At 36.9% G+C, this 288,358-nt stretch overlaps 4 protein-coding genes, 1 long non-coding RNA gene and 1 other non-coding gene across 13 annotated transcripts; 3 read left to right on the top strand and 3 right to left on the bottom strand.

The window, feature by feature from the left end:
- Positions 1-11,988: 11,988 nt before the first annotated feature.
- On the bottom strand, positions 11,989-24,435 carry SPCS3 (signal peptidase complex subunit 3). The gene is made up of 5 exons (XM_033215744.1): positions 24,122-24,435; positions 22,114-22,187; positions 20,099-20,175; positions 16,937-17,052; positions 11,989-16,013 (listed from the first exon to the last, which is right to left on the bottom strand). The coding sequence occupies exons 1-5, from the start codon at positions 24,262-24,264 to the stop codon at positions 15,881-15,883; spliced, it is 543 nt and encodes a 180-aa protein (XP_033071635.1). The 5' UTR covers positions 24,265-24,435; the 3' UTR covers positions 11,989-15,880.
- A 43,529-nt stretch (positions 24,436-67,964) lies between these two features.
- Positions 67,965-132,274, top strand: ASB5 (ankyrin repeat and SOCS box containing 5). Of its 4 annotated transcripts, none has more exons than XM_033215740.1 (8): positions 67,965-68,020; positions 72,388-72,672; positions 122,028-122,107; positions 124,956-125,063; positions 125,780-125,930; positions 126,090-126,224; positions 128,930-129,121; positions 130,220-132,274. In XM_033215740.1, the coding sequence occupies exons 1-8, from the start codon at positions 67,966-67,968 to the stop codon at positions 130,345-130,347; spliced, it is 1,134 nt and encodes a 377-aa protein (XP_033071631.1). In that variant the 5' UTR covers position 67,965; the 3' UTR covers positions 130,348-132,274. The 4 variants fall into 4 exon arrangements, with proteins under 4 accessions (XP_033071631.1, XP_033071632.1, XP_033071634.1 ...); XM_033215741.1 differs by lacking the exon at positions 67,965-68,020 and adding an exon at positions 68,677-68,712; XM_033215743.1 differs by lacking the exons at positions 67,965-68,020; positions 72,388-72,672 and adding an exon at positions 104,950-105,178.
- Positions 132,275-143,947: 11,673 nt separating this feature from the next.
- SPATA4 (spermatogenesis associated 4) lies at positions 143,948-155,374 on the top strand. 3 transcript variants are annotated; one of them, XM_033215737.1, is made up of 6 exons: positions 143,948-144,274; positions 146,466-146,595; positions 146,975-147,093; positions 147,204-147,424; positions 151,431-151,547; positions 155,144-155,374. In XM_033215737.1, exons 1-6 carry the CDS (start codon positions 144,057-144,059, stop codon positions 155,254-155,256), a joined length of 918 nt encoding a protein of 305 aa, XP_033071628.1. In that variant the 5' UTR covers positions 143,948-144,056; the 3' UTR covers positions 155,257-155,374. The 3 variants fall into 3 exon arrangements, with proteins under 3 accessions (XP_033071628.1, XP_033071629.1, XP_033071630.1); XM_033215738.1 differs by having other exon boundaries at positions 143,969-144,282; positions 146,495-146,595; XM_033215739.1 differs by having other exon boundaries at positions 144,071-144,274; positions 146,495-146,595.
- A 4,632-nt stretch (positions 155,375-160,006) lies between these two features.
- Positions 160,007-189,002, top strand: LOC117086153. The gene is made up of 3 exons (XR_004438219.1): positions 160,007-160,033; positions 175,396-175,422; positions 188,906-189,002. It is a non-coding gene; the product is annotated as an uncharacterized LOC117086153 (long non-coding RNA).
- On the bottom strand, positions 160,864-278,167 carry WDR17 (WD repeat domain 17). Of its 3 annotated transcripts, none has more exons than XM_033215733.1 (30): positions 278,023-278,167; positions 229,486-229,614; positions 225,196-225,379; positions 221,318-221,548; positions 216,108-216,359; positions 212,605-212,727; positions 210,046-210,230; positions 207,086-207,254; positions 204,774-204,865; positions 201,789-201,871; positions 199,561-199,647; positions 195,520-195,684; positions 193,364-193,566; positions 191,451-191,600; positions 191,234-191,364; positions 190,818-190,943; positions 189,452-189,607; positions 185,259-185,323; positions 181,265-181,397; positions 180,333-180,424; positions 179,163-179,262; positions 177,253-177,392; positions 174,402-174,422; positions 171,747-171,858; positions 168,030-168,171; positions 167,178-167,280; positions 166,137-166,238; positions 164,047-164,145; positions 163,543-163,726; positions 160,864-161,039 (listed from the first exon to the last, which is right to left on the bottom strand). In XM_033215733.1, the coding sequence occupies exons 2-30, from the start codon at positions 229,606-229,608 to the stop codon at positions 160,920-160,922; spliced, it is 3,873 nt and encodes a 1,290-aa protein (XP_033071624.1). In that variant the 5' UTR covers positions 229,609-229,614; positions 278,023-278,167; the 3' UTR covers positions 160,864-160,919. The 3 variants fall into 3 exon arrangements, with proteins under 3 accessions (XP_033071624.1, XP_033071626.1, XP_033071625.1); XM_033215735.1 differs by lacking the exon at positions 278,023-278,167 and adding an exon at positions 247,476-247,575; XM_033215734.1 differs by lacking the exons at positions 174,402-174,422; positions 278,023-278,167 and having other exon boundaries at positions 160,914-161,039; positions 229,486-229,608.
- LOC117086520 lies at positions 245,441-245,572 on the bottom strand. Its single transcript, XR_004438418.1, has one exon. It is a non-coding gene; the product is annotated as a small nucleolar RNA SNORA51 (small nucleolar RNA).
- Positions 278,168-288,358: the final 10,191 nt, after the last annotated feature.

The following is a 288,358-nucleotide window of genomic DNA, read 5'->3' as shown; positions in this document are numbered from 1 at the left end:
TATAGCCAGTTTTGAGGCCAGTTTATGGCCAGATTTTGGGGGCCTATTCTCAACACCTGTGCTCTCCAGAGCCCAGGAAACCCTCCTGCTCCTGCAGGTTGGAATTGCTGCTCCCAATGCCTGGTCTCTCCCTGCTTCTGGCACCTGCTACTATTTTGTAGTAAAGTTGCAGATAAGCCTGGGTGCTCTTACAACCCAGATGGGTGTGTGTGTGCTTGAGGTAATGCTGACATGCCAGCCCCCTGCCACCTCAGCCCCCTCCTGACTTTGGGCACTGACAAGCACAGGAGGGAGGCTTAGGGGGCGCTGAGGGCAGTTCAGCACAGGGCCTGCAGGTGCCCCATGGCACAAACAGTCTGGGCACTGTGGGCACTGTGGATGGCAGGTTCATGGTGGCAGAAGGTAGACAAGCTCCTGGGCACAAAGAAGCAGGCCTCCCAGTGAAGCCACACCTTCAGGCCAGGGACAGACTGAAGCCTGGGGGCCAGGTTATCAGTTCTGCAGACTGGATACAGAACTTATGGCTGCCCATGGACCAGTCAGCATGCAATTCCTCCCCTCGAAAGCCCATAAAAACCCCAGACTCAGCCAGGCTTGGGTAGAGGAGGGATAACTTGCCTGTGGATAGGAGCTACCAACTCTGGGCCTCCTCTCCACTGAAGGCTGCAGACAACAGGTTGACCTGCCTGCAGAGAGGAGCTACCTTTGCAGTCTCCTCTGAGCTGTTCTGTCACTCAATTAAGCACCTCTTTGCCTTACTCACTCTCCACTTGTCCACATACCTCATTCTTTCTGGACCTGGGACAAGAACTCAGGAACCACCAAATATGGCAGGGCTGAAAGAGCTGTAACACAAGCAGGGCTGAAACATGCCCCTTGCTCACCACGTTGCAGACAAGAAGGAAAGGAGAGAGAAAAAGAGAAGAACTGCAGCCTTTCAAGGAGCCCAGATCTAGGAGCTCTCAAGCCAGGGCTATGAGGCCCTCACTGGGGCTCTGCATTTTCTGGCATCTCCAAGCTTGCAGATACCACCATGTTCCCCAGTGCCAGCCATGGAAGATGCTTGTGGTAGGCCTCATTTGGCCACAGTCTTGCAGGGAGCCAGGACCCTTGCCAGCACCTGGAGCTGTCCACATTACTGCAGCTGGCATACCTCAGTGTGCACAGTGACTGAATCCCACACTGGCCTGCTCACACACCACTCAATACTCTGGGCCTGGGTTGCCCTTGGCAGGTGAGGGATCCAGGTCAGCAATGTGAGTCAAGCACAGCCGGCCAGGCCAAGTGGGCAGAACAAAACTGCCCAGCAGGCCTCAGCAAAACTCAGGCAAAGGCACCACTAGCCACAGAGGTTTCTGGCTGGAAAAGCGACACCCCAAGGATCCTGTGACTCTGGGAATATAGCAGTGGACAAAGTCAAAAATCCTAGCTCTAATGGAGCTCACATTCTTAACACTTTACATTTTTAACTAGTAAGAATCATTAGCTTAAGAATTGGTTAAATCTGCATGACAATATTTCAAGGTTAACATAAAATTGTTTAAATCATTGAATACAAAATAATAAAATGAAAACAAAGATTCAATTAAAAATAAAACAAGATGAACAAAACAAGTACAAAAAAAATGCATTATATACAAATAAGAGGGGCAAAACAGACCCAAATATATTATTAATCACTATAACCACCAATTTAAATAGCTTACCAGATTGGATTTTAAAAATCCAGCTCTACACTATTTAAAAGAGAAATATCTAACCCATGAGGACAAGGCAAAGATTTCCATAGTTTTAATGATGGCAAATCATGTAGTGTAGGGCCATACTGTTTCCTGTTGTCAACCAGTTTGTATTTCAGATTGCCCAGAACAAATACCATGCTTTCAGTCAGTGGGTTATTCACCATTTTTAATTTACTTGCCTTGTTTCAATGAAATGAGATTTACTGACAATATGCACAGAGAAGTGGTAAGACTGATTTATTTCTATTAGTCTATTAGAGATTAAACATTTTTTTTCCTTGCCACGGATTTTTTAGCATAGTCTCAGTTTATGAAGTTAGACATTGCTGCTGGGTGCAGTGGATCACATCTGTAATCCCAGCACTTTGGGAGGTTGAGGTGGGTGGGTCACTTGAGCTCAGGAGTTCAAGACCAGCCCAGGCAACATAGTGAAATCTCATCTCTACAAATACAAAAATTAGCAGGGTGGGGTGGCGCATTCCTGTGTTCCCAGCTACTCAAGGAGCTGAGATGGGAGGATCACTGGAGCCTGGGAGGTCCAGGCTGGAGTGAATGCAGATTGCATCACTGCACTGCAGCCTGGGTGACAGAGTGACAAGCTGTCTCATGTTTCAAAAAGTAAAAAAACACATACAAAAAACCCCCCACAAAGTTAGAGATTGCTTTCTCTTACATTACCACTCTCAACTCAAAACTTTTAGCAATTTTTATGTGAGGCAAGACTAAATAAACTGATAAGTGTACAATTATTCTTGTGGGTAATTTTTCTTTATGCATTTTGGTGTTGTAAATTGTGTACATTAGATGGCAATACTACATAATGTGAGGAGAGATCTAGTACTTGTTTTCATCAGCTATATCACCAGAGGGCACCAAAGGACCAGTTATGAGCAAAACTAACTAAATAAAAACAAACAAAAACCCATTTGGGAAAAAACCACTATAATAATTATACTGTTTTTCCCCAACCTTTTCACAAGCACTTATCTTGCCAGTGTGAAGAAGTTCCACCTCATAAAGGTAACATGAAATACAAAGCTTCAGGGTATTGGGTCTACACAGTGCATAGTGCCATGCCAAAGACTCTGGTGCTATCACTTTTTGTCATAAAGTTTTAAAGCAAGAAACTGAAAAAATTACTTTCCTCTCTAGTGACTTTACTGCTTACACTAGGTTAAAAAATATTTCATTTATAGAGAAATTGATTCTCCAGTGCTATCTCACTAATCATTTAATTACTTGAAACAGTAATGCACTAGACATATTTGCCTCTTACTAATCTTTGAAAAGTTTGTAGTCCTGAGTGTCTTTCTTTTGTTGACAGTTTCCTTTAAAATGTGATTTCTAGCTGCGGCAATTTGACTCCTTTAGTTAACCAGAAAACGTTAGATGGCCATCAAATATTTAGAGCGAGAGTTTGGATAATGACACATAGTAGATGAGCAGTCACTAGCACATGTGGTTATTTGTAACAAATAGAGCACTGACTTTGGAGTCAGCTAGACCTTTGTTCAGGACCCTCTAAGTCTGACCTTGAGCTCAATGTCCTGAGCCTGTTGTTTTGCATTTGAATCATAACTCCACTGTCCTATCCTTTGAATTCTCCAGTATGTCTTGCCTCAAGGTCTGGCTCTTGTTATTCCTTCAGTCATGATTTCTCTTCCACTCAATATCCCTGCAGTTTTCTCTCTCATCTCTCATCTCCTTCAGATATCACCTTGTTAAAGAAGTCTGCCATGACCACCTTACTTAAGCTAGCATCCCAGTACTCCTTATCTCCCTTCCCTAATTATTTCTCTTCATAGTACTTACATCCTATGACATGAAATATGCTTTACTTTCTCACGTGTCTGTTAAATATTCTCCCTACTAGACTGTAAATTCCATTAGACAATTTTTTTTTTCCTGCTTTGGTCACTGCTCTACTATAACAATGCCTAGCAAATAGGAGCACAATAACTATGTGTTGAATACTGAATGAATCCCAAGAATGTTATGACTGGTCATTTTCTTGGAAAATCACCTACCACATAATAGGTAGCCAGTAAATTGCAGCTATTATGAAAACTTTTAGGCTCTTATTGTCATTACTTTTAATGGCAAAAGCCGCAGTTACTTTTGCACCAACCTAACAATTCTTACTACTGTTTGAACTGACTTTTCTTTTAAACATGGGGTCCTGAAATTGATTTACCAGGTAATGACCACTAATTTTTTGAAAAATGATATGAAAGAATAAATGAACATATCCCCGTAGGTGTATGTATTTTGTGAAACTTATTTGTAATTTTATGTATGTGTTATGAGTGTTTTACAAAAGCACAAAAGATACTGACAGATCTTTCATAGGTTTTCCAGGAGATCGTATACCTCTTAAATAATGGATCTTCCTTGTTAGAAGGAAAATGACCAACACAGAGACTTAGATCCCCCTGGCCAAATTTGGCAATTCCAACTAGGTAGTGATGTTCCTTATTGTTTTCACGCATGGCAAAGATTCTCTGCTAGCTAGGAACTTAAGCTTCCTAGGCCTTTGCATCCATCAGGAGAATTCTAACCAGCTGGCTCAATGTGACAAGTGACATGTTACCCCCTGCCTCCAACCCACTTTAATATATTTATTCTTTAATTAATAATCACTGCAGTGGCAATTCTTGACTCTCTAAGTGGAGAAATCTTAAAGGCAGGGCTGAGAAGTGAGGCCAAACTACAAAACAAAACAACAAAACAAAACAAAAACCTCCCAAGAAAGTGTAAAGTGTTGTGAAGAACTGTCTGTATTACCACACTCCATTCCAGAGTATAAGCAGTGTCGGCCTATTAAAGATACTAACACACACAAATGAACCATGTAAAATGGATGAAATCTGAATAGTCTATTAACTGTACCAATGGCAATTTCTATGTTTTGATACTGAACTATAGTTAGTGTCACCATGAGGGAGAACTAGGTGAAGGTTACAGGGGACCTCTTTGTGCTAGTTTTCAACTTCCAGTAAATCTATAAAAAGATCAATAAAGGCCTTTAAACAACATAGTCTCCTTACCATCCAACACTCTTTTCAAAACTGAAATTATTGTTAGACTACTTCCCAGGAATGTATTTCTAGTTAGTAGGGATGGGTAGACAAAGGAAAAATCTTAGAACCTGTCCATGGTTTTATAGGATCATTTCACTATTGGAAAGATCAAAGATTGTTAAGTAGACAAACGACCAAAGGAGTTATTAATATAATGCACTGATTTCAAATTAAAATTAAAATAAAGAACTTGCTAGAAAAAAACACGCTATGCAAATATGTAATTGAATTTCTTGATTTACAATCAAGTGCAAAGGGGGGGGTGGCCACTGAACTATCAATCTTTAAGTTAAAGTTATAAATCACTTCAGATTTTTGGTTCCTCTTCTCTTTGGGGGATTAGGCTCTTGATGAGGTTTGTTACACATTTGCTTTGACCATTGTGACTGCCTGGATACTGACCCATAGCCTTACTGTTACAGTAGAGGATTCTGTGTTTTTCTTAGCTTTCCTAAAGGCACTGACAATGCTGAAAATTTCCAGAGCCCTGTGCTCCCGGGTAAAAGCAAGGGTTAGAAAAAAAAAAAAAATCCCCCACCTTTTATATTATGAGAAACAGTTAACTTCAAGGAACCACCTCCCTTGGCACATCCAAGAACTGACCCCCCGCATCCTTCCCCTTGACTCCCTTGTTTACCAGACTCTATAAAACCCCAGGCCTCCTTCATTTCTTTGCCACATTCTGCTGCAGAAATGAAAATTCTCCCTATTGTAATATCCAGAGTAAAATTATCTTTATTGTCTGGTGAGTTTTGTCTTTCACACCAACTTCCATTCAAAGCTTTATTATTTGTTTTCTCTGGCCCTTTTTAGGCCACATGGTTAAAATGAGGGTATATTTTCCTATACTTTTCAAGATCATTAAGAAATTAATCTATATGATTGAGCTAAGAAATTGATTTTTTTCCATTCTTACCAGAAAAATACTAAGTCTGTTGTTCAGAGAACATCTGTCTCCTACATTAAAGATACTGAAGAAAGATTCATTGTTTTGAACAAGGTAAAAGAATTATTCAATTTGCTCTAAAATTATCTGTTAAAAAAATACATATGACTTTTCAAAGAGACTTTAATATTTGTGTTCTGTTCAGTTCTGTTTCCTCAACGCCCCTACATTTCACAGAAATAACAAAAACCTGCTATGTACTAAAAATGCTGGGAGGTCCTTTCCCATGCATATTTTTTTGCTCACAGCATATCTAAAAGAAAGGTATTCTCATTCCCATGTTTCTGAGGAAGCAGCACAGTCTGTATGGAGGAGAGTTCAGGCTCTAGTGCAGGTGCCAGGCTTTGAATATTGGCTTTACCACAACCTACCACACTGACATGGAGCAAGTTACTCACCTATCTTGATCGCAGCTTCTTTTTCTTTAAAATGGGAATGATAATAGTACCTACCTCATAGCGTTGTTGTAAGCATTGAGTTTAATACATGCAAAGCACACATAATGATGCCAGGCACAAACAATTAATACCAAACATAAGGCTTAGACAACTTACTCTAGTGAGCATTGTTTAGCCTATTTCACATAGCTAGAAAGTGTCCGTACCAGAATCCAAACCCAGATATTACTGACTTCAAAACTAAGAGATTTTCTGTTTCATACCACTGTAGATAGCTGGGAGTATGGTTAAAAGAGCATTATTAAATAAAAGAAAAGCCTGATACATTTGATTATATTAAGAAGCTTGATTGATCAAAAGGAACCACGAAAAAGTGAAAGGGTAAGCTAGAAGACTCAAACTGAGAGTATATAAAGAAATCCTACAAATCAATAAGACAAATAGAAAATGGGCAAAACTTGAACAGGCACTTAAAAAAGAAATTCATGAGTAGAAGTTTCTCATTTTTGCAAACAGAGAAATATAAGTTACAACCAAAATAAGATACCATTGGATATTCACCAGCTTGGCAAGCCAAAACTAAAGTCTGCAAACTCAAATTGAGGCAAAGAGAACTCATACTTCGAAAAACTACTTTGGGAAAGTCTGGTAATATAAAGATGTTGATATGAATTCCATAAGACTTAGGAATTTCCAATTTTAGATGTGTATTCTAGAGCAGTGGTCTTCGATTAGGAGGAACATGGAACTTTGTGCATGGTGACAGAGAGCTGTACGGAAATTAGCTCTGCTCTCATGCGTACTTCTAAAGTGATCTGGCTGGTAATGCACCCAGGCTTGAGGTTCTTTCCTTCCATCACCCCTTTCACAATGGAAAGCCTCACCTCATCCAGAATCTTGCTATGGTGCGTTGCCACAAGGCATCAAACCTTGGGGACAAATAAATAATTTAATAATTCCCTTAATAAAAGCAACATAAATTATCCCCTCCCATATCTAATTCCATCTCATCAAGAGTTACGATTATCTATCACATTTCTAATATACTTGTTTTGATCAACTGTGTACTATTGATAATCGCAGAATTAACTTACTCCAGAATAACTTTTAAACGCTTAGAACTTAGAATATTGGAGTCAGAGGAAATTGTAAAAGATCAATTTAAATTTACATGCACATTTTTGTTACAAAGAAATGTGGTAGACTTACCAATAAAAGACTTGAAAATAGCACTCTCTAAAGTATTACCCATTAGGACAAAATTTTGCTAGAGACGTGTAAATATGATTTGAAAAAGAAGAACTTTGACCATTAAGGAAGAATTTGTTCATTAGAGAATGAATGATTGTATCAAATCATATAAATACTGTATTCTACTGGATACATTTAGAAACATTTTTAAAGTAATGCAAAAAAGTAATGTGCAGTTTGTACTTTAAAATGTTAGTATTTGCAATGTACCAAAAATTATGTTCTATAATAAGATGAAAATTTTTCAGTATTTAAGAAAGTTTTTTAAAAAATACTTGATGTGCTATGCAAGCAACAAAATGTGAAGATCCCTTTCCTAGAGAAACACATACACCAGGCTACCTGTACAAGAATATTCAGAGCACATGTCTGTCAACAGAATAGGTAAATAAATTATGCCTACTCCGGATGCCTACTATGGGTGACTATACTACAATGAAAACTGCTAAACAATGAAAATGAACTACACCTTCACACAAAAACATAAATGAAACTCTTAAAGTTAATGCTGAGCCAAAGCAGGAAGACCAAACATTCTTATGATAAGATTATACTTATGTTCATAACCAAACCAAACTAAACTATATCACTTAGGAATGTGTCATAACTTATATTTCTAAGAATTCCCTCCTCCTTTCCTGTAAGAGTATTACTAAGTGCCATGTGACTTGTGCTCTTTCCCTATGGAATCTAGCTCCCCAACCCTTCAACTTCTTGGCTTTGCCATGTGACTTGCTTGAGTCAATTAAAGGAGCAGACATGATGCTTGTCACCTTCAATCAGAGGCTCCAAGAGTTCCCAACAGTTCTAACTGCTCTTTGGCATCCCAAAAGGAACTGTTCTCTCAACCTGGAATCTGGAATGAAGAGATGTGAGGAGTATATCCTAAGCCCCTATTGATGGAAGAAATACACATTTGTTTTTGTAAGCCACTGAGATGTTTCTATTGTCCATGACGGCAGTAAAGCTGATAGGATGCAACACAGGTAGTAAAATTTTCAAGCAAGGCAAGAAAATGGCTAATACAAAAGTGAAGACAGTGGAAAGGTAACAGGTTGTGATCCAGAAGAAGTATAGGGAGGAAGCATGCAGTAATGGTATTATTCCAACTGCTGATCTGAGTAGTACAGAGGCACATGCTTTATATTATTCAGTAAACTATATACAAATATATCATAAACTTTTCCACATTTCCTTTTGTCCATTACAAATGTAAAAAATGGCAAAAGACATTAATCCATAAGGACTTATGATTGTCCTTAGCCTAATACTTTTCAAATATAAATTACTCCATGTGCCTCCCTTTACCATTAATGTTAAACATTTATCACTGAGATACTACTAGGAGATAACATTTTACAGTAAAAACCCAGTTCGTTTATCCTCTGAAAATTTGTCATGGAATGTCCTGAAATGCCTGTCTTACATGAGACAAAACACCTGTGTAAGCCAATATAACTAAAATTTATTAATCACACTCATTTTTTGCTTTTTATTAATTCAATTTACTCAGCAAATATGTAGTGTCTTGTAGTAAAGTGAACAAGATAAACATAGCTTTCTTGCTCATGAAACTGACAAACATGAAACATATATATAGTGTGCGTGTATATATACGTATATACATATATATACGTATATATACACGCACACTATATATATACACGCACACTATATATACACGTATATATACACGCACCCTATATACATATATATACGTATATATACACGCACACTATATATACATATATACGTATATATACACGCACACTATATATATACGTATATATACACGCACACTATATATATATACACGTATATATACACGCACACTATATATACGTATATACATATATATACGTATATATACACGCACACTATATATATACGTATATATACACGCACACTATATATACATATATACGTATATATACACGCACACTATATATACATATATACGTATATATACACGCACACTATATATACATATATATACGTATATATACACGCACACTATATATACATATATATATGTATATATACACGCACACTATATATACATATATATACGTATATATACACGCACACTATATATATATATATTCCCAAGGGGCAGCAAGAGCTATAAATGCTGCTGCAAAGTAAGGAAATAATGTTCCAGGAACTGAAAAAAAAAGTTAAGTACTGGATGATTAGGCTAGAGATTAGATCAGGTAACTCATGCCTGATATTAGATCAGGTAACTCATGCCCGGTAAGTGCTTTAAAATCTAACCTTTAAAATCTAATATGTTCACCTTCAGAAAATCCTTAATGCACTACAGACAAGATACAAAAAAATAAAATGTTGACTATAATCAACTGGTATTCCCTGCTGGGATATAACAGGGGCTGGTCAGCTTAAGCTGGAGAGTATAAACAGAAAGTGATAGTGACTAGCTATGCGAGAAAGATTTATGCTTCCCATCCACCACACAGTTGTCTCTGAGAAGTGATTACCCAACCAAAGATTGTACTTCCCAGATGCCCTTGCTTATCTACACAGGGGCGTACAATTTGTTTTCACCCTTGGAATGCGAGTTGGTGGTGTGATACTCTGGGCAAAGCTAATTAAGCAGGTGGGCCTTCTCCACTCTTTTCCTCAACCCCAGACTGCCAACTTCAAGTGAAGTCTTGTCAATCCTGGGATGGCAGTCACAAGCTGGAAGACACCTGGGTCCTTCAGTCACACCATGTGGAAAGCTGCCTCAACACCCACATTGGTTCCTTGTAAAAACAAGAAATAAACTTTTGTTTTCTTTCGAGACGGAGTCTCACTCTGTAGCCCAGGCTGGAGTGCAGTGGCGCGATCTTGGCTCACTGCAACCTCCGCTTCCTGGGTTCCGATTCAAGCAATTCTCCTGCCTCACCCTCCCCAGTAGCTGGGATTACAGGCACACACCACCATGCCCAGCTAATTTTTGTATTTTCAGTAGAGACGGAATTTCACCATGTTGGCCAGGCTAGTTTTGAACTCCTGACCTCGTGATCTGCCCCCTTCAGACTCCCAAAGTGCTGGGATTACAGGCGTGAGCCACCGTGCCCAGCCAAACTTATTCGTATGCTACCAAAATGTTGATGTTACCTATCATAGCACTTGGTGTTATTTTAACTAACAAAGTGCTTACATCAGGCTTTCAAATGTCCAGATGAGAGCAAGAGTTAGGTAGCAATCAATCTCTCTCTTAATCTCAATTAAGTGTGATTCCCAGTTAGACTTTTAGTCATCCTTGGTTTTTGGCGCACGTGCAGAGAACAAACAGCACTTAGAGATTCTTAAAGCAGCAGCAGAGGCTGCAGTAGTTGGACAAGCCATGGACTTCTCAAATAAATTTGAGCGAGACCCACACAATCTCGAGCAGACTTCTAAGATGAATTTGTTTCAGATTCCTCAGCGCATGTCAGAACCCACTTCCTCCCCACCCACATCTGTTAGATTCCTTCCCACCCTTTGTACTCCCTCACCAGGGAGCTTGCAGCCATTCCAAGCCACTCACAAGCAAGCACAGGGCTTAGGAGCACAAACATGGTAGCTTTCAGAAGAAATGCACAGAGGCTTTTTCTACAGTAGAGTACTAATCAGTCCGCTTACTTCTCAACTCTTAGGTGCCTATTTCCAACTATACTCAACAGATACACAAGTGGAATGTGTATAAATCATGCACATGGAAGGAGTATTTCAAAGCTCTTTCAGGCTTGAGGTTTATTTGGATATAAAGGTATACTTATTAACGTTGTAAGTTTTCTTTTGGCCATGGCAACTCATTAATCAGGCAACAATCTACTGAACTCAGAATTCTTGCTAACACTTCACTGGGAGAAAGGGAAAAGGACAAGGGAGTATGAGGAAAAACGTTTAAAAAGTGAAAGTTCTGGTATACACTTGCCCAGGTTGGGAGAAAACAAAGTAAAATATAGTTGACCTCTTTGATCATTCCTGGTAACATACACTTAGGTTAAAAACCCTACCCTCTAAATGCAATGATTTTCTGTTGTTTTGAGGAGTATTTCTGTTTTGATTGCCTGAATTCACTGGTAAATAAATGTTCCCTTAGTGAGCCAAACCAGCCAATGTGCCCAAGAAGCTGGTGGAGGATCAGCCAACACCCTGGCCTTTCAAAGAGTCAGCTATTTGTTTTAACCCATTTCTTCCTGAGCTATACTTTAAACATGCATCCTGAGATTTTTTTTTTTTTTTTTTTTTTTGCCGGGGGGGGGGGGGGGGCGGGGTCAGGTCTACAGTAGGTCTACAGTAGGGTTTTCTAGTGTTATTTTAAAGTAAAGCAATTTATGTATCAATCTTATCACTAGCCACTATCACTTGGCTCTCTCAGCAAAAGTCAGAAAGAACACAGGTCACAGCAACTAGATCAAGAGCAGCATTTACCTTCACTGAATTGTCCAACTGAACTTGGTAAGATCTAATCTCATTAGGAACTCAAGAATGAAAAAAAGAAAAATAGCACTTACAAAGGAGGACAGTATTAATGACAAAGAATCCCCATGGATTGGTCACATTAGAAACACAACGCCTTCATTCTTCATCAATATTTATTGGGTGCCTATTATGTGCAAGGCACTATGCTAGGCGCTGGGGCAGATACAAAGATAAATCTGACAGACTGCCCTCAAAGAGCTTACAGTCTAGTATAGGAGCATACAGTCTCTGGAGAAGATATTTTAAGTGTAGCTAACCTCCCCCATCCCACCCCCACCAAAAAAAGAAAAAACCTACTAGACTTGGTTTCTTCCATTTACTTTTAGTTTAGCAGCTTCACATAAAAAGCATAAATCTGAAAGTCTTTTAAAATGCATACTTCTACTCATAAACAAAATTCATTTTCATTAGAAAAAATGCTGAATATTTATTGCAATTAAGAAAAATCTTCGGCTGGGCACAGTGGCTCACACCTGTTATCCTAGCACTTTGGGAGGCCGACACAGGTGGATCACTTGAGGTCAGGAGTTCGAGACCAGCCTGGCCAACAGAGCGAAATCCCGTCTCTACTGAAAATACAAAAGTTAGCCGGGCGTGGTGGCGGGTGCCTGTAATCCCAGCTACTCCGGAGGCTGAGGCAGGAGAATCGCTTGAACCTGGGGGGTGGAGGTTGCAGTGAGCCAAGATTGCGCCATTTCACTCTAGCCTGGGGGTAAGAGCAAACCTCCGTCTCGGAAAAAAAAAAAAAAGAAAAATCCTCAAACATATATTCAGTATTTTCATGAATTTTTTTATGAATGACTACATTGTGAAATAAACAATTTCCCAAATTGCATCAAAAACATGCAATAACTTTTTGAAACATCTCTTTAAACTACTGAAAGTCATACATGTAAGGTACACAGGCTTCTCTCTGCTAAAAGCAAGGAAAGCTTTGAAATGAATGTTTGTTTGCTACCAATGTTCACAGCTTATGGTTCTTCCCCCATGAACCCAATTCATGTCAATACAAAGTATTATAAAATAATACCTCCACTGACATATACCCCAAAGATCCAAAGCTTTAGATCTCTAAGCTTCAGATAGAAAAAAAAAATAGTGAAAAATGTTTATTATCAATTAATAGCTGGGCTTTAAGCTTATCATCTTAGAGAAAAAGCCCAGCTTTTCATCTCTAAGACGAAATCTTTCAAAAAGCCCATCTATCATCTCTAAGATGATAATCTTAAAGCCCAGCTATGAATTGGCTGACAAGACCCACCAAAGAACTGTAAAATAATTTCAGGAAAGGAAACTCAAAACCCACTTTCCTATACACCCTTAGGAATTTCTGAAGTTTTTGTTATTTTCCTTTCAGAATAAAGAAACCAAATGTAATCCATTAGGGGAATAAAAAAACACTGATACAGATGGTTGCCTAGTTAAACTATTAGAGAAAGGGATATGTGAGCACATTTTTAAATTAATTCATTTCTAACCATAATTACTTTTAAATAAGTGTCTTGAAATCATTCTCTTTTCTCAGAATCATTTCTGGGCTCAGATATATCTAATCATACTCAGTTTTGTATAAGCCTGAAGCTTTGTGTCTTTGTAGAACATTATGAGACTTCTCTAAAACACTGAGACTAAAGCAAATGAAACGGTTATCAAACTGAACACAAGTCAATTTTTTAAATGTAGAAACTGCACCCAAAAATGAGTTCCTGAGACTGAGGGTCCTTATTCCCATGTTGGAGCATTCTTGTTCTGAGCAATTTCCCTTAGTCAAGCCAACAGAAAACTTTCTCCACACTGTGCTAGTTGGACATTTCTACTTCTCTTCCTCACCAAACTCCAAAAAGAGTGGGCTTGTCAAATTGTAATTCAAGTAAATTTCAACACTAATCTCTACCAGACTAACAGATCCACTCATCACAGAAGTATAACAAACTGTTAAACTGGTACCAAGTCTGGTTAAGACTGCAGGCTTATTGAGAATACCTTCTTTAAAGAGGACACACCTGATTTTTAAGCTTTGACACCTGCACATTTTAAGTTTCCATGTCTAGTTTTGTACAAAGTAAATGAGGTTACATTTTCTGAGTGTAAAATCTAACAGAAATAAAGCAGATCAATATGAGTTCTGTGTTAGACTTTCACTCATTTTCCTGTCTTCATATTACTAACGTGCTTTTTTTGTTCAATCTCTTTGCTGAACAGATAAATTTTATAGACTTGTGTGGAGTAAAAGGATTACCATTAAAGTTAACTAGTCCAACTCTGTCACTTTACAGATAAAGAAACCAAGACCCTGAAAAGTTTAATGAAAAAGCTGCGAGCCAAGCAGTTTAGCATTCATGGTATCTTTGACCTTTCTGCTGATTTGAAAAACCCATACCCACAGGCTTTTGCATGAACTATACAACTCCACACAACAGATGTTAAAATTAGTGTAATTAAATAGTGATGTATTTCACATAAGGTAAATATAACAAATGTTTATAATTTAAACTATTCTTAGAAAATATTAGCCCAATTCTTAGAAAATATTAGCCCTTTTTGGTTACTGCTAATAGTGTAACTACAGTGTTTGGTCTTGCTTTTCTAAGGGTAACTGATTTGCAGTTGCTACTTTGGGGATGTTTGTTTATCCACTGCAGAAAAAAAAAACATGTTAAATACGATCATGTATTCAATTATGTATTACGTACTGAATTTCTAAGTTATTTTTACAAACATGTAGATTTCCTTATGCTTTTAATATAAGTGAAATGAATTTATTCAGAGAATAAAATATTACCTTGACATAAGTTGTTGGCAGCGTGAAAATTAGTCACTTCCATATAAAACAGGAAACCTTTTCTAGAATAGAAAGGGTGTCCAGGGTGACAAAAATATCAGGAAGGTTTTAAGTGAAATTTGATTAGTCTGCAATCTGAGGTATAAGACAAAGGATGAGCTCAGAAAATTAGAAGATCCGAGTTCACGTTTTAACTCTACTCCTTGCTCCCTAGGTAACCATGGAGCAATTCAATAAACTTTCGGGTTTCAGTTTCTTATCTGCAAAGAGCTAACACACTACTTACCTCATTAGATTATTGAGGATGACATAAAGTCTATGAGTGGTTTGTAAATGGAAAGCATACCACAGTTATTATCCCAATAATTATTAAAATGTAGACCTACAAAAAATAGTAAATAAGTCGCTTAGTGACAGTAGGCATGCTCCCTAGAAGAAACGTAACTCAGAGGGTAAACCATGCAAACATTTTAACTTTCAATGGCAACGCTAAAAAAAAAGTACAAAGCTATAAAGGAACGTTTTTAGAGAAAGTACTGAAGACACACATTTGGTTTACCTAAAATATTTTAAAATGAATTAGAATAATTTACAGCATATAAAGAGGTATTTAGTCGTTAAGTGGAGAAAGTTGCTAGTCACATGTAAGAAAAACAAGTATTATGGGCCTTCCTAAGACAAATGGAATAAAATTTCATCACTTTTTTATAAACCAGACTTCTAACAAATAACCATATTAATTTTCCAGTAATCGAACATATCCTAAAAGAGATAAAAGAGAATGTCTACTTTTAAATCACATCCAACATGAACTTGCGTGAATGCAAAAGGCATAAAATACAGAGTTGTTACGACTCTACAGGCACCTGAAAGTTTTAACTACCCTTCATGCTCACTTTATATTCCATAGAGAATAATGGAAATACAGGGAATACTTCAAATATGTATTTTTTACAAATCCATTTTATGTAGTTCTTATTCTCATAATACTCCACTGTGGCAGCCTTGTCTTTTTGTTTTGTTTGTAACATTAAGTAGCCCATTAACCTTTCCCTTCAAACAGGCCTTTTGATACTAGTTCTTATACCAAATAAAAAAACAAACAAAAAAAAACCAAACCAACAATAAATGAAGATGTAAGGGAAGAGATTAATGAGATACAATTCATTAAGTATAAAAATATGTTGTTTCAAATTCAGAATAATTTAATAACTCTTCGTTATTTCATATGTATCTGGAAATGGGACAGATACGTGTCCTGATCCTGTCACAAGAGGTAGAATTCCAGCATTTGGTACGACGTTCCAAGACAGGGTCAAAGTGACATTCCTGTTTCCCCTATAAAAAGACAGAATAAACACAAGTCATCAGAAACACTAGTAGATCAAAAAAAAATTTTAAGTCAAACACTGAGATGTTAAATACTTTATTTATAACCATCTATTCCTAACAGAAATCCTAATATGCTAATCTACAAAAAGAACTATTTTCTCATGTCACTTAAAATCCAAGGACAATGCTAGAAGACACCGGGACTGCATTTACTGATGTCCCAGGATGACCCATAGAAACTCACAGCTGCAGTTAATAGAACTCTCAACCAAAAAGTTTAAATGATTCAAACAGGAAATGTAAAAAGAGACAAGCTAAGAATCAGAGCAATGATTTGAAGCCTAACTCTTGTGAATTACCTAGATGGACAAACCTTAACAAAATTCTCACGTTCTGAAATGTTCATTGCAAATACAGAGGTTTGGCTTGGTCAAAATAGCTTTCTTCTAAAATTATTTTCAACGTTTACCACTAGAGTCTAAGAGGTAAAAATAACCTGAGAGATCAGTCACTCTGAGTAAACTGAGCTTTAGAGAAGTCACGTTTGGAGAACCAATAGCGCTTCTCTTAACTATTATCAACTCCTAGACCCAACACGCTGCTTCTAAGGTTTCCCGACTCACGCTCAGAAAGGAGCCCTTTAATTTGACAACCACAGCCCTACCACATCTGAATAAGCCCATATTCCTGGTACATTTAAGACAGAAGCTTTATTAGTTTGACTATGACATTTCACAAACTGCAAGAGAATTGCTTATCTTAGATCCCACTTTGCATTTCCACCCAATTTTTCAGTTCAGATATGCATAAATACTTCTCTCCCAATTTTTCTCCTCTTACTCTCAAGTATTTTTCTTTAAAATAAAAATATATCTTTCTCTCTTTTTCAACCCTTATTAAATGTAAAAAAATGACCAAGAATTGCTCACTTGAGACCATTTCCATCGTCAAAGAAAAAATATTTTGTTTTCATATCTTTCAGCAGCAGCTTCGGATTATCACCTCTCAGAACAATCTTGTCCCACAGGACAACTTGGTTCAGAGCCTATATTGAAATGAAAATTAATGAGATAACTCATCAGAAATACCATCTTATCACTTCAAATTAAAAGTATTAGTAAGCAAATAGTTTGACATGTTAATGAATTCAACTTTGAGGAGCTTGCTGGAATCTTAATGCATACAAATAATAGCAAAGAGACAGATACAAAAAGGAACAAACTTTTCTTGGTGAGAAGAATGATAATTCCCTGAGGGCATTCATTCCTTCTGCTACCTCAACTGTATTACTTAGGGCCTTCACAACTTAATGCAAGGTTTTTGAACTATAAGATCTCCAAAAAGTGAGGCCTTTGGAGGAACAGATGAATTAAATTCCTAGAAGGGAAGTCTTCTGTTAAATCACTTTTCCCTGTAAAATTTCTAAGACCCTCCAGCTCAGCATGGATCCTAAACGGTGCCAGGAAAACAGAGCCAATCCCTGTTCCATCACACAGCTAACACAGTTTACTGCTGATTAATTATGCCATGAAAATTTATAAGAAATCTTCTCCAAGATTTCTTTACAAAATCTTGAAGAAATCACTAAAAAAACAAGCCTTTTAAAGATCTTTTTTCCCTTTAATTAAAAAAAATACATGCATTGTTGTCTCAGACAATTATTTTAAGCCACTCTTTTAACATATTACAAACAAGTTCCGTTTAGAAAATTAAAAGTATGAAATGGAATAAAAAAACTTTGTGGCCACTACTAAATCCCAAGGAATTTGTTCTTATTAAGTTAGCATCTATTAGCTTGTAAGGCCAATGACTCAGTTTATGATGACTACATTAATTAAAAAGAAATGTGGAGCAGTTCTTTTTTTTTTTGTTTTTTTTTTTGAGACAGAGTCTTGCTCTGTCACCAAGGCTGGAGTGCAATGGCACAATCTCAGCTCACTGTAACCTCCACCTCCCAGGTTCACGCGATTCTCCTGCCTCAGCCTCCCGAGTAGCTGGGATTACAGGCACGCACCACCACGCCCGGCTAATTTTTTGTATTTTTAGTAGAGACGGGGTTTCACCATGTTGGCCAGACTGGTCTTAAAACTCCTGACCTCAGGTGGTCCCCCTGCCTCAGCCTCCCAAAGTGCTGGGATTACAGGTGTGAGCCACTGCGCCCGGGCTGAACTAGTTTTTTAAATCACAAATTATAATTCAAGTTTTATAATTAAAAGCTATTAATTATATCAAAACTTATTAAAACTATTAGTTTATGATTGAAAGTTATTAGCAAGGTGGCGGGTGCCTGTAATCCCAGCTACTTGGGGGGCTGAGGCAGGGGAATCACTTGAACCCAGGAGGCGGAGGTTGCAGTGAGCCAAGATCATACTACCGTACTCCAGCCTGGGCAACAAGAGTGAAACTCCGTGTCAAAAACAAAACAAAACAAAGCAAAACAGTTCAAGTACTCAGATACTCAGATTAATGAATCCCATACAACCTCAAAACAAAGGCAAACTGTTCTCAATAGGTAGGGATATTAATTAATTGTAGCTATATGGCTTAATAAGACTACCAAAACAGTTCGCACCATGTTTTTTTTTTAAAGAAAGGTATCTGGTACCAAGATGGATTTTAAGATAATCTCAGAAGGTTAAAAAATTATTAACAATCTGGTACTAAGATGGATTTTAAAATAATCTCAGAAGGTTAAAAAATTATTAACAATCTTTACAGCTTTTGATTATATATCTTCATAATGAGAATTATAATCACAGGTCTCAAATTCTGTTGATTCAAGTAAGTCACCATGCAGCTCTCTAACTGTAGCTGTGGAGAAAGAATATTTTAGCTTAAAGAGTAAACAACAGCCGGGCGCGGTAGCTCATGCCTGTAATCCCAGCACTTTGGAAGGAAGAGGCATGCAGATGACCTGAGGTTAGGAGTTCAAGACCAGCCTGGCCAACATGGTGAAACCCTGTCTGTACTAAAATACAAAAATTAGCTGGGCATGGTGGCAGGCGCCTGTAATCCCAGCTACTTGGTAGGCTGAGGCAGGAGAACTGCTTGAATCCAGGAGGCGGAAGCTGCAGTGAGCTGAGATCAATGGCGCCACTGCACTCCAGCCTGGGCTACAAGAGTGGGACTTCGTCTCAAAAAAAAAAAAAAGAGCAAACAGCTGAGTGGCAATACTACCGGCTACCCGCTCCATTTCCTAGTTGATAGTTCAGCAATATCTTTCTGATCTTACTATGGAAAATGGTCTCTAATAGTTTTTGGACCACAAATCCTCAATATATGTGTTATTGTAAATTATATAGGTAATACATATGCACTATTATTAGTTAATATCATTGACAGGGTCTCAGCCAACTTATCAGATCTATTTAGGTTGTCTTTGTGTTTTTTTATCCTTCAGTGTGACACAGCAGCTCAGAAGAAGAATACAAGTATGAGCTCCACCATTTTCCTACTGTTTACATATGTATGGATTATTAGCATCATCTTCAATCTGTGATTTCTTTGCAGAAATCTTTTTAAGCCACTTTTCCATTTTGAAAGAATTAGCTAAAATTAGATAATAGAATCCACTTATGTATTGCATATACTGCAATATTTTGCAACATGCTGAAAACAAATGAATAAATGCTAGGTAACATGGTGAACTTCTTGACCTACAGAATTCCTCCTTTCCTCCAGAATGCCTGCATATTGTAGAAGGCATGTGCCCATTTATCTGACTTAAGGGCTGAATACGAGTATTAACATCAGTTCATATAGCAAGTATTAGTAAAGCGTAACTGTTTTTACTTTAAATTGATTAATATATTAATAGAAGCTTCTAACTGTTTTCCTTACATACATATATTTCTTTGCATGGACCCCATTCTGGAGACCCCAATGCTATAGAACAAACAGAAAAACAAAAACAAAAACAAAAAGAGGTTCCCAAAAGAGCTAACGTTTTTATAACAGAGTTACCTCCACAGGCTTGTGATTTTTTGCTAGGTAACTCAGGTCAGGTATTTTAAATACATAAAATGTGTATTCTTTCATAAAGAATAAGGCTTTAAATAGCTATTAAAATACTTCTAATTAGATATACTTACATTATTTTTTGTTGAATATTCTGCTGATAAATAAAGAAACAACTGCTTAACATTCCAATCAAATATATTCTCTAGATGTAAGTAAATTAAGGAAAATATAAATTTATGAGCAGTATATCACTTTTAAATAGATCTTAATTATTCTTAGGTTGTTTATCCAAAACAGTAATACTGAAGTAGAAAAGAGAGAGGTGGCCCAGAAACATAATGTGCCACTAATTTATGCAGAAGATAAATACATTGTGAAATCCACCTTATTCCAAAACAAAAAAACATCAGTATGAGATTACTGGCATCCTCCCATACTCCTCCAAGGATTACCAGCTGAGATACTTTGAATAGTAAGAAAAGAACAAATCCAAAATTTGGTTTTCTGTAACATCAACTAAGTTTAAAAAAAAAAAAAAAAAAAGAGCACTTGATATTTCCAGCAAATACAATTCCACTGGTGCTCTAAAGTATAAACAATCACCACTATTTAAATTTAACAATATGCAAACATAAACAAGGCTCAATAATTAACCAAGTATAATAAATTGTACATGTCACTTTTGGTCACATGCAAGTAGACATTAAAATGTCTGTCAAAGATGCAAATGACACCAATGTGGCTCAATTCAGTTTCCCAAAGAGGACAAGAACGTCACCAGAATTAAGAAGACTGGTGCTAATACCAAGAAATAAGCGGAATTAATATTTGGATTTTTAAGTATTATGTTAATTGTTAACTCATTTTACTATATGAGTTTCCACACTGTTAGTAACACATTTGTTGCATTCCATTATTAATTATGTGTAACCACTAAGAATCACTCCTTTAGAACTAAGTCTAGGACTGCTGTTTACAAGAGCAAGTACAATTTCAAGTAGTAGTAGCAGCAGCATTAAGAAAATCTGAAGAAACTACAAATAATGAGATTGGTAATATATAAATATCATAGATATCAGGAAATTTCACTACACTTCTCTGGATACACAAAATTACTACTCTCACAGTAGACCTAAATTCCCTTGAGCAGATTTTTAAAAATCACACAGACTTAAAAATACACATGAAATTTAGCATAAGACTCTTCCGATGGTACACTCTATTTCCTAAAAAGGTACCTACAGAACTAATTCTTAGCCTATTTCTAAATCTGACAATTGTTAAAACTTAAGCTGAAAGTAAATTTCATGGTCATAGAAAGGCAAATTAGATAAATTCCACAAGTATATGATCAGCTTTAACTGTTCAGACAGGTACTTTCACACAAGTTCAGACTGTTCAATCTCCACAACCATTTAAATCATGGGGTATTAAAAAGGCAGGTGAGATCAGGCTAGAAATGGTACAGAACATTGCCAAGACATTAATCTAAGACCCTAAAAAAGACTAGCCTGGTCAAAATGATCCGAGTTGTCAAAAGACAGAAATTCGACATCAAGAGAAAACATTTAAATATCACCGCCAAAGAAACTCTTGTAATTGTTAATATTTTCTTTTATAAAATTCCTTATAAAAAGAGTTATGATGGCAAAAAGCAACCAGTTTACCAATAATTTTGATATAACCCTTCCAAATCATAACAGACGTAATTCACTTTTTAAACATATGTTTCTCTCTGCTATAATAAAATATGGATATATTATTTGAAACTGTACATGAAATATCTATAGGCAGGTTGAGCACCGGTAATATTTTTCCTTCTTATCCAAATGATCTAATTTTATTTTTTCTTTCTAAAAAACAGATTCAAACTTTCTTACGTAGCTTTCAATTTAATGTTTCCGTTAAGAATTTAAAGTATGTTCACACAATAAGAATTTAAAGTACGTTCACACAACTACTCATGAATCTATAAAGTTTTCTCAAAGTGTGATGGGGAAGTATTAACATTATTTTACTGATGAAAAAGGCACAGGAATTTCCAAGGTTTGGCTGATTCAATGAGATAGTCATCCAAATCATTAAACAACATATATCTCATTATAAAACTATAGAAAAAGTAATAAAATATTTTCTTAAAGGATATCAGCAGTTATATCAAATGTGATAAATCCCAGATCACTTCTTTCTCTAGGTCCAGTGAAATCTTCTACATTTTTTCTAGAAGTAAAGATAAAAGTTTTACCATCCAACAGAACATACAAAATTCACGTAACTTCTTAAAGAGAAAGAATACAGGTGTGTGCACAGGTGAAACAGCAATCCCAAAAAGAAACAAGTAAACACCAGAGAAACTTGTAAGTGTGAAAACAGGAGAAACATTCTAATCCAATATGAAAGTCAGTCTTCAGCTAACTGCATGTAACTTAAAGAGAATCCCTAACAAAACTCAGAGGGAGATAAAAACTGCTAAAAAGAATAGTAAATACTTGATGTAAAGCAATTGTGCATAATGGGTAGAAGAAACTACACATGACTACAAGGTGATATGGAATACTAACAGATGATATATTAACGGATGATACAGTAATCACCCCCTTATCCGAGCTTTCACTTTCCGGTTTCAATTATCCGCGGTCAACCCAGTGTGAAAATAGGTGAGTCCAGTAAAATAAGTTATTTTGAGAGAAAGGGAAAGAGATCATATTCACATAACTTTTATTAAGTATACTGTTACAGTTGTTCTATTATGTTATTGTTAATCCCTTACTGTGCTTAATTTGTAAGTTTTATCATAGGAAAAAACCAAGTATACATAGGATTTGGTGCTATCCGTGGTTTCAGGCATCCACTGGGGGTCTTGGAACATATACCTACCCCATTAAGGGGATACTACTGTAACCAGCTGCTATTTACTGTTTACTACGGGTCAGACCTACTGATAATATTTTTCACATTTCAAATAATTCTCACAACCTACCAATTAGGTATTACTTCCATCTTAAAAGGAAATTAAGTCCCAGAATGGTAAGAAACTTGCCCAAGACAACAGCTAACATCTGTTCAGTGTTTAATATGCACCAAGCTCTTCTAACCTCACAGGGCTGACAGTGGTAGTGCTGATTTCCACCCCAGGTCTATTAGAACAATACCTAACATCAGTACAGTAATTAAAAAAAAAAAAAAAAAAAAGAGGTGGGGGAGAAGGATGGCTATTTGATGACTGGCTTCTTGGCGATTCTGACAAAGAAATAAACTAAGGTTAAAGAACTTGTTGGAAGATGGAATAGAGAAGGGTATGAGAACAAGAGGGGAAAAAATACGGCGATTAAAGATAAAAGTGCCAGAGAATAAAATCAAGGACAAAATAGGCAATAGAGAAATGGCCCTGTCATTTCGAATTGCATTTTTTGGCGTTTTCGCAGATTTCTTCAAGTGATTGGCCATAAGAAAAAAAAGAAAAAGAAAAAAAAAAAAGAAACCCAACGAAACAAAAATCCCGCTGTATCAGATGGCTAAGACGCTTAATTCTCTCAGTGTCCAATTTCTCTGGCCAACTTCAAAGCCGTTGCAAGTGTTTACTGCCTTCTGAAGATGCAAAGGCAACAACTCTAAAGAGAATGTCAAACAGGGCAAACTCGGGTGATGAATGACACAAAGATAACCCCGTCCTGTGGCCTCCAGAGCCGGCGGGAAACCCCACGGAAGCCCGACCCAGAGCGTGGCGGCAGCGCCTGGCGGGCCTCGCGTGCGGACCACGAGCGGCCCCACACGCGCGGGAGGCGCCAGCCCGGAGGGCGGCGGCGCCGGCTCTGCTGTTGTGTTGCTCCCTCATTGGCCAGGCGTGGGTGGAGGGAAGTGAGGAACAGGAAGCAAGCGGAGGCACCGACCTGAGGAACGCTCAAAATTAAAATTTAAGAGCAAGCCCGGGAATTTACTGTGGAGGGGTGCAAGTTCCGAGGGGACGCCGGAAAAGCCCGCGACGTCCACCCTTGACGACCGCCCTCGGGGGCGAACGGCCGCTCAGGAGGACGACCCGGACGCCCTGCCTGCGGCCCCGGCACGGCAGCCCCGGCGCGGGGGCCCGGCTTCGGCTTCCGCCCCGGCCCGGTCCCGGCGTTCTGCACCGCCGGCCCAGCCTCGGCCGCACTCACAGCATGATCCGCGAGACGTGCAGCCGCACCGGGACGCTCCTGTCTTTGAAGGCGGTGGTGATGAAGCAGCCGAAGGTGAGCGCCGCCATCACGCTCAGCGAGAAGGCGAACAGCGAGTTCGCCCGCGACAACACCGTGTTCATCGCGACCGTCTCCCACGAGTCCCGGCTCCACACGCACACTCACGCTCCCGTTCCGGCGGCGGACCGGCTCCCTGCGATCCGCGCCGTCTGCGGTGCGCGCGATCCGGGAGCGCGCGCAGCGGCGGCCCCGCCTCCTTTCCGGTCCTCCGACGCGAGAGCGCGCGCGCCCGCTTTCCGAGACACACCCACAGCGCGCACGGGACCGCGCGAGCCCGCCCCTCCGTCGCGGCCTAACGTCGCCACCAATCAGCGACGAGCGAGGGAGGGGCGGGTTTTGTCGTGGAAGACCCACCCCCTCCTAAACAGCTTCTCCTACTCCTGGGTTCAGTGAATGGGGAACGGGTCGTTCGCTGTCGTTTTTCGGTTTTTGGGTCAGAGGTCTGGGACAGCGACTTCTTGATTACTATGTACCATTTATTTTCAGTTGAAACCGGCAGCAAGTTAAGGTGGTTTAGAATCTGTCCTGACGGGTGGCGTTTGGAAGCAGCACTTTAAAAAACGCCTCTGCCTCTCCCTTCTTTGTCAAACCTGGTCAAAGTTAGGACTTGAGCTTTTTTTGGAGGATATGGGAAGGAATGGGGAGTGGAGAATTGGGCGCTCAAGTCCTTACAGCTGTCACGGGCAACAGTATTTCCGTCTCCAACGTCAGTCCAATTCCTATTAATGCTTTGCTTTCTATGGATAGCTAAAGATGTTGTAGAAGATAAGGGTTGAGGCTACCAATCCTAAGTATTTGCATTTTAACATGGTGATTTCTGATAAATAAATGGATAACCTCCTGGGTTCTTAGGAGCAAAGGAGATAATGGCTGCGGAATTGCTATACAGCATAATGTATTCGAATTTCGTTAGGTCATTAATAAATAATGCATTTATTTTATCACAGTTTCAATATCCTGAAGGACATTAGGGTTCAAACCGAGCCAATCCTGACTCTGATAATACTATCTGCCAAAACCTTTGTTGCTTTCACAGCTAAGGATTTTTATAAAAATGGATTCAGAGCGTCTGCGGAAATAATTTTTTAAAAAAATTTCAGTCCATAAACCAAAACAAAAACATCTGTCCTAGAATGTCATCAGGAACAAACCAGAAAGTTGTGAAGATCTGATCTTGATACTGGCTTATGTTGTCTCTTGTTAAGCTTTCGCTTCTTTGCATTATTCATTACCATTCAATTAATTTTTGTATAGCCATACAGGTAGGATTATTACTAAGTGCCTACCGTGTACCAAGAATAGTTGTAAGTCTTGAGAATACAGCACTAATAAGGCAAACTCCCTGTCCAAATGGAATAGAGCCAACTCATGAAAAATCGATAAAATGGAGACTAAAGAGAGATCCTTAGTTGCGTTTAAAATCTTAGTTTTTAACTTCCAGGCTGGCACAGTCTATTAAAAAAAAAAAAAAAGGATTTGTATTGAATGTATTGAATGCCATCTATACTGCAAGTGATACAGAGATTGTACTGATCACTTTCTACACTCAAAGTATATAATCAGGTAGAGTTAATACAATAAAAACAGAAATCTGAAATGTAAAAAAAAAAAAATACCATGGGCAGTTGCATAGCAAAGGAGGAAGGAATCACAGCTGTGGTAATGTGGGACAACGCAGTGTGCAAGTTATTTAACACAAAGCCTCAACAATACACGTTATTATTGTAGCATGTTTTAGGGAAATAATTCTTGTTGTTGAACTGCAAGTACAGGTATATCTAAGAGATACTCAGAAGGCTGGTCCTGATAAACAATGCATGTATAAAAGAGTAGGCAGAAATAAGACTGGAAAGGTAAGTTATGGTAGAAAACCAGGTCAAGAAGTTATATCAGAGAAATTACATATAAAACAAGCATCGCTACACAGACAACCATTTACCAGCTATATGTGGAAACTGAGTGATTGGACCCCAAAAGGAAGACTGATAGGAGGGCCATATCAGAAACAACCTCCATGTAACTTAGCAACTGCCTAAATAAGAGTGGGGTCTGCAAAGCATAGAGTGAATGCAGATTGTGAACACACAAATGAAATTAGTATTATTATTATGACACCACAGTTTTTAACTTGACTTACTGGTAGTGCTAAAAACACATAAAAGTCCACAAAAAGAGCAGGATAAGGATGGGATAGGGAATTTTCTTACTCTGTTGTATTTTTCCAAATGTTTCTTTAGATTTTCTAGACATTTAATCATATCACCTACATTAGATATCATTTTGCCTTTTCCTTTCCAATTATATTTCCAATTGTTTATTCATTTCAATTGCTAATATTTCCAACATGATATTCAGTCAGACGGGGACAACTGATGTCTTTTTGTTCCTGATTTGAGCAGGAAATTTTCTTTCATTTCTCCATCAAGTAAGATGTTGGCTTTGAGATGGAAATTTGTGTGTGTGTGTGTGTGTGTGTGTATACATGTATCATTATATAATATATATTGCATATTGATAGGAAATATCTATTCCTATTTTATTGGGAAATTTTAAAAAATATAAGCAAGTGCTAAATTGTTTTCAGATGCATTTTCCCTATCTTTAAAGGTGGTAATATAATTTTTCTCCTCTACTTATTTAATGGGTTATATGAATAGATTTTATAATATTGACCCACTAAGCATTCCTGGAATAAATTCCACTTGGTCATAATGAATCCATTTTTAATATGCTCTTGGTCTTTCTTTGTTAATTTTGTTTTTTGTTGTTGTTGTTTTTTAGTTTTTGTCATCAAAATTCATAGTGAAACTGATGTGTTTTTCTTTTTTGATTGTAATATTATACTCAAATTAGAAAATATATATTTCTAATATAAAAAAATAAGTTTTCCTTAGTTTTCTATGCACTGGGATATTTTAAGTAGCATTTGGATCTGGTATTTAAAAATTTGGTAGAAATTCCCAAGGGAGTCTATTCTTCTATTTTTGTTGTTAATTCTATGTATACTTGTGCTTTCTACCTTTTTCATTTATTGTTTTAATTAGTATTTTTTCTTTGTTGGTTTTTAACTTCTGCATTTACTAATTAACGCTCCTGTTCTGTTTTCTAACTCATTTTTGTTTTTAACATTATCAACTTTTTTCATTCCACTTTTTTTGTTTATTAGCTTTGGAAATTGGATATTTAGTTGTTATATTTTTCTTGCTTATTGTTATGGTAACTGCTTTAGCTGTATCCTAAAATTTCTGACTATGAATTTCCAAGAGAAAGTACCCTTTTTACTTTTGATTGCCTTAAATTAATGTCTGATTTTAAATTATGTAGGCAGAGAATGCTGTTTGTATATTTCTATTCTTTGGATTATTGCGGTCTTCTTTGTGGCCTAAAATGTCACTTTTGTAAAAATTCAACATGCAACTTGAAAGAAGGTATTTCCTCTTAATAGTATATAGAATTTGATAGATATCTATGAGATCTGCCTTATTGATTATGTTATTTATGTCTTTCACATCTGTAGTAATATTAGTTATCTTCATTTTCTTGGATTCTGAGAGATCTGCTAAAAATCTCCAATATTAATGTGTTTTGTCTGTTTATTCTTACATCTCCTATAGTTTCTCCTTTACAAAAATTGTTGATATATTATTTGGTAAGCAAGTATTAATAATAGGTACATTTTTATTATGAATGATAGTCTTCAACATTGTAACGTGTTATTTTATTTTTAATGCTTTTTGATGCAAATACTACTAGTCAAACACTGAGAGTGTACTGAAGGAAACTGAGGCTGTTGTTTATCTTAAATAGTATCACAGACCTTAAATTAATACATAGCATTTTTAAACTAAATGTCTTGTACTCTTTAATGATTTCAACTCAGAACCTAATGGCAGTAATGAGGGGAGCAATTGGCATGCTTTGTCAGCACTTGAGTAAATAGTGACCAGTTGGGGAAGACATGCCTAACGGTATTTCCGAAGGATAGAAAGAAACCTAGAATAAATGTAAAGTTTTGATCTTCATATTTGCAAATAATTATTCTTCTGTTGTAGCAGAATGAGCCGCTTAAAGAAGGAAGGAGTTTATTTGGCCGGGAGGGTCAGCAAGACTCCTGTCTCAAGAGCCGAGCTCTCCAAGTGAGCAATTCCTGCCCCTTTTAAGGGCTCACAACTCTAAGGGAGTCCACGTGAGAGGGTAGTGATTGATTGGGCAAGCAGAGGGTATGTGACAGGGGCTGCATGCACTGGTGGTCAGAGTGAGAACAGACCGGGAAGTTTTACAATGCGGTCAGGGGTCAATCTTTAACTACCAGGCTTAGGTCAGGCAGGCCCAGGCCTGGTTTTGGTCTGGTTCCTTGGTTTTGGGTCTGGTCCCTAGGCGCCAGGCTACCTGCCTTTAGTTTCACTTCTCTTTCCTTTTCTCAGTATAAAACAGTATGAGAGGGTCTGTCTCTCTTCTCTCACTGTAACATCAAGCTAGGAAGAGGTAAGAACAACAAATCACTTTATGAGAAAATCTTTAAATAAAGCTGTATGCACATGGACAGATAATGCTGTTTAAAAAGGGGGTAAACTTAAAAGATATAATAAAAGCCTTCTTTTTTTTTGAGACAGAATTTCACTCTTGTTGCCCGGGCTGGAGTGCAATGGCGCGATCTTGCCTTACTGCAACCTCCGCCTCTCGGGTTCAAGCGATTCTCCTGCCTCAGCCTCCCAAGTAGCTGGGATTACAGGCGCCTGCCACCACGCCCAGCTATTTTTTTGTATTTTTTGTGGAGACAGAGTTTCAACTTGTTGGCCAGGCTGGTCTTGAACTCCTGACCTCAGGTGATCCACCCACCAAGGCCTCCCAAAGTGCTGGGATTACAGGCATAAGGCACCGCACCCAGCCAATAAAAGCGTTCTAATTACATATGGTGTTATTGGGAATATCCAAAGAGTCCACAAAGCACCAAGCTCCCCAAGGAAGTTCCTGCAATGGAGCATGTTATAGATCTAGCACATTAAGGACTCGTGGTTTTCAGAAAACGACTATGAATTATATTGTCCAGCATAGAGAGTGGGGATCTAGTCTTGTTCATTTTTCTATCCCTTTCAGTGCCCAGGACACTGAGCCTTGCACACAGTAGATGGGTAAAATAATTCTTATTGAATTGAGATGCCTTGAAATCATAGATCATGATATTTTTGAAAGAATTCTCATGGAAAGCATACATGTCACACACAGGCAACAAACAGTTAAAGTGTAAATGGGTAAATTGGTAAAGTGTAAAGCTAAATTGAATATGTAGGCCAAGGACAAATTGTAAAAGGCTTGAGTGCCAGGCTAATAAGTTTGATCATAATTCAGGAGACACTAACGAAGTTTTGAGGATTTTAGATCAATTGAGTGTCATAACCATGTAGGCGCTCAGTAAATAAGTAATTTCTTTGAGAGGGATGAGACTGCCAGTTTGTAGACCAGGCCAGAAGTTATTGCTGTAGGTTTTTGTTATGGTGGTTGTTTTGAAGATACTTGCTTGGTTAATTGAAGGATTAATAATCACTCGAGACTGGTAAGTAGACTATTCCAATGTGATAATTCCAGGAGTGCTGTTTGTGAATCTCTTTAAAGATGAAAAAAAAAAAGTTCAGAAGGAAAACCAGTTTTTCACTAGCATGTACCCAAATTCCAGACTCCCAGAAGGAAAGCTGGGACATTGTGTGAAGGTGTTTGGCATAAACCACATTGTGGACAGTTAGTCACAGTAAACCAGTCTTATCGCTTAGGAAAGTGTGGGTAACTGTTTACCAGTCACGTTCCCAGACACCAGCCAAGGGCCAACCTTGCTTACAGGTCTTTCTAAGGATAGGTATCTCAGGCCTGTTGCAGTAGTTTAAAAACGTTGCTTTCAGATCATTTTATTTCTGTTGAAAGCTTTTTAAAGAATGATTCCCATGGCACATAAGAAAATTTAAGAATATATTTTAATTTTTATTACAGTATATTTTCTTCATTTATTTTCCTTTTTTTAATATTAAGTTTGCCTACTCAGCTCAGATTCATTCAAACAGAACTATTTTATTCACTCAGTAGACCATAGAGAACTTATAAAAAGCCCATTGTCCGCCACAGACCTCTAAGTATAGTATTTCTCCAAGCAGCTTCTCTTCCTTACTTTTGTTCTCCCATCACTGTCACTCTTTTGCATCTTGACTTTTCACTCTGGTTCTTCATTCCCATCTCAGGCCCTCCTTTCTCAGACTTGCTATTTGAACCTAGCTGTTGAACCATGTTTCTAGCCCACCTGTAGGCACTTGACCCTGAGCTTGCTTGAGCAGTTAGCTCATATATTCGTAGCTGCCTGACCCACGTGCACATGTCAGAATTATTTATTGAACTTCCTTAAGAGCAGAACCAGATAGGATACCAGAGATCATTGGTTTCTGAGAATCTATACCTCACCCTCCCAAGGACAATGGACAAGAAGCCTTTCCATATTCTCTAGACAATCAAGGACATCCAAAAGTTACTGGGATTCTTTGAATAGTTTTAGCAGTTGATATTCAGCTTCTCTGCTTATATTATCTGGACAACTATACTTTTTAGGAAAGTGAGAGAGTTTGCTTGGCTCCTTGTGAAGCCTGTATGTAGCATTCTCGTAGTTAACAAAGCTAGTAAATTTTTCTGTCTTCTTGGCCTTTTCTGACTCACCCACAAACCCACTGCTGAAATTATATCTGTAATATGCTATTGTGAACATCTGGTCATCAGAAAACCCAGGTTCTAATTTGTATCACTGCGTTTTCATTCTAAAGAAACTAGTCCCGGCTGAGGTTAATGGACCTGTGAAATCACTACCAATATAAACACTGGCTTTAGGGAAATACCTGCTACTTGAAGTGCGGCTAATCCCCATTTATGATACATTGAGACAACTAAAGCTCTAGAATAAATCAGATCCAGAAATTAAGGTCCTATGTGGTGAGTTAATTATTTTACTTGAGTTTTTTTTTTTTTTTTTTTTGATGATAGGAAAGTTTCTGGATTCCCAATTGCAAACAAAAGCAGCTATATCTGAAAAGGAAACAAAGAGGGAAAATTATGGTGGGAACTGTGTAGAAAAGAGTTAACGTAACACACCTGAGACTTCTATTCTTAAAAAAGACCTGCTTGCAAGGTTGGCCTTTGGCTGGTGTTGGAGAACTTGGCTGATAAACAGTTTCCTACACTGATATAAAAATTTCCCTAAATGATAAGAATGGCCTAAACTGTTTGTAGAAACAATGTGGTTTGTGTTAAACACCTACCTTCCTTCTGGGAGTCTGGAATTTTGGTATGTGTTAGGCAGAGGGTGCTTACGTTTCCACCCCTCAATGAAAACCTTGAACACTGGTTAATGAGCTCTCCTGGTTGATAACTTCACACAAATCTGTTACTGGAGGAACTGAGCACATCTTGGGTGACTCTGTTAGAACTCTTGGAAGTGTGTGCCTGGTTTCTTCCAAACTTCTCCTCATGCTCCTTTTCCCTTTGCTGATTTTGTTGTATATCCTTTAACCATAATACGCCTAACTGTGAATATGATTATATATATTTAATCCTGTGAGCCCTTCTGGTGGGTTGGTCTTGAGAACCTTAAACACAAGGGCTATCTCCCATTTCATACATTTTCATATTCAGAATGTCTTAAGGATTTCTGCAGAGTCTAGGGAAACTTAGCCCCATTCTTTTCTGTAATGGGAGGGGTTTTATTATTATTATTTTTTTTATCCTAAGTCCTGTTAGTCATCTCAGTCTTTTGTTCTGGATGCTATACTGCTCACACATTTTGACCTGCTGTACCTCAGTTGTATTCTGCCTGACACTCAGAATCCTTGTCTCTGCCCTCTAGTTCCCAGTTACCATCTCAGGCTCTACCTGTCATGTTAACTCACATGGACCCATTTCCCTAGGTTCTTGACCTTGAGTTATTTAATAGCTGCTCAGTCTTGATTTTCAGTGTTCTGCTTGCACACATATACCCAGAATTGCGTGGGAGAATGCTTTCACCTCTTGTTCTTAACCATTGAGGCACTCAGTGTCTTCATCAGCATTTCTGACCTCCATATAAAGGGAATAAATCAGGCAAAATCCATTATTGAAGGTCTGTTCTTTCTGTGGACCTGTTGCTACTTTCATGCTCCTTATTTATATATATAAAGCTGAAAAGAATTTAAAATCAGTATATGAAAGAGAAGGTTAGATGAGCCGTGCACATGTTTTTATTACTGACAATACCTACAGAGTTAAAAATTCATATGCAACTCTATTATTCCATTTGGTAACTTAAAAAAAAAATAAGGAAATGTCCAAATTTTTCATGGTTTCCTTTGAAAAGTCTATTCTGGAAAAAAATGTTTTAAAAGAATTCATTTGTTTTAGCTTCTGGGTGCTGGAGAATATGGTTTTTTCTTTTTTCTTTTTTTTTCTTTTCTTTTCTTTTTTTTTTTTTTTTTCCGTATTACACTCTGGGAACCCTTTTATTGGAAGAAAGTAAAAAGTACCATTCAAGTGATATGGATACACTGCTAAAACTGAAATATTTGAAGCGAAAATTCTGCTTCGGTGAGTGGGTAGGGAAGAAAAGAACTCATTGCCTGGCATGCAATCTGGTCATAGATGCCAAGAAAATGATCTTGTGCACACTGATTTTATCATTTAGACAGGCAAGATTCAGTACCCAAGAGTGGTGCAGGGCAGTTGTAATTTTGGCAGTAATCAGCATCTGAGGTAAGTTATGCGTGAAACCTGCAGATATCTTTCTGCATTTATGTCATTCATTTATGTGAGACATGCTTCACTGTAAGTTACCATATTTAGAAGATGGTCAGTTTTGTGACAGTTTTCCTGGAGGTGATTCCAAATGATTCTTGACATGATTATCCTCAGAACAAAAACAGTAAATCAACCATTTCTTCCTTATTTTCTCAAACAGGGATAAAGAAGAAATAACCTTTAGGCGACCCACCAGTTACATTTCTCCATTTTCAGTGTTCATTGAGCCATTGGATATCAATGTGAATACAGAACAGTACATACATGACACTTATACTTCTCTGTTTAACGCCTTACAGTTTACTTGCAGTCCTTCTACCAAGCCTAGAATCAATATTTTTTTTTTTTTTTTTTTTTTTTTTTTTGAGACGGAGTCTCGCTCTGCCGCCCAGGCTGGAGTGCAGTGGCCGGGTCTCAGCTCACTGCAAGCTCCGCCTACTGGGTTTACGCTATTCTCCTGCCTCAGCCTCCCAAGCAGCTGGGACTACAGGCGCCCGCCATGTCGCCCGGCTAGTTTTTTGTATTTTTTTAGTAGAGACGGGGTTTCACCATGTTAGCCAGGATGGTCTCGATCTCCTGACCTCGTGATCCGCCCGTCTCGGCCTCCCAAAGTGCTGGGATTACAGGCTTGAGCCACCGCGCCCGGCCTAGAATCAATATTTTTAAGGCAAGAATCATTTTGTTTTTGTCTGTTACATAATATAAAATTTATTTAAAGGTTTAGGGAGAGAGTTGTTAGAATAAAACACATAGATGATGGAGATCTGGAAATACATCTCGACCATTTCCATTCAGTCTTACAGAAATAATTATTAGTAAATCTTTTCTGCAAGGTTGCATTTTCTAGGCACATAACCTTGACGTATTATATGCTCTGATTGGGCTTAATTTTCTGATCACAAGTGAAGAACACAGTGTTGAGAAACTTAACAATAGAGACAATATCCAGGCATTAGGCAAGTGAAGGCTAATGTGTGTCCATGCGGTACGTATCTGGGGCAAGACTCCCAGGGCAGTAAGTTGAATAACCTGGCTGAATTTAGAAGTAGAGACCATGGCAGACTCTCAGTTCAATATAAGGTGGGGATAACAGCAATGGGAAAGAAAAGTTACACTTCATGAGCACACGTAGCTATTCACTAAGGAGACCAGAGGAGCAAAGCTGTCATAGCTGGGCTCCCGGATTGCAGTGAAGGATCGTTAATTAATTATGCGGAACTCTAGAGCATGAGGGTATTCATGCTGTTGATATCTGCGTTGTTATAGTCAGGATAGACTAAACAGCTAGAAAATTGAAGCTTTAGTTAGAGGGAGACGTCAGGAAGTCATGGATTGTAACCATCAGAAGCTGGGAAACAGAGGACCGGGGGAGACGATGTCGGGGTGGGAGGGCAGAGATTAAATGCCTATTTTTATTTCCATTGTAAGACAAAGTATCCATGATTAGGTGAGGTGAGTGAATTAAATCTCAAAAATTTTAAAAATAGGGATATTTATACATCTAAAAAATACTCATACAAATAAAAAGATGAGTTGGTTTTAACCCTCCCAATGATTCTGTGAACTTTATCAAATTTTAAAAATGTATTTTTGATCTGTGTGTGTGTAAATTTTTAGTTACTCTATAATTCAATGAGTAACATCTAAATGCAAATGATAATTTAAAATGTTTTAAATTCAGATAATTTCCTATTATTGAACCATTCCAACGATTCATTCTGTATAACATAGAGCAGCTTGTAGTATAACCCTTGGTCCACTGACTAAATGCATTCTTTTTCTGCTTGCATTATATAAACTATCTGTCATAATACCTGGAATAGTGTAGGAACTCAATAAATGATACCTAATTAGTATCGCCATTGCTAAAAGTAAAAAAAAAAAAATCTAAACAAAGTTTTTGAAAGTAAAGACATATATTTAACCAATGATCAATGCCATGGTTATACTTTTTTTCCCAAGCACCTTATGTACTAATTAGTCACATTTAGATAGAATGGAGAACTGAGATAAATAATACAGTCATGTATTGGTTAACGACAAGGATATGTTATGACAACTGCATCATCAGGCAATTCCATCATTGTGTAAACATGATAGAGGGTTCTTGCAGAAACGTAGATGCATAGCCTAACATATCTAGCCTATATGATATGGCCTATTGCTCCTAGGTTGCAAACCTGTACAGCATGTGACTGTACTCAATATTGTAGGCAACGCTGACACAATGGTAAGTATCTGTGTATCTATATATCTAAACATAGAAAAGATACAGTAAGAATGCAGTATTATATATGTAATCTTATATATTACATATATGCAGTCTGTCCTTGACTGAAACATTTGTGGCATATGACTGTAATTAAAACTTAATAGCCTAGGTATATAAACAAACAGTATATGAGACAGACAAGACATCAGAAGTATACCTCGACATGGAATGTAATGACTTTAGAGATTACCTGTAGATATAAACATATTATTTAAATTATTTCCTATTATCTGAAGTTTAAAAACATGACAGGTTTTGGGGCTTTGGGAAGAGGGTATAAAAAGGAAAACTTATCAAGAAACATGCCCTCAGGAAGAAAACTGTGTGCTTAAAAGCTAGACGTGAATGGGATTGCCATCTGCAAATGAGAAGGCAAGACCTTCAGTGTTTGGGAAGACATCACTTCAATATTGTAATGTGACAGAAGAGACTGAGAACAACCGTAGTCACATTTATGTAGTCACCACTCCTGTGATATCTGAGTGAAAGCAACAGCACAACCACCTATGCTGCAGCTGTAACTGTCACCTGAGCACTCAGCTCTGCAGTCCTTCCTTTACCAAGCTATAGCTCTAAGTAGTCCAGTATTCAAATTTGAGGTCAAATTTGAGGTCACACCAAAACTATAAAATAGATCTTGATGTAGTTGAAATAATGAGTAGTATATGACAATCCTGCAGAATAAAGGAGAAAATGACTTCCCAAACTGTCCTTCATTACTTCATGTGGCTTTAATGCTACCTTTAAGGAGAAGTGATCTCTTTGAATGAGCAAGGCTTATTAGTCAAACGTCATTTTTATGATAGCTACCATTTATTTACACACCTACTATGTGCCAAGCATCGTGCTAGCCATTTCGTTTCATTCACTAGGTATACAATAAAGTACAAAACAAATCTAGACCCAAAGGGCATGGCTCACAGCCTAGCAGAGGAGATAAACTTCAAGCAAGTAACAAATGATTCAAAATTATAATAAAGGCTATAAAGGAAAAGAAGAGGTTACTAAGATAAATTATAACAGAGATTGAGTGTGTAGGGCTCCTATAGGAATTTCATTAAGATGCTTTCAGCTACAAGGAAAAGAAACTCTGAACCAAAGTAGCCTGCACACTAAAGATGTTTCTTCTCTCAGCAGCTCATGGAGGACTAGAGCAGGTTTTGCAGTTGGTGGTTTCAGTGGCCAAACCATATGATCAGGTGCCTGGGTTCTTGTGTTGGCTCTGCTGCCCACAGTATCGATTTCCTTTTAAGCCTGAGTCTTTTTATGGTTATAAGAAGTCTAAAAAATATTGGGTGTTTTTCTCTCACTTAAAGAGTTGCAACTAGGATTTCTCGTCTTCTTGTTCATGTCCAGCAGGAGAGGGAAAGAGGAGTATGCTAGGACTAAGTCCTTCCCTTTGGGCTAATGGGTGCAGCGTGGCAGAAAGACTGCTAGTTGTGCACCGAGATCCATGATCCTAAGTTTTTAGTGGAGCGCAGAGCCACCTGGAGCAAAGATTACATTTCCCAGCTTTCCTAAGAACCAGGTGTGGCCTTTTGACTCTTTTGGTAATAGAGGTAAGTGGAAGTGATTTCTGGGCTATATTCTTACAAGGAAGGGGCATACCCTTCCCTGTCCCTTCTTGCTTCCTGCTGCTGCAGCGTGAATGTGATCTGAAGATCTACAGCCACATGTGAAGATAACAAGGCAATATGGACCCTGAGTGCTTGACAGCTATAACACCATCCCGACCCCTGGCTATCTCCTTCTTTTAAATGATGGAGAGAAATGAATTTCTGTTTCATTCAAACCACTAATTAGGAGAGTTTTCTGCCATGTGACGCTCCAAACTAATATATTTTCCTTAAGTCATTGCCCAGACAAGGCTGGGTGCAGTGGATCACACCTGTAATCTCAGTGCTTTCCGAGGCTGAAGCAGGAGGATCACTTGAGCCCACAAGTTTGAGGCTGCAGTGAGCTATGATGGCACCACCATATGCCAACCTGAGCAACAGAGTGAGACCCTGTCTCTAAAAACTAAAGTTGTTGGCAGACAGAGGAATGCCACAGCTGACCAACTTCTTCCTGTCAGTATTCTTGGCTGGACTAAGGTTGTAGTTTCAGAGTTTCTCAAGTGATGGAAGTTGTGTGAGGGATGGCTGCACAAAATCCAGGTACCACTGAGAAAAAAGTAGGGAAGGGTTGCTGTGTAACTGGCCTACAGAGTGTGACCACTACAGAGATTATTAGTTAACCAGGCAAAGAGAGAAGAGCTGAACAAGATAGACTGAAAGTGTGTATTGGGTCCCTGAGCAGGAATGAGCTTAGAGGTGGATATGTTCAGAGAACTGAAAGAAAGTAAGATCAATGAATGGGGAAAATTTAACAAGATGTGGTCAGATGATGCAGGGCCTTGATTTATCGCCAAAGTAACTATATACATGTTTGCCCAGAACTGTCCTGGTTTAACTATATTTTCCTGGAAAAATTGTAATAGCACACTCCCTTTGACTTCAAAAAATGTCCTGGATTGATTAATAAATTGTAGCATTATACCACAAACATAGTCCATCTTAAGGAATTTGAACTGTATTCTAAATACAGTGGGAACTAGTCTTTTTCCTTATTTTGTATTAGTGTGGAAAGCGGTATCTTATTTTCTCAAACTTTATCATTAGCTACTCTCTCATTTCTTTCCCTAGGTGAACCTTAGAAAGTTCTTCCTGAATTGGGTCCAAAGGTTATCCAGCCTCAAAAGAACAGATAAAAGCCTATTTCTGCCTTTTCTGAGTCACATGATGTTCCCTACAAGATGGCTTCTCTCTGCCTGAATTTCTCATCCAGCAATCCAGTTAGGCTGTAAGCAATCTTGCTATGTTGTTGTAAACTATGCTCTGTGTATTAAATATTCTTGCTTATGGCACTTCTTTTCAAATCTTTTCTAACTTATTTTGACTGATCTTGTAGCCATCCAGTCTGCTGAAAATCTGCCAGCTGCTTTGTGACCTTGAGCAAGTTTCTGAACCTTTCCTGGGCCTCTTTTCTTGTTTGTAAAATTGAGCTACCATGGACTGAGTGGCTTAAACAACAGAAATTAATTTGCCACATTTCTAGAAGTGCAAGATCAAGATGCCCACAGAACTGGTTTCTAGTGAGGCTTCTCTTCCTGGTTTGTGGAGGGCTGCCTTCTCACTGAATCCTCAGAGGGCCTTTTCTCTGTATGCACTCAGGGAGAGAGAGTCCTCTTATGTCTCTTCCTTGTCTTGTGAGGACACTAGTCATACTGGATTAAGACTCACTCTTGCTGGGCGTGGTGGCTCACGCCTGTAATCCCAGCAGTTTGGGAGGCCGAGGCAGGCGGATCTCACGAGGTCAGGAGTTCGAGACCAGCCAGTTGGAGACCAGCCTGGCTAACATGGTGAAACCCCATCTCGACTAAAAATACAAAAATTAGGTGGGCATGGTGGCACGTGCCTGTAATCCCAGCTACATGGGAGGCTGAGGCAGGAGAATTGCTTGAACCTGGGAGGTGGAGGTTGCAGTCAGCCAAGACCACACCACTGCATTCTAGCCTGGGCGACAGAGTGAGACTCCATCTCAGAAAAGAAAAAAAAAAAAAAAAAACTCACTTTTGTGACTCACTTAACCTTTACTACCTTTTTATAGGCCATACTCCAAATACAATCACACTGAGGGTTAGAGCTTCAATATATGAATGGGGGGTGGGGGGTGGGGACACAGTTCCGTTGATAACAGGGTATTATGAGTAATAAATGAGAAACTGCGTGAAAAGCACTTTTAGAGTTTTATATTCTTTATTTCTATATATAAGATACTCATTGGAGAATTAAAATTGTATTTAACTACATTACAAGTGCAACTACTATTTAAAACCTAAAGATGATGAATAAGATGAATATAATTTATAATAAAATAGCAAAATTGCATATATCTTAACTGTCTACGAGAAAAAAAAAAAAAACTTGCAGTATGAGTTGGTTGCTTTATTATGCCAGAGTGTAGGGGGGTATTACTTTATACAAAATGACTCAGAAGAAAACAGTATCTTTGACACAAGGAATACTAAGTATATTTGAAAGAATAATCTAATACAATAATGTGTGATTATTGTCAGTATCTGTTAATTCAGAAAAGAAAAATAATTTTTAGTGCCTTCACCACGGCTGACACAGTTATGATCTATTCAGTCTTGCTATTTTATCATAAACTAGATTCATCTTATACATCATCTCTAGGTTGTAAATAGTAACTGAACATGAGCAACAGCTCGTGGACACTAACATGCAGAACTAGGTGGCACTCCATCATATTTAATCACAACTCCTGATTTTTTTGAAACCTAAGAATTTCACAGAAAAGAACTTGAATCTTGCCCATAATTATGGTTTATAGACAGTAAGAAGGAAAACACAGAAGATGTTGATGAAAGTTACAGCCAGAGAGAACAAGGATCCTGACAGTGCAGAAAATGTCACTTTAAGTGAGGAAGTACTGAGCACAGACACTACCACCACTTCCCACCCTGGCCTGAGACAGGAGGAAGCTATGGATATGGAAAGCCTTTCAAAAAATGACGGACAGGCAGGGCACGGTGACTCACGCCTGTAATCTCTGCATTTTGGGAGGCTGAGGTGGGTGAATCACCTGAGGTTAGGAGTTCTAGACCAGCCTGACCAGCGTGGAAACCCCATCTCTACTAAAAAAAAAAAAAAAAACCCACAAAAATTCGCCGGGTGTGGTGATGCATGCCTGTAATCCCAGCTACTTGGAAGGCTGAGGCAGGAGAATTACATGAACCTGGGAGGCAGAGGTTGCAGTCAGCCAAGACTATAATACTGCACTCCAGCCTGGGCAACCGAGTGAGACTCTGTCTCAAAAAAACAAAAACAAAAACAAAAACATAAAACCAGAAACCAAACCACCACCACCAAAACATCTTTACTAGTGTGAATCCCAAATATCTGAGATGGTCTCAGTTACTTTAAAAAGTTTATTTTGCCAAGGTTGAGGATGCACACCCGTGAGATACCCTCAGGAGGTCCTGAGAACATGTGCCCAAGGTGGTTGGGGCACAGCTTGGTTTTATACATTTTAGGGAGGCATGAGACATCAACCAATATATATAGATGTACATTGGTTCAGTCCAGAAAGGAGGAGACAACTGGAAGCAGGGAGGGGACTTGCAGGTACAAGTAGGTGAGAGACAAATGGTAGCATTCTTTGATTTTCTGATAAGCCTTTCCAAAGGAGGCAACCAGATCTGCATCTGTCTCAGTGAGCAGAGGGATGACTGAATAGAATGGGAGACAGGTTTGCCCTGAGCAGTTCCCAGCTTGAATTTTCCCTTTAGCTTAGCAATTTTGGGGTTCCAAGATTTTCCTTTCACACTAGCAATTCAAATATTTGCGTCCTGAGAAAAGGACACAGACTTTCCAGTGGAAATAACACTTTCCTGGTTTTCCCAGTATTCCTATAAGAAGCCCTAGTTTCCTAAGGCAAGGAGATGAGTCTGATATGCAGATAGGGAGTGTTTGCTTTGACTTCCCCTGAAGCATTTTACTCTTCATATACTAGAAGTAGCTCTATTTCTGATTTGGAAAGAGAACACTTTTCCTGTCTTCCTGAGAGCCAAATGGTTACAGCTAGACTGGGTCCCTAAGTAAAGTTCCAAAGTATCAGGAGGATTGGAGCACTATCTTCTAGGTATTTACATAGCAAAAGAGATGAATCCCAAATTTAGGAGGTGACTTTAGATTATAAAAGCCAGGATCTGGGTTTATCTAGAAAGACATTTACATTCCCAAAGGTTAGGGTGAGAACCCAGCACTCTTTCCATTCCATTTCTTTCTTTTTCATTTTTTCCTTTTTCTCTTTCCTTCCTTCCTTCCTTCCTTCCTTCCTTCCTTCCTTCTTTCCTTTCTTTCTCTTTCTCTTTTTCTTTCTTTTCTTTTTTCTTTCTTTTCCCCTTCCTTCCTTCTTCCCTCCCTCCCTTCCTTCCTTCCTCCTTCCTTCCTTCCTTCCTTCCTTCCTTCCTTTCTTCCTTCCTCTTTCCTCTCTCTCTCTCTCTCTCTTTCTCTTTTTCAAGTTCTCCTTCTGTCACCCAAGCAGGAATGCAGTGGTGCTATCTTGGCTTACTGCAGTCTCTGCCTCCTGGGCTTAAGCAATCCTCTCATCTCAGCCTCCCAAATATCTAGGACTACAGACATGCAGCATCACACATGGCTTATTTTTTAAATTTTTTGTAAATATGAGGTCTTGAAACTCCTGGGCTCAAGTGATCCTCCCACCTCAGCCACCCAAAGTGCTGGGATTATGGGCCTGAGCCACCATGCCCAGCCTCCATCCTATTTCTAAGGAACAAATATTTTGGTTTTGTTCTCTCTCCTCTTAGGAAATGAGTAGAATGAGTAGGCAGGTCATCTCTCTTAAGTATGTGAAAGAAGAAAATCTATAGTTCTCTTTTTCTTACCTGGGGAATGTCTGGCCACTCATGAAGGAGATGTTTCCAGCTGCTTTCATCTCTTTGTTCCAAGGTAAGTTTTGGGGAAATGGTCCAATAATTTATTATTTACTGTAAACTAATTAATAACAAAGCTGTTTTGGATTTAGAATACCCGTGTGCACATTCAAGATGAATTAACCAAAATAAATATTAAGAACCCAACATCACCCCTACTCTGCCTTGCCAAGAATGGCACTGAAAGAAAAAGTGTTTTCCTACTTAATGGTGATAGTAGTGAATACAGATGACTAGATCTAGAGACAGATGTGGCCAGGGCCATAGGGGACAGGTGCAGACAAAGAAGATGACCAAAAGGTACCAGAGCAAGAGGGCATCCATGCCACTCTATGGGAGATCTAAGCCACAGGATGGGCGTACCATTAACTAGAGTGTCCCAGACTGGTTCTATAGTATATGGGCTAACAGAGCTTTCAGAGAGAATTACTGACAGTGTTTAAATTATTTTGGGATATCTAGAAGGATATAAGAAATGGGATGTACGGCAGCCCTTTACTATGCAGATGAGAGCTATTGTTAGGAGCTAGCTCTTAGAGTTAATAAACTTACCAGTAATCTATAAAGATGAAACCTAGGGGACCTCTTTTCTTCTTCCTTCTAGCTGAAAAACTATTTACGTTTTTATACCAAGCATATGAAGAAAGAAAAAGAGGTAGGATGTTGAAGAAAAATCTCAGAAGGAAAGGGTCAGAAGAGGAAGCTGAATGAATGAGGTAAATGCTAGAATAGCTGGTTTTTACACCTATAGCTTGACAAATAAATGCACTAAACTGAAGTTCTATATAAAGCTCAACAGCTTTGTGGCACAATGAAAAAGAGTAGGCACAGTCAAAGCATATACAGTCTTCAATATAAACTTATAGAATATCTGTATGGAATCCTTATTTAGAATCCAGAGAAATACTCCCAGGTAAGAGGTAGTAGAGATAGATGCTTACTTTGTCATTGGTTGTATACTATTATTGATCTTTTAAAGTGAAGGTTTGGCTTCTTCATATGTTTACCATTTTGTGAGTCATTTTGCTGCCTACACTCATAATGCATTCTCAGATGTTGACTCAGCCCTGCTATTTTAAGTAGAGCTATTTAGTAGAGACCTGTAAAGAAGAATTATCTGTTAGGGACTGCCATTATTGCCTAAGTAAAAGTAGAATATTTAATGATTGCAAATGATTGAAGGTAACATTTTTGATAGTGTAGTATAAGAATCTGAATGGCCATTTTTATTTGTAGTCTACATTGAGCCCACGCAATGCTTTTGTTCACTCACTGTGTTACGAGAATTAGATAATGTATTTTTAAGTGATTTGGAAACAAATACATATATATATGCTAATAGAATTATTATTCCTAAGTGCAATAGTATTAGGCTGGGCAAAACAAAAACTAACCATTTTTCAATTAAGCCAACCATGTGAAAGAGTAGGAGTCTGTTGTGTAGGCCACGAAACACTGGTACTACGTTTCCATTGAATTTTTTCTTTAGATCTGATTTAGGGTCGTTAAGCTAGAGAGATTTTGTCTCTATAAAGGATTGCTTTGATGAAGACTTGTTCACCATCTGTTTTATTGCTGCCTAACACAAAGATTCTTGGTAACAAGGAAGAGAAGCTGTTAAAAGAAAGTTGAACAAAAGCAGGCAAAATCTCTACGACTGTTGAAAGGATTCAAATAGAGCCTTGTACTGGAAACTCTAGTAGATACTCTGTTCAAAAACTTGCTTTGGAAGATACCAAAAGGACTAATGCCAGTCCACCTAGTTCTGAAAATTCACATGCTAAGAAATTAACTGTAGAAGCAAAGGAAATAGACAACCCTGAACTCCAGCACACTGAGCTTGCTGACCATGGATGGTGCCCAGACACATCCAATGAAAAGATTCCTCGTTGTCTCTGATTTATCTTGGAGTGAGTTATTTGAGGACCTTGTGGAATTATTAAAGTACTACTAGTCAGTTTTAGATCTAACATGCTATAAATAAGTCTCTTAAGCAGCAGCCCTTAAGAGACCTAAATAAGTCTCTTAAGCAGCAGCAAATAATCAATTGTAGTTTTGTTAAAAATCTTTTTAATATCTGACTTTGCTAAAAATGGGGTAGTTGATTCCTTACTGAAGATATTAATGCAGATTTCAATACTCGTTATCCATGAGGAACATTATAAATCAAGCATATACAATTCTTTGGTTCCTACATTTTTCTAAAAATTATTTCAGAGGTTAGTATATATTATCCAGTGGAAAATGGGATATATTAATGATATTGATAGAACTTAACCATGAGTGAACATGTTGGAATGGACCAGGTGTGGTGGCTTACGCCTGTAATCCCAGCACTTTGAGAGGCCGAGACGGGCACATCGTGAGGTCAGGGGATTGAGACCATCCTGGCCAACATGGTGAAACCTGGTCTCTACTAAAAATACAAAAATTAGCCAGGCGTGGTTGTGCGTGCCTATAATCCCAGCTACTTGGGAGGCTGAGACAGGAGAATTGCTTGAACCAGGGAGTCAGAGGTTGCAGTGACCCGAGATAGCGGAGTGACACTCTGTTTAAAAAAAAATTTTTTGGAATATTAATTATGACTGACCTCTGTCATTCATGTCTATTATTTATGAAAGACGTTTTCTCAATGATTTCTCCATGTCGTGATAGTTTCCCACATTGTGCATTGTGCCTCCCCAACACAGAATTGAAAAAACCACATCTCCCAGCATAACTTGCTGTTAGAGTACAGACATGTGACTTAGAGTTTACCAATCAGATACAGCTTAATAAGCCTTTGATTTGATCAACTGCTTGGCAAAATAGTGTGGTGACATCCATATTGGCAAGCATGGATGTTTCTGAGTTTAAGGGTAAATGAAGTGCTTCGGGAATCACAGCAGAAGCAGTGTCGTTTGGGTGGTCATTGGTGGCAGTTGTTCATTCTAGATTATGGTAGAGGCAGCGTAAGTTTCAAGTCAGATGAGTTAGCCTCTCCCTCAATGGGTCATTTCTATTATGTGGTCTTCAGAGCTGTTCCTAGGTCAACCTAGGTTTGCCCCACCTGTGCTTTCAGTGATTGGACAACTTCCTAATATTTCTTAATAAATCATTTTCTGCTTAAACTAACAGGCTTGGATTCTAATCTCTACAACCAGTAACATTCACTGGCAAAGTATACACAATATGATAGATAGGAATCTGAGTGAAAAATAATTGTTAAGCCAGAGCTTTATTTCATTTATTATTTTATTTTATTTAAATCTTAGGTTAGTGCAAACCTACTCTAAAAATAACTCCTAATTTTTCTGGAGCCATTTAATTTCTACTGTCTTTTATTCCACAGTCATTCACAAATGCTGACTTTGTGTAATACCTATTTAAAAATGATTTTTGTGGCCTCAGACTTAACAGCACCAGTCTGTTTTCTGGAATATCAAGCCATTATTGACTTCTGAGACCATGCTAGTGCATCATAAGAACTGTGAACCATGTTCTCTTACATTCATTAATTCAGTTGACAATGTTTAAGCTCAGTTTAGCTACAAAGTGCCAGATAGGGATGAATTTGCAATTATTTGTTTTCAAACACCATTGACTATAAAAAACTACAATAGATAACATAATCATTTGTGGCCATGGTTTTCAATTCATACCGATTACACATTTCTTTGGGGATGATTTCTAAAATGAACCCAAAATATTATTTCACAGAATGTTAAGCATGGGTCTTTTCTCAGTACTTATTCAAGCTTCACAAAGTAGTATTGAATTCAGGTGCCCTACCTTTTCTGCTACTGCACATCTAAAATTTTATTGCACTATCTCTTTGGTGTTATTCTTTGGTCCTTCCTTTCTCTCACTAGCCAGTCACCAATTCTACCCCTAAATGTATCTTGTATTTATCCACTTTTCTCAGTTTCTACTCCCATTACACTAGTTCCAGCCATCATCATCTCGCTGGGATTACTGCGACAGCTTCCTAACCAGCCCTCTTGATTCTATTCTGCTCTAGTTCTACAAACACCTGGTAAAGTGATCCTCGCTTGCTTTTATTAAAGCCTTTCCATAGCCTCGCATTTAATTTAGTGTAAAATCCCATGTACTAACTGGTATTGTAGTTTGGGTTCCTCAAGAAGTCTTTTGAGAGGTTGATTAGGGCCATGAAAAGCAAAGAGGACAGCTGAAGGAAGTCAGCAGGCAGCACCATTAGCAGCTGGGAGAATAAATGCTATAGTTCTGTGGGGAAATCTGGGTGGTACATCACATGATCACCTGTGGCCCAAAAGAGTGGGCTCTGCCCACGTCTCAAGCACCTTCCCTCACTCACGCTTCAGGCATACTGACCTTCTTTTTTTTTTTTTTTTTTTTTTTTTTTTTGAGACGGAGTCTCGCTCTGTCGCCCGGACTGGAGTGCAGTGGCCGGATCTCAGCTCACTGCAAGCTCCGCCTCCCGGGTTTACACCATTCTCCTGCCTCAGCCTCCCAAGTAGCTGGGACTACAGGCGCCCGCCACTTCGCCCGGCTAGTTTTTGTCAGGATGGTCTCGATCTCCTGACCTCGTGATCCGCCCGTCTCGGCCTCCCAAAGTGCTGGGATTACAGGCTTGAGCCACCGCGCCCGGCCATACTGACCTTCTGTATGTCAGTTCCTAGGAAACTCAAATCCTTTACTATCACAGGATCTTTGCACTGTCCTGTGCCTGGAATGCTCTTCCCCAGCTCTTCATTTGGCTGGCACTTTGTCTCTGAGTCTTCAGGTCTCTGCTTAAATATTGCTTCCTCCAAAAATATGTCCTTGCTTCCTTAATTGTAGGTCAGCACTGTTATTTATTTATTACAACACTACATTTACTTCCTACATGTCAATCATCAGACATTGTTTATCTTTCAAATCATTATTATATGACTTCTTCACAAGGATGTAAGGTCCATGAAGAAAAGGAAACCTGTTTTACTGACACTTGTCCTTCTGATGTCTAATATAGTGCTGGCACAGAGCTGGTGCTTGATAAGTCTATATTGAATGAAGTAATAAAAATCTTCACCATGCTTTTGCATTATAGAAGCTTCAAGATCGTCCAGTTCAGATAGATCAAGCTGATTATGTATTGGTCATACTGTGGCAATTACATAATTAATACTAATACATAACTAACATGAATAATGTATCAAAGCAAGCTTAATGTAGTTATTAAAAGGGCAATAATTGTTACAGCAACGGTCTTACTGGAAAAGCACAACATTGTTACCGTTAAGATGATAATAATAGGTAAATCAAATAGGTACCAATGTGTTGCTCAGGGACAAGATTGGAAAAACACCAAAAAAATGGATTACACAGAAAGCCTAAGTGTGTGGTTGTTGGAAAGCATATCTGGTTGAAGTAAATTTAAATGATAATCATCTTAGAAGGTCACCTCACACAGTTATCCAAGGCCCATAACATAAATTTCATCAGCAAACTTCACCAGAAGGTTATTGATGACACAAATCAACACTCCATTAAGACTAAATGTGTCTTAGCCAAGCTGGAAGTTAATTGATAAAGTAGATCATCATGAGATAAAACTGAGCAAGCAAAAAGCCTTAAGACCTTAAAATAGGAAAGTTTCCAAATGTTGTGCGATCTGTATTCCAATTAAACTACCATTGAACAAAGCTGCCTCTTGCTGACTAAGACCTGATATTATGGCAATTCCTTCTGTATCTACACATAGCATGTAAAAGAGACAAATGAGTTAGCAATAATGCGTATGATTCGTAACTAACCAATATAGGTCATTTTTACCGGTCATTGTAGTTCCCGGAATTCAAAGGCTACTCTTTGTCTTCTCTTTTTTTTTTTTTTCAAATATTTGGGATTTTTGCTTATCATTGGGAGAAGTGTGGGTTAAAAACTTGAATATGATTTCCTTTCAGTATATGAGCCTTTTGGATTCCTTTTGTTTTAAGATGCAGGAATGTAAATCCCATGAAGACAAAAACTGTATTGCTTATCATTGTATTCTCAGTTAAGCCTAGAAGGTCCTTAATGCATATTTTTTGACTAAATAGTGAACGTCAAAGAGATTTGAGAATGGAATTAGACCAGAATTCTTCTGTAACAGTAGAGGATAATTTCATTAAAGAATTTTATCTACTTTGTTTATTTTTAGTGCTGCTAATCAACAGAAAGTCAAGTGCAAAGCATTATTTTCTTCTTATGTGTACTATAATTGTTTTCTAAACTCTACCAGGAATGAATGCCTATTCTTCTAGTACATGTATTGAAAAACAATACTGTAAAGTTTTTAATCACCTTTTTTAAATAAGATTTAGGCATAGCCAGTTTAATAAATATTATTGGTTTATCAAGTATAAGACATAAAACTTTAGTTTCATTCCTTCATTCTTCCTTTTGTAGAAGACACTTAAAATGTCAAAATGATGTTGAACATAATTCCTCTCCTATTCTGCCCATCATCTGAGTGCCCCTAAATGCTCTTACCTTTTAACATAGCCTGTTTTCAGAGGAATGCATCTTCTGAGCTGATGCTTTTCCTAGGCATAGAGACTCAATTGGTGTCTCTCTCCACTACTTTATTGACTTCCTCTCTTTCCTAACCCCAACATCAAGTGACTTTTGTGCCAGATCCCCATTGACTTCAATAGGGATAGCACTACGTTTGACAGACTGAAAAAGAAACCCAGAGTCAGCGAATGAGATGTAGGGTTTATTGAAGGGATTTACACACAGGGTGGTCCAGTGGGGACAGGCTGAACAGGAGAAGTGCAGCCACTTGTAAAAAGCATGCAATTTATATAGCATTTTCACCCATCACCCTCTCTTTAGCAGTCTCCTCCTGGCAACCTTCATTCAACACAAAACAGAAGGTTTCCATCTCCTGTACAGCCTGCACTCCATGGAATGGGTTAGGGATTCAAATGTTCCTCATAGATAAGGCACGAGACTCCCTACCTCAGACCACAGGGTCATTCTCAGGGTATGCTTAAGTTATATGCATCTGTCACACAGTGATTAATCTGATTGACAAGTCTTTGGAGAAAAATATGGATATGCTCACCTCAGCTTCTCCATTTCTTATTTTCCCTTGTAGGAGCTAGCTTCTTATCAGGAAGGGGCATTCTCTGCTGTTTCTGCAGGAACAAGCATTTCCATGCCTTCTGGAGCAATCTGCTTCAGTCCAGCATCGCCTGTGACTGGGGGATACGTGTCCCAATTCTTTTTTTCTTTTTTGGATATGGAATTTCACTCTTGTTGCCCAGGCTGGAGTGAAGTGGCTTGATCTTGGCTCACTGCTACCTCCGCCTCCTGGGTTCAAGCAATTCTCTTGCCTCAGCCTCCCGAGTAGCTAGAATTACAGGTGCCTGCCACCACACCAGGCTAATTTTTTGTATTTTTAGTAGACAGGGTTTCACCATGTTGGCCAGGCTGGTCTTGAACTCCTGACTTCAGGTGATCTGCCCACCTCGACCTCCCAAAGTGCTGGAATTTCAGGCATAAGCCACCATGTCTGGCCTTCCCAATTGTATAACAAATGTGGGAGTCAAATGGATGATATTCTTCACCCTAGCATCTATTAGTAATAAAGGTGATATTTTGATTCTCATCTTCTTCTTTGCCTTCTTTCTGTGAGAGTGTTGAGGTGTTATTTATTCGGTCCCCTCAGAACATCACCATTTTATTACATTGGCCAGGATCACTGAGAACTAGGTTAGAAAGAACAAAACTCCATGTGGAGTGATTAAAGCCTGGGCTTCAGGCATAGACTTTCATGTGAGCAGGGCATGTTGACCCAGCACTGTGGCTGACTTAATCTGTAGTCACAGTAGACGTAGTGCCTCGGGCCCATGACAATTTCAGGGCCCACAAAAATGTTTCCATGTCTTTAAACTCTGAAGAAAAGAAATACATATAATCCAGCTTGGGTGTGTTCTTTATACCAATGCAGTTGTAAGATGTAACTTTTAATATTTTTTTTTTTTTTTTTTTTTTTTTTTTGAGACGGAGTCTCGCTCTGCCGCCCAGGCTGGAGTGCAGTGGCCGGGTCTCAGCTCACTGCAAGCTCCGCCTCCTGGGTTCACGCCATTCTCCTGCCTCAGCCTCCCAAGCAGCTGGGACTACAGGCGCCCGCCATGTCGCCCGGCTAGTTTTTTGTATTTTTTAGTAGAGACGGGGTTTCACCATGTTAGCCAGGATGGTCTCGATCTCCTGACCTCGTGATCCGCCCGTCTCGGCCTCCCAAAGTGCTGGGATTACAGGCTTGAGCCACCGCGCCCGGCCAACTTTTAATATTTTTTAATAGCTTCTTAGAATTGTTCATGAAAGGAGCTTTGAAAGGCAAAAGTGCACAGGCCCACAAAAGTCATAATTGCATCGCTGCTTGATGGCCTGTGGAAGCTTTTATTAGTCTGGTCAGTCATTTACCGTGGTGCAGTCGGCTTTTAACTGCTCTGACTTTAGTGAAGTAGTTCATGTGGATGTTGGTCTGATGGGTGCATGCACCTTATGGCCACTCTGCTCTGTCCACGGGTGAGTGGCCGCTGCTAATGAAGGTTAAATTACAAGCGTGAGAAGCTCTAAGCGAACAACATGTGTACAGCATCTCTCTGAAGCAGAGCCGTAAGGATATCAGCAAGGTTGCTCAGGGCACAGGTTGCTACAGCATCCCCTTAGGGTACACTTGGCAAACATTTCCAGATCGAAGGGCCTCAATAGGTGCTAATGTGACACGAGAGGGAACGAGGATTCATTATAGGGGAAGGTCTTTCTGTATACAGACCTTTTAGATGTTAGGACACAGAACGTATCTGCTGCTTTTACAAGACAGGATAGCTGACAGCTTTGTTCCTACCAAACGCTAATGAGATTCCACACTTAAAATTGCGATGCCCCAAATTCTACACTGAGGTGCAAGATGCACTGTGGAACAATAACCTTGAATTCATGTGGCTGATCTGTGGGATCAAATATAAAAATACTGGAAGAATCAATAGATAAACTGTGAACTGACATAGAAGGAATGAACCAAGCTGCTGGTCGAACTTGCGCCACCCAGATTGAGGGAACATCCTTGAGATGATTGTAGAATTCAAAGTGGTGAAAAGACAGTAGCTGGAGACATTTACACAGGCCTCTCCAGGGCTCTCAGGGAACAGGCATTAAAATTCCCCAGTGCAGCTTCAGTTCAGGAGTTTGTTGAGGGTGATTTTCTAGGTGAACCGAAGGCGGAGAACTTGGTGAACACTTTCTCTCAATACCAGTTTCTTAGACCTAAGCAGTTCCATAAGAAAAGACAGCAGCAGGAACTTCTGAGGTGCAAGACTAAAAATGATTAGTTACCAGATACTCAGGAGGCTCATACATAAAGCTCATACATAAAGCTATGTATATACAAAAGCTCATACATATAACTTCTAGAGCTCATACATAAAGCTTTAGTATCAGATATATGAGGCTCAAAAGGGAAATAGGAATTATGATGTTTTACTGGATGGGAAGTAAAATATTTAGATGGGCATGGGGCTCATGCCTGTAATCCCAACATAGGGAGGATCGCTTGAGCCCAGGAGTCCAAGAGCAGCCTGGCCAACATAGGGAGGCCTTGTCTTTACAAAAAATGCAAAGATTAGCCAGGTATGGTGGTGCATGCCTGTAGTCCTAGCTACTCCGGAGACTGAATTGAGAGGATTGCTGGCACCCAGGAGGTCAAGACTGCAGTGAGCTGTGTTCAGGTCACTGCCACTCCAGCCTGTGCCCCTCCAGGGTGACACAGCAAGACCTTATCTAGAAAGAGAGAGAGAGAGAGAGAGAGAGAGAGAGAGAGAGAGAGAGAAGAGAGAGAGAGAGAGAGAGAGAGAAGGAAGGAAAGGAAGGAAGGAAGGGAGGGAAGGAGGGAGGGAGGAAGGAAGGAAAGAAGGAAGGAAGGAAGGAAGGAAGGAAGGAAAGGAGAGAAAAGGAGAGAAAGAAAGGAGAGAAAGAAAAGAAAAGAAGGAAGGAAGGAAGGAAGGAAGGAAGGGAAGGAGAGAAAGAAAAGGAGAGAAAGAAAGGAGAGAAAGAGAAAAGAAAAGGAAGGAAGGAAGAAAGGAAGGAAGGAACTTTAAATGAGATTGGTGACTGGAACTGTCTTCATTGCATTCAAATCTCTGCAAAAAGACTTTAGTCACAAACATCACTCTCTGAAAGAGGAAAGAGTATGTATAGGTGGACTTTCTTTTCCAGATATGGTAGATTTATAGTACTCAAATTAAGCTCTTGCTAAGAAATTTCTTCCCTTTAAGTTCACAACTGTAGATGCTGTACAATTTGGCATCTTTTGACAGACAATCTGGTGAAGATAAAACCCAGATTTTGTTTTTTGTGTATCCACACTCCTACACTTGATACTATTGAGTTTCTGCCTTGGCTTTTGGCAATACTAATACTGGGTAGTAGGAATGTAATTTTTCCTGGAATAATTGCCATCAGCAGAGGATTGGCTTGTTTTCTGCATTTGTTGGGTATGGGGCCAGGGCTGCTGATAATCTTATATGTCCTGTATCTATTTGGACACTTTGATAAATGAGGAACACAGGAGACCTGGCATTGAGCGAATGCAGCTTTTGATGCCCTAATGGCATTACAATCATGCAAATGAGGACAAGGCTGGGAAGGCTGCAGGAATTCCAACTCTTTCCATTTCCTGAGAATCCCTTAGACTGAACCTGAGCAGAATAAGAAATTAGGAAAATCATATTTGGATCTTAATTTAGCTTAAGATGTATTTGACTCTGGTAACTCACAAGATCAAGTGAATTTCATTTTGGACTCTAACTCCTTTATATGTTAACATGCTAAAGGATTCATCCCCTTTAAGAAATTTTGAAAGTTAACAATGTGTTGAAATATGCACAAAACAAGTATATATCTTAGCAAATTATTATAAAGTGATCATTCAAGTTTAAGAAATAGGACATGCCCCCCCCCCGTCATACCTCCTGATCCCCAAAGATAACCACTAACCTGGTAAACACTAGAATGGTTTTCAGCACCAAAATATGTAACCCGAAACACAATGGTTCACTTTCACCTTTATATGAACTTTGTACATGAAATTCTATAGTATTCTTTTTTGGTATGGGGAAGCCATTTTCTCAACATGATGTTTGTAAAAGTCGTATTTGTGTAGCTATAGTTTATTTTCATAATCAACTAAGTGCCTGGGCCTGGTTCACTGACAGTTTGGCTAAGCCCAAACCAGATGGCATCCATTGGGCTGCTTGGACTGTTCAGCCTCGGTGCCAATGGTACAGAACAGAAAATGAACGTGGTTGCTCCATTCGGTGGGTATAATTCAGTTAGATTCTCATAGCTCTGGCCAGGATGGCCCTCCCCTGGATGAAGCTATTTTTACTGATTCTTGAGCTGTTGCCAGTAACCTAGCTGTTCGGTCTGCCACTTGGAAAACTGCATACTGGCAAATTAAAGACACTCATCTTAGGGGCCACAAACTTTGGAAACAAAGCACAATTACCAAATGAACTATCTGGGTCACTCATGCGGATGCCTGTAAGGGCCCATCCTGATGAGACCAATAAGATGAAACCAACTCAAGCTGCTGACTGAGTCTGCACCACTCAGTTTTCCTAGATTCATTATCACACTGAACATGGCAACATTAGACTGCTGCCATCAGAGACTGGGGACTGTCATGCAGAGGCCACCACTGCCTCATACGTGTGACTCCTATCAGAAGGTGTCTAATTTGTCTTCAGTAAGTAAGGCTTCATGGTGTGGGGCATGGCCCTACATACTCTTGGCAGACTGTGTCAGAGCTTTGACCCTCTCCTGGGGCTATCAGTGGTGCTTCACCACCATTAACATTTTCTATTTGTGAAATGTCTTTTGCAATCTATCTTATTCCATTGTCCATGTTTGCTATTACAACAGAATACCACAGACTGGGTAATTTATAATGAACAGACATTTATATCTCACAGTTCTAGGGGCTGGGAAGTTCAAGACCAAGGCATTGGCAAGTTTGGTGTCTGGTGAAGACCCCATTTCTGTTTCCAAGATTGTGTCTTGAACACTGCCTCCTCCAGAGGGGAGAAATGCTATTTCTCACGTGGCAGAAGGTACAAGGACCAAGAGAGGGTGCCCACTCCTGAAAGCTTTCATATTAAGGCATTAAACCCACCAATGATGGGGAGCCCTTGGGGCCTAATTACCTTTGAAAGGACTCACCTCCCAACCTCATGACATTGGCAATTAAATTTCAACATGAGTTTTGGGAGGGACAAACATTCAAACCATAGCACAATCCAATCAACTAACCACTGTGGCCCTTGAAGCTAAACTGTGCCCTGTGTTCAGCTTTCTGGATTATTTTCGGTCTGACAATGGTGTGCTTTTTATCAAAGCTACTCAATAGTGCATGGATAGTCAAGGTACTTGACAGACCTTCCCTGCTTCCATGCATCGGATATTGTTGAGCTTTGGAACAGCTCCCTCAAAAAAAATAAAATAATAAAATAAAAAAATTAAAAATAAAAAATAAAAATAAATAAATAAATAAATAAATAAAGACTTCTAACTTTATCTCCCTCCTCTCCTTCTGATTCACTGTGGTAAGGCAGATTGGTCACTGAATGTGGCTATTCCCAGAAAAGGAACATCCACATCTACCTTCTGGATAATGATCAGAATGAGTGAGGAGTGACATAGATGTGTTTTGAAAGCTGAGGATTCTGCCCTGAGCATTTCTGGCATAATGCACCTTTCTTTTCCCCTAATAGCAAGCCAGGCCAACCTGGTAAGTATACCTTTCTGCTGGCAGCCTAGTCAAAAAGGGCTCCTGGAGATTTAAACTTAAGCCACATGGGTTAATTTTTGGGGGGAATGGCATGTTTGTAGATCATGAGAAATCCTATAATTTGGACTTTTGTCCCTTCCAAACCTCATGTGGAAATTGATCCCCGGTGTTGGAGGTGGAGCCTAACTGAGGTATTTGGGTCATAGACCAGATTTCCTTATAAATGGATTAATGCCTTCCTGGCTGCGGGGAGTGTGAGGAAAGGGGTGAGTGAGTTCTCAATCTAATAGTTCCCAGGAAAGCTGGCTGTTAAAAAGAGTCTGGCATCTCACACCCTTTCTTGCTTCCTCTCTTCTCTGCCATGAGTGGAAGCAGCCTGAGACCCTCAGCAGAAGCAGATGCTCATGCTAGCTTCTTGTACAGTCTGCAGAACATGAGCCAAATAAATCTCTTTTCTTTATAAATTGCCTAGGTATTCTATTATAGCAACACAATCAGACTATGACAAGAGTAATGATGACTCGTTGTGAACACTGCTTGTCAAGTCCCACTACAATGGCCCACAGAGGCTAAACTTGAAGATATAATGAGTCTCCCTGTTTTATAAAAATCCCTTTCTGTCTATTGCATCGGACCCTTCTGGATAAAAAGTCTGAGTGTATGTAGAGGATAATTGGAAAAAAAGGTAAAGATTGAGCTACTGGAATAGCTGCAGTCTGGAAACATGAAGAGCGAACACCTTAGACCCTGGGAAGTGTAGGAAGAGAGAGACATTAATGATCTTTCCCCTTCAGATCTGCCCTGAGTGCCTTCCTTATGAAGGAAAGGCCTGTTGCAGAAGAAAAAGAAAAATGTCCTGTTGCAGACTTTTCAAACTGTAGTAGGCAGCTTCCAGTTTAATAGGTCTGGCATCTCCAGCCTAAGGGCTCTAACCACAATTTGACCACCATTCTCCTTAACCATATTGTAAAGTCTGTTGGAAACAGCAGGAGATGGCTCAGTTCCTGCCTCCTTGTCAATGCCTCCAGATGTCTTCCGCACTCCCCACACTGAGCCATCAAGCAGTTTTTCCATAGAGTGGGCAAATGCCACCAGCTATGGTATGGATAAACTGGACAAGTTACACTGACTGCTCTCAGGCAGTCCCTTCCAAAATAAGGACTACAGTCAATTATAAAATTAAACTGGGAAGCCTAAGATTTACCAGCCAATGGGAAGCCACATTAGAGGCACTGTCAACCTGTGTCCCTCCATCCCCATATAATGTACCTATCACTTGGAGTGGCCCAACAGTTCGAACAACACTTTTTGAGGACACCATGAGAATCCATGGGGTTGCACAGTTTGTGTGGAAGCCATGCATAACCTTGCCTTCCTCCTGAAAACCAAGTGGATTGCACCTAAAGAATGATTGGGAAAAATACCACCAATAGATCCTGTATCCCTCAGATGACTGCAAAGATCTCTCCAAAATGAAGCTACTCTTGATTACTTGAAATTGCTCCCCAGAGCAATTTATGCATACTCTGAGGGTAATTTTTACTCATTATTTATGCATAATCTGAGGGTAACTATTTCTACAACGAGAGTCCTCCAATTAGAAAGGGTGATACAAAATTTACCCCGACCTTTAGCTGAAGTGATCAATGAAACCTCCTCAGCACTGGAAGGCAGGTTTGTCAGAATTTGTTTGTAGTAACTGTTCAGCTGATTGGGTCCAGAACTCTGGGAGGAATGGTTGAAATCAATAGTCTAGGCTGCTCTCATCCTATTGTTTGGAGTCCTGTTAACAGTGTCTTCATTATGTTCTGTAGAAAACAAATTTAATGTATTTGGTCTTAGCTTCTGTTGATCAGATTAGTCACAAAAGTTGATAGATCGGTGGACATAACGGGAAAATTTATTACAAGCCAAGATTAAAAATGAGGAGTGAATAAGATCGGCAGACAGCTCTCCATGAGTCTCGTATGCCTGTGCTTTTTTTTTTTCTTTTGCAAAAAGAGTGGCTTGCTGCCTTTTTTATATAGGTTTATCATTTCAAGGATATTTGTATAGCAAATAGCTTGGAAGATGGAGGTAAATGTCTTTGGATCAGAGGGTGGGCTTGTTTACTGTTCAGCATAATAAGCATAGTTATATTCCTCCAGGGTAAAGTGTAGGTCAGCTTACTGCCCACTATAAAAGATCTGGGTTCCTAAAGCTTGGAGTTCCTGAGCCACAACATGAAACTACTGCATGTGCAGCACATATACTAGTTTCATCCCTTTGTTGTTGCCCTGTAGGCAAGAGGAACTGATGCAAACACTATACTCTTGCTGTTTGCTGTGCCATGAATAATAAAGTACTGTGACTTGAAATAAAGTGGCTGATCTAGGAGGCTGAAGTGTTTTGTTAACAGCCACAAAATTATGGCAGCCTAACTTAACTAGATTACAAATAGCATAAAGTCTCACATTCTTCACAGTTCTTGACAAGGAAGATTTTTATTGTTTTTTTCCTTTATTTCATCTTAAAAAATGGGATACCTGTGCAGAGTATGCAGGTTTGTTACATAGGTATATGGGTGCCATGGTGGTTTGCTGCACCTATTGACCCGTCCTCTAACTTCCCTCCCCTCACCCCCCAGCCCCCAACAGGCCCTGGTGTGTGATGTTCCCCTCCCTGTGTCCATGTGTTCTCAACGTTCAACTCCCACTTATGAGCGAGAACATGCGGTGTTTGGTTTTCTGTTCCTGTGTTACTTTGCTGAGGATGATGACTTACAGCTTCATCCATGTCTCTGCAAAGGACATGATCTCATTCCCTTTTATGGCTGAATAGTATTCCGTGGTGTTTATGTACCATATTTTCTTTATCCAGTCTATCATTGATGGGCATTTGGGTTGGTGCTATGTATTTGCTATTGTGAATAGTGCTGCAATGAACATAAATGTGCATGTGTCTTTATAGTAGAATGATTTATATTTCTATAGCCTGGAGCTATAGAAATTGGTGCTGCCATTCCCCGGCCCAGGGAGCTTAGCGTGTTAGGTAGTTGCGAGTCCCAGTGCTGGCTGCTGCTCCTCCCACAAGGAGCTCAAATGGCTTAGATAGCAGGCAGCCACAACTGCATGCCCCCCCACCCCTAGTTCCCTAGGGTTAAGCAGATTCCAGCTGTGAGGCCTGGTGCGGTGGCTCACGCCTGTCATCCCAGCACTTTGGGAGGCCAAGGTGGGCAGATCACGAGGTCAGGAGATGGAGACCACAGTGAAACCCCGACTCTACTAAAAATACAAAAAATTAGCCAGGCGTGGTTGTGGGCACCTGTAGTCCCAGCTACTCGGGAGGCTGAGGCAGGAGAATGGTGTGAACCCAGGAGGCGGAGCTTGCAGTGAGCTGAGATGAGGCCACTGCACTCCTGGGCGACAGAGCAAGACTCCCTCTCAGAAAAAAAAAAAAAAAAAAAAAAGAATCTTCATGTGGCCTGGTGCGGTGGCTCAAGTCTGTAATCCCAGCACTTTGGGAGGCCAAGGCAGGTGGGTCACCTGAGGTCAGGAGTTCAAGACCAGCCTCACCAACATGGTGAACCCCCATCTCTACCGAAAATACAAAAAATTAGCCTAGTGTTGTGCAGGGCACCTGTAATCCCAGCTATTCGGGAGGCTGAGGCAGCAGAATCGCTTAAACCCGGGAGGCAGAGGTTGCAGTGAGCCGAGATCACGCCATTGCACTCCAGCCTGGGCGACAAGAGAAAACTCTGTCTCAAAAAAAAAAAAAAAAAAAAAAGACTCTGCATGCTCCCATGCTCTGGGGTGGGGACACTAGGCTCGGGTAGCATGGGTTTGCGAGTGGGATCTTCTGATCTGTGGATTGCACAGTTCTGTGGAAAAAGCAGTTTCCCCAGCTAGACAGCGGTTCACTCACCACCTCCCTTGGCTGGGAGGAGGGGATTCCTCTTCCCCGCCGGGCTCTCAGGTGGGCACTGCACCACACTGCTCTTCCTTCTCTCCGTGGTTCACTCCAGCCTTCTAGTCAATTTGGATGAGAGAACCTGGATCCCTTGGTTGCCGGTGAAGACTTCATACACTTATTATGGCTTTTTTTTTTTTCTATAAGAGCCTCCTCTGCTTCCAGTCGGCCATCTTGGCCCCGCCTCCTCAGCATACATCAGATACTTATTTATTTATTTATTTTTGAGACAGAGTCTTGCTCTGTCACCCAGGCTCCAGTGCAGTGGCACCCAGGTTCAAGTGATTCTTCTGCCTCAGCCTCCCTGGTAGCTGGGATTACAGGCGCCCGCCACTATGCCTGGCTAATTTTTGTATTTTTAGTAGAGATCTTGGCCAGGCTGGTCTCGAACTGCTGACCTCGTGATCCACCCGCCTCGGCCTCCCAAAGTGCTGGGATTACAGGATTGAGCTACCACGCCCAGCCCAGACTTTTATTTTTATTTTATTTATTTTTGAAACGGAGTCTCGCTCTTTCACCAGGTTAGAGTGCAGTGGCACGATCTCGGCTCGCTGCAACCTCTGCCTCCTGGATTCAAGCGATTCTCCTGCCTCAGCCTCCGGAGTAGCTGCAACTACAGGTGCACGCCACCACGCCCAGCTAATTTTTGTATATTTTTTAGTAGAGACGGTGTTTCACCATGTTGGCCAGGATGGTCTCGATCTCTTGACCTCGTGATCCGTCCTCCTTGGCCTCCCAAAGTGCTGGGATTACAGGCGTGAGTCATCACGCCTGGCCCAGATTTTTATTTTTAATTAGCTTGCTTGGGAGTCACTGGGCTTCTTCAATGTGTGGATTGATAGCTTTCATTAGATTTGCAAAATTCTCAGCCATTACATTTGCAAATTTTGCTGTTGGCCGTTTTTTAAATCTATGACCTCTGTTAAATATGTGTTAGGTTTTCTAATTATATTCTCAATTCCTCCTGTTCTTGCTTCTGTCTCTTTCATCCTGGATAGTTTCTCCTGACGTCTTCAGAGGTGCTATGAGTTACATCTATCTGCTGATGATACACCCATACGTTGAGTTACTCATTTTAGATACTATGTTTTTCATTTCTACGGTTTCTCTTTTTTTCATTTTCATTTTTTTCTTTTGCTTTAAATCTGTGATGTTTTTTTTAAAGATTCCTCTTTTTTGCTGCAATGTTAAAATTTGACTTCTAGCTTTATGAGCTTAATAAAATACTTGATACATTTATTTTCAGAAATTTCACCATCTGAAATACCTATGGGTCTATATCTGTTGTTTGTGCTAGTTCTCAATCATATTGATATGTCTTTCTGTCTGTTTCCTTATTATTTTTTAATGACTCCTAAACTTATTAGAAAAATATGTATAGAAAAATTTAGGCCCTAGAACATTACCTTCCTCCAGAGAGCATTGTTTCTTTCTGTTAGGTGCCTATGGGCACTAGCGATCTTGAATCACCTTAATCCAACTTCAGGGATTAAAATTTCATTGCCCATGTAGATTGCAGACATTGAAGGGGCTGATGTACTTCTGGCTTACTCATTCTTACTGCTAGATTTCAGCTCTTCTGGATGTCAGGTCTAAGTGTTCAGCATTCCATTTTACCATGGTCCTCAATTTTGGTAGACCTGTTTCTTCAACTTTTAGTTCTGCTTTCCTGAAGAGACTGTTTGAGGATTACTTTGTCTCCCTGCCATCTCTTCCTCGTAGCAAATGTTCCTAGCAAAAGTGGTCCCAGCAAAAACAAACAATGGGAAAAAGATTCCCTAATTAATAAATGTTGCTGGGAAAACTGGCTAGCCATACACAGAAAACTGAAACTGGACCCCTTCTTTACACCTTACACCAACTCAAGATGGATTAAAGACTTAAATGTAAAGCTCCAAACCATAAAAACCCTAGAAGAAAACCTAGGCAATACCATTTAGAACATAGGCATGGCCAAAGACTTCATGACAAAATGCCAAAACAATTGCAACAAAAGTCAAAATTGACAAATGGGATCTAATTAGACTAAAGAGCTTCTGCACAGCAAAAGAAACTATCATCAGAGTGAACAGGCAAGCTGCAGAATGGGAGAAAATGTTTGCAATCTACCCATCTGACAAAGGGCTAATATCCAGAATCCACAAGGAACTTAAACAAATTTACAAGAATAAAAACAACCCCATCAAAAAGTGAGCAAGGGATATGAACAGACATTTCTCAAAAGAAGACATTTATGCGGCCAACAAACATATGAAAAAAGTTCAACATCACTGATCATTAGAGAAATGCAAATCAAAACCACAATGAGATACCATCTCATACCAGAGTGGTGATTATTAAAAAGTCAAGAAGTAATAGATGCTGGTGAGGCTGCAGAGAAATAGGAACACTTTTACACTGTTAGTGGAAATTTAAATTAGTTCAACCATTGTGGAAGACAGTGTGGTGATTCCTCAAGAATCTAGAACCAGAAATACCATTTGACCCAGCAATTCCATTACGGGGTATATACCCAAAGGAATATAAATCATTCTACTGTGAAGACACATGCACATGTATGTTTATTGCAGCACTGTTTACAATAGCAAAGACATAGAACCAACTCAAATGCCCATCAGTGATAGATTGGATAAGGAAAATGTGGTACATATATGCCATGGAATACTATACAGCCATAAAACGGAATGAGATAATGTCCTTTGCAGGGAAATGGACGAAGCTGGAAACCATCATCTTCAGCAAACTAAGACAGGGACAGAAAACCAAGCACCACATGTTCTCACTCATAAGTGGGAGTTGAACAATGTGAACACATGGACACAGGGAGGTGAATATCACACACCAGTGCCAGTGGGGGGTTGGAGGGCGAGGGAGTGAGAGCATTAGGACACATAGCTAATGCATGTGGGACTTAAAACCTAGATGATGTGTTGATAGGTGCAGCAAACTACAGTGGCACACATATACTTATGTAACAAACCTACACTTTCTGCACTTGTATCCCAGGACTTAAAATAAAATAAATAATGATAATAAAAATAAAAAAGTAAAATAAAAATGCACCTGAAAAAAAAAATGGTCCCAGAGTCCATGCTGTCCTGTTCAGATTTTCTATTTGTCCTGGATTCTTGGTCCAATGCCTTCTCATTTTCTTTATAGCTTGTAGATGCAACTAGAAAATGGTTTAATGTTTCCTCTAGAAATCATTGTCTCCAATGGGAGGTTTGTTCTGAATTAACTAGCCTGCCATTACCAGAACTGAAGATTTGTTTATCTTTTTAGTATAGTTTTTATTTAATAACAGTATAATTTACACAGAATAGAATGCACACATCTTAAATGAACATTTGATGAGGGTTTTTTCCCCCAAATGTGTATTCTCATGTTACCATCACTGAAGAACAGATGATGTTCCAATATTCCTGGAAAGTTACCACATTTCCTCTTCTAGTAAAATCTCCAACTCATCCCACCCCCCCCTCAGCAATGTCCTTTAATTTCAGTAATCATATATTTATGTTGTTGACTTTAAACTTCATATAAAAGAAATCATATAATGTACTCTTGCTCAAAGTAAGTTTTTGAGATTCATCTACATTTTGTACATATTCATAACTTATTCCTTTTATTGCTGTACTGTATTATGTTATATAAATGTACCAGAGTTAGTTTATTTCTTCTTGATGAAAATTTGAGTTGTTTTCAGTTTTGGTTAATATGAATATATCTTTTATGAACATGCTCAGAATTCCTTTGAATTTTAATTTCTTGTGGGTAATGAGAGGCCATTCATATTTAAACTTAGAATATAGCTATGTTATTGGAGTTTCTTACGCCAAGCTACACACCAGGCTTCATCTTCCAACTTGGTCTTCATCAATTGGTTTTACTTGTCATATATTTTGTTATTTCAAAATTTATTTATTTAACAAATTTTTATAAAACACTTAGTATATGCTAGACATTATTCCAAATACTTTTAAGTACTGACTTGTTTAATATTTAATCATTCTGACAACCTATTGAGATAGTTGTTATTAGCATTTGCATTTTACAAATTGTGAAATGGAGGCATAGAGAAATTAATCAACTTCCTGAGGTCACAGGAGGAGAAGTAGGAGAGTTGAGATTCAAACCAAGGTGCTCTGGCTCCTGAGGCAATGCTGGCTCTCTAGAGATGTTCATATGTGAGTAAGGAATGCCTCTAACATAATCTCATATAACCTTAGGATAAATAACCACGCCCCTTTAATATGCTACAAATGTTCTTTATAGTAAACAATTGCACAAAAATTAGGTACATATAAAATGTGCTCATTTGAGTGACAAGGTTGGTAAACTGAAGAGACTCTCCACAAGTCAAATATGGGCAAAACATGCTTACCTGTTGACCCCATTCAGTTCCTCACGAATGTTTCCTCATTTGTTCCGGGAGCGAGCTTTCATTCTCTCCATGTATGAGTTGCCAAATTCATGTGATAAATATGCAAAGGCTGAAGAGTTCAGTCCCTTCAGTCTGCCTTCCCTTGCCATACACACACAAAAAATCTGATCTTGGTTTCATGGACCTCAGTGTGATGCATATTCATCTTTGTTGGTCTTTGCAAACCACTGCCAAAGCCCACTACTGCCTTTGGTGATATTACAGACAGAGGCCAGGCGGGGGAGCTCCGCAAAGAACTCTACATAGAAAGTGTGACCAAGCCAAGCTCGGAGGCAGTTACCACACACACAAAAATGAAGCCAAATGTAACTGGAAAGCAAAATAGAGGCTTGAGAATTGTCCAAGTGAGAAAGACAAGGAGAGAATATAAACACTAAACTAATGCTGAGGTTGGTGGACAAATACAGGCTTCACTCGACTTTTTATTGATTTGTGATTCTGGCACTAGATAAACGAAAGAGCAAAGCAAAGAGCAGAATGGAGAGAAAATCGATTGCTTGAAAAACTGGGTATGGTTTACATGCTGCGAGTCCCGACTGTGTCAGCTGATGACTTTAACACTCTGACAGCACAGTCCTCGCCTGCCTGCTCGCTGTTGTCATCCCCACACTGCTGTGTGCCCTATAGCACCTGGTACACGGAGCTCAAGAGATGTGTGTGAATGAAGGAGCCATATCTTGACTCGCAACTCAGAGCAGTAAGCTGTAGTTATTTGGCAGCGGTAAGCTGGAGTTTGAGAAATTACTGTGGGACAGGTTTGTTTATTATTATTTTATTTATTTGTTTGTTTGTTTGTTTGTTTGTTTATCTTGAGACCGGAGTCTCGCTCTGGCGCCCAGGCTGGAGTGCAGTGGCGCGATCTCGGCTCACTGCAAGCTCTGCCTCCCGGGTTCACGTCATTCTCCTGCCTCAGCCTCCTGGGACTACAGGCGCCCGCCACCACGCCCGGCTAATTTTTTTGTATTTTTTTAGTAGAGACGGGGTTTCACCGTGTTTGCCAGGATGGTCTCGATCTCCTGACCTCGTGATCTGCCTGCCTCGGTCTTTCAAAGTGCTGGGATTACAGGTGTGAGCCACTGCGCCCGGCCTCTTTATTATTTTTGAAAAGGATAAAATCAGGGGCTCACCAGTTGAGGGGCTGCCTTTAAAAGGAAATTAAACAAAATGCAGGGCATATTCTCACACACTCTTCCAATGGGCCTGTAATAGAACAATTTTCCTGTTTTCATAGTTGAGAAAACAGGCTTAGAGGGATTAAGGAGCTTTCCCAAGTTCAAACAGCTCACAACTAGAGCGACTGGTTCTTCTGAAGACCTTGCCCTGCCTGCCTACCACATTCTGCTGACTTATCCTGATTAGCCTGGGACATACAGCATATCAGCTGCTAGATGCTCATCAGAGCAAATGTCGAGGCTTTAAGGTGGCCGTGTAGTTTTTGTTGTCTTCATTTCCCTACTGGTTCAACTTCAGTTAATTCACGGGTTGCATTAGGGTTACAGTAATATACAACAAGATGTATTTGCTGTTACTGTTCTTATTATCATTGCCACGATCACATCTTCAGGTAAGAGTTCCCAGTTCCAGAGCCTTGATTTCTTCAATCAGGAGCCATGGATGCCAGCGTGGGATACGTTTTATTTCTAAAACCCAAAATATCTGCTGTTTTCCCAGGATATATCAAACTGTTGAGTAACTTTGTTATGGAGCCTGGGAAGAAGAAATTACTCAGGATATTTGTGATGTGTATATTTCTTAAGAAGTTACAGCTATCATTCATACCATGGAGCAAAAAATACATCATTTGTTTTGTATATAAGGTTGGTTATGAGTTCTGTTTGTAGAAATGGACATATTTCCTAACACCAGAGGGGGGCTGATTGATTTCCGTTATATAGCTACTTGTCTACAGTAGGCAGTGAGTATAGTGTTATTGGAAGTTGGACATTTCACTAGACAAGCACACAGTAAAATTTCCGTGCCTGGCATGCAACAGATTCTAATTTAACCTAAATAACAAAGTAATAGTAATAATTACAATGTAGCTAACATTTGTTGAACTCTTACAGTGCAGGCAAGTGAGTGTTTCATATGAATTACTGCGTTTAAACCTCCCAACATGTGAAGTGGATACTTTTTCATGGAACTCTTTACAGGTAAGGAAGTGGAGGTGCAGGGAGGGTTACCAGATCGTCCAAGATTACACATCTATGGTAGACGCAATACTTGAACTTAGTTTATATTTTACTACACTGGATACAATATTTGAAATTAGAGCGAGGTTGAATATGTATCCTTTTCACATATTATCTTATCCCATTAAGCTTAACAAGGAAAAGATGAAGCCCAGCTCATTTTCTGTCTTCTGTACGCAGGTGGAAGAATAAATTCTACCGCCTGCTTGCATGGCTGCAGCGGGGCTGAAGGAGATGGGACTCAGCCAGATGCTGAATTCCCAATTTCCAGGTTTATATTATTGCCTGCAAGTATGAAGACGGGAATATTACCAGCTAGTGCATGACTCGTGCTTATCTTACTTTCTCCAGGATAGAAGCACCAGAGGCTAGCAGAGACTAGCCAGAGACTGAGTGGTGGTCACCAGAGTGACTCCTGCGGCCCCAGCAGACATGTGCTGAGGCTCCCCTTTGCTCATATTCTGTGGGATCATAGGGAGCTGGGAAATGGAAGCATGAAGAGTACTAAGTTGACTGTGTAAATTGCTAGAGAAAGGTGAACTATGTACTGGTGTTGCTCATGTTGTATAAAAAGTATTAAAATTTTAAGTCTAATAAGAACATATTTAAAATGTAATATTCCTCTAAAATTCATAATTGGAGTTAAAATAGATTTGAAATCCATGCACATAAGGCAGCTACTTATGTTGTTAAAGAAACTGTAATCTTAGATTCCTAAACAGGGTCCTCATAGACCCCAATTTTATTAGCCAGTTGGCCATGTTCCAGAGTAAATGATATATTTTACCTAATAGAAGAAATGATCATTATTAATTCATACGTGTGTATAAGAATGCTGATCACATTGCTATGCTGGGCCTGATGCAGAGGTTTATGCCAATAATCCCAGCACTTTGGGAGGCTGAGACGGGCGGATCCCCTGAGGTTAGGAGTTCTAGACCAGCCTGGCCAACATGGTGAAACCCTGTCTCTACTAAAAAATACAAAAATTAGCCAGGCATGGTGGCATGCACCTGTGATCCCAGCTACTCAGGAGGCTGAGGCAGGAGAATCACTTGAACCCTGGAGGTGGAGGCTGCAGTAAGCCCAGATAGTGCCACTGCACTCCAGCCTGGGCGACAGAGTGAGACTCCATCTCAAAAAAAAAAAAAAAAATTGCTATGCTAGAAGTACTGGAAAGATCACTGTGGCATCATTTCACTTCTAATGTGGTCCCATACTTTGGATCTTCAAAATGATGTCATTGAAAGGTTTCCCTTTCCATAGTCTTTTAAATATGTGGTTAGTTAAAATGAGATGGTTAGAACAAATTCTTAATCATAGAAGATTTGGGTGAGACACATCAGCTTCGACCCAGTGACATACTCCACTATTTAGCCAAAGGCTATTTATAACCCACACAGAGCACAAATGTACACTGTAGATCACAGGGTGTGGCTACCTCAGAGGACAGTGGTTAAACCAGGCAATTCTCAATGTTTCAACACTAACATCTGAATAATAATCTGAGAGGCACTGCAGGGCAAAAAACCTGGGTTGGAATCTCAGTGCTTCCACTTCAAGATGTATAATGTTGTGCAAATTCCTTACCTTCTTTTAGTCTGTTTCTTCATCTGTTGTACAGAAAGGATAATGATACCCACTTCATAATTTCTCTTTATAAGGACTCCAGAAAATATAAATACATCAGGGTTTTTTTTTTCCATACAAGTGAGAGAGACCTTCAATTCAAATTGATTTGATTAACAACAGCAAAAATGACTTTATTACTTCGTATTACTGTCAAATCTATATTACTGTCAGATTAGCTACTTCAGGTGCGACTAACTAGATCCAGGTGCTCAAATGAAGGTACTGTGATGCTGCCTTTCCAAATCTCAGCCATGCTCTTCTTTTTATTGGCTTAATTCCTGGGCGAGCTATTTCTTTACTGTCAATTATACCTCCAGTGTCTTTAAGCTTAGATCTTGCTATCTTAGCCTCCCCTGCAGAGGATGACTGCTTTTTCCAAAACTCCAGCAGAAGTCCCGGAAATATCTTTCTTGGCTAGTTTTGGTCAAGTATCCTTCTTTCTCTAGAGCCAAGAGATCAAGTACATGGACTTATGTTGGGCAAGATATGATCCTTTAAAGAAATGCTTGGTTTACAAGAAAAGAAAAAAACAAATTCCCAACATTTCATTCTAATAAACTGTGTAGAAAATTGCTTGGCATATAGTAAGAATTTTAATGATTTTAAGAAATCTATTTTTTAAACTCTTATATATGCAGAACTACCAGCTTTCAGCCAAGTTTTTCTGGACAACATATACATGAATAAAGCTCATTTAACCTAAAGCAATTTCTAGTTAGGGCAGATCTCAATATGTGATGTTTGATGTAACTCGATTTTTAGGATAAAGGCTATTCTGTGTTTTGGGGAAAGCTAGTGAATTTTTCCAAAGAGCCTGGATGCAATCTAAGTTAATGACCCTTTTTGTGGCTAAATACCTTTTTTATGGATTATCATAATGCTAGCAGAAATTACTCTTTTGTTCCATCATACTGGAAGAATGGCAAGAGATCAAACACAGGAATTTCCCCCCCAGTAGGATAGTCCGACAAAATAGCTCTCACCCAAGCTTTCCCCAGCCAACACTATAAATAATAATTATTTGATAATTATCATCTCTAAGAGAGCTTATCCTGCATCAATAATTATGGTTATCTCATAGAAACCTGAGACATCAGTGTCTATAGTTCTGTTGTGAATGTATTAATTGTCTATGACAAAAGCATTATGTCATAATATCTAAGTCTGCATCAGGAGTTATGAAAATGTGTTTTGCCTTTTTAAAGTATCTATTTCCATTAGTGCAGCTTGGGGGTAAGTGAAGATAAACAGGATATACTGAATGGAGATAAGGCTAAATTCGGTTTTTCATTCTCTTTAAGGAATTCAATTTGAAGTGTAAACACTGCTGTTTTCATTTCAAATTCCCATGTATTCTGAACATCTAGGGGCTTCACTTGCCTATTTTTTTTTCTCATGAGATTTCACAAAACAAAATAAAAAAATGAGGATTATGTTTTCAGTAGTGTTTTAAATGCAATAGTGAATAGATTACCGTGACAACTTGCATAATTTTTCTCTTTCCTTTTATCAGCCATCATTAACCTTCAAATTTATGGGTAAATGACCTTTCTGAGTTTGTATTCACTGCATACAAATAATCCTCAACAACCTATTCCAGGGCTAGGAACCTGTCTGCCATTATGCTGAATATTAGCAACCTTGCTGTTTGAAATGTATCCCTGTGGTTTTGTTTTTTGGAATATTAGGAATAAAAAAAGTCACTTAGAGACTTTAGATATCTACCAGAGAATTAAAAATTACATTTTTTTAAAAGGGTGGGCCAGTGGCTCATGCCTGTAGTCCCAGCTACTACAGAGGCTGAGGTGGGAGGACTGCTTGAGCCTGGGAGGTCGAGGCTGCAGTGAGCTGTCATCATGACACCGCACTCAGCCTGGGTGACACAGCAAGACCCTGCCTCAAGAGGAAAAAAAAAGTCATCGAAGGTGGGTCACTATATTTCCCCTCTGTTAAGATTTAGCAACTGGAAAGCACTAGAAATAGGCACTTTTTATTATATCCCATTGATATTTTCAATCTAATAGCTTGGATCAATACTGTAGCTAAGTCAAAACAGTTTAGTCCCATAATCTCTAGACGCACAATTCCCTCTTTTATGAAAATTTAAAGGCTATCTGGTTATGTTTGAAAGTCATTTTCCTATTCAACTTCTGAGTGACGTGAAACTAAGTCCCTAAAACACAGCAACAATTCATATAGTACCCTGAGACACTGAAGAGAAGAGTAAGCAAGAGACTAGAAAAGAGGAAGGTGGGGAGTCCCAGGGGTCAGCTGTGCAGTCTCTTCTCTGATACCTGCATGGAGGTGAGAAAAAGAAGCACCTAGAAAGGTGACAGGAGGAGGAAAGCCAGGGAGCCTTTGTTCTTTGGGAATTGCTGTAAGGATCATTCCCTTAACACTGATGTCCTGATTCCCACTCCATTATTTTATTAAAATACTAAGTTGAAGGTCATCAGTGAACTTCTGGCCAGACTCAACATACTTTCCTTTGTCCTCATCCTTTTATTAGGTTGGTGAAAAAGTAACTGCGATTTTTGCCATTAAAAGCAATTGCAAAAACCGCAATTACTTTTACACCAACCTAATAGTTCTTAATCATTGGACCCTGCCTTGAACACTCAATGTTTTTTAATGTACTAACTCTCGACTACCTTACTTGACTTTCTCTCTGTTGTTTTAGTGGAAACCACTCACCAACACATAGCTTTGAATAGACCAACAGTATTAGCCCCTCTCTCTTTATTCCCACTTAGTAAACGCACACAAAGTTCCATCTAATTTAATCGTCGTAGCATGTATGCAGCTTACTGGAGTAATTGGGTTCCCAATCACATATAATCTTGTATGATCTCTTCTGTGTGTGTCGGGGGCAGGGGCAGTATGTGTATGCATCTGTGAATCTGTGTGACTGTCTCAGTCTCTGTATGTATGAGTTGTATTTGCTCAATCACATTGTAAGTGCTTAAAAATAGAAAATTTTAGAGGCAACTTGAGCATGTATTTTATGTTCAAATAGTGCTGTTCTTTATAATGAACTTTTACAGGTCTCTAAAGCTCTCTGAGCCCAACTTTTCTCATCTTTAAAATGTGAATAATAATGTCCACCCCTAAGATGAAATAAATTCATAAATAAATAAATATATGTGTGTAGCATCCAGTATACCCTCAATAAATGATTTTTCCTATGTTTTAACTTTTCTCACATCACCCATTCTAGTAATACAATGTTGAGTTCAGTTTCAACATTTTAGTTTGACTGACTGATCGAAGCTAACAAGATCAGGAAAGTTGAGACGTACTGAGCTAATCAACTAGAGCTTGCTACCACAGTCTTTCAACATGGTATATTATAAAAACATTTATCTCAGTAAGTTACTTCAATGACTAATCAATATTTTATTTTCCTGAGGAAATGAAAATTCCAGGAAAATAGATGCACAATACTTTTAATGTGGTTATATGTCTTTTAAATATTAACAGATTTGTTCATAGTGTTATTTGGAAGGGTTTATAATATGAAAAATACAGCATCTAATTTCCACTTGAAGAATTTTTATTCAGTAATTAACAGACTCAGAGATGGTAAAATTTGCTGAGGGAAAGTATACCAACAGAACATACAAATGGGAAACAAGTAATTCATAAAAACAAAACCTGATGTCTTGACATAAAATCCTAAATATTATACTGTAGTTTTTTGTACCAGTAAAACTAGATGTATTTAAACTTAATGCACCAATGATTCCAGGCTTAGTGAAATGAAAATGTTACTTAACCCCAAAGAATCCAGGCTCCTGATTAGCTCATGCAAAGACAATTATTTGTAATAGCACTTACCGGTAAAGAGAAAGGACTGAAACCTTAGATGGGCACAAAGACGTGACTAAGGCGGGTTTTATTTCTGATCCTGAAGCATTGAAGGGGAAGTCTGCAGTGACTCAGAGCACTGTGATGGCCCAGCTGTCCACGGACATACCTCTCCAGTGTGGAGTCAGGCATCACCATGCCAGAGGGAGGACTCACCGTAGAAGCATCAGCATGTATTGACTCAGCTGACACAGTCTTACCAGTAGTGAAAGAGAGGAACATTTTGTTAATCTTCTATTTGAAGTTAATTTTTACTGATTTCCAAAGCACATATGAAATGGCACACTGGGTCTAATGAATGTCTGCCTCTGAAAATCATACCAGGGGCCATTTTCATAAGAAGCTTGGTAATTTCTTTCTAATATATAGATCTAATTATTATTATTATTTTTTTTCTGAGAGCCATTCATTCACTGGGGAAAGAAGCAGCCTGCTTTATTTGACATATTTATTTTACAGCCATTTCTCCTGTGTTGGAATGTGTCAGGTAAATCTGTCCAATCAGTTAACATACTCAGCATAAAATGGATACACCGAGGGAGAGAAGCACACAACACTTACTAGGATGACCAGTCATAGATATTGTCTCCTTATTCCAAGAACGGACACTTCTATTTTCTTATGGTTGTTATTTTTTGTTATTTTGGAACTTCTCAAATGAATTAGGCAGCAAATACCACAATCGACAGGTCCCAAACCCGGTCATAGAAATATGTAACTCAACTCCCTGTAAGAAATGATATTTAGTATTTTGGCAGATCATTTTTGGCTTAAATGCCAAAATGTTGCTGTTTTATGTCATTTTCTTAATAATTTATTTTATTTCTCTTTTAAAATATGACTTGCCTAAGGATACCTATATACAGACGCATTTCATTAATGAATAAAACATATTGGGGTTAGCAAAGATTATAGCCCTAAAAAGTATATTGTTTTCCTTGGTTTTGGAGAGTCTTGATGAAACGCATATGTTTACCTGATAATCCTTCTGGATGTGTCTTTTCTGACACCTCCCTCCCAGGATTACATGCTTCCTCTTTCTGCTCCCTTAATAACTGTTTTTACCTGCTTTATATTTACCTGATTTCTTTTCCGTTTCCTCTGCTAGACTCTGAGTTCCTTGTGGCATGGACCATTCTACTTGCCTTTGTCTCTTCAAAATCTAGCAAAGCCTTTGACACATACCAAGTTCTTAAAAACTGTCCACTGGATGAGGGAAACGTGTTAAATTATTAATCTGTGATGTTCCAGTGTCATGACTTGTAAGAAAAATGTTTATTTCTAAAACAGTAAAAACAAAATAATTGGTTAATCTGATGAGTGGTCATTAAGATACAAGCCATGGACTGTTTACGGATTTAGCTCATGGTCTACAAATAGTACAGTGCCATTTTAAAGCCTTAAAGGATAGATAACTTTACTTGATATTATGAATATCATTTACATTAACAATGGGAACCCCATACACTGTCTTCAAATTGTTCTTGATAACTAAATATATCAAATGGAAAGGATATGCGTATATATTTCAATATCTGGATTTTTAAATTTGGAGCACAGAGGTGGAGTATCATTTTATATTGAGAATGGAAAGTCAGGAGACTTGCGACACGTGATACAATTGCTTCCATGGAATATTTTCAGACCAATAGGAGTTTGCGAAGAACTTTTATGGGCTGTATAAATATTTTGAGCTGTAGGCATCATTACCAGCTGATATTTTCTTTCCTCAGGACCAGCTGTTCAGGAGCATCCCGGACGAGAGCCAGGCACATTTGAGACTTGGATCCAACTAAAGATAGCCACAGATTCTTCTGCAGCAATGTCGGTGTTGGAAGAAAATCGGCCATTTGCTCAACAATTATCCAATGTCTACTTTACAATACTTTCGCTGTTCTGTTTTAAGCTTTTTGTGAAAATCAGCCTTGCCATCCTCAGTCATTTCTACATTGTGAAAGGCAACCGCAAGGAAGCAGCAAGGATAGCAGCTGAATTTTATGGAGTAACCCAAGGACAAGGTATGTTTGTGATAATCCTCTCTTGTTTCAAGTGGAGTTTAACTTTCATTTGATCCATAATTACATGTTTTCTTTTTAGACTGCTTCAAGGTAAATATGTTATAAACTTTTGTTAAGGGAAATACTTATAACACTTCATGGCTTTATAAAGAGGAAAATTACTTTTTTATGTAAGTGTTTGGGTTAAAATCAAGGTATCATTGCAAAAGAGATTAAGGGAGGCATACTATATATATAATAGGAATATATATATTATATATATAATAGGAATATATATATATATTCCTATTAAGAAACATTTTAAAACGTTAAACATTTTATTTGCCAAGTCATAGTATTAGAGATTAGAAGTAATTGACTGCACTTCAGTCATCCTTTAATGTGTACCTGGATTGTGTAATTTTAAATCAAATCTTTAGTTATATGTAAAATAATTATTATCAAAAAGAGGGGATTTCAAGATTTGGTTTCTCACAACTTTAATAAGATAACCATTTGACTCTAAAATAAAGCACACACAAAAAGAAGATTGATGGTATGCATTTTTCTGATGGAATTGTTATTGCTCACCTCAGTTTGTAAAACATTGATTATAAAAGGATAGAAACATAATTAATAAATTTTATATGTGTGCAGCCAAGTGCATCCATGTTCTTTAGAAGAAATTGTGGTATGAAACCAAATGAGAAACAATATTACCCGTAGACTTCAAAAGGTTGTAAAACCATTTAGGTTCTATTGGGTCGATACTCTAAAAAGTAAAAATGATTCATATGGCAGGCTTTAAAGTGCCATTTTTTAATTCTCATAGTCTTCAGATTCATTTCTGATTTGAAAATCAATAGGCATGCATGAATATTTGTAGCCCAAATACCTCCAAAACAACTTAAATTGTCAGACTTGAAATTTACTGTCACACAATTTAAACACGTAAACTTGAAAGAAAAATCACTTAGAGTAGAAAGCTTGCCTTCTTAAAATCCATGTTCCTACATTTTTCAACGTGGGATGCGACTCATTTTAAAATCTAGGTTAGTCTATTGGTACATGGAAAGTTGAGTAAAAGTGGAAAATCCTTTTTAGTGTATGAGGTAGATAATGAGTACATTTTTCCTGAGGAAGATTGCAATTTTGCAACATGGGGAATTGATGTTCTCATTCAAAATGAGGAAAATTTTAATGTTCATAAGAATCTCTTGTAGGGAAGATAAAATCTCAAGTAAATAGGCAGTATTTAACCCTTTACCTACCACCTCTGCCTTAGAACAGAGAGAACTATAGTTTATGTATTTATTTATTTTCCTGGAGACTGGGGCTCACATTGTTGCCCAGGCTGGAGTGTAGTGGCTTAATTCTCACTGCATCGTTGAACTCCTAGGCTCAAGGGATCATCTGGCCTTAGCCTCCTAAGTAGCTAGGACACACAACCATGCCTGGCTAATTTTATTCTTTGTAGAGACAGAGTCTCAACATTGTCCACCTCAAGTGTGGTCTCAAACTCCTGGGCTCAAGCGATCCTCCTGCCTCAGCCTCAGAAAACTCTGGAATTACAGGTGTGAGCCTCCGTGCCAGGCCTGAACTGTATTGAAATGTGACATATACACTATGTGATTCATCTGTACTAAAACATTTAGTTGGCAAATGGAATATTTGTGTACAAAATAGCAAACATAGAAAACTGAATTTTAAAACAAAAGCCATATTTGCAGATACACGAGTAAACAGCTTGCACGATCGTAAGGTGGTAAAATTTACCCTCACAGGCAGCCTGTAGCACATTACTTCATAATCAAATCTTGTCTATGTGTTATGAGAATTGCTTTACATTGACACATGAAATATTGCCTAAACAGAAGAAACTTTTTTGTGGGTTGAAAAGGGTTTTAGAGGGGGCCATGGAAGCTCCTTTTTGTACATGTTTTCAAATAAAAAGAAACACTCATCCCCTCATTAGACAGATCTTAGTGTACTTACACTGGGAAATCATGGGAATATACGCAATGGTTTCCACGTTCCCATATACTTTTAGGATTCTATTTTAAAATAAATTAGAACTCTAGGATTTTTTGTCTCAAGAAGGAAAGAAGAAAGGAAATCGGTATCAATTAATAGGAGACACTTTTCCTGGAAATATAAAATGGAAGCAAAGTTTTAAAAATTTTGTTTTGTGTTATTTTTAATATTAGATCTATTTAACAAAAATTTCTCCTCTAATATCATGCATTAATCTGTATATGAAACAATACAGTATAGTATTATAATTTTTATTCAATGTAAGCATAATTTGTTTCCAATTTTATTTTAACATTAAGAGACAAATCAGGTACCTTATAAAACTCTTTCTTAATCTTCTACTTCTAAGCATTCATTCTTGCTTGCCCAAGAAAATTATTACTTTCTCCATTTCAACATAGTTTTTTCTTTTATTTACTATAAGTAAATTATTTTTAAATTCTGTTTGTATCTTTATAAGTCACTAATTAGGCTTAATTATCTGTGTTTAATCCAACAATTTCCTCCTTCCTGGGAGAGATTATCACCTTCATTCCCCTTTGAATTGGGTTTCTCATTCCTACTTTCAAGGCTTAGCCAGACTGCTCCCCAACATTTCTGATGTGGAGTTGCCAAATTCCATGAAATAAGAGATGGTGTGTATATTTTCATGTCTTTCATAATCACAGAAGACCCTGTTGACAACATTCTGGATGCCCTCCCCATGAGCAGTAGTACTTTGGTGTGAAATAAAAGGAACTGTTATCTGTCTTAGATATTATTGCCAATCAGCTGATTGTATTAGACAAATAATCTGTGTTTTTTTTTTTTTTTTTTTTTAAGCTCTTTCCTATCAGGCTTGAGACCAAGGTATGATTACCCATGAGAATGCTGAAAAGCTAAATGGTATCTAAAATAGCTTAAGATATTTCTTTCTTGATCCTTTTGCTGTTTCATTAAACTTTACAAATCTATCTTTTCATCTCTACAGACTTTTATCATCCTCATCATATTGCAGGGGTCTATTCTTTGCTTTGCTTTTTTGTATAACTACCTCCTGTATCATCCTTGCTGCTAAGTGTTCTGATTACAGTCTTTATATATCAGAGGCCTAGTCTATTCTTGAAGCTAACTCTAGACTTTGAAACTGACAGGGAGACTACCAGGCTTTGAAGGCTATATTGAAATATTAAACAGTGTACAGAGAGAATGAGGATGTGGAGAAATGTATTAATTTGGTGAAATCATACCAAAGGCCTAGAAGAAGCCATTAACTACTTGACACCCAAAGATACTTCAAGAGGCAGCTCTTCTCTTCTGTTAAGGGCAATACTTTTCAAGTTCTGTGTTAGACTCTGAAGAAGTTTAGCAGTTTTTGCTACAAATGGACAGGACAAGTTCTAAGCATTGATTTTTTTGAGCACCCTTGATATCAAGACCCTGAGGATACGGTATACATAAAAGGCAAAATGTATTGTTCTCATCCTTAAGTTTATATTCTAATTGAGGAGATAGGATATCTACAGGTAATAGTCACTTTCCAGAATACTCACTACCAAATGGCTCTAAAGAATGAATGGGTCATTTTCCAATTTGTACTTTCAGAGATATCTTAAAAGAGGAGGCAGATCTTGAGGTGACTCCAGGAATGAGTGAGGTGTGGATTTATGGGTGCACATGGACTGTTGGGAGTCAGTAGATTTGGCTGGAGTGGAGAGTTCATGCAGTAGAAAAGTAATAATAAGTTGGGCCCAGATGTAAAGGAATTTGAATGCCATGCTAAACAATTGAGACTTAACTTTGAAGGCAGTAGGCATCATTGAAAGTTTTTGGTATGAAAGAAGGTGGGAAAATAAAAAAGGGTATGTATTAAACCATAATTTAAAGTAGATTTCTCTAGTAATATTCTTTGGAGTTGGATGAGACAGATTTGAAATAAGTTGACCGATTAGGACCTTGCCGTGAGGAGATGAGGACCTAGACTAGTTTGGTAATGGTGGTATGGACAGAAAACAAAGAATGACAACAAAAAATAAACAAAGAAAAAGAAAAGAAGAAAGAAAGAATGTGATGATACCTGTAAATAGCATTCAAATAGCCTTTAAATTGGCAGAAAGAGCAAATGTTACCTTAGAGTAACATTTTAACATATTATTTTTTTCTTTTTAACATAGCTTTTTCTCCCAGAGTTAGATACTAACATGCCAATCAGAAGATTGATTAGCCACACAGGTCAAGTCTGCAGCCTCCAGCCAAGGCCACCCCTTGAAAGTGGACCCTTAGAGCTTGGTGAGTCTGGTAGGTTACATACCTATCCCTACTGGGAAATATCAAGGTAAATCAGGAAGTAATAGAATTATAATCTGATTTCTAGTCTTGCATTTGATTTATTTAATGTATTCTTTTCGTTCCAATTTATATTTTTAAGCACCAAGCCTTATGATTATGACTTGGCTCCAATCTCAATCTGCCCACAGAAAGAAAATGTGCCAACTTGCCCTCAGGACTGTTTTAGTCCATCTGGCATTTGTAGGTCTTGTTGCAAATTAATACATTTGCATCTTGATATCAATCAACAGTATTTTGTGTTTGTGGAGTTGTAAGTCCATTTCTGAGATGTAAATTTGCTCCAGCCTTGCTGACAGATTTCTGAGCCTGCAAGGCCATGGACCAAATTTTGGATTGTGGAAAATTCATCAAGATAACGCATCTCTATGAGGCTGCTTGAGAAACAATCTGGTGACACCCAAGCTCTTCAGGCGCTCCTTTCACGGTTGAGATTTTATGTAGAATACACAACACATGTAAAATCATCGTATAGAATATTTATGCTTGTGATTTCATAAGTTTTATTTTAGAGTTGCCATTAATCATGAATTTTTTTTTTGGTCAAGTCTGTGGTAGACACTTGGAAATAGGTCATAGTATAAATGTGTGACCTTAAGCTGAATGGCAGGTGAACTTGGCATTTTGGAGAATAGCGTAACCTGGATAAGAAAAGCAGCTAGAATTTGATGTAACATCTTTCTTTCTCCATAAATAAACTCCATCCTAGGTTTAAAGCCAACTTTAGGAATTTAGCTTTACAGCCAGTGCTAGCAATAGAAGCAGTAGCATTCTTTATACCTGTTTCTGAGGAGCAAGTTATTTCATGTGACTTTTGGTGCTGCTGGTTACCTGTGCATGAGATTAGTTATCTTAGGGACATTCTGAGAATTTCAGCAAAGAATCTGTAGTGAATCTGTAGGATGACTTATTAATAATATCTTTATTATATAAAGGTAAATATTCTCAATATGTGGAAGTTTTTGGACACATTTTCTACCTGTAGGTGGAACAACTCCAGAGAATAATAACTGGAATCGATAGAACTATTCTTGTATGACAAAATACATGGCATTATACCCAAAAGTGCTACTACTTTTTTTTTCAAAGAGGTTCTAATTTTGGCCAAGCGCTACTTTTTCAGAAATGCCTAAACACTTTTGTGGAAGAAACCACTATAATCCTGCAAATTAAAAATGAAATCTGGGAACAAAGTTCCAAGTTTAGAAAAGACTTTGTTAAATTTTAATGTATTAATGCTTTTCCTCTCCTTATTCATTTTATGTTGCTATAAAGGAATAGCTGAGGCTGGGGAAAGAAAACAGGTTTATTTAGCTAATGATTCTGGTGGCTGCTGAGGTCCTCAGGCTGTTTTCACTCATGACTAAAGGGAAGGGGAGCCAACATGTGCAGAGATCACATGGTAAGAGAGGACTCAAGAGAGAGAGTGGGGGCAGGTGTGTGTGCTTTTCAACAACCAGAACTCTCAGGAACTAATAGAGTGAGAACTCACTCAGCACCAAGGGAGGGAGGGCAAGCGTTAATGTATCCATGAGGGATCCGTCCCCATAACCCAAACATCTTCCATTAGACTATACACCTCCAACATTGAGGATCAAATTTCCACATGAGGTTTGGAGGGGACAAATATCCAAACCATAGCACTTAATAACTTTATATTTGGAGAAATGCATAAATTTTTTAAATTAAAAAAATTGACATTGGTGGTGATAGCTTAGGAAGGATCAGTTTTCCTAGGAATATTCTTATATCTTTTGTTCACCTCTTCCTTCCTTTAATCATTCAATTACTTGCACATTTATTACTTACAACATAATGTACTTACCCAACACTTATTTATGTATCTACCAGGTTAAAAGGCATTGTGCTAGACACTAAGGATAAACTACAGAAACTAACCACTGTCTTTCCCAACAGTGTACACAGTCTAGTGGAAGAAAGACGGATAAGCAAGTAATTTTAAATTACAAGATTAAAGAAGGTGCTATGGGAAGGTTCTATACAGAGAAATGTATGTAGAGCTAAGAATAGTTCTGCCTAGGATATGCCAGTTACACAGAAGCTGTACTAACAATATACACATTCTCTCACACAACTAAGCATGCATCCTTATTCTCAATGCTCAAAAGCTTCCCAATTCCCCACTTTCACTTCCTACCAACTTTTTCACTTCTCAATTTGCTATTTCAGACTAATGTATCTCTTACCTAAAGCTTTATCTTAAACTCAGAGTTTTGTTGTTAAAAGAATTTACTTTTAGGAAGGACACAAGTATGCTTTGTGAAAAATGAAAAATATTTTGATGAAAAAATTTCAAAATGGATTTTGTGTACTTTGACGGGACGTTGATATTGTCAACGTCTTAAATTTTTTACATAGTCAAGATAGTAAAGGAATGAAAACTAGGTCTTAACTTTCTGCTTCTCAATTTACTATCTCTTTTAGAAGACAGTGAATTATTAAAATAAGCTATTTTTCTTATTCATTGCCATAACTGCTATAGCTTTGAATATAGCTTAGTTGAATAAATACTGGGCTATCTACTCTCTTCCTAGCACAATATTGTGTACTACATGCACATATACCAATATATCTATAATATATATAGTATTTAATACCTATAATATATAATACATAACTAATAGATAATAAATATAAATGCATACTATATCGTGTATATAATATCTATATTATATATATGCATATGTTTACCATGTGTGATATATGAGTAAAAGCAGAAGACTTGGATGAGTGGAGCCAAACATTGCAGAAGTAAGACAACCGAAACAGCAAGCAGGTAGAAAATCATATGGTGCTAAAAGGAAAACAGTCAAGTTTTGCAATTGATGTTCTCCTCTAAGTCAGAAAGGGAAGAGATTGAGGTCCTCTGAGACTGTAAGGCACTTCATAAATAAAGCAGAGCTTAAGGCAGAAATCCAAAGGCAGAACATATTTGGTTATGTAGATGTGAAGATGAAACCAAGCTAAATATAAAGAAAAAAAGAGGAAAAGTTTAGAATGTGGAGCCAAACAAGCCTGTTTCATCTGGAGCAAAGGTGGAAGTATAAATGTTAGGGATGAAGAAACATAAGTTGAGTGGTTGATGCTAATGGGAAAAATAAACACACATCTCGAATGATAAATCTAAAAGTCAGAAGTTCTTTTAGGAATTTTCTGATGCTTTTACAGGATTCAGCATATGAAAAAGGGTTGCTAGCTAATGATGGCAATAATTATCACCATAAATATTTTACAAAATACTTGGTATAATGATTTAATATGTCATTATGTGTGTTTCATGAAGTACATCTCAGAGAAGATGGAATACCTCCACAACACTGACTCAGCACTGCACATCCTCAGAGTGGATCCATGGTAATTCTGTGGATTTGGGCAACAATTTTAGCAATTAAGCCCATTTTCTAAACTGCAGAGGAGAGAAGAACAATTATCCCCAGTGACATGAACCATGTCATTAAAAGCAGGTGAAGTATTTGGAACACCTCTTCCTCCAAAGCCACCCTCAAATAATTTTTAAAAATTCAAAAGAAAGCAAGCATTTACTTACAAATGATGTAGAACTTTCGCATTTCTGGCTGGCGCAGTGGCTCACGCCTGTAATCCCAGCACTTTGGGAGGCTGAGGTGGGTGGATCGCGAGGTCAGGAGACCGAGACCATCCTGGCCAACAAGGTGAAACCCCGTCTCTACTAAAAATACAAGAATTAGCTGGGCGTTGTGGCACGTGCCTATAATCCCAGCTACTTCGGAGACTGAGGCAGGAGAATTGCTTGAACCTGGGAGGCAGAGGTTGCAGTAAGCCAAGATTGCTCCACTGAACTGTAGCCTGGCAACAGAGCTAGACTCCATCTCAAAAACAAACAAACAAACAAACAACAGCAAAAACAAAGCAACAACAACAAAGCAAAGCATTATCAGCTGCATAGGGAACAAGTCATTTATTCTTTCCAGCCATCCCTCAGCAATGCTACAAAGCAGACCATTGGCTTTTTAGAGTGGAATTGCCCAAAGAATGTGATGGCAGGGAGGGAGAGGCTTAAGGAGTTTCATAAATTGTTAAATTAATACTGAAAAAATCTTCCAGGTGGTCTGTGATTAAACAAGTCCACTCTGTGAAATTTAGGTTAAAGATGAACATATATGGCCGGGCGCGGTGGCTCAAGCCTGTAATCCCAGCACTTTGGGAGGCCGAGGTGGGCGGATCACAAGGTCAGGAGATCGAGACCATCCTGACTAACACGGTGAAACCCCGTCTCTACTAAAAAGTACAAAAAACTAGCCGGGCGAGGTGGCGGGCGCCTGTAGTCCCAGCTACTCGGGAGGCTGAGGCAGGAGAATGGCGTGAACCCGGGAGGCGGAGCTTGCAGTGAGCTGAGATCCGGCCACTGCACTCCAGCTTGGGCGACAGAGCGAGACTCCGTCTCAAAAAAAAAAAAAAAAAAAAAAAAGATGAACATATATTAGATGATTTTTTTCTCAATCCTCATCCTACAATTCCTCATTGGTTACTATGGAAAAGGATTTAAAAAATCTGCCTTGTATATTTAAGATAGATTAATATCCCATATTTAAGGTAGATTTAAGATTTTTCTAGAAGGCCCTCGGGAGCTGAAAAGCTAGGGTGGTGTGAGGGGACAAGGTCCCCATGGGTCCCCTTCACCCTTTTGAACAGTACAACTCGGCTTTCATAAATCTTCATAAGTTGGGCTTTAAAATAGTAATAATCTTTCTCTGCAAAGAAAGGGATAAAATAATTTTTAAAACTAGACTGTCCCAGTTTATGGAAAATATTATTTGTTACACATATCTTTACAGAACCTAACCATATGATAATATGAGTCATAACTGAGTCTCCTTTCCAAATTCTTTCCTAGGGATTAGATGAGCAGCAAACATTTGGGGCCTGTCAGGCATGAACATAACTATGTGAAACAGCAGGAAGGCATCCTCTCTCTATCAGGGCAGCTAAAATTTCCATGCCACCAGTACCCACTGAGTAAAATAGAAACCTTCAGAAATACATATACTCTTTCCAGAAGGCTTATAATCTTAAACTATGGGTAGAGTACAAACAAACTGAAATTTAACACCAAAATGCCATTCATGTTTTTAAATAGAAGCACTGGCTCACCTCAACTGTCAAGTGTGCAGCGTGATTTAAGTGAAAGCTGACAATGATAAAATTTAAGTTAAGGCCCATCCATTGGAAATCTGCTCTTCACCGTCATAACACCGCAAAGTCCCTTGTTAGTGAATTGAATCAGGTGAGGCTGCCAAAGTGAGAAAGGAAGCAATCCTTCTTCTGAAGCAATCTCAAGACTTCTTCTAAAGCAGACTCAACGCACTACAAGAACTGTTAAATAATGACATTGGAAACAGCGGTGACTTTGGTAGTGACTCAACCCCTCAGTAGCAACTAAATACATTTTTGTTTAGCCGCTGAGGAGATTTATGTGCACTTATGTTTTCCAAATTCTACTTCATTCACTAGAGAAATGGTGTTTCCATCATTCATCAAGTAAAAGTAATAGTTCATTTTTAGAATGAAATGATGCACCTAATGAATTCTTGAATTTGGAAGTTTTGTGTCTCACTTCCATCTTGACCTGTGATCTAGAATCATGAATTTGGAAAAGGAAAAAGTGCTAATTCTTTAGAGCTCAAATACACAGGTCGCAGATCTGTTGCATCCAGGAAAGAATAAATACTTCATTGTAACTCCAAGAACTAAAAGAAAAGGAGTAAAATGAAAACGTAAGCATCTCTCTCCTTCTCTCTCTCCCACCCACCACAGTAATGATGAAAATGCTCAAGTAGAATCCAGTATAGGAGCTAAGTTTTCTGGCTACTTACCGTTACTCAAATAAACCAACAAAACAAGACTGGCTTTGGCTGGAGAAAAAAAAAGCTTTACTGAACATTAAGTCCCAAAGTAATAGTTGCATATCTAATTGGTGTGACATTCCAAGAATGTGAAAAGAAATCTGTTTAAGTAAGCTTAGTATTTGGAGTCTACTGAAACTGATGATAATTTTTTTTGAAAAAACATTTTTATTTGTATTTAGGAAAATTGAATTCAGTGATTGAGATTTTGTAGGTTTAAAGCTCCATTTTAGAAAGCATATACAAAATAACTACAAACCTGGTTCTATAGCATTATAATGAATATTCTATTACTTTTGAAAGACAGTGTTTTTAAGTAGAAGAAAAAAAGCTATGTACTTTATAATTAACCTAAGGCTCGTGAGACAAACCTGTGATTTTTGCCAAATACTTGACTAGAGACTGAATTTTAATGGGCTACAAGAAAGGCAGATCAGTCAAAACTGCTTTTATTATGGAGAAGAAAATTTCAATTTACTAGACGAAAGTCACTTGGTCCTTGAAATAACTCTCAATGGCATGCAGGAAAAACACTGTCTTGAATATTGAAGAAAGTCAGCAAATGGTTGTAGAATGAATAAAAGACCTCAAAAAAAGAGAAAATGGAGGTTAAAAACCCATTGCATACTGCACAATGTTTGACCCAGACATAAATTGTTCCGTTGTGTTTGTAGCATTTTTCTAGCTATGTGATCTCAGGAAAGTCGCTTAACATCTATAGATCTCAGTTTAATGGAGGTATTGATACTACTTGAGGGGATGAGTAGAAATCTTATATGAGATATAATTTATTACCTTAATCACTTACCACAGTGTCTGGTGTAAAGTCAACACTCTATAGATGTTAGCTTTCTATATCATACTTTTTTAAAAAATTCAAAAACAGGCTAGAATTGCCCAAAATTTAGTAACACAGGAAAGCATCAATAGGAAAATACAGTAACGTAACATTCTAATAAATTAACTATGTTTGCCAAATGGTTGCTATAAGCACATAATATAATACCATGACCTTTCTACTCAGCAGGTGTTCTACCCCAGAATCACATTAGCTCTTTAAGTAGATCGTTTCAGAAGTCAGCTTTATTTGTCTGCAATATAACAATTCATTGAAGCTCTGAAGAGCTCAGTAAGTTGTCATTTTTTGGGGGTAGTAACTGGAATAAGCAGAATTCCAACCCAGATTCCTCTTCCACTCTATGCTCTTTCTCACTGAATAATCACAGGGTGAGTGGCAAAATCAAAGCCTCGTATGCATGAGGTCTCTGTGCCTTCCATGCGCCTTGTCGACTGGCCCTTTCTATACAAAAGGAAAAATATTGCAGAACTGTAACTATTTTAAAAGATAAAAATACAAAGCTTGCCCAAAATAAGCCATTTATTTTATGCCTTTAAGACTCAAGGTATGATTTTGCAGATACTCCCTCTGATACAAAGGAAAGTAAGACATTCTGAGCCATTCCATAGGATTGGAGCAAAGTAATGCAGAGTTTGGTTAGTGTGACCAGGAGCCAGGAAGAATGTTAAGGTTGGGAAGGCTAGCTTAGAGTTGGGAGTTTTAAAATTACCTGCAGAAATTTCTTCTACAATCTTATTCTGTTGAGAAGGCTAGCTCAGAGTTGGGAGTTTTAAAATTACCTGCAGAAATTTCTTCTACAATCTTATTCTGTTGAGAAGGCTAGTTCAGAGTTGGGAGTTTTAAAATTACTTGCAGAAATTTCTTCTACAGTCTTATTCTGTCCAAGAAACTTTTCTTGACAGAAATTCTTCAAACAGAAATGTTTTCCTGGGCGCATTTGGTCAAATACCTAGTCGTGGCTGTCCTGTGGGAAAGCCTGGGTTGCTCTGAAAGAATTCTGTGATGAGTTACATAACAGCATGTAGCAATGGCAAGTGTTGGCAAATTCTTGGCTCTCCCTTATAATCAGTGCCATAGAAAGAGTCAAAGCTGCTTAATTAACCTCCAGCACACAACAAAGCACCAGATAGTAATGTCCTCTGCCAAACCATCCTTCTTAAAAGCCTCTTGTCCTTTTGTTTTCTTTTCTCATAATCCCTGGCAGCTGAAAGGGAAAGACAAAATCTAATGACATCATTCACAACAAAGAACTGAGTCAGCTAGTTCAGGGATTTTCCTGTCTTCCTTTATTTTCTCTGCTTCTTTCTGCCAGCTGGTCTCTTCAGGAAGTAACCAAAACATAGTTTTTCTTTTCTCTTTTTTCTTTTTCTTTTTTTCTTGGAGTGCAGTGGTGTGATCATGGCTCACTGCAACCTCTGCCTCAGGCTCAAGCAGTCCTCCCACCTCAGCCCCCCATGTAGCTGGGACTACAAGTGCAAGCAACTATGCCCAGCTAATTTTTGTAGTTTTTGTGGAGACGGGTTTCACCATGTTGCCCAGGCTGGTCTCAGATTCCCGAGGTCAAGCCTATCAACTGCTTCGGCCTCCCAAGTGCTAGGATTACAGGCATGAGCCTCCACACCTGGCAAAACATAGTTTTCCGTGTCATATCTTACAGAAAGTATTTTTCCTTATGAGAAAAAAGAAAAACAAACCATTTAAAAATAAGCAGAGTATATTTGGAAATAAAGATGTGGAATTATCTCATAGAATCATTGAAAGACCTCAAACTTGAATTCATATTTTCAATTATCTGGAGCCCTATGCACAGGTTTACAAAGTACCCATCCTAGAACTGAGGCTTCCAGGAACACTTGTGCCTTTACCAGGCCATTGCAAAGTCTGTCTGAAGGTGGCTAAGCCTCCAATGAGAAAATAATAAAATGCAAATAATGATTTTTGTATTCTTTCTTCACTATGAGACCATTATACCATAAATGTTAACAATCGGGAACAAAATTGTAATCAAAACAGTAGGAAAATTAATGCTCTTAGTTGCAAGATCTGAGATGCTAGCTTTCTCCTATGTGATGTATGGGCAGGTGTGAATCTCAGCCTCAAGTCAGAAATGAGGTTTTACTACTCAACGCTTGGCAGGAATATGATAAAGGACGAAGAACTCTCTCAAAATGGAATATCTTATGGTGAACTGCAAACTTGAGAGTAATGTTTTTGAGTAACACAGCCATATACGACAGCCCCTAGAATGTTTAGGACATAGCTCAGTCTTGCTAGTCTCTAATAGACTCTTAAGGAATAACGTTAATAATACAATAATGACCTTTTGTTCTCTGAGATTATAGAAATCCAGTTCTGCGTGATAATACCAGAATAGTAGTGCTCTAACAGAATTGCTATTTTTCTTTCTTTTTGAAAATAATTTCAACCTTTATTTTAGATTCAGGGGATACAGGTTTGTTACCTGGGTATGTTGTATGATGCTGAGGTTTGGGTTACAATTGATCTCATCACCCAGGTACTGAAGATACTACCCAGTAGTTAGTTTTTCAACCCATCCCCCCCTCTCTGCCTCCCTCTCTAGTAGTCCCCAGTGTCTATTGCTGCCATCTTTATGTCCATGAGAACACATTGTTTAGCTCCCACTTATAAGTGACAACATGTAGCATTTAGTTTTCTGTTCCTGCATTAAGTTGCTTAGGATAATGGCCTCCTGCTGCATCCATGTTGCTGCAAAGGACATTATTTTGTTCTTTTTTATGGCCGTGTAGTATTCCATGATGTGTATATACCATATACTCTTTATCCAATCCACTGTTGATGGGCATCTAGGTTTAATCCACATATTTACTCTTGTGAATAGTGCTGTGATGAATATACAAAGTGCATGTGCCTTTTTGTTAGAACAATTTCTTTTAGGTATATACCCAGTAATGGGATTGCTAGGTTGAATGGTAGTTCAACTCTTAGTTCTTTGAGAAATCTCCAAACTGCTTTCCACAGCAGCTGAATTAATTCACGTTTCTACCAACGTTGTATGACCATTCCCATTTCTCCACAGCTTCCCCAGCATCTGTTGTTTTTTGACTTTTTAATAACAACTCTTCTGACCAATGTGAGATGGTATCTCATTGTGGCTTTTTGTTTTTGTTTTTGTTTTTTGCTTGTTTGTTTGTTTGTTTTGAGATGGAGTCTTGTTCTGTCACCCAAGCTGGAGTGCAGTGGCGCGATCTTGGCTCACTGCAACCTCCACCTCCTGGGTTCAGGTGATTCTCCTGCCTCAGCCTCCTGAGTATCTGGGATTACAGGCGCGTGCCATCCAGCCAGGCTAATTTTTGTATTTTTAGGAGAGACGGGGTTTCACCATGTTGGTCAGGCTGATCTCAAACGCTTGACCTTTTGAACCACACACCTCAGGCTCCCAAAGTGCTGGGATTACAGACATGAGCCACCACACCTGGCCCTCATTGTGGTTTTGATTTGCATTTCTCTGATGATTAGTGATATGGAGCATTTTTTCATATATTTGTTGGCCACTTGTATGTCTTCTTTTGAGAAGTGTCTGTTCATGTCTTTAGCCCATTTTCTAATGGGGTTATTTGTTTTTTGCTTGTTGAATTAAGTTCCTTATAGATTCTGGACATTAGACCTTTTTGTTAGATCCAAAGTTTGTGAATATCTTCTTCCATTCTGTAGGTCACTTGTTTACTCTGTTAATAGTTTCTTCTGCTGTGCAAAACTTTAGGTTCCATTTGTCTTTTTTTTTTTTTTTTTTTGCAAATGCTTTTGAGGGCTTAGTCATAAATTCTTTCACAAGACTGATGTCCAGAATGATGTTTTCGAGGTTTTATTCTAGGATTCTTATAGTTTGAGGATTTACATTTAAATCTTTAATCTATTTTGAATTAATTTTTGTATATGGTGTAAGGAAGGGGTCCAGTTTCATTTTTCTGCATATAACTAGACAGCTATTCCAGAGCCATTTATTGAATAGGGAGTCCTTTCCCCATTGTTATTTTTGTCAACTTTATTGAAGATCAGAGGGCCGTAGGTCTGCAGCATTATTTCTGCACTCTCTATTCTGTTCCATTGGTCTATGTATTTGTTTTTGCACCACTACCGTGCTGTTTCAGTTACTGTAGTCTTAGAGTATAGTTTGAATTCTGGTAATGTGATGCCTCTGGCTTTGTTCTTTTTGCTTAGGATTACTGTGGCTATTCAGGCTCTTTTTTTGGTTCCATAGTTCTATCTTACTTTTATAATAGGTTTTTCTAGTTCTGTGAAAAATGATGTTGCTGGTTTGGTAGAATAACACTGAATCTGTAAACTTCTTTGGGCAGTATGGCCATTTTAATGATACTGCTTTTTCCCATCCATGAGCATGGGATTTTTTTGCTTGGATCATCTCTGAGGACTTTCAGCAGTGTTTTGTGGTTCTCCTCATAGAGATCTTTCACCCCCTTGGTTAGATATATTCCTAGGTATTTTTGTTGTTGTTGTTGTAGCTGTTGTAAATGTAAAATGCAAGCTATTGTAAATCAAGACTGTGTTCTCGATTGGGCTCTCAGCTTGAGTGTTATTGGTGTATATAAATGCTACTTATTTTTGTACATTAATTTTGTATCCTAAAACTTTACTGAAGATGTTTATCGGTTCCAGGAGACCTTTGCTTGAGTTCTTGGGTTTTCTAAGTAAAGAATCACATCATCAGCAAAGAGAGATATTTCAATGACTTCTATTTGGATACCTTTTATTTCTTTCTCTTGCCTGATTGCTCTGGCAAGGACTTTCAATATTATAGCAATAGGAGTAATGAGGGTGGGCATCATTGTCTTATTCTAGTTCTCAGCAGGAATGCTTCCAGTTTTTGCCTGTTCAGTATGAACTATTTTTCAAACTAGCTAAATCCTAGGTTCTTTAAAAGCTATGTTTGAAACTTGGTAAAATACCAGTCAAAAAGTTTACCAGAATGTGTGCACAGTTGTGCTTATAAATTGTGTGTAAAAGAGCTTTTAGGAAACCACTGAATTTTGTCCTTTGGAAATAGACAATCTGTATTTTATAAATGTACATTTTTTTATAGACTACATTTTTAAAAATTGAAGTATATCTGTGAGTTGTTTTTCCAGTATACATTATGTGGTTAATATTTGAAGACAGGAGACAATGAGAAATGGAAAAAAGTAAACATCCTCTTCAACATAAAGTAAGTCTCATGTTTCTCAAAGTTTTGTAATTGCACTTAATACGTGTGGATAGCCATTCTCTTTTGACGGTTTCTTTTCCTAGGCTTTGACCTGAACATGCCCTACCTCCCACTTTAATGTAATGATAATACATGATATTTTGGTTATAATTCACAAACTTTTCACACATGCCATAATCCTCATAACTGTGCCCTACATAAGGTAATGGTATTATGTTATGCTTCCTTTGTAGAGAAGAAAAAAGGCTTTAAACTGCAGAGGCATTTGCTCGAGGTTATGGATCTTAGAGGAAAGTAAAAATGTGAGCCCTGGTCTTCTGACATTGCTTCTGACATCATGCATTCTTACCATTTGTGAGATTTTGTTTCTTTATGTTATGAAACAGGCAGTGTCCTTTGTCCAGAGCTAATATCTGTATTGGGTTGCAGTCTGTCTTTCAGAGTCTTTGTACCAACCCCAGCAAGACGTGGATTATCTTAATATTTTCTGTGTGGCTTTTTCCCCATCTTTATGACAGCCTAAACAAACTCAATACTGACCATTTCATTGAGTCAATATCATTACTAGCTTGAATGCCATATGAAGACAGATTGATTTCATCTTCAGAATTTAGATAAATGCCAGCACATGGCAGTTTCTTAATGAATAGTCATGGAAAGGTGAATAAAAGGAAGAAGGAAAAGAGGAAGGGAGAAAGTGAGGGGACTCAAACTTACGTGAATGGAATTTGTCACCATTTTCAATGCAGGATGTTACCCGTTCTAATTGTCCCTATCTGAATGTTGTGGGTGCATGTGCACTGAATAAGTGTTAATGGATATCCTGGGAGTTAATTTTCAAAGAACAAGTGAAGACAGAAAATCAATACTGTCCAAAGTTGAATCTAGAAGAAATACCTTTCATTCCTTCTTCTTAATCAGACGTATTGTGCCTTTTCCCGATTTCTTTTAACTTCATAAAATTGGCATTAGAATACCACCCCTGCATACTCCACCAAATAAAAATATTTTATATGCTTCCCTATTTTTTTTTTTTTTTGAGAAAAGGTCTTGCTCTGTCACCCAGGTTGGAGTGCAGTGCTGCGATCATAGCTCACTGCAGCCTAAAGCTCCTGGACTCAATCGATCCTCCTTCCTGAGCCTCCTGAGTGGCTGGGTCTACAGGTGTGTGCCACCATGCCTGGCTAATTTTTGTATTTTTTGTGGAGATGGGGTCTAGCCATGTTGCTTGTCCAGGATGGTCTGGAATTCCTAGGCTTAAGTGATCCTCCCGCCTCCGCCTCCCAAAATGCTGGGATTACAGACATGAGCAATCAAGCTGGTCCTATGTGTTTCTTTTTAACTAGAATCAGTTAATGGCTGCTAATGTATTCAAGTATCTTTTTCATGTCTTATTAACTTGAAGGTCACTTTCCTTTAAGTAAAGAACACTGCTTTTTCACCTTTCAGTTCTCCACTTTTAACTGAATACATTTTTATTCTTAATATTTTAAACTTTCTGAGCCAATATTCAAACTTTTTTTTTTTTTTTTTTAAGGAGACAGAGTCTCGCTTTGTCACCCAGGCTGGAGTGCAGTGGCGTGATCTCTGCTCACTGCAACCTCCGCTTCCTGGGTTCAAGCGATTCTCCTGTCTCAGCCTCCTGAGTAGTGGGATTACAGGCACGTGCCACCATGCCCGGCTAATTTTTGGATTTTTAGTAGAGACGGGGTTTCACTATGTTGGCCAGGCTGGTCTCAAACTCCTGACCTCAAGTGATCCGCCTACCTTGGCCTCCAAAGTGCTGGGATTATAGATGTGAGTCACCACTATTAAACATTGTTTCTTTGTGTATTTAAGATTGAATGCTCAATATGGTACTTCAAAGTGTGTGTGGCAAACAGAAAACATCGCAGACACCAGATATGGGAACTATAACTGACAAGGAGATTACTGTCTTTTTTCTCTCAAGCAGACCAGAAAATTATCAAGTGTTAGATGGTGTCACAGGAAGGGCTATGGCTGATATAAAACTGAGAATCAGTACCTGCTGAAAACAGCCACTCTGGACTTTAGATCTTCACCCTTACAGATACTCTGCATGGATGCTTGTGTCCTAAATCCTTTATATTTGTTTTAGTTAACAAAGGTAAGAATGGTTAAACAAAAAATAGAAATCTTGCTTTTGCGCATGCACATAACTGGCTTATTCATACATAGGCTACTAGAGGATTCTGACAGGAGGGATGATCTGTCTCCAGCGATGGGAAATCTATTTTCCTGCAGTCACTGTAAAGCAAGGAAAAGAGAAGGAAGCAGCTCCCATAGTGAGTGAGGTCTCCTGTTTGGAGACGGTTGGACAAAGGCAGAGTATCTGCAGGACACCTGCTGGGCTGCCAGCATGAACAGGATGACACCTTGGCATGTAAAACTGGAGTTGAGGCCAGCACATCTGGGACTCCTGACTTTCTGTGCTTTCTGCTTTGAAGACATACTTCCACAAATATGTTTGATTTTCACTAAAAGTATCAACATAAAACACCCTAACTGCTGTCAGATGTTAGGTTTAGGCTCATGGGAGCCTAAACCTCCCATGAGCATGAGTAAATGGTTAAGTGGTGATAAAACCATCTGTGGCTAGAGCCATGGGGAGGAGAAGGATTATGTGTAAAATGGTTCTTACATTAAGTCGTTGTCCATGGTGCAGATCAGATTTTCTCCTCGGCAGCTGTTGTCCTCAGACTAGAGAACACAGATTGTTGATTTCATTCCTTGTGTGGATTTGTGACCCTTTGAAAATTTCAAGCTGGCAGTTGGTAGATAGAACAGTGTGAACAGAGCGGGTAAAAAGAATGCAAGGACCAGAAAAGTGACATTTTATAAGAATAGTAAATGCCCAGTTCTTACGTACATGCCAGGAACTGTTTTAAACAAATACCATTATAAACTCATTTAATCTTTACGAAAACCTTATGATGTAGATGCTGGTGATGAGAGATCTGTTTCTGTCTTCCTTATTTGATATTCACTGGTTTAGATTTGTTCGCATGTGGTGTTAACTAGCAATCTAGTACATTGGAAAGAGTCCAAGTCGGAAGCAGACAATCTTGGTTCCTGTCTTGTTTTGCTGAGAGCCCTGTGAGCCACTTTGAGAATACCACCTACCTTCTCTCAACCTGTTTCTTCATCCACAAAATGAAGGAGTTAGACAGGATCACTGGTTTTTGAATCTTTTCTAAAGCCATTGGCCCTTTCTTTTGTGGTGATCTGGAAGGTCATTTTGTAAAGCTGAGAGTGGAAGCTACCCTGATGGGAGACAGAGCCCACACTTTGCCAGCACACTCTGAGGTAGCTTTATTGAGCTCCTTGGGCTCCTTGAAGCCATTTGTAAATGGCTAAAGAAAATGATTTCTGTGTCCACTTTTAGCTCTGAATGCTAAATAATGCTATACACATTTATTTTGACTTTTGGTAAACCAGTTTCCTATCAGAGAAACTTTGAGCACAAAGAACCCAAGTTACCTTTTGTGAATTTCTCACGCCCATGACCTCAGTCACCCTATTCCAGAACATAGATGTACTTGACCGAACTCAGAACAACTGCACTGAGTCACCAAATAATGTGTAATGATCATTATGTTAGGACACTTCCTGTGGCCTTGCAGGGGATATTTCACTTTACTCACTTTCTTTTAAGGACCGCCTAAGGTCACTTAAAGAATGCTGTTGGCAATTTTCTTCCCAGCACTCTGGAGCACTCGTCTATCTCCATATTTTCACATCCTCTCCACCAAACACACTTTCGTATGAGGAGCAAGTTCCTGCGTCATCTTGGATGCTCTGTTACTCCTCAGCACCAATGGGAGAAGAACTAAAGTCTCTTATTGCCCTCAGTGGTAGAGCAGACATTCGGCAGATCTGCCCAGTGAGGGAGAGCAGACAGTCCCAGTAAGACTGCAGGTTGGAATAAAGAGCAGCAGGGTAAGAAGAGCCAAGTACTTTCTCTTCTCTTCTCATATTGGGAGTGTCCCATTTTCTGTTGACCTCTTCCTCTATTTTAAAATCGTTTTACCTGGGTTCTTTTTGTTAATTAGTATTTTTTTGATCATCAAATATGCCTCAACTGGGAAAAACGAACACAACTTCTTTTACAGAGTTTAATACAAGATTTTAAAACATAAACCTGTATAGGCCGGATGCGGTGGTTCACGCCTGTAATCCCAACACTTTGGGAGACTGAGGCAGGCAGATGACTTGAAGTGAGGAGTTCAAGACCAGCCTGGCCAACATGGCAAAACCCCATCTGTACTAAAAATACAAAAATTAGTTGAGTGTGGTGGCCCATGCCTGTAATCCCAGCTACTTGGGAGGCTGAGGCAGGAGAATTGCTGGAACCTGGGAAGCGGAGGTTTCAGGCAGCCGAGATCACACTGCTACACTCTAGCCTGGGCGACAGAGCAAGACTCTGTCTCAAAAAAACAAAACAAAACAAAACGTAAACCTGTGTAACGACCATTCAAGTCATGAAATAGAACCCCAGAAGCCTTCATATATCCCTTTTCAATCACAATACCTTCTCCTCCCATCAAGACAGAGTGACTAGTTTTTATAGTAATCATTCTCTTGCCTTTCTTTAGTTTCAGCTCCTATGCATACATCTCATATTGACATGGTTTAACTTGTTTTTGAACCCTATATTAATTGAATCATTCTCTAAATATTATTTTATTTACTTTTACAATGAACAGTATGATATAATTGTCTACATATATCTAGATTCATTTATTTTCAATAATGTAAATTCCATAACCAATTTGGGGCAATTATGAACAATATTTCTATAAACATCTAGTATAAATAAGTTTTCATAGCTCTAGAAGTGAAATGTCCAGGTCATAGGGCCTGTGTATCTCCATTTCTAAGACAGTGTTGCCCTGTTTTCCAATGTGGCTGTATCTGTGGTGAAACCCTAGCAGGTTATGAGAATTCACGTATTGTCAGTACTCTTAATATTTGCCAGTCTGGGCTGGGTACAGTGGCTCACACCTGTTATCCCAGCTCTTTGGTAGGCCGAGGTGGGTGGATCACTTGAGCTCAGGAAACCAGCTTGGGCAATATGGCAAAACCCCATCTGTACAAAAAATACAAAAGTTAGCCGGGCATGGTGATGTGCACCTGTAGTCCCAGGTACTTGAGAGGCTGAGGAGGGAGAACCACCAGAGCCTGGGGAGGGTGAGGCTGCAGTGAGCCTTGATCACGCCACTGCACTCCAGCCTGCATGACAGAGTGACTCAATCTCAAAAAAATAAAAAATAAATAAAATTGCCAATATGGTGGGCATGTGGAAGTACATTATGGTTTAATTTTCATTTCCCTAACTAATAATGCCATTTTAATTTTTGTTGACTACTTGTACTTCTTGTTTTGTGATGTGCTTGCCAAATATTTTGCCTTCTATTCTATTGGGCCATCTGCCTTCCCCCTTTTTAAAATTGAGTATTACAAGTTATTATGTATCCTAAAATTGTAAGAAAATGAAAACATTTAGAAGAACTATTTACAAATATCTTCTGTGGCTTGACTTTTCACTTTTTATTGGTGTTTCTACTGGTGAACAGAAACTCTTAATTAAAAATAGTCACATTTACAAATTTTTTCCACTTCAATTAAGACTTTTTGTGGAATTCATCTTAAAAATCTTTTGGTACTTCAAGGTAATGGAAGTATTTTTTTCCGTATCCTTAAAGTATTCCTTTGCAATTCATCCACTTGAAATTAATTTTTTGTATGGTTTAAGTCTACTTTTCACCAAATGCATAGTCAATTATATTCACATCATGTATTGGAAAGTGGGTTCTATATTTCATAATCTACAGTCACTACAGTGACCGGTTTGTATAAGTCTAGCGTTTATTCATGCATGAGTCTGTTTATGGGCTCTTATCAATTACGTTGCTCTGGAACTGATTTCTGTAGCTTTAGAATAGGTCTTCATAGAACAAGCTCTCCCGCATTCTTCTATTTTTTCGTAGTTTTGGGTATTCTTGGCAATTTGAAATTCTATGTATCAATTTTAGAAGTAATTTCTGTGGTTCACAGAATGCTTGTTGCATTTTTGTTGGAATTCATTGAACCTATAAATAATTTATTTGAAAAATAATTTACAACTTTGTAATACTTGGTGTTTCAATCATAAATGTAATATAGTTTCTCATTTATATAGGTTTTATTGAATGTCTCCCAATAATGTTTTATTATCCCTGGGAAGATCTTATATATATTTGTTGAATTTATTCATAGGTAACAAATTGTTTTATGCTACCATAAATAATATCTTAGTAAATTTTTATGTTTTCAACCTGTTTGTCAAGGGCAGAAAGAAATACATTAATTTTTGTATATTAACTTCATACCAAAGAACTTTCCTAAGCTCTCTTATTAATTCCAATAGGAATCTATGGGTTCTACAGGGATTTTTTGTGTGGAAAGTTATATTATTTGTGAATAATGAGAGTTTTGTTTCCTTTCTAAATGTTATACCATTTTTATTTCTTCTTCTTTCTTTATTCTATGGATTAAAACATCCTGTACGATGTTGAATAGATTGGTGGTAGGGAGTGTTCAGTTTTGTTTCTCAATTGAGAGGGAAAGCGTTCAACATTCTGTCATTAACCATCATGCCTTCTGAAGGTTTCTGTTTTGTTTTTGTAGCTACTCCTTACCATTCTTAAAGAAGTTTCTCACTTTGAGCTGTGCACACATCTGGACATTCAGTATATGGAGGAGAGTTTGCTTTGCACATGCATTTTTTAGAAAGCATTCCCCATGTCATTATTGGTGTAGTTTATGTTTCAGCTTTAACATCTGGGAAACAGTTCATAGCACCTGAACTCACTAAATAAGCAACTGCACTGTGGTGTGGACTGTCTACACTTATACTCTGTGGTCATGGCTAGTGCTGTGATACTGGTTTAAATGAAATTATCTTTCAGAGTCCATTCCTTACATCCTGAATACATGTACTGCATGTATCTGATAGATGGTCTGAAAGGTTCTTCTTTTTCTTAAGATAAGATTTTAAAAAATCTTTATAGAAGATTGCCTCAGAAAATCTCATTGAATAGAATGCTTCTTCCTTTCTCCCTATTATCTCTTGACCCATAAATAGTCTTAGAGTAGCTGTAAAAGCCTTTTTCCTTATGTTAAAATTAAATACAGTAAAACATTTCCCCCACTTCTTCCAATTCTGATATTTTAATGGCAACACAGTAAGTTCTAATTAGCCTAAGTTAAATAACCATTACTAATTTTACACCAAGATCAATATGGGGGATTTCTTTTTTTTTTTAATCTGTGTAATTTTAAAAAGTATATTTTAAGTTCTAGGGTACATGTGCACAACGTGCAGGTTTGTTACATACATCTACATGTGCCATGTTGGTGTACTGCACCCATTAACTCGTCATTCACATTAGGTATATCTCCTAATTCTACCCCTCCCCCCTCCCCCTACCCCATGACAGGCCCCAGTGTGTGATGCTCCCCACCCTGTGCCCAAGTGTTCTCATTGTTCAGTTCCCACCTATGAGTGAGAACATGTGGTGTTTGGTTTTCTGTTCTTGTGATAGTTTGCTTAGAATGATGGTTTCCAGCTTCATCCATGTCGCAACAAAGGACATGAACTCATCCCTTTTTATGGCTGCATAGTATTCCATGGTGTATATGTGCCACATTTCCTTAATCCAGTCTATCATTGATGGACATTTGGGTTGGTTCCGAGTCTTTGCTATTGTGAATAGTGCCACAATCAACATACCTGTGCCTGTGTCTTTATAGTAGCATGATTTGTAATCCTTTGGTTATATACCCAGTAATGGGATGGCTGGGTCAAATGGTATTTCTAGTTCTAGATCCTTGAGGAATTGCCACACTGTCTTCCACAATGGTTGAACTAGTTTACAGTCCCACCAACAGTGAAAAAGTGTTCCTATTTCTCCACATCCTCTCTAGCACCTGTTGTTTCCTGACTTTCTAATGATTGCCATTCTAACTGGTGTGAGATGGTATCACATTGTGGGATTGATTTGGATTTCTCTGATGGCCAGTGATGATGAGCATTTTTTCATGTGTCTGTTGGCTGCATAAATGTCTTCTTTTGAAAAGTGTCTGTTCATATCCTTTCCCCACTTTTTGATGGGGTTGTTTGATTTTTTTCTCGTAAATTTGTTTAAGTTCTTTGTAGATTTTGGATATTAGCCCTTTGTCAATATGGGGGATTTCTTTGTGTTTCATTATATTTGCATAGCTTCATAATGTATCTCATCACTTCCTGGTAATGAATAATTAAGTTTATCTGGAAATTCCTGAAGAGCTGGGTTTAGGGGACAGATTATAAAGAGGGTGATGGCTGAGGCGAGGCCTGGGTCATCTTTTTTGTTATTGGTGCTGTTGTTTTTGAGATAGGGTCTCTGTTGCCGAGGTGGCAGTGCAGTGGTGCAATCATAGCTCACTGTAGCCTTGAACTTCTTGGCTCAAGTGATCCTCCTGACTTGAGCCTGTAGTGTGCCTGTAGTCCCAGCTACTCGGGATGAGTCCCAACATCCTGAGTATCTGGGGTTACAGGCACATGTCACCATGCCCAGCTAATTTTTAATTTTTTTTTTGTAAACGTGGGGGTCTCACTATATTGCCCAGGCTGATCTCAAACTACCGGCCCCAAGCAGTCCTCCCACCTCCTCGGTCTCCAAAAGTATTAGGATTACAGGTGTGAACCACCAGGCCCAGCCCCTGGGTCATCTTAACTCAAATGACTGTTTACAGTTTGGCTATTTTCACTTGGTAGTAGGATAAAATTGAGATCTATCAAAGAGACAGCCACCATTAGAGGAAGAGTCAGTGCCTCCCTGTACTAGACGTGAGGTCGAGTTTCCAAACATCTGTTCCAGATTTAAATCATACATAGAAATTGAAGCAGTAATTGGCCTATTAAAATCAGCAGTGTTTTTATTCAGTGCTATAGGTGTATGTAGCTATGCATGTAAATGCGGTTTATGTGGTATGCCCTGTACATCAATGGATTTGTGCTTTGGTGTATGAAGTATGTATCACCCCAAACTTATACTTGAAAGATGTCACTTCTGAAACCCCGTCTCTACTAAAAAATACAAAAAACTAGCCGGGCGAGGTGGCGGGCGCCTGTAGTCCCAGCTACTCGGGAGGCTGAGGCAGGAGAATGGCGTAAAACCCAGGAGGTGGAGCTTGCAGTGAGCCGAGATCTGGCCACTGCACTCCAGCCTGGGCGATAGAGCAAGACTCCGCCTCAAAAAAAAAAAAAAAAAGAAAGATGTCACTTCTGTAGACAAGTTTATGGCTATAATTTTATTCCAGCTCTCCTTAATGCTTGAGTCTGAATAAAATTTTAGGCACAGTGTTTTGAAAATCATAAATATATATCATTCAGAGTAGAAGTGGGAAATATGGGATTATAAAAAAATTAAAAGAACGAAAGAAAGTGAGCAAAGAAACATAGAAATGGTGAGTCAAATACAAAGCACAAAACTAATGTAGGAAAAATAAATCCAAAATACATCAGCAATTAAATAGCTATAAATGGAATGGTTTCTCCAGTTAAAAGATTACAATGTTCAGATTGAATTTTTGTAATATCTAGCAATATATTTTTAGAAATGACCTGCCTAAAATGTAAGGATTCAGAAAGGTTGAAAATAAAAGAATCAAGAAAGATGCGCCCAAGGGAAATACCAACTAAAAGTGCTGTTGTTGTATTAATATTAGAAAAATAAGACTTTAAGGGAAAAAAAAAATTGCCTGTGCGATGGCTCGTGCCTATAATTCCAGCATTTTGGGAGGTCGAGGCAGGCAGATTGCTTGAGCTCAGGGGTTTGAGACCAGCCTGGGCAACATTGTGAAACCCCATCTCTACCAAAAATACAAAAAATTAGCCAGGCTTGGTGGTGCATGCCTGTAATCCCAGTTACTCAGGAGGCTGAGGCGGGAGGATCATAAACCTGGGAGATGGAGGTTGCCGTGAGCCGAGATCACAATGCTACACTCCAGCATGGGCAACAACAGAGTGGGACCTGTCTCCAAAAACTAAAAAGTGAAAATAAAGGAAAAAACTACTAGATGCCACTATATAATGAGAAGAGGTTGAATTTACTAAAAAGCTGTAACAATTCTTATTCACATAATTGCTTTAAAATATAACATTCAAAAATTGACTTAAGTTTTAAGGAAAAAAATTTTCATTGAATCATTTTAGTCATTGATTGGTTAAGCAAACACGCTCATTATATAAACATGTAGCATAATTTTAAAAGATAGACCTAATTGATATATGGAATTCCTCATTCTTTTCATGGACATTTTGAACATTTGTAAAAGTTAAGTATACACAGGACCATAAAGCATGTCTCAGTAAATTTTAAATTACTAATATTATAAAATCCAGAGGTTAGCAAACTTTTCCTGTAAAAAATTAATGAGTAAATATTTTAGTCTCCTGGGTCAACTTTGTGGGACTAGTTGAGAACAGTCTCAACTTTGCAGATGTTATGTAAAAGAAAATAGAGATAATATATAAACAATTGAGTTTAGTTATGTTACAATAAAACTTTTATTTACAAAAACAGGTGATAGGCTAAATTTGGTCCATGAGCCATAATTTGCTGACCTCTGATTTGGAACATATAACTGGCCTCAGTAATTTTAATGGGGAAATCATTAACAAAATGTAATTAGAAAAAAATGTATTCAGAAGAAAAGATATTAAAGTAACTCATAGGTCAAGAAATCAAAATTATGTAAAGAATAAAACAATCACTTTCCACAAATTGATGAAGAAAATGAGAAAACTGCAAGCAGAAATTAATAAAGTGAAAAATGAAGACAGGAAAAATCAACAAAAACAAAGGATGGTTCTTTGAAGGACTAGTATGCTTAGTAAACCTCTGTCCAAACTTATCATTGTAAAAGAGGTGCAAATAACAGCTGGATTTAGGAAGAGAATATAATAGCAGATATCACTGAGATGTTTACAGTAAGTGATTATGATGTAACAACATAATGCCAATAATTTTGAATATTAAGACAAAGTGGACAATTTTCTAAATAACACAACTGATCTGAGTTTAGAAGGCAGAACTTAAACAGTTGTAAATTCAAATATGTATATGTATAAGTGGTTTTTAAAATTCCTCAAAAGAACTCCAAAAGCAGATTATTTTACTAGTGACTTCTACCAACCATTACAGGTGGAAATATTTCTAGTATGTGAACCACAATAATAGAGAAAACAAGAGACTAGTCCCCAACTCCTGTCATGAAGTATAACTAACCCTGTCATCTGTGGTGGCTCCCTATTGTGTCAGCTTGGTTATGTTGTATCTGTTTTGCTTTTTGTGTTGCTCCGAGTGCGATTGGCCGGAAGAAAAGGTAATGTAAGGGCTGGATGGCAGTGTGAGGAAGCTGCCACTGGGATTCTGAATTTTGGTGTAGGGGACCAAGTGCCGTGGGTGTTTGCACATGTCACTGGTCATTTAGCAACATACAGAGGTAAAGCTTGTCCTGGTCTCACCAGATCTTCCCTCTTGACCCTTCCAGGACCCAGGCAAGGTATATGTGCAGTTTTGTGGTGAAGGCCACCGTTTTCTCTTTAGGTCATCTATATCATTGAGGACAAAGACGGTGATAGACACATTCCTGATTTTTTTTCCCCATAAGTTCGAAATCATCTTTGCTCTCCTCAGACCATTTCTTAGTCAGCTCTATTGCTGACTGCCAGACAGGCAACCTATGTTGACTTTAAGCACAATATCAGATACAAAGACAACAGCCTCACAGGGACTTATTAATCAACTTCTACAAATGTAGAAGGTATAATTGGTATAATAAATCTCTTGTTCTGTAACATCCAGAGTGATTAAACCTTAACTGATACATTACAAGAATATGAAAGGTCACTAAGAGGAAAGAAAATTATAGGTCAATCTCACTCATGAATATAGCTGCAAAATCTTAGATAAAACATCAGCAAATCAGCTTTCTAAGAAATCTGTTGTGGTAAGGTATCCTGTTTTAAATAACATCCTGTCCCATTAATTGAGCAGAAAAATAATATTGTATTAGGAGCTACAAAGTTGTTTTTGTAGAACCCAATCAAACCTGTAAAAGTTACCTTGGGATTATTTTGAAGCAAATCTCAGACAGATCACCTAATGAATAAGGAAAGAATGGATTAGAGGAAGGCCAGAATGAATGTGAAGAGAAAAGTTAGTAACCATTATATATATAGTTTTTATATATATATATATATATATATAATAACTATTATAGTTAATAACCATTATATAGAAATACTACAATGGTAACTTGGCCTAGGCCTTTGATTCAAGTATGATGGTATTGGAAATAAATGAATATAGACATTGTCAAAGAAAATTTGGAGAGACATTGACGTGATGAAGTAATGGATTAAATTATACACACTTTCACATCAACATCTGAAAACCTTGGGGTAATGACAATTTAATTTATCAAGGCATTTTCAGTATAAGACATGATAGTACATTATGATACATTTAAGAACTGTACTGACTGGGCACGGTGGCTCACGCCTGTAATCCCAGCACTTTGGGCGGCCGCGGCAGGCGGATCATGAGGTCAGGAGTTCCAGACCAGCCTGGCCATCATGGTGAAACCTCGTCTTTACTAAAAATAACAAAAATTAGCCGGGCATGGTGGCACGTGCCTGTAATCTCAACTACTCAGGAGGCTGAGGCAGGAGAATCATTTGAACCCAGGAGGTGGAGTTTGCAATGAGCCACTGCACTCCAGCCTGGGAGACAGAGCGACACTCCGTCTCAAAGCAAACAAACAAACTAACTAACTAACTAACAAAAACTGTACTAAGTCCTTTGTCTGTTAATCTGGAATTAATCTAGGGAAAAACTTAAGTAAAAGTGCTTCATTTCACCCAGCAACCCAGGAAACTTGCACCTAGGGACTGTCATCTGGCTTCATTACCATTGGCAACACCTTTGAGAACCCAGGAACTGTTGAGAAGGCTATTCTGGAGAGTTCTGTGCTTCCAGAGTACTGCTGCTTTAAACTATTTCAAAACCTGTGGCTTCTTCCAGACCCGTTATTCTTTAATGTTCTTATTTCTACTATTTTAAGTACTTTCCCTCTCTAAATTTTTTGACTGTTACATGAAAATGGCTGATCTGTTATACTACATGATGTCAACCAGCACTGATTTCTTTGCCATGGGTAGACGCACCCATGATATAGGTTTAATGTATTTTGAGTCCACAGCTCTTCAGGTTGTGGGGTTTTTTGGTGGTTGTTTCATTTTCTTGGGCTGTTTTGTTGTTTGCTTGCTTTCATTTGTTTTCTTCTTTGTTTTATTTCGCATACAAAGGGGCAAACTTACTCTAGTATGCCAAGATGCTGTTTTGTGTACAGCATAGGCACCAAGTAACAATGAACCATGAACATTTGTGGGGTTTACCAGTAACTAAAGTGCTTTTGAGTTATAAGCTTTCAATTTGCTTTTTAACTTTACCCGTCAGTAGAAAGACAAGATTAGAAGAAGAAAGCATGAATGGTGCATTTATATCTACATTATACCACCGATAAGAATAATGCCATAAGCTAACATTAATTGAGGACTGGCTGTGTACCAGGCAGTGTTCTGATTAATGTACTAATTCTGCAGTTATGTATTAATCACAAATTCTGTGAAGTAGGTGCTATTGTTAACCTTATTTTCCAGATAATGAAATTAAAGCACAAAGAAATTGAGTAATTTTTTTAGGTAACAAATTTAATATTTGGCTGAGCTGGGATATGGACCCACCATTGGCAGTATGATTGCAGGGCTGAGGCTCCTGACAACTATCCTATATGGGAATAAATGGTTCTGTTTATAGCTCTACTGTAAAGTCATTTGTTACATCAAATGTAGGTAAACTGCTGATATAAGTGAAATTTATAAGAAGTGACATCAATGAGAGCTACTTTTATTTATGTGCATTTTGGTTACAAATAAAATTGGCATTTTTTAAGAAGTATATATTTTCTTATATGTTCAGCAGAGAAAGGTCAAGTCCTGTTTTCAAAAATAGAATCAATATTTTTGGTTAGAGTTTTGCTTGTTTAATTTTTTTCTTTGCAATGATATCTTTCTTTTTAATATTTTTTCATATCAAAGACATGAAATAATTTTGTGTTTTGTTGTCATTGTCATTTTTTTTGAGACAGAGTCTTCCTCTGTCACTCAGGCTGGAGTGCAGTGGCACCATCTCAGCTCACTGCAACCTCTGCCTCCCGGTTCAAGCGATTCACATGTCTCAGCCTCCTGAGTAGCTGGGATGACAGGCATGTACCACTTTGTCCAGCTACTTTTTGTATTTTTAGTAGAGACGAGGTTTCACCATGTTGATCAGGTTGGTCTCAAACTCCTGACTTCAGGTGATCTGCCTGACTCAGCCTCCCAAAGTACTGAGATTACAGGCCTGAACCACCACACCCAGCCAAAATTTGTTAATTTCACAGTTTACATGCCAACCAAAGGCTTTCAAGGATACCATGTTAAGGATAACAATAGCAAAAATAGTTTTTGCTTTCCTTTTCCACAGAATTATTTTGTGCTTCATAAAAATCTTAGTATAAAAATGTACTGTCTATAATAAAGTCATGCCCTCTGTTTTAGGACTCACTGTTTTAGGGTGCTACCACGATTTATTTACCATCAGTGAAAACGATATGTAAATCAAATATTTTATGGACAATTAGAAGTTAAGGGGTCATCCCTACAACCTAACTATGGGAATTTGCTAAGTTTGTCATGACTCTGAGAACCTTTGACTCTCAGGCTTATGAGGATGGCTTGATTAAGGTTCACGCAATTCTAAAAGTCTCCCAAGAGCTTAAGGTTCAACTGGGCACCAAATATTTTCACCTGTGTGTTCCCAGGACATAAAACATGTTAGACACCTGATACTTATTGAGCGAATGGGTAAATGAATGATTGACATTTCACCTCGTTCATTCATTACACAAATAAAAATTAATAAACCTTGGTACAGTTTATGATGGTCCCTCATGATTTAAGGATTTAGATATTTTGAATTAAAATTGTTCTTTATTATTCATTTATGCATGGAGGGATTATTTGTGCCTTAAAAAAATCATCAATCTTATTCAGTGTAGTTTAAAATATTCCCAAAGCAGGAATACCTTTTCTAACATTATACAAGATATTTTAAACATTTTGAGAACCTTTAGCTCTCAATATTGACAAACATTTGAGTGGGATAGAAATCATCCTTAAGTAACAGCTAAAGGAAAAGTAATCTTTATTGTTGGTTCGTATCCTGGATATTGGGAACAGATATATTTTCCTCAACAGAAGCCCTTTATCATTTTGTTTCAGGATCTATAATAAAAATATATTTCGTGAAACCACATGACATTATTATTTTAAACTATATTTAATTGGATTTTATACTATGCTTACAGTGTTTTTACTTGTATCAAAGTTGGTAAAGTTGAAAAGGCCTTCTTATATAACATTTATTCTCAAAGCCTTGCACACACATACTAATAAAATATCGTTCACCATAGTATTTAGGCCCTGATGGTAAACGTGTGGTTTTGTAATGATCTCAATCATATTTTCTCAAATGATGATTTTTCAGAGCGTTGTATCCTTTACCTAACCATTCAATCCCAACCACTCACTTCCACCCATATTTTCTCTAATTGTAATTTTTTTCAGACCCATGTAACCTTTCCTAACCACTCCATTCTCTCCTGTAGGAGAGGAGACATCACACACCACAAGACTGACATCTGTAGTTTCCCAGCAACCTTTATACAAGAAATGAATGACCCTTGAAACAAAGGTTAACTGTTGGATAACAACTGCTCAATTTTTTTTCCAAGATGCTTATGTCAGGCTTACCCTCAGACCTCATCTGCCCTCACTCACTACCACTAGGCCAACAGATTTAGGTACTCATGTTTAAGTAAAGTAGAATGAAAAATAAAATGGAGCAAGAACTGAGCTCAGACATGACTCCTAAAGGTTGTATGAGTGCATGGCCTTGTAAAGAAACCCAAAGCAACACAACCTCTGAGAACTGAATAATCGCCCGTTCCAGATGCATCTTTGCAATGGTGGAAATTTGGCACTAACAGGTAAAAGAAAACCTTAGGATTTCTTTGTGGTGATTTAGGGAGAAGCTTTTATTTTTTACTTAGTGAGCCCTTAATAGTAATTTTGGAGTAAACATTCATTTTTTCTAAGGATAGGAATCTTACACTTTTAAAAAGACATTCAGAAATGAAAAGATGATCACAGAGTTTTGCCCTGAGATAAAGGACTTAAAAGTTATATCAACTTATGTATCATTATTGAAAGCAGTCTGTGAACTGAGCTGCTCTTCAGAAAATAAAAATTACCAACCTGTACTTGTTAATATTATGGTATTGCTGTTTTTGTGATTATGATATTGTGGTTATAATTATGAAGAATACTCATCTTTTAGAGATAATACTAAACTATTTATGGATGAAATTATATACTGAGATTGGCCTCAAAATAATCCTAGGAGTTTTTGTGGGGAAGTGGGTGAGTTATAGATGAAACAAGACTAACTGTAAGTTGATAATTGTTGACACTGTGTATGGATATGCATATATGTTTGGAATTTTTGTAGTAAAAAATGGGGAAAACTGCCAACCCAGATTCAGGCAGGAATATATTTATCCTAATGTTCTTTTTCTGACAGTGGAGTAACAATTACTTTTAAATTCCCAAACTCTGGAATACACCCTCAAAAATCCATATCTGTGGATCACTCATTTGTTAATTTATCTAAATACCACTTCTTGGAAGCAGTGAGCTCTCTAAGTTTGTGATTGGTTGTGTAAGTCAGAAAAGCTAAATTTGTGTCCCCAATTTTTTAGCCTTAAAAATTGTCAGAAGGTGATCTTGCTTTCCAGTTTTTCAGAATTTCTTGAAAACGTTTATTCACTTTTAAGTATGCCTTCCATAATTATGTAGCTTTCTGTCATAATGCCTGTTAGATTTCAACTTTCCAGTTTGAAACATCTAAAAGTATTAAGATTTCTCTGCTGCAGAAGTGTCTTCATGTCTTTGACGGTTTCCAGTGCCCTTCTTTGAAAGTTTTCCAGCTTAAACATCACTTTCCCACTGAGGATTAGTGACCAAACCAGACACAGGTCCCCATGTTTTCAGGGACATTAGCAATGGTTAAAATGGAAATACAATAGTCCCTGCACTTTGGGAGGCTGAGGCGGGTGGATAGAATTGCCTTTGTTTCATATCCTACAAGGTTTAATATTTTATTTTAGTCCTTGTCCGTAGTAACATTAGGCCATCCCTCATCTATGGTATATCTTAGATGCTTTTTCTGAGCCATAATAATTCAGAGTCCATTATCTTCTATAGAATGTAATTTTTATTATTTTCCTAGTGTTTTATCTGATACTGGCTCTCTTTAAAACTTCTGCCCACTCATATGGCTTAATGTTCTTCTAGATATCTCGAGATTTTGCAGTGCTCTCTTATATGTACAATCACAGCTATACAGCATTTAAACAATTCTGTCCCTAACGCATTCACTCACTGTGCATTTCTTTTTAATGAATCCATACAGCTGAGCACACAGAACATACACTGAGGACACTCAGTCTATTCACTCTTCTGTTCCTTGTCATTTTCTAGTGAATTAACCATATACCATTTTCCTCCAATTCCATGGAGTCATTTTAAAAAATTACTTTTGCTTTTGATCCATTTTAAATTTTTAAAAGAATTAAGTATTGATAGGTTATCCTTAGTTCACAAATTGAGCTTTCCGGCTGCAATATTCTGTCTGCAGTCGTTATAAACAGGCAATTTTACATTTGATGGATTTGTGGACTAAAGCTTCTCCTGAAGCCCAGCACATCTTTCCCAGTTCAATACGTGTGAGTTATGCTCAAATCCATTGGCTTCTTTTTTCTCCACTGCCCTGGAAATTTGTTTACTACCATTAAGGACTACAGAAAGCCTTCTTAAAGCATTCTAGGAAATTCCATATTCAAATTACTCTTTAACAACTCTTCTAGTGCCCATGGCTTAAGAGATACAGTACTTAGACCTGTGCAGTAACAGCTGTATATTCTCAATCTCTGTGATCAGAGTACCCAACCCAGTGGGGGAGACATAGAAATAGATCATTATAATACACGGTGTCTAAAATTGTTTTCAGAACAAACATTGTCACAGTACTGATAAAACAAAAATTGTCACAATACTTATAATAAAACCTCCTACATATATTCTGTAGGAATATTGTTATGCATTGTTATGCATTCTGTAGGAATATGCATTATTCAAAAGCATAAAGCTTTTGTTGTTACAGAATAATGAGCATAAGCTTAAAATTGAAAATTTTAATTAATTTAATTTTAAACAAAAATTAAAATTTACTTTCACTGTATGGTTTGTGTAGATTACCGTACTACCCTTATGAGTACAAACCAGGCGACAAAGAGCCAGTGGGGAATGACAATGGCTTCATGTAAATATACTGGACTGAATAGGCCCCTTCAGTCTTTTCTCACTTCACCTAGTAATGTGCCACCCATACAAAATAGCCTGGGCCAAGCTGGCTCTGAGTTTCAGTTTCATTGGGAATATCTAGCCTCTTCTGTGGTCATATAATATGTCTACAGCTCACGCACTCTCTTACCCTTTGTGTGTTAGTCATAGAATCTGGTCACATCCAAGCTCCTCATTTTATAGAGAAGGAAACTTTGGTGTCATTAAGCTACTTGCTCCAGGTCACACAAACAGCTGGTAGGATTAGAACTTAATTCAAGATAAGGAAAAGATATGCATGGTATTCACTAGTGATAACTTGAGGTAAACATTGGCAACGTAATATGGCAGCAAATGTTAATAGGTTAGTACCTAGGAAAGAATTATAGTCGTAATTTTTTTCTCTTACTTGTTACATGAAGACAATATCCCCAGTAATTCTTTTTCCTTTTATGTACTAGAAGAAGGTAGAGCCTTAAAAATACTAATGAAAAAAGACAGATAACAGAATCTGTCACCATATTTCAGCAAGACAGACTTCAGTATGTTAATACTCTGTAACGTGATCACCAGCTCACTTAATCCTTGGAGTCCTATCATAGTTCGGTCACTGCTCTTGATTCCATCATAGACTGTGTGCCTTTTTCAACTTTATAGGCCAGCAAAAAATACCAGGCGCATGTTTGGTTTTTCCTCTCATCTTGCCAACTACCCTTTCCTCTGCCTTTTAGGGTGAACAATCTCAGCTGTATTTAAATTGACTGCTAACGTCTTTTGATTTAGAAATGACCTCTAGAAAAATCACAATAGTGAGCTGTGCCTATATAAATAAGAGGACTGTGATTTTGTACTGAAGCCAGTTCTAAACTTAGATCCTTGCAAAATGAAAACATGAGCTGGCTACCAGCTGACCGTAATGTGCCTTTTTTTTTTTTTTTTTTTTTGAGACGGAGTCTCCCTCTGTCACTCAGGCTGGAGTGCAGTGGCGTGATCTCTGCCTCCCAGGTTCCAGTGATTCTCCTGCCTCAACCTTCCGAGTAGCTGGGACTATAGGCGCCCTGTCCCCATGTCCAGCTAATTTTTGTATTTTTAGTAGAGACGGGGTTTCACCACGTTGGTCAGGCTGGTTTCTAATCCCTGACCTCAGTGCTCTGCCTGCCTCGGCTTCCCAAAGTGCTGGGATTACAGGCGTGAGCCACCGTGCCCAGCCCTAATGCACATCTCATGCTTGCATCTGAGGATGAAGGAGAAAGACTAACCTAGTCACTGATCACTACTGAGCTTTCTGACTGCAATATTCTGTCTGCAGTCATTATCAATAGGCAATTTTACATTTGATTGATTTGTAGGTTATTTAAATAGGCTTTTATCTTTTAACGATAGAACTAATTTCTATCCTGTTTCGACTAAGAAAAGCAATTATATCCACTTTTTACTTTCTATATCACACAAACAGTTAAAGACTTCCGGCTGCAGTATGTCTCTGCTTTAAAAATAGAAAATGCTCCAGCATTTTTGGCCCATCCCCCACATTGCACCTACCAGCCCTGCTCCAAGTGCTTATGAATAGAGTTCAATTTTGAAGACATTCACAAGTTAGCACACAGGAACCTCTGTGAAAGTCTGAAGGGAAGGAAAAAATAGTTAGAAATCCAGACACTGATATTTCCTCTTGCTAGAACACTTGCAGTTATGACACCTGGCTATCACAGACAAAAAACGTCAACCAAACTATGTCCGCAGATATTGCTGTTGAAATGAACTGCATTAAGCAGATCCTCACGAAAAGAAGGCTAGCGAGTATAGAGGAATGTTCTTCTAAACGAAAAGCTAGCTGGGGTATTCTGACCAGTCAAGGTTAGTATAGCAGCCATTTCAAATCTGTTGGTGTCCTGAAATAAACCATATTGGCCTGTTTTGCAAATACTAACTTTAAACTGCGGGTGCTTTCCAGAATGTGGATTGAAATGTACATGTATGGCATGGCAAAGGACTGCTCTGTATTCTCGCCTTTTCGTGTATGGAAACTGCATCGGCTGACTCATTTTTGTGACTGTATATTAAACATGACTGCAAACTCTTAGACTCTGGCTTGTTTACCTTTCTGTTTCAGCAGGTGTTTCTAAGTTGGTATGGAAACAAGGAAAGATGCTATTAAGCAGGAAAAGACTGTTTACAGGCAATTTGGAAATTTTAAATCATGTAAATTAGACATCAAGTAGGAGGATGATTTAGGCAAGTAAATGAATAGAACAACTTCCTTAAAGTGTTCTGACATGAAGTCATTAATTATAATGATAGAAAAATATGAAAGATATAAAGGAGAATTAGCACAGTACCAAAGAGGAGGAATTATTTTTAAAAAGGAATACGCATACATTTGCATAAGTTTCAGTAGAACACCAGTATGATAGGTGATTGATTTAAGTGTTGAAAATGCAGATTCAAGATAAAATGACTCCTGCCCCCGAAGATTGTAAGAGTTATATTTACTATGTAATAGCTAGAGCTCAAAGAATGTTATTATAAATGATTATGTTTTTCAAACATACAAAGCATATTTTCAAATAAATTAAAACACTATAATTTCTTTCAAAGATTGAGAAAGTAACTGGATACCTACTCCCCACCCCAATACACATTTCCTTGTTGTTACTTTTTAAAAACATAATTAACAACAAAATTGAGAAATATACCAGCACAGAAAAAAGTGGTTGACTACAAAGAAGACATTCAACTATCCAACAAATGCCCATCCAGTGCTGACTGTGTGCTAGGCACTATGCTAGAGGTGGAGAACAGCAATAAATAGTCTCATCATTTCATGGTCCTTAAAGTCCAGAAGGAATGCAATTATTATAGAAATAAAGACAATCCTGTCATTTCTTAAATGAAGGGCAAATTATCTAACTATGCCCTAAGTCACAGGCATTAGCAAGATAATAGAACTGTGGCAATGGCAAAAATTGAAAAAAGAATTAACTAATTCACCTGGTTGAATCTCACATATCTTCAATGCAGATAGAGACTCTGAAGGAAGTTGAAAATAAGCTATTATTTTATGTTAAAAATCTAATTTTGTATACAATTTTCTTTGACATGGCTTAAATATACTGAAAATATAGAGCCAGTCCCAGTGGCACATACCTGTTATTCCAGTGACTCACAAGGCTGAGGCAGGAGGATTGCTTGAGCCTGATTTGAAGGCTGCAGTGAGCCCTGATCACATCACTGCCCTGCAGTCTGGATGACAGCAAGATTCTGTCTCTTAAAAAAGAAGAAGAAAAAAATGTAATTAAAAAAATGCCCCCATGCTTTGATTTAAAAGGAGAAAAAAGACAAGTCTTAGCAAACTTTCACTAGATTTAGCTTTACATTTTCCCAGTGCTATTAATGAGAATGTAAATAGGATCAGTCTTGCTGGAGGTAATTTGATGGCATGTGTCAAAATTTTAGGAATTTACCCTAAGCAGATAATTATTCACAAAGATAAGTAATAATGTTTGATTTCCCAAAACTAAAAGCCACCTAAACATCATTTGATAGATAATTAAATAAATACATACATAATGCTCTAGCTATATGATTAAATACATATCAATATATCATAATCACTTGTGGTAGAACTATATTTTTTCACATAGAACAATGACCATGAGATATCTTAAATGAAACAAATCGGTTAAAAATATTATGAACAGTATGATTGTATCTTGATTAAAAAATGTGTGTTTTTAGAAAAAAGTTGGAAAGATACACCCTAAAATGTTTGTAATGGTTGTATTTAGAAACAAGCATTATGATTTCTTGTTTATTTTAAATTTCATTTATTTAATGTACAACTTTTATAATCAATGACATTACAGCTAATAGTACTGTATTCTGTGTTTTGCTACTATTTCAAATATACATATTATTATATGAAAATATAGAAAACACAATTCCACAATTCTTCCTTTTATTGAAGTAACTCTTCACTTATGTAGTCAGTTAGTTATATTTATGATGGACTCATTAGGGATTAACAGTCCATCAAGTGCCCTATGAGTTCTAGGGTTGAAACGAATATTGTACCCTAAAATTTCAACTGGATGTTCAAAAGAACTGAGTTTGCTTCCTGGCTTTGTCAGTTATTGTTTATAACTTGGGGCAAGTCATTTAATTGCCCTAAGTCCTAATGCAATGGAAATAATAACATTGACTTTCTTAAGAACACACTTTGTGTTAGACACTTCTCATGTCCATGTAACCCTTAGAACAGCTAGAATATGTAAATACAATTGCCCCCATTTTATAGATGAGGAAACTGAAACTTAGCAATGTCAAGAAACTGAGTTAGCCAATATGTGATAGAGTCAGGAGTCCAATTCAGATATGTCTCCTTTCACAGCCCTTGATTTTAACCTCATTACAAAGCTCCATATGGCCGCTCAGACAAGGTTCTAATGAATTTGGGTGTGATCATGTGACTCTGAGCACTCATTCATGCAACAAACATTCAGTCATGTGCTAGGTATTGAGGATATGGTAATGAATGAAATCAACTGAGTCTCGCTTTCTAAGGTCTAACATTCTAGTGATAAGTGCTGAGAAGAAAAGTAGAGCAGGGAAAGGAGACAAAGAATGAATGTTAGGGAAGGGACAGGGAGGACTTTCTAATAGAAGGTTGTCAAGAAGGCTTCTCTGATAAGGTGATATTTCAGGGAGCACTGAAGTCAGAGAACAAGTGATGTGTGTCTCGGAAAGGAGTACTTCAGAAACAGCAAACAGAAGGTTGTGTAAGGAAAAGCAAGGAGGCCAGTATGGCTGGATGAGGATGATAGGCCTAGGAAAAAGTGGGTAGAACCCGAGATCAGAGCCTGGAGAGTTCATAGGTCATGACAAAGGCTTTGGATTTTATTCCAGGTGAGAAGGGAAGCCATTGGATTCTTTCTAACTTCCAAAGGATTGCTTTGGCTCCCTTGTTTAGTAAAGATTACTGGAAGGGTATGAGCAGAAACACACTGACTAGTTAGGAGACTTTTGCAATACATCAAATGAGAATAATGGTGGCTTGGACTAGGGTATAGTGGTGAAAGTTGAGATACAGTCAAAGTTTGGATACATTTAAATGGTAGAGGCAAAATGACTTCCTGGTGTGGGCCTGGCGGTCGAGAGAAATAGAAACTAAGGATTATGCAAAGGGTTTTGGCTTTGAAGCACCTGGATGAGTGGAGTTACCATTTGCGGATCAGGAGATGTTAGGAGTAACGAATCAAGGGTTCAGTTTGGGACATGTTAAGTTGAATTACCTATTTATATATTCAAGTGGAGAAGCTGAATAGCCAAACCTAAAATTGGGGTAATCAACATGTGGATAATATTTATGTTCATGGCACTAGTAGGGAGCTCCTCAAGAGTAAGTGTAGATAGATCCAAAGACTGTGCTTGGATGGTGAGGACTCAAGGTGGGGAAAGAAACCACAACAACAACAGAAAAAAACACTGGGCCAAAAATAACTAACTCCTGTCTAAGAAGCATATGAAACACTCAATATATAGTGTCCTTGACAATTATCGTGCTTAAATTTGAGACCATATTATTACTACCAGGTGATGGAGGGAAATGGTAACACTGTTTAAACCAATAGAGAAATGAAAAAGGAATAGCTAATCATAAGGGAAAGGTGTTGGCTTTTAGAAATGTATTGAGATGCCAGGAAAGTATCGAGGTGAATCCCCAGAAGTAAATTTTAACATGTGGCACTGAAATTTGTGGGAGAGATCAGCGTGGGAGCTATGTAGATTAGAGTAATCCATATGCATGTAATAATTGTTACTAAATTTTGACAATTCTCTATTTTTATCTCCTACGGATATATAGGCAAGAGGAATAAGATGAGATAAAGTATCATTATCTTAAATAAGTTATCCTTCCTTCTGTTTGAAAGATGTAGTTAAAAGCTGATAGGAGTATATGAAAGTAATTGTTTAAAATGAAATTTGGACTGCATTTGTGATGTTCCAAAATGCATTTAGTACTGTGCTAAGTACTTTACATTCATTACAATTCAATTAGGTAGGTAGAAACACCCTTGTTTTTACAGCTGAGAAAACTGAGTTTCAAGATGTTAACTGCCAAAGGTCACATAACTAGTAAATATCTATGCTGGAATTTGAACTCAGGTCTATCTTATACTTAAATCCAGCATGCTCTGTCCGTGGCTCCAGTGATCAGTAATAGTTAACTGAGAAAACCGGTAGCTTGAAAATTATTGTGCTTAAATTTGAGACCATATGATTATTACCAGGTGATGGAGGGAAATGATAACACCGTTTAAACCAACAGAGAAGTGAAAAAGGAATAGCTAGTCTTAAGATAAAGACGTTGGCTTTTAGAAATGCATTGAAATGCCAGACATTATTTCCCTTGAAACCATGTTTCAAGGATTTCTGTGGCTCTGTGGTTGTCTGAAAGTATGCAATAAAGGCTAGTAAATGCCTGGTGATTTTTAATTTGCTTATAAACTTGTGCGTAGAGATGGGCTAGATGTTGTCCAGTCTGAAGTTTATACTGTATATACTTTAGGGGCTCCTTTAAGAAAAGTAATATGAAATTAGGGACAGAGTCTTAGAGGGGAGTCTGTGCAGGTTAGGGGTTTCACTGTCTTCATGGTAAATCCACCTCTACCTCCATTGTGAAGACGATTGTTGATTTAATATTTTACAGGGACTGGGCTCAGTGGCTCACACCTGTAATTCCATCACTTTGGGAGGCCGAGGTGGGTGGAACATCTGAGGTCAGGAGTTTGAGACCAGGCTGACTAACATGGTGAAACCCCCATCTCTACTACAAATACAAAAATTAGACCAGTGTGGTGGCGCATGTCTGTAATCCTAGCTACTTGTGTGGCTGAGGCAGGGGAATCACTGGAACCCGGGAGGTGAAGGTTGCAGTGAGCCAAAATTGCACCATTGCACTCCAGCCTGGGTGACAGGAGCGAAACTCCATCTAAAAAAATATATTATATATATATTATGTATAGTAAGAGATCTAAAAAAGGTATTGCCATTTTTTACTGAAATGAAAATGTCATTGCTTATTCCCTCTCCTTATAATTAATTCCCTTATTTTCCTATTTTGAGAACACTGAGGAAGAGCGGGTGCGGCTAAACTCTGCACCATCGCTAAGCTAGCTCTCTATTGAGTCCACATCCTGCTTCTGCTGATGTGACGTTCTAAGATTGGGAGCAGGTAAAGGTTTTTTTGTTTATTTGTTTTGTTTTATTTTGAGACAGGGTCTCACTCTGTTGCCCAAGCTGGAGTGCAGTATTAGGAACACAGCTCACTGCAGCCTTAAACTCAGGCTCTAGCAATCCTTTCATCTTAGGACTTCCCTAGTAGTTGGGACTTACAGGGACACACCACCATGCCCAGATAATTTTTTAAATTTACTTTTCTTTTTTTTTTGCAGAGACAAGTTCTCTCACGATGTTGCCCAGGCTGATCTCAGACTCCTGGGCTCAAGTGATCCTTCAGCCTCAGACTCCAGAGCAGCTGGGATTACAGGCATAAGCCATCGGCCCCGGCCACAAAGACGTTTTTAATAATAATATGGTTTTTCCATGGCCATGGACAGAGGTCTAATTGTAGTGCTTTTATTTCAATTCAGGGCACATGTTGTAAGGAGAAAAAATAAGTTAGGACCAGAAATTTATCAAGTAAAGAGAAGTGATCGATAAGAAAAAGAAATTTTGAAAATAAATCAACTTTTCAACAGCTTTTTTCTTTTTGGAGGCTGACGGTCATATTACAAGGAGCTTGGAGCTCCTTAAAATGGCCGAACAGAACTAGCAAATGACAAGTGATTTTTCTTTTCTTGCTGATTAAAAAAAAAAAAAAAAGCATGAGTCGGATTTACCTCGACAGTGGCTGGTGTGAAGTACCATGGGGAGATGGTGATTTAGGTATGGTATCAAACCTTACAAAATCGCATAGATATAAAAACGTGAGTGTTTTTCTCTAGCAATGTGGTGTTTACAAAACAGGGCAGGCTCTCTCTCTGTAAATTATATACCAGATGTCTGGGAACAAGAGTTGCTTCTAAATATAGTCAGAGCCACCTCCTGTGTAGCTACAGAGAGAGAATAACTAGGAATTTGATTAGCGTGGTGAAAGTTACAGACACGTTATAAAACAATTTCACACTGAATAATTTATCCTAAAGAGTTAAATTACACATTTTTTAAAGTAAGGGTTGCATTGCTTTTATCTTAGACACTCAATGAAAGTCTAACACAATTATAAAATTAGTACGTAGTTGTACATAAAGATATTTATATCTTGTTTGGTCTTGAGATGGGTCATAAATCTCTCTGATATAAAGCATACTGATATTGAAAGATAAGATATTTAATATTAAATATATTTGAATAGAAATCTGTAGTTACTAAATTTTGGATTTTGAAGGGGAAAAACAAGGTGTGAAAACTTAGTTCATACAGAAATTGGAAGGTGATATACATTGTAGTACCTTTGATTCTCATATGTTATTAGATTAATTACATAAATTATTCTAAGGAGTTATAAGAAAATAAATTACAGCAAAATAAATACACAGTTCAAAACAAGTAAGATTCATTTTCATTGAGTGGTATACATGTTCCAGAAATTACTTCTGTAATAGATTGATACAGCTTCATTTTTTATTTCTTATTTCAGAAAGAAAAAAATGTAACAGCAGCTGTTGGTTCTTGGCTTATATATATTTATAAATCACTCAATTGTTTTATGTCATTTAATTAAGGTAACAGTGCAGAAAAATATTTTAGTCAATAAGTGATGCTATTTATTACTTGAGTTTCCCTATCTTGTGGGGAAATATTGTTCCCTAAAACTCATATTAAAATATCCCCCATTTACCAGCTTATGTTTAGCCAATAATGCCAGTTATTATTTATTCTGCATTTAGAGAGCAGGCACTTAACATGCTCATTTCTAATCCTCCCTCAATCCTGCTTCATGGATTGTGCTTTTCTCATTTGATGAGGAAACAAAACCTCAGGGAGGTTAGATGACTTTTTAAAGGCCACTGTCCTAAGCTGGGGTGCCAATCCAGGCCTGCCCAGCCCCTCAGCCTTTTTCCTACACTCGATCCCATTTCTCACTTCCTCCTACTCTCTATTTTCTTCTTCTCCTTCTGCTCTCCACTCCCATCCCCCTTCTTCAAGGAATAGTGAGAGATTGCAAGGTCCTTTGCAGGTGAGCAGAGCTCAGTTCATGAAATGATAGCATGTGCTTTGTTCTTGCATGATGGGCCAAGGGCTCCCTCATCCAACATTCAAAACTCGTTTCTGAGGATGACGATGACGTTCAGCTTTTTCATGCCAAAGGAGGTCCTATTAATAGAAATAATAGCAAGTGCACATACATAATATCTGGCTTCAGTTTTTTTTTTTTTTTCTCTCCTTATCTTGATGGACTTAAGTTTGGATGATGAAGAAAATGGCAGTGGGGCCAGAAAGCTAAGTGACAGCCTGGGGGGAAACTGGGGGATGAGATTTGGATACTTACATTTTTTTATTTTGTCCCTGATGTGGCCTGCTTTCTAAATAATCCTTTCCTTCTCTCTCTCTCTTTCTCTCCCTCTCTCTCTCTCTCTCTCTCTCAATCCCAGCAAGTAATGCTGAAATTGTTCAGAAGACTAATACAATCTTTTTGATGAACAAACACATTAGTATGCAAGGGAGAAGAGCTGGCTGGAAGAAACCTCAAGTACCCTTCAGCTACAAATATTGTTAGCTTTACTTCAACATCTGGTTAATTGTCCTGTTAGCTAGTGACAGTGGAAAAATAGGCAGGGATAATGGGTCGACACCATATAATTCACCACCTGTGTTTAAGAGATAAATTAAGGATAATTAAATATACTATTATACAAGAGAGAAACTGATCATTATAAATATTATGAGTAATTATTTAAATCTAAACACATTTAGGCATTGATTACTAAAATTTTTATTGATTTATTATTGCTTTGCTGATTAAACTGAACAAAGTGGCTTCACATATGCAATCTATTTGCAAAGTTAGTATTATAATTTTCATATTTTCTTAAATAAGTGTTCACAAAAAATTGATATATGTTCTGAAGCTCTGTAGAATTTCATTCTGCAATCATGTTGTTTAATGATGATACAAACAGAGGTCTCTGATTTTTAAAGCATCAGATTTCATCTTAGAAGCTGGAACTGGCAAAATGCTTTCCCCAAAAGAACATTATTTGTGACGATGATGTTTGCATTTTACCTAATGATAATATAATGTTCCAATTTCGTATAAGTTATTACTTTGCCACCAATTTTTGTCCTACCAAAAATATGTATTGGTCTGCATTATTGCAATTCTGCCTTGAATATAGAATAGAGCTGTCACACAGTAGAAAGAAGTAATACACAGTATTGCTAATCACAGTAACTTGTTGCAAATGAAAACTCAAAAGAATTATGTGTCTGGCTTACTAACTTTTCTAGATAAGTGAGAAATAACACTAGATGGAAACTTATATCTGTTATTGAGAAAGAAAGTATACATTAGTCTTCTTTTGGGAGTTGTAACATCTTTAATTGTAAACTTCAATTATTGTTATTCTGTAATTCAAGATAAACACCAGTGCAAGAAACTGGCTGGGAGTTCTATCATTTCAGGGACATACTCCAGGAATTGCTTTTCTTCTTATAAATATGTGATAAGACTTAATTGTCATTGTCTTTTTTTCTACTGAAATCAAGGAGTAGAATAAGTTTGCTGAAAAGGAATCAGAATGAAACAGATTATATTTTAAAATAATAAGAGATGATTAATAAAGACTGGGTAGACAATAGATATTCCCTATCTAAGAAACAGAATCCAAGAATGAGAAAAGTACTTTTAATTTTCAACCCTCTAAATTAAAAAGATCTTGCTAAAACTTAGAATCAGAGTTAGCCTTTGCCTCCCTAATTTGTTACTTACAATGGATTACAACATTCCTGTACTATTGCTGTGGTATCTTGTTTCAGTAAACTTTATCTTGTCAAGCAACAGCCTACTTTTGCTAAGAATACAATGAAATAAAACTTCTATTTAGATTGAAGGGTTTTATTTTGGAGGGGGTGTTAGAAGGAAAAATACAGTAATGAAATCAATGACAGGAACAAAATGTCTCAGAGAGATGTATGCTGTTACCATTGGCTGAAGTGTTTCACATACTCTGTGCCTAAGAGAGAGAGAGAGAGAGTGTGTGTGTGTGTTGCGAGATAGGATTACTATCTCTCAACAAGTGAAAAGTATTGTCACTGCAGGTAGGAAGCTGCAGTTTCAATTTTACATCCACCCCTTTCTAGCTGTGTGACCTTAGGCAAGTTATTTAACTTCTGCGTGTCACAGTTTCTTCACCTGGAAAACAGAGATAATAATAGCGCCCACCTCAAAGGATCAGGGTGAGGATAAAACAGGTAAATTTATGCCCAACAACCAGGGCAGGACCTGGCGTATGGTGAGGACTGTGCAAGCATTCTCTGCTTTTATTTAGGCAATCATGTTATCATTAAATAAGTTGGTTTTTCTCAATGTTAAGATTGTTACTCCAGCCTGGTGCAGAGGGCAGAAGTCATTTACCAGTTATCAATCCCTTTGTGTCTGGTACTATTACAGAATTGTCTCAGAAATACAAATCCTAAGGGAAAGCAGGCAGAGTCTCTCTTCTCTCTGTTGACTTACAAGTAATGGTAATAGCAGGTAATGTTGAATGGTGTTTACTATGTACATACGCTAGTCTAAGCGCAATGTATATTATCTGATTTAGTTTCTCATATCTCCTTGAGGTATATACAATTATTATTTCCATCTTCAAGTCGAGGAAATGAAATCTAGATGAAATGTAATGATTTAGAGAGTCGTATGGTCTAACTCCAGAGCTGATGCTCCTAGCCCTGACTGCATTGTCTTCTTTGTTTTGCCTTTTGGTTTATGCAGAGTGATTTTACTGCAGGGGAGATAATTAGCTGCCTTGGAGGTCTTTCCTTATCACAATGGTGATACTCATTTTATAGCAACAGGCAACAGAATGCTTAACCACTAGGATGCTGTTGAGAGTCATTCAGGAGAGCTTGGGTGCAGAAGCAGTGCTCATGCTTCACTTCAGACGTGGGGCTCAGCTACTTGCCCTCCATGGCAACATGTTGCAGCCCCTACACCGCAGAGTCTGGGCAAGCTGAGGTGGGGGGACCACAGGAAATAGTAGAAGGAGCTGGGAGTGTGGCGAGGTGGGCATTCAAGCTGCTATTTCTGCTAAAAGGACAAAACAAAATTGAGAGGAGGGGTTCAATGTGAAAAACCATGAAAAGAACTTGTTGGTGGCTGATCTGCTGACCCTAATTCTCCTCTTCTCTGTTAGGTGTATTAGTCAGGGTTCTCCAGAGAGACGGAACAAACAGGTGATAGATAGATAGATACATAGATAGATACATAGATAGATAGATACATAGATACATAGACAGACAGAGAAAGATGTAGATATATGAGACGAGATTTATTAGGGGAATGGGCTCACATGACTGGAGGCTGATAAGTCCGGCGACAGACTGTCTGCAAGCTGGAGACCCTGGAATGTGTAGCGTAACTCAGTCCAAGTACCAAAGCCTCACAACCAGGAAAGCCAATGTAATTCTCAGTCAGAGGTCAAAGGCCTGAGAACTCAGGGGGCCACTGAAGTCCTGGAGTCTGAAGGTCAGAGAAAGCCTGGAGTTCTGATGTCCAAGGGCAGGAGGAAGAGAGTGTCCCAACTCCAGGAGAGTTTTTTTTGTTCTTTCCAGGCTGCCAACCATATGATAGTGCCCATCCATACTGCAAGAAGCTCTTCTCCACTCAGCCACCTACTCACAAGACAACCTCCTCTGGAAACACCTTCACAGACACACTGACAAGCAGTACTTTACCCATTCTCTAGGTGTTCTTTAATTCAGTCAAGTTGACACCTGAAATTTACCATCACTAATCCACCCCTTGTCAGTGTGGCTCCTACATGCATCTCCTTAAGCCACATAATCTCCAAAACAAATGCAACAACAAGGTAATGGTTCCACCAGATATAATATTACTATCCTGACAATAACAGAAAACGCACTAATCCCTTCTCCAGAAGAAGAGGTAAAGTTCTGGGATGATGTTTACTCCTTTCCTGATATCTCATGATTTAAAAAATTAGTACATCTTATGTTACCTATAAAGGAATAAAAAGGGAATGAAAATAAAGATAAATTTGCTTAATATATGTTAACATTCTTAACAAAATAGGGAGAAAGTACTCATGACAATTATAGTTCTCATGTCTGTCACTTGTCACGTGATCATAGCTGGTGTTTACAACTACCTTCTTCTACTACCCATTATATAACCCCTTTGCCTTCAGCAAGCATCCTTGCTTGTCATACTTCTTTATCTGGCAAGATGACCCAAACCTTCATTCCTGCTGCGCCATTCATAGTCCTGCCTGGATTGGGTGTTGTGATTTTCCTTTGATCTTATTCACAGGGCATGATAATACTAAGAGATGCCCTAAAGGATCTCCTGTACTCTGGACGTACTCTTCCTTAGCTCCATTGTGGGGTACTAGTCCAGTTTCCCCATGGAAGTCTGGATCTGTCACCCCAGTCAACACCATAATCCCTTCTTCTTAGCCTGTTGACTCAGGGGCGGGAGGAGCTCATTCTCAGCTTCCATGGCAATGGAATCATTGTTGTATCTCTGGGCGGAAGTATTCCTCCCTCTGGAACTAAGACCTCTAGGCCAGCCAAGCATAAAATTAGGAAGAAAAACATTACTAGTGGTTCACTAGGGGTAATAGTGAATGCAGATAATTCAGAAGGCATAGTAAACCGGGCACGGTGGCTCACGCCTGTAATCCCAGCACTTTGGGAGACCGAGGCAGGCGGATCACTTGAGGTCAGGAGTTCAAGACCAGCCTGGCCAACATGGTGAAACCCTGTCTCTACTAAAAATACAAAACTGATCCAGGCGTGGTGGTGTGCTCCTGTAGTCCCCGCTACGTAAGAGACTGAGGCAGGATAATCTCTTGACCTGGGAGGCAGAGGTTGTACTGAGCTGAGATCATGCCACTGCACTCTAGCCTGGGCAACAGAGTGAGACTCCATCTATAAACAAAAATAAAAAAATTTAAAAAGGCACAGTAAGTCTGGGGTAGGTCAATTTCAGAGCATGCATCGTGGCTCATGTTGGGAACTGCCTATCTGGTTCCTGCAATAGGAGTCAAATTTCCTAATATACAGTATAAGTATCTGGGTCACCCGGTGGAGAACTGCGTGTGAATAATTTATGTGACCTTGGAATTGATTGTGTCTACTAGTAATCACTTTGACTCACAAATTTTTGTTTTCTATTTTTTTTTTTTTTGACAGGTTCCTGGGCAGATCGATCACCACTACATGAAGCCGCAAGTCAAGGTCGCCTTCTTGCTCTGAGAACATTATTATCACAGGTAATATATTAAATATAGTTTAAAATATACCCCCTTTCCATGTGCATAGAACATGGTCAAAACAAATCAATCCAAATATAATAAAACTACTTGATTTTTACTTCTGCTCTTTTATTTTAACTCATGTCGGAGAAGTCAATAGTTTCTCACTTATCTTTGAAACTTCTTTTATAAATATTTTGATATAATTGTATGTCTTAGTATTTTAAATTTCCCAAACAGCATGTTTGTTCATCGATAGACATTTAAGGAAGTAATGATTGGATTTATGTGTTATTGATTAAGCTTTTTAAATATGCTTAACTCTGCACAATTGTACAGCTAATTACAGACTTAGTTCAGTAATAAAATATCCAAAAAGAAGTCATCAGATGAGATGCCAAAGCAATCTTTTTTTACATTATGGCAATCTGTGATATGCTCCGGGGAACTGCCTAACAAAACTACAGGACAACCATTTCTATACTTGGCTGCTCAGCAGACTCACCAGAGGAAAAATGAAAAACACAAATCCTTATTGAAACAGAAAGCACTCTGGCTTGGGTATTTTTTTTTTTTAAAGCTTCTGATGTATTTCAAATGCACAACCAGGCTGGGCACGGTGGCTTATGCCTGTAATTCCAGCACTTTGGGAGGCGGAGGCAGGTGGATCACCTGAGGTCAGGAGTTCGAGACCAGCCTCGCCAACATGGTGAAACCCCATCTCTACTAAAAATAAAAAAATAAAAAAAAGTAGCCAGGCACAGTGGCTCACGCCTGTAATTCCAACACTTTGGGAGGCGGAGGCAGGTGGATCACCTGAGGTCAGGAGTTCGAGACCAGCCTGGCCAACATGGTGAAACCCCATCTCTACTAAAACTACAAAAATGAGCCAGGCATGGTGGCTAGGGCCTGTAATCCCAGCTACTCGGGAGGCTGAGGCAGGAGAATCAATTGAACCCGGGAGGCAGAGGTTGCAGTGAGCCAAGTTCATGCATGCCATTGTACTCTAGCCTGGGCGACAGAGCAAGTGAGACTCCATCTCAAAAAAAAAAAAAAAAAATCAAATGCACACCCAGATCTGGAAGTCATGTGCTAGTGTTTCCCAGTCTCAAAGAGAAAGTACAGTCTCAGATGGCTACGAAGAAGGGAAAGGGGAAAGGTCGTGTTGCCCAATTTAAACAGCACTGCCTGGGTCCCAAGACCTGGATCCTAGGCTGGCACTTGAAGTGAACCACAACCTGCCTGAGCCTCCTTTTCTCATCTGTAGAGTGAGACACTTCCTTAGGGTCTTCCAGTTCTGTGATAACCATATGACTATTTTGTTTTGTTCATCACTTGATGGGAGGAAAATAAACACTGAAAAGGGATCAACAATTTCTAAAGGATAACTCCTCAGAAAGGGCCATGCAGTTCTTTGAAGAAGAGCTGTCTTAGGATATTTTTCAGTGTATGTCTCTAATCCACTGACAATTCAGCCAAGAATCACGAGACATTGTCCCCAGAGCCCGATGCGAAAGGGAGTCTCAACCTTCTCAGGTGCTTCTGCCATCCGGTGCCGCTAGTGTGTGGCCATGTGGAATTAGCTTCCCAAGTCTGACTGCTGGCTAGCCAACTCGAAATCTTTGAAAGGATTCATATTTCTTGCCTTCATTTAAAAATTCTTCATGTCTTTATTGGTGTTACAGATTTTGGTGATCTGTAGTATGTTATGAGGATTTGGCTTTGAGGTTCTTCCTGTTACAGTACTTAGTATGATTGTAAATAGACAATGAAATACCAAAGATATCAAGAAGGTAAACAATCTCACATCCTAACAGTATTTAATTATTTCAGTGTGATATTTTGAGTTTGATTGGAATACAGTGAAAAAGTATTTCCTTAGTTTTGATTGAATAATTGCAATAAAATAATGTTTTCATACACTGGGCATTATAATAATAATTGCTTTACATGCATCATCTCATTTAATTTTCATGATAATCTTCAAATTTAGAGGTTAAGGTATTTGTCCAAATTAAAACTATTCATGATGGAGCCACACTTCAAACCCAAGTCTAATTGATTTTATAGTCAGAGTTCTTAACCACCAGCACACAACTTCATCATACCTATTTAGGGACAAAAGTTCACAAAACTGTTTACTATAGTATAGAGTATTTTTCTCCCACTCTTGACTGACCTGTAATTTTATAGCCTCAATCAAAACAAGTCGGCCGGGTGCGGTGGCTCACGCCTGTAATCCCAGCACTTTGGGAGGCTGAGGCGGGCGGATCACGAGATCAGGAGATCCAGACCATCCTCCCTGATATGGTGAAACCCGTCTCTACTGAAACCACAAGAAAATTAGCCAGGCGTGGTGGCGGCGCCTGTAGTCCCAGCTACTCGGAAGGCTGAGGCAGGAGAATGGCGGAACCCGGGAGGCGGAGCTTGCAGTGAGCCGAGATCCAGCCACTGTGCTCCAGCCTGGGTGACAGAGCGAGGTTCCATCTGAAAAAAAAAAAAAAAAAAAAAAAGTCTTTAATTCTACAAAACAAAAAGGAGTGTTTAATTCTACAAAACAAAGCACAAAATAAGGACAAAAACTATTAAGAAAGCAACATTTAAAGAAAATGTGCCAGAATCTATTGAACCGCATACTGACGGCATTATTGGGTCCAGGCATGGTGGGGCCACAGTGATAGGGCTAAGGAGTCCGGACAACGGATTGACCCTATGGCATTTGAACTGGCCTATCCTGCTAAACTGGAAACTGGTTTGCCTGAGATTCTTTAATCTCTAAAATATATCACTCTCTAGTGACATCAATATAGATGCTTTTTTAAGCATATAACTCTTTGCTCACCTTTCACAATTATGTCACATTTAGGGTTATAATGTAAATGCAGTAACCTTAGACCATGTCACCCCATTGCACGAAGCCTGCCTTGGAGATCACGTGGCATGTGCCAGAACTCTGCTGGAAGCAGGAGCTAATGTAAGTATCTTTCAAAACATTAATAATTCAACATCTACTGACAGAGAGAATCCAACAGAGTTCTCATTTTACTTTTCTCCCTTCATTCTCGGTAATTTTCAAAAATAACAGAATAAAAATAAAGCTCTTGAATTCCTTAGCCTTCTTATTGCACTCTGAAAAGGATTTCCAATCATTGCATAAATGGGTAGCATGCTGCATCATAATATAGACTATTCTCTACGTTATTTCCTACTTTCATGACTCTAAATAGCAGTCGATGAACATATTTAGGTCTATAATGTTTGCCCATCTTTTGGATGATTTTCCTTAAATAAAGTCTCAGAAATAGAATTACCAATTTTATCACTTTAAACTAGCAATGTGGCTTCATTACAACTTCAACATCATTACACTTTTTTCTTCATGTTTATTCTTACTGAAAAGTATCTAATCATTGAATTAGATCTTATTTGCTATTTGAGCATGCATTTTTTTCATGATTTCTGCTAGTTTTATGCCCATTCCAATGAATTATCTGCCACATCATATTTCTGTCTGTTTTACAGCTTTCCTTGTTAATGCGTAAAAGCAAAATATACTTTGTCATATTTACTGTGCACATTTTCCCAAGTATTTCTGTTAGCCGATCACATACCTTTTGAAAATGCATAACTAAGTCAGTTAATCATGTATGACTTATGAATCTTATTTTTGGATATTTTGGTTTGTTTTAGGTAAATGCAATCACAATAGATGGTGTGACTCCGTTATTCAATGCATGCTCCCAAGGCAGTCCAAGCTGTGCAGAGCTGCTTCTGGAGTATGGTGCCAAAGCCCAGCTGGAGTCATGTCTTCCATCCCCCATGCATGAGGCCGCCAGTAAAGGTAACTTAGTTCTGGGATTAAGTGACAAGGGGAGAAAGTTTCTTTAGCAACCTGCAGTGCTCTGTTGATCTTTCAGTGAATGATACCATAGGGCAAGCCTGGAATGAGGTGTGTGGGGTGGATGGGCATTAAGTAAAATCCTCTACTTTGTGTTGGCAGGTCACCATGAATGTCTTGACATCCTGATATCCTGGGGCATAGACGTTGACCAAGACATTCCTCATTTGGGAACTCCTCTCTATGTAGCTTGTATGTCACAGCAATTCCATTGCATCTGGAAGCTTCTTTATGCTGGTATTTTCCTTTAAAACATTTTCCATTCTGTCCATACACACACGGAGTTATTTATTTCTCTAAATGAGCATCTTTGAAAATTAGATCTCATTGCTAAATATGTTCTTATTGTAAGCATTTTCACACATGAATAGAGAACCAGTAAAAAGAACCTCATTCTTGAGAAGTCGGCTTCCCGGCTCACAGAGAGATACATAATCTCTGTATTTTGCATGCCCTGCATTAGCAGACATATGGGTATGTAATGGAGTCTGAAAGCTCTACTTTTAGGTCATAAAATTAGGATCCTCAAGATTGAATATGATGCTGCCAAGTATGTATATATCTTGGAACAAATCCATCAAAAGAAATTTTCAGGATAGTAACTGCTTGGACAAGCTCATCTTCTGCTAACCTTAAAAACTCATGCACTTTTCTAGACTTTGTACTTTTTGTCCTGCTTACTTGAAAAGACTTACTGCCCTTTTCCACTTGCTTGAAAGAAATCAGTTCCTCAAGGTTTGTTTCAAGTAAGTTCAGCTTTAGTCCCTGAAAAACATTTCTAACCCATTGAGACTGTAATGGTCCCACTCACCATAGGACTCAGAGTCCCGTTAGGATTTGGATCACACCTTTTTTTCTATTCCTCTTTTCTCTAGCATGGTTCCTCTCTCTCATCCTCTCACGTTATAGATGTTTAGAAGACAAATAAAATGAGTAAATGGAGTTCTATGCTATTTATTGTTTATGAGAGTCATTTGATCCCTGATATATACTGACCTTTATTTTTAGTAGCCCTTTTATGCACTACTTACATTATCTTACCTAACTGAGAAACTTCTTGCAAGCAGGGTCTACATCTACTATTTCATTCTCATTATACCTACTCCGTCTTAGACATGAGTTCTGTTAATAGTCATTGACAGATTGTTATTTTTTGGCTGTATTCTCCCGTGAATTTTGTATGATCGATAGAGTTTATGCTTTCTAGCAAGCTTGTCCAACCTGCAGCCCATGGGCCCCATGTGGCCCAGGATGGCTTTGAATGCAGCCCAATAAAAATTCATAAACTTTCTTAAAACATTATAAGATTTTTTTTTTTTTTTTTTTTTAGCTCATCAGCTGTCATTAGTGTTAGTGTATTATATGTGTGGCCCAAGACAATTCTTCTTCCAATGTGGCCAAGGGAAGCCAAACAATTGGACACCTCTGCTTTAGAGCCTTTCGTTCGTTTGCTAGGAATATTATTCTTTCCACCAAACATTTTATACTGGGTTTTAAAAAATATGGGCCTGTAATCCCAGCACTTTGGAAGGCCTAGGCAAGTGGATCACCTGAGGTCAGGAGTTTGAGACCCATCTGGCCAACATGGTGAAACCCTGTCTCTACTAAAAATACAAAAATTAGCTAGGTGTGGTGGCACGTGCCTGTAGTCCCAGCTACTCAGGAGGCTGAGGCAGGAGAATCACTTGAACCCAGAAGGCAGAGGTAACAGTGAGCCGAGATCGTGCCACTGCACTCCAGCCTGGGTGACAGAATGAGACTCCATCTCTCTCTCTCTCTCTCTCTCTCTCTCTCTCTCTCTCTATATATATATATATGGAAAAAGTACTGTTAGTATTTGTTGATTGATTGTTATTTTCAGGCCCTTTTCTTCCATAAAATTGACATAACCAACAAAGTTTATGCTTTATGGAAATTTTGTTATGGAATATCATTTTTTTCACTAAACATTTTATATGTGTTTTAAAAATATTGAAAATGATTACATTTATTGAAATTTGAAAGGAGCAGAAGGGCCATAAAGGGACACTTAAAGTGTACTGCCTCGTAAAGACATCGTTAGTTTTAAAGATAGTATCGGAAAACAGAGTTGAAAAGAACTCATGCATTTTTATTGGTAGACATTTCTGGTGTTGTAACCGTTTATGTACCAGAAAATGGGATGGTTATTTTTAACAGTACTAAACAGCATTTATTTATTACAAACGCATTGAATGACCACCACGTGCCAGGCTTTGCACTAGGATAAAGTAAGTATGCAATACGTAATTTAACATGTAGGCTGTGTTTTAACATAAGCATTTTTAAAAACTTGCCTTTCATGCAGCTATCATCAATGTATCTTTTGATTTAAAAGGCTCAATATCTTTATATACTTATTGACTTAAACTACATAAGTGAGAAATGGCAGGAAAATCTATATACATTTTACCTAAATAGCTCACATATTCATGAGTTTCCCAAGAAAACCAAAGAGCTTCATTGCCTTAAATAAAGGAAAAGAATAATAGAAATAAGCACCTGAATAATTCTAAAAGCAATCAACCATGATGAAAATAAAAATGAATGAACTTTAATTGTGCACTCTTTATAATATTAGTTAATATGATTACTTTGGGGATCATTTAAAAGTTAAAAAGAATTGTATTATGATAGTTCAAGCATAAAGAAAAGTGTCAGAGAGTAACATAACAAATGTATGTACCCTCTCCTATTCAGATGTGCCCAGTTTATATAGATGTTTATGTACATATGAGGCATACATGTGTATATAAATACTGTATATATATGTATATATATATAAAGAAATAACTCATAACAAATAGAGTTGAAGTCCCCTTAGTAACCTTCCTCTATTGCCTTTCCTTTTCTATCCCCACTGAGGCAACTGGCTTATTTAATAATTTTTATGTATATTTATCTTCACTCCCTATTACACGTAGGTGCTGATGTACAGAAAGGCAAATATTGGGATACTCCATTACATGCTGCTGCCCAACAATTCAGCACAGAAATTGTAAACTTACTGCTAGAATTTGGAGCAGATACCAATGCCAAAAATACAGAGCTTCTGCGACCTATAGATGTAGCTACGTCCAGCAGTATGGTGGAAAGAATACTGCTTCAACATGAAGGTAAGAAAAATACATGTGGAAACTTACAAAAACAAAACTATATTTGCCTAAAATAGACGAAAGTGAGAGAGTGTTTGTTGGCATGGTAAGTAACAATGGCATAAAATGTGGAATATTATTTGTGAAAGTAAATAATTTTTAACTTAAGTTTTATCTATAAAGAAGATATCGGCCGGGCGTGGTGGCTCACACCTGTAATCCCAGCACTTTGGGAGGCCAAGGCGGGCAGATCACAAGGTCAAGAGATCGAGACCACCCTGGCCAACATGGTGAAACCCTGTCTCTACTAAAAGTACAAAAATTAGCTGGGCGTGGTGGCATATGCCTGTAATCTCAGCTTCTCAGGAGGCTGAGGCAGGAGAATCACTTGAACCTGGGAGGTGGAGGTTGCAGTGAGCCGGGATTACGCCATTGCACTCCAGCCTGGCAACAAAGTGAGACTCCATCTCGAAAAAAAAAAAAAAAAGATATCATGATAATTTTAATTTTCTCTTTCTTCTTACCTAAACTATCATATTTCTTTGGTTAAATCTATTCAATTAGTTTCGGTGATGCATTATATGTAGTTCTGGTATCATATCTGCTGATTTCTATTTGGAACATGCCCCGTTTTATAAGGGCACGAACCTTCTATGACATATTATAAAAATAAAATTGGTAAATATTTTTACATTTAAGACTTTTGTTCTAAAATAAGATTTCTTAAGCCTGGTCCAAGGACTGTAATATTTCTTTTAGCATATATATTAAACTTAATTTTAAAATTTCTCCTTTTAGTGCATAACACTTCTCAGGACTTTTTATTTATATCTCCTTCAAACAGCTGACTTTGTTTCTGAGACTTTAAATTCAACAATTATTTCCTAAGCCTGAGGATTATAATGTTTTAAAGAACATATGTGGAATATATCTCAATTATAATAAGATCTTACAAATAAAAGCAATATAACTACTTACATAAATTTCCCTAGTATAGTAGTCATACTATCCTAGGTTTACTACAAAGCATTACAGTTTTATGGCTTTATGTTATGTCCCTTACAACATAAAAAATTCATTTCTATTTTAATTAACAAATAGTTTCATGTCTTCTTGTAGCTACCCCAAGATCTCTTTACCAACTTTGTCGACTCTGTATCCGAAGCTACATAGGAAAACCAAGATTGCACCTTATCCCACAGCTCCAGCTGCCAACATTACTGAAGAATTTCTTACAGTATCGATAAAACAGTAAAATAATTCTAAATACCTTGAAAAATCAAAATTTCTATTTCTTTTGCTTAAGGAATAGTTCATATTAAAATATACTAAAGATAGGGTAAAAGTGAGTATGAGATCACCCAGGGAAGCAGTAAAATATCAATTTTCGTTTTAAGTGTACTAGTTAGTACTATTGTTTTATCATATATGCTGTCTTTGGATTATAGCATATTTATAATATCTATTTTTTGTTATTTCAATATACCCTCTTGTTGATTTAGGAAAAAAATAATAGTCTCTATTGTATGTTTTCTTTCAGATTGGAAAGAAATAAAACTCTTAGTAAAGTTATTCATATTATATTTATAAAGGTCTATATTCTTCAACTAATGGGTCAAATTTTAATTTTGGCTATTGTAATTGGCTAACTTGTTATTGATATTGACATCAAATATGAGTATGGCTTAGCAAAGAGCAACTAATATGCTTTCTGAAACCAAGATGATGCTCATTCAGGAAATCCACTATGTTGAATGTCCACTGGTCATTAGAATGACCACTTCATAAAGATAAATTGCCCACTGCCTTGCCTCCAGCAAAGGACTCACAAGTCACTTCTTTTCTCCATAGTACATGGACCTGTTACAGAAAAGTGATAGGATGAAAGGTCAGTACTGCCCTCTCACCCTGAGATATTTAGAACATTACACACCTTCTAAGGCTATTTGAAGACTGCCTCCTTCTCAGGAGTAGCCCTGATGATCTCTTATCAAGGCTGTTACATGCATATTACTCCAGCCTTCTTCCATTTCAGAAATTGTCAACAGCTAGTGATAGCTGGGCTTAAGAAAATGAACTACATATTGAATTGATGAAGAGGCCCTGGATCATATTCCAGGGATCATCAAATCAGTCCAAGGATATGAAAAAACTGGAAGTTAAAAACTCAAATTGTGGAGTTTTTAAAGAGTGGGTGCCACTTAACACATTTAGAGACCTTAAAAAATGTATGTAGAGAACTTAATCGCACTGTTTCTAATTTTTTTTACACAAACAAGGATTTAGAATATACTGTATTTGCAGGTAATAGCAAGAGAGAGTATTGTATAAAAGAAGATATTCCTAAGCTGGTCCTCTGCAAGGGTAAATACTATGTTTATTCTCTTCAGCTTTAACTATACTTGAGTGCAATAGAAAACGTAATAAAATTTTATGCCTTTTTTGTAATTCAGGGTCTATAATGATTTTAGAAATAAGATAATCAACATACTACTCCTTGTAAAACAAAAGCAACTTTGGGTGAGTTTTATAGATTTATTAAATTTTGATAAAGTAAATATTTTGGCCACTATTTTCAACAACCCAGGGTTTATTTTCTTCTGACTTCTTGGCTAACTTCCAGACTATGGGAAAATAAATTATGACTGTACATGACCCCCAGATCACTAAGCTTGCATTTTGGCAGGAAAAAAAAAAAAAAAGCAGTTGTGATTTAAAACGTTTGTTGAGATTTTCAAACATAGAAATAAAGCTGTAGCATATTCACTAAACAATGTCTTCTATGTGGATAAGGACCTTTAAATGTGTGTTGTATAGAATATCTCACACATTTGTAATGGATAATGTGCATTAAATGGAGTTCTTATAACAGAATAACCTGGTTAAACAGATACTGAAGCTGCTTTTGGGTAAAACAGGTTTCCACCAGTATTTTCCCTGAGCTAGAGGAAAAGTCTTAGATTGTAAGAGTAATGCAACACATGTACCTTATTAGTCTTGTGCCAATAAAAGAAGTAAATATCAAACATTAAAATGGACACTTTACAATTTCAGTATATCTGTACCTTGTATCTCAGCTTGAGTATGATTGTCTTATCAAAGTAGTGTTCTAACTTTAATGTATTTTATGTTTGTTATTATATTAAAGTGTGATTATTATTCACTGGAATAAAACACTTTGTGTGTGTCTCATTATTTTATTTTTTAATGAGGGTCATGGAGTGACTCAGTTGCACTAATTTTTTTCACCACCTATTTCCAAATCACTGAATCAAGAGCATTAAAAAAGAGTAGCACAGAATAAAAACCAGATACCTCAAAGGCCTTCTAATCCAAAACATATTTTATATATATGTGACATATAATACATATAATATATGTGATATTTAATACATATATTATTATACACATATACATATTTTATATATATGTATACACATACATTAAAGTTCAAGGACAAAATTTCACAAAGTAAAAATAAAGAGTTACTATGTGACAAAAGATTTAAGAAATTTAGTAAAACAATAACTATAGATAGACACTGTTGACACAATTTTTTTGGATGAAAAAAGTAATTAAATTCTATTGTTTTTATAACCACAGCATATAGTTGGTGTTTCTGAGAAAGTAAATAGGTAGTAGAAAAGAAAGGCCTCTTTAGAGCAGAAGGCTTTCATTGTTCCATCATAGCACTGAGCTCAACTGAGTAGTGAACCAGCTACAAAATAACTTAAAAATTATCCTTTCCCTTGGATTATTCCCACATTTTTACTTCAATTTCTCTATCATTATCATTTAGAATTTAGCTTATTTTAAGGTTAGTCCTTTCTCTTAAAAACCTAACTGAAATTTCTTACACTTTCAAGATCGATGGAAGAAAATTTGTTAAGAAAATTCAGTGCATTACTAGCTCATCTGACCCATGACCTTAAGCAAATCATTTCATTTCAGCTGTGTAGGTCTCAGTTTTTGCTTTTTTTTTTTTGTTTCTTTTGAGACAGAGTCTCATATCTCAGCTCACTGCAACCTCTGCCTCCTGGGTTCAAGTGATTCTCCCACCTCAGCCTCCCGAGTAGCTGGGATTACAGGTGTGTGTCACCACACCCGGCTAATTGTTTGTATGCTTTGTAGAGACAGGGTTTCACTGTGTTGACCAGGCTGGTCTTGGACTCCTGGCCTCAAGTAATCCACCCACCTTGGCCACCCAAAATGCTGGAATTGCAGCGCCAGCCACCGCACCCAGCCAGTTTTCACATTTTTTAAATGATAGGTTTCCTTCCCATTTTCAGGTCTGTGTTCAAATTCACTGAGTCTTTTAATAAGGATGGGGGAACTCAAATACATTTTAAAAATTATTTTTTGGTTTATGAAAAACATATTGTGTGTAGAAATTTTATAAATCACATGTTCAGGTTTGCAAAAAGTTTATTATTCTGAACAGAATTTAATTTTTACTCCAAGCTTCCTTTCCACCGAGTGAAATCAGGAAATTCCTGGATAAACTCAGTCAATTCAGTGCTTTCTTAATCTCTTCAGGTAAACTTTTCAGTCAATTCAAACCTCTACCCCTCCACCCCCCACCCCTGGCATCCACCCCACACCCGGCCTGCGCCATTTCTTCCTGGAATGGCATCTAAGTTCCAAGAGACATCTGTGAAATCCACTTTGTGGTGGGAGCATGCATATGCTCCTGTCCTCTGGGAGACTCAAGTGTGTCAGGAGAGTTAGGCAGGTGATATGGGGCAGTGATTAGGTGACAGATCACAAAGGACATTTGAACTGATTTAAGAAAGCTCTTGCTGGGCAGTGGTGTGCATCTGTAGACCCAGCTACACAGAAGGAATGAGGCAGGAGGATCACTTGAGCCCAGGAGTTGAGGCTGCAGTGAGCTATGACCAGACCACTGCACTCCAGCATGAGACCCTGTCTCAAAAAGAAAGAAAGAAGAAAGAAAGAAAGAATAAATAAATAGATAAATAAGAGAGGAAGAAAGAAGAGAAATAAAAGAAAGAGGAAAGAAGAAAGAAAGAAAAAGGGGCCGGGCGCGGTGGCTCAAGCCTGTAATCCCAGCACTTTGGGAGGCCGAGACGGGCGGATCACGAGGTCAGGAGATCGAGACCATCCTGGCTAACACAGTGAAACCCCGTCTCTACTAAAAAATGCAAAAAACTAGCTAGGCGAGGTGGCGGGCGCCTGTAGTCCCAGCTAATGGGGAGGCTGAGGCAGGAGAATGGCGTGAATCCGGGAGGTGGAGCTTGCAGTGAGCTGAGATCTGGCCACTGCACTCCAGCCTGGGTGACACAGCGAGACTCCATCTCAAAAAAAAAAAAAAAAAAAAAAAAAGAAAAGAAAAAGGAAAGAAGCGAAAGAAAAGAGAAAGAGAAAGAAAGAAGAAGAAAGAAGAGAAAGAGAAAGAAAGAAGAAGGGAAGAAAGAAGAAGAAGGGAAGAAAGAAGAAGGAAAGAAAGAAGAGAAAGGAAAGAAAGAAAGAAGAAAGAAAAAGAAAGAAAGAAAGAAAGAAGAAAGAAAGAAAGAAAGAAAAGAAAGAAAGAAAGAAAGAAAGAAAGAAAGAAAGAAAGAAAAGGAAGGAAGGAAGGAAAGGAAGAGAAAGAAAAGAAAGTTCTAATGTGAAAGTCAAAACACAGACCAGATCCTTCCAGAGCTCATTTTGTTTCCTTGCCACTACAAATGCTCTTCCCTCTGCCTGGAACACACCCTTCTCCATCCTCTATCTTAATAACTGCTGCATTCCCACCAACAATTAGCTAAAAAATCACTCTTCCAAGAAAACTTCCTCACCCTTCTCCCAGCCAAACCTTCCTCACCATCCCCCAGTCTGGGTTGCACACCCATCTATTCTCTTTGGGACCCTGTGCAGGCCTTTTCTAATCACATCCCTAGTACTATAGGACAAACTTTTATTTGCTTGTCTGCCTCCTTTGTAGGCTCTGAATTTATTGTAGGTGGAGCTGTGTCATGTTCACAGATCTCTCCTCATCAGTCAAAGATTCATCAACATTTCCTTCCCCTTAAAGGCCATCACATACTTCTTCAATTAGCTTGAAACACAAAAGTTCTTTTCTTCTCTGCCCACTAGTGATGTGTGTGATTGTGTGTGGAAAGACAGCACCCTTTCTCGTAGAGTGGGAACAAGAGAAAGGAGATGTTAAAAGAATTCAGCGGCTTCGGCTTCCTTAATCAGTCTCCCTACCGCAAAGCTTGAAGTTCAGACTTCGTGGGTAAAGAGAGTGGCTCTATTATTTGAAGTGGAGACATCTGCGGAGTTAGGAACCCGGATTTAGGTCCTTTGGGACAGTTACCACAGCGCTCTCCCTCACTCCCCCTCCACCAGGCAATGTTAGGTGACAATCCTTCCCACAATGGGTGGAATCTGGGACTTAGGGTTAGAACGCAACCCAAATTCTACAATCAGACTAGACTGGCTTTCTCAAACACACTAATAAAATAAATTCACCCAAAAGTTATTCATCTTTACTGAACAAAGTATGTCTTAAAAATCTGCCACACCTACAGCCACTGCCAAGTCCAGCACGTGTAATGTGAATCATGTACCACCCCCTTCAGAGATGCTTGGGCATTTCCCAAAAGAGCAGACGACAGGCCGGCAGGTGACTTGTGCTGTGTGGCAGGGGTTTGAAAGACAAGCTGGGACAAGGAGGTGCTCTGATGTGAGGTGCTGAAAAATTGAATATCCCATAAAGCACTTAACAGAGAGATAGGAGACATAACAAATGAGACCCAGAGAGCCGCAAACGTATGCCAATGGCATAGAAAGTGGAACTGCGGTCTCTAAGGACAGACTTTTCAAAGACTTTCCTTGTTCACCTACCTGCCCTTCCACCTGTCTGAAGCAGCCCAACCTGAGGCCAATTGCCACAACAGCAAAAGTAGGAGGATCACAGAACTTTCAGAATTGTGGAGAATCATGAAACTTGCAGAGTTGGCAGGACACCAGAAGAGATGAGCACTAAATATGAACTCTTTAGCACTTCACATAACACCCAATTCCCTCCAATTATGCTGAAGAGTATCAGTGAGTCTCTATTGGATGAAACAAAAAGAGATAACTAAAATATACAAGTAATCAAAATAAAAAGATAAGAGATACAAACTTACACATCCCCTGACAAAAGAAAAGCCTAACTTTTCTACTTGCAAATGCAACTTCTCCCTCTACTCTCTTGAATTTTTGTGGAAAAATTACCCCATCAAACCAAATCATATTCCATTAAGACTTAAAGGAAACAGAGGAACAGGAGTAGATTGATTGCAAAATATTGACAATAATTCCTCCTGTGCAGTCTTTTGCAATGTCACTGGCCTTCTCCTCCCAACAAGAGAAGCGGGCACATTCCCCATGTCTTGCATTTAGATGGGTCCTGTCTCTTTCTGTGACTAAGACATTGAGTAGCAGTGATGTTGGGTTAATTTCGGCCTCAAGAGACCTTGAAACTTCTAATTTCGTCCTTGTGGAAGACTGAGATACACCTACTAAGATACACCTGCTTAACTGGTCTTAAGCCAGCAAAACGTTATCAACAGAGATCGAAAGGCTCAATCTTTCTGTCATCATTGTCCTTGTCAGACTGGACCCTAGATAACAAGGTCTAAGAACAGAGTAAGTCACCATGCCCGGGTAGATGGTCATTTTTAGCAGGTCCAAAATATACATACTAAAGGTGGGAGAAAGCAGGAATAAAAATGTGATATAACCTATTACAGGAATATTTGTCTTGGGAAGGCAATTAATGCTTTTCTCCTGTGCTAATCCCACGTGGTCCTTCCTATAAAGGCAAATACATGAATATGTAAGGAATAGCCCAGAGGGAAGACATTCTCCTATTGTGCAAACACTATTTTGGGATTCATTAGCTGCTTCACGAGCTCTGGCATGGAGGTTCCTTTTATGGGTTATATAGAACAACTTACAGTCAGCAATTAAAATATTTAAAAGGAGGTTCATAGGTCCGAGCAGCCAAAGTGCGTCTCAATGGGGAAAGTAAGCACTGAGGTGAATTGTGTGCCCTAGGAAGGGAGCTGGCAGCTGTGCCTTGGCAGTTGATGCAAATAATGGTGACCCAGTAACTCTTACTGCCAACAATCATTATCTTTATAGCTCCAGAGAGAAGACAATGAAAAGCTCGAATCTGGTGAGGGCAGAGCTCTAAAATCTCTGTCTCTTGCAGGCCAGTGATGTAACTTTTTTTTTTTTTTTTTTTTCTGAGACCAGGTCTTGCTTTGTCTCCCAGGCTGGAGTGCAATGGTGCAATCTCTGCTCACTGCAACCTCCACTTCCCGGGTTCAAGTGTTTCTCCTGACTCACCCTCCTGAGTAGCTGGGATTACAGGTGCCTGCCACTGTGTACAGCTAATTTTTGTATTTTTTAGAAGAGATGTTGTTTTGCCATGTTGGCCAGGCTGGTCTTGATCTCTTGACCTTAGGTGATCCACCCACCTTGGCCTCCCAAAGTGCTGAGATTACAGGTGTGAGCCACCATGCCCAGACCAGTAATGTTACTTTTTAAAGCCAATATATCAGGATCTTTCCTTTTGATATCCCCTCAAAGGAATTGCTCAAGAGAGAACTTCAGAGAATATAAATGCCCTACACATACATAAGAAAACATCCAGTGGAATTGCTGTTCTAAGTGGATTCCTGCAGGCTGCATGATGAAGGGCTGTGACTGGCTGCACATTCATTCCATTCGCAAGGTGGGCGGGATGGCATCTTTTTTCCATTTTTCTTCTCCCGTGTCAGGGGAGTTCCACAAGCACAGTACCCTCAAGCTCTGTCCTCACTCCCCCAGTCCTTGTCCTCCATCATTGCCACCTGCAGCACCCCTCAACTCGCAACAGAGGGGATGGCTGAATGGAATTGGTTAACTGGAAGGAGAAGGGAACATGCATAGCCCCGTCTTCTGCCTACCTGATCTGAGCTACCCACGGGGAGCAAGTAAAACTGATTCAGTCCAGTTCCTAAAAACCAGAGGTATTAGTGTTTTTGTGCCAGAACACTAACAGCATGCTAGAGAACTAAATGATGAAGATTCCCAAAGACGCAAGGAAGAAAAGGATGGGGGTTTTGGTGGGCATAAGACTTGACATCAAACAGGGGAGGATCAAGAGAATCAGAAAAGGGATCCCTTATTGATCCAGGGTAGAAGAGGTAGTCAGTCAGGATATTTGATATCAGGACAGGTTTCTACAGGGAGGACCCTGTAAAAATATTCAACATGAGCAGTGTAGGGAGAGAATATGTGAAATTAGAGGAATGAGGAATAAGGCTGCTTCCCTGCAGGAGTAGACCAGGGTATATCACACAGCAGGACAGACCTTCAGACTTGCTTTATCATGGTGTGAGCATACCTGATAGAACAAAGGAAATAAAGACCTGTAGAAAATACTGTTTTCCAATCTCCCTTTACCAATATACAAGATGGAATTAACCCTCCATGACAGGCTTTTAAAAAGAAAGAATTGGGTTTTATGGAGGTGCTGGGGGATATTGTGGAAGGAAGCAGGGACTCCATCTCTCCCTCTCCCATACTTGCGCTTAGGCTGGATTCTTAGCCACTTCCTTCCCCTCAATGGATGAAGCTAGCATTCTGGACGTGATGCATCACCTTTTGGGTCCCCAACTTCAGTTGCTTATTCAAGAGGAGTTTTGAAAATGAAGCCTGTGCACCTTAGCAGTTCCATATATGGCAAGGATTTCTTCTAGTTGCTCCTCCCTCAACCCCATGCCCCTCTGTTCTCATGACAATAAGGAGCAGTTTCATCAAGCTGGGTCCCCTCTCTCCAAAGGGAGTAGCTGACTGCACACTGATCCTGTCTGCAAGGTGGGCAGGATGGCATCTTTCTCCCATTCCTATTGTACTCTCCCATGTGTAGGGAGCCCCACCAGCACAGCGCTCCAGGGCTCTGTCCTCACTCCCCCAGCCCCATCCTCCATAACTGCCACCTGCAGTAGTCCCCATTCTTACAAGAGAGGGAGCGACTGAATGGGATTGGTTAACTAGAAGGAGAACTGAGCGTGTCTAACCCCTTCCTCTCCCTACCTGGTCTGAGCTGCCACAGGGAGCAAACGCTTTGTTCTGCTTCTCTATAACTGTGCATTTGACAGCAGCTGATTCTACCTGAATCCAGGTCCCAGAAGTCTGTGACTAGGAGAGGCTTCATTTTAGACCTGGAGTTGAATATTAGGAAGACGCTTGCCCATGGACGTAAGCCACCTTCTCAAATAACAACTCCATCAGTGACAGATTTGAGGGTTTTTTTTCCAACTGCTTTGATCTTTTGTCTTATCTGAAAATTGTTTCAGAATGCAGGAGGGAAGGGAGCATGTTTTTGAGACTCTTTATAATTCAGCAGAGTAGCTTACTCCTAAGACCTGTTCATGATAAGCAGGGCCAGCTTTGCATGAACTCTGTCATCTAGCTGTAGTAATGGTTAGTAAGAGCAGGAAGTAAAATATTCATAAGGTCTGCAACGATGTTGCATAATTTCAACCTTTGCTTCTTATCACAGTTCGCACTATCCATAAATGCACATGCTGTTTGTTCTCCTTTCTCCACCTCCCGAGGCGGGATAAGTGACTGTGGAGCTCAGTTCTAACATTGCCCGCCCATCACCCACCTTCCGTCCTCAGGTATGTGAGGGCCACCCTCTTCCCTTCACTGTGTTCTCCCTGGAGACTTCACAGGAACCCACACCGTCTGTTCACAGCACCATCCTCACCTTGGAGTCCCCATCTCCCACTCAGCAGCACACTTTTGCAAGTTTGAGTTAATCTAAAACAGAGTATCTCAACCTCCACATTGTGAACATTTGGAGCCAGATACTTCTCATTGTGTGAGACTGTCCAGTGCACTGTCGGATGTCCAGCAGCGGCCCTGGCCTTCACCCACCAGATATCAGCAATCTGCTCCCTCCCCCAAGTTGTCAGCACCCCGCCCTGTCCCCTCTCCCTCCAGTTGTGAAAATCAAGGTGTCCCTAGACATTGTCAAATGTCCCCCGGGGGGCAAATTTGCCCCACTGAGAGCCAGCAATGTAGAGTAATCCTTCAGTGACTTCAACAGATGTAATTCCTTTGATATGCAAACACCTGAAGACATATTTGCTGTGTGCAGAGGGGTATTAAAGGAAGTGCGGATTTACAGTATCATTGCAGAATGGGACCAACGCTATAATTGGCTCCAAGCACGGACCCCTTCTAGGCATGGAGCCTCCCAGGCTGCACAGCTTGCACACCTCAGAGACCAGGCCTGCAAGCCTGGATTGGACTTAGACATTCAGAAGCTGGTGGGGCTTGTGACCTCCCTTCCAGTGTGACAGTAATAAATATTTTCCTAACTACCTTATAATTTTTTAGGCATCTCTCTCAAAGTGAAGTCAGCACTTCTCATCATTATGTTTCAAATTATTCTGTAGAACCATATTCATTATGTACATAATGACACATTGGCTAAGGTAAAACATTACTCCTTGTAAGGAAGAACTCAATTTAATTGTCAGCCAAATGGTCCCTTTCTAAGGAAATGAAAGAGTAATTTTACCCTTTCAGTCACATTCTCTCTGGGGAAAAAAAAAGGATTATTTTTTAAAATCTCACAAACTTTCTTCTTGAGTTGTATAGGACAAATTACGTGATTAACATGCTTTTTTTCCATGCCTCTTTATTAACACTAAGCTGGACTCAGTGTTAATGGCCCCACACTTAGAGGAGCCCCATGCTTGCTTTTACGGATCCGCTATCATCTTGAAATTCTTAATTTTTGATCAATAAGCCCACATTTTTATTTTGTACTTTGCCCTACAAATTACGCAGCTAGTCTTACTCTGTTGTGCATGCACCAGCTCATACACTAGTACGTAACATCCATCCGGAGGGAAGTTGTCCTCTTTGGTTAAATCAGATGGAAATGACTTAGGTAATTCCTTTACCCTATCCTGGGACCTAGCAAGCTAGAGGGAAAGGTCACACTTGGAATGAGGATGTATTTGCTTAACAATTGGCATATTGATTACAGGAATATTTCTAACTCTTTAGCAAAACTGCTTACAATGAAGCCCCAATCTAGCTGTGCGTGGTGGTTCATGCCTGTAATTGCTGCACTTTGGAAGGCCAAGGCTGGAGGATTGATTCCTTGAGCCCACAAGTTCAAGACCCATCTCTACAAAAAATTTAAAAACCAACCAATCATTGTGGTTCGCACCTGTAGTCCCAGCTACTTGGGAGACTGAGATGAGAGGCTGAGGCGGGAGGTTCACTTAAGTCCAGGAGGTCAAGGCTGCAGTGAGCCCTGAGCACTCCACTGCACTCCAGCCTAGGCAACAGCACGACTCTGTCTCAAAAACAAAAACAAACCCCAACCTATAGACCTAACCTACTTCTCTAGCCATTATCATCTAAACCTTTGGTTGATAATGTTTCTTTGGTTGATAACACCAAAACACTCTCTCTAACCCTAATGCGTTCCGTTATTTACTAAAACTCATTTCAAAAACCCCTCATATTTCTATGCAATTGCTCCCATCAGTCATTCTGTGTGAGATTCCCCCTTCATCATCCAAACAAATTTCCAAGATCACCTTTGAAGCAGTCATCTATGCTTACTGAGCACTACGTGCTGCCCATTGTTTCAGGCTCTTTATAGATTTCACTTATTTAATCTCTACAATTTTGTGGTGTATCCTATTTATTTCCCTATTTTACAAATAAAAATGTTAAATAACTTGTCCAAAGACATATAGCTAATAAAAGGTAGTGTGAACCCAACTCTGAGACAGGTCACAGTTAATTTAGAAAGTTTATTTTGCCAAGGTTGAGGATGAGCACCCATGACACAGCCCCGGGAGGTCCTGCCATGCGTCCACGGTGGGCAGAGCGGTTTGGTTTTATACATTTCAGGGATACAGGAGACATCAATCGACCTGTGTAAGATGAACACTGATTTGGTCTGGAAAAGGTGGGACAACTAGAAGCAAAGGCAGGACAACTCAAGCAGGGAGGGGACTCCCAGGTCACAGGTAGACAAGAGACAAAGGATTGCATTCTGCTGAGTTTCTGATTGGCCTTTCCAGAGGAGGCAATCAGGTATGCATTTAGCTCAGTGAGCAGAGGGGTGACTGAAGGGGAGGCAGGTTTGCCCTAAGCAGTTCCCACTTTGACTTTTCCCTTTAGTGATTTGGAGTCGGGGGGGATCCCAAGATTTAACTTCCGTTCACAATAGAAACAGCTATTCAAAGCTTTCATCTTAATCAGCTTAAAATACCACCTTCTAAGATCAAATTAATGGTCATCTCTTTTGAGAGGACTTCTTACACTCTCCCAGGCCAAAGTATTTGCTTCCTTTCCGCTGCTAACATATGTTTACCATGGCAGAGCTTTTCAGGGTATGCAATCTTTTCACTGATATTTCTATGTCTGTATCTCTTATAAACGATCTGCTGCACAGAACTATCCAATCAAAATTCCTGTAGTGATGGGAAGTGCTGTGTCTGTGCTATCCAACATGGCAGCCACTCGTCACATATGGCTATCGAGCAGGTGAAATGTAGCCAGTGGAACTGAATTTATTTAAATTTAAGTCTAAATAGCCACATGTGGCTAGTGGCTACCACATTGGATAGCAAAGATCTAGCACATACCCCAGGATCGTTCCTCAAAAAAAGTTTATAGAATGAATGAATCATTCATTAAAACATTTTTAGGCTAACAGAAAACACTTACATAGCTTCAGTTTGGGTTTCTTTTTTAATCATATACAGAACACATTGGTTTACTTTATTAATAGGCATGCATATGAATAAACATTAAAAATATTACATAATATCATTATCAAGATCTATCCCATATTTTACCACATGTATGTATCCACAGGGCCTCATTTTGTCACCTGGCTCTCTGCAGCCTCAAGTTCCTGAGCTCAAGTGATCCTCCCACCTCAGCATCTGGAGTACTTGAGACTACAGGTGTGCACCACCACACTCAGCTATTTTTTTTTTTTTTTTTTTTTTTAGCAAAAGTCTCTCCACCTTGTATTGCCCAGGGTGGTCTTGAACTCCTGAGCTCAAATGATCCTCCCGCCTCCACCACCCAAAGTGCTAGGATTACAGGCATGAGCCACTGTGCCCTGCTAAGCAAAAAAAAAAAAAAAAAAAAAAATTTGGCTGTAAAAATCTTTAATGGATTTTAATAATTATGCTTACATATTTATAATTGCCTGTGCCAACTCTGCAGGTGTTTTGTGTTCAGATAGAGCCCAAGTGACTAGATGAGTGCCTGGCACATAATACGGATTCAGTACACATCTGTTGAATTAATGAAGGGATTATGCCTACTAGGACGTTTTAATTAAGTGTGAAAATCTAACCTACACATCGTTTTCAAATATTAATGTTGACAAATAGTGCAATAATTAAGGAAATAGTTATGCCAAATTTTGTGGGCATTCATTTCCACTTTAAAGATTTTTTTCCCCCATCTCTTCCAATTCCCAAACAAAAACTATCTTGGCCTCTGGAGTCTTCTCACACCACTCCTCTAACTAGAGGACTGAACACAGGCCTTTGGCTGGGCAGAAACCAACAATAGTTAAAATATAAAACTTATGAACAATGACAGAAGGGAAAAAAAAAAAAAACTCTAAATAGGTTAACAGTGAGGCCAACTAAATCTGAGATTGAAAGTTCTGCCTAAGGTTTACACTCCCCAGACCGCGGCCACACCACTGGGCCCACAGCTTTGCATCCCTCAGTACCCTGCTCCGCGCTCCAAAGTCGGAGTAAAGCGGCAGCACGGGCGGCTGCGGCAGCGCTTGCGCAGGCGCTGATGTCCCGACCCATAAGACTCCGCCGCACCCCACGAGGCCGCCCAGCCAGCTCTAAGGCCCCGCCCTGCCTTCTGCTGTTGCCGTAGCAACCCAGAAAGCGCTATGGCTGCCGCCGGCCGGGGAAAAGGGTATTTGACACCGACGGCGGCAGCCCTAGCCAAGTCACCGTCACTTTCGCCACAGCTAGCAGCTCCCATCCGAGGGAGGCCTAAGAAGTGTCTGGTCTATCCGCATGCCCCGAAGACCTCCCACCTGTCTCGTTCCGTTCTGCGTTGGCTTCAGGGTCTGGATCTCAGCTTCTTCCCCAGGAACATCAACAGGTGCTTGAGTAAACCAGGCCTAGGCCTCTTCGGTGGGCGCCCCACCTGCTTTCCGCCGCCTGCCAGACCTCAGATTGCCTACCCTGGCCTGGCTTATGTTTCTTTTTTTTTTTTTGAGACGGAGTCTGGCTCTGTCGCCCAGGCTGGAGTGCTGTGGCCGGATCTCAGCTCACTGCAAGCTCCGCCTCCCGGGTTCACGCCATTCTCTTGCCTCAGCCTCCCGAGTAGCTGGGACTACAGGTGCCCGCCACCTCACCCGGCTAGGTTTTTGTATTTTTTAGTAGAGACGGGGTTTCACCGTGTTAGCCAGGATGGTCTCGATCTCCTGACCTCGTGATCCGCCCGTCTCGGCCGCCCAAAGTGCTGGGATTACAGGCTTGAGCCACCGCGCCCGGCCCTGGCTTATGTTTCGAATCAAGACCCCTCACCCACGCATACACACGAAAATACTATTAGGGAGCAAGGCTTTAACAAAATATCAAGAAACATTTTGTTTACTCAATCAAGCAATCATTAAATTGTAGACAATATAGAATGCTTTGGTGACTACAAAAAATATAAAAATAGTCAAAGCTTTTTCTTTAGTGACATTGGGCATTAATACTGGTAAGGATGGCCAGGCACAGTTCCTCATGACTGTAATCCCACACTTTGGGAGCCGAGGGAGGCAGATCACCCGAGGTCAGGAGTTCGATAACAGCCTGGCCAACATGCTGAAACCCGATCTCTACTAAAAATACAAAAATTAGCCGGGCATGGTGGTGGGTGCCTGTAATCCCAGCTACTGGGGAGGCTGCAGGCAGGAGAGTTCTTGAACCCAGGAGGCAGAGGTTGCAGTGAACTGAGATTACGCCGCTGCACTCCAGCCTCGGTGGCAGGGTAAGACTCTGTCTCAAAAAAAAAATATATATATGTATATATATATAAATATACATATATATTTATACATATATGTATAAATGTATTTTTTGTATGTGTTTATACAAAATATAAATATACATATACATATATATATATATATACTGGTAAGGATCAGTTTACCCTCTGTCAGAGATGGCATCTAGTTTGAGAGTTATCGACAAGTTTTTAAAGTTGCTGCTTAATTGTAGGCACTTTGTACGTAAGTGGCAGTTAATATTTGCTCTGGGAATCCAAACTAAATTCTATAAAAATTAAGGCAATGAATCTTTTGCAGGACTCTGGTTTAGTCTCTCCTTATCAGAGAGGCATAGGTTCCAAGATCGACAGTGGATGCCTGGAACTGTGGATACTACAGAACCCTCTGTCAGAACACATTTCTGTGTATATCTTCCATCCACAAATTTAATGCCTTTTTAAAAATCTTAACTAAGCACTTATCACACACTGTGGCTGAAAGCTTTTCAGTTTGAGGTGTGATGGTGAAACTATCAAGAGTTTCTTTTTCTTCATATTTCGGGAATATAAGATTCATTCCTACCATTCTAACCATTCTTACAACTTTCTATTAAGTCAAGAACTTTCATCTTTTCACCTAAAGGAAGAATTTTATGGTTTCTCTGTGGCATATCTGATTCACCAGCATCACTACTCTTGCACTTTGGGGTCATTATGAAACAAAATTAGAGTGACTTGCACACAAGCACATCACACTGTACAGTTGACCTGATAACTAAAAGGTGACTGATGTCTACAACGTGGAGACTCTGGACAAAGGGAGGAGTCACATCCTAGGCAACACAGAGCAGGCAGGGAGATTTCATCACACTCCCAGAACAGAGTACAATTTAAAAGTTACACATTATTTCTTGAATTTTCCGTTTAATATTTTCCGACTGTGGTTGACCCAAGGTAACTGAAACTGCAGAAAGCAAAACTGCAGATAAGCGGGGGGACTAGTTTACTAATTTGTCTTCAGCATTTCTTACAAAGATGCCTCTGAAACTTTAAAGTGCATATGAATCACCTGGGAATCTTGTTGAAATGCGGATTCAATACAAATCAACAGGTTGGGTTCATCAAAAGAACACCAAAGCCTTTGAAATGTACATAATCTTAGCGAAATTCCACAGTAGGTTCTCCTTAGAGCAATGATCCAACAACACTCATTCAACAAGATACTTTTAGTATGGAATATTAGGCTAGTGTTAATTATAATACAAACTGCATAATTAACTACATTTTATTTCATTTCCTAATTGCCATGGATCAGAGATTTTTCAAATGGCTTCCTAATTGCAGAAATATTCAGTATATATTTCCCCTGGGAACTTGAATTATCATCCTTTGAAAATGGGACCTCTTTAAAAGTCAAGTTGGATAACTGGGCACAGTTGGAGAAGGTATGTTAGCAATCATTTACACTTTTAACTGTTAAGATGTTTGTTTTAAAGTGTGCCATCCTAATTTCCTGGATCTCTACAGGTGTGTGTGTGTGACTGTGTGATACTGAATTGGCAGCTTGTTCCTGTGTATCACAAAGTTTATTAAATTCCAACTGTTTATGTCATGAGTCACCTATGAAACTGAGCATAATGATTTCCATTAGCATGATAAATACTGATTGGTTTCCCTGCTGAATATTATCTTTTAATAACTAATGCGTTAAACACAAAAAATGACTTGATAGGTAAATAAAAGGGTGATTAAAGTGAATTCATGGTACTTGGAGACTTTTATAGAATTTCTTATGATAAAAACATTTTCTTTCTACTATTAAAGTTCCTGGCAAGAAAAAAATTTAAATTACCTAAAGAACTAATCCATGGAGCAATTCATTGTAAAGCTGGAGTGCCTGAAATATTGATAGAAGAGGTTTACACTTTATTAACACATCGAGAGTAAGTTCTTTGTAATTTCCTAGTAATGCAATTTAATGTGAAACTTTTGATAATATAAATCTCATTACTAAAATGTTGCTTGTCAACAGTATTTTCTTTTTTATTTCCAGAATTAAAAGTATCCAGGATGACTTTGTGAATTTCACGGACTATAGTTACCAGATGCATTTACCCCTGGTTTCCAGGTCTACAGCTTCAAAGTCTATTAAAGATAACATTAGGTTATCAGAATTACTAAGCAATCCCAACATGCTGAACAATGAACTGAAAGCAGAGTTCCTCATCCTTTTACATATGTTGCAAAGAAAATTAGGCAGAAAATTGAATCCAGGTAAGTTTTCCTTGGAAAGGGCTGAGTTCTTCCAAGCTCTGTCAGGCTATTCTTGAGCACAGATGAAAGAAATGTCTGCACTGGCCCATTTTGCCATCTTCTGTAACTGGTTTAAAGGGTAATTACTTCTTTAAGGCTAGCAGTGAAATGATTTATTAGCATTGGAGTGGTTTATAAATCAAATTTTTGATGAAGGCGTAGGTTAACATAGTATACAGACACTTCTTTTAGAAAAATGTATGTTTATGAAAGATTCATGTAAACTTTCACAAGAAATAAGTTCACATATCAAGTAACTAAGGAGTTTAAAAGTTAAACAGGACACTCATCCCTTGGGAAAGCCTGGATTACCATGATTCACTGTGGATGCTGTCTACAGTGTGGACAATGTTATCCTTTCCATAGTAGGCTTGTTCAGATGTAGATGGTAGAGCAGATTGGGACTATCATGGCAACTTTCCAGAGATACCACTGAAATCATTCTCTAAGTACCCAAACAAAGCATTTGCCATCTGCATTTGCCAGAATCACTGGCAGGTGGCAGAGTAATTGAACTTTCGCTCTGTATTTGTTTGTTTGTTTTTCTAGCAGTTACTCAGGATACCACTCATGTATTGAAATCTTATTTCACTTGATTCCAGACATCTATAGAGAGCACATCATTTCTGTGGCACCCATTCAGGAAAAGAGGCAGATGTAGGTCATTAGGATTTCTCTCACCTGTGAACTTTTTCTGACGAAAACCATTTTCTCTCTGGTTTCTAGCAAGAGAGGAAAGCACCAATTTTAACATCTCCTAAAATTGTGAGATGGATATTTTAGGTTTGGTCCTTCCTTACTCTGTCCATTCTTCCATGTCTTATATTTTGTTTTCTCTTCCTTGATTTTTCTCATCTCTGGCTTTACTCATGAATTCATGAGTAAAGAAATAATTCAGGTTATTAATGAGGAGAATTTTATCTTGAAACATTTTGCATGTTTTTAAACATTAACATTTCGCTGTGATATTTATCACACATGCAAGCACATAATGTATATGTACAATTTAAAGAAGATGACTAGCGATGAAAACACATTTGTATATCCCTACGCAGGTTAAAAAAATAGAACGTTACTAATGCCTTTACCTTCCCCTTTGTGTCCTCGGACTGCATTCTCCACATTCCCTTCCAAGGGTAACTACCATCCTGCTGCCTTTGTTTGTAATTTCCTTGATTTAAAAATCTAGGCCCGGCGCAGTGGCTCACACCTGTAATCCCAGCACTTCAGGAGGCTAAGGCAGGCGGATCATGAGGTCAAAAATTTGCGACCAGCCAGACCAACATGGTGAAATCCTATCTCTAATAAAAATACAAAAATTAGCTAGGTGTGGTGGCGGGCGCCTATAATCCCAGCTACTGGGGAGGCTGAGGCAGGAGAATGGCTTGAACCCAGGAGGCAGAGATTGCAGTGAGCCGGGAATGTGCCACTGCACTCCAGCCTGGGCGACACAGCGAGACTCCGTCTCAAAAACAAAAACAAAAAACAAAACAAAAAAAAACCTCACCAAACTATACTTACTATTTATATATTATTCTTTACTTCATTTACCTATACATAATATTTATATGTTATTTTTTATTTCATTCATATATATTTTTAAGTTTAGTTGATTTTATGATACTCTGTAGTAGGCAGAATAAGCCCCCCTGCTATCCATGTCCTAATCCCTGAAACCTGTGAATATGATACTTTACATGGCAAAAGAGACTTTGCAGATGTAATTACAGTTATGGACCCCAAGATAGGGTGTGTATGCTGGCTTATTCAGGCAGACCTGATCTAATCACATAAACCCTTAGAAGCAGAGATCTTTCTTCAACTGGAATCAGACACATGTAGCAGAAGGAGAAGTAAGATATCTGGAGCGTGAGAGGGTCTCAGTCTGCTATTGCTGCAAGAGACAACATGGAAAGCATGAGAAGCTATGTGGTGCAGCTTCCAGGAGGAAAGAATTACCTTGGGCTGAGAGCCAGGCGAAAAACAGGGGCCTCAGTCCTGCAAACATAAGCAACTGCATTCTGCCAACGAGCTGAGTGAGCCTGGGAGAAGATTCATCCCCAGAACTTCCAGAAAGGAATGCAGCCCTACCAATGCCTTGCTTTCAGCCTCTGAGACTCTAAATAGAGGACCCAGACTTCTGTACTGTGAGATAAAAATGGCTGTTTTAAGTTATGCTATTTGTGGTAATTTGTTATGGCAGGAATGAAAATCGAATACAAGCTCCATAGTTAACACTGTTCCCATAATGAGATTATAAATATATCCTCATGTGTTTAAATTGATTAAAGTGAAACCTTTTAAGGTTTAAACCTTTTAAAGTTTAAATTGATTAAAGTGAAAACTTGTAAGCTGTTACTTCATCTGCAATCCACATGAAGAAGCGAACGTCTCAGCCCCACGTTTTGAGTAGTCTGTCCTTTCCTCACTTATTCGTAATGCTCTCTCGTGTTTCAGTTGGCGTGTATGTATGGGTCTGTTTCTGAGCCTTCTATTCAACTTTGTCTACATGTGTGTCACTTCAGCATCTTGTCTTAATTATTATTGCTTTAGAATTAGTGTTGATACTTCGTAAAGTCTTAAAATTTGTTCTTCTATGAAGTGTTGTTTCCATTTCATTCACAGTATGTTTTATTGTTATGAATTTATTAATACTGCCCATTGTTATATGTATTCATATCTAACATACTATTTTGAGGTTTTTTTTTTTTTTTTTCTCTCTCTTTTTCTGTTTCTTGTCTTCATCTTACCTATCTTTTCTTTTTTGGACCAAATTTTTTTCCAAAGATTTTTTTCCCACTAATTTTGAACATTTTAAATCTCTGCTCTTTTTAGTGCTAATCTATACATTTTAGCATGCATACTTATCTTAGTCTAAAATTAATATCTTCACTCTCTTCCTGAAACTGCAAGGACCTTAGAACACTATGACACTGATCGCTCCCTGCCACCCCTTCACCTCCTTTCAGTTCTTTTGTTGTCTGGCATTTTAGTTCTGTCCAGTTATATTTTAACACCACAAATCAGACATCATTGACTTTTGTTTAAAAGTCTATATTTGTAAAAACTAACCTGCATCTCTGTTGTCTTTTGAACACATTTGTTCTTTAGCTACAGATCATCTCAACCTTTCCAAATCTTGAACAGTACTCTTTCTCCAGTCTTGATTCCTGAGACTGCTGATTTTAAACGTTTCTCATTTGTGGCCAAAGTAATTAATTATGATAATTATAGTTCTGGCAATGTTACTGACCAGAGTTGTGTTTAGTGTTGATAGAGTATGACTGGTGAGTAGCAATTAACTTAGCAACTTCTTCAAGCCTCAGTGAAGGATGAGCTGCAGATGCAGAGGAGGAAGTGATCTTTAGAAGCACAAGGAAATTGACCAAGTATTTCAGCTTACAGGATTAGTTAAAAGGAAATATGGGAAACATGGAAATAATTTTAATTCACAATTTTTATCATATAAAATGTTTGCAAAATGAAAGATACTGTATGATTTTATCAAATATAAAACTAGATAAAACTAACCTACGATGATAGAAGTCAGGATAGCACTTTCCTTTTAGAATACTGTCTTGGAAAGACATGAGGGGGCTTTGGGGTACTGGTAATACATCATTTCTTGATCTGGATGATGGTACCCTAGGTGTATTCACTCCACAAGTTCATGGGAGTGAATTACACTTATTGTTTCTTTACCTTTTTGTATATACTTTATAATTGAATAGAAACTTACCAAAGACTAACAGGAACATAAACATATTACCTTTAAAGTAATTATTTTGTGTATTAAATATATTGTGAGCAATGCGGGGAGGGATTATTAATCTATGTATTCACACTACTCAGGAATATGATAAACAGAAATTTAAATAATTTACTTAATTTTTAAATTATGGCATCTTACTTTGACAATGGCCATTATGACTTTTTAAGAAATAACTTGTGTGTTCATATTTTATAGAATGGTTTGATGTGAAACCAACAGTGGGAGAAGTTACTCTCAATCACCTTCCTGCTCAAGCCTCTGGACACAGATATAATTCCAAAGTTACAAGAGGAAGAGTTGCCCCTGTTTTACGTAAGTTTTAACTCTTTGCTTCTTAAAATTGATTGTTTTTTTTTTTTTTGCTTGACTTTCTTCAATTAAAGTTTTTAAAAACGGTTAAATAGTTAAAATGTTGGTGTAGGTCAACTTTCAGTCCTACACTGTCAATTACATTGGTATGCAGTTCTTTATGGTAAGTGAAGGGAACATGTGGTCCGCTAAGTCGCTGCCCCCTCCCCAGCCTGCTACAATCAGATCCACTTGAGTTCTGATTTATGCTTAAATAGGTGAGTCCAAAAAACGTCAGGCTCATAGACTTGAAAGCTCAGTTCTTTAGAAGTCAGAAGATGAGTCCATGAGTCCTGAGACAGATATAGATACTTGCATACTAAGAATTCTCAATCAGTTGTATTACGAGAAGTCACTTGATTAAACCCTGTTAATTCAGAAAGCATTTATAGGACAGCAAACTCTAGCCCACGGTCCAAATTCAGCCTGTTGTCTATTTTTGTATAGTTCACAAGTTAAAAATAGTTTTTACTTTTTTTTTGGAGATGGAGTCTCACTCTGTCACCCAGGCTGGAGTGCAGTGGTGCGATCTTGGCTCATTGCAACTTCCACCTCCTGGGTTCAAACTTTTCTCCTGACTCAGCCTCCTGAGTATCTGGGACTACAATGCACGCTGCCATGCCTGGCTAACTTTTTATATTTTAGTAGAGATGGGGTTTCACCCTGTTGCCCAGGCTGGTCTCGAACTTCTGAGCTCGGGCAATCCGCCCTCCTCGGCCTCCTAAACTGCTTGGATTTAATGGTTTAAAAAAAAAAAAAATCAAAAGAATAATAGTAATTCCTGACACATAAAAATGCTATGAAATTCAAGTTCCCGTGCTCATAAATAACGGAACAAAGCCACTCCTGCTCAGTTTATGCCTTGCTTATGGCTGCTTTGACACTACAACAGTTGGTTTGAGTAGTTGCCAAAGTGAGTCTAGCCTAGAAAGTTGAGTTGCCAGATTTAGCAAATAAAAACACAGGACAACTCAACAAATACCTTTGAGGACATATTTAGGACATATTTTTACTAAAAATTATTCACTATCTGAAATTCAGATTTAACTAGGTGTCCTATATTTTATCTGGCAAGCCTACCACAAAGCCTAAAATATTTACTCTCCAGCCCTTTACAGAAAATGTGTGTGGACCTCTGCTACAGATTATGTTTCCTGACCTGTTGAGGCATTTCACCGGGGATAAAAGTTCTTTGTTTACATAGAGTCTTTGAGAGCCCTGCCAATTTTCCTTTTTTTAAACAAAAACAAAAACAAAAAAACAAAAAAAACCTTATGATTTCTCAGAACCTTTAATATGCTAATATGCATTGTAAATACTAAAGAGAAGAGAGGCAGAATGAAATGTTTTCCAAACTCTATTTGATCACACATCACTATTTGGTTTTGCTTTGTTTAATGGTCTTGTATAACTAGTGTTCCTCATAGCACACTTTTTAATGTCCAAACATCAGACCAGCCCATCAAAATCCCTTTAACTCTTCATCCACCTGAGGCATAGTAAGCATAATAGAATCCAACGGAAGTGGATAACAATGTTTCAATGGGCCAGGCACGGTGGCTCACGCCTGTAATCACAGCACTTTGGGAGGCCAAGGTGGGTGGATCATGAGGTCAGAAGATCGAGACTATCCTGGCTAACACAGTGAAATCCCGTCTCTCTTAAAAAAAAAAAAAAAAAAAAAATTAAACAAATTTAGCCGGGCGTGGTGGCAGGCACCTGTAGTCCCAGTTATTTGGGAGGCTGAGGCAGGAGAATGTCGTGAACCTGGGACGTGGAGCTTGCAGTGAGCCGAGATCGCGCCACTGCACTCCAGCCTGGGCAACAGAGCGAGACTCCATCTCAAAAAAACAAAACAAAACAAAACAAAACAAAACAAAACAAAACAAAACAAAACAAAACAAAACAAATGTTTCAATGAATAAAATGCATCCATAGTTTCACCTTTAGATTCCAGGAATATATCCCGTCCTTCAGCCTGCCTTAACCTTCTTCTGTTGGTGACATTTGTGGTGAAAGTTCCAGCAGGGAGGGAGGTGAAGCCACAGTGGTAGGGTGAGCATGGGAGGAGGGGATCAGGAGGTATGGAAAGGAAACTGCAGGTAAGTTTTGTTTTTGTGTTTAATTTGCTTGCCTCGTTCCCCTTATGATTGACTGAATTTCACTGGGGCAGGGAAAGAGCAGGGCCACCTGCTTTGGGACCTGCAGTGAAAGGTAGAAAGTAGTAGTAATGAGTCACAGCTCGGCTTCCTTCCTGTGTAAGAAAGAGATGCAAATAGACTAGAGACCGAAATTGATGCCTGCTGATATTTGAATTGCTAAAGAGTATTTCTCATTTTTGTTATCTTTTTTGAAAATCTTCAAGGTTCACATACGAGTTTTTAGAAAAACTACATGCTATCATTACTTCAGATCAGGATTCCAAGTAAAATGAATTTTTGCTTTTACAATTTTAATAATGTATAAGCTGCCATAAATAACTCCTCCCATTTTATTCTCTACTGCTCTTTTTTATGATTCTCTGGATGCTCTTTTATGATTCGCTTTCACATCAATAGTCTTGCTCTCTTTGGAAAAAGAGATGGTTTTATGGAAGCCTTCACTGGACAAGGTAGATCAGGATGGGAAGGTGAACATACATTTATTTTTTTTTACTTGTCTCAATCCAGATATATACTTGGATTCTCTTAATCTAGGCACACAGTAAATGAATGAATGATGTGGATTCAGCTTTGGTTGAGATGAGAACTACTAAGTGTTAAATCTTTTTTTCTAAATTTGTTCAAAGGACTTCTTTTCAGTTTCTGATAAGAGGGTAAATAGTTCAGGTCAGCTACCACAGTTTGATAGTTAATGGAAGGAGGAGATGCAAAAACACTAGACTGTAGGAACTTAACTCTATGTTACCATCTAAGATTTCATATAATGACACTGAAATCACAGGCTGTTCATCTGAAAATCTTCTAATTATCAAACTGGGTGGCCAAAATTAATCATAATATAGGTTATTACCTTTGCTTTTTTCTTTTTATAACACTCAAGTTCCTCTATTTGTTTACTTAAATTTAGTATCTAGCAAAATTATGGGCCAAAGGAATATAGATGTCTTAGTTGCCACTGGCCCCTCCCATTAGAACTGAGTGACCTAAAGAGTCTGGGTGGCTAGCTGGAATGCCTCAGTGTAATCAGAGTTCCAAAAACTGTATTATGAATCATGGACGTTTGTCAAATCTAAGTATAAAATTGTGCTACTGTTGCCTCAGCTGCTTTCTGAAGCAATATCTAAGAATAGTTGGGTCATATTCAGTATCAGATGCACCAAAATAAGCCCTGGAGATTTTTAGGCTGATGACTTTTGGAAGTGGCTGACATTCAGACTTTTTTTTATCCATGAGTACTATAATGTGTGATTTAAATATTCTTGTTTACCAGGCATTTAGATTAACTGTGCTCGACCTGTTGCCAATCATTCTGCATATATTTGATATATTAGACATGTTGATGCTTGTATAAACATTTAGTAACCATGAATTGATTTTAATTTTATTTAAATGCCCCAGCAAATATAGGTAATGGTGGCAATTCACATAGAGAAATACATGTGAAGCAAGCTGGACAACATTCTCATTACTCTGTTATGAAACCTATCAGAAACATGGAAAAGAAACCTTGAAAAGCACCTGTCAAATGGCTTTGAAGAAATGATGCCATCATCTCTCGCCATAATAAAGAAACAGAATCACCCAGTATTGAATGTATTTCAATAATAAATAGAGTGGTGTCTTGTCCATAATTGTGTTAAAGAACATTTCTTTTCCATTCAATTTGTTTATTAAACTCCTATGCCAGGTACTGTTGAAAATACAAAATTAAATAAATTAATACGGAAGGAGCAAAAATAATTTTAAAGGTATAAACATAATTCACCATGATGAGTAAGAGTCCTTTCTAATAATTTTGCAGGAACGGTGAATCTACTTCTTAATGTTTTCCTTATTAGAAATTAAAAGTTACTGCTTTGCCTATTATATAGTTACATATCACATTCATTAATTAAATTTTATTCTGAATGATTATTATACTTTGGCCCATAGAACACCTTGATCATCTCTAAGAACAGCCTGAACTCAAACCATTAAAAAGACAGGTGTCCCTTCTATTGAAAACAAGTTGTGGGGAAAGAAAATCATCCTTTTCTTGGAACTTGGTTCTGGTGTTTAGCAATACATTTAGTTCAATTAAAAAGTTCCCACTGGTTGCTGCTATGCCCCATATTCTAACTGAAGGGAAATAAAAGCAGACTGATGTCCTGAAAAACTAATAATCTTTTATATATTCATGGTAATTTTATATTTTATATGAAATTTTCAACTGGTATTATTTATGTTTTGATACTAGCTCATTAACAGTCTCATTTGACTTCCAAGATGAATATTACTAATGTCAATTTCCAGCTAAACTTTACCAGTTTTTCTGCATTTTTTGAAACTTCAGACTGTTTTATTAGCAATTCTACCTCCAGAGACTTCCTTGTTAAATTTTGCATTTTTGGATAGATAATATTTAAGAAGACTAAGAAAGCCCTGATGATACAGGTAACTTACTGGGAATGTGCTCAAAATCCAGTTTTATCTGAGGTAAGAGATCTAGATCAAATGCATATCTTAGCCAGCTATAAGTAATGTATCTGTTTTCTTGCATTCTCATGGGACAATCTAAAGTACAAAATTATGAGAATAATTTTTAACCTATATAGTTCCTTTGAAAAAGGTTTGAGAAACAAGTCTTTGAAGCCCAGTCATGAAAAAGATCCACAGAAGAGGATTAGTTTTGGGTAGAGTCAAATAGTAAGTTTCTTTGTCCTCTTGGCGCTGTGTTCAATCTCCTGAAAGAGCTCATCACTCATGGCCCGACTATGGTAAGTTCCCAAGAATCCTGTGGAACCTATAGAGACTGTGGAAAATAGGAAATAGTCTGTAGGCTTCATTATATCGTGATTATGTAAACGAAGATACTAAGGATGGTCAAAGTGCGTAACCTCAAGAGCTTCTTGAGGATGAATTGTGCAACAGAAGTCAACACCACAGGCATATCTTAGAAAGACCATTTACTTCCAGAAGAATCTTTGACAGAAGGAAGCAATGAAATTTTCTAGGAACTATAGCAGCTGCTATAGGAATAGAAACTTTTCAATTGAAAGAATACTTATGGGAATAGAACCTACTATGACATAGCATTTGTATTAATGAGTAAGCACTTTCTCCATTTTTTATACTAATTGTGGGGTATATTGTAGTCAGTGTTTCTAAAGTGAAGAATCAGCCTCTGGACCAATTCAATGAAGTGATTTTCCTAGGTTACTGAGTAGGGTAACAACTCAGTTGGACAGCTTAGCCCTTTCACACCTCTGATGACTCTGATCCAAGCATTTATGGAGAAACACTCGTCGTTCAATGGTGTTTTGGGGAAAGAAACAACTACTCATCTTAGCAGGTAACTATGTCATATCAGGATTTAACTGTAATATTTAATAAAATTTAAAGGACCTGAAATACATACATACACGTAAATCTAGATAATGACATGCCAAATTATAGCACAGTCATAACACATAATTTTAGCATGAAAGTACATATTTCATTTAGGTACAAATATCTCAAAGATTTGGTACAATAAACATTTATTAAGAGTTGACTATAAAGGTGTCTTCTATATTACTGATATACTAAATATGAATCACTAAATTTTACAAATAATTTGTGAGGCTTTTATTATATTCAGAATACCTTTTGACTTAAAACCGAAAGAGTATAAATGTTATAAGGACAACAAAATACAGTCATTGCTTTAATGCAATCCTGTTCCTGAACACATCTGGACAATTTCATAGAAATATACACACACACACACACATATATTTCATATATACATATATATACACATACATATATATTTCATTTGTCTTGATTGACATAAAAATAATATATTTTCATAAGATGTAACTATTTTGATGTTGTAGTTTTGTGAACCACCTGATAACTGCTAACTTTTACAGGCAAAATATTTTTCCAATGCTTTAAAAATCACTGTCTAATGAGACTCTTCCTTTAGGAAGGCATATTTAAACCTGCAGAGTAATTTGTCCACATTATTGGTAGTATGAACATTTTCAGATAGTAAAATAAATTCATAAAATTTGCTTGGGTTTCGTGCATATGAAATCTAATAAAAATATTTTTATGAATTAAAAATTTGTTTTCCACATTAAGGCACAATATATACAGACTGACATAGTCAAATGACATTTATAATTCTATGAAAAATTAACAGTTATAGGTCATAAGGTATAGACATTGTAGGAATCGAAGATAACAGAATGATGGTCAAATGAATCCAATTTAGATTTCACACGGAAATTGGGTTGCTCTTCTGTTGTATTTATGTGTTTAAAGGCTTGCAAAATTTTCTCATCTTTTATACATAAAAATATTATTTTCCCGCATTCATTAAAAATATAGAAGAAAGTAATGATTGTTTATATACTTAATGATATCCTTTGAAGTATGTAAGCACAACAAAGATAGGCTTATTTATTTTAAAATAATAAGAATGACAGTAGGATTGAGACTGCCATTTTTAAGTGAGGGGTTTTTAGTACATATGTGCCAGTTAATAATCCTCCTCACCTAAGAAAAATCTGAGTTACAGATATCACTAAGAGTTTAAAAAAATACTTCTCAGGTACTCTTTATTATCCATTGCATCTCTGAATTGTGTATATTCTCTTCTATAATAATTATACACACACACACACACACACACACACACACACACACATATATATATATATTTTTTTTTTCCTTTGGAGGTGGTGGTCTTGCTCTATTGCCCAGGCTGGAGTGCCGTGGTGCGATCTTGGCTCACTGCAACCTCCACCTCCTGGGTTCAAGGGATTCTTCTGCCTCAGCTTCCCAAGTAGCTGTGACTATAGGCATGCGTCACCATACTCAGCTAATTTTTGTATTTTTAGAGGAGACAGGGTTTCACCATGTTGGTCAGGATGGTCTCCATCTACCGACCTCATGATTCGTCCATCTCGGCCTCCCGAAGTGCTGAGATTACAGGTAATTTGTTTTTTTATAAAATGGAATTTAAACCTGTAATGTCTTTTTGAGGAATCAAAAGTGGTCAATGTGATAAATATGATACATAGACACATAATATATATTTTTTCCAGTTTTAAGAAGTTTTGTTAAGAAGGTTTTAAAAATATTTTAAATGTAACAAGTTTAAAGATAATAAAAGCCCCAAGTATTCTACTTATTTGAGATTACTCTTTAGTCAAACAAAAACATCTATATTATAAATCTTGTAAAACAACTTGAGTATCAAAGTACTTTCAGTATGCATTAATTTAATAAGTTTCAAAGTCAGAATTCTAGTCCAACTGAAACATCTGTAGTCACATATCAGGCTTTTCATAGCTTTACACTATTAAAAAACATTTTAAAAGTTAAATCAACCTATGTCCAAAATTTCAACCAGTATCTATTTACAAAGATTTACTTAAAAACTAATTTTCATCAAATAAATTGTGTTTTTCATTTGTTTTTTGAGATGGAGTTTCGCTCTTTGTTACCCAGGCTGGAGTGCAGTGGCGCAATCTCTGCTCACTGGAACCTCTGCCTCCCGGGTTCAAGTGATTCTCCTGCCTCAGCCTGCCAAGTAGCTGGAATTACAGGCGCCCGCCACCATGTCTAGCTAATTTTTGTATTTTTAGTACAGACAGGGTTTTACCATGCTGGCCAGGTTGGTCACAAACTCCTGACCTCAGGTGATCCACCTGGCTTGGCCTCCCAAAATGCTGGGATTACAGGCATGAGTCACCGTGCCCAGACAAATAAATTGTGTTTTAAATAAAGTTAACATAAATTGACTAGAGTATAATGTGTAAGTTATTATACACATTAATCAAAACTAATATCCATGCATGCTGAATCTCTTAAAATAGTCACTTTATCACCTAATGCTTTTCATATATATTCGACTGCATTTTGTGATTTTTACTCCCCAATTTTTTTCATGTCTATATAACTGACACTTTTACAATTGGACAGTTAAACTTCAGATAAAAATCTGGTAACATTTTCTTTTTTTAAAAGTATTTTGACTGTGTATCCATTTATTAAATAGCTAACATTAGTGGTTTACTATGCATTTTTTTTTTTTTTTTGAGACGGAGTCTCGCTCTGTCGCCCAGGCTGGAGTGCAGTGGCGGGATCTCAGCTCACTGCAAGCTCCGCCTCCCGGGTTCACGCCATTCTCCTGCCTCAGCCTCCTGAGTAGCTGGGACTACAGGCGCCTGCCACCTCGCCCGGCTCGTTTTTTTGTATTTTTTAGTAGAGATGGGGTTTCACTGTTAGCCAGGATGGTCTCGATCTCCTGACCTCGTGATCCGCCCGTCTCGGCCTCCCAAAGTGCTGGGATTACAGGCTTGAGCCACCGCGCCCGGCCTACTATGCATTTTATAAAGGAGAACATGTGTCTAAGTTGAAGATCACTGTGCACACCTTACATTTTAACATTTCAAGATATTCAATCATTCACATATCCATTAAGTACTTACTGTATATCTAGCATTCTTCTAGGTGTTGCACAATTTAATATTTCAATATTTCAACAATAGGATATTTTGATACCTTTTATGCTGTGTGAAACTTTTATATGCTTTTTAGATTATTCAGTCCTTTATAATTTAAATATTTCCTCCTTCTCAAAAGTAGCTATTACTGTTTATAAAAGAGGTACCTGTTTTTCCTTTAAATTATACACGTATTTTATTTATTGAAGTTAATTAATAAATTCACTGTTATTTCCCACCTCTCCCAACCTGCAATCCTTCTCCCAACCTCTGGCACTTGAACAACAAAGATTAAGGTAATACGAACCCACAAAGTTTTTCTTTAAAAAAAAAAAAAATCCATCATTCTCAGCAAACTATCGCAAGAACAGAAAACCAAACACCGCATGTTCTCACTCATAGGTGGGAACTGAATAATGAGATCACTTGGACTCAGGAAGGGGAACATCACACACCCAGGCCTATCATGGGGAGGGGGGAGGGGGGAGGGATTGCATTGGGAGTTATACCTGATGTAAATGACTAGTTGATGGGTGCTGATGAATTGATGGGTGCTGACGAGTTGATGGGTGCAGCACACCAACATGGCACAAGTATACATATGTAACAAACCTGCACATTATGCACATGTACCCTAGAACTTAAAGTATAATAATAAAAAAAGAAAAAATCCAGCATGGAAAAAAAATCTTCTATCAGAATGGATTGAGTCGTATTCCAGTCCCTAAAGGTGAGAATGGATTCACCTTTGCCCACATCAAAGCGTCATTCAAGGAGATAGCAGATTTCCCGTCTTCAAGGAAAAACACAGGGCCCTGCGCAGTGAGAGTTGAGGAAAGTGAAGATGAGATGATAAATTTGCGAAGTATTTTTAAACTTTCAGACAGAGAATCACTGCAATAAAAAACCTGATATTTAGGCAATGCTAATAAAAATTTAAGAATATGAGAAAATTAGTGTTTTTGAGTTGGACCCAAATATAGAAACATTTGCAAATGTCTTAACATTACATCATTATACCCTAATATCTGTCAAAATAGAATTGTTTTCAATTTAAATTCTTCAAATACAGTAGTACTGCCAATGACAAATACGTTTTGTTAATCTGGTAACTGCCACAAAGTTTACTTATTTCATAAAAGCATATATGCCTAATAATAGACTTAAATATATTTCACTATTTTACTCATGTAGCCTATGTCAATACATCTGGGAAAATTATTTAAGCCAGAAACTTTAAATGTGCTCTCCAGAAGATGAAGAATATTGTTCCATATTGTATATATAGTTTAAAATATGTTTAGTAGGGGCCGGGCGCGGTGGCTCAAGCCTGTAATCCCAGCACTTTGGGAGGCCGAGACGGGCGGATCACGAGGTCAGGAGATCGAGACCATCCTGGCTAATACGGTGAAACCCCGTTTCTACTAAAAAATACAAAAAACTAGCCGGGCGACGAGGCGGGCGCCTGTAGTCCCAGCTACTCGGGAGGCTGAGACAGGAGAATGGCGTGAACCCGGGAGGCGGAGCTTGCAGTGAGCTGAGAGCCGGCCACTGCACTCCAGCCTGGGCGGCAGAGCAAGACTCCGTCTCAAAAAAAAAAAAAAAAAAAAAAAAAAAATATGTTTAGTCATGTGATTTTCTTGCTTATTTATAATTTAGTTGCATCAGTTATGATACATGCCAAAGTAGTTATGAAGAACCAAAGGCGAAGCGTTTTCAATCTATATTACCTAGCTCTGATAAGGAAAAGCATAATTTCAAAAACACAAGATGCAATACATATTATGTTTTCTTAATTAGGTTCTAAAGTTGTTGAGTTTTGGGTCTGATTTCAAATAATACAACTTGTAGCAAATTATTTCTAGATAATGGAAACCTCATCATAGGAATACGTAAAGTAGACAGCTTCCTATTAGTAGGCACTAGAAATTTCACAATTATAACCCAAACACATCAACTTTCTGATGAAATAGAAATATCCTGGCAGGACAGCACTCCATCTATACCAGCCATGTGGGCCTCAGTGTACATGAGATAATTAGTAGCTCTTTTCCTGGATGTAGGCTTGGTTAGATAGTATCTTATGTAGATGTAGAGAGGTTAGATAGTATCTTTTAGGTCAAGGTCAGATGGAGAAAAGAAACCTTAAGAAAAGGAGGAAAGAAACATGAAGGTACTAAGTACTAGAAATGGTACACAAAGGGCAGAGAATGGCACTGATGACATACTCCAAAGATTTCATAATGTTTCTTGCTCTTTACTAAAAGTTATTTAATTTCCTGATTTGGTTCTTTATTTCTGAACGTAAATGGATAATAAAGGTGTATACAACTATGTGTCCTGTGTTTTGGAAGACACTGGTTATGTTTTGAGACTAAACTAGCTTGCAGTGGCAAGCTAAGCTACGGTTAGGATTTATATCAGTATCCAGCTGCTTCATTTGTTTTGGGTGGCTATGGCGAAACCTGCCTTCTTCATTGGCCTAGCATGTAGAAATGTGACTTTTCACATTACATTAGAAATACATAAGAATCTGCTCAATAAGTTGTGTATATTATTGGGAGGTGGGGATCTTTTAGTCTAATCTGTAGTCTCAATTTGTATTTCAGGGGATTTGGCTTTGTTTACTTCATGGGGACACCTACAACTAGTCCTGGCTCTAAGACAATAAAGATTTCTCTATTTCTTAGAGACAATGGCACCCCTGGGTCATACTGGGAGGCTCTGGTATCATTCATCATCATTAGTTTGACTGTACATTAGGGACCAATCCTTGGCAATTAGACATCCCTCACGATTAATTCCAGTAATTTTTAATTGCTGAAAAAGTCCGTAACTCGATGTAAGAACATGCACAATATATTAATGATATAATATACATCTCTCAGTTCTTAATTGCTTTGCTTTTATACATCATAGATGGTGACTAGAAAGTGAATGTAATCTACTGTGACATAATCATCTAGTGTTGACTGTTGCTTTGTCTCCCTTATATAATTCCGAACCTCAGGATATGACCTGTATATAGTTTCAAACATAGTTGTTACAAAGTATACATATCATTTGTTACTAAGTATACATATTACATGACTTGCTTCTGTGGTAAGAAGTCAGCACAATTATTGTATCTGAATGTATTTTAAGCCAAAAGAGGCCACTTGCACTAACTATGGAAGCACTAGAGGTAGTATGTTCTTACTGGGCCCCAGTCCTAAATTACCTACTTTTACCCAAATTAGGCTTATTTTAAGGTATCATTTCAAAAAGTAAACACATAAAAATGGTGAAATGCACTTTATGTGTGATATTAGGCTTTACCTGGATTTTTAATCCCGTAAGACAAGAAATGTGTATATCGGAATGACTTGGAAGATTTGATCCAGTCACATAATCTGGTCCAATAATTCCTTTCAGTGACTCTTCTTTTAGTCTCTTTAATAAAGTTGCATAAACCATTCTTTGTGAATCAGAAGGGGGTGTATCCGGAGAGCCTTCTAATGATCTATATTTTCAACAGATGTCAACATTTCATTTTGGCGAATCATAGAATTTTTGATGTTTAGATTAGAAATTATCCCTGATAATTATTTAGTTCCCCTTTATTGACGGAGGCAAATCATCTTTAGACTTAATTTATAGTAAAACAAAGGACTAAATGGCAGAAAAGTATGGCACTGTAAATTATTACTGCATATATGCCGAACAAATCAAGATTCCGCTAAATTCTGCTAAAATGAATAATGAAACAACACATACTTCCAACAAGTTTGTCTACAACGTAAATTCCTTCTGCCTTCCAATTTTTATACAGTATTTACTCACCTGCTGGTGGACTGTGTGCAAGCTCTCCATGCATCCAGTTCCTCAGAAAGATATTCAATTTTTAAAGGTACTGACACCTCCCGACGTTTTAATAGCTGACTGAATGTGTGAAAAGGAAATTAACATCTGATATCAAAAACTAAGACATCAGAAAAAGCAAACAAACTTTAAATGTGCTTTTAGATTTGTGTTTCTGTATACAGACATTACACCTTATATATAATATACATATAGAATTTTTTTAGTATATGTGTATATATGCTCACCTGTATATTTAATATATTTTAGCAGAGTCCCTGGAAAGTCAAAGTTATTCAGTCAACGTTGGGTGGATGAGTAACTGAGTGAGCGGATGAATAAATGAACTGCATAATGTATGGAGAATAGTTGGACAAGTCAAGTGATGTTAAATAATAGCCACCGTGAGAGAGAACACTTAACTGTGACCCTGATGATTTAATCTTGAATGACAGAAAGAGAACACAGGAGAAGGAGATTTGAGAAGAAAGATGATTTGAATTCTGAGCATACTGACTTTTAGGCTGGAGTTTAGCAAGCTGCTGAATATACATACAGGAGTTTGAAGAGTAGGCTATTCCTGAGTATAAGACACTGAGTTACTTCTTCAGAAGTGATAGGTGAAGCTAGAAAGTGGTGAGGTTTCTAAAGGACACCATATAACAAGGAGAGGGGAGGGAGTGGAGCTGTGGGAGGAGAGTGGGATGGAGAGGAGCAAAAAGGGAAGCAGAGGAGGAGAGAATGAAACTTTGGGGGCTCACATATTTAGTGGGTCAGAAAAATAATGATAAGCAGCAAGACAACAAAGATGAAATTGTCAGAGATGATAAATTCTTTAATATTAGGAAATTATTTCTCTTTCTAAGCTAACACAGTCCCTAAACTTAGTCACATTCTCTCGTCTCTCCTAAACCATTTTTTTTCTTTTTGCTTAATCAAGAATTTTTCTTTACTTTTATAATTATATATAGCTGAACATACTTCATTAAACATTATTTTACATCTATGTGATATATCCTACTGCTCCTATAATATCTTTTAATATTGTTAAATGTTGCTTTCCAATTTTGGTTATGTTACCTATGTAGAAAGGGGTTTTTCCCTGAGTATGCTGACAATATTAATTCCGTATTATTCCTTATTTGCACTAGGTGACAGCTAGTGCTTCACCTACACAATAGGGAAAATAAGTTAGGAATGAGAAAACCTGTTCTTCTCAGAATCTTCGGCCACATATGAACTCAGAAAAACTGCTTAACCACAGACCCTCTGCATTTGTTAAAATGGTCACCCACTAAGCCATTTAGCTAACTACTAGACTTGGAAGTAGCTTTTCATGGAAGGCACTGTGAATTTTATTTTATAGTATAAGAAGTTTCAAGTACAAGGGCTGAAGTTAAACAAGTTGTTAGAAAATGTAGGAGTATGGCTAACAGGTTATGCCTGAATATAAAATATTAAAATAGTAAGTAACCTGCTACTTCCAAACTCCCTTTACTTTGCCTTTTCTGCTATAGAGATTGAAGAGCTACAATATTCAGTTTCCTATTTTCTTTTAGTGAGATGTGGGCATAAAACCCTAAGGAGGACCTTCTTCCCTGAATAAAATGGTCTTGCCAGGAGAAAGTCCTTTGTGGTCTCTATCTTTCACTCTTACCTCTTTCCTACTTAGAATGTAGTCACAATTCATGGAGGGCTAGCATCTCTCTTGTAACCATGGGATACTCAAGCAAGAGGAAATAATCCAAAAATATCACAGTGGAAAGAAGGGGAGCATCAGGTCCTTGAAGAAATCACTGCAAGGCAGTAAAAGCCCTAGAATGCCTGTCTTAAGTGTCTTGACGTGAAAGATCAATACACCCTAGGAGTTTAACCTAGTATTAGAATTTTTATTATTTATAGCCTAACACATCTCTAATTTATGTGCTGCTTTATTATAAAGCACATGCGGAGTAAACAGACGGATACTTGTAATAATATATTTGATACTTTCTATAATCCACTTAGAGATCATCCATCTTAGTGAAAGACATTGCTCTAATGTCACGATGGAAGAAAAAAACCTTTTTTACCTTGTGTACTCATAAAGTGCTGGAACAATGCTTTGGTACTGTCTTCTGATAGCCAATAATGCACCAGTGTAACCACATAATATTAGCAACTCATTTCGAGCTCTAAAAGAGAATACACTTATTTTCATAAATTCCCCAATTTGCGGCATAGAACATTACTCTGACACACAGTTCAGGTACTTGTGTCTCTATATTCTGAAAGGTGACATTTATAGCAATGTATGTTTAGAAACTTTTCTAAACTTAAGGAAAATTATCCATCAGTTCCTAATTCCTATTCAGATATTTATACTGTATTATCAATTATAATATAAAATAAGTCTTTAAATAATATTTCACTCTTGCATGCTTGTTTTTCTCTATTTCCTGGCTGTTTCTTCATGTAATTTATCCCTAAATAACTCCTTTGGTCAGGTGGAGGGAGTCCCGGATACCGTGTAGACTCTAGGAAAGGGTCAAGAATGTCTTCTGCAGTTCTTACACAGGGAGTTAGCCAGTTTCCCAGGCTTCTGCATCCATGTTTCCATACAGGCTTTAAAACAAGTAGAGCCCGAAGTTTCTCTTGTAAATTATACAAGAGTCTCTGACAACTTTAGTTATATAGATAACAATGTCTTTTAATAAGACTTGAATCCAGGGATGATGTCTATTTTGTACTTTCTAGCCTTTTACTTCTTTCCTACAAGCTCAGTATAATGCTTTGCATACAATGGATATTTAATAAATATGACCATGAGTTTCTTATGGACTTGAGGTCCAAAAGTTTTGAACTTGCTTTCTTTAAACCAGGTATGTGTGTGTACATATAAAAACATAAGCATACCAGATATTAAGTGGACCACTAAAATTTAATATTCTATTTCAAGTTGACCTCTACATTTTTTTTCTTAAAAATATAACAAACACAAATACAATCTTTCTACAAGTGTAGCTACCTGTCCAAGATAATCCTATTTCCTGATCTGAATACCAAAAACAATGGAGCCACTTTAAAATTATCACATAGATTCACTTATATATTTTGCAGAAAAAAATACTCACTCAGTACATGTATGCAAGAGTAATTTTTCAGTACGAATATAGCTCAATAGGTCAAGAACAGGGTATATGGTATCCAAAGTCCAATCCGAACTACTGATGTATTCTGGAAAAATAAAACCAGATGAGAGATTCATTAAATAACAGTCTCAAAATTTATTCATCCATTTTTTAACTTATATGATGAATTTTCTGTGAGTCAGTACTACCTGCCTCTGTTTTCTAGATCACAAGTATTTTCCTATTCATCCTCTCTCAGGTCCCCATACCATAAAATTGGAAGAGATGCCATATTTCACATCAGCATCACTCTCCTTTTTAAATTGAGGATGACTAGTTCTTGATTTTAAGGCTGATCACTGATATAGTTAGGATGCTGGTCCTCTCTAGAGCTCATGTTGAAATGTAATCCCCAATGTTGGAGTGGGGAGGTGTTTGGATTAGGGAGGTGGATTCCTCATGAATGGCTTAGTGCAATCCCCTTGGTGATGAGTGAATTCTTGTTCTGAGTCCACAAGAGATCTGGTTGTTTAAGAGTGTGGCACCTCCCTTCCTCTCTCTCTTCCTCCCTTCTCTCTGCTCCTGCTCTCACTAAGTGATATGCCTGCTCCTGTATCCCCTTCTGCCATGACGAAAAGCTTCCTAAGGCCTCACAGAAGCTGAGCAAATACCAGTGCCATGCTTCTGGTACAGCCTGCAGAACTATAAGCCAGTAAATCTACTTCCTTTATAAGTTACCCAGCCTCAGGTAATTCTTTATAGCAATGCAAAAATGAATTAAAACGATCATCAATATGAAAACAAAGATCAAATAAATGAGTATATTTTAAATTATACTACCAACTAATTACTTACCTTTAACAAAGCTAATACCAATAGGAAGGGCTTTTTCAGGTTCTTGACTTAACAAGTAATATTTTACAGTTTCAAATATATTGTCATCTGCATGGGCTGTCTCAGCTAACTGCATACATTCTTCCACCATGGGTAGCTTACACTAGAAAATAATTGATTTGAAAACAATGTTACTAAAATTCACAGGGATAAAGGCAATAGTGTAGGTACAAAATACTTTCAACTTTCCTAGTATGGTTTTCTTATTAAAGTTGTCTAAAATAGATGTAAATGAAATCATTTGAATTAAGAGAATATATTTATGGAAATACCTTTAAGATCTAAAAACAGTAAGGGGATATTAGCTAATGAGTTAGTAGTTTTCCATCACACAAATACCTAAAAAAGAAATAGAACTAAACTGTCCTGATTGTGATACTGAAATTAGTACCTACAAATGCAATTTAGCACCCAAATGATGAAATTAATTATGTTAGAAAAAATATATTGACCATTATCAAAAACTACATTAAATGCACCAAACATAAAGGGTGTGCATTATTACATATCCTCTACACTGTAATTTAACGTCACTTGGCTTTTGAAACAAAGCAACCTTATTTCAGCGACACAAAAAAATGTAGAAGCTCTAAAAGATTTTAGCTTTGACATTTTGAAATGCCATGAAATGGATATTTTTTCATCCATGAAATTTCATTACTATAAAATAAAAAGCCACATTCCCCATTTTAAAAAATTCATTTTCTGTTAAAACTGAGAGTCTGATCCTTTCTCAAGTAAGTTGGTCTGCTTCCTTATAATGTAGGTAAGCATTAAGTTACCTTTTATATCCAATTCTGATGTGTTTATAATAGATGAAGCTTAAATGTTCAAGTTTACTTCTAAACAATGTGGATAGTTTCATGGTTTGTTTCAATATATTTATTAATACATTCATTCAATCATTTCATATTTCTTGTTTAAAAATTAGGTAAAATGAACATTTTACATCTCAATCTCTCAAAAAAATTACAACCAACTGAATTAACGGGGCTCTCATATATTTAACATTTCATATTGTTTCGCCGTCCTTATTCATGAAATGCCAGTTATTTACTAAGCAACTACTATATGGTAGGTACTGTGCTTGGCTAGAGACGTAGGTTCTTCACCTTGATATATGCTCACGGCATAGAGGAAATAAAAAATCACTCCCATTTAAATTTCATTTTTAACTAGACTATAAGAAGAAGAGTAAGATGATCATCCTTATAATTTTTATCCTATCTATTTTAAAATTCTAAAAGTTATATAAGTAAACATCATATGTGAATATTTGGTTTTCAGTGTTACAGACAGTCCCCAACTTATGTTTTGACTTTATGGTAGTGCAAAAGCGACATGCAGTCAGTAGAAACTGTAACTTTGAGTACCCACACAACCATTCTGTTTTTCACTTTTTGTACAGTATTCATTAAATTACATGAGATATTATTATGAAATAGGCTTTGTGTTAGATGACTTTGTCCAACTGTAGCCTAATGTAAGTGTTCTGAGCACGTTTAAGGAAGGCTAGGTTAAGCTATGATGTTTGGTAAGTTAGGTTGTAAATATATTTTTGAGTTAGAATATTTTTGACTTATGATGGGTTTACCCACTGTAACCCCATGGTAAGTCGAGGAGCATCTGTACTTGTGAACTTGTTCAGAGTTATTAACACCTTTACACACACTCACTAGCCTTTCTAAAGAGATATTAATGAAGTATGACCAGAAAGTCTAATTATATCCTTTCAGAATGTGTGATGAAAAGACGAGGTGAATAATATTCTAGCCCCTATTGTTAAAAGCTGTCGCAGCTAACTGCATATATTCTTCTACTGTGTGCAGCTTATATAAGAAAATAATTGATTTGGCAGGGCCGGGTGATTCACGCCTGTAATCCCAACACTTTGGGAGGCTGACGTGGGTGGATCACCTGAGGTCAGGAGTTTGAGACCAGCCTGACCAACATGGTGAAACCCCATCTCTACTGAAAATACAAAATTAGCTGGGTGTGATGGTGCACGCCTGTAATCCCAGTTACTCAGGAGGCTAGGGCAGGATAATCGCTTGAACACAGGAGGCAGAGGTTGCGGTGATACGAGCTCGTGCCATTGCACTCCAGCCTGGGCAACAAGAGCGAAATTCCGTCTCAAAATAAATAAATAAAAAGAAAATAATTGATTTGACAACAATGTTAGTAAAATTTATAGGAATAAAAAAATAGTACACATACTAAATTTTTCCAGTATTACTAGTGTGGTTTTCTTATTAAAGTTGTCCTAAATGATATAAATGAAAGTATTTGAATTAAGAGCATATATTTATGAAAATATCTTTAAAATCTGAAAATAATAACTGAGGTCATTAGCTTAAGTCTTAAAGCTTAGACAAGTCATTTAGCCTCTCTGAGCCTTGATATTAACATCTGTACCTTCTGCCTCAGAGGATATCTGTTAGTGTACATTCAAACACTACCAGTCAATGTAGAATTTAAAAACTCCCACCTTCTTTCATATGCATTTTAATTTCAAAATAAATTAGTTTTTAGTTGTCATGCTAAAAAAGCAAAGCCCAGCTTTTTAAAAAACATAATTCACAGAGTACAAAGTGTATAAAGTAGTTAAAATATCCCATCATCTCACAACCCACTGGTAACTTTGGATATTTCTCCTTTCACAAGTATTTTCCCTGTCTCAACACAAACACATTCACATACACATATCTGCCCACACATTCTCATTCACACACACTGTTGGCCAATCTGTATTAATACAATACTCAGAAAATATCTGCTTAATGAATAGGGCTACTCACCCACTAGGGATAAAAAAATCACGGTTCAAATAATTGAAACAAAACTTTGTTGTTTTACAGGTTCAAGATGAGAAAATATTGTACTTTTATCATTTTCTTACAAGAAACTGTAGGTATCTTTTTAAATATGCTACAAACATAAATACATATGTATATTCACAGTTATTTTCAAACCAAAATCATATGGCATACGCATAGTTTTATGATCTGCTTTCTATTTAACTGTTTCATAGCCATATACCATGCCAATAAAAATAGAGCTTCATGATTTTTAATGGACTAATTGCACTGAAATATAGAAAAGTACTGTAAATTAATATAAATAATCTTCCTATTGAACATTTTGGTTGTTTTTATATATAATATTGATGCACAGATTTCTATGTTCTGCAGATGAGTATTTTTAAGGCACTTTAGAAAAATGCATGTAAATTTCATTATATTTCATTAATTCTTTTAAGGATTCTAAGTTGTCTATTTTCAAAAGTTATCCTACAACATACTCCAAGATGCAAAGTGTACAGTGGAAAACACTTGGGATTTGGAGTTAGACTTGCTGAAGTTGAAATTCTCACTCCACCACTAACTAATTTGGGTAAATTCCTTACCCTCTCCAAGTTTTCTTTGTATAATTATCCCCTGCTTTTCAAAGTTTTATGAGAACGAAGATACAAATATATGTAAAGATTTAGAATGCCAAGCACACAGCAGAAGTTCAGGAAATGTTATTTCTTATTGCTGCCATTTTTGTTGTATATATATGTATCCCAAAGGGACCATATATTTGTTTCTCTGCATGCATCTCTATTTGCTTGAACCTACAATTAATTAAATCATAGCACTGCATTCCAAACCAGAATATTTAACATCATCAGCATACCTTATCATGGAGGTCATTTATCTCTTCAGTACATCCTGGGTAGAAAGCACAGAGTTTTATTAAATGTAGTTCATTATCAGGAATCATCAGGAGAAGATCGGCTGCCAAATTCCTGTTAACATAACAAAAGGGGACACTTCATTGAGGAAAAGATTTAAAAATAACATTCATCACTATCTCAAAGAAAGGAAATTCAAATAATATATCGCTCTTGCTTTTCAATTTACACAAACATTATTAATTACCTAGTTAATTATGAAACTACTCTAAATGCAGATTACCCAAACCAAAGGTCATGAACAACAAACATATTTATAAATTCCTAAATATTAAAAACTAAACTTTACATACACGAGTCTTAACACACTTATAATTAATTTTATTATTACAGAATAATTCTCTAATCAGTTAAGTAGTTTTGACTATGTTCTTTGGAGTGAATTATAAAGCAAACATTGTGAAAGTTAACTCTCGTCAACTTTTATTATGCTTGTCAATATTGATAAATTGTATTAGCCAGCTCAGTGAAACCAGTAGAATACTGAGTTATTTTAAGTTCATAATTTTGGGTATCCCACATATTTCTTAAATGATAAGTGGAAATTAAAGATGGACATGTAGTTTTCTTATTTACATTTTTTTTTTTCTTTTGAGACACAGTCTCATTTCCTGTTTCCTAGGCTGGAGTGCAGTGGCACAATCTCAGCTCACTGTAACCTTTGCCTCCTGGGTTCAAGCAATTCTTGTGCCTCCGCCTCCTGAGTAGCTGGGATTACAGGCGTGCACCACCATGTCCGGGCAATTTTTGTATTTTTAGTAGAGATGGGGTTTCACCATGTTGACCAGGCTGATCTCAGACTCCTGGCTTCAAGTGATCCACCCACCTTGGCCTCCCCTCCCAAAGTGTTGGGATTACAGGCATGAGCCGCCGAGACTAGCTTATTTACTTTTTAAAGATTCAATCAGTGCAGTAAAGCAATAGAGGGTTTTAAAAATATAAAATGGTATGTACTTAGAAGATTTATATTAAAATATTTTCTGTAAAATCCTCTTCAGATCACTAGGTGAGGAATTAATGAATGCATGCATCATAACTGAGAAAACACCTAACTTTCAATAATTCAAGATATTGTTTTTAAGAAATTGATATAGAGCCACACAGAATAGGTGACCTTAGATTAGGTGATATTTCACATAAGAATTTATAAAGCTGCGTGCTGGGGTCTCTGAGAATAAAACCCCACTTAATATTCTTCGTGAAGACATCAGTAAAATCTACATTAGTCATTTAAGTAAACTGATTCCTTTTTAAAACTTAAGAGGTGCTTAATTAAGAATATAATGAAAGCCGGGCGCGGTGGCTCAAGCCTGTAATCCCAGCACTTTGGGAGGCCGAGGCGGGCGGATCACGAGGTCAGGAGATCGAGACCATCCTTGCTAACACGGTGAAACCCCGTCTCTACTAAAAAAATACAAAAAACTAGCCGGGCGAGGTGGCGGGCGCCTGTAGTCCCAGCTACTCGGGAGGCTGAGGCAGGAGAATGGCGTGAACCCGGGAGGCGGAGCTTGTAGTGAGCTGAGATCCGGCCACTGCACTCCAGCCTGGGCCACAGAGTGAGACTCCGTCTCCAAAAAAAAAAAAAAAAAAAAAGAATATAATGAATACAGAATAGGAATAGAGATAATTGGCAAGTTCTGGTATGAAATCCAAAATTTTACTAAAAATAAAAAATACACACATATCACAAACTATCAGGATAGTAATACTTTAAATTAGGCTTACTTTAATGTTTTTAGAATAAGAAAAATTTTAGTGAAGTTTTTTTACATAAAATATTTTGATAACTCATCATTTTACTAATAAACTTTCTAGATACTATCAAAAAAAATTGCTAAAAGATCACAATAATTTTTCATATTATTTTCCCCTAGCCATTTAAAAATTACACATAATATCTTTCCAAGCTGCCACATTTTCTATTACATTGGGCAGGTTCCATGTTAGAGTAGTTTAGCTGTTCTTGCTAAAATGTATGAATGATGTCATGTGTTTCCTCCTATCAAAATTTAATAGCAGTTTTAAATAATGTCCATGAAAATATAGAAATTATTTGTTTTTACTGTGTATAAAATAGCTGTGCTAAAATTCTATTCAAACTTCAATGAACTACAAAATTTGACTTTCTTAATGTAGAATTATATCTTCATACGGTGAAATTTTAGCAAGGTCAGCTAATTTCCCTCAATGTTTAATCAAATTCACCCTTTTTTGAGAATTCAGTACACAAATGGGGAAAAATGTACATATAAAAATGATTTAGACCAATTGAATGATCTAAAATATAAAATTTCACTATCAGAACAGGTATTTCATTCTGCTTAGCTGAGTTAGCTATTATTTGGTATTGCAGGAAGTCACATTTCATTTATTGTACAACTTTTAAGTATAAGATCATGAGTGATTATAGGAACTTTTCTCAGTACTTTATAGTCAGGTTTTACATGCTGTAAATTATACATGTGAATTGGCATACTATAAAACATTGTGAAAATAGTTGATAAATATTTCTTAATACAGAGATACCATTCAAATAATACAATAAAGGAGTGTATACATTTTAAATGAACATGTTCTTAAATAAAAGTAGATAATACCTGTATCCAACAGATGGAAAGCTAAAAGAAAATATTAAATATGAATACCATGATTATACGATGAGTATCAGGAAGAAACAGACTTTTACAGTAAATGTAAAACACATGAGGTGTTTATAGCTTAAAAATTATGCACATCTTTATAAATCACGTAGTTACGTTTTTTAAAATCTGTGCAGCTCTACTACTAGCCAGGAGGATCACAGATTTCTCCTGAAAATAAAGCTAATCAGCACCACATTTAAACTTTTTCCTAGTTTCTGTTACATATATCTATGGATATATTAAAAAGAATTGTTGAGGTGGGGGCGTTACAAGGAACAAGTTTGTTTTTTCTTAAAAGTAACTAAGACATATAGTTAATTGAAAAATGTTTAGTCGTAGTAACATACAATGTTACGAGTTTGAACTGCTCAGTATGAAGACGATGTAGATGAAGACCTTTAGGATGACCCACTTCCACTTAATGCATAGGAAATTGATTTCTCTTCCTTACGATTTTCTTAACAACATTTTCTATTCTCCAGTTTATTGTAAGAATACAGTATATAATACACAAAGGATACAAAATATGTGTTGTTAATGTTATCAGTAAGGTTTCCAGTCAACAGCAGGCTATTAGTAGCAAAGTTTTGAGGGAGTTGGAAATTACAGATGGATTTTGGACTGCTTGGGGGGTTGGCACCCCTAACTCTCATATTGTTCAAGGGTCACCTGTATACGTATTTCTCTTTTGCTGCCAATTTTTTTTTTCTTGAGACGAAGTTTCGCTCTTGTTGCCCAGGCTGGAGTGCAGTGGCGTGATCTTGGCTGACTGCACCCTCCATTGCCTGAGTTCAAGTGATTCTTCTGCCTCAGACTCCCAAGTAGATGGTATTACAGGCACCTGCCACCATGCCTGGCTAATTTTTTTTTTTTTTGTATTTTTTTGTATTTTTAGTAGAGATGAGGTTTCACCATGTTGGCTAGGTTGGTCTTGAACTCTTGACCTCAGGTGATCCACCCACCTTGGCCTCCCAAAGTGCTGGGATTACAGGTGTGAGCCACTGGGCTCGGCCCTTTTACTGCTTTTTACCTTCACTTTTAAAAAGCAAATCCCCTTTCATCTGATGATGACTTTTAGCATGAAATCAGCCATCTTCGTGAATAAATAATTTGAATTAACGCTTCATGCTTTGAGATGAGGGCACGTCCCTATGTAATTGACTATTACAGCTCTTGATAGAGGGATAACTAGATACTCTCCGAGGAGACTTACTCACCATTAAGTACACTGAAGTCTAAAACTGATGGTAGGGTACTACTACATTTTAGTGGGGGAAGGGAGCTCTTACGTTACTGTAAGATATATGTAAAAATCAAAACAACTTTGAAATTCCTGATTCACTATAAAACCTTCAGATTCAGACAAAAAAGAAGAATGTAAGTGTTGTTCTTTTTCCTGAGTTGGCTGCAGCTAAGAAAGTGGTACAGGCTGGATATCCCTCATCTGAAACGCTTGGGACCAAATGTGTTTCAGATTTCTGAATTTTTTGGATTTTAGAATATTTGTATATACATAATAAGATATCTAAAGGGTGGGGCCCAAGTCTATATACAAAATGTATTTATGTTTCATATCTACCTTATACACACAGCGTGAAGGTAATTTTATACAATATTTTTAACAATTTGTGCATTAAACAATATTTGCATTAAACAAATATTTTTAACAATTTGTGCATTAAACAAATTCCACTTACATGTGGAATTTTCCACTTGTGGTTGTCATGTCAATACCTGAAAGGTTTCGGATTTTGGAGCATTTTGGAGTTTGGATTTTTGGATTAGGGATGCTCACCCTGAGTAGTCTGATATCTATTAATGCAAACTTCAGAGCTGATTTATGTAGCTTTGAATCTTGGCTCTATCACTTACTGCGACCTCAGGAAAATCAAAACCTACCACATAGAACCTAGTGAATTTTTACATATAAAGTACTTAAAATTGTGCTTGGCACAGAGTAAGCAGTATAGAAGTGTTAGTTAGCATTCATTATTATCATTACCACCTGGAATGTTCAGTAGTTATCGTCATCTGTATAGCTCCACCTCAAGGGTGCTGTGTGTGTGCATGGGATTTGTAATGGGGAAAAGGTCACAGTCCTGATAAATTCATTTAGAAACTTCCTGAGGTCCTCAGTATCTGAGGGAAAGAAAAGATAAAAATCTAAAATAATCTTTATTCCATAAACATCTACTGAATGACGGAATCACATATTTCCTAATAGAGCCTCTGTAACAATGGATTGTTTGACTTAAGGCCAGGGCTCCGCAGATACGAGCTGGAATTGCTCTGCCCTGGATTTCCGGGCTACCCCAGGTCATTCCCAGGGTCTCTTTCTCCAGGTATTGCCAGAGTCTGGGGGAGGTGTCCTGTTTCAAGTGTCCAGCAAAACCATTTTTCTTGCTGTTTTATATTAGAAAAGTGACTTTATTGTCCAACTTTAAAATAGGACACAAGATCTGACAAGAAAAAGTATAGATATGCAGAATATTAAGACGTGGGAATATGTGTTCTGATCATCTTAAGAAGAGCACCTTTGTTGTCTCATGATGCTTTAAGTGCTTGAAACATTATGGAATTACAACTGGGCTACTTGAGAATGGATCATGGCAGATTTCATTATACAACCATGGTAGTTCTCATCATGATGACATTGTTATATCATTATTTCCTTCCATAATCTTATCCTTTATAAACAAGGTGATCCTATATCCTCCCAATGCGTATCTTATCAAACGGAATTTATAATGTTTTAAAAATGTATTCCATCACTATGAAATTATTCTTTGAATTTCAAAATTCTTACCATATTGAAATCATCATGCACTTTCTCGCCAGTAATTCTAGGGCATAGTGGGTTGCTGGTGCTGCAGACTCTCCAAGTACTGTGCCCACACAGACTGCCAGCTCCAGTTCATTTCCGCGAATCAGGTATGCCATAGCAAGCTTGCTCAATAAGAAAATAATGTCTTCAGTTGCATAGATGCTGGGTAGGTTCATCACTCCCCTCCAAGCTCATAAAGCAGATAAAGCAGTATTAACCTATAAATCAATTGTTCTTAGAAAATAGTGACTGTAATAGCCCTATAAAGTAGTTATGTAAGAGTAATTGCAATTTTCAGATGGAAAAGTTATTAATGAGACATACAGAAAATGTTTAACAGGTCAGAATTAAGGAGTTTACAATCTTTAGTTCTATTTTTGTACTTAATTAATAACGCTCTACGATATTCTCAATATGTCCTTCAATCTCCATATCAGAAAAAAATGTAAATTTTTTTTTCTTTTTTATTATACTTTAAGTTCTAGGGTACATGTGCACAACGTGCAGGTTTGTTACATATGTATACTTGTGCCATGTTGGTGTGCTGCACCCATCAACTCGTCAGCACCCATCAATTCGTCATTTACATCAGGTATAACTCTCAATGCCATCCCTCCCCCGTCCCCCCTCCCCATAATAGGCCCCAGTGTGTGATGTTCCCCTTCCCGAGTCCAAGTGATCTCATTGTTCAATTCCCAACTATAAGTGAAAACATGCAGTGTTTGGTTTTCTGTTCTTGCCATAGTTTGCTGAGAATGACGGTTTCCAGCTGCATCCATGTCCCTACAAAGGACACGAACTCATCCTTTTTTATGGCTGCATAGTATTCTATGGTGTATATGTGCCACATTTTCTTGATTCAGTCTGTCACTGATGGACATTTGGGTTGATTCCAAATCTTTGCTATTGTGAATAGTGCCGCAATAAACATACATGTGCATGTGTCTTTATAGCAGCATGATTTATAATCCTTTGGGTATATACCCAGTAATGGGATGGCTGGGTCATATGGTATTTCTCGTTCTAGATCCTTGAGAAATCGCCATACTGTTTTCCATAATGGTTGAACCAGTTTACAATCCCACCAACAGTGTAAAAGTGTTCCTATTTCTCCACATCCTCTCCAGCACCTGTTGTTTCCTGACTTTTTAATGATTGCCATTCTAACTGGTGTGAGATGGTATCTCATTGTGGTTTTGATTTGCATTTCTCTAATGGCCAGTGATGACGGGCAAAAAATGTAAATTTGTAGGAGCTTCTTCAAGATTTTACAGTTATCTATCACTTCCTAAAGTCAATATATCTAAGGATAAATGCACAATAGAATCTATATCTTTAATTAACATTTGCTTATTAAATTAGAGTCAAGTGGAAGGTACTTTAAACCTATAACTTGTGAATAATACACTGGAAAAGAGGTGCTTTCATTTGTATTTTTTCTTATAATCCTAACAACTATATGTGAAATAGGTAAGGTAGGTATTCATATGTTCATTTTAGAATTGAAGACATTTGAGATTCTGAGAGTTAAATGACGTGCCCAAAGTCAGTATGTGAGAGGAAAGACTCAGATATTTTGGGTCCACGTCCAGTGATTCTTCCCATTACTACACTGGCGCTTCTCATATATGTTGAAATGTTTAAAACAAGGTTGTTACAAATAGGTATCTTGTGGTAGAAATAAAAGAAAACAAAAGTTCATAGTCTATGTGCACTTAAAACAAGAACTCATAGTTTATGTGTGCTAACTAGGAATGTAATTACTTAACTACTTAATTGGAAGGCATGCAAAACCAGATCTCACACAGAAAGTCACCATATCTTTTCCTCTCAAACACCATGGCATATCTAAAAAACTTTTCATTCGCATAAATCAGTTTTAAATGTCATACCTCAATATTATCTACGGCAAGATGGCAACATGCGGCTAGTACTGCTCGACCATCCTGAAAATACCATTCTGCCAGTTCTTTACTGACTTTGTGCAGGAGTCTAGAAAGAAAAAATGTGTGTATTCTGCATAAACACAAGTATTCCATTATAAAAGCAAACCAATACTTTTTAAAAGGTATGATAAAAAGACCAAATAAAATTTAATTTGACATGCTTGCTTTAAAGACTTGTTTTTGGAAAAAAATAAATCAGGAAAGTGGTCTTTACAAGTATATGGTCTGATAAGCCTCTCCCTCCCTCTATCCCCACAAATGTCAGAAGAGAAGCCTGATTTTAAAAGCTTACCATCCCGCATTGGACAATTTATGACTCAGCCACAGGGAAAGTTAAGTGTAGAAGAATTACAGGTTGAACTGAAATTTTTCAAAATTTAGGTGGTATCCAAAATACAGCTAGCATGTGTTAGCTTTCTAAAATGTCAAGTTTAGAAATGGCAGAGAATGGCACTAAAGATACAGGCAAGAATACATTATTCTCGACACATTATTTGCTTAACATTTCATGATCCTCTTCTACTCGATGAGTGTCTTAAAAGTTTAAATATCCTATTTTCTAGGGTAATAATAGGAGCACATAGAAAGGATGGGGGAAGGCAGACTACTGGATTAAAAAAAGGTTAGAGGACTGAAAAATTCTAATTTCCATTTCTTTTTAAAAATAACTATCAGGATTTCTTCTTTAAAAGATGACCAAATGTTATTCTAGACACCAATATTGGGGTCATGGGATTATAAACTACATTCCTGTGAACTTATACACACTAACTTTAGAATAAAACATTAATAAGCAGTCTACCTTATTTATCATTGGTCCTCTCCAATAGGTTTGATTAGTTTGTAAGTGTTTAGGTGCCTTACTTGCCATCTCTCTAGTAAAATGCATTTTGCTTTTCTGAAAGCTATATAAAATGTGTATAAACGGAGTCTCCATGCCTGAAATTTCTCTATTCATCTAGGAGTAGATGCTGTAATGGAACTGGATCATGGTGAGAAAGGTTGAGGCAGTCAAGTCCTCAGTATACAAGGAAGGATGAATTATAGAGGCTTTAAAAATTCCTAAAGGGAAGACAACCATAAAACATATGGACCCAGAGCAAATAAATCACTCACTCATTAAAGTCTTCCTTGTAGATATCATCAGAATATGAAGCTCCTTTAGGCATAGAAACATGTAAGGGCTGCATATTTCCTTCACAAGCAGCCTAGGATTTAATTAAATATTCAATTATTCTTTAGCTAATTGTTGATAATTGACACATTTCAGAATATTATTCTGAGCAAAGTATACTTAATGTTTGAAATTTATACTATAATTTGGAGATAATCTTAGAATTTGAGGAGAAGTGAGATGTTAATTGTGCGTAGCAAAAAAAGCTTCAAGTGAATTATTACTAAAAATAAGTTGTTCAAATGCATGGTATATAACATTCAGCAGCATGTGAAAAGTTTAGAGTTCAGAGATGCTTATATGTTTAAAGATCTAAAATAAGTTCGGCTGTGTGTGGTGGCTCATGCCTCTAATCCCAGCACTTTGGATGGCTGAGGCGGGAGGATCACCTGAGGTCAGGAGTTTGAGACCAGCCTGGCCAACATGATGAAACCTCATCTCCACTAAAAATACAAATGTTAGCTGGGCATGGTGGTGGGTGCCTGTAATCCCAGCTAGGGCTGAGGCAGGAGAAGTCACTTAAACCCGGGAGGTGGAGGCTGTGGTGAGCTGAGATCGTGCCATTGCACTCCAGCCTGGGTGACAGAGCAAGACTCCATCTCAAAATAAATAAATATATAAATAATAAAATAAAATAAAATAAAATAAAATAAAATAAAATAAAATAAAACAAAACAAAATAAAATAAGTTCACTGTGTTCAGAACAAAAATAGTATGCTCTCAAATGATGAGAAAGAAGGCCAGGAAGGAGGGCAGAAACCAAACCCTTTATGACTCTGTCAATTAGGTAAGGGTGAGCTAGTCAACACAGTCTTCTCCCTTCTACATCCTCACCCATCCATGTGTGTGACTTGTGTAATTACATGGTTTTACCTGTGCAACAAGCAGAGCTTCTTTAAGCCGACCTCTTGACATGAAAAAATGGACCAGCTTTTTCACATCACCAATGGCTATGCAGTATGGAATGACATCATCCTTATCTTCCTGGATTAATTGGTCAGCTCTCCTAATAAAATAAGGACAATTTTTTTTTAACAATATATTTTTTGAAGGTTTTTAGGTGAATTGAGATTTTCTGAAAGTATGGCTAAAATTTGTAGCAGATTTCATAAAGCCCTTTGGCATATCACTTCTAAAAAAGACATTTTATAATCAAATTACATGTGGAAGACAGATAAAAGTTGCATGAAATAATAAATACTATAAGAACTTGTTTGCCCTTAGAACATGACATAAAATAATATATACTATAGGAACTTGTTTGCCCTTAGAACATGACATAAAATCATAAATACTATAGGAACTTGTTTGTCCTTAGAACGTGACATAAAATATGCCTGAACATTTTAGATCTTAAAATCAATGTAGTTTATCTATTAAAATGGGCAATTAGTCTATTCAAAAATATTTTTATACAAGGTATGTGTGATAGGATATCAGGTGGATTAAGCAAACATTTGGGTATCTACATAGTTAAAGACAGATAATTTTAATTGTTTGAGGAAGCGTTAACAATGAATAGAGAACCTTGAAGCTCAAGTAGCTTAAAAATCACTAAGGAGAATATAGAAACATAAATATTAACAATAACATGTAGAATGTTTAAGTGCCCTAGTGAAGAAGATTAAAGAAAAATATTCTAGACATGTGAAGGGAGAAAGGGAATGGTAATCTTATCGAGACTGTGAAGGGTGTACATGTGTCTGTTTCTATATATCTGTCTCTTCTCTCTGCACCCATCTCTCTCAATCTCTCTTCCACTCTGTGTGTGTGTGTGTATATCTTCCCATCTAAGTCTCAAGTATTTTCTCAATGACTAACCCCCTAGTTAATTCTACCCTCAATGTTTAACCTCAGTTTTGTTTAAAAATTACCTGGTCTATTTAATTTATGCTACCATTTGCATTAAACCAGAATTCAATTTTTAATCTTTGGGTAGGGGTAGCAGATATTTTTCATGCTGAAAATGGAAAATATTTTTCATGATATTTGCCAGCTCACTGTTAACAGTCTCCAATTTCATAGGCTCATCGAAGTATTCCTCAACGGCTATGTTTTTACCATGTGACTTTGATTTTCTTCTTATAGCTGTTTAGAAACAAGCTGGTTACAAATAATGATCTACTTCCCTGGGCATTTGAAACTATGCTTGAGAGACTGCCAATCTGGATGAATGGCTGGATCTATAAAGTATAAATGCAGGAGTTGTGGAGAGACTACTTTCTGGCAGCTACATGGGCTAAGGGGCAGAGAAAATCAGGAGTTGGCTTTCAAAGATAAATGAAACAGAATTGGAAGAGTTTTGTATATTCTCATTTGCCTCCTCCTTTTCCTTCCCCACTAAATCTATTCTAATCTTGCTTCAGTCTCCTTCTGGCTACCAAAACAGCTCTTATTAAGATCAACAATAACCTCCATGTTATCCAGATTTCTTATTTGGGCTACGAAATCAAGACTGCCTATTGAACAATACCACAAAATCACAAGGAACTTCAAGCTCAACATGTCCAAAGAGAACTCATGATTTTTTTGTGTCATTTGATTCAAATCCTCTCCTAATGGTTTTGCTTTTGTTGTTGTTTTAGTTGTTTGTTTTTAAATCCCAGTGATTAGCAACAGCTTCTATCCAGTTTTTCAAACCTAAAACCTAAAAATTTTTGTGATACCTTCCTCATCTCTATTACCAAATCCAGTTAATTTTAACTCCTAGATATATCAAATTCGTCTACTTCTCTCAGTCCCCGCATCACTACATACGGCATCCACGCTACTGCTGTCTCCTGACTCGGCTATTCTAAGTGCCTTCTAACTGGCCTCCTCATATCGCTATTGACCTTCTCTAATCTGTTCTTGATATTTCAGCTTGTGCGGACATTCTAAATGAAGAACTGGTCACATCAATTTCTACCCTACTTAAAATTAAAACCCTTTAATGTCTTGTGTTCCTCTTAGGATAAGGAAAAAATAAAAAAGCTTACTACATTTACAAGGCCCTAAAACCTCCAGCTTGTGCCTACTCTCCCTTGGCGTCACTTCCCCCTGGCTCTTGCATTCCAGCTACAGCGGCCTCCTTTCACAGAGTTCCTGTACTCTGCTCCCTAAGCCTAGGATGCTCCCTCTGGCCTCTTCACTTGGTTATCTCCTATGTATTCTTTATAGCTCAGTTCATATGCACCAATCTTGGTCAGATTTCCTTTGTTCCAATTTATCTGAGGATACACCACATTTTAAATTCATAGATACCTAGCACAGAAAGCAATGTAGTAGCATATTAATATGACATATTAATATAACATCTTAATTTAATAAAATATGTCAATAATCACAAAGAATACAAACTACGTTTACTTTTATTCTGCAATATTAACACTGAGTGACTCCACCTTGGTCTTAAATGAAATTCCATTAAGTTTTTGCTGAGATTGAAATAATGTTTTGTGAAATAAATATCCTCTGCTAACTTGACTTTAAGGATTTGGTGAGAGCAGTAACATTCACAATTGTGCTGTGAGGGTACAGGGACTTAGAGCACTGGGGATTCTTAAAGCTCAGGAGAGGGAGCCTAAAATCTGAGGGCTACAATCAGCCTGTTACTTCACTTTCTGTTGGGAGAGCTGGTGTTAGGGAACAGTCTACTTTCCCATGGCAAATGTGTTAATCCTTCTGAATTTTATGTTTACCCTTTGATTGATTTTTACTTGTGTCTGTAAGAAGCAGTTGATTTTTTGCCACTAAACCATGTTCCATAAAAGAAAAATCCAAATTTCTGTTTTTAATGTCAGAAGCAAGGTAACTGCATAATAATATATAGTACTCTGTAAGCTTAGCACAGTGATTGGCATAGAGTAGGCATTAAATAAGTATTTGTTAAATGAACGAATAGCATAGAAGAGAGTAGAATAAAATAGAGCAGAGAATAATCATATGTTGTAGGTTTAAACGTCCCTCTAACAATGTGTTGAAGTCCTAATCCATAATACTTGTGAATGTAACCATTTATGGAAACAGGGTCTTAGCCGATGTAATTAAAGTAATACGGGTCATACTGGATTAGGGTAGGGCCTCAATCCAGTAAGACTCATGACTTATAAGAAGAGGAAATTTGGGCACAGAGACACACAGGGAATAATGCCATGTGAAGATAAGGGAGAGACTGGAGTGACGCATCAAAAAGCCACAAGATGCCAAGGACTGCAGGCGACCACACACCAAGGGAGAAGCATGGGACTAATTCTTTCTCAGAGCCTCCAGTAGAAACCAACTTTGCTGACAACTTGATTTAGACTTCTGGCCTCCAGAACTGTGAGAAAATAAATTTCTATTGTTTTAGGCCACCTATTTTATGGTAATTTTTTTTTTTTTTTTACGGCAACCCCAGGAAACTAACACTTGAGAGCAAATCTTGTCGGTTTACTACATTCTAAAACAAGAATGCTTAGTTAAGCTTCCTCAGTGCTCAGACCCTTCATCATCAGTGCCTCATATCCATGGGGAAGAAATGGCAGGAATTAGTGCCTACAGAGAAGATTTTTAGGATAATTCATAGAATAGTATTTTATGAACCTATGCTAACCTTCAGGAAATCTTGCCACTTGTATTTCAATACCAGCTTATTAATCAGTGAGTATGTTTGCTGATTTGTCCTTCTCTCCATTGACATGGGGAAATTTGCCTTCTGCTATCTTCATCAGAGGCCAAGTCAAATCCAAGAACACCAAAATTATTTGTAACTGATTCATTTCATTTACTGTATCAGCAGATACAAAATTTAGTTATTATTTAAGACAACATAAGAATAAGAAATCTCAAGAGCTACTGCCATATTTACATATTGTTTCTATTTTAACATGGACTCTCTCTGCCTTACCTCTGCATTAACTTCTTCCAGTATTTCACAGAGACCCCTGGTGCAATTGACAGGGCTTTGTCCCACTAGAATAGAAGGCAAAAAGAGCAGGAGCATATTAATTTCGGTTGCTCTATATAATTCTTAAGACACTTAAAAAAGATTCCTGTTTATAATATAGAAATTTTAGAGTTCTTGAGTCCTGATTTGGTACCTTCTGTCTTCTTTTTGTTCTGTAATCTTAAAAAAATTCTTTAAAGAGCACTAATTTTACCCCTCTTAATAATATAAAAGAAGCTGGGCATGGTGCCTGATGCCTGTAAAGCCAGTGCTTTGGGAGGCTGAGGTGGGAGGACTGTTTGAGTCTAGGAGTTTGAGGCCAGCCTGGGCAACACAGCAAGTCCCTCATCTCTACCAAAACAATTTTTTTTTTTTTAAAATTAGCCAGATGTGGTGGTGCACACTTGAAGTTCTAGCTACTTAGGAGGCTGAGAGGAGAGGATTGCTTGAGCCCAGGGGTTCGAGGCTGCAGTGAGTCGTGATCACATCACTGCACTCCAGTCTGGGTAACAGAGCGAGACTTCATCTCAAAAAACCCAAAACAAAACAAAAGAAAAAAACAAAGTAAAAAAGACTGTATTGACATGGTTAAATTCCAAGGATCCCTCAGCGACTTAGGGAAGGACTAAATGGCTGGTGTCATCACTTACAAAAGTGTCTTTAACTTGATGGAGCTTGAAGAAGTTGAGAAAAATATGTATTTTTTATTGTTATCTTTTAATTCCATTTTTCACAAATTTTTAAAACATTAAAATATTTTAAAATAAAATATGTAAAATTATATTATTTAGGGAAAATCCAGTCCTAAACCCAGAGAGCAAGAAAGAGAAAAATGGAAGGAGAGACTGAGGGAGAGAAAGGAAGAGGAGAAAAGAAATAGTAACTAAAATATGTACTTTGAAAAATATATTGATTCATCTTCTAAAACAACTCCAGAGTAATTTGTTCTATGGTGTTCAAAATATTAACATTTTTATTTCACTGCTACTTACATGAACAAATATACCATCTATGTCTCTTTTATCCTTTCCTACTCATTTTCACAAATTTTATTTATTGTCATTTCTTCATTTAACTGATAATACTTATCTTCATATTTAAAAATTGGACTTCTATTGAAGAAGCTCATTGTTTAATAAAGGCTGATTGTTACTGTTATATGAAAATACAGATTTCACTGAATTCCAGTCTAGAGTGGAACTGAGAAGAACATTTTCTGAAATATCACTACATGAATCAAAATTCATTCTAATTAAGGCTCTTCAAAACACTAGGGTTCTACTGCAATTATCACTAGAAAATTGGTAATTAACCAGAAAAGAGTATGTTAAATTTTAAACAGGCAATTTTTAATACTACATATTTAAATTCATGTTACCTAAAAGATATCTTACAATATGTTTTCAGGGGAAATCTGTCTCTAATGGAAGAAAGAAGTTGGAATGTAGATTAAATTAACTTTGGATTCACCAAACTCTTTCAATAGAAACTTGTCTAATAAATAAAAAAATTAAAAGTTTACCTAATCCCACAGTATTAAGCTTAAACAAATAAAAAACATTCCTAAGGAAGTGATTACGAATGATTCTAAGGTCACCCATATTTCTTTTCTTTTCTTTTGTTTTTCTTTTGAGACAGAGTTTCACTCTTGTCACCCAGGCTGGAGTGCAATGGCATGATCTTGGCTCACTGCAACCTCTGCCTGCTGGATTCAAGTGATTCTCCTGCCTCAGGCTCCCAAGTAGCTGGGACTACAGGCATCCGCTACCACGCCCAACTAATTTTTGTATTTTTGGTAGAGACAGGGTTACACCATGTTTGTCAGGGCTGTTCTCGAACTCTTGACCTCAGGTGATCCACCTGACTCAGCCTCCCAAAGTGCTGGAATTACAGGCGTGAGCCACCGCGCCCAGCTTAGGACACCCATATTTCTAACAACTTGCACAGTTTTATGGATCATTTTAAGTACACTGATGAACCTGCACAACAATAAAATTATTAAGCTTTACAAACAGATACCTGATTGAAATAGGCTTTGAGTTAAAGGCAGTTTCAATTATATTTAATCAAATATAAAACTCAGAAAGATAAAGAATTACACTGTTCTATCAAAATTTATTAATTCCTTTTCTCCTTGACTTTTGACAGATCTTCTCTGCAATAATGGTGCTTTAAAAAAGCAACTTTTAGTTAAATATTTACTACTTTACAAGGAAAATTTTTACATTGCTCCTAAATTAAAATACTTTTAAATTTATAATGCCTTTTCAATAACATTTTAAAATGGCACATTATTTGGGGTCAAGCAGTAATTCATTGTTTTCTTGAAGTATGTGGAAAGTAAAAAGGTGAGCTAAATTTAGTTTTGATTTATTTTAATGTAACCATATTGCTTAGTTTTACTTTATATTATTTATAAATATTCTTAATATCATGCTTTGTAGCTACACAACTAACTAACTTAAACATTTTAAAAGATGATAAGCTATGAGATAAGTCCATGTCATTCTAACCATTAAGTTTTGGTGAGGCAGGGAAAGGAAGAATTTTCACTGAACTAAAATGCATATACAGAAAAGGGAAAGGTCCAATAAGTTTACACAAACTGAATGTGCCCATGTAATCAACACCCAGGATCAAGAAACAGAAGCCCCATTCTCCCCTGTATTCCACTGTAGTCACTACCCATCTACCAAAGGGTAGCAAAAGCATCAATTCATCCTAACCTTTTTGTAAAAATCAGTTTTGTTGATTTAGTCCTCCATTAAACAATCATCATCCTTTATCAGATGATATTCAGCAGAAACCCTTCTCTGGCCAGTGTGGGATTTAGTTATGACAAGTAGTATTAGCAAGGGGATTCTATTGTGAACAAATTAGCCAACATAGTTTTTTGTTTGTATGTTTGTTTGTAAGAAGTTAAGATTCCAGCTTAGGGTGGTAGTTCTCAAACTTCAGAACTCAAGAGAATAACATGGAGAGCGTATGAAAACGTAAGATGGCTGGGCTCCAACCCGACCGTGTCCGATTCTGTAGGTCTGAGGTGAGACATGCATTGGGATCCCCAGAGATGCTAATGCTGCTGTCCTGGAACACTTTGATAACTACTCTCCTAATGTCTACACTTAATATCAGATCGATAGAGAATCAATCGGATCTGTAAAAAAGTAAGCTTCCTTTTTTTTTTTTTTTTCTGAGACGGAGTCTTGCTCTGTCTCCAGGCTGGAGTGCAATAGTGTGATCTCGGCTCACTGCAACCTCCGCCTCCCAGGTTCAAGCAATTCTCCCGCCTCAGCTTCCTGAGTAGCTGGGATTACAGGCACATGCCACCATGCTGGGTTAATTTTTGTAGTTTTAGTAGAGGTGGGGTTTCTCCATGTTGGCTAGGCTGATCTCGAGCTCCTGTCCTTAAGCGATCCTTCTGCCTTGGCCTCCCAAAGTGGTAGGGTTACAGGGGTGAAGGGGTGAGACAGCGCACAGGGTATATACATTTATTTTCCTTTTTTTGAGATGGAGTCACCAAGGCTGGAGTGCTGTGGCACGATCTTGGCTTCCTGCAACCTCTGCCTCCTGGGTTCAGGCGATTCCCCCTGCCTTAGCCTCCCAAGTAGTTGTGACTAGAGGTGTGCGCCACACGCCCAGCCAGTTTTTTTTTTTTTTTTTTGTATTTTAGCAGAGACGGGGTGTCACCATGTTGGCCAGGATGGTCTCAATCTCCTGACCTTGTGGTCCACCCAACTTGGCCTCCCAAAGTGTTGGGATTACAGGTGTGAGCCACTGCACCCAACCTTTTTTTTTTTTTTTTTTTTTTTTGAGACAGGGTCTCTTTCTGTAGTCCAGGCTGGAGTGCAGTGGTATGATCATAGCTCACTGCAACCTCTGCCTCCTGGGCTCAACCGATCCTCTCATCTTAGCTTCCCAAGGCTGAGATTACAAGTGTGCACCACCATGCCTGTCTAATTTTTTGTGTTTTTTGTAGAGGTGGGGTTTTACCATGTTGCCCAGGCTAGTATCGAACTCCTGGGCTCAAGAGATCCACCCATCTTGGCCTCCAAAGTGCTGAGCTTTTTATTTTTAATACTTAAAATTGAGTATATTCTTAATATTTAGACTACTATGTTAAACTCATTAGTTTCACTTTCATAGCACATTACCTCTCCAAGTTCAACCATAAGTTCACAGTATCTCTGAATTTGTCCTAATCTCAAGTGGATTTCAGCAGCTTCCTTCAGTCTTTCTTCTTTAGTAGGTACACCAATACCACCACCAAATTTAGACATCTTGACTGTTGTTAGTTCTTGAGCTTCAGACTGGTTTAAAAAAGAAAATAGAATTTAAAAAACTGTCATATTTTCTTTTGTATGTGTCACAATAATTTATTGCATATTTCAAAATAACTAAAAAAGAGGAAGTGAAATGTTCCTAACACACAAAATAAGATAAATACTTAAGGTGCTGGATACCTCAGTTACCCTGATTTGATCAATACTCATTGTATGCTTGTATGAAAATATCACATATACCCCATAAACTATTATGCATCCATAATAATTAAAAATTGTAAAAATTGTTTTACAAGAGTTCATGATAACAATGAGCATATAAACATTACATGAATACATACTTCAAAAGCATATAGCTCTGGAAAGTCAGTATGTTAAAAATATTTTTCTCTATAAAATATGATACCTTTCTAAACATAATATTTTGGGGTGTGTGTGGGGGTGGGACAAAGGAGGGGAGAGACTGAATCCCATTGTCCTTAACCCTGTCCAGGTGTTGTAGTTATACAGAACAGATAAAAGGTAATGATACAGTAATATACAACAATACAGAGAGGCCTCTAGTAAAAATAAACAGTTACTGGCTTACTTTAATTGGCTCCTCTCCTGTCAGATTTTGCAGTTACAGTCATTAGGTGTTTACTTTGCGATTAAAGAAAGTACTCCCTCATTATGGAAAAAACTGCTCTTTATGAGCATTAGATCACATCTCTGGCACAACTGTCTCCATGCTTTAACAGTTAACTATAGATATTCCAGAAAAATATACAAGCAATTTTTTCTTTCTGGTCCCAGGATGGGTTCTGTGGTTAGTACTGTAGATTGCCCCAGGGATGAGGTAACTACTAGTTTTTACTAAAATTCACTAAGAGCTATAATATGATGATTTTTTATAAAACATATTCCAGAATAGCCTATTAGGCCCTCTGAGACTACAATTAGAATAGCCCATATGTCACAATCATCTGCTAATAGGGGAAAGATAAAGCATTTCAAGGAGTTCCAAGTGACTTTGAAGGAATTTCATGAGACTCAACCGATGATAACCACGATTGACTTAATCTGTTCCCAAGCAATTCACTTTCATGATTCATTTTACCCAAGACGGATCTCCTCAGTGTTCATTTACTTAAATCTACCAATCTAATCATATGTATTTTTCAAATCATTTTTATATTTTAATAGTGAAAAGGCAAAAAATTTGCTTGAGTATATCATATTTGCATACTTTACTCACTGTTCTAAATTTAATCAGATGTTTCAAGTGCATTATTCCTTTGCAGTAGTTCTGAGGAAGTAAGCTATCATCCTGTCCTTTTATCACAGCAACCAAGTTCCATAAATTGTCACTGCCACCTGGAGGCTACAGAGTTGATAAAAAATAAATATGTAATAGTGAATTAAAAACCTCATAGTATTTTGCATCTTCAAAAATATTATAATGCAGGCATATCTAAATTTAAAAATTAATAAAATAACTACATGTTATCTCATGTATTGTTTCCAGTTTTACATTTGCTTTCTTAGAGTGCACAGATTATGGTAAGAGGTACCCAATGAATTAGAATAGTACATGTAAATATGTGAAAACAGTTGTAAAGATTCATGTTGGCTAAAGGGAAAATATTCGCATTTAATTCCTGTAATACTTACGGATAAACATTCTGAAAACCATCTTAGTTTTTTCACTCGAGAATTAGCAGTTAGTTTTTCTATTTCTTGTCTAATATCTCTTGATACTTTACCACACAGTAGAGGAGGAGTGCCTGGTTCTACAGCATAATCTGAAAAACAGACATAATTCAGTGAGAGAAGATTTCTCATAAAACGTTTAGAAATAAACTCTAATACATGTATATATAATCCATACCAGTGTTCCCAATAATTTCTTCCCAAGATCTGTCTGCCAGAATATTTATTTGTACAGGAGTGATTAAGGCTGTTAATGACCAGAGTCTCACTGTAGAGTCACGGGAGCAAGAGGCCATAGTGAAGGGGCGACTGGGATGGCAGGTTAAACCTGATGAAAATAAAAATCTATTTTAAGTAAAGTGAACATTGAAAAATATTCTTTATTTATATGTGCTTCATAAAACTTCTAGAGAATTGAAGCTATGAAGAAATATTGTGAGTAACTGAAAGGTTCTCAGTCAACCTTGTATCTGCATTTAATATATTGTCTTAAAATAATAACAGAATGCAATAAATCATTTCATATATCCTATAAATATGAATATAAAATTGAATAACTATTAGAGGCTGGACATGGTGGTTCACGCCTGTAATCCCAGCACTTTCCTGGGAGTCCGAGGCGGGTGGATCCCTTGAGCCCAGGAGTTTGGGATCAGCCTGGGCAACATGACAAAATACCATCTCTACCAAAGCTACAGAAACTAGCTGGGTGTGGTGGCACGTGACTGTAATCCCAGTTACTTGGAAGGCTGAGATGGGAGGATCTCTTGAGCCTGGGGGGTGAAGGTTGAAGTGAGCTGTGTTTGCGCCACTGTATACCACCCTGGGCAATAGAGCCAGAGTGAGAGAAAGAAAGAAAGAGAAAGAAAGAAGAAGAAAGAAAGAAAGAAAGAAGGAAAGAGGAAAGAAGGAAAGAAGGAAAGAAGGAAAGAAGGAAAGAAGGAAAGAAGGAAAGAAGGAAAGAAGGAAAGAAGGAAAGAAGAAGGAAAGAGAAAGAAAGAAAGAAAGAAAGAAAGAAAGAAAGAAAGAAAGAAAAGAAGGAAAGAAGGAAAGAAGGAAAGAAAGAAAGGAAAGAAAGAGAGAAAGAGAGAAAGAAAGAAAGAAAGAGAAAGAAAGAAAGAGAGAAAGAAAGAGAAAGAAGGAAGGAAGGAAGGAAGGAAGGAAGGGCAGACAGAAAGAAAGAAAGAAAAGGAAAGAAAAACATTATTAGAAAGCAAACGGTCATGGATGAAAATGTGAAAAATACATTTTGTGTGGTTAAGCAACAAGTATACTATAAAACCAATAGCATACGTAGTATGTGTGAGTTAATGGATGGGCAGATGACGTTCTAGTTGAAAGATGAAGAGCTGGGGACCTTTCAATCGAATATTGACAAATATGATTCTCTCCCACACTCAGTCCCGCATTGTCTTGGCTAAAAGGCCATTGTGGTCAAGCATATGGATTTGAATCTGATCTAGATTGAGGCTACTTTCTCTAAGAAATCATTTTTGGATTCTTAATCTGCCCATTTACTCCTATCAAGGTTTAAGGATGAGAATAAATACAACAAGAATGAGAGTGAAGAGATGCGCAAATGGTAAGTAATCTGATTTTCCATAACCACGTTAATTACATTAAAACAACTTGGGATTATATTCAAAAACAAAACACTGTACTAAACATCCAAGAATAGAGGAATGGTTAAATAAGTGGTATCTACTCTATTACTGATTTCCTGTTAAACAACTCACTTCTGGAGTGATGTCAAAGGAAGGAAGAAAAACAAAAGCCAGACATATATATATGCCCATCGCAATATGTGTGCATTGTGTGTGTGTTTGTGTGTGCACAGAAACGGGTGCAGACGGGGCGAGGGGGAGAAAGACACCACAGTGCTAACAACAGTCATCTTTGATAATTTTTGTTGACTGTTTCTTCTGTATATTCTGGTATTATAATAATAAACACGTATATTTTCTAATGTGAAACATGTTATTGTAAGATAAAACACTGTATAACTTCTTCAAAAATACTGTATTCCTCAAATTATATGCACCATTAGTAGGTCCATATAACAAGTACATGAAAGAAGGAAAGACACTTTACCATAGACATCTGCACCGTGATCACACACAGTATCCACACAAGCTCCTTCTCGAGTGTCCCATACTTTTATAGTATAGTCCCAGCTGCCAGATATGAGCAGATATGGAATCTCAGTATTCCACACTAATCCCCTCACAGGTGCAGTGTGTCCACCAAGAATACTGATGCAAGCATCCTGAGTATAATCCCAGACGCGAACAGTACTGAAAACAGAATATTATGGGTGTGATAACATTCAAGTTCTAATGTATCTAGAGTATTATTAACATATTCTTAATAGAGTGTAATAATTATTGATTAGCTTATCTAGAAGCATTTTATGTCTCAAGATAAAAGGTTTTCTTCATTTCGTTTTAATTTAAAAAATAACTGTATATATTTGTGTGATATTTTGATATATGCTTACAATGTGGAATAATTAAATCAAGCTAATTATTAACAAATTCATCCCCTCACATACTTTTCTTCGTAGTAGACAGAAATGAATATTTAACTAGGCTAGTGTTAGCTTATTTAAACATATTTTCTTTCTTGACTTTTACTCTTCATTTATTACTGGTAGCAAATATATTATTTCACAGTTTTTATGTGAATAAAATTGCTTTGTTAAAATGAAATATCAAAAACAGATATAACCAAAGTGGAAAATACGACTAATAATACAGATACAATAATTTAAGATATTAAGATTATTTGTAAATTATAAAAGCATAACACGTATGATGATGGGTATTATTTGAAATGTCGCTTCATATTTATGCTTTAATCAATACAGCAAATAATTCTTTCACGTTTTTGTCAGTGATATAAGTTGCTTGGTCAGTGCAGAATAAATCTTAGATCAAGTTAAAGAATTTAAATATAACTGGATTCGTGAAATTACTTATATCTATTGATTGTATAAATGTTACTGAAATTAAAATTTAACTTACAATCAATGTAAGACCTCCAACTGCTAATTTTGCTTAGACAATTCACAATAATTTTTTAGTCAGAGATAAATGCCAAATTGACAACAAAATAGTAGTACTTCAAACGTATTACTATTTTGCACTATATAATATAGGAGATAAATGATATATTCTTATTTCTTAAGGCATATCCCTTTCTGCTTTATATAAAAAGTTTCCTTTTGGCCAGGCACAGGCGCTCATGTCTGTAATCCCAGCACTCTGGAAGGCTGAGGTGGGCGGATCATGAGGTCAAGAGATCGAGACCATCCTGGCCAACAAGGTGAAACCCCATCGCTACTAAAAATACAAAAATTAGCTGGGTGTGGTGGTGCACACCTGTAGTACCAGCTACCAGGGAGGCTGAGGCAGGAGAATTGCTTGAACCTGGGAGGCAGAGGTTGCAGTGAGCTGAGATTGCACCACTGCACTCCAGCCTGGCGACAGAGCAAAACTCTGTCTCAAAAAAAAAAAAAGTTTCATTTCTTCTTTATCCTCTTAAGCTAGTACATGACAATATATCAAAGTATATTATAATCTAAATGTTTTGTTGCTAATTTCTGATAGATGTTAACATTTAAATATTTTACATTTGATATACTTTCATAAATAAGAATACATTAAAGGGATTTGTATCAAAACAATTTAATGCTATTGTAGGGGCCACTAGAACAGGCATCTTTCCTTTTATAACATGTTAGGTAGTTAGGCTTCGAAGTCCCAATGCATGTTTTTTGGTCAAATCTAAGAAAGGCTTTTATAGGCCCCACTGCAAATGAGTGTCTGACACTTTCCAGGCCAAAGCACAGCATCTGTGAGTTCTGTCATGAGTACAGCAGTATAACTGATTTCCCTACCATTCTGACTTATTTCAAGTCATAACCTAGAGAAATCTCATAATTATTTCTCTTATTAAATTTGGATTTATGCCAAAAATTCAATAAAAATGCTTAATCATTCAATACTAAATCTGTGGTTCCCAGCTACTTGGTAGGCTGAGGCAGAAGAATCACTTAAACCTGGGAGGTGGAGTTTGCAGTGAGCCGAGATCACGCCACTGCATTCCAGCCTGGATGACAGAGGGAGACTCTGTCTAAATATATATCTATTTCCACATACAATTTGATTCTATAAATACATACATTTCTAGGAAAATATCAGCTTATGATCTTAAGGACAAGAAAATTAGAATCCAAAAATACATACCCATCATCAGAACCACTGCAAAGAATTCCCTCTCTCAGAGGAGACCATTTAACATGAAACACTTTTGCTGTATGCCCACTAAATACTTTCAATGGTTGATCTGAGCTGGTGGCTACGTAATAAACACGAACATTTGTGTCTTCACAGCCAGTGGCTATCATGTCTCTGAAATATCATCAATGGAATATTGACATAGGATAAACATGATATATAACTAATAATTAAAGGTATACCATAGTTCTAATTTCTAAAAGTAGAATTTTTGCTTCCTTAGTGAAGTTAGATTAAAAACTTACATATGTAAAAAATCATGTATAATCACTCACTACTCATTTACAGAAACTGCACCAGTATGGAAAGAGTTTCTTTCTGTGTTTTCTTTTAATTGGTTGAATTTTTATTTTATTTATTTTAGGTCAGCGGTCATGGTATTTCTATTTCTGTAAGTTCCTTTTCAAGATGACCAGACTCATAATTTTCTGAATTTTTCTCAAACTTTACATTTTGCAACACTTAGGTGTTAAGAAGCATCACAAATGGTGAGTGATGACATTTGCTTACTTGCTGGTGGGCAAATTATTATCACACGCCTTAGCCCATTTGTTAGATTGTTTTTGTGGCATGGGTATAAACAGCAATATTCCCACTGAAAGTTTTTTGGAAAAGCTCCCTGCAGACCAGGGTTGTCTCATTGGACAGGGAGTCAGAGTCCAGTTTTCCATTCCTTTTTGATGGCTTCCCTTCTTTAAGAGGCTTTAACTGTTTGATACAACTATGGAGTCCCTGGAAATAGAATATGATCTTTTAATGTTCTTTGCTCATTATTCTCACAATAGTGAGAATAAGCTAAGCAACTGCTTGTACCTTCGTGATCAAACTTGGAATACTGCTAGGAAAGGAATTCTGAGTACTAGGCAGACCTGTGGAAATCACAGACCTGCCAGAATAGTCTACTTGAGGAACATCTACACTAACCATCACATAAACGGTTTCCACATGCTAAACATAAAGAAAGGCAGTCACACACCGTGGATCTCAACCGTCATCAAAACCCTCTCAAAACTTCAAACTGTTGACTTTGTCACATGGGTTGTAAGGCTTATATTACATTATATGGGTTATAAGATTACATCTTCTCAAGGCCCACTGATAAACAGGACAGTTTCTACACTTGGGAAATATATTTTGCATATATATATATATATTTTTACATGTATATATGAGTATATTTTTATATATGTATATGCAGATACATAAATATAAAGTCTTAGAAATGGTATCATAAACATTTAAAGAATGCACATAAAGATATTGAAATTATACAGTCAGAGATATCTTATAAATAAACTTTGTTATGTTCAAGGTTCACTTACCTACTAAGATGCTAAGTGGAATATGAATACAGCAATTAAAACATTTTAAAAGGTTTTTAACATTAAAAATGAAATGTATTAGGTATGCTTGGTAGTAAGCATAATAGTTAAATATAAAGGACTTCTTCCAGTGTCATCTGAAAATAAAGCTTTCTTAAATAACTAAACATATTATATTAATATCTAACTTTTATTTCAACTGGCCAAATAGGTTATTAACTCTATAAAACAGAGAAATAGGAATGTGGAACTGTTCCATTAGTCAGATACAAGGTAATTCTGTTCATTTGCATAATTAACAAATATTTATCGAACATCTCCTTTTTTCAAGGCACAGTGAGGGTCAGCAACTCAGTGTTTTGCTAAGAATATGCTGTTTAACACAGATGACACAGTTGGCAATCTCATAGGGCTTACATTTCAGAGGGTGAGACAGTCATTATGCAACCAGGCAACAAATAAAATTTAATTTTACTATATTAAGTGCTCCAAAGGCATATTATATGGGAAACTTATTTCATATGGGGTCAAGGAATACTTTTCTGTGGTTTTTGAGCTGAAAGCTGAAGGATGGGTAGCAGTTATCTATGTCCCACCCAGGTAGGGTATGTGGTGTAGGATGGGAAAAAGAATCCTAGGTAAGGCGGCCAGTATAAGTGAAAGCCTTGGGGTGAAAATCAGATGGCTAGTTCAATAAACTGAAAGCCAGTGTGGTTGGATGCAAGAAGTAAAGGAAAGCAAGCCTGGGAATGAGATTAATAAAATCGGGAGGGAAAAGATTAGTCAGGGACCTTTTTGTAGTGCTTGCTAAAAAGTTTTCATTTTATCCTACAGTTAATGGGAAAGTATTGAAAGATTTAAGCAGTAGAATGGTGTGCTCAGTTCTGTGTCTTAAATGTTCATTCTGACTGCAACATGGAGAGGTGAGGGAGAGAGAGGGGAGGTGATGATAAAGGGTGAATTGACTTAGAAGGTTTCAGTAGAACTCAAAGAAGACCTAAATGTTACTGGTTTAGTGGCAGGTTGATGGTTAGGAAAAATTTATATTTTTTTCTTTTAATTTGAAACAGGGTCTGGCTCCATCACCCAGGCCGCAGTGTAGTGGCACAATCATGGCTTACTGCAGCCTTGACCTCCTGGACTCAACCCACCCTCCCACCTCAGCTCCCGCGGAGCTGCACACTTGTAAGTGTGCCCCACCAGTCTGACTAATTTTTTAATTTTTCTTTTTTTTTAAGAGATGAAGTCTCACTATGTTGCCCAGGCTGGTATTGAACTCCTGAGCTCAAGTGACGCTCTGGTCTCAGCTTCTGAAGTGCTTGAATTAGAGGTATGAGCCACCATACCCGGCCAAGATGAATATTTAGACAGAGAAAATTACAGGCATTGGTGGCTGATTGAAAATGAAAAGTGAGACATAAAAATGTGTAAAAGAAAAGGCTAAGGATTCTGGCTTTAGCAGTTTTTCTTGTTAGCAATATTGGCCACTGAGATTGGAAATACTGAGGATGAGCAGATAGTGAGCTTATTTTGCATATAACCTTAACAGCGTGTAAGGCCGGGTGTGGTGGCTCATGCCTGTAATCCCAGCACTTTGGGAGGCCGAGGCGGGTGGATCACCTGAGGTTGGGAATTTGAGACCAGCCTGACTAACATGGAGAAACTCTGTCTCTACTAAAAATACAAAATTAGCTGGGTGTGGTGGCGCATGCCTGTAATCCCAGTTACTCAGGAGGCTGAGGCAGGAGAACTGCTTGAACCCGGGAGGTGGAGGTTGCCGTGAGCCCCGTGAGCTGAGATTGCGCCATTGCACTCCAGTCTGGGCAGCAAGAGCGAAACTCTGTCCCCAAAAAACCACAAAAATCAGTGTGTGACACATTCTTCCGCACTTACTGGAGGAAACACATAGATCTGTCATTTTGTAAAATGTGTGATTTGACTCAGAACACAGGTATAGTTAGGCTTTAGTACCTTAATCTATATTTCCCACATTTCATATGAAATAACATAGTTCACATTGTTTTTGACAATATCTTAAATAACTTTGAATTTTTAGATATATTTTATATCCCATTAAAAGAGGCTTGAAACACAATATTCTAAGAAATGCAATGAGTTAAAGGTCTCATTTTAGTGGAGATTTGACTTGGACGTAATTTTAAATCTAAGCTGAGTTTTACATGATAAATACTCTGCTGTCAAACAAGATCGACCTTTCAAAACCAGGCCCTTAAGTTCCACATTGTGGAAAATTACCCAGTGCCAGAGGCATTAGCATCAGGTGGGGGACAATGCAAAGTCACAGTGGAACACTGGCACCACACAGATTCCTAAGTGAGATTAAAAAAAGGGCCATGTTTCTATGATAGAAGCCATACATGCAATGGACTCATTTCTATTTTTCATTAGTTAGCATTATTTTTTTTCCTATGTATTAGAAAGTTTTTTTGAGAGTAAGAAATCAATATTTGTAAATCATGTAAAAACTTTATGGAATAAAAATAACTAAAATAAATGAGCAATTACAAGGTTGTTTCTCATTTGCCAGGCAAAGGGGATATCATATAAATAGAGTGATAAATATTACCTTTGGAAATAGCACTAAACTTTATGGTTATTTAAAATTTCCAAAATGCAGTTATTATTTATTTCAGAAAAAAACACTTACTTATTGTTTTGGCTCCAATCACAACCAAACACCGCAGCCGGATGTTTATATTTGTGTAGCACTTTACCATCAATTGTTCGAATAATACTAGAATTAATTATAACATGTTAATAGGAAAACAACATTCTAATACATTATTCAAGGAAACAAAAGTCAGAATTATAAATTTCAAATAGAAATATTCCAGGACAGAGATTTTGTCTACAAAGCACAAGGAACATTTGACAGTATTGTATAAATATTACCAATTATGAGTATATTTGCATCTCTTAATATTAATTATGGTAACCTACAATTAATAGAAGGTAATAATTTTTATTTAAAAAGTATTTTCTTGGCCGGGCGCGGTGGCTCATGCCTATAATCCCTGCACTTTGGGTGGTCGAGGCAGGTGGATCACTTGAGGTCAGGAGTTTAAGACCAGCCTGGCCAACATAGTGAAACCCCATCTCTACCAAAAAATACAAAAACGGTGGCCAGGCGTGGTGGTGCACACCTGTGGTCTCAGCTTCTCAGGAGGCTGAGGCAGGAGAATCACTTGAACTCAGGAGGTGAAGGCTGCAGTGAGCTGGGATTGCGCCACTGCACTCCAGCCTGAGCGATGGAAAAACAACAAACACGCTTCTTCTTATAGAATTTTTTTAAATTGAGGAAAACATAGTCTAATACATTTTAAAACATAATGATATAACTAACATATATGTTAGATTTTTAGCTTCAAAATGAGGTAGTTCAAAATTTATTTTGAACAAAAGGTATTTAAAACAAGTATTTATAAAGCTGGTTTTATGTACCATTGCACCAAGACCAAGACATTAAGTTATAACTTTTCATTGCATATTATCAGTAATATAACTATAATTCAGAGATGATCCCCTACCCTCTGCTATCAGAAAAGGATTCTATGTAATTTAACTGCAAAAATAAAAGCTCTACTACCCTGCTCTATTATCACCACAATGCAAAAGCTATTGATTCCATTAGAAAAAAAGCATGTACTAATTAATGTATGATGAAGTTTTAGAAATGTATGGAAAAGACTGTCTTAAATGTTATTAGGCCCACCAACACTTTTAAGGTTACTGGGGAGTGATGGTGACTTATGCTTACAGGTGTTTACTCACTGAATGTGATATCTGTCAAATAAATAATGCCCTGAAATACATGGTCAAACTAATTTTGTATCACTTAATTAAAAAACTCAGGTCTTTTGTATTTTGGTATCTATCAATTAGCACATAGTTCCTTTCAAGGAAAAAAAAAATCGTTAATATTGTTGTTTCTGAAAATTTTAACTTCCCAGTAAGGATCTTTGGTTTCTGTAACTACTGTCTTTTCTACTGAAATTAAAAAGTAAGGAAGAGAAGACTGGAGTGGATTTAGCAAAACCTAACAACTTCTGTATTCTCAAGAACTATGAGTGTCTATACCACGTATCCACCTATCAAAGATGACTTTATCCATAGATAGCTACAGGGGAGGAGCACCTGATTTTAAAAAGTTTTTTAAAGCAGGCATTTTTTGCTTACATACTTTTATTTGGAAACTTACTTATTTCTGGAACTTAAAGAATTAAGAAAGCACATACTTCTAAAACACAGGGTCAGTGAAGTTATTTCCTAACAAAAGACATTTCCCACATGCATGACCTTATTTCTCCTTGCAAAGGCTTTTTATCCCTTTATAAATAGCAGCATCTACAAAACTGTAAACAAGTTTCTACAGCACTTTATATCTGCTGAATCACCTGTAAAACTGAAATACTACTGGGTTCTCATTGTGATGATAATTACTAAGTGAAAAGTCCTGAAAGTTTCTTTGAGGCAAATAAATGAGTATTTTCATAATAATTCAAGTAGTATTTTCACTGAGAATGCAATGAATGGCTTATTAAACAAATTTTGTGATGTGATGTGATGATAATTACTAAGACTTTGTGAAAAGTCCTTAAAGGTTCTTTGAGGCAAAAAAATGAGTATTTTCATAATAATTAAAGTAGTATTTTCATTGAGAAAGCAATGAATGGCTCATTAAACACATTTTAAATACTCTTGCATTGTTATTTATTAATGATACATTATAGTAACATAGTATGTGACTATATGGGCTTAAAAATAATGCTTCTGAGAGTTGGTAGAGCTGTACAAATGAAATATCATTGATATACAACTGGAATGATCAAATGGGAACAGTGTAATTTCCTATCATGTATCATACATAGGACTTACCAGAAACCATCACTGCTGCAGGTTGCTATTCTTTTAGAATCTTTATGACTCCAGGCAATACAGAATATTCCATTTGTTCCATGCTTCAAAAAATGTAAAATACCTATCAATAAGAAATAATTCACCCCTTTTTTTCTCTTATATATTTACTTCTTCTAAGTATTACTTTTCTATTAGGAATGTGCTTTAGATGACACTAAAATAGGCATTACTGTCAAGAGCAGAAACTTGAATATACACTTTAAAAATATCTAAAGCTGTCACAATTTAAAAGTTTTAAGATATCAATCTGTTGTTTTAAGACATAAATCAGGTGGCTCCATTTCCTTCTGTTGGATACAAGGTAAAGAGTCAAAATATCCTCCTTAAGTCATCTCTAGATTTAAGCTCTGCTTAATGCCTTTTCCCATGAATACCAGTATGGTGATGAAAACAGTTATCTGTCTGCTTCCAAACACAGTGCTACTTCAACCTCAGTATAAGAAATGTTGTAAGCAGTTATTATTGGTTGTTTCTCTAAGTTCCAAAGTTGTTCCATTTTATAAAGAAATCAGAATAGATTTAACATTATTCCTATACTAAATCACTTTATATTCGCTTGATTTTCTGCTTTCTAGGACTGAGGAAGGGCCAGGGGATACAGTTATAGCTGGAATTGTAAGAATTTTTAAAACTAGAAGGAATACATTACACGAGAGTGTCATTCATTAACTGTGTGATTGGCAAATAAAAGTTGTCATCAACCCATTTCTAAACTTTAATTAAAGCATTTCTACTTTATATAGTACTTAAATTGTGGTTTCCATTAAGGGGAAACTAAGGTGACTTTTTATCTTACATCTTAAGGTTGCTGTGTAAATATAGCTTTAACTTCTTAACGCAATCTCCAGTTCGCTGGTTGTGCCTCTTTGGGGATCAAGGAGGGTAGGTTTATGCAGGCAGATTTAAAAATGGGACTAGTCCCTTTATTCATTCATTTTATTTTATTTTATTTTTGAGACAGAGTCTCGCTCTGTCGCCCAGGCTGGACTGCAAGCTCTGCCGCCTCCCAGGTTCACGCCATTCTCCTGCCTCAGCCTCCCTAGAAGCTGGGACTACAGGCGTCCGCCACCACGCCCAGCTAATTTTTTTGTATTTTTAGTAGAGACAGGGTTTCACCGTGTTCGCCAGGATGGTCTTGATCTCCTGACCTCGTGATCCGCCCGCCTCGGCCTCCCAAAGTGCTGGGATTACAGGCGTGAGCCACTGCGTCCACCTCATTCATTTTATGAGGTGGAGGCCTTCTGTCAGCTTCATTTATTCCCATGAAAATTGCACTTATGACTCTACTATCCTGTAATTCTTTTTGTGGAACACATGTAGCTTAGTTAATTAAAGTTGGCATTGTTAATTTTTCCCTTATTCATGACATAGGATTTAAGCAATTTCAGTAGTGGTCTTAACTATGCTAGTGAATGTTGGGAAAGACATAAAGAAATAAAAGACATGTCCTTGATACTAAAATACTGGGTTTCCAGAATCAGGCTGGAAGTGTTTAGGTATTAGTGGGCAGATACGTGAGACTCCAAGTTGCCAAGATGCCATAAGAAGAAATCAACAGATCTAATAAGTAAAGACACACAATTTTTGAATCTAGGCTATAAGTTTCATTTCTAGGCTCATCTCTTCTTATAATCCACTATTTATTATGGGATAAATTGTTGTGTTGGTGATGGGAGGGAAGACGGCAGGTTGGGGCATTGCTAAACTGAAAGGGTATTGTGCTGTATGTAGAGAAAGGGAAGGATGTAACTTTTATAATCTTTTGTCAAAGTTTCCTTTTTTGAGGGCAAAATTGCTCACAGTGGTCCATAAAGTTTTCCTAATAACTCTGTATCTGCTACACTACTACAAGTAGTGGGGGAGCAAGACTATTAAGGAGCATCTTCAAAGGGATAATACTCTTTGTATAGATGTTTTTAAAACCCCAAATATAGAAGCAATTTTCAAAGAAATTATATATTTAATAAGCTTCAACAGTAACCATCTAAAATAAATGAAATTTCAAGACAATCTTAGATCATTTTCCCGATTCATACCTAATATTTTGTAACCAGATTACATGTATTTTTCTTTTCTTTTTTTTTTTTTTTTTTGAGACGGAGTCTCGCTCTGTGGCCCAGGCTGGAGTGCAGTGGCCAGATCTCAGCTCACTGCAAGCTCCGCCTCCCGGGTTCACGCCATTCTCCTGACTCAGCCTCCTGAGTAGCTGGGACTACAGGCGCCTGCCACCTCGCCCGGCCAGTTTTTTTTTTTTGTATTTTTTAGTAGAGACGGGGTTTCACCATGTTAGCCAGGATGGTCTTGATCTCCTGACCTCGTGATCCGCCCATCTCGGCCTCCCAAAGTGTTGGGATTACAGGCTTGAGCCACCGCGCCCAGCCTACATGTATTTTTCAAATATTAATGGAACTCAGTAAAATATAGGATGACAATATAACTCCAAGCCAAAGGAGAAATAAAATCTGTGATGCTACAAACATAAGAGAGCAAGTTTTAAGACTCTTCATGGAAGAATAGAATTTGAAAACTGTAAGGAAATCTAAGAAATTATATAATCCACCTTCATCATTTTTTAGGTGAAGAAACAGGTTTAGGGCAATAAAATGATTCTCCTTATATCAAGAGCGAATTAATAACAGAACGAGGACTATAATTTGGGACTTGCTCTGAGTTTAGTCTTCTTCCTATTATTTAGTATTTGCCTAGATTTTGTGGAGGATGACCCCAAATTCCTTTGATTCTCTAATGCAACTTTAGGTGACTCAGCTACAATTTTCAGAATTCATTTTAGTATGTGAGTATCCTTTAGGATTTTCTTCTAATTGAGAGAACATACATACCACCTGATATATTAAGTGTTATTATATTATGAAATAAAAATATTTACAAAATACAAAATAGTATAAAACATTATATTATTCAGTAGCAATAAATACATCTTACCTCATTAAATCGTTGTATAATTTTGCCCTTTTGAACATTCCAAATAAAAGCACCATTTCGGGAAGTTCCCCCAGCAATACAATTTAAACCACCTTAGGAAACAATTTGTTAGACATTATACTAAATGTTTCCCATAAATGTAATTCTTTTTAAAAAATATAACGTGTGAAAACGTAAGAATTGAGATTTGCAAACTAGTTCTTTAATTTTTTTGAAAATTATTAAATGCATAAAATACAGATAAAATAATACAATTAATGTATCCATTATACAGCTTCAACAATTATCAAAATATGGCCAATCTTGTTCTGTCTATAGCATCTGCTGAACTTCTTTGGAGTAAATCTCTGATATCATATTTCATTCTTAAAAACTTCAGTATGCATGTCTAAAAGACAGGGACTTCTTTATTGACCAAGACCAGACTCTCATGGAGATTAACAATAATTCCTCAATATTGTCATATATTCAGTCTGTATTCCTATTTCCATGATTAGTAGTATTTTAATGGTTATGAAAGTATTTCTACGAACAGATCACATGAAAAATACAGTTTCTCCATAAAAACATAAACAATGCTTTCTGTGTTTAAGAAATAAAAAATATTTGTGAAAATAAAACTACTGCTAAGTGAATGGTCAAGGACTTAAATAAGTGCCTTTTGCAAGACAGTGAAAGAGGAGGTTTTCTCCATCAGAAGAAAGGAGCGGCTGTCATCTGCTATCTAGGAATAAAAATATGGAGAAACTACTTTCTGATAAACGATTATACACACTAAAATGTTCTCATCATATTTCTAACATTTTTACTCTGCTCTCCTTTTGGGGTTCTTAAATTATTGGGGATGTGTTTCAAAATTTATTTGCATTTCTTTTCTTTTCATCTTCTATCTACACTAAGATACAGAGGAAATTATGTAATTATCTATATCCCACTCTATTTCCATCCTTGTCAACCCTCATGTATCTTTTAAATATCATCCCCACTTACCTCAAAGTCATGATTCACCAGTAATCACATAACAGAAAATGACAGAATTTCCATTTTCTAACATTTTTACTTTCTTGCTGCAAATTCTCAATGTAGAGAGCGAAAGAATGCTATAAGTCAGATTAGATCTTCTGTGTTATGATTTGAAACAATAGTTTTTACAGTCACGAGTTTTATTTATGTTTTATGTTTCAGATAAATACTTTTGTAGGATGAAGAGTAGTCAGCTAATAAGAGCTCTAGTGCAAGGTGACTGCACTGGCTGGTGCAATTCCTATATTGCTAGCCAAGGTAACCCACTGTGGAGGTGCATACTGCAATAATCAAGATAACAGGCTCAGTTATGTTCTGCTTAAAGGACAAACATTGTCATTAAGAGTTGTAAGTAAAACCTTTTTCTATAACTCTCCTCATTGTAGGAGATGAAGGATACATAAAGCAGTGGTCCTTAACCTTTTTTGTATCATGAAACTCTGAAAATCTGAGTACTATGATACTCTTTGACAGATATAGGCATATATACACACAAACTAAAAATTATTCATAAATTTCTAAGAGATTCCCAAACTCTCTGATGAAATATAAAACCCTTAGAGGCCCACATATTCAAAGTTAAGAATCCCTGTGTATGAGGAAATAATTTAAAAAATAAGGATGAGCTATATCCACATTGCATGTAGTTACTGAATTAATATATTACTATTAGGCCAAATAAGTAAACCATTACATATACCTTAAAAGTGAAAAATTCATTTAGGTGTGTGAAATTATTTGTTATGGGAAAATAATGTTTTGAGAGACAATGTCAGAGGTTTCATAGGACATCTCTCCTTTATATGTACAGCAAGGTAGAAGGTGGCATCTAAGATCAGAGATAAGATCTTATTATAGCATACAAGTTCTTCAGTATTTCAAAGGTGAACTTATTATAGAATTACACGGTTACAAGTGAACTGTTACTTGATATATAACCATAAACAGGATTTACATTAAAATTTTCCAGAAAACTTCTATCACGTAAATTATATTATACTTTTAAAGGCGTAGCCATAGAAATACAACTAATATTAGATGGGTAAAGATAATCCTGATTTACTGTGGTTTTTCTGTATGACTTGTTACATAGAGGAAACCAGGAATCAAAGTGCCTCTGCAGATAGACTCTTCTTAAACCTTGCAAAAAGAGAATCAACAAATACGTTCACACTATCTACATTCATGTAGAACAAGATGAGATCAAGAGGAAGAAAGTAACTCAAATGAATATAAAACTTTAAAAAGCCATTTCATTACATTCCCAATTTCAATAAAATATCTCTTACCTGGAGCCCAAGAAAGGGAATAAATAACACCTTCATTACCCGGGGATGTGTACACTGCTGTTAATGTATTTATATCCCAGACTTTTATAGTGCCATCAAATGAAGCTGTTGCTAAAAGATTAGGATCATCAGGCTTGAATTTGCAGTCAAAGATAGTTTCCACATGTCCCTAGAACATGGCATAAAGAGTCATAATTATTGAGAAAACTTCACATTACTAATAGACGAACCACAATGTATACTCAAATCGACACATGTAGTATGGTTTTCCAAATATAAATGCAAAAATATATAGGCAAGAAAAACAGAAAACTGGAATCACTATGGTGATTGAATTTTCTCTGTGCCGTGACTGTATTATTTTGTACAGACCTAGATTTTAGTCAACCACGGTTCCTCAAATCAGCAACTAAACTCAAAGATGTTCAGAAGTCTCACTTTTCAATTTCAATTCAGTGCAAAAGATATTTTCTATTTTTATTAAACTTATAGAATGCTATGCTAGAAATCTATAAAGCAATTAACTTAATAGTTACCATACGTCATCTGGCACTATAATAGAAGACCAAGATGAAACTCAAACTAAAAGTCATTTAATGCAAATATTCCTTTTTTATACTAATGCTCCAAAAGCACCTCATAATTTTAGCAGAAACAAAAGAATCAGGCATAAGCCCAATTTTTAATGAGCCTTGTTCCAAAATTTTCTAAGTCTATTCTTTGGAACCTGAATACTTACTCCCATTACACAATGATTTGGATCCCAAACACCCACAAGACTATAAAGTGGTATATACAGATGCATGTAAACATATACCAGTAAAGTAGTGCTTAACTACTGTGGGCCTTTGGGAAAATCCATTAAGAGACCAACATAAATAGCTGGAATTACAACTATTCTAATGCTGGGGAATGGGAATAGAAATTTCTTCTTTAAGCAAACAAAACTAACATTTGGGATCTAGAGACGGAGTTGAAGTACAAAGACAGGGTTTTCTAGTCCTCAACTAATAGAATAAGGGTAGAGAAGAAAGTTCTTAAAACTCTGTACTTCCATTAATACCACAAATCACAACCGTTAGGAAACTACAAAAGTACTGTAAAGTTTCTCCGTTAGGTGGAGGTAAAGGAAAGAAAAATCTCAAGGGTTAGCAAGAAGGAAAAATGTTGTTAGAGTCACTGGTTCACCTGGCTGCAGCTGTCCCACGTGGTCATTTCCAATGTTAGGAACATAATCAAGGCAGGGACTTATATGCAGTTTTAAATGCTATTTCACTGCTATGCCTTAAATTTTTATTTTTTGAAACATGAAAATTCACATAGCAAGAACGAAATTGTAAATGTGTCTTCCGTGTTTTCTTCTTACCAAGAGGAAGGTGGGTAAGAAGAGGAAAATGTTGTGGCATTTTTCTTAATTTTAATGAAGCAAATATTTACATGGAAGTACACCTTTTGGAATGTTTATTAATAAGATTTTAAAAATTATGTAAGATTTTAAAAAATATTAATAATATATTTCTTATCCTATGTAATCTGGAATCTTTGGAGATGCTTTATACATACAGCAGTTCAGAGTTGTTTCTCCTGGTAACACTTCGAGAAATTTCAAATTTGGGTCTATGTTAAGTAAATTGAAACTATAAGGAAAAAATGGCTGCCTCCTGACTGGCACACAATTTAAAGTGAGAAAAGCAACTGAGATAATTTATAATCAAGCAGCTTTTAGTATTTAGTATTCAGCATTTATTAGAATTATAAATTAACAGATTTTAAGTAAAATATACTTTTAATATGAAGTGTCATAGAAAATTTATTGAATTTAGATTGCATGACTTCTGCTTACATAACTTTTTATAGATTTAAGTGTATTCTTGCATTTCTCTCCCTTCCCTTTTATAAATTTTTTTAAAAAATAAATGGTAATTTGAAGTACACAAAAAGTTTACCACACTAGGAAACAGTTTATATAAAAAGAAAAGTGAAAGTGAAAAAAAATTATATCATCCTCAAATGAATATCTACAAAATGAAAATTTTAAAATAATTAAGCTACAGATTATTTAAAAAATATTTTTGCTATAAATCGATTTTTCATTTGAGGATAAAATTAAATGAGAAGTCTTGAAAAGATACAATATTACTGATTCTTTCTCTTCAGTTACAAGGACAATTACAGTTCTAGATTCTTTTTCTAAGATCAAAAGAAAATAATTAGCGTTTAAAAGTTTCTTAAATGTCCAATTTAGTCTAATTCAAACCAGCGGAAAAAGACAGGGGCATTTTTAGAAACTCTAAAGCAGAGAAAATTAAAGACAATGGTTTTTGAGAAATATTAATTATAACACAATATGTATTATTGCATATCTTCATTCATTCATTCAACAAAATTTAATCGTCTTGCTACGTGGCAGATACTATATTAGGTAGTGGGGCTGTACCACAGAACACAACCAGAGAAAAATGTGGGATCTCGAGAAGGTTGTATTTTATCTTAGATAGGGGCTTAATTATCATAAAAACAGAATTAATAGACTCACTTAAGTATCATAACGATTCAACAATAGAAACAAATCTTAGAAAACATAATCCAACCTTATTCAATTAATGAATGGGAACAATAAGGCTTTGAGTAACTGGCAGAGATCAACTTGTCTTTTCTCTTGAAAGGACATTCTATTCTCGTTTTGTTTTCAAAATATACTACAGCTATGCAATTGTCCATTGTACATAAAATATAAGTAGACATTATGATTTTAAAAGTATAGTGGTTAAAAATTATTTTAGTAGTTTTATCATCATTCTATGCATTTTCTAAAATGTTTCAACCAGCTACAATACATTTCTAATATATTATTACTTACAAAAATAATTTCAAATAATATTAAGATACAAGTAAAAGTAAAGATCATGGGTTTACACAAAAAAGTGTTATGTATAATAAAGGAATGACTAAATACATACCAAGTCTCTAAGAAAATCCCACTTCTTAGCTCCCATATCATAAAGTCCAACTCCACCATCCAAGAAACAACACACTGCATGACCAGGAGGAAGAGAAAACGCTTGATTCTGTGTCAAAGTTGGGGGTGGAACTGCTTCACTTGTTGAGGATGTACAATGGTTTTTGGTTGGAGATTGGACTGAAACTAAAATAGAAGAAAAATAACATTCTTATTGGAATAAAACCACAGAACTTAATTTAGAAAATTCTTCATTAAAAAAAAAAAATTCCAGAATCTGTACCAGTAAACCTTTTAGGCAATGATCATATTTTCTACCACATGAGCACTTCTTTGGGATTGCCAAAAAATATAAGCACAAAATTGGACATTATTTTAAAGTACAGATGAAGCCAATAGACGAAAATTAGTGTGTTGAGGGATCACAATCTGTTGTGAATGTGTAGTTTCTTATCACCCCATAAATTAAAGCGCAGCATGACTGTTTCTGAATTATACACTTCTTTCAAAATCCTGACATAACTTATTCCCTCCTTCCACACACACAAACATATATGCATATAATTTTTTCTTTTAAAACAAATAACTCTGCCAATAATTTCCAAGCCAGGGAAAATAACTTTTTGAGATTATGGATAGTTCATTTTAATTTAGCACAAAATAAGAATCACAACACTATCTGACCTGCATTGGCATCTCAATTTTCTTTCTTTTTCCTAGGTGTTTTTTTTTTGTTCGTTTTTTCTTTTTACTGTTCATAGACTTGGATTTCTCCCACTTTCAATTACATAAATATCAATGTGTTTATTTTTATATATTATTTATCCCATATTTTGTCTTCTTCCAAAAAGCTTTTCCTTAGAATGTGAATGGAAATATTTTCCTGCAAACTTAATCCAAAATAATGACCCTACAGTAAATTATGAGACTATTAAATTATACACTGGAATACGGAAAATATTTCTCAGTATTTTTAAAATTAAAATACAATACAATTTTTCTTAGTTCATTTATTCTGGATAATATTCATTTCTCAGAATCTGAGAATTAAAGAAAGTCCAAACCAGAATGAACTACAAATGACAAAAGAGGCATTTGGTAGCAATGAATTTGGTTCACTAAAATTTTGTTTATATTTTGGTTAAAAATTAATATAATCCATCATTGGTTTTTCTAACAGTTTAATTAATTGACATTATAGGTGGGTTAGACAACTTTTATGCACCAATCTATTTGTAAATCCTGCTTTTCAGAATTCAGAATGTTTACTTTTTAAAATTTCATTTTCAAATTGTTCTTTTTCCATACTTTCTGTTATATTAAAAAACCGAGGGAAAAACCTAGAAGTCAAACAAGAGGTAATCTGAAAAGAATTGCTCGAAAATGACAAGACTGGTATGCTATTCTTCATATTTTCTGACTTTGTCTAATGGAAATGGGCTACTTTTGTAGTAAGGAAAAAAATATGAAAGAAAAGAATCTGGTATGTCAGACATTCCATGACATGGCAGTTCAAAGCTTCTAAACAAATAAAGGAACCAACAATGACAGAAAAATTGCAAGATCCCTAAACAGTAAGCCAGTATCCAGCATATTACTTCTCTAGTCCTGATATTTCTAGACTCTCCAGTTTCCAGGCTCTAGATTTATTAGTGACTTCACAATTTTGTACAAGGGGTATAGGTTCAAATACAGAGATTTTCTACTACTTGCCATTGCCTACCAATTAGACACCAAAATAACATTACTTTGAATAGCCATTGTTAATTACTTAGTATATTATAGAGTCAGAAGGAAACAATCACTGTAAATTTTTCACCACTGAACTCCCTACCGCATATTTTTTATGGTGTATTATACAAAACGGGAATGCTACCAACCACGCAGAGCAACCATGATAGACGTAACTGGAAGTCTATTACTTTTCCCTTATATTTGAAAAAAGTTCTAATTCTAAACCTCCCCCAAATTTCCCGATGTTTTCTTTTTATAAATTAAGTGTATTTTATTTTTTCTTCATTACAGAGGCAATGAATGATACAGAAAATATAAACAGAAATAAAGAAGATACAGAAGATCCATAATACTAACTACTAATCCAGTGACAACTGGTATTCAAACATGTAATATGTATCCCAGATCCTATAATTTGAATATTTAGGCTGTTTTAACTTTGTTATAAACTGTACAGATTTTAAACGGGCCATGTTTAAAACATAAATTCTCCCAGTTCAGATAATCTATTTAATCCTATCACTCTTAATATTTCTAATTTATTTTCATCAATATCATTGATTCATCTTTTCCATGTAATCTGAAATTATCTAAATATCCGATTTATTAGCATTAAAAAATGTAACTTGACTCTAAATATTTTCAATTTAGTAATACTAGATCTTGTGTAGCTTTGACGGTTCCTTGAGCACATATATTATCAAAGCCTTTTTTTAAAAATTGCTTTTCAGTGGCATATAGTATTTGATATATCACTATATCATTTTATTTGATAGAAAATACAATATTTTTTAAAAATTAAAATTTTGATAACATTTTTACTTACACTTTTTTCTTGGAGGAGAATTAAGTACATGTAAGCAGTGAAATCCTGTTTTCTTTAATTTAAGGTTATCAATAGGTGTTGTTCTTGAAACATTCCAAATGCGTAAAACACCCACTTGAGAATCTAGTCAGATCAGGGAAAAAGCATATTTTAACAAATTTTGTATGAAACTAAAATGCCTAGACATAAAAGCATAACAAAATTTCAACTGGAAATATTTTAGGACTAATTGACATCCTTTGAATAACAATACCATAGAGTAATACAACCAAACAGCTGAAATACTATTTAACCTTTACATTTTTGGCATGTGTCACTACTTTTTTGCTCCAAAACCTTTTATAGGGTTAGAAACTGCCTGTCTTGGTAGCTTCCTCCAATAAAGATCATTATAATAACTCAATCACAAAAAAAGACCCTATTGACACACACTTGTTCTAAGAAATGGCCAGCCACAGAAAATTCTCGATTTCTAACCTTAAATAATCAATCCTTCCACCTTTGAAATGTTTATAAACTGCTCCACTGTCCACTTTCAGCCATTAAGGACTGTCAGATATACCTGAAGACCAGTCAGACAATTTCCTTTCTTCCAAAATTCCCACCTTAATTACTGCTTTGGAGAAGAGTCTGGCAGTTCCACAAATGATTAAATATAGAATTACCATATGGCTCAGCAATTCCTCTCCTTGACAAACACTCAACAGAATAATAAGCAAAAGACCACACCAAAACTTGTACATACATGTTCATAGCATCATTATCTATAACAGCGAAAAGGTGGAAACAATATATCTGTCTATCAACAGATGAATGGATACACAAAAACCTGCCACATCTGTATAATTACATATTATTCAGCCATAAAAAGGAAGGAAGCACTGATACATGCTATAACATGGATGAACCTTGAAAACTTTACGTTAAGTGAAAGAAGCCAGAATCAAAAGGCAACAGATTGAATGGTTCCATTTATATGAAATGTCCAGAAGAAGCAAGGCCACAGAGATAGAAAATAATTAGCAGTTTATGTTTGCACATGTGTATTTCAGGGACTTTGGCAAGGGAGTAATGGAGAGTAACTGCTGATGAGTACAGGGTTGGCTGGGGGAATAATGACATGTTTTTTAATTAGATGGTGGTAAAAATTGTACAGTTTTATGAATATACTAGAAACCACTGAACTGTATGCTTTAAAAATGGTGAATTTCATATGTGAAGGATATTTCAGTAATAGTAATAATAGACATTAAAAATGTCTATGCCTATTGGGCTGGGCATGATGGTTCATGCCTGTAATCACAGCACTTTGGGAGGCTGAGGCAGGTGGATCACTTGAGGTTAGGAGTTTGAGACCAGCCTGGCCAACATGGTAAAACTCCATCTCTACTAAAAGTAGAAAAATTATCCAGGTGTGGTGGCATGTGCCACAGTGCAATCTCAGCTACTTGGGAGGCTGAAGCAGGAGAATCACTTGAACCCAGAGGTGGAGGTTGCAGTGAGCCAAGATTGCACCACTGCACTCCAGCCTGCATGACAGAACAAGACACTGTCTTAAAAAAAAAAAAAAATTCTATGCCTATTATTAATTATATCCTGAAAAGTCAAAGGCAATTAAGATATATAAATTAAGAGCCCATCTACTTTCATGTACAGTTGTCCCTTGTTATCCATGGGAGATTGGTTCCAGGACCTCCCATGGATAACGAAATCCATGAATGCTCAAGTCTCTTACATAAAGTGGCATAATATTTGGATATAACCTATGCATGTTTTCTCGTATACTTTACATCATTTCCAGATTATTTACTGTATTAATCTGTTCTCACACTGCTATAAAGAAATACCCAAGACTGGGTAATTTATAAAGAAAAGAGGTTTCATTGACTCACAGTTCTGCATGGCTGGGGAGGCCTCAGGAAACTTACAATCATGGTGGAAGGCAAAGGAGAAGCAGGCACCTTCTTCAAAGGGCAGTGGAATGGAGTGATGGCAAACAGGAGAAATGCCAGACATTTATAAAAACATCAGATCTCGTGAGACTCACTCATTATCACGAGAACAGTATAGGGGAAACTGTGGCCCCCATGATCCAATTAGCTCCACCTGGGTCAGGCCTTGACAGTTGGGGATTATGGCAACGACAATTCAAGATAAGATCTTTGGTGGAGACACAGTCAAGCCATATCACTTGCTATACCTAATCCAATGCCTACACATCACATTATTCACATGGATTCAACGTAGTACTTGTCACACTGCAAAGTCAGTTTTTGCTTCTTGAAATTTTGTGGAATTTTTTCCCCTAACATTTATCATTCGCAGTTGGTTCAATTCACGGATGCAGAACCCAAAGATACAGGGTGGCATCAGTATTATATTAAGTGTTAAAGAAGTAAAGAATTTAAAATTTTGAGATGATAAAGAGTCTTTGTCTATTATTTTACACTTAGCAAATATGGGAAGTATTTATACAGTAGCTGAACATATTCTGTTTTCCAGAGGTCTCTCTCTCTGAACACAATTAAATGGTAAAAGTAGAGAGTCATTTAGTTTCTAATTATTATTCCTCAATTCCCCCATCTTCCCATCCCCTATCACTACTTAGCTTTGCTAATTCTCTCATGACTAGGAAACCACGAAGGAGTATCCGTTCAACCCATGGATCAGTGAGTGCTAGAGTTTGAATGCCTCCCACAAATTCTTGTATTATAAACTTAATCCCCAATGCAACATTGTTAGGAGACAGGGTCTAATCTGAGGCAGTTAGGTCATGTGGGCTCTACGCTTATGAATGGATTACTATAGACAGTGTAGGAGTGGGTTATTTATTGTGAGAGTGGCTTTGTTATAAAAGCGAGCTAGTTCTCCTCTTGCTTTCATGCTCTTGCCCTCTCTTGCTTTCAGCAGCACAAAGTTCCTCACCAGATGCCTGTGCCATGCTCTTGGGCATCCCAGCCTCCTTAGATTAGCCTTAAACTAATCTAAACGAGTTTATAGTTTAGATTACTATAAACGATAAACCTTTTGTGGTTCATAGATTACTCAGCTTGTGGTATTCTGCTATAGCAGAATATTCTATGGTATTCAGTTATAGCAACACAAAATGGAATAAGACAGTGAGGCTAATAAAGCTCTGATCAGGTAATTGTTTTTCTAGTCAGCACCTTCACTGTCATCCTACTACGCCTGAAATTGAACTGTCTTTGTCTTTTGCACATATACAGACATGCTCACATGTGTGCACATATATAATATATTCCAAGGTATTTCCAGAAACTTGGCAGAGTGGACCTTAAGTTCCATTTTTATTTGTCATTTCATTTTATTTATCATCAATGACACACAATAAAAATAAAAGTACACTAGCAATTTACAATGAATGATAATAATTGAGCTATTAATAAATTTTCCACAAAATCAACCTATAAGGACAATTTCCTAAATTCAATGAAAGAATATACACACATATTTAAAACTCTGCGGGATGGGGATTAGCTTACCTCCAGTTATAAACATCCCTGGAGCACTGGGAACCCAGGCTAAGCACTGCACAGAAGCCGCTGCACTGGGAAGATTAAATGTTGTTATGCAAGAAAGTGATTCAGAATCTACGAGGCGAATTCCAGAATGCAAATTAACCACTAGAAGATAGTCGGTAGACAGTGGGTCCCACTCCAAGGCTGTAACGGGATCCTCTTCATCTGTCCCTTCAAGGGATTCAGGTCTCAGAACATGTTTCTGATTTTTATTACCTATTAAAATATAGAAATAATTATTTCCGAAAAACTTGCAAAAAAGATCAATAATTTGGATGATGTTAACTTTTTCCTTGTACAATATCTATCTCTGAGGGTATTGAAAATACAAATGTGGTGTTTATACGCAGAAGGCATAACTGACACGTGAATGCAGAAAAAATTTGTTTGTCCTATTGATGAAAGTCAGACTCAATACTCTGCTTTGGCAATTTCTCGTGCCTTGAACGTGTCTCCCATTTGTTACCGAAAAGCGGTAAGAAAATATACAGATAAATAATATACTCAGATCTTGTCCACAATTACAAATGTCACTGGGTTACAGCAGCATAGAAATAGGGAAAATGCTTATTGAAATGAAGAATATCATATAGTGATTTAAAAGGAGAAATGTCAGAGCTGGCTGACTGCCTGGGTCCAATCCTAGTTCTGCTTCTTACTGGCTTTGCTGCCTCAGACCAGATACTTAATCTCCCTGTGCCTCATTTTTTTTTTAAATAATGGAGAATATAACAATACTTATTTCATAGAGTTTTTAAAAATGACTAAATGGATTTGATTAAAATCATTAAAATCATTAGAATAGTGGTGCACATTTTAAACGGCATCTTAATATTTACTGTTATTCCTTTCTCATTCATCTTACCATCTGCCATAATTATAATTCACACCCGACTATTGGTACAAATAGGGAAGCCAGAAAGATACGGAGTTAAAACAAGTCTAATTTAAATAAAGCAAAGGATCACCAAACAAACTTATTGTTCCTTGTAATTTATGTACACAACTGGAAATATGGAAAAAATAATAATTCTGCTGAGGTACCACATGGGAATCCACTGGGCGAGTCCTCTCATTCTCAAGAGAGGCAGTGAAGCAACAGTTAAAGAGACTACAGCCTTAACAGAAAGTACCGAGTCCTGAGTATCATAAAGGAAGCGTTTACTTTTTAAAAAGCACAATTGAAAGATAATACAACTCTTGCTGCAATCCCATAACTACAGAATTGAGGCCAGAAAAACATGCCTCCTGTGTGTTTCTAAGAGGGAGACTATGATATTGTGAAATAAATGTTTGCTTTTCATCCCTGTTTCCTGGCATTACAACTCCAAAAATCCTTGGAATCTCTACAGTGTCTTTTTGTATGCTAATGAGTTGACTAGGTAGCTGGTGGCCACTAGGTGGCTTCATAATGGGGACTGGTTACTGGAAAGACCAAGGCTTGATTAGAGATTTGGGACCTTCAACCTCATCTCCCAATGTCCAGAGAAGGAAGAGGGACTGAAGGTTAGGCTGATCGCCAAGGGCCAACGTTTTAATCAATATGCCTATGTAATAGAGCTTCTATAAAAACCCAAAAGAAGCAGAACTTGGGAGCTTCCAGAAAGCTGAGCACGTGGAGGCTCCTGGAGGGCGCATGCCTGGAGATAGCATGGAAGCCCCATGTTCTTTCCCATATGCCTTGCCCTTTTCATCTTTTCATTAGTATCCTTGTAATATTCTTTATAATAAGGTAAGGAAGTGTTTCCCTGAGTTTTGTGAGCTACTCTAGCAAACTAATCAAATCCAAGGAGGGGACCATGGGAACCTCAATTTATAGCCAGTCATTCAGAAGCACAGGCAAAATAAGCTGGAGCTTACAACTGGCATAAGAGGGGACAGTCATTGGGACTGATCCCTCAGTGTGTGTGATGTGACTCTATCTCCAGGTAGATAGTGTCGGAATTGAATTGGAGGACACCCAGCGAGTGTCTGCTGTTGAGGTGACCGCTAGCTTAATGTGTGGAGAAAGCCTGTCACACATCTAGTGTCAGAAGTGTGTTGTGAGAGTACAGCAGGAGAAACTGAGTCCGTTTTTTCCACTAAGTAACAGTTATATAGAGACAGTGTCATCAACAATATTCCTAAAATAAAACAAAGCAAATTTTATTAAGGCACATTCACGGAGTAATACTAAAATCCATTCAATTTAAACATGATTATAATAAAGATTTTTTAAAAGGTTCTCTGATGAACATGGCCTAAGAATACACTTGAGATAGCTAAAGCAGTTTTCCAATTTTTTTTGCCCTGGAATCTTCTGTTCACATGAGAAAGTTTACAAGAAAATCCAGTAAGTAATACAGGATAGCATGGTGCTTTTCAGGCTGAAAGTGAGAAGAAGGCTTAAAACTCAGCTGGATCGTCTATGAAGCCCCCCTACCCTCAATACACACACAAGTATACAAACATACAAAGCACAGTTTAAAAATTACTGATTTAAAATGATGAACTACATTATTGTGGCCAGTTCTCCATGAATATTTATTGTTTCTTCTGAGAAGGACTAGACAACAGAGATATTGAGGTCATAGGTTCCTGCAAGAACCTGGAGGACAGAAATCCTATGTTGTAACACAGGGATAGAGCCATCTGTGGTGCTGGTAAGTCATTAAGAAGATAAGGTTAACCACTCATGAGCAGTAAGAAGCCTAGCTATCCTGGTATTAATGCTAACAGTTTCAAACTCACAATCCAGAATGTAGTGTTAGAATTAAAAGGTAGTGATTCCTTCATGATCCATTAGCTCATGTATATGCAAATGGAAAATAACTATCAGGATTGTACCTTTTATAATGTTTTGTGCATATTAATTGCTAAATAAATCCTGCAGAATAAATGAGGTTAACAAGTCTGTACTGGGTTGTTATGGACTGAACTGTGCTCCCTCAAAAAAGGCATTAAAGTCCTAATTCCTAGTACCTGTAAATGTGATCTTATTTGGAATTAGGGCCTTCGCAGATGATAAAGTTAAGATGAGGCCCTTAGGGTAGAGCCTAATCCAATACGACTATGTCTTTATAAAAGGGAAAGTTTTGTCACAGAGACATGCATGCACACAGCAGGGATGCCACGTGTCATGTGAAGACTGCAGTTATACTGCCACACGCCAAGGAACAGGAAGCCAGGAGAGAGGCCTGGAACAGATTCTTCCTTAGTGCCTTCAGGGGGAGCATGGTCCCCTCTTGACACCTTATTTTATACTTCTGGTCTCCAGAACTGTGAGATAATAAAATTTATGTTGTTCTAAGCTATCCTGTTGGTGATAGTTTTCTTACATCAGCCCTAGTAAACTAATATATGGGGGAACAGAAAAATAACACACGCTGACTTGGGTATAGAAGGTTTCACTTGGTTTAACAACTGGAAGATTGGGTTATTGAAAAACAATGGTCTCTTCTGGAAGGCACATAGCTCAGATTGTTCAAATATTAAACATTCTATCTTCTAAATCTAAGAGGGAGAAAACAAAAGTGGCCTTTTTTCTTTCCTGTTCTTTCTATGTCAAAATAAACATGCACTGTCTCAATGTTTTATATGTTAGATACACAATAAAAAGTCTCAATGTCCCATGGCTTGAAACGTTCAAAGATGCCTAATAATAATAAAGCAAGAAAACAGACAACCTTAGTCAATGACAAGAGGGTAAAAATGACAAATCATAAAATATAAAAAATATCTAGAGTGCAATTTAGAATAAAATAAAAACACACTGCTCATATCTTCTTCAGAGCTAGCTTGAAAAGAAAGTGTCACAACCCTGATGAAATCTTTGGGTGCGGGCCAGGGAAGAAGTGGAGGAATATCACTAATGAGATTTGGTTATGTAACCCACAGAGGTAAGAGGAGGAACCACACACACAGCATACAGCCATGTTTATTATAGATTGCATTCCTGAGTCTAAGGAAGACTGCTGGAAATAAAGGTTACAGAGAAAGAAGTGGTATTCACCAGATCAAAACAAAGAAAGCTATCAATTACATTGGCTTCCAGTGCAAGGATGGAACAGATAAGCTGCAATGCAGGTACTTGGTACAACAAATCCAGAAGAAGCACCAGTCATTGGTCCCTCCTCATCCTAATCTTCAACAAATCAATGACACTGTCCACATGTAAATCTGGTACAACCAGAAGAAACAACAGAGGACAGGTACAAAGAGCTGAGATAGAAGCTGGGGAAGAAGTATATGAACATTTATTTTTATCTTTCTTTAAAAGGTAAATAATAGACCCTGTTTAAAATGTATTTAGAATATAATGGCCCCAATGTTTCAGTGTTTTACGCAATCCTTTTTAACTTTAGACACATTATTTCCTGAAGAAAGGTTTGTTTAAATTTTCACAATTTCATTTGTTCAATTTCGATTTCTTTTTTACATTAATTTCAGACAAATTAAATGTAATTTGTTTTGTGAAAGTAGTTATCGTGTTCCTGAGAAAGCACTTTCATTCATCCATCTAGCCAGCCAGAAGTCACATACATCAACAGTGTTATCAAATGACTAAAAGCATTTTCCCAAATGTTAAAAATACTTATTTTTGAGGGGAAAGCAAGCAATTCAGGTAATTTTTGATTTTTCAATCTTACTTTTGTAAATTAGTTATGTAAGAACATAAACTAATTTCTCAGACCCTTTCATTAAGCCAAATCAATTAACTAATAGGGGTTCGAAGGGTTATCATTTTTCTTTCATGCCAGTTTCAAGCCTCTGCCAAGGAGTCATGGCATCAGAATGGTATTTTTACAAGCAAATGGGAAAATACTTAGTATTAGTAAGCCATCATATCCTCTAGTTGTATGTCCTTGTTCATTCAGGTTGCTTTTAGTAAATGTACGGAAATAAAGAATTGATTAAAAATACAAATATGGGAAAAATGACTGATTTAGGTTAATTCCAAGTGAAATATTCACAGTTGTATTGAACGTATTATAATATATACACATTTTACGTCAAATGTATATTTAGACTCAGTACAATACTGGATAACATTTTAACAATAATATCAAAATTAAAATTTTGTCACTTTTGGCTTTATTCAAAATGGGGACAGGTCACTGGAAAGACCAAGCAAGTACAAAATTATATATAAGAAAAATATACTATTCAAGATACCTTACTAATTAAATTCTTACCTGGATGAAAAATTGATAGGCTTCCATCAATATGACCAAACACAACTTTCCCCTTTTTGTTTGTATGCCATCTGAATATACAGATATCAGACAAGAAGCTATGAGCATCTCTGTGTACAGTCACTCCACTATCTGGTCCTGAGATGGTCCAAATGAACAGTGGGCCTCTGTGGGAAACAAATGCCACCGCATCCTCTGCATTCCAGCACCAACTAAGAGAGGCGGGGATCCCTGGAATAAATTAAATACAGATACACAATAAAGAGATATGGCGTAAGATTACACCATTAAATATTCCTTGCACTGTTTACATTTCTAAAACAAATTAAAATACAAGAGCATGTTTATTATTTTTAAGACACATTACTTTCTTACTTGGGAATTGGATTTATAAAGACAGCCCAAAGACTGCAGGGAACATATGTAGGGAAAGTCCATGATGAAAGAAAATGTATCTAGTTAGGTTGAATACTACTTACATGATCATTTGCTTCATATAGTCAAATACATTTATAGACTTCTTTATTTTAGTAGACTATATATTAAAGATTAGAGCAATAAATTCTTATTGCATATTTGTATATAAGACCTCTAGGCATTCTAGGTATACAAGGTAGTGCGGGATAAGATTCCTGCTTTAGAGAATTTTAAATATGTGTTAGGGAGACAGGGATTAGTGAATACATAGATAAATGCCACTATAAGGATTTAAACACAATGGACTTAATGTTATAATCTACGTCTTAACAGGAATTTAGATTCAAATCTAAGTCTTGTCTCAGATAAACAAGTCATTTTATTTGTCTAAATTTCTGTTTCCTCATCTATAAAATGGAGATAACAATAAAAATAGCTGACCATTTATTTCACATGAAAGTCAAGGAAATATAATCATTTATGTAAAGGTACCTTTTAATCGATAAGATGGAATATAAAAGTTAATTGTTAATATACCTGCTATTGTGATCAAATAAATCATATATAAAATAAGTATTATGAGAGAGAGATTGTGCATCTTCCAACGCTGATATACTAGTTGGCTGCATCAAAATCATGAAATGGAATATAACATATCAGGTCATGTGGAGTTTGAGCCAAGGAATTTATTTTTAACAAGCTTCATCAAATGATTTTGATATGCAGAAAGGTTTAGAAACCACCGTGCTACTCTCCTAGAAAGAAATTAGATTTGAATTGTACCTAGAAGGAGGGGTAGAGTTTAAATACACAGAATGAGCAGTATTTCCCAGAAAGAGAAAATGATATGAACCAAGACACAGAGCTGAAATTCGCTGATTGATAGTAAGTTCGGTTTGTGTCAGCAGTCTATGTGCTCCAAGAGGCAGAAACCAAGCCTAATGCCTGCTTCAGGGCCTCATCCACAATGAGGACTCCATAAATATTTGCTGAATGAATGAATGTATACATGAAAAAAGCCAATACAAATGTTGATGTGGTTTCAGGATACATTAACAGAAGTAGAATGTGCCCAAAAAAGAGATGAGGTACTCTGTATGGATCCAACCACACAGCACAGTAGAAGAAGGGCGATAGACCGCTGGCTCTCTGACTATATATTTAGAGAAAGACAGCAAGGCAAGTGAAGGGACCGGAAAAAGTGTCACAAAATAATAACAGAAAACACTTTTATAGTGACTTATGTACAAGCACTTCCAATGAGCGCTGCCATTTAATTCTCCTAACAATATTCTGAGATAGGTAAGTGGTATTATTATCCACTGTTAGATAAAGTGTGACTTTTTCAAGTTGGTGACAATTTTTACATCTGGAAAAACTAACATGCATTTTCCTTTAAATGGATTGTTAGATTATTAGAAACAAAAGGAAGAAGTAAAAATACAGAGGCGAGATCAAATTCAACAACTGTATCTGAAAGTTGAAAAAAAAAAGTTCACTTAATGCAAATTTCTACTTTGCTTAGGCTGGATTCTAAAAAGAAAAATGAGCCTAAAACATTTCAAAAGTGTTACTTAAGATGCAAATCACCAAAAATAGTCATAATTTTTTTTGCAAATAAAATATTAAAGCTTTTAATCTTCAGATTAGGAAGCTATTTGGATGAGGGAGATATTCATAGCTGAAAATTTTCAAAGAAAGGAAAAAGATGAAAACTTTGCCAAAAGTTTTCCACAATTATCTAATCATTTTGGGACTGTTAATTAGAAAGTATTATTTAATTGTATATCCAGTAACAAAAGAACTATGGTGCATATAGCTGATGAATAAATAAAATCTTCCCCCGTGAACGGATGTGATGTATATAGTGTTTGATGATAAAACCATGGATACACTAGGAGATAATAAAATTAATCATTACTTTTGTATAAAATTTAGAATTTATGTTTATTATATGCAGTTATAACCTGACGTTGACCTTGTGTTACACCTTTATGAGAACAATAATATCATGCAACATTTTAGTTTATGGCACATAAAAGATGGAAAGAATTTCAAGAAAAATTTGTTGTGTTATTTAAAATTAATCTCACACAAAGTTGGATTTAAAGTACTTGGAAATGCATTATCGATCAATATAAACAGTAATGGAATAACCTATAGAATTTGTGATTGACGGACAAACAGATATGACCAGAAAGCATGGGGAGATATGAAAAGTCTTGATTGAGGCTATCAATCACTGTTTATATATCACAAAGCATTGTGCCAAAAGTAATTTGTTTTTTTTGTCACGGAAAGCCTTAAGAAAAATTGTTGATTACATTAATGGAAGCTCACTGGATAGCTGACTTTTTTACAATATTTGTTCAGAGATTGGAGCAAACATTACTCACTGTCTAATACACTGGTTGTTCTAAGTAAAAATAAAAAACAGGGTACGTAAACTTGGGAATGAGATCCATATTTTTCTAGTTGAAAATTAACTTCATTTGACAAATACCTTTAACAGTTGAGTAATAAAATTTAAGTATTACACTGATATTTTAAGCATTCTTAATGATCTAAATTTGAAAAGACAAACCAATATACTAAATATATCGAATATGCCTAAAAGTTAAAATTTTTTTTTATTATTATGGAAACAAATTCAAAGATAATTGCCTATAAATTCCCAGTATTTTTGCCTTAGAATATTATAAAGAAATTTGAACAAAACAAGGTTAATGAGATTTTCATGTCTCAGTTTTATACCTCAAACTTAAAACAATTATTTTTTAGAGAAGAAGCTGAATTGAAAAACATATGTAGCAGTAGCTTTCAAAACCACAATCAACTGAGCTAAATATGGTGCTCAAAAAGAGAGTTAATTATTGTGACACTGAACACAGAATAATTATTACTTAACTTTACCATTATGATGGGATAAGATTGAATACAAGTTCCCAATTCTAAGTACAAAGAGTATAATGCTATTATTCCAATTCATAAAGTCCAATTTGTGTGAGGAGGACGTTCTACGTTGACCAAATTAAAAACAAAGGCATGAAACCTGCTCAACAATGCATCAAATACATGCATAATACTTTCTTTGTAATTTAAAGGTTGGACTAGAGTAACAAACAGCCAAGGCTTCTTACTTGTCTCAATAAGAACATCTTTCTGATTACTAATTTTATATTTATTTTGGAAATTCTTACATTATATTTAAACATTAATAAAATTATTTGGTATTGACTAGGTTTTTAGTTCATCATATGTTGTAAGTATAATTATTTTATGAAATTTTGTTTCAGTTTTGTACCTATGGACACGAGTCATTATGTGAACTTTATTTCTTATACAGATTGCCATTAGGAAGTTTGAAAATACCAGTTTAAAACCTGAACTAATAATATTGAGAGTGCTTGTTGAAATAAAAATATTTTATTCCATAAAATAAATCCCAGTTATAATTATACCTTTTGTACTGTCGAGTTTAGCAATGACTTTTTGTTCTGCAACATTCCAAATGATCACTAAATTATCAGTACTGCCACTTGCAAACAGATCAGGATTATGTGGACACCAAGAAATTGCTGTGATTGTTTTTTTATGTTCAGACATAATTGCATGAAGTTTGAATTCATTATAACGGCGATCCAACTAAAACAAAATATATAAATAACATATTTTAGTGCTCCTTTTTAAGATAATACACTATTAATAGTCACGTTACATAAAACTAAAGCTACATACATGAAAATTAGTTCACCTAATAATAAAGACATGAACACATTTCAAGCCTTGGTCTACATTCAAGTGTATTCAGGAATATTCAACCAGCTGAAAAAAAAAACATTAAAAACTGAGAGAATAAAAACACATCCATTTTAAATATAAGTAAAAATAAATGTTTCACATTTAAATATGCATGATAATTCAGAGCTTTATTATATTTTCCATAACTATATCTATTTATGAGAAGAAAAACCCTTGGTTTTGGAATATTTTTTTTTTCTGCAATTTTTCACTTATACTTGAATCAAGAAAATTTGGGTTGAATACGTCAACTGCTCATTATTACACTATTAAGATGTCCAAAGCTTCCAGAACAATGATGTCATTCACTCTTTTAATCTTACTGTTTTTCAGACAGGACATTGTATTGTGTTTTTATATGTAAATAGAAAAAATAAACAGCCTACTTTTTCCTATTTCTTTTGTAAATGTGCCTGCAATAATTAGTGAATTAATCTCTATCATTTTTAGCATGTTTTGGAATATGTTGTTTATGTCTTTTTGTTATAGTTTTCTCCTCTTTAGCATATAATGAACCTTTCACAGTGCTATTCTAAGTTTTACAAATCATTATGATATTAAATATTTATTACATAAACTTTTTAAAGCCATATGCTTGCGATAAAATCCTAAATGATAAGCAGCCTTCAAATCTCTACATGATCGAATCTCTGCTATTTAGCCAAAGTAATTTGAAATCATGTTTCTCCCTGATCCCTCTGAACTTCTTGTTTCTCTTTTACAGCCAATCACCTCCACTTGATGGCCTTCTGCTTGCTGCTCCCTTGGCTTCTAACCACCCTATCCACTGATTTGCTCATGGTTATTCATTCTCCTATTGAGGTCTGAGTTTAAATGTACCTCTTCTGAGACATGTTTCCTGACCATGATATCTTAATTCATAACTCTCCCGAGAACCTACCCCATGACTCTATCTTATCATACCTGTTTTTTCAGCCTCTGTAGAACATACTTCTTTCTGAAAATTTTACCTATTTATTTGTTTACTTATCTTATCACCTTTCCTTACACCTTACAAGAATATAAGTTCCACAAAAAGACTTTGCCTGTTTCTTCATAGTTGGCAATCCTGGTACACAGTAAGGCTTGGTTAATTGAAGATATTCAGTTAATATTATTGAAAGAATAAACACTTACGATCTGTTTAACATCTAAGTAACTTAATGTTTGCCATCACAGATAATGCTGCAGTGAACATTGTATGTAATTTTTGACTAATCACATAAGTATTTCCTAAGGCTTTCTATTCTATAATTTCTCTCTCTTTCTATAACTTCAGCTATTCTTGGACAACTTTGGATTAAAACATTATTAAAGATAACCCATTACCAATGGACTTTTCATCTGATTAGCACTGCAGCAATAGTAATTTTAAGTTGACTTACTTAAATACATAATTGTGTTTTCTATACCTTTAGAAATAAATATGATTTTAAGTTTCAAATTATTCAGCAATTTAAGTCACCTATGGTAGATACAGTGAGGATATCTAATGTATCCAAAAGAAAAACCCTACTATATAAGTTAGAAATTAATAGAAGAATCTATTAATATAGCAAATGTGTGAAGAAGCTATGTGGCATATGAGTGACCTTCATTGACATTACCATACAAATTATCTATAGAGTAACTGTAAGCACACCAGAGAACAATGAACTATTTGCAAGAATTAATCTACTAATGCATTCCTATGATATTTACAATTCAGTAATATTGAACTGTACTATTACATTGAGATCGACCATAAATTACTCTACTTTTAGGGTACATTAGCATATTAGTGCATTACAAAACAACAGTTAAGGAAAAATTCTAATACCATTTCCCATTATCATTTAATCATTCAGAAAAATATAATACAAGTGTGTCATTATCCAGAGTGTGACCGATTATCAGACTTTGACTATGCATTGGTGCTAGGTGCTATTTAATAAATATTTCCTCCGAAAATAATTGTATTATGTTATATTTACATAGCATAATTTTCAAAGCACCTTAATTGAGATGATAATATTTAAGACAATACTTATTAACATAAATTTCATGTTAAGGTCACCATTTACATGGTGATGTATATAAAATTAAAATATAATTTTCTATTGGCATACTCTGAAATGAGGTTTTATAGTAGACACTGTAATGAACTGTCCCCTAAGTTTATTTGCATCACCTTCTAAATTAGGATAATTTTTGTTCGTTTCAGTCCTTAATGACATGACACCTTTCACGTACATTGCTTATATTAATAATTTTACCTCAATATTTTTAAAATGTCATCACAAATTTAAGACATAGAAACTTGAAAAAATTAAGTTTTGGTTTCATCCACTGAGTTGCTTTACCATCCTTACCTCAGAAGAATAGTTTGACTTGCTTGATAACTTTCTCTTCTTTGAGGAGGAAATAAAATACAAGACAGGGACTTAGGATGAGGAGAGAAATTGTGTAGGAGGGATTTGGGAGTGAGAATCTTGGGATCATATAAAGAGTGTAAAGGAGGTAGATGGGAGAATAAAAGAGGTATTTAGAAGTCGTGCTGCTGTGTTGTGTATGAAGGGGGTGAAAATGAAGAAGCGTGAGTTTCATTGAAGTTACATTTCGTTTGCTAGATATTTCTACATTTTAAGAAATGGACCACTTAAAATCTTACTCTATATTGTGGAAAATGGATTGTTTTATACATTAATGCTATTATTTCTTAAATTTTCAATAAAGCAGAAAACAATTAGTAATGAACTAATATGTAGTAATGAAAAGAATTTTTGCTCTAGAATAAAACAAGTTATTCTTAGTCTTAACCGAAGTAAGTTAGAGTTTCAAGATTCTTTCCTTAAACCCATTCATTTAAGACAATTAATGAATATCTTCTAAGTGCCAGAAAGTGTGCAAAAATTTGAGAATTAAAAGATAGGAAAGACTCACTTTTAATAAATGAAAGCATGTAGAGAGGCTTTTTATGAGGTCCTTTACTACTAAGAAAGAGGGGAAAATAGCATATAGAAAAGAGTTCATACAGGAGCTGAGATTTGAAAGATGAGAAAGTGTTCTCTAGACAGGCAATGTAAACAAACTGAAAAATTAGTGTAAGCGAAGGCAAGATATGAAAGACTGAGATGTCTTAGAAAAATGTAATTGGTTTAGTGTACCTGGAACACAGAGTGAGAGGCAGGAAGATCACAAAAGCATTTGAATGCCATACTACGAAGTTTAGATGTTACTATTAGGGAATGAGTAGCAAGTGAAAGCTTTAAAATTTAGATATGCATAACAGATAACTGATTACACTGAAAAAAAAATTAGTGGGAGCCAAACTAAAAATAGAGACTATTAAGAGATTATTATAATAGTTTAGGTGAGAAAGATATTAGGAACATACTAGAATCACTCTTGGCTACTAAGGGCACAGGATGTGAGTGGAAGAGGGAGTCAAAGATAATTATCACATCTCTGGTTTAGATGAATGGTTTGCTGGTGACACTGAGATACTGACTTTGAATTTAAGGAGGAAGACTGGACTTTGATTTAACATGCTTATGGCACTTCTACATGAAGAAATTCAGGCGGTTTTTGGCTCTATAAATTATGAACTGATAAGGGGTGTCTGAATGGAGCTAGGACATAAAAAAAATAGTTATATGAATTTTTATCCCAATAATATCTCAAAATATATCTGTCCTAATTTTACTATAATGATCTCTAATGGATTACCCACATTTCTCAACTGATAAAATAATTTTCTTATATCAAAGTAACCAATAATTTAATGATGTGTTTTCTAAAGGTTTAACTTTTAAAACCTATATGGTATAAGTCACAAAACTTAAAAATATAAATATAAATGAAATTATAGCATTATGCTTTTCATGTAACAAGGACTTAAAATATGTATTCATTAAATATTAATTTTACCTGACATAATTAAAAATGGAAAAGAATTATTATTATTTTACCTGATAAATATAGATAGCCAGAGTCGCACAATATGCAAACCTGTCTCCGCCGGCAGCACACACATCCTTGTTCCATGGCTGACATCCAGCAGCCAGCAATCCCACTTGCCTTACCTGGGACATGTTTGCCTTGAAAAACAAATATGAAGACATGTCAGTGATTTTCATTATTGATAAACCTCCTCATTGTTTTATGTCTGTCTTTCCCAACCCTTACCTTTATGCCCTGAAAAACATTTTACTAGTACTATTAATTTTGACTTTTATTTTCAGAGAACAGCAGTTGAACTCCCTAAATGTCTGCAGACATCAAGGCAACTTACTTATATATTTATTTATTTTTTATTTATTATTTTTTTTGAGACAGAGTCTTGGTCTGTCACCCAGGCTGGAGTGCAGTGGCATGGTCTTGGCTCACTGCAAGCTCCACCTCCTGGGTTCACACCATTTTCCTGTCTCAGCCTCCTTGAGTAGCTGTGATTACAGGTGCCCCGCCACCACACCTGGCTAATTTTTCTATTTTTAGTAGAGACGGGGTTTCACCATGTTAGCCAGGGTGGTCTCGATCTCCTGACCTTGTGATCCGCCCACCTAGGCCTCCCAAAGTGCTGGGATTACAGGCGTGAGCCACCGCGCCCAGCCTAAGGCAACTAATTTAAATGAGGAAAGCAGGAGATACGATAATGAAGGAACGACAGCTGATACTTGGCCAAGGGCTGGGGAATGCATAAGCAGTGATAGGAACTCTAGTGAAATAGAAATTGCACATGCTGTATTAATCGTATCACTGAAGAAGGCCATCCCATGTTGCAAGATTTATGGAACTTCCTAGAAAAACTGAAATATCCAGATTTTTATGTGAAATGTATCCATTTTTGAATACTGGCAATTCATTCAAGGCATCCCATTTGAATTTAAAACACTATGGGCCAATAATGGAAGGGTTGTGACCTGTGTCATAGAACTTCAGTGTTTACATCAACTCTTCATCCTCACAAAATCTATTTGAGGTGCATAAGACAGGTATACAAGCTGGGTTAACAATACTGTTCACTGTTAGGATGGGGCAGAAGGAAGCTGAAGAGTATCTGAATAAAAATGGTTTATGTGGCAGGACAGAGAATGCTGGAATAGACAACCCCAAAGATGCAGACAATGTAGTGCAGCAGAAGCAGGCCTGGGCAGGAAATAAGGAATTACACCAAGCTTTGCACCAGGCGTAGAGCGTGAGTTGGAGTCAAGCATTAAATCTTACGTCTCTATTTCTTGTATCTAAAATACAGCTTCTGAACTATATTTGCTGTCAGATTCCTCTCAGATAAAAAAAATGCTCTGAATCTATCTGTAAACTCTAAATACCTCCAAGATACTAGAGAACAGACAGTAAATGGTGAGGCTGTAAGTCTATGATCATAATGAAAACTCATAAGAAAATCATACTAAGGCAAAAAAACACATCTGTGCAGAGTATTAAACTATGTGGTTATCTAATAAATGACATTCAAAAAAGAAATTATTGACAAAAAATACTTTTTAAAGGTAGAATCCAAGCCATTATTAGCTATCTTTTCAATATGGTCTAAAATACTGGTCTAAAAATAAAGATAGGAGAGCTCCTAATACGACAGACAATCTTCCATTTACACTACTACAAAGCTATACCAGGCAAATTCAATTTCTCACTATTGTCAATTTCATATCTGATTTTTAAATGAGGAAAAAATGTAAGTAGTGATTATAATCTTAAATATTTTGGTTTGGAAATTAAAGTAGAAAACTGAGAACTATAATAAATTTGGTTTTACATGACTAATATATTGCATAGTCAATATTTAGTCTATGCTGTTCAAAAGCTTCACATAATGTTAATGTCAAAACCACAATATGTAAAATATCACACATACAAAACCCACATGCATAAATATACACACATCTGATCTACATCTCAAGTCTTATAGATGCTTGTTCAGTGCATACCCTGAACCTTCCAACTCTTAATCCAAATCTTTTAATGCTCAGCAATTAGTAAATTTTAAATGGTTAAGTTTTCTCCCATAGATCACTAACTCATATTTATTTACGAAACTATGTTCTTCATTTTATCTTTTCTACTTCATATTTTCACTTCTGAAAAGGATCTACTTTCTTCTCATCTCCTCTTCCATTCTTCTCCAATTCTTTCTGTCTTCATCTCATTAAATCCCCTTATCTGAGCAGAATTAGTGATAGATTTAGAAAAAAAAGTAAATAAATTACTTGAAGTATAAGCTGGCATGATAAAGCAACAGGGCTACCAATCTTTAGTGCTTTTATGTATTCAGAAACTTTCCTCCTCTAATGACACCTGTATTTCCTCAAACATTAGCATTCAGGATAAATAACAAATATATACATTTCTTTTTTTTTTTTTACCCTTACTAATCTTACAGTATCTTTCACTGAAAATGTACATTATTTCAGCCACATTGTGAGTTACATTGACTTTTGGAGATTATGTGGAGATCTTTTGAATTACTATTTATAACATCTGCATCTAAGTAAAAATGTCTTTTGATTTCTGTCTAACCAAATATTGAGTTTATATTTGGAAAAGAAACATAATTAAAGAAAAATCTTTAAACACACAATTAAAATGAAGTCATTTGGCCAAGCACAGTGGCTCATGCCTGTAATCCCCCAGCACTTAGGGAGGCCAAGATGGGTGGATCACTTGAACCCAGGAGTTCAAGACGAGTCTAGGCAACATAAGGAGATCCTATCTCTACAAAAATACAAAAATTAGCCAGGGGTGGTGGTGCGCGCTTGTAGCCCTAGCTTCTTGGGAAGCTGAGGTGGGAGGATTGCTTTAGCCTGAGAGGTACAAGTTGCAGTGAGCTGTGATCGCACCACTGCACTCTTGCCTGGGAGACAGAGCAAGTCTCAAATAAACAAATACATAAATAAAAGTCATTTAAAATTTTTCACTTTTTTGTAACTTTTTCACATTTTTCATAATTAACAAACAATTCCTAGAAAAACAGCAAAATTAAGCAAAAAGTACAGAGAGTTCCCATATGCCCTTCATAGCCTCCCCCCACCACATAATAGGAGTTTCCCCACTATTAACACTCAGCATCAGATGGCACATGTTTAAACTGATGAGTCTATATTGACACATCATTATCACCCAAAGCCCACAGTTTACATTAGGGCTTATTCTTGATGGTCTCCATCATATAGGTTTTCACAAATGTGTAATGGTATGTATCCACCATTACAGTATGGGAAAGAATAGCTTCACTGCTCTAAAAAGTTCTTTGTGCTGGCCGGGCGCAGTGGCTCACGCCTGTAATCCCAGCACTTTGGGAGGCCGAGGCGGGTGGATCACGAGGTCAGGAGTTCAAGACCAGCCTCGCCAAGATGGTGAAACCCCGTCTCTACTAAAAATACAAAAAATTAGCCGGGCGTGGTGGTGGGTGCCTGTAATCCCAGCTACTTGGGAGGCTGAGGCAGAGAATTTCTTGAACCCAGGAGGCAGAGGTTGCAGTGAGCAGAGACTGTGCACTCCAGCCTGGGTGACAGAGCGAAACTCTGTCTCAAAAAAAAAAAGAAGTCCTTTGTGCTCTGCCTATTCATCTCCCCCCCTCCTCCAATTCCTGGCAACAACTAATCTTTTAATGTTTCCATAGTTCTGCCTTCCCACAAAGTCACATAGTTGGAACCATAGAGTATGTAGCCTTTACAGACTGCCTTCTTTCAGTTAGTAATTCGCATTGCCTTCATGTCTTTTCATGGCTTGAGAGCTCATTTCTTTTTTTTTCTCCATTTTTTATTGCGGTAAAATACGCATAACATAAAATCTAACTTCTTAACCACTTTTAAGTGTACAATTCATAATGTGCAACCAGGAGTGTGAGGTTGCAGTGAACTATGACCGTGCCACTGCACTCCAGTCTGGGTGATAGAGACAGACCCTGTCTTGGGGGGTGGGGGAGAGGGAGGCAAGTAGGGAGGGCAGGAGGAAGAAGGGAGGGAGGGAGGAAGGAAGGAAAAAAGGAAGGAAGGGAAAAACACTATTAATAGTACCCAAAGAATGGGAGAAAATATTTGTAAACCACATATCTGATAAGGGATTAATATCCCAAATATAGGGAGAATTCCCAAAACTCAACAATGACAAAGAAACATGATTTATCTGATTCAAAAATGGGCAAAGGACTTGAATACATAATGTCCTCAAGTTTCATCCCCGTTGTAGTGTATGTCAGAATTTCCTTCTGATTTAAAGCTGAATAATACTCCATTGTGCATATATGCCATATTTCCTTATCCATGTGTCTATGAATTGTCACCTGGATTGCTTCCACGTTTTAGCTATTACAAAAAAAATGCTGCGATGAAAATTGATGTACAAATATCTCTTCCATGCCCTGCTTTCAATTTTGGGGGGTTTACATGCAGAAGTGGGATACTACATCAAATAATAATTTTATTTTTACTTTTTTGCAAAACTACCATACTGTTTTCCACAGCAGCAATTCCATTTTACATTACAACAAACAGGGCACAAGTGTTTGGATAACTCTACATCCTGACCAACACATGCTATTTTTTGTTATTTGATAGTAACCATTCTAATTGGTGCGAGATGGTGTTTTTTTGTTCTTTTGATTTGTATTTCCCTGAAGATTAATAATGTTGAGCATCTTTTCATGTGCTTATCAGTCATTTCTGTAACATCTTTGGTGAAACATCTATTTAAGTATCTTGTCCATTTTTCAACCAAGTAAATCACGTTTCTTTGTAATTGTTAAATTTTAGGAGTTCTTCCTATATTTGCGATATTAATCCTATATCAGATATGTGATTTACAAATATTTTCTTCATTGTGTTGGTTGCTGTCCATTTTACTGTTGATAGGATTTTTCTTTTCTTCTTCTTCTTTTTCTTTTTCTACAAACAGGTTTCTTTCTGGAGTATAGTGGCATGGTCATAGTTCACTGCAACCTCAAACTCCTAGGCTCAAGTGATCCTGCTGCCTCAGAGTCCCAAGTAGCTAGGCCTACAGGCATGCATCATCATGCCTGGCTATTTTCTGTTGTTGTTGAAACAGTCTCACCATGCTGCACAGGTTGGTCTCGAACTCCTGGCCTCAAGTGATCATCCTGCCTCAGCCTCCCGAAGTGCTGAGATCACAGATGTGAGTCACCATGCCTGGCCAGTGTTTTTCTTTTGATGCACAGAATTTTTAATTTTCATGAAATCCAGTTTGCATGTTTTGTGCTTTTGATGCCTGTGCCTTTGGTATCATATTCCAGACATTGCTGTCAAATCCAATGTTGTGAAGCTTTTGCCCTCTGTTTTCTTCTAAAAGTTTTATAGATATTGGTCTTAAATTCAGTGTCTTTGATCCATGTTAATCTTTTATATGGTGTTAGGTAAGAGTCCAATCTCATTCTTTGGCATGTGGATATTTCATTTTCCCAGCACCATATGTTAAGACTGGCCTTTCTGCATTGAATGGTATTGCCACTCTTGTCAAATGATATTTGGTCATATATGTAAGGGGATAGTTCTGAAGTCTCTATTCTATTCCATTGGCCTATATACCTGCCTTTATGCTGGTATGACACTGTTTTGATTACTGTAGTATTGCAACAAGTTTTGAAATCAGAAAATGTGAGTCCTTCAGTTTTGTTATTCAGGGTCTCTTGAGTTTCTATATCAATTTTAGGACGACTTTTTAAAATTCTTGCATTTGCCCGTTTCATCTAGGTTATCAAATTAGTTGGTGTACAACTGTTCCTACTACTGTCTTATAATGTTTTTAATTTCTTTATAATCTGTAGAGATGTTCCAATTTTTGTGATTTTAGTAATTTGAGTATTCTCTCTTTTTCTTAGTCTATCCAGCTACAGGTTTGACAATTTTGTTGATCTTTTTCTCTATTTTTTTTTCTATTCTCTATTTCATTTATCTCTGCTTGGATATTATATCTTTCATTCTAGTTTTGAGTTTAGTTTATTCTTTTGTTAGTTCCTTAAGTTGTAAAAATAGGTTGCTAATTTGAGATCTTATAAATGCTTTAATGAAATTATTTATGGCTACAAATTTTCCCTCTGGCATTGATTCCACTGCATCCCATAAGTTTTGGTATGTTGTGTTTTTGTGTCACTCATCTTTAAGAGTTCTCTACTTTTCCTTGTGATTTCTTCTTTCTTCCATTGGTTGTTTGAGAGTGTGTTAATGTCCATAAATTTGTGAATTTTTCAGTTCTCTTTCTGTTATTGATTTCTAACTTTATCCCGCAGTGTTCAGAGAAGACACAATGTAGGATAACTACTTTTTAAAATCTATTGAGGCTTAATATTTGGACAAACATATTGCCCATCCTGGAAAATGTCACATGTGCACTTGAGAAGAACGTGTATGCAGTTATGGAGTAGGGTGTTCTGTATATGTCTGTTAGATCTAGGTGGATTAATATATTGTTTGAGTCCTCAGTTTCCTTGCTTATTTTCTGCCTGATGTATTCATTATTGAGAATGGGGTACTGAATTATACAACTATTATTGTAGAACTATCTATCCTTTCAATTCAGTTAGATTTTGCTTCATATATTTTGATGGTGTTTTTTGGGTGTATAAATGATTGTAATTGTTATATTTTGCTGCATTGAAACTTTATTAATATATAGTGCCCTTCTTTGACTTTTCTGAACTTTTTTGATTAAAAATCAATTTCATCTAATATTAATATAGGCATGCCTGCTTTCTTTTTGCTACTCTGTGCACGGAAAAAAATTTTTCCCTCCTTTTACTTCCAATCTATTTGTGTCTTTGGATCTCAAGTGAATCAACTGTAGAGAGCATATAGATGGACCTTTTATTTTTTATTATTATACTTTAAGTTCTAGGGTACATGTGCACAATGTGCAGGTTTGTTGCATATGTATACATGTGCCATGTTGGTGTGCTGCACCCATTAACTCATCATTTACATGAGGTATATCTCCTAATGTTATCCCTCCCCCTCCCCCCACCCCACGACGGGCCCCAGTGTGTGATGTTCCCCTTCCTGTGTCCAAGTGTTCTTGTTGTTCAATTCCCACCTATGAGTGAGAACATGCGGTGTTTCGCTTTTTGTCCTTGTGACAGTTTGCTAAGAAAGATGGTTTCAGCTTCATCCATGTCCCTACAAAGGACATAAACTCATCCTTTTTTATGGCTGCATAGTATTCCATGGTGTATATGTGTGACATTTTCTTAATCCAATCTACCATTGATGGACATTTGGGTTGGTTCCAAGTCTTTGCTATTGTGAATAGTACCACAATAAACATACATGTGCATGTGTCTTTATAGCAGCATGATTTATAATCCTTTGGTTATATATCCAGTAATGGGATGGCTGGGTCAAATGGTATTTCTAGTTCTAGATACTTGAGGAATCGCCACACTGTCTTACACAATGGTTGAACTAGTTTACAGTCCCACCAACAGTGTAAAAGTGTTCCTATTTCTCCACATCCTCTCCAGCACCTCTTGTTTCCTGACTTTTTAATGATCGTCATTCTAACCGGTGTGAGATGGTATCTCATTGTGGTTTTGATTTGGATTTCTCTGATGGCCAGTGATGATGAGCATTTTTTCCATGTGTCTGTTGGCTGCATAAATGTCTTCTTTTTAAAAATGTCTGTTCATATCTTTCACCCACTTTTGGATGGGATTGTCTGTTTTTTTTCTTGTAAATTTGTTTGAGTTCTTGGTAGACGCTAGATATTAGCCCTTTGTCAGATAAGTAGATTGCAAAAGTTTTCTCCCATTCTGTAGGTTGCCTGTTCACTCTGATGGTAGTTTCTTTTGCTGTGCAGAAGCTCTTTAGTTTAATTAGATCCCATTTGTCAATTTTGGCTTTTGTTACCATTGCTTTTGGTGTTTTAGACATGAAGTCCTTGCCTTTGCCTATGTCCTGAATGGTACTGCCTAGGTTTTCTTCTAGGGTTTTTATGGTTTTAGGTCTAACAATTAATTCTTTAATAGATGGATCTTTTTTTAAAATCAATTCTCCCAATCTCTGTCTTTTGTTTGAAGAGCTTAATATCCATCTACATTTACAGTAATTATTGATAAAGGACTTACTTCTGTCATTTTGCTATTCATTTCCAATACGCTTCATAGCTTTTTTGTCCTCATTTCCTGCAACACTTTTGTCTTTTGTGTTTAAAAGTTAATTTTTGCAGTGAAACTTTGAATTCCTTTCTCATTTTCTTCTGTCTATAACCCATAGCTATTTTCTTTGTGGCTACCATGGAGATTAAACTTAACATGCTAAAGTTACAAGACTCTAATTTAAATTTATTCCAAATTAGTTTTAATTATATACAAAACCTGAGCTCCTTTAAAACTCCAACCCCACACCTTTAAGTTGTTGATGCCAAAAAAAATTACATCTTTATATATTGTGTGGCCTGAAACACAAACAAATTAATTATTTTAAATACATTAGTTTCTTAAATTAAGAGAAGACAAAATGTGGAATCACCAACCAAAGTTACAATAATACTACTTGCATACTAAGAATTTTTAAAATATTTTATTTGTTTAAATGATGATGAAGACAAACAATAGCATTCCACATCACTGTTTCCAAATACTAGCACTTATAATTGTCCATGTATTTACCTTTATTAAGATCTTTATTTTTTCATATGGCTTTGAGTTACTGTCTAGTGACATTTCATTTCACCCTGCAGAACTTCCCTGAGCATTTCTTCCAAAGCAGGTTTAAAGATAATGAACTCCCTCAGTTTTTGCTTATTGGGAAATGTATTTTCTCCCTCACTTCTGAAAGACAGTTTTGCAGGATAAAAGATACTTGGTTGACATTTTTTTTCTTTTAGCACTTTAAATATATTGGCCCATTTCCTTCCAGTCTCCAAAGTTTCATATCAGAAATCTGTTGTTTATACTATCAAGTATCCCTGTACATATGTGTTAATCACTTCTTTCTTATTGATTTCAAGATTCATTCTGTTTTTCAAGATTTGATTATGATGTGTCTCCATTGTGGGTCTGTTTCAGTTCAAATTCTTGGAGTTTGCTGAAACTCTTGGAAATTTACTTCACGTTTTTCATCAAATTTGAAGAGTTTTCTGCCATTATTTCTTCAAATATTCTTTCTTCTCTTCCATCTCTCGCTCTTCCCCTTTGGTACTCCCACATGAGTGCATACTGGTAGGTTTCATAGTGTCCCTTATGTCTCTTTGGTTTTGCTCACTTCTTTTCAATCTCTTTCTGTTCCTTAGACTCAATATTTTCTATTGTCTTATCTTCATATTTGCTAATATTTTCTTCTTAAATGTCTTTGAATTCTTCTATTTTACTTAAGTTATTATATTTTTTCAATCTCTTTCTGTTCCTTAGACTCAATATTTTCTATTGTCTTATCTTCATATTTGCTAATATTTTCTTCTTAAATATCTTTGAATTCTTCTATTTTACTTAAGTTATTATATTTTTCAGCCCTACAATTCTTTTTCTGGTTTTCTATCTCCTTATTATCTCCATTTTGTTCAAACATTGTTTTCTTGACTTTCTCCATATCTCCCTTTAGTTTTTAAGCATTCCAAGACAGTTGTTTTAAAGTCTTTGTCTAGTAGATCTTTCATCAGGTCTTTTTCAAAAAGCATCTGTTTATTTTTTTTTCCACTGAAAGAGCCATAATTTTCTGTTTCTTTTTAGGGCTTGTGGCTTTCTGTTGAACACTGGATACTTGAATCTAGTAATATGGTAACTCTGGAAATCAGAGTGTCCTCCTTCCTCAGGATTTGCGGTTTTTGTTTTCACTTATTATTTTTGTTTTCAATTGTTGTGGGCTGTCTCCGTGCCAAGGATCATCTTCAGGTATAAACATAAGGACTTCTCAGGGTTATTCTGAACTTGTGTCTTTCTCTGTTCATGCACAGTAACTTCCTAATTTTCTTTGTATAGGCAGTTGCTTTTGAATTGCATAGGCTTTAATTGTTGGCTCCCAAAAGGGTAAAAAGAAAAAAATTAAGGGATTCAGCCCTTTAAGTCCCCTTGAAATCACTTCGGCTGGAGGGGGAGGAGATTGTAACAGTGGAGGTAGGTGCAATACCAATGGCTGCCTGCCTCTTTGTCTGCACTTCTGTGGTCAGCAGCAGTAGATTCCTGATATACAAAGGACAGAGTGCTTTTTTTTCTACCCTGGTTCAAATAAGCTGCTTGCAAGATACTTCTGGGGTATATGCTCAGTTGTCTGCCCTGGAACTTGAGGTGAGGGATGAGTAGCTGCCACTGTGCTGGGAACTAAAACTTACTAACTTCAATTTATCATCCAAGCCTTCCCCTGGAAGTTGCAAGCCTTCACAGATTCTGGTATTACAAAAGAATTACATCAGACAGACTGTACCAGTGCAATTGTTGTCTAGGTGGGGAGAGAGATTTCTAGTGCCTTTCATGGCTTAATGGCTCATTGCTTTTTAGTGCAGAATAATATTTATTTATCTAGATGTAGTGTAGTTTATTTATTCACCAGTCTACTGAAGGACTGTTGCTTCCGTGTTTTAGCAATTATGCTTAAAGCTGCTATAAACATCCATGTGCAGGTTTTTGGGTGGACACAGCTTTTTAATTCATTTAGATAAATACCAAGGAACACAATTGCTGGACCATATAGTAAGAATACGTTTAGCTTTGTAAGAACCCATCAAACTGTCTTCCATAAGGTCTGTGTCATTTTGTATTCCCATTAGAAATGAGAGTTCCTGTTGCTCCACATCCTTGCCAGCATCTGGTGTTTGGATATTAGCCATTCTAATAGATATGTAGTGGTATCTAATTGATTTAATTTGCAATTCCCAAAGACAAATGATATTGAACATCTTTTCACATGCTCACTGGTCATGTATATATCGGCTTTGGTGAGGTATCTGTTCAGCTCTTTTGCCCACTTTAAAACCAGGCTGGTCAATCTTCTAGTTACTGAGTTATATGAATTATTTGTATATTTTGGATAATAGATCTTTAGCAGATGTGTCTTTTGCAAATACTTTCTTCCATTCTGTGGTTTGCCTTCTTATTCTGTTGATATTGTTAAAATTGAAGATTTTCATTTTAATAAAGTCCAGCTTATCAATTAGTTCTTTCATAAAACATACCTTTTTTATCTAAAAGTGCTAGCGAAACCCACAGTCATCCAGGTTTTCTCTTATGTTACCTTCTACGAGTTTCACAGGTTTGAATTTTACATGTAGTCCTATGTTGCATTTGGGGTTATTTTTTGTAAAATATATAAGGTCTGTGTCTAGTTTTTTTTTTTTTTAACATTGTATATCCAGTTATTCCAGCCTCATTTTTTGAAAAGACTATCTTAGTTTCACTGCATTGCCTTTGCTTCTTTATCAAATATCAGTTGAGTATATAAATGTGGGTCTATTTCTAAGCTCTCTATTCTGTTCCATTGATCTATTTGTCTATCCTTTTGCAGATACCACAGCTATCTTTTTTATTGGAGCTATATAATAAGTCTTTAAGTTGGGTAGTGTTAGTTCTCCAACTTTGTTCACCTTCAATCCATTCCTGCATGTTGTCTGCTTTTACCATTAAAGTTATTAGCAAATTAATTGCAGTTTTTTTTTTTAATTCCTTGTCTGATAATACCAACATTTCTGTCGTATCTGACTCTGGTTCGGATGCTTTATCTGTCTATTCAAACTGTATTTTTTTGCCTTTTTGTTTATCATGTAAATTTTTGTGAGGTGCACATGATGAACTGCATAAAAGAAAATGCTGTAAACAGGCCTTTAGTAATGTAGTGGTAAGATGTGGGGGTAGAGTGAGCATTATAAAGTCCTATGATTAGGCCTCAGTCACGTGCCCATGACCAGTGCTTCTCAGTTCCCCCAGCCCTGCTTAGGTGGGACAGGATGGCTGAGGAAGGGCTGGTGTTGGGTATTTTCCTTCTCCCAGGTAGTTAAGGATCTTATAAAACCCTAGAGTGTTACACTCTGGACAAATAAGTTCTCTTGAGGTTAGGTCTTAAGAACAGAATGCCATGATCCTAAAATTCATATAGAACCAAACAAGAGCACAAATAGCCTATGCAATCCAAAGCCAAAGGAATAAAGCTGGAGGCAATGCATTACCTGACTTCAAATTATATTACAAGACTATGGTAACCAAAACAGCACGGTACTGGCATGAAAAATAGACATATAGATCAATGGAAGAGAACAGAGATCCCAGAAATAAAGCCACATACCTACAGTGAATTGATCTTCAACAAGGCCAACAAGAACACAGAGTGGGGAAACAACACCCTTTTCAATAAATAGTGCTGGAAAAATTAGACATCCATATACAGGAGAATAAAACTAGACCCATATCTATCACCATATAAAAAAAAAACAATTTAAGATGTATTAAAGACTTAAATGCAAGATCAGAAACTATAAAAATACTAGAAGAAAACCTAAGGGAAACTCTTATGGACATTCATCTAGGCAAGGAATGTATACTATGACCTCAAAAGCACAGACAACAACCAAAAAAAAAATAGACAAATGGGACTTAATTAAACTAAAGAGCTCCTGCACAACAAAAGAAATAATCAACAGAGAGAACACACAACCTGTAGAACAGGAGAAATATCTGCAAACTATTCATCCAACAAGGGACTAATATCCAGAATATACAAAGAAACCAAATAACTCGACAACAGCAAAAATACAAATAATCCCATTAAAAACTGGGCAAAGGACATGAGTAGACATTTTTCTGAAGAAGACATACAAACGGCCAAGAGGTATATGAAATAATGCTCAACATCACTGATCATCAGAGAAATGCAAATTAAAACCACAATGGGATATAATCTTCCACCAGTCAGTGTCTATTATTAAAAAGACAGAAATAATAGACGTTGTTGAGGATGTGGGGAAAAGAGAATTCATACACTGTTGGTGCGAATGTAAATTAATACACCTTCTATGAGAAGCAGTATGGAAATTTCACAAATAAATAAAATTAGAGCTACTATATGATCCAGTAATCCTAGTACTGTGTGGCTACCCAAAGGAAAATAAATCATTATAGCAAAAAGATACCTGCACTCATATGTTTATTGCAGCACTATTTGCAATAGCAAAGCTATAGAATCAACTTAAGTGTCTATCAACAGATGATTGGATAACAAAAATGTAGTATATATACACAGTGGAATACTATTCAGCCATCAAAAATCATGTATTTTGCAGCAACATGGATGGAGCTGAAGGTCATTACCTTAAGGGAAACAAGCCATGCACAAAGAGTCACATATCACATGTTCTCATTCATAAGTGGGTAGTAAAAAATGTGTACACATGCACGCAAAAGTGGAATGTTAGACAAGGGTGACTCCAAAGTGTGAAGGAGTGGGAGGGGTGGATGATGAGAAATTACTGAATGGTACAATGTACATTATTCAGGTGACGGATACCCTAAAAGCCCTGATTTGATCACTATGCAATCTACGCATGTAACAAAATTGTACTTGTACTCCATAATTTTATACGAATTATTTTAAAAGTTGGTTAAAAATAAAGAACAGAAAGCTCTAGTGTAATTAAGTGGTTTCTTTTCCCCTCCCGCTGCTGGAAGCAAGAGGATATTCTTCTCTAATATTCACCCTGAATACCAGTTTAGAGTTCCTGGAAGTAAAACGTACAAAAGCTCCCCCACCACTCCCATTACTGGGTTCCTGTGAAGTTTTTAACTCTCAGACTTGACCATATTGTGCTTCCAGCAATTTATCAGTTACAGTTCAGATTTTCTTACTCTGGCAGCGATACCCAGGTTGGTTTCTTCTAAGTGATTTCTGCTCTGGTATGTTGTGATTCTCTGCAACCGCATTTCCACCTCAATAATTTTGAGGGCAGTGATGTGCCTTGTGCCCTTACTTCTCAGGTGGATCTAGGAAGAGTTGTTGATTTTTCAAAGTGTTCAATTTTTTCCTGGTTAAAATGGAGTAGCAACTTCTAAGCTGCTTTCATCCTGAACTAGAAACCAGCAGTTTCTCTGCTTATTTATTAAAAACAAAAATAAAGTTCTAAATTTGTGCCAACACATTTTGACTTTAACTAAGAGTATATCTTGATTTATTATTTTTTAGTTTCCAAAATTAGATAATACAAGCATTTCTATGTTGACATAAAATTTGGTGTACCTTTGATCTTAAATAGCTTTTACAGGTCTTACAGTCCAACAACTTAAATCCTGTTGAAATTCAGAGTTGAATAACTTGCTAAACCAGATATTAAAATAATAAATAGGACAAAACAGAATAGATATTTCAAAACAAAATAGATATTTCAAAACAATAGATTTTTAAAAAAATCTATGATTCTGAATCAAAGATAAAAAGCATATCATACATTATTGAATATATAAATATCATTGCATTTAAAGTCTGAATTATGTATTCAAGCAAAGTCTAATATGTGAATTTCTAGATTTCTTTTCAAAAGGACTAAAAAAGATATGCAATAATTATGCAGTCTTAATTAAATTATATCTACAATTGCCAAGGAGATGAAACAGAATGTCCAGAGCCTGTTGTTATCTTTGTAGTCAGCATCAATCGTTACTCAATCATGATTCTGCATTACTAAAAACAGAAAATGGTCCACTGAAAGTCCACTTCAAAATATAAATTTATATTTTAAATATAAATCCTACAAAATATGTCACATTTAAAGGTAAATAAACATATTTAGACAGGTAATATATTGCAGATAAATATTTTACAAAGCCTTTATTATCCTTACTTTAGAATGGTTCATTAATATGTGAACCACTCAAGAATTTTTGTGTCTATTTCAAAGATTTGTTGCTTCAGAATATACAATCTTTTTGGACCAGAAACAACATACACACTTTGCCAATGAAGTACTAAACACTGTAGCTCACTGAATAATGCAGATTTATAATGGATTTAGGAAGAAACTCTGAGCATTGTGTCACCCCACATAGAACTGACAGCATCTGTCGTCTGGCAACTATAGCCTTTGCAATGATATATATTTTTGTTGTTGTTTAACTCAAATTGTATTTTTGGATTCAATCTCATACCATATGGAACACACATACACAAAAAATAATCATATTAAATTTATTCTTAGGTTCAATAGGTAATAGATGGTGAAGATGCTTTTCGCAAAATGAATAAAGAAAGTGATAGGATATATCTACATTAGTTTGGCACAGGTAATAAAACTCGCTTTTAAATATGTAAGATTATTAGGATATAAAATAATCATAAGCCGGGCGCGGTGGTTCAAGCCTGTAATCCCAGCACTTTGGGAGGCCGAGACGGGCGGATCACGAGGTCAGGAGATCAAGACCATCCTGGCTAACACGGTGAAACCCTGTCTCTACTAAAAAATACAAAAACAAAAACTAGCCGGGCGAGGTGGCGGGCGCCTGTAGTTCCAGCTACTCGGGAGGCTGAGGCAGGAGAATGGTGTAAACCCGGGAGGCGGAGCTTACAGTGAGCTGAGATCCGGCCACTGCACTCCAGCCCGGGCCACAGAGCGAGACTCCGTTCCAAAAAAAAATCATCATCATCATACCAAAAATTATAAAACTAAAGTTCATATATATGTGTTTGTATAAACATAGTCACATGCCATAAATACTAATTATGTAATTATGTCAAAATACAAACGTCAACTTAGTGCTCTAAAGATCAAATTCACACTTGTGTGTGACTTTCCAAACATTACATATCTAATTTACAATTTTTAACTCAAAAACACAACTTATCTCTTCTTGTGAACATTCTAAAAAACAACTTTAAAAATCTGCTATGCTGATTGCTTATTATATGTAATATATATGCATATACAAATAACAAATATATATGCATATACAAATAACAAATGAAAAATAATACACTGAATTTTTTTTCAATTCTATGTTTCCCCATTCACAATACAGACCAGCCACAGATCCTGGGCTGAAGTGTATATGGGGTAGGTTTATTCTACCTTCTCTTTCTATACACTCAGTGTAAGAACACAGCCTGTGGTAAGCACCAGGAGGGCATAAGCTGGATTTCTGAAAGAAATTAAAGTCAATATTCATGTGTCAATTTTTTTCAATCAGAATAGGAGCTTTCATTTCCATCTACATACGTAGGAGAGCTGGTCAATACTTAAGCCAGAAGGAGTTCAAACTCACAATAATATAGTAATTTTAGGGTCAATCTATTTATATACTTTAACAACAGCTGTACTTTAATACTTTTCAAAACCAGGCATTCATTTATAAAGGCCCACAGTAGTATAAAGGGCAAGAAGGGAAACATTTTGAATTCTCATAATCTCCATGAGCTGTTCCAAAGTCATTTTAAGGAAACACGTTTCATTAAAAAGCATTTTTCTTAAAATTAGTTCCCATTCCTGCATACAATACAAACAAGGATACTGGCTGTGTGTGTGTGTGTGTGTGTGTGTGTTGTGTGTGTGTGTAAGTGGGACTTGGAGTATTACTATTAAACTCATAAGCTAAAACAGTTCCATCATTTATACCTGAAATTGAAATTCAGGATGGCAAACTGCTCATTAACTCTCAACTCCTTTTCTGAAGAATGCTTTAGGATTTACAATATGAGGATTATTCTCCAGAGTTAGATATTTACTGGCTCCAGAAATGTTTACCAGATTTTTTCACAGCTTTGGAAAAAAAAGTACAAAAAGCTTCACATGGTTGAGGATTTATAATTAAAAAGAAGTAATACTGAGAAAATATCTGTAATTAATGTGCTTAGGATGGGAATCTCAAGAAAAAGAAAAAGAAAGTACTGTATATCTTTGGCAGCCTATGCTCTTGAACAAGTGGTGAAAAATCTAGTAAAATGGCATATACTCTGGCTTTTTTGTCCCACTAATTAATAAAATAAAAGTACACACATTGTCTTCATTTAAACAATCAAGAAATTAAAAAAGTGAAAATAATCAAAGAGAAATCATATATTATTCTAGAATACGTCCATGTGACAAGGTACATTTTAAATAGCATTTTTTCTATTATTGTTGTAATAGGTCAGAATACTGTTTTCAAAATACTATGTAAATGTTTTCATACTAACAATGCAGTTTATTTTCAAATGTAATTAACTGCCTAAAAATTTAACACATGCAACATGGCACTCTTCTTCAGAATTGTTTTACTTTCCTTTTAAAATATTTGTATAATAAATAGTATCAGCATGCATTTATCTTCTGTTTCATTAAATGATTTTCTTTGTGGGAAAGACTTGCTTGAAATTACTGCTATTTTCTATTGGGGACCATGCTGGGGGTGGTGGAGAATGCACAGACACAAGAGACAAAGACAAACAGAGAACATGGCGGCCGCGCCTAGAGCCTGCGCCTCACTTTATTTATACTCCATAAACCCCACATGAGCAAAAATAACACAACGCAAAACAAACTTTCTGCACCCAGATGTAACCTTCTGCTTAGTTCCTTATCTAAGTTCTTTCTTATTTGTCTGCCTTCTTGGCGCCTACTAGAGTTTATTAAAAGTTCAACTAGAGATACTGTCCTTGACTACTGGAGTTCATTGAAAGTGTAACTAGCTAGAGATACTGTCCTTGAGCCTTATCTATTCTTAGCATATTATTTTCAATGGCCCCTGCAATTTTCATATATTAATCTCAATATATAAAATGTTATTTTATATTTAAAGCCTAAGATAATTTGAAAACATTACAAACTCATCTGAAATTAGGATAGAAGAAAATGCCCTTTCTTGAATATATAGTTACGCTTATTATATTCTTACTTCTGCTTTAAAACTAGCAAATAAGTGTCTTATTCACGCTCAGAATTTCGCAATGCAAAAATGTCCACAATATAAATCACGCAGAAATAGAACTATATGAGAAGAAAAGCAGAAAAAAAAAATGGCAGGAAATCGTAATTACACATAAATATATCTTACTCTTTGCAGTCCTTCATACCAATCATCTTGCTCAAACCAATTTGAAATGTAAGTCATCCAAGCCATAGAATGTTTCTACTTGAATCAAGGCAATTGGAAACTCGGCATCAGAATAGTCAGCACCTAAAGTAACAACAATGTGTTTCAACCAAACAAGATTTACCAAAATCTCCCTTGTGAAATGATGTTCAGTACAAAAGGCTAGAACTGCACAAATATTTCAGCTGAAACAATTTTAAGTATTTACAAGTAAATAAGAAAATAAGAAAAAAATCAATAATAATGTTGTTGGATAGTACCAGAGAATGCTATTATCAAATATTTTATTAACCTTTCTGTTTACATTCTTAAAAAACAATCTTAGATTTAACTTTTATAAGAAATAGCTCGATGATTTGTAAAGGTTACCAAGTTAAAAATTAGGAATCCATAAAAATCACAAAATGGGCAGCAGAAAATGAGTTATATTTTCAACTTCAGGAACTGAAGCTTTCTAAGTTAAAAGCTATACAATCATAAAGCCAATCCTATATTTCTGTTTGCTTTCAGCCCCATACTTGTGAGTTAAATCATTTTACATTTAAGTCAATTGCTAACCATGTAACCGCGTCAAAAAGTCTAAAGACACCATTTAATACAGTGCTGATATGTTCAAGAGTCAAAATCACATGAATGTAATTTAATTTTAGTTTTACTCATTTTTAGAAGAAAATATTTACTAGCCATGATGAGTAAGATATTTCTTCCTACACTGGAAAATATTTGGACTTCAAAATATCCTCTATAATATTTAGATGCTTAACTCAACATACAACAGGTTCTAAGTGATCTTTTCTTCAACAGAGACAAAATAATGGAAGGAAGGACAAAGGGATGAAGGATGGACAGTAGGAAGCGAGGAAAGAAGGAAGGAAAGGAAGAGAAAAAGAGAAAATGAGTAAAATAATGAAAAGAGAATTAAGCAACAAAGGAAAAGAAGGAAGGAGGGAAGGAAGGAGTGGGGGGAGGGAGGAAAGAGAGAATTACAGTTTTTGTAATTTGAGTGTTTCATTCTTCAATATCCAAAACGTAAGATAGATTTTGCTCTGGCACAGGAAGATACACTTGTATGGAATATAATTATCACTGCAGCTACTCGAGAACAGCTTTATCTCTAATGTGATTCCTTACTCTTTAGAAGTATTTTCAATAATAGATCTGAGTGAAGCCTCAAGTCAAAATGCTTGGGAATAGGTTCTTGCTTGTGCAATAAGCTCCGTGACTGGCAAAATCTCTTGCTTAATTTGTTTACATTTCGGTGACTTCCTTGAATCTGTTACCTTGGCTATTCTGCCCTGCCCTTTTAGTTTCCACAAGGCCCGTTGTTCCTGCCTATCTGCTCAGGTTTTTAATCGCCTGCCTTATCCTATCCTCTGTATTTGTCCTCTCCTCATTGTTGTCTCTTGCTTATCATATTTTGAGTTGCAATTCTTTATCTAAGTCCTGCCATCAGCTTTTTTTACCCTAGCTTGAACTTTTATCTAATACGGGCCCAACAGCTTTACCGACCTTGTCTCTGCTTCAGTGATTCCAGTGTGTCTCCCATAACACAACCTACAGGCCATACCAAGCTCCTAAACTCCATTTCCAGCTACCTGCTGAATCTAGATCACTCAGCCCTTTACCTGATAATCTCAATATTAACATATTTAACATCTAATGTATCTCTTTCAAGTAAGGTTTTCCTTTCTACCACCCCAAATATTCTTTCTCTTACATTCTCCATTGCAATGACTATCATTATATTCTAGATAGTAACCTGAGATGAAAATATCAAGTCATCTTTGATTATTCCATCAACCTCATCTCCTCCTACTACTACATCTGATCACCAAGTCTTAGCAAATTACTTTGAAAAAGTCTATTCAGAAGGCCTTTATCTTCATTACTAATGCCACTACTTTTAATGAAACCCTTCATTGTGACCAGTACAAACTAATGCACTGTACTGTTCTGTACTGCCCTGTTCTGTTCTCTTCTTTCAATATAATTCCCAAATACATGTTGTCCTTCTATGCTTTCAAGGCTTTTTGCCTGGAAGCTTTTAAATGTTTTGCCCAGGCTGCCCCTTTCACCTTGTCCTGTGAGTAGTGAGCTCTTGCAAGTTTTTCAAGACTCAAAGTAAGTATCTCTTTCTTTTGAAGACTTTCTCAAATCCTCCAAATCTCGTCTGTGCTCCTTCATATCTATATTTGTAAGTATTAGATAGTGATTATTTGTGTACATATAAATTGTGAGTTCCCCAAAAGACCAAGCCTTAATCATCTTTGTATAGAAGATACAAAATGTGTGTTGAGGGAACTGACACATGCAATGCTATGAAAGTTGGTCACCTAGTGATAGTTCACGCCAACTGAAGGCATGTATTACTGAAACTTGGAAAAGATCTAAGGAAATATATCTAAGTAAAATGGGATTACTATCCAATTCCTTGTAGGGAAGCAGCTAAACAAAATCACTTAAGAAATTGTTTTTGGTGTTTTCTTAAGAGTAAAATAAAACTTGAATTAGTAAAAGTACTTTGTAATCATGCCATCACCAAGTGTGTCTTTATTATACTATTATAAATCCGGTGTAAATAAAATACCTTATTCATAGAGCATATAATAGTTCTTATTTCTTATATCCTGATACTTTTCCATGAGCACCACTTATTATATTTGCAAGGAATAAGAAAAGTAAGATATTTCACATTGTGTAATCTCAGATAAAATGTTACCTTGCATAAAACATATATTTTTTTGTTATACTCCAGGTATTTTGATTATATGAGAGTAGGTGGGATCTGGTTCATTTACTATAAGAATGGTAAATGGGTTTCAACTCTCACCCCTCCCTGCGGTGTACAGTTGAAACTTTTAGCTGACCTCAGATGGGAAGCATGTCATGATCACTCAGCGGTAACTGAGATAAGAAGAAACTTTTGAGGAAATTTATTACACATCTTCGCATCCCTGTATCTATGTGCATGAGTCTAATTGATATTTCATTAAAATCACACATTTAACTTATTTTAGTCAGAAAATTCTTACTGCCTATTAAAATTAGTGATAGAAACAAATGACAAAAATAAAATGTTAAATATCACTAATTAAAATAAAATAGAAAATGAAGTAAAGTAGTTTTCATTGTTAGAAAACTTCTTGTAGGCATTGAATAGTCAAGCACACAAGTAGTCTGTGATTTCTCCATTTTTTTCACAGATGACTTTTGGCTATTCTGGGTCTTTTGTGGTTCCATATAAATTTCAGGATTACGATTTCCATTTCTGTGAAGAACGTCATTGGTATTTTGATGGGGATTGCACTGAATGTGTAGATTGTTTTGGGTAGTACAGACATTTTAACAATATTGATTCTTCCAATCCTTGAACATGGAAGATCTTTCCATTTTGTGTCCTCTTCAGTTTCATCAATGTTTTACAGTTTTCATTATAGACTCACTTCTTTGGTTAAGTTTATTCCCAAGTATTTTATTTTATTTCTAGCTGTTATAAATGGGACTACATTTTTCTTTTTAGACACAGTTTCACTCTGTTACCCAGGCTGGAGTGCAGAGGCACAATCTGGGGTCAGTGCAACCTCCACCTCCCGGATTCAAGTGATTCTCATGCCTCAACCTCCCAAGTAGCTGGGATCACAGGCACGTGACACCACACTCGGCTAATTTTTGTATTTTTAGTAGAGACAGCATTTCACCATGTTGGCCAGGCTGGTCTTGAACTCTTGACCTCTAGTGATCCACCCACCTCGGCCTCCCAAAGTGCTGGGATTACAGGCGTGAGCCACCACATCCAGCTTTGATTTCCTTTTCAGATTGTTCACTGTTGGCATATAAAAATGCTGCTTATTTTTGTATGTTGATTTTGCATTCTGCAACTTTACTGAATTTATCAGTTCTATTTCTTTTGGTGGAGTCTTTAGGTTTTTGTAAATATAAGATCATATCCTCTGCAAACAAGGATAATTTGATTTCTTTTGTTCCAACTTGGATGCCCTTTATCCCTTTCTCCTGTCTGATTGCTCTAGCTAGGATTTCCAAAACTATGTTGAATAACAATGGTAAAAATGAGCATCCTTGTCTTGTTCCAGATCTTAAGGAAAGGCTTCCAGTTTTTTCCCATTCAGTATATATATGGCTTTTATTGTGTCATGTTAAGTTCCTTCTACACCCAGTTTTTTGAAGGTTTTTATCATGAAGGAATGCTGAATCTTCCAAACGCTTTTTCGGCATCAATTGAAATGATCATATGGTTTTTGTACTTCATCCTGTTGACATGATGTATAATTTGATTTGCATATGTTGAACCATCCTTGCATCCCCAGGATATATCCCACTTGGTCTTGATGAATGGTCTTTTTTAAATATGCTGTTGAATTCAGTCTCCTAGTATTTTGTTGAATATTTTTGCATCAATATTCCTCAGAAATATTGGCCTTTAATTTTCTTTTTTTGTTGTGTCTTTGTCTAGTTTTGTATTAGGGTAATACTGGCCTCACAGAATGGGTTTGGAAGTGTTCTTTCCTCCTCTATTTTATAGAATAATTTGAGTAAATTTGGTATTGGGTTTTCTTTAAATGTTTGGTAAAATTCAGCAGTAAGGCCATTGTGTCCTGAACTCTTCCTTGATGGGAGACTTTTTATTATCATTTTGATATCATTACTTGCTTTTGGTCTATTCAGGTTTTGAATTTCTTCATGGTTCAATCTTTGTAGGTTGTATGTCCATTTCTTTTAGGTTTTCTAATTTTTTTGGCCTATAATTGCTAATAGTATTTTTAATGAACCTTTGAATTTCTATAGTATCAGTTGTAATAACTCTTTTTTCATCTCTGAATTTATTCAGGTCTTTTTTTATTGTTAGTCTAGCTTACAGTTTGTTGATTTTATTTATCTTTTCTGAAAACCAACTTTTCACTTCATTGATCTTTTGTATTTGCTTCAGCTTCTTTTATTTCTGCTCTGGTATGTATTACTTCTACAAATTCTGAGTTTGGTTTGCTCTTGTTTTTAGAGTTCTTTAAGACGCATCATTAGTTTGTTTGCTTCAAGTTTTTCTACTTTTTTGATGTAGGCATTTATTGCTGTAAATGTTTCTCTTAATACTTTTCATATATCCCACAGGTTTTGGTATGTTGTGTTTCCATTTTCATTTGTCTCCAAAAAAATTTCAATTTCTTTAATTTATCCATTAACCCACACTGGTCATTCAGGAGCATACTGTTTGATATCCATGTGTTTATATAGCTTCCAAAGTTTTTCTTGTTACTAATTTCTAGTTTTATTCCATTGTGACCAGAAAAGATATTTCATATGATTTCAACTTTTTTGAATTTTTTAAGACATTCTGTGGCCTAACATATGGTCCACCCTTACAAATGATGCATGTGTTGGGGAGAAAAATGTATATTCTGCAGCTGTTGGATAAAATATCTACTAGGTTGCTGGGCATAGGCCCCCACATCTGGCCATAAACTGGCCCCAAAACTGGCCATAAACAAAATCTCTGCAGCACTGTGACATGCTCATGATGGCCGTGATGCCCACGCTGGAAGGCTGTCGGTTTACCAGAATGAGGGCGAGGAACACCTGGCCCAACCAGGGCGGAAAACTGCTTCAGGCATTCTTAAACCACAGACAACAGCGTGAGCGATCTGTGCCTTAAGGACATGCTCCTGCTGCAAATAACTAGCCAGAGCCCATCCCTTTATTTCAGCCTACCCTTTTGTTTCCCATAAAGAATACTTTTAGTTTATCTATAATCTATAGAAACAATGCTTATCACTGGCTTGCTGTCAATAAATATGTGGGTAAATCTCTGTTCAAGGCTCTGAGTTCTGAAGGCTATGAGACTCCTCATTTCCCACTTCACACTCTATATTTCTGTGTGTGTGTCTTTAATTCCTCTAGCAGCGCAGGGTTAGGGCCTCCCTGACCGGGCTGGTCTCGGCATTGGGTGATAATGATGTCCTTTCAGTGAGGACCATAAGGAAGAAATGGAAAGAGACCATTTCTCACAAAGCCTGAGGCTCCACTTAAGTAAATTCATTTAATGACTAGAATAATGTGACCTGCCTGTCTTCGCCTGTTTGTCTTGCACAAGGCTGGGTAATTTCTAAAGAAAAGAGGTTTATTTGGCTCATGGTTCTACAGGCTGTACAGGAAGCATGACACCAGAATTTGCATCTGGTTAGGGCGTCAGATTACTTCCACTGATTGCAGAGGGAAAGGAGTCGGTGTGTGCAGAGATGACATGGAAAGAGAGAGGGAGCAAGAAAAGGGGAAGGAGATGCCAGGCTTTTTTTTTTTTTTTTTTAAACAACCAGCTCTAATAGAAACTAATAGAGCAAGAACTTGCTCATTATTGCAAGGATGACACCAAACAATTCATGAGGGATCTGCCTCCATGACCCAAACACCTCATTATTCCCTAACTACAACATTGGGGATCAAATTTCAACATGGATTTTCAGGGATAAACATCCAATCTATAGCACTGCCCTACTCTAATACCCCCCCATAAGTAAAAGTATATTCTCTCTGGAGGAAGATAACATTAAATTATCAGCATTTAATAAAATAATGACCAGGCAGGCAAAAATACAGAAATTCCAAGTTATGCTTGTTTCCACTTATATATAAATGGAACACCTTCATTTCCAGGAACAATGGAGAAGGAGTAAAAGCAAACCTCATTTGTTTCTGAGGAGGGATAGAAAACCCTCCTTTCTGACCCTAGGAACCAGGGAAAATCACCAGTTCTAGGAAAAGGGAAGAAGCAAAAGCTCTCATACCCAAGGGAGCAGGCTGGAAAAAATCTTAGTCCCCAGTTCTGTCCAAAAACAAGGCATCGATCTGCCACTGTTTGAGGAAATGCAAAAAAAGCTCTCTTACTCAACACTCATATATACAACACTCAACACTCACACATACAAAGCAGAGACTGGCTGCCACAGAAAGGGGTTTAGGGGTACAGGAGAGTCTCACAAATGTTCACTAAGAACCAGACTCTCATAAACTGGGGATCAAAATTGTAGTATAATACTACATTAGGGCACTATAAAAGAATTAGAATAAACTATGATAATCAAAAGTCAAACATAAAAGGATACATATTGCATGATTCCATTTATAGTAAGTTAAAATAAACAAAATTAATTTTGTGTTATTAGAAGTTGTGAAAGAGTTTTGGGGGGGAACACAAAGTGTAACTAAAAGAAGTCCTGAGGGAGATTTCTAGGGAGTTTACAATGTTTATTTTATGCTAATTATGCTAATGAGTACATTTTGCTGCTATAAAACATTAGATTACAATTTCTGCTTTCAGGTATATGATCTAAGAAAGTACATACTAAAAATCCACAGCAGTGGTTTCTAATATTAACACAATTAAAAGGCGAAAAATGCAGAAATTAACATGTCCACATAGAGATACAGTCTAATTAGATTATATTTTCTAACTTCACTTGGGCAATTTCATTTCTCCTTTCTACTTTTCCATTAGAGTTTGCTGCCCACCAACCCCAACCATCAATATTTCAGCACACATCAACTTAAATCTATCTGTGGGATATAGTACAAATTCTTCTCTAATCCGCAAGTTAGAAGCAGTGTCAGGGACAAGCAGATGAGGAAGGCAGAAACAAAAAATAAATAATCCCCATGATGGGGCAGGAATAAAAACAGAAGTCTTTCTAAATAAACTGAGGATGGATTAGATCCAGGAAATGTGTTTGGGATCCAAAGAAATATCAATAGGAAATGTGACGACTTTGCCATAATTATCTCAGTCTGTTCATGCCACATCTATAGCGGGTCCTCTGAGTCCATAATTCTTGTTATTACCACAGAAAATGTGTACTTGAGCAGATCTCCACTATTATGTTCTGAAAGGCCTGAAGAAATCTGCATAGAAAAATATTTCTGATTCAATATTTCATACTTTGATCAGACATTCCAAGCTCACCCTTATCAACAAGAAAAAATAGTGCAGCTGACAATACTCTCCAATTATCAGTGATTCCAGTTTGAAATTCTTTTTAAAGAGAGAGGGTCTCACTATGTTGCCCAGACTGGCCTCAAACTTTTGGGCTCAAGCAATCCTCCCACTTCAGCCATTTAAGTAGCTAGGATTACAAGCATGCATCATAGTACCCTCCTGGCTGAGTCTGAAGTTTTTAGTGACAAAGTGTATACTATGCTTCTCTTTAGCTTAGGTCATACACTATTTTTATGTGCACTACCAAATAAAATAAAGTAAAATCGTTGAAAAATGAAGTATTTTTACCAGATAATTGGAATATATAAAAATAAAGGCCAGGCATGGTGACTCACGTCTGTAATCCCAGCACTTTAAGAAGCCAAGGAGGGCAGATGACTTGAGGCCAGGAGTTTGAGATCAGATTAGCCAACATGGTGAAACCCTGTCTCTACTAAAAATATGAAAATTAGCTGGATGTAGTGTTACACACCTGTAGTCCTAGCTACTCAGAAGGCTGAGGCACAAGAATTGCTTGAACCCAGGAGGCGGAGGTTGCAGAGAGACAAGATCACGCTACTGCACTCCAGCCTGGGTGACACAGATTCTGTCTCAAAAAAAAAAAAAAAATTGATTAAAATAAAAATAAAATGAATATACTACACTCTAAAACTGAAAAACACAATAGCTGAAATTTAGATCTCAATGTATGAATTTATTAGTTGATTGGATACCCCAAAAGTCACTATTAGTGCAGTGGAACATAAACAAATGGTATATGCCAAAATCAATGCATAGAGAAAAAGAGAAACAGAACAAAGCATAAGAGACAGATAAGGTATGCCGAAAAGTTAAACATGTGTGGAAGAGCAGAATAAGGAGAGGAAAGGGATAATACAGTGGAACCAAAGAGAGATAAAGAATGAGAAATTTCTGAAACTGATTTCAAAACGAAGATCTCTGAACTACCAAGCTCCAAGCAGGATAAGTTAAAGTGATACCTTATTCATGCACATCACAATAAATGCCAAAAACCACAAAAAGAAAATATTAAATCTTAAAAATGGTCATGTTACAGCAAAGATCAATAGAAATAATGGAAGTCAGAATGCAATGAAATTACATTTTAAAGTGCTGAGAAAAAGATAACTAAAAACTCGGTAAACATATTATTTAAAAATGGAAGAATATGAACATTTTCATTGTAAGTTTTCATACAAACAAAACCTAGTAAATTCATTGCTAGTAGAACCATTCTAGAAAAAAAAATGTCAGGGCTTTCTTTAGGTAGAAGGAAAAGAAACATGAAAATGTTAGAGATAGTGAAGATCATCAGAAAGGGAAAATATGTAGATAAATATAAATGAATATTAACTATACAAAATGATCATTGTAATGTCTTATGAAATTTAAAATATTTGTAGCACTAAATTATATGAAAACAGTAACACAAAAGACAGCAGGATAAATGGAGTTAGTATTAGCATTAAAGAAGAGGTAAAAGTAATCATTTGTATTAAACTATAATGAGTCAAATTTACATGCTGGAATCTCCAGGGTAATTACAAAAAAGGACAGTAAATAAACATACTGTTGGCAAGTTAATTGAAGGAAAATGTAACTAATTAAAAATTATAAATGAGAAAACAAAAATTATAAATGAGAAAAAGTTTGTATATATAAATAAAATTATAATAGTTATATATTGAATAAGAGAAAATAAAATTACAAATCAAAATAAAATTAGCATCTACATTAAAAAATTCAACTCTTTACATAGGACACACTTTAATAAAAGGTTACAGAATAGATGAAAGTCAAAGATCAGAAAATGATAAACTATACAAATATTAACCAAAATATTAAGGCAAGAAATATTACCAAAAAAGAGAGGAACATTGCTTAAATAAAGGGGTCAATGAGACTGAAATATATAATAATCCTAAAACTGGTTGCATCCAAATGACATACATAGTTTTCAATTAAATAAAGCAAGAATGACAAAAAAAGAATGACATAATTAAAGGAAAACTATGTAAATCTACAATCATAATGGGAGATTTTAAGTAATAAATCTCAATAGCTGATAGAATAAATAGATAAAACCCCATAGGATCTGAACAACATATAGAAAAGGACTCAACTGACATATATATGATACTGTACCCAATAATGAAAGAATTCACATTCTTTTCAAATAAACATGGGTGGGCTACTTATAAAAATAAACCGTGCACAGAGTCATAAAGAAAATTTAACCAAACTTTAAAACACTGAAATCATTCTGAGTGTATTTTTAAATCAGGACAGAATTAAGTCTGAAATCAAGAAATAAAACTATGAAATCCATAACTACCTAGAAATTATAGAATGCATTTCTAAATCGGAATCAGAAAAGAAAGAAAAATGGAAGTTAGAAAATACTTAGCACTAAATAGCAAAGTCTAAACATAGAAATTTGTAGGTTGCAGCTAGATCAATGCTTGAGTGGGGGAGGATTATAGCATCAATTATATTTTACTTTTTTCTAATAGAAAAGGAGAAGGAAGAAAAGTCAAAGATTTAAGTTTCTATCTTTAAAAATTGGAAAAAGAAAAGCAAATCAAGCCCCAAAAAATGTAGAAAAGGAAATCATTCCAAAAACAGGTGAAAGCAATGAAATAGTTCACAAACATACAGTAGAGGAAATCAACTAAACCGAATATTGCTTCCCTTAGATCAACTCGCAGACAGATTGATCAAGAAAAATACAGAAAAAATACAAATATCCATATCAGATCCTTCTCAGGAATAAAAAAAAAAAAAATCACTGTAGAACTTACTGACATAAAAAAAAGAATACTATATCCACCTTCACACCAATATATTGGATAACCTGGATGAATGGACACATTCTTCAAAAAGAAATACAAGTTACCAAAGTTGATCGAAGAATGAGAAAATCTAATATTTAGCCTGAATATGAATATAAGTCTACATGTAAAACTTTTCCCACGCACAATCTTCCAGGCCCAGATCGTTTCACTGGAGAATTATTTAAAATATTTCAAAAAGAAATGTTACACAAACTCTTTGAGAATATAGTAAAAGAAATCACTTCTCACGTCTTTATATCCTCCCCAAACCTGAAAAAGAAGTATAAGAAGGGAACTACAGAGCAATGTCTCTCATAAATTAAACATAAAAATCCTAAACAAAAAAGTAAAGATACATCGAGTTAATGAATTAGAAGATTAAATGTCGTGAAAATGTAAATTCTCTCAAAAGTAATCTTCAGATTTAATTCAGTCCTAATCAAAAATTCTAGCAGATTTTTTTTTGTATGAAAAGTGCCAAGTTAATTCTAAAATGCATATGAAAATGTAAATGCCCAAGAATAGCTAAGACAGTCTTGAAAAAGACTGAGGTTTTATATGAACAAGCCTAATGTTTATACTACCCATTATAAAGCTATCTTAATTAAGACAGGGCGGTGGTGATGCAAAGATACACAAACTGACTAATGGAACAGCATGAGTCCAGGATAGATCTCTCCATATGCCGTTAAGTGATTTATGGTGAAGGTGATAACTCAGTGGGGCACAGAATAGACCTTTCAGTGAATGATTCTGCATAATTGAATAACTTCATGGAAATATGGGGGTGTGTGGTGTGTGTGTGTGTATATATATATACACACACACATGCACACACACACACATATATGTGTGTATGTATATATGGATATACCCAGACAGATACAGTATGCTCATACTGTGTGGAAAAGTTATAATAATGAGAATAAATGAATAAGCAACAACTACATGCAACCCTATGGATGAAATTCACAAATAATGAAAGAAGTCAGGTATAAAAATAATACTGTATTCCATGAATACATATATACACATATATATATATACACACACACATATATATATATACAATCTTGACACTAAGCTAACATAATTTTAAAAAGAGAGGGCGATTGTAAAAGTAAATACATAAGGTAAAATATTAAAGCTTTAAAAGAAAACTAATGATAACATCTTATCTTAGGGATAGGAAAAGACTCATTAAATAGGACACAAAAACTGCCAATCACAAGGGAAAACATTGACATATAGGACAGTATTATGGCTACAAACTTATTGGTATAATTTGGATGTCTGTCCTCCCTCAAACCTCATGTTGAAATTTGATCACAATGTTGGAGGTATGATGGATGTAATGGAAAGGTGTTTGTGTCTTAGGGGCAGTTCTCTTATGAATAGATTAATGTCTTCTCTCACGAAAAAGGTGAGTTCTCACTCTAGTTCCCAGGAAAGCTGGTTGTTAAAAAGACACTGGCACTTCCAGCTCCTTGCTGCCTTTCTTGCTATGTGTTCTTTGCACACACCAGCTCCCTTTCACCTTCCACCATGAGTGGAGGCAGCCTGAGACCTTAACCAAATGCTCAATCTTGAACTTTTCCAGACATTAGAATCATAAGCTTAATAAATCTGTTTACTTTATAGATTACTTAGCCTTGGGCATTCCTTTATAGCAACACGAAACAGACTAACACACTTGCATTCATCAAGATAGCATTAAAAGTGTGAAAAGCAAGGGAGAAAATGTTTATAGCACCTATAAACATTTATAGCATCTATAAACACAGGATACTTACAACCAAAGAAAAACAAAAACAAAACAGACTGGCAAACCAATAGAAAAATGTATAAAAGGGAAGATAAATTCAGAACCTGGATCATCCAAATAACTAAGTAGCATATAAAAAGTTGCTCAATATCACTAGTCATAAGGGAAATACAAAGTAAAACTGCAAAGAGGTACCGCTACACTCCCAACAGAGGGCTAAAATGCACAATACCACAGATTAGCGACAATGCAGAGTAACTGAAACTCATATACTGCTCAGGGGAATGTGTGGAGCAACCGCTTTGGACAACTCATTGGCCGAATCCTCTAACGCCAAACAAATACATGCCCTATGACCAGCATTTCCACTCCTAAGTGTATAGCCAACAGCAATGGGTAATATTCGTTAAAAGACATGTATTAGAATATTCATAGCATTTCTATTTATAAAGTATACACTGCTCAAGTATACTTTAATAGTACAATGACAAATACAATATATTCATACTGTGTGGAAAAGTTTATAATAATGAGAATAAATGAATAAGCAACAACTATATGCAACCCTATGGATGAAATTCACAAATAATGAAAGAAGCCAGATATAAAAATAATACTGTATTCCATGAATACAAAGCACAAAAATGGACAATATTCATCTATTCTGCTAGTGGTATCCTTGGTGGTGGTAGGGAGTGCTGATAATGTTCTATTTATGCTTAAAAACAAAAATAAAAACAACCTAAGGGAAGAATTTCCTCTGGATGATATGTTTGTGTAGTATGAATCATAATCATCATAATCAATGAATTCTTTTTAATGAATTACTCAGCCTCCATCTCCTGAAAATTTAACCAAAATTCCTAGCCAGAATCCCTAATTGTTCTAGTCTAAACATTAAAAAATCACTTGCATTAAGGTAATATAACAAGTCTAAAATGTCCCACATATGCCACAGTGCCTCATGAATAAAATATTATTAATTTTTAGAGTAAAAAATAGACTTCTAAGTTAATTGCTATTTAATCTAATTGGGTTTACTAAGAAAATCTATTCAGCAGTTTCTTAAGTACATTTTATTTCTAAGAAATATAAATACAGTCTTTATTAAAATTCACAAAAAAATTTTACTTTTTTATGAAAGTGGCTTGATGCAGCAGAAAAAGTATAATAAGCTGTTCAAAAGTATCTATATTTTTGGATAAGCCTATATTTCCCCGTCTCAAATTCATCTTCGTCGGTGCTATTTCCTAAGACTTAAAGTAAATAAATTCAAAATATCCCATGAAAAGCATTTTGTAAAATGTAGATGAATCTAACGTTGGAGAAAATAATTTTTAAATGGAAAGTATGTTACTTAAACACTATATTTCCACAAATTTTCAAAAATAAAAAGCATTAGGACTTATTGTTTGCATTAAGAGAAAAGGCATACCATTTTCAGTTCACCCTTTTTCTTCTATTTGGAACTTGGAAAGGAAGGCTGACACATTAGCAAATATTTTGGATCGTAAGGACAAGGGTTATACCAAAGAATGGTAGAACGGGAACTGTTAGATGTCTCAATCCTGGAAAACTTGGACTTTTAAGCCACTATAATGTTGCATTTCTCGGTCATGCAGCCAAATCTCAGGTCGACTCTTAGGTTGCCTATTTTCAAATCATATTTTACAAAGTGGAATTCTCAATTAGTCAATAATGTCAATTACTTACAGCCTTCTTAATTTCTCGTCTTTAAATATGATTACCATGTTTCATCACCCCGAGCATACATGGTTATTAAAATTCAGTCACTACTGTCTATAGTAATATAATAAGCAGAATTGGTGTCATTTTGCCTTACCAAATGTATTATTTGCCTATGTTTTTATCTTATTAATATCACATATTATTTAGTGAAAAACTCCATATATATTTGTTGCATCATTTTATTTCATTCATGTTGGCAAATAGTATAAATCATGGCCAGGAACTAAAGCCAGTTATTTAAGATACAAAGATAAACAAAAAGTAAACAAAGGAGAAAAAAAAGCTGCTTCAAGAAACTTACAGCAGAAGAGCTAGACACACAGCAGACATATATGTTGTCTAATCTACCAGCAACCATTGTCACTTGTCTCTTTCCCTGCCAACAAAGTCCCACATTCTTTTGGTACAGGTGGAATTACACTGATCTCAGGGAGGAAACGCTGTTTACCTCTTCCTAGAAGGAGAATGATGATTGGTCTATGCCAGTCATAGTTTCATCATCCTTGGACAATTAGAGGCCTAAGTGTGGGCATCTGATCCAGCTTCAGCTAAGGAGATACAAGTGGAAATCTATGATGTTATTCTCCTGCCCTTCTGATTGGAACACTGATGTGATGCTGTCGCTGCAGCAGCTGTCTTGCATCCCCGAAGGAAAGGCCAAGAAAACTGCAGAGATGCTGCCATTCTAACGGTATTGTTGTGCCATCTTCAGGCCTCTTGTTATACGAAAAAAGGGAAGTCTGTTTTAGTTGCTGATTTTCTGTTATTTGCACTTGACTTCATTTCTAATAGACACAAATAAATGTATGAAACAATATGCAATAGCTGCTATAATACAGAATGAACACATACTTGGAGGAACATAAAGAAAAATGTGCCTATGATTTAGGTGGCCAAGAAGGCTGTATAAAAAAAAAAGATGGGACTGGAACTTTGAGACAGAAATTATTTTTCTCTGCCTAAAGTATAATGGCACATAAAGAGAAGTAGTGGAACACGAGAATGAACAGACAGGCAGAGACAGAAGGATGGAAAGTCATGTAGATCGTGGTAAGAATTGTGGATTTTACTTTACAGGGGATGGGGAGTCTTTGAAACATTTTCAACATGCTAACGGTATTTTTAAATCACACAAAAATCCCATTTTGTGATTTACTAATATCATCCTGACACTATTTTGAAAAGGCCTCTGGGGGACATGGTGGCAAAACATATGCAAGTAGATGACAAAGACAAGGGGTTGAACTAATAAACTAACTGGAAGCAAGGGAGAGGGAGAACTTCAGGAAGATTTGTCGACTTCTGCCTGACTGAATAGCTTAGCCCCATTCATTGAGAGAGAGAATTCAGTAGGAGCACCAGGTCTGGGTAAAGCTCTATTAAGAGACAATGAATGCAAAATGTCAGTGCGACGTGTAGGCGGAGATTCCTAAAATTAAAATACATAAGTCTGGTTAAGCATTTCATATACAATTTTGAGCAACACCAATGTCTGAGGGATAAGGACAGGAAACAAAAAAGAGGCTGAAAAGACAACTGAGCAGAGGTACAATAAATAAAAATAATAGAGAAAATAATATGGTGAATGTCAAAGGAGAACGTTCTCAAGCAGGTTAAATATTTCAGACAGGCCAAGTAAAGTTAAGACTGAAGAATCTGTCCTGCATTTGAGGATTAAGAAACAGGTTGCTAATTAGCAAAATTAGTAAAACACCCACTAGTCAAAGATCAGTCCTCATTTTACTTGCTACTTTAGCAGCAGTAGCTGCCACGTTGGATCACAGTTGAATCCACCCTCCTGAAACATCTTTTTCACTTGCCTTTTAGAAAAGTGCTTTCTTTTGGTTCCCCTACTACTTCAGTGCCTTCTCCCCATTCTTTTTTTTTAATCTTTTTGTTTTGATTCCTCATCATCTTTCTGAACTCCAAACTTCAGAACGTCCCAGGGATCAGTCGTTGGATCTCTTCTCCACACTGTTCTCTCGGTGATCCCAGCCGGTTTTAGAAATTTAAATACCATATAAATTTACCCCCAAGTTTTTATCTTGAGTATAATTCATATTTATAATTTCCTGTTTAACATCCCCACATGGATTTTAAATAGAATCTCACATTTAAGTTATTAAAAAAAAAAACGTACGATGTTCCCCACAAAATATGCTCCTACTTATTTTTTTCTAATTTAGTAAATGGTCACCAATCTGACTATAGTAAATAGCTACTGATGACTGCTGCTATGGGTTGACTGCATCTCCTAAATTTCATGTGTTGGAAACTTAATCCCCAATGTGGCAGCACTGAAAGGTGGGGCCTTTAAAAAGTGATTAGATCGTGAGGGTTCTGCCCTCATGAACGAATTAATTCATTCAAGAATTAATGAATTAGTGGCTCAACGGATTAGTAGGTTATCATGGAAGAGTAAGTGGTGGCATTATAAGAATATGAAGAGACCTCAACAAGCATGTTAAGCATGTTAGCACGCTCACCCTGCTCGCCTTGTGATTTCCTGCACTGCCTTTGGATCCTTCAGAGTCCCGACCACCAGGAAGGCTCTTAGGCTCTTATCAGATGTGGCCTCTTGATCTTGGACTTCTTAGCCTCCATCATGGTAACAAACAAACTTATTTTCTTTACAAGTTACCCAGTTTCAGGTATTCTTTTGTAAGCAACAGAAAATGGATGAAGACAACTAGGTATAAAGAATAACTGATGTTTCCTTAATTTGATGTAATATGAATCACCTTCTGGTGATAGAGACATTCCATTTGAGATACGTATGAGTATGTATGTGTATGCTGACATTTTAGTAAAGACTGTGTAAATATTTAAAAGCATTAGGAAATAGAGACTATTTGCAGTACTGCTAATAAAAAAAACTGGGTTTTATTTTTCCAATTCTAATACATTTCTTATTAGTTTACATTTCATTACTTACTTACTTATTAAACAGCCCATGACAAAAGGAAATCAGTACATCAAAAAGATATCTCCACTCCCACGCGTACTGCAGCACAGCAGCACTACAGCCAGAATACGGGATCAAACTTAAAGTCCATCAACAGATGCATGGATAAAGAAAATGTGGTGTATACACACAATGAAATACTAGTCAGCCATAAAAAAATAAAATACTGCCATTCATGGGAACATAGAGGAGCCTGGAAGACATGTTAAGTGAAATAAGCCAAGAACAGAAAGGTAAATAGTGTATGCTCTCACTCTTATGCAGAAGCTAAAAAAGTTGGTATCATACAACTAGAGAGTACAATGCTGCTTATGAGTAGCCACGAAGAGTAGCAGTGTAGGGGAGATAAGAAAAGATGGATTAAATATACAAAATTACAGCTATATAGAAGGAATAAGTTCTAGTGTTCTAAGCACTATAAGAAGACTATAGTTAATGATAATTCATTCTATGTTTTCAAATAGCCAGAAGAGAGGACTTCGAATGTTCCCAATAAAAGACATGATAAATATTTGCGGTGACAGATATACTATCCTGATTTGATTACTCTATATTGCATGTCTCATAAATATGTGCCCATAAGTACATACAACTATGTTTCAATGAACAAAATAAATTAATTAAAAAATGACAAAAAGCCCATGACAAAGATCAAAATATGAGTAGAACTGGAGAGAGAAGCAGTAAAATATAATTTTAATTGAAAATTATTATACTTTCATATTCCAGTTGAGGAATTTTGTTCCCACAAGTTTCAAGATTCAAAGTTCTATTTTGTTTGTAGGTTCAATGTGCCTGAGTCATCTGTGCTATAGAGGCATACAAGTGTTCCAGGTTAAAATAGCATTTCTAGCAGATCCTGACAGAATCTCTTCCCACTTTCCACTTAAACACCATAATGAAGATTTGTTGTTTGCCTCCCCACCACCTCCATTCCCTTCTTTGTGCAATCGCTACATTTGTATTTGATGACCCTCTCCTCTGCTTCAGTCCAGGTTTAGGTAAAATTCCAGTCCCTGAACTAGAGCAGGTGGTTCCAGTTTATACTCATCATTTCCCTAGCCATTTTAATGGTTCAGTGATGGGAAAATAGCTCAAATGTGTTTATTTATTTTTTTTTATAAATGTTCAAACAGATTCATTTCTAATAGCCAGAAACTGAAAACAACCCACTAACCATTAGTAGGCAAAGGAATTTAAACATGGACTATATCCATATAATGGAATATTCTGCACCAATAAGAAGGAATGAACTAGTGATACATGCAACAAATGCATAAATATCAAGATAATTATACTGAGAATAATACAGACAAAAAGAGTATACAATGTATCATTCCATTTATAGAAAGTTCTAGAAAATGCAAACTAATATTTAGTGACTGAAAGCAATCAGTGTTTGCCTGGGTCAAATGTGTTTAATCTTGAAATTTAGGACTTTTATGGGCACTACCAGAAAAAGCAGCTTTCTCTTCTGTGGACTAAACCACAGAGAGTCTGAAATCAGAGAAGACATAAGTTATCTCACCATCATGAGGAGGTTTGTAGAATAGCTTGAGGCTACTACCTGGAGCTTGAAAAAAGCCAGTACAGTAGAGAGGGGCTGAGTCACAATGACATCAATTTAACACTGAAGCTAGTTATGAATGATACATACAATCGTCCAACTCTATCCTTAGATTCTTTTTTAGTTACATGAGCTAGTAAAGTGAGTGTATTTTCTGTTGCCTACAGCTGGAAGCACCCTAATTGGCACTTACCACAGGAAAAATACACCAAAAAACTCACAGTCACACATAAAATAAGGTCTCAGTATCAATGACATTTTAATCTCAGAGGAATTTCCTCTAAACACTAAGGTACTATAATCGGTGTCATAGGTACCATGCGAAAGGAACTATAGTGCCATAGGTGGACCATCCACAATGCTGCTAGAAATTGTAGAAGCCTTTCTCCCAGGACATATGTATAAATGTACATTGTCATTGCCTCATCAAATGCCCCCAATTTAGAAAAACAAGATCAGTATCAACCAGAAAGTAACAGAGCTATTAAACCATGCATGGCCCGGGAGCTGTAGTACTGTCTTTCTCATTTCCATCATGTACCTTTTCTGTCCTTCTTCACTCAGTCCATGACCCCCGCCCTTATATTTACTCAGTGACTATGGCTCCTAGTCAAAAAAAAAAAAAAAAAAAGAAATGGGAGAAAAAGTGAGGTAAGACAATAGTACTACACTGTAAGGAAGTGTAGCTCTTCAGCAATATATTACAAGTGGAAGCAAAAAGGATTTTTATTTTTTCATGTATTTCCCCATTGATTGAGTCAATGCAGAAAGGAGAAAATTCCATCTCAGGAAAAAAGAATCTACTAAATAATAGAAAGTCTGCTAGACAATGCCTATTAGATTAGGATATTGACATAAGATTTCTATCAATGTTGATATAAGAAGGAGATTTGACATTGATCATATAGTGATATAACTGATCCAGTATCCAAGAAGAAAGAGTTTGGGGCCTGCAGAAACCTACACATTCTGTATTCTGGTAATCAATAGCCTATATGGGCCGCCTCTCATTCAGGAGTAGGAATGAGCATACTATCAGCTAAGATAAAGAGGCTGCAGGATGAGATGGCTAAAATAATGATTATGAAAAAAACAAAAGACAATAGCAGAATAAAAATCCACATTAAAGAACAATAAAGAGCCGAACTGAAATTGCAAAAAAAAACATATCAATGATTCAGAGAACAAAAGTGAAAAAAAACTTCCAAAACACTGGAAAATAGAGATTTTTTTAAAATTTAGAGAGAAATTGAAAGACACAGTACACAAGGAATGAAACTTCAAACTAAAATATTAAAAATATTTTTAGAAAAAGCTAAAGCACAAGTAAAACTACAGAAACAAAAACAACAATTTGAGATGTAGCCAAAAAAAACAGCAACAACGACAACTCATTTACTGGGTTTAAAAAAAGACTCTAAATAGGCAGATCAAAAGTGCTTTTGTTTTAAGCAATATACATATTTTGCTTAAATATAAAGATACACATATTTTGCTTAAATATATATATATGTATGTATGTATGCATACAGTTAACTATCCATACCTAGGTATATTAAGGCAAATTCAAGGCTAATTTATTTCTTTACACTCTAATGAGCAACTAAGAAGAATTTTGTAAAAATATTACATACAAGTGGAAAAAAACAGATTGGCATCATTTTTCACCACTGTACAAAATTCCCAATTCAGTGATATAATAACTGTATTAAACTGAAGAACTATTGTGTTCTCGCTTTTTATTTTTTCTCTTTTTTGAGACCAGGTCCTGCTGCATCACTCAGGCTGGGGTGCAGTGTCCCGATCATAGCACACTCAAGCCTCAAACTCCTGAGCTCAAGTGATCTTCTTGCCTCAGCCTCCCGAAATGAGACTACAGCACACACTAACACTCCTGGCTAATTTCTTTTTCTTTTTCTTTTTTTGTAGACATAGGGTGTCGCTATGTTGCCCAAGCTGATCTTGAACTATCCTCAAGTGACCCTCCTGTCTCAGTCTCCCAAAATGCTGATCTCACTCTTCTATAAGTTGCCAAAGTATCATCCATATGTGAAGGGAAAACAAACAGAAAGACATTCTCATACTGAGAAGTTTTAGAGGGCAATTTACACATGTATTCTTCTTTAAAAAGTACTTTAAAAAAATTACAGTGTTTTTAAAAATGAATCAAAACAAACAGCTCAAATGTGAAAGTCAATGTAATTTTTTAAATGTATTAAACAAAGAAACTGGAATATGGCTATGAAAATGCAAATGACAAAGTAATGACTGAAAGAGAAGACAGATAACCTAAAATGTTCATTATCAAAACTTTAAAATCATATATTGTTTACCTAGGTACTAGAGCTGAGGAGAAGAAGAGAAGAAAACAAAGATATGGTAAATTTCTAATTTAACAAAGGTAATCAATAGACACAGTTTGTTTCCTGATATTTAGGGAAAAATCGACTCACAATGTTAGAAATTGACACAGTCATCTTATAATTTAAAAAAATGAAATTACAAAAATTATGAAACAAAATCTTGAATTTTACTATTTTTGTTAAAATATATCATAAAATTGAAAGAAAAAACTGGAATAATATTAACATATATATAAAACATCTTAATATGAAAAGAGTAGTTATAAATCAATCATTTCATAAAGTCTACATAGTTAATTTAAAAGGCATGTCAGAGTTACGTTTTTGCATTTAAACATTTATATATATATATACACATACACATTAAAAGCTAAAAGAATATACAGTTCAAGGTAAATATTTGGCAATTTTGAGATGGTAAAATTCGGGGAAGTTTATCATTTCATTAACTTTTTAAACTTTCAGTAATCACCGCACAATTTACTCATTCACTCAATAAATATTTATTGAGCAATAACTATATGCTAGGCAAGAACTGAAAATTTAAAAAAAGCATTAAAAAAAATCCTGCATGCCCAGAGCTTTTATTCTTGTAGCAGGGAATCACAAAATTAGCACGAGGGCTCGTGTGTTTAATCCCAGGCTTGGGGAGGATAAGGTTGGAGAATCACTTGAGGCCAAGAGTTCAAGTCCAGACTGGGCAACACAGCAAGAACCTATATCTACAAAAATACAAAAATTAGCCAGGGGTGGTGCATGTACCTCTAGTCCCAGCTACTCAGGAGGCTGAGGTGTGAGGACTACGTGAGCCCAGGAAATCGAGTCTGCAGTGAGCTATGATCACGCCACTGCACTCTAGCCTGGATGACAAAGTGAGACTCTATCTTTAAAAAAAAAAAAAAAAAGGATATCAGCAAAACGAATAATTTTATATATATACATATAAATATATAAGTATATGTGTAATATATATCACAATTATCTTGAGTTTTATATATATACACACATATACACACACACACACATATATATATACACACACACATCTCTCAAGATAATTTGTGGAATAGAGAAAAATAAAAATAATGGAGGGAAAAGGGAAAAGGAGTTCTGGACACAGAGTTCACATTGTAAATTTTTTAAAAGATGGCATAGGAAGACCTCAAAGGTGATACCAAGCAGACATTTCAAGGAAAGCAAAATATAAAGACATCCGGTGAAAAAAAGCTTGCTAAAAAGAGGGAGCACAAAAATAAAGACTCTGAGATGTATTTCTGGGAATGTCTGAGAAATCGTAACAAAAATCAATAAAAGTACCTAAAAATGTCTATGAAAAGGTCAGAGTTATACCAGGATGCAGAGATTCAAGGTAGTTTTGTTAAACTCACTTTTATACACTTCTGAATTGTGTAATTTTTCTGTAATGGAAATGTATTGCCTTTATTACTAAAAAATAAAACCCTAAAAACATGTTGTTGAAATATCAGTGTTTAAAACATAAATATACTATATGCTCAGAGCTATGCAAAAAAATATGTCTTCTCATATAATCCATAGGTGTTTATTCTTTGGAAAACATCTGGAAAATGCAGAAAACTGAAAGGAATTTTTAAAAAATCATACATTGGCCCACTAACTTGAGCTCTTTTTGTCTGAATCCGTAATTCTAAATGAGCATTATTATCATTGTGATATATAGCATCAGACATTACCAAGGATAAATAGGATTTCAAAAATCTCTTAATCAGTGTATCTCAAAGTGTGGTTCTCAAGTATTTCGCATCAGAATTAACTCAGACACTTGCTAAAAATGCAGACTTGTGAATCACATCCCAACTCTTATAAATGAGAACCTTGGAGTGGAGCTTTTCAATATCACTCTCAGACAAGTTAAATGCACAGTAAGGCTTAAGAACTACTGGCCTAGTTCAATGACTATAAAGATGAGTTGGCAGAAAAACTGCCTCTGGTATCTCCTGACTGAAATTAATCTCTTAAATGTCTACTTTACCTTTTACATGCTTGAGTTTGCCTGAGCATTTCTGAGTTAACCTTTTACATGCTTGGCAGGCAGTGTTATCTAAGCATTCCCAATATATGTCAAATCATGTTCTTAAAAGCTTAGAAGACAAAATAGGTCACAAGTACAGTATTAGCCTACATTAAAATCCTGGATTAGGTAGCAAGCAGAGAAGAATAAGGTCATTATGGCAGTTCTAGTTTGGGCTCACAAAATGACCACTACACCAGTATGAATTCCATCTTGGTCAACAAAACACAGGAATTATATGTAAGACCAAACACTGAACATCAGAAGAGCAAGACACTGATTCAAAGATACGGAAAGATGAATGGAGTTACCTTTATTATCTATTTCCATATACTTATTTTTATACTTTCCTCCATTTTAGCCATGAAAATGAAAATTATATGGATTTGAATCCTGGAACTAGACTTACCCAGATGCTTAGAGGATTACAGAATCTTTTGTGCTACATCATGGAAATAATTTTTGATTTGATCAAAGAAGTAATCCACCTCTACTTCAACAGGCTCATTCATATACTTTCAATGTGACCATTCTGAGAGAGTTATCCAAAGAATAATAGAAAAGGGAGAGGCCGGGCATGGTGGCTCACGCCTGTAATCCCAGCACTTTGGGAGGCCAAGGCGGGCCGAGGTCAGGAGTTCGAGACCACTCTGACCAACATGGTGAAACCCCATCTCTAATGAAAATACAAAAATTAGCCAGGCATAATGGTGTGCGCCTGTAATGACAGGTACTCGGGAGGCTGAGGCTGGAGTATTGCTTGAATCCGGGAGGTGGAGGCTGCAGTGAGCCTAGATCGTGCCACTGAACTCCAGTCTGGTCGACAGAGTGAGACTCTGTCTCAAAAAAAAAAAAAGAGAGAGAGAGAGAAGAAAAGGGAGAAATCACATATTTTCAAATATAAACTGGAATTTTTGAAGTAAATATTCCATTCAGAGAACACTATGAAAGGACATAAGTAAATATTTGTCATAAAAAGATACAAGATTATTTCTTCGATAGGGTGTGGCAAAAAAGTATACTCCTATTTTTATAAATAGAATCACTGCTCATTAAAAAAAAAAAAGAATTGAGGAACTCTGCCATAAATTGCTATGTAATCCCCAGGACCCTCGCTCCTCTTCTAATTAACCTGGTTTGTGAGTTGGGTTTTGCATGTAGAGTTTTTGAAGCAGGATGAGCCTTCATGCTTCTCTGTCTATCAAACTTAGGATTCCCCATTTGGCAGAAAGTCACTTAATGCTGGCACATTCATGTTCTGGGAAAAGGGGTTAAAAATTATTTTGGCAAGTCAATTTGGGAAAACCAGGAAAGAAAATCAAATGGACACGTAGAAGCTTGAATATTAATAAAACAAAAACAAACACAGGGCCAGGCACAGAACCTCATGAATGCCTGTAATCCCAGGACTCTGGTAGACCAAGTTGGGTGGATCGCTTGAGCCCAGGAGTTCCAGACCAGCCTGGGCAACATAGTGAGATGTCTTCTCTATAAAAAGTAAAAAAAAAAAAAAAATTAGCCAGGAGTGGTGGCGCGTGCCTGTAGTCCCAACTACTCGGAAGGCTGATACGGGGGGATTGATTGAGCCTGGGAGTTCGAGGCTGCAGTGAGCCATGATAGCACCACTGCACTCCAGCAGGGGACCCTGTCTCAGAAGAAAAAAGAAAAGAAAAAAGAAGTGAAAAAAATGGGAAAAAAGGGTCTATATAAAGTAACTAAACTAAAACCGTTTTCAATATATGCACAATATATTGACAGAGGCCTGAAATAAGTCTGATTTTAATTTGCTAAGTAAAGGGCTATATCACCCAAGGCAGGGCGCAGGCACAGATCTGATAGGTTGGTAATCTACATATTAGTCTGCCTAAGTCAAATACTATGCTCTTAGCCAACATAAAATTTCCTTAAATATGAGCTAACGAATTAATTTTGAAGGTGAGATATTATGTCCAAAAAGCTACTATTGATATGTAAATGCTAATGAAACATATCCACTATTATATTTTCAGGAATAAATTCATTTATTTAGTAGTTTATGGTACTTCCAAGTAAAGCCTCAGAAGTAGAATAGCACATGGACATTACCAGCTCAAGAGGCAACCAAGTTGCCAAGAGACTTGGTCGCCTGTTGAGCCAGTAATGTTTATGCACCATTCACCTGCATGGCTTAAAGTACCCTGTAGCAGTACTTCTCAAACTCCACATTGCACAAGAATCACTTGGGGCTTGTTAAAACACAGATTCCTGAGCCCCTCCCTGAGAAATTCTGATTTGGTAGGGACCTGGCCTAAAGATATGTATATCTAACAAGGTCCCAAGAGATGCTTATGCTGCTAGTCTAAGGTACACTTTGAGTAACAGTGCTATAAGTAGCATCTGGTACAAAGTGGGAGAAAGCCTAGAAAACAAACGTATTCAACCTTACAGTTGTACCTAAGGGTAACCATAATCTAGGCTTCAGATATAACTTCCAAAAGCATCTCATTTCTAATATTCTTGACATTTAATTTTAGGCGTGACGGCTACTTGTGTACCATGGAGTGCATTGGGATAAGACATTTCTAAGGTAACCAGATCTCAAATCACAAATGACTTTGCAGCAAATCTTATTTTAATAAGCAAACCAATACATTATATAAGTATTGGAAAAATAATTTTTAACTAGTATTTTAAGTAAACTTTCTATATGATGAGACCAAAACACATGCATATTGTTTATTAACTACAACAATTATTTTAACCATGTGAAAATGATTTAGACTTTAATTATTTAAACTTTTGACTTAGTCACTTGAAGAAATATAATACATGAGAAAACCATGTTGGTGATCCATTCTGTAGCTCTTTAGAGAGGGAGCACAAAGCTGTGTGTCACAGTCTGAGGTTCTAAGCCAGCTTTTCCCTTACTAATTTTGCAAACATAATTTGTATGTGTTCAGTGTCCTCATTAACAAAATAACGGTGTTAGAGTAACTGATCTTAAGGATCCTTCTATCATAAATTCCAAAATGACCCTTTCAAACCTGTTTACCTTAAAAATAAAATGGTGCATAACTCGTTTCATTAAAAGCCACCCATAATACTTTATCTCAAAGAATCAAACTTAATTAAATGTTAGCTATTTCTTATTAACCAACTACTCATTTTTTGAGACTCCATGTGGAGCTGTTTGTATTGGATAATGAAGGGTTTTTTTTTTAATAGCACATTAAACACGAGTGCTTTGTGTAATAAAAATTATTTTCTACTTTCCAATTTGAAAGTAAGTTTTTTTGTGTACGTGATATGAAATTGAACTTACTATACATTGCTGTACATGAGTCGGCCTGGGATACTGGCACATGCTTACAGCTAAAAAAAAAATGTGAAGAATCTTGAAGAAGAAGACAATAAACCTAAGCACAAGAAAAATGTTTAAGGACCTCTACCTTGAGTACTCCATCTCAGAACATCCGAACGTACAAAACAAGTATTGACTGTTATATCTTCACTGACAGGGAAATTTATTTCTCCACTTTTGCTAGAATTTATCTGAGCATGACAATTATCAATTATCCTTATCATAGTAAATAACATTGTTAAATTACCTCCTGTATTATCTTAATTATAGATTTATATTACTGTCTATTTCTATGGTGCATTTTTAAAATTAGAATGTAGAATTACAGAATTTTATAAGAAGTTTACTGAACTATATATTGTAAGTACATTTAACACAATAAAAAGTAAGACTTCTATCATTATATATAAAAATTATTTTACTCAAGTAGCTGATAATGTGACATCTGGAAGGCACATGCCAGCTGTGGCTCCAATATCAAGTTCTTTTTTTTTCTTAGAAAATCCAGCCTATTTGAAATGTTTGACTAGTCACTGAAGTGATACCTGTCTAGTCACTGAAATCAGATGAAAACAACCTGAACTGTGTCTTCTAAAGTGACAGCCCATGCTTTAAGCATGGGAACTTTTCAAGTCTTTCTAATTAATCATGATGGGAATTTTTCTTTCACTATACAAAGCTGATCATTTTATAGTGTTTCTACAATTTTTATCACCAAAGTTGCAAGTCCTTCGTGAACATTTTAAGTAAACTCAAATAAGAAAAATGCTTTTCTCTAGGTTTTGTTTCCTTATGGAATAGATTCTTTGGGAGAATTTCTAAAATTCTCTTCAGGTATCCACATCTAATTTCTTGCTGACAAATCTCAAGGAATAGTCTTATCAACAATGAAAGAATAATCACGATACTATTTTAACAGGATAAAGCACAGTCTTGGATATTGAAAAGTACCCACCAAATATTGAGTTTCATATGTTTCTGATACAAAAGAAAAGGAGCATGAATTAATAAGAAATTCCTTCCAATATCATCTTTTTTTTTTTTTTTTTGACGGAGTCTTGCTCTGTCACCCAGGCTGGTGTGCAGTGGCACAATCTCGGCTCACTACAACCTCCGCCTCCTGGGTTCAAGAGATTCTCATGCCTCAGCCTCCCAAGTAGCTGGGATTACAGACGTGCGCCACCACGCCCAGCTAATTTTTGTATTTTTAACAAAGATGGGGTTTCACTATGTTGGTCAGGCTGGTCTCAAACTCCTGACCTCAGGTGAGCCACCTGCCTCAGCCTCCCAAAGTGCCAGGATTACAGGTATGAGCCACCGCACCCGGCCTATCCTCATATGATTTCTATAAATTAATATCATTTTGATGAAATCTCTGTTCCTGAAGACACACTGGAAGATACATGACTTCACTTTAATATTTCCATCTGTTCAATGGAACAGATATACAAAACGTAAAATGAGATAATTCAGCAGTTATCAAAAGAAGCAATGATGCTTGCGTATACATAATTATCATGAATGGCTGGGTAAACTCTAAGTATTCAGTATTACAATTCAGTAATCTGATAAAGTGTTACCTTTCTTACATATGTTAGATTTCAAAGAAATTCTGGAATACAGGACGAAAATGTGAATCCTTCAAAACTGTTAGAATTACATTTTAGTCTTCATTAAAGTATTTAGGCAACAAAATTAGGTACTCTGGAGAATTTACACATTTCATTAATAGTGACAACCTAATCATTCATGTTGGACTTCTAGTATCCATTAGGGTAAAACAGTAAAACAAACAAACAGAAATCTGTTCTTTTTTTTTTTTTTTTTTTTTTTTGAGGCGGAGTCTCGCTCCGCCGCCCAGGCTGGAGTACAGTGGCCGGATCTCAGCTCACTGCAAGCTCCGCCTCCCGGGTTCACGCCATTCTCCTGCCTCAGCCTCCTGAGTAGCTGGGACTACAGGCGCCCGCAACTGCGCCCGGCTAATTTTTTTGTATTTTTAGTAGAGACGGGGTTTCACCATGGTCTCGATCTCCTGACCTTGTGATCCGCCCGCCTCGGCCTCCCAAAGTGCTGGGATTACAGGCGTGAGCCACCGCGCCCGGCCAGAAATCTGTTCTTAAACCTCTTCCAGTAATTAAAAAACTGCCACTGGCCCTGCCCCTCCTTTCCCAGACTGAAGGATACAAGACAGAGTCTACAGAAAACAGCAACAACAAAAGCGCTCTAGCCCTGGTCTTCCCTATACTGGGAGCATTGTTTTTCTGGCCTAAATTAATTTATGGCTTTCTAATCTATGGGATTATTATGTGACTAATAAGTAACTTAAAAATATTTAGAACACCACTATTTATCTTTAGAAATAAGAAGAACAAAGAATGGTAAAACTTTCAAGTAAGCATATTTAACATCTTCAGATGTCCACAGTTCTTTAAGCAGTTCTATTAGTAACAACACAAAAGAAAGTCAGAGTAATGTAAACAATAACGTTCAACCAGTTATTTTTACATAATTAAGTCTGTGGAACTCAAGAGCTTTACTTTCCATATATGCCCTTTGAAATAGGTCATTGCTTTAAAACTTCCCAGGAACTCTAAAGCTACCATTTGTAACATTAATCTCCAAACAATCCAGTAAAGGATGTATCCCAAAATATTAATGAATTAACAACTTTTCAAAAGCACTTAATAACTACATTTAATTTTAGATCATAGGAGGGGAAAGGTTCTCAGACCACCTATCTCAGATGTCTGCCTTCAAAACAGTTAGATATAACTATATCCATTTTCTTGAACACTTAGGCCAGTGAGGCAGAATCTCAAAAGGATGTAAGAGTGCTTTCTCCAAAGAGTTTGTAATCACCACCTGCCCAGCATCGGCTACTGGCAAGCAGGGTAATGATAAGGCATAAATCTACAAATAAATTAATGCTTAAACTCTAATGGACTTCAAATTTATAAATTCTCATAAATTCATTGTCATTTATTTTCTAATTTTTACAACGCAGAAATGTTATTACAGTGCTAAGAATGGCAACTATAACCTCACATTGTTGGACTTTGGCCGTTTCGTATCCTTTTATAATGAACTTGTGTTTTTTGATAGTTTTCTCTAAAGAATATTTATGAAAGATTCAGAAATGCAGTATCTCTCTTCAAACCCTTGTTAAATATATATAGTATGTATATGTATATATTAACATGCAAAATAACTTATTTTTGATCCATGGTCGGACTTTTCATTACTTTTCATTCAAATCAATTGCTTTTAATTAATACAGTAAAAAAGTCTTCTTAAATTGTTTGTTCCTTTCAATCTTTGCAAGCAAAACAAGTCTGTTTTTGGAGAGGGGAGGACAGCAAAGATTCTATTTTACGATCTACTTAATACATAGTATACCTGTCTTACATCCAATACCTTTTTTTTTTCCAGAATACATTTCCTTTTTACTCAAATCTTTCTTAGTACAACCCTACTAATAAGACCATCTTCAAAGGGTTACCGTAAATGATCTATACAGAAGTGTCTGGCCGGCGGAGGGATGAGAACAGCAATTTGGGCCCTAGACATATACTTAATAGCCATAAAAATAAAACAATGTCCCTCGAAATGTCCATAGTTTACACTGCAAAGGTAGTTTAGATACATAAATATTCGCTGTTTGCTGTGCCTTGTAAGAATCAGGTGTGTGGCTCTAAAACCAAGGGGATTATCTCATTAGGCACCATGGTGTGCAAAGTCCTGCAGGACGTACATCACCCTGGTCCGCGACCACAGGGCGGTCAGAGCCCCTCTCGCATGACGCCGCGACAGTTCAAGCATCACCCTCTTCAAGCCTGAGCTTGCCTTGGTATCTCTGCGGCCCCACCGGCTTCTTACCTGGAGGAGGAGGCGGCTGCAGCGACGGACAGAGAAAGGTGCTGAAGCCGGGCGGCGCAGCTGCTGGGCTAGCACCGCCAACGCGCGGAGCCGCCCCGCCCTCCCCGCCTGCTCTCCCCGGGCACCTGGGGGCGGGGCGGCCGGGCCCGCGGGCTCCGAGGGGCGGGGAGGCGGGCTCCGCACGCCCCAGCGCGGAGCCACGAGGTAAGGCGCCGCGAGCCCGGCTCCCCAGGGTCCGCCCCGGCTGCCCACGTGACAGCCACACTGGTCGCTGATTGGAGCACCCTGGAGGGGGAGGCGGAAGCGGCTCGAGACCCCTGGAGACTAGGCTGAGGGAGAATTGGTTACTTGGCAACAGGGAAAGTGTGCTGAAGACGCAGCTCCTGCGTGCTGAAGCGAGGCTTTGGGCAGAGGGTTTGCATTGAGGCCGAAAATGCAGGAAAACAGTGCACCGCCAGCGTTCTCACCACCTAACACATTTTATAGCGAGTCTGCACTTTCTAGGAAAATGAGTCAAATATACAGTAAGTCAGTCCTCCTGTCTCCTTCTTGGGGTACCTAGAGGAGGGGCTTGAACCATTGTCTGGAATGTGAGTGCAGAATGCTGTCTCGCCTGCACTTCATTACTGTCTGATTGGAATCAAGAAGGTCTGTGGGAGAGCTCAATGGATAAGATTATTTATATTAATGGAGTTGCACGTGGTTAATGTATCTGCCTTCACAAAACTGACATTTTCCCTGTGTTATCTGGTTGAATGGAAATGCTGAGTGTTGTCATTCCTACTGGATTCTTCACATCTCTGAAATATCTTCACTACCTATGGCCTTTATCCAACACACTAGAGAGAATAAACCTCCATGTACTCGAAATAAAGTGTATTTAATGACATCTATCGAGAATTAATTATACTCCACTCTAAATAGTTAATAAATGAATGGTTGACCTCAACCAGAGAAAGTCCTTGGACCTAATTCCTACCCGCCTATGCAGTAAATTTTAAAGTTCTTTTTTCCAAAGTATTCTCTGCAGAGACGACTACCTACCACAGCACTCAATATCCTATATTGTAAATTAAAATTTACTTAAATGTTGGATTTCCATATAAAGAATAAACTTGTTAAAGCTAAAATCAGTTCTTACAACTCCGTCCCCTATATTCTAACAAAGTGTCTGATGAATAGCAGGTCTTCAATAAATGCTTGATGGATAGATGGATAAAGAAAGAAAGAAAGAAATTAGCACATAATCTACCAGAGAAAGTATAAGGGCAACAGCTAAATATAACTCCATGTGTTAAGTACTAAAATAGGGTTACGTAAAAGTGCTATGAGATGATTTCGGATGAGGGAGGCAGAACTTTTTCTTCCAAGGTATTCAGGGAAACTTTTCAATACAATTAGTATTTGAGCAGGAACTTATAAATAGGTAGAATTTCACCTGATAAAAAAAAGGGGAAAGTGTATACTATGCAGCAGGAGCAGCATTGCCAAAAGCATAAAGTGGGAAAAAATGAACGACTGATGAAACTACATTTAATGTTTTTGCCTTCTCCAGAGTTTGGGATGTGAATCCAAAGATATGAAGGAAGATGGAAATTGGCAAAAGACTGTACTAGAAAAATGAGAAAACTAGATTGGGAAAGATGAAGACTTCTATCTATGGGTTAGGCTTTAACCTCTAAATCAAAGGAAGAGGTTGAGGTTTATAAAATCAGTGCGTTTACATCAAGAAAGACACCTTGGAAACATTGGAGATACTTGGGGTGCAGGGAGATGAAGAGCATGGTCTGTTAGGAGAAAAATTCAGTAGTTCATGTGAAAAGATGCTGATGACCTGAGTTAAGACAATGAAAATAAGAATAGCAAAGAGGGAAAAATCAGAAGAAACATTTCTGTGAAAACAGACTATAGTTTTCATTTGTGACTGATATTTGCTAGGTATAGTGCTGAACAGTCAATGGTGTACATGAAGAGAAAATGTTGAAGATACAATGTCTAGCTTGGTCCATCGGTTGGACGGAAAAAATCTTTTCTGTTTATTTTGCTCATAATGGCTCCAGCTCTCCAGTTAAGAAACATAAAACGGGCCGGGCGCGGTGTTTCACGCCTGTAATCCCAGCACTTCGGAAGGCCGAGGTGGGTGGATCACCTGAGTGCAGGAGTTTGAGACCAGCCTGGCCAACATGGTGAAACCCCGTTCCTATTAAAAATACAAAAATTATCCAGGCGTGGTGGCGGGCGCCTGTAGTCCCAGCTACTTGGGAGGCTGAGGCAGGAGAATGGCGTGAACCCGGGAGGTGGAGCTTGCAGTGAGCCAAGGTTGCGCCACTCGACAAGAGTGGGACTCTATCTCAAAAAAAAAAGAAAGAAAGAAAGAAAGAAACATAAAATTGAATGAGACAACTGAAATTACATGGTTGTGTACTCATAATTTAAAGATGAAGATATTTAAATCTCCAGCAGATTTTGATAGAATTATCCCAGTCTCCCAGTTCAGTACTCTTACTCCTTTACCATAATTTAGTTAATTCCTTTTGAACAGTAGATTTTAATAATCACAACTATAGTTAGATCTAGAGGAGCAATATACCTAATTTATAAAACAAAGATCTCTTTACTCTGATTTTTTATTCTTTTATTCAACAAGTATTTAATGTCATACACTCACCTCACAAAGAAAAAATTGTCAGTCACTTAGGCTGACTGACATTTTCAGGGCAATCATTAGTTGTTAACACTGAGTACCTGGAGTTCTTCATGATTATATTTAAAAGCAGAGCTATTAGGGAAGCCAAATGACTCCAGTCAAATTCATCTGCAAGGATAGACATGTTCTATGAGTGCACTGGCTTTGAAAAGGGTGTTCAATGCAATTTAATGTGGCAAATACCCTTTTAATATATATTCTGGGTGAGAAATCAACAAGAAAAAAACTTCTGAAACTAAAAGTTTAGAAAAATTTAGCCAAAAAGACTTGAGAGTCACCTGACTGAAAAGCCATCTCACACTATTTTTAATGTAAAAATGGTAAGCGAGCAGAAACAAGTATAACAGAAAAAAAAAACTTAAACTAATATGCAGTAAATAGTGAACTAAATACTTAAAAAAATTACTGTATGTAAAAACACTTAAAATGGATATTTAAATATTTATTCTATTTTTCACTTCTAAAATTTTCATCGAACCTATATGAGAGTTGTTAATTCTACCCGTAATGTATTTATCACTTGTCTTTTCCTAGTTTTAATCTCTTTGTCCCTTTGTGCTGAGTTCTGTATGACTTTCAGTACGGTATTTCAATTTACGAATTTTTTCTTCAGATAGTTTCAAAGTGATGATCTTGGCTCCTGCCCAGCCTCATATGGGACATTTAGGTTCCATTTTTCAGCTTAGGCTAATTCTCATCTATTCTTACCTGATTCAGATTTGGGATCTGAAAGATTTACAGTTTTAGCTCTACACTCATTATATTTAAGCCACAAATGTGCTTATTAAATTTTTGACTGAGAGTTAACAACTTTAATATTCAAATTTTCAAAAGCAAAATTCCCCAACCTCCCTGAATGTTAATTTATTCCCAGGAAAATGTTTTTATATCTTTACATAAATTTTGCGTATTAATTGAGAGGGATCATCTTTGAAATTCCTGTAGAAACCATGACTCTGAGTAACAAATCCCTACTCTGTGAGTTTCTGTGGCACTGTTACTCTTTGTACAACTAGAAATGCCTTGCCTTTGACAGTATAACCATTTTCACAAACTGAGTTTCATACTAATGGATCCTTTTGATTTTCTCTTTCACTTACCTTTTTCTTTAGTTCAGTTGATTTTATGTATAGTAATAAAGAGCATGGTGTTTTCAGTCAGTCATCTGCTGAAGTCAGATTGCACTGGTTTGAGAGAAAACTGTTAACAATTTTTAGAAATTTTGCCATTCGTTATTAAACACATCTATTCTTAAAGTTAAATTATATAAATGTATAATTAAACTAATTAAATTAAAATCAAGGTAATAAATACTCAAAACATACCACTTGTTAATTATTGACTAGTGTTTTATCCATGCTTTAGAGGTTATTTATGTTTATTGGAACTGTATGGTACAAATACTGTATAATAATGTACATTTCTTCCTAACTTATTCAGTGATGTCACATCGATAGCTTGAAATTGGTAGCTTGAAGTAGATGTGTTTACTGTCATGGGTGATCAATGACTATCTAGGCCAGTGGCATCGGGATAAGAAGAAATTACCAAGACAGTTGTAGATAAAAAGGCAGATTTATTGGACAAGGTATGAAAATACTTCACAAGGGTGCAATGGGCAGACCAGCAAAAGAGGAGCTGACTTCAAGGAGACAAAACCTTGCTGGGGATTTTATAGAATGGTGCTTGTGCTATGCACTGAAAAGGGCTTTGTGCAGTATTTATAATACCAAGGTTTCTAACTTTCATTTTGCTATCAGCTGTGGGTCTAGTGATAGCTGGGCACAGAAAGGTTGTGAGTTGTGCAGGAGGGCTACGCGTCCTGGATCGTGAAGAAAGGCAGGCTTATAGCTTATCTGCTTTCTCTTTCCTTTCCCTTGGTCCTACCAACCCGACTCCTTTTCCCTTATTAGGACTCCACATTTACACCTTGAAATTCAACAAATGTGAGAAATCAGGGCATGATTCATGGTGTTGATAATTGTCTCGACCTACCCTGCTTCATAAAGTAGCTACTAGCAAAACATGGCTATTTAAATTTAAATTAATTAAAATGAAATAACATTAAAAATTCAACTCTTCAATGATAGTACTTAATAGTTCAAGTACTCAGTAGTCTCGTGTAGCTAAGTGGTTACTGTAGCAAACAGAGCAGGTAAAGAACATTTTCAATATACCAGAAAGTTTTATTGGTAAATTCTGGTTTGCTTCAGGAGTCAGAAAACTTTTTCTGTTAGGAGCCAGAGCCTCAATATTTTGGACTTTAGAGCTATATGGTCTCTGTCACAACTACTCAACTTTGTTATGACAGAGATTTTATGTAGTGTGAAAGCTGTCATAGACAATACATAAATGAATGGGTGTGGCTGTGTTCCAAAAAAAAACTTTATTTACAAAAACAGGAGGCAAGCTGTATTCAACTTAAGGCTATAATAGTTCTGCAGTCTCTGGTATAAAATTAAGAAAATGATGGAGAAACTATAAATAATGCAATTTAACTTTAAAGTTTGTTGTGTCTATTACTGTTACATTAGAAATCCCACAAAAACTGAGGAATTTTTTTTAATATTCAAAAACTGTTTTTCAATCCTGCAAATAAGTTGTTCAGGCCAATGGTGAATGAGTGAAGTTTCTATATATGCCCTCATTGTTTCTTTATTGTCTTACTCATTAACATAAAAAAATCAACATTAATGTCAATTGCAATCATAATTTCAATACAAATACAAGAGTTTGGCAAATATTAATGAAAGTATTCTGTGAAAATCACTTTGCTATATGGAATATAAAATAAAGAATATAATATATTATCATACATAAATTGTTGGGGCATATTTTATATCAATAAAATGAATAATACATTTGTTTACATACATATACGTATACATTTTTTTTTAGAGAGCAGGTTGTTAAACGTTTACTACCACATCATAAGAACGCATCTGAGTTTATCTAAAAATGTAACACACGAATGCTTATGAATCTTGGTGTTTCAAAGTCATCTGTCTATGTATTTATCTACTCCCTCTCTCTCTCCCCGTGGTCTCTCGTCATGGCCTTCAGAATGTACTACTCATTTCCAGCTGTGGGGATTATAAAGAATAGATGATCTCAGCTGCTGTGATTTGAATCCACCATCATCACATTTATGCCAAAACCACACTTCACTGTACACAAATTTTATCTCAATAGTTATTTTTTGACCTTCACGAAGAACTAATTTTCCCCAGTTAGTATTCAAATATCCCAATAGTATGCAATTAGTGCATCCGACTGAAAGAAAATTATGAAAATACTTTTTTAAAAACATGGAAAATGTTATTTGAACATATATTAGTATTGAATATTGGGAGTTAATAGAAACCATAGCAAAATTAATTACTCTTATTTATTTGGACAGCCACCTGAGCTTATATCATTAATTTTATCAGATTGATATTAAATAATAATTTATTTTTAGCATGTATATTTCATATGGAAATTTTTTTGGTATAAGGTACATACAACATTTATCTGAGATAGACATTCTGACTCCCTAAATCTAAAACTCTCCAATATGGGCATTCAATTCATATATGTGTGTGTGTGTATATTCTACTATCTGTGCATTTAAATAAAATTTATCAAAGCCTTATAAATAGAATGGAAGAAGTACATATAATAGACTGACACTATGCAAAAGACTAAGCCAAACTAAAAATAAAGGAAAGTTCAGATATTTGGTTCTAGAAGATATGCCTTAGGCCATTTTGCTATGAAAACAAGGTAATATGTTGCTACGAACGGGAGTCTCACATGAAGCAATTTGCTGAAGATATTTCAGAAGACTTTGGGCCCCAAGACATGGGTTTTAATTATTTGTTTTAAGAATGACTGCCAGCACTAATTCTTCATGCAAACTTTTAATCTTTTAGTGACACCAGGCTGAAGGGTAGTTTTCACTTGTTTTAAAAAGCGTAAGATCATAAAAAATGATAGGTAAAAACCTAGCCTTCATAAAATCCTGTTCAAAGTGTGGGAAAATTTTCATGACATTTTAGAAGCAGTTGTAAATCTCAGAGGATTTCGTTTCTGTTATTGTATTCCCAATTCATAACCATCTTGCCAAAAAGAAAATAAAAGAAAAACCCCTAAATATATATTTTATGAAATATTGAAGCAATATGTGTTGCATGGTGTTTTTCTGGATGGCAAGTGATGGATTTTATAATCTAGAATTTTTTCAAGGAGCAGAACAGGTTAAATTAATGAAATTATGTCATATTTTCTTACATGTGACCTTCCACATTACCTTGTACCTATGCCATCCTGATCCCACCACTATATTTTACTTTTGTTTTTCTTAGGGGAATGAAAGAGAAATAAGAAAGCAGTTCACCCAAATTTGCTTCTGGAGAAATTAATATTGAAATGCAAAAAAAATTATCAAAAGGACAGTGTAGCCTCAATACTTAAGTAAATAAGCAAGTAATTCAGTAAATGTCTAATATTTGCCACTCAGATAAATTGCTTTATTAGATGAATTTTAAAAACACTAACCTTATGTTTAATAAATTAATACTTAAGGAGATGGTCATATTTAGGTTTTCAACCTCTACATTAAATAATAATTTATTTTTAAGTTGAAATATAGAGGGAGATCATGAGGAAAGATCCTTAGGGATTAATTTATAAGTATTCTCTAATTCTTTCATTACTAGAGCATTTCAGTATAGTTGTTTTTGCTACACAAAGGGACTTTTCTCTCCAGTTCATGAAAGCATGGTTAAATTTTGAGAGATTTCTTTTTCAATCAATATGTCATTTCCCCAGTTAGAAGCATTTTACACACATATGAGGGAATCAAGCAGATGTCATAAGCAGTTCAAAAGAAAATTCCAAACCTCACGAATGTGTATGTTATGTAAATGAATATTTATATTTATTTTTATTTATTTATTTATTTTTTGAGATGGAGTCTCACTCTGTCACCCAGGCTAGAGTGCAGTGGCGCTTTCTTGTTCACTGCAACCTCTGCCTCCCGGGTTCAAGCGACTCTCCTGCCTCCACCTCCCAAGTAGCTGGGACTACAGGCCCCCGCCACCATGCCTGGCTAATTTTTTATATTTTTAGTAGAGATGGGGTTTCACTGTGGTCTCGATCTCCTGACCTCATGATCCTCCACCTCGGCCTCCCAAAGTGCTGAGATCACAGGCGTGAGCCACCGCGCCCAGCCATAAATGAATATTTAAATGAATTTCAAATGAAGGCAAAAACTGTTTTGGGAGGAGAAGGGATTAAGTCAGTTAAGTCTCTACCACACAGGTAAAATTTAATGTATCTATCAGATCTACAATTTTAAAAAGGCAAAACAGCTAAAGATCATGTACAGGGCTAGATTCAGACAGCAGAAGGGTGTGCTATAGTCAGTGCATAGAATTCCATGTCTTTTCAACACGTTACCTTGCTGATGTTTGGGGAGCCAGCTCTGAATACAGAGCATACTAATTGAGTCGGCAAATATGTAGACTTTAAATTTAATTGACTTGATTTTTAACCAACATCACATACAGGTTTACCACATGTGGGGAAATAAAAAGATAATCTTAGGGTATAAAGAGACTGCCACAGTTTTCAAGGCTTGGGTTAAAATAGCACATTGGCATGATAATAAACTACAAACATCTCATAGTCTCACAGTTATAAGGACATTAAAAGAGGATTTTAGGCCTGGCTGGCACGGTGGCTCACGCCTGTAATCTCAACACTCTGGGAGACTGAGGCAGGTGGATCACCAGGTCAGAAGTTTGAGACCACCCTGGCCAATATGCTGAAACCTCATCTCTACCAAAATTACAAAAAATTAACTGGGCATGGAGGCAGGTGCCTGTAATCCCAGCTACTTGGGAGGCTGAGACAGGAGAATCGCTTGAACCTGGGAGCTGGAGCTTGCAGTGAGCCAAGAGCACACCACTGCACTGCAGCCTGGGTGACAGTAAGACTCCATCTCAAAAAAAAAAAAAAAAAAAAAGAGGATTTTAGAGACAGGCTTTTGCTCTGTTACCCAGGCTGGAGTGCAGTGATGCAATCATAGCTCATTGTAGCTTCAATCTTCTAGACTCAAAGGGTTCTCCTGCCTCAGCCTCCTGAGAAGCTAGGACTAGAGGCACACAATATCACATCTGGCTTTTTTTTTTTTCTTTTGCTAGAGACAGGATTTTGCTGCCCAGGCTGGTCTGGAACTCTTGTACACTAGCAATTCTCCCACCTCAGTCTCCTGAGCTGAGATTACAGGCATGAGGTACTGCAACTAGCCCTAAAATCTCTATTGTCAAATTTATAGTGGTACCTAGCTGAGATTTTGTTGTTGTTGCTGTTGGGGAAGAGAGGCAGGTAGCAGAGAGGACTATACTGTGATTATTCTCTATATAATGGGAAAAATAATAACCTTAATATAAAATATTGGGATAATTCTTTGCTTCGTTATGGTATAACAATAGAAAAATAGAAGTTTAAAAATAAGGTTTCTGGCATTGTCTGAAATAGTGTATAGACTTCTTAGCATTACAATCCTAACTTTTCTAATGATTTTTAAGTAACAAATTTCAACTGCCACTAGATGACACTATTTCATCCTTAGAGTAAATGTAAACGTTGATTTCTCTTCTGTTGGTGGCCGTGAAGGAAATGCAAGTTCTGTCAGGCCAGGCTTGATTCTGAGCCGCTTGATTTGATCCTATTTGCTCACTCATAAAGCTGCATTCATACCCACAATTACAACCTGTTGCTTTTCCAAATCTCAAGTACTATAGTGATTATGACAGCTATGATTCCATCTCGCCATTGGGAGACAAACCAATGAAACAAAAGCATTAGTCTTTCTCTCTTCCAGAGGTCATCTTGCCTGGTGCTGCGCCTATTTGTAAACCAGTGGCTTGTACTTATGTCTCTGCTGGACTGTCTCCACAGAAGTTCTCCTGCCATTGCTTGCCATTCTACTGAGGCACTGCCTGGAACATATGGGCATGGTCTCCCTGGTGGAACGTTGCTCCTTCTCTGAAAGCGGTAGTGGGAGAGTGAATACGAAGCAGTCATAGCTTTTTTGACCCTTTATATTTTATACCTGCACCACTCAATGCTGAAGGGAACATCAAACTTTCTGAAGGATTGGTGAAACAAAGGATCTGTAAGGTAGGAGGGAAGCAACTTCAAACTGCATTTTAAATATGCCTTCAGTTATCGTCCCAAGGCAAACCACCACAAAATTAAAAGTTTTAGAAAGTTGGGGATTTGCTTGATGGGTACATAACTTTGCTTTTTTTGTTGTTGTTTTTTTTTATTTGTTTATTTTTATTATACTTCAAGTTCTAGGGTACATGTGCAGAACGTGCAGGTTTGTTACATATGTATACTTGTGCCATGTTGGTGTGCTGCACCCATCAACTCATCAGCACCCATCAATTCATCATTTATATCATGTATAACTCCCCAATGCAATCCATCCCCCACCCCCTCCCCATGATAGGCCCCAGTGTGTGATGTTCCCCTTCCCGAGTCCAAGTGATCTCATTGTTCAGTTCCCACCTATGAGTGAGAACATGCGGTGTGTGATTTTCTCTTCTGGTGATAGTTTGCTAAGAATGATGGTTT

This window comes from Trachypithecus francoisi, unplaced genomic scaffold, assembly GCF_009764315.1.
Source record: "Trachypithecus francoisi isolate TF-2019V2 unplaced genomic scaffold, Tfra_2.0 Lachesis_group1, whole genome shotgun sequence".
Lineage (NCBI taxonomy): Eukaryota > Metazoa > Chordata > Mammalia > Primates > Cercopithecidae > Trachypithecus > Trachypithecus francoisi.
Note: the sequence above shows the minus strand (reverse complement) of the source record. Positions and strands in the feature narration are given on the sequence as shown.

Excerpts from the sequence above, each read along its gene's own strand:
- SPCS3 (XM_033215744.1), bottom strand. The coding sequence starts at position 24,264 with ATGAACACGGTGTTGTCGCGGGCGAACTCGCTGTTCGCCTTCTCGCTG. Across the intron at positions 20,176-22,113 it reads CACATTTGATATAACTGCTG|ATCTAGAGAATATATTTGAT; the intron begins ATATCCTTTAAG and ends TAATTTACTTAC. Across the intron at positions 17,053-20,098 it reads AATATTCAACAAAAAATAAT|GCTCTGAACCAAGTTGTCCT; the intron begins GTAAGTATATCT and ends ATTTCAATATAG.
- ASB5 (XM_033215740.1), top strand. The coding sequence starts at position 67,966 with ATGAAAATGTGTTTTGCCTTTTTAAAGTATCTATTTCCATTAGTGCAG. Across the intron at positions 122,108-124,955 it reads TGAGAACATTATTATCACAG|GGTTATAATGTAAATGCAGT; the intron begins GTAATATATTAA and ends TGTCACATTTAG. Across the intron at positions 129,122-130,219 it reads AATACTGCTTCAACATGAAG|CTACCCCAAGATCTCTTTAC; the intron begins GTAAGAAAAATA and ends GTCTTCTTGTAG.
- WDR17 (XM_033215735.1), bottom strand. The coding sequence starts at position 247,541 with ATGGCTTGGATGACTTACATTTCAAATTGGTTTGAGCAAGATGATTGG. Across the intron at positions 199,648-201,788 it reads TGCAGCAGTGATGGTTTCTG|TATTATTCGAACAATTGATG; the intron begins GTAAGTCCTATG and ends AATTAATTCTAG. Across the intron at positions 179,263-180,332 it reads TACAAGGAAGACTTTAATGA|ACTCCTGCACAAAGTCAGTA; the intron begins GTGAGTGATTTA and ends TTTTCTTTCTAG.
- SPATA4 (XM_033215737.1), top strand. The coding sequence starts at position 144,057 with ATGGCTGCCGCCGGCCGGGGAAAAGGGTATTTGACACCGACGGCGGCA. Across the intron at positions 144,275-146,465 it reads TTCCCCAGGAACATCAACAG|AGATTTTTCAAATGGCTTCC; the intron begins GTGCTTGAGTAA and ends GCCATGGATCAG. Across the intron at positions 151,548-155,143 it reads AAGAGTTGCCCCTGTTTTAC|CAAATATAGGTAATGGTGGC; the intron begins GTAAGTTTTAAC and ends TAAATGCCCCAG.